The sequence below is a fragment of the Candoia aspera genome, chromosome 3 (assembly GCF_035149785.1).
Source record: "Candoia aspera isolate rCanAsp1 chromosome 3, rCanAsp1.hap2, whole genome shotgun sequence".
NCBI classification, from domain to species: domain Eukaryota; kingdom Metazoa; phylum Chordata; class Lepidosauria; order Squamata; family Boidae; genus Candoia; species Candoia aspera.
Genome location: NC_086155.1, coordinates 114,588,203 through 114,864,858, shown reverse-complemented (window position 1 = coordinate 114,864,858; position 276,656 = coordinate 114,588,203). Strand labels below are relative to the sequence as shown.

The following is a 276,656-nucleotide window of genomic DNA, read 5'->3' as shown; positions in this document are numbered from 1 at the left end:
AGGCTACAAACCAGGAGACTGAGAGTTCTAGTCCCGCCTGTTATGAGTACGGATGGTGAGCAGGAGGGAGCCCCTATCCAGGGGGGAAAACGCATGTGTAGTTTAGAGGCTTTGAACTGTCCTTCAAAGAAACTCAGAGCAGACCCACCTTGAGTTTTGGGGTTTATCTGTCTGGGTTTCCCAAGCTCCTTCAGTTTGGTAGGATTTTCTATCTACTATAGCAGTTAATAAACACTAGAGACAATCTCCTCATCTCAGTGTGGTCTTTTGCTTAAGTCAGGACACCGCCTTAGGCATGAAAGCTGGCTGGATGACCTTGGGCCAGTCACTCTCTCTTGGCCCAGCCCACCTCACAAGGGTTGCTGTTGTGGGGAAAAGAGGAGGAAGGAGTATTAGGTATGTTCACCGCCTTGAGTTATTTATAAAAATAATAAAGGGATAAAAAAAAATCTAAAAAATTGTAAGTAAGTAATATTTGGGTTGAGAACCTGGTGTATGCCATTTTAAAAATTGTTTTATAGCACTATTTCCTCTGTTGTTATTAATATTATGCTATAGCCTTTAGGTTTATTAATCAATTTAGTGACTATCTTATTTAGAAAGCAACAGTCAGTTCAGGTGCTGGTCTAGCAATGGGGAAATCTGATTAATAATTCTATGTTAGGTATGGAAGCCAGCTGGGTGACTTTAGGCCAGGGACTTACTTTCAGTTTTAAGAAGAAGGCAAACAACTTCTGAAAATGTTACCCATGTAGTCACCAGGAGTCAAGATCAAGACATAAACACATATGCCAAAATCCTAAGTGGTTTGTGATCTCATTATCGTCAGGATTATTAGATATATAAGTAGGAGAAGAATATTTTACAAATTCATTTTGTATGTCTTTTTGCTTTGTCAAAGGAATCAGATATTTATCAATTATACTAGTAATAAAATACTTTTGTTTGTATTGCAGAATCTAATAATTTTGAAAAATACTTTCCAAAGTTGTACTATCAGGATTCTGTCATCTTGGATAACTTACTATTCAACTTCAAAGCAGTCTTTGGGGCTGTTAAGTTTATTGAGAAAATGGGGTAAGGATGCAGTTTCTTCTATGCCATTTCCTTGGTCCTAAATTACTCTCTGAGCTGATGGTGCTATTTCCTAGGTCAAATTAACAGCTCCACATGGCTGCTTTGTTAAAATAAATAAATAAAATAAACCACAGAGATTTCCAATCATAGATCTGAATCACTTTTTAATTGACTAACTTTCCTCCATTAATTGCTAATTCCTAATCAGCTTTCAGGTTCTTGAAATATTTAGTTTTGATTACTTATGACCACTTAAGTATGTTAACTTGCTTTATCTTCTCCCATCTTACAAATATAGTATAAATATTCTGAAAACACCTAACTCTCTTTGGCTTTAATCAGAGCTTTCCAGGAAAGCCTAAAAATGTGTCAAAGTTAGAGGTGCTTCTAAAAAAGCCTTATTTATGCAATCCAACCTTCCTCATTCAGAGAATTTCACATTGTGTTCAGACTTAAATTTAAATTCTCATATTTTCCCATTGCTTCTTCCACTTTCCTAACAGATTTCTAAAAACCTATCACCTTCTTGGGCTATAACGCACGGTAATCTCCCTAACAAAGGAAGGCCAGCTAACCATAACGTTACTTCCCAACAGTGTGGGCTGAGGATTTCTTGCATAGTATTTTAAGTATGGAATTCTATATTCCTGTTGGCTAATATTAAGTAGTCATATGACCTTTTTAGTATTTTTCCTGCTTAAATTACTGCTCTGACTTCATAATTTCTTGTTTCTACTCAGGGCCGCTGTGTCTAGGGTCTGTGTCACCTGGGGCAAACATGGATTCCACTCCCATTTTGGTGCCCCCCCCAGCGCTCATTTTGGTGCCCCCCCCAGCACGACGCCCGGGGCACATGCCCCGGTTGCCCCCCCTAGTTGCGGCCCTGTTTCTACTAAATAAATATTTCCCAGACTTAACTAAAGGCCTTTCTCCATATGCATCTAATGTGGGACAAACAGGTCCTGGCAACCTCTCTTTTCTGTCACACCCTCATGAGACTGACTTTATCTTGTCTCTGATTCACAACTGAGACAGTCTCAAGTCCTCCTTCAGGGTTAAAGTAGTATTTTTCCACTTATTTCAGTACTGTCCAAGGACAACCATAGGGTATATCAAATCTGTTATCTTGGAGGGAAGCCAGATGACTGGCAGGGATTGGGAACAGAGGCAATAGGGATTGGCAATGGGGAAAGCTGCTTTTAATGTTGGCATAGTTTTCTGCCAGCTGATGGATGCATAGATGGATGGTTCATAAACTCAGCAGTGAGGAAAGGCCCTTAGCCTGTTTACTTAACATACTGGAAGGAAAAAATAATTCAGTCAGTAAAAACCTTTTGTCCTATATATACCACATGACAACATAGAATAGGGATGGAGAATTTCTGGATCCGGTACACATTTAGAATTTCCTATGCATGTAAGGGTTGTACTCGCAACCATTGTTGTTGTTTATTTAATCAATTTATCACCTGTCAAATTCTGAAGTAGCTGTATGCAAAATCACCATGGTGGGTGTGGCTATTTGGAAAAAAAAAAGTCTGGGGGATCAGGGAGCCTGGTAGGCACCAAGGGAGGTATCCACAGTGGTATCAAGAAGAACCATAAGGTCTATCCCTGGCATAGAAGATTTTTCTCTGTCTGCCTGTCTGCCTGTCTGTCTGTCTCTCAATACATAAACTGTTTTTTAAATTTAGGGAACTCATAGCCTGATAGTAATAACTGCATTCCAAAATCTTCCCATTGTTGATACTTCCTGGGTTTAAAATCAGACCGCTCTTCAATCTATTAAAAACTAAAATTGACTTATATTTAGTTTACGTGTACTCCTAAATCTTAAAGCCAAAATATATTGCTAAACATCATTTTGTGGGAACTGTACTAATGAAGATAATTTGCTATACCATATACTTTAACGATTATGAAAAACAGTGCAAGCGCCAATTAATATAGAATATAAAAATAAATAAACATCTTCTTTGTGTTACATCTGCTCCACAAAGAAACTAAAGACAGCTTCAGACATGATGCTGTCCGCATCTAAAAATATATGTGGAAGTTTATTGAATATAGTGATCACTTGAATAATGATTTCACTGCATGAGATATTGTGACAACCCCTAGTTTTTGATCTCCTAATCATCTGCTAAATTGACCCCATGCTGAGAAGCCTGAATACTTGGGATTACTTTTGATTATTTTTAATGGGTTTTTATGTTTTCTGGTACATTTATTTTTGGTCTTATGCCATAGAATTAAATAAACTAAACTAGGTGGAATATTAAAAAAACTTCTCTTACATAATCCTTTTTATACAATAACACAATTGGTATATATAATCAGCACCTTTATCATCAAATTAAGAGTCATTAGGAAGGTGGGTTCAGCTGCTAGACCCCCCCCTCCCATTTGCTAGCTTGACCCATGATATCAGCCATGGGCAAAGCAATAGTTCCTTTCTCCAAAGAGTGAGTTTCAATTATCTTCCACATTCTGTGAAACTTAGAATAGTATACAGGAGAAGACAGTGGAGGAGGAGGAGGAGGAGGAGGAGGAGGAGGAGGAGGCATGGGGCGGAATATCCTGCAAGTAGTTGATCTTTTATGAACTCTGAATGCCAAAACATGAGTTTTTATTCAGGCAGATAACCAGTTTAGTTGGGCTGCATTAATTTTATTTGGAATTCTTTCTGTGTGTGACTATTGCCATCCTTTTTCTTATACTCCCATTTTCCCAATCAACTACTTGTTACTGTTAGGGTTTGGCTACGGTGGCTTAATAAGGGAATTTCTCATTAAAGTATTTTCTGTGTGAAACTGCGCTGTTACACAGCTGCCCCCAGTGTTTCCAATTGGCAGAAGATTTGCTACATTCTTTACTGGGATTGGTCAGGAAGCTCCAAAGCATCTTCTTTTCTGTTTCTCCTTGAGCTGAGCTGAAGAGAGAAGTCCTTGGAGAAGGGCTAAAAATTCTACAGCCAGCAAGATTAGGGTGTGCTGGGAAGTTCAGTCTGATGGGTGGCAGGTTATCATAATGATTTTTTTACTTGAATCTTTGGATAAACCTCTGGAAGAAAGGGCCTGCCTGCTGGATTTCAATTGTCCACCCCTCCAAGTTCATAACGGTTCCGCCAAAGGATGTGTCCTTTTAAGCTGCTTCCGTAGCCCTCCCACTATATCAGTCTCAGTTCTGCAGTGACAATAGCATTAGAGCTGAACGCTAATGGTAGTTGTTCAGTGCTTTAAACTTACAGAAATAACTGGTGGATGACAGGTGCTCCAAGGTGTGTGGGGCTACATTTTCTTTAAAGAGAGAAGGTAGAAAATAACATTTTAAAAATGAGAATATCAAAGATCGCCTGGAATATCTCAAATAGGTGCCTATGGCAATCACACACATAATGGCAATCATTGCACATAAATATAGCAAAATTGGTTCTAATGATGTGAAGGTTATATGTCAACAGGGACTCCTTGATAACAAAAGCAGTGTAAGGAAAATATCTTTCCACAGCTTAAAATGCACAAAGTAAGATGTTTTATTTGAAGGACAACAGAAGAGGAATGCAACAGCAATATTATTTTTGGCTTTTATTTTGCATCAGCTGTGCCAAGTGTAAGCACACTGTATTTTTCTATCACAGAGCATCTTATTTTAAGTTTTGATCTCTCAAAGTGCCTTCAGGATTTAAAACAAAAATCCTATCTTTTTGGTTGTATCTTACTTGTGGTGAGCTGCTCTATTAGGAAACCCTCCTGCCCTCCCTGGAAATTCAGACCAAAGGCTGAAAAGTACCTCACAGGACACTGCTTTCTCCTACTAGCCTTGCCCTCCCTAACTTGGAATGGCCCAAATGGAGTGGAGTGGGTCTCTTGCCACTCCCAAACAGGTAACTCTCAGCTACATTGTCTGGGGATGAGGACTAATTTGTAGCCAACAGATCTGAGGAACACCAGGTTGGGGAAGGCTGAACTAGTCAGGGCTATAAAGGAATTTTGCCACAGATTCTGTCAGAAATGTGTTTGGGCAATCTAATCCTACTGCACCTTGTACTGGCATAGTATAATTTTATTGGTTTTAATCAACATGGGATACAGTGTGCAGTAAAGTTACTCTATTATGCAAGGACGATACCTGCCAAATTGCATAGAAATCAGATCTCTGTTTATATCCAGAAGACCATGACTGTGGTGACTGATCACAAGGATGTTTCTGTTTTAAGATCTGTTGATCACAAAACTCTCCCTCACAATCAAGATCTTTTGTGTACAAACAGTAAGAAGAACTTAAAACAAAAGCAAACAACACTTTTTTTGGCTTGTGGCAAAATGCCCTGCCTGTTCCAGTCCTCTGAGTTCCTGAACTACATATCAGAGGAAGAGGGGCTCGTTGGAGGTTTTTGAATCGAAGACAGAGTGAGTTAAAGAAAGTTAACATTCCAATTTGCCTAAAATAATTTTAAAAACACCCCAAACTGTCCCATTCAGGGATTGCACTGATTTGGAACTTTCACATCTCTAAGGTAATAAACAGTTACATTCCTGACATTAAAAAAGCCAAAAATATGCTTGACTGAAGTACTGCCCTATTAACTCAAATATTAAAGCATATTGCATTTTTACTAATTGCATTTTTACTACACTGATTAATATTAGTCAGTGATGGTCTGGTGGATTTTGGTACCAGTCTTCAAAAGCCTGAAGCATGGATAGTGACTGAAATGTGACAAAATGCTCTTCCTAGACTTTAGCCATGATTGCTACTGTGGCTGATCTTATGGCAATAATAAATCTTATCTTCAGTTCTTGCTAAAGCAAGAAAAGAGAGACAGAATATCAAGTAGTCATGATTTACAGTGGGAGAACGAGAAATTGATAGCAATAATGCCAGGATTGATAACCTGAAGAATGAAAAATGCCCTAAAAAAGAAATTAGGACTAGGAATTAGTGAAGAAAATAAGAGGATAATAGAGAAGCAAGCATCACTGATGATTTAAGAATACTAAGAACGAAATATAAGATGAGAGAGAAGTAAGAAGAGCGTTGGAATAAATGAGAGTTAAAAGGATTAGAGAAGGAAACAGGATCAGGTCAGAAATGTACAATTGTGTCTTCACTGTGCATCTGTCTCATTCACTTGTAATACGTGGATAAGAGGATCTATCAAGGAGATTTGTAGGAAATTATTGTGGCTAGATTATAGACCTGTTTAGTTTTGGCATGCAGAAGCTACAATGCTGGTCATTATTTCAATATATGCCCCTAAATCATGAGATGCGTCTGTTGAAAATTATTGTGAATGGATTGTGGGCTTCTTAAATTTCTGCTTGCAGAAATACTGTAGTAGGAGTTGTTTAGAATAATGGGAGTTAGTCAATATAGGTCACACAAGGACTGTGATTTTCTAAATCCATAATAGGATACTTGGCTCAGCAAGTCTTTACAGGTTATGTTGCAAAAATATTAAGTGCTTAATTTCCAGCATGCTGGGTTTTTAAAGAACAAGCAGAATTTGCAATGGGTTTAATACTCTTACCTGAAACAATTTTTTATTACCAAATGTGCATGCTTTTTTAAAAATGATAATGTGTTATCGGTATAAATTCATGCCAGTAGAGCTGTAAATCAATGTCACAGTATTCCTTCTACCAAATCACAGAAATTACATGTAATTAGTTGGGAGTGATACTTCCCCAATGCAAATAAAATTTGGTGCAATAATTTTCAAGGCAAAACCGATATTAGACATTCCTTCAGCAACAGTCCTGAGCTCATTTTGGATGGGCATTTGGATAGATTCAGGGTTAACATTAATTTTTTCTCATGTGGGTCTGGCCCCACTGGTTTTCAGACACCATTTTAAACCAACGTGGTGAACAAGAGTTCATAACAAATTCCAGTCTTTAGGTCTCTCTTTGGGGAGCCACTGCCTATTATGGTTTGAAAATGCTGAGAGTCATCTTAAGCAGTGTATCTCGGGATATTGATTTCCAAGTCACTCTAAGCCTAGTATCCAACCTCACAGTCCATGGATTCTTCTCAAATGGGCATGTGGCACCATCCTCTCTCTCCTCCATTTTAACTCTGAAATTTTGTTTGGGGCCAGGCCTTCACTTTAGCCAGGTTGGATGCGCCACCTTCTGCATTATAAAAACATCTCTCTATAGCAGCACATATGTCCATGTGGAATGGCTCCATGGAGTCCCTGAGCCACGTGCTCCTCTACAGGTAGTCCTTATTTATTGTTGAGATCTAGTTTAGTGTAGTGGTTAAGGCACTGGACTAGAAACCAGGAGACTGTGAATTTTAGTCCCGCCTTAGGCACAAAGGCAGTCGCTCTCTCTCAGCCCTAGGAAGGAGGCAGTGGCAAACTACTTGTGAAAAACCTTGCCAAGAAAACAGCAGGGACTTGTCCAGGCAGTTTCCAAGAATCAGACACGATTAAATGGATTAAAAATATATATTATTGTATATGTTATTGTATTTTATGCCTACTTTTTAATCATATCTATATATTTTAAGTGTATGTGTTTCAGTAGAGAGCCATGTGGTATAGTGGTTAAGGTAGCAGGCTAGAAACCAGGAGACTGTGAGTTCTAGTCCTGCTTTAGGCAACTGTGCTTTTCAGCTGGAAAGAGGTAAAACTACTCAGTTTCACACCTTTGGTTTTTGTTTGCCTCCTAACCACTCCCCTGTCCTTTGGAATGCTCGAGTGCCTGCTTACTGTCTTGTACACATCAAAAGCAATGCGATTGCACTGGCAGCCCAGGACTGGGAGCTGCAGGCGCACTATGCAAACAGCTTATTCTCTTGAAATCTCTTTCCAATCTCTCTGCTCTGCTGGGAGGAGAAAAAAGCAAGTGATTTCTGTAGGCAATCTCTCCTTTGCCTGCACCTTCTTTGCTGCTGATGTGCTTGCATTCCTTCCAATGTGTAGAAGAGCAAACAGCTTATAGAAATCCCTTCTTCTCCAATCTCTCTGCTTTGCAGGGTGTGTGTGTGTGTCAGGCAAAGGAGAGATTGCCTACAGAAACTGCTTGCTTTTTCTTTCTTCTCCCCCTCGCAGAGTGGACAGATTGGAGAGGAAGGGATTTCAGGAGACTAAGCACAATTGCATTGCTTTTGATGTGTGGAAGAGCAAACAGCTTACTCTCTTGCAATCATTTCCTTTCCAATCTCTCTGGTCTGCAAGAGGGGGAGAAAAAAAACCACAGGTCAGGCATAGGACAATGCATTCTGACTGTAAGGATGATCATGTGACTGAGGGACACTGTGAAGGTCGTAAATGGTCATAAATTGGCCATAAAGTTATTTTTTCAGCAGTGTCGTAACTTCGAATGTTTGGTGAACAAGTGGTTGGTAAGTGAGGACTACCCATAATATATTACATATATATCCCGGGTTATATAGTTAACCTGGGACTAATAATCATAATGGAATACAATGTAATGTGTTTCTGAGTAGACACACATTCATTTAATTCACATCAGAGGTGCATCACATTAACTATTGTGGAACAAAAAATCACAGAAGAAATGGAGTAACCATCATTTTAACAAAAGAGTGTAAAACGTACACAATCCAACAAATGATAGAGTGATCTTAATTTGAGTTCAAGGCATGCCAGTCAGTATTATAGTGGTGCAGATCTACACTCCAACCACAGATACAAAAAAAGGGTAAGTTAAATAGTACTGCAACACCTTCTCAATGTAACATCAAAAAATGACATTTTACTAATTACAGGAAACTGGAATGCTAAAGCTGGAAGATACATAGTGCCTGGAATAATGGGAAAGTTTGGCTTCAGCATACAAACTGAAGCAGAAGATAGAATAACAAAATTCTGCCAAGAAAAGTCAATGTTTATAGGAAATGCCTTCTTCCAACAACCACAAAGACATCACTAGGTGGACAGAACCAAAATTAAATTGACTATATTCTCTGCAGGTGGAGATGGAGAAGCTCTTCAGGCAGCAAAAAACAAAACAAAACAAAACACAACAACAATCCAACAGTGGGGACTGACTATGGCTCAGAGCATGAACCGTGCAGAGTCATTGCTATCAGAAGAGTTGTTATATATAATTTTTAAATAAGTAAGTAAGTAAATAGGCAAACAAACTCCTTCTTGTAAAATTACAAGTTAAATTAAATGAATAAAGTAATCAGGGCAACGAGATACTATCTCAGCAATGTTCCATGTGTTTATGCAGTGAAAATAAATAATAGATTTAATGGATTAGATTTGATAGAATGCCTGAAGAACTCTGAAATGCATGACATCATTAAAGGTGAAGCAAACAAATATATCCTGAAATAGAAAAATCAAAAGAAGGCAAGATGAGTGTCTGCTGATATGTTAAAAATAACTGAAGAAAGATGGAAAGCAAAAGTCACAGAGACAGAAGAAAATTTGTCTGACTAAATGCCAAATACTAAAGAAGTGCAAGAAGAGACAAGGGGTTATATTTCAATAAGCAATGCAAAAAAAAAAAATTAAGGATAACAATCTGATATGAAGGAGAAGAGATTTATTGAAGAAAATTATGGAAATCAAGAGAAATTTTTATGCATAAATGAGCACAATAACATACAAAGAAGGCACAGGTCTATTATGAAAAGAAGCTGTAAGGAAGAGAAGGTATGAGTATATGGAAAAATTGTACAAAAAAGATTTCAAAACAAATTATGAATATAGTTAGTCCTCATTTAGTGACTGCCTTTTTAGAGACTGTTTGCAGTTCTGATGGAAATGAAAAAGTAACTTTGTGACCAATCCTTGCATTTATGACCTTCACAGGTCTGTAAAGCAAAGGAAAGCTGAAGTAAGATCGTAAGCACAGTCACAGTTTCACTTAGCAACTGCTTTGCTTAATGACCAAGTTGCCAGTCCCAATTGTGGTTGCTAAATGAGGACTATCTGTAATCTCAAAAATATGGGTGTACCAGGCCACAGCATCTGCCAATTGAAGAATTTGTATAAAGACCGCAAAGCAATAGTTAGGAAGGAATATGGAGCAACTAAATAGTTAAAAACTGGAAAGGAATACACCAAAGTTGTGCATTGTTACCCTGTTTATTTAGCTTATATAGAGAAATACTGGACTGGAAGAAGAGACATTGGAATTAAAGTCACTGGGAGAAGCATTAGCAACCTCAGTTATGCTGATGGTGCCAGTATGATGGCTGGAAGCAAGAAAAACTTAAAGAATCTCTTGTTGAAGTTGAAAGTAGGGAAGCTAGTCTGCTGCTTAATAATGAAAAAACACTCCTAAGATTATGTCAACAAGTGATGCAAACCCAATGCAAAGAGATGGAGAAGTTGAAGTAATAATACATTTTATTTTCCTGGGATCAAAAACTCAAAAAGGTGGTGACTGTAGCCATAAAATAAAGAGATGTCTGCTATTTGGGAAAAATCTAGAGAAAAATCTTTCTCATCTAGAGAAAAATATTGAAGTGTGGAGTCATCACAAGGTACACATTTTGAAAAGTCAAAACAAAAGAAAAAGAGGCTGAAAGAAAACATGTCACCTAGATGATGACATGAGCTTACGAAAGGAAACTACAGATTCAACCTTGTCCTATCACAGTGATGGCGAACCTTTTGGGTTCGGTGTGTCAAAAATTTGGAAAACGCTTCACTTGACTCTGCTGGCGTGTGTCCCCCCCCCCCCCCCAACAAAAGAGAAACAATTCTTTACATATTCATTTATTTAAAAAAAATAAAATCCAATCATGTGTAGTGCTATTATATAAAAAAATGTTTTTTTGGTAACTCAGGGAGAATACTTTTTGTCGGGTGTTGGTGAATGCTGGCGTGTCACCCAAAACGTTGTGGCATGTCACCTTTGGCACGCATGTCATAGGTTCGTCATCACTGTCCTATCATGACATTCTTTTTTTTCTGTAGTAATTACCTCTAATGTAGTGATATCTGGCAATGAGAGTATTTTTCATGATGAGATTTAACCTGATACTTCTTGCTGTCTGACATCTCTTGACTCAAGTTAACTTACCTAAAGATAACATCCCAGAACGTAGCTAGCTGGGAAAGTCTAAAGAAGGGCAAGATTTTCTCCAGTATCTATATTACTTTGATATAACTCTACTATAGGAAATCTAGGCACTAGTAGCATCTTCAAGAAAAAGCCTGCTAGATTTGAATTTCAAATGAATTTCAAGTGCAAGCAAGTCACAGGAAAATTGTGCTTGAAATTCGTTTGAAATTCAAATCTAGTAGGTTTGTTGTTATTGTTCATGTCTATTTGCCTCTATTTGAAGCTTAAACCTCACTTAAAGGAGAACTGGATTAACAGAACATTATATCCAAGGTTCAAATCCTAGAAACTGGTGTGTACTTATCCCAGTTCCTCTAAGTTAATGCAACAATGAATGCTTCCCAGAGGATAATGGTGAAATATTGCCACCTTTTGAAAAATATTCAGGAACTATAAAGGGCGCAACTTTACGCAACTTTCAAGGTTATGAAGGCATCCTCATAAATTATAAAAATTGCCTATTGAGCGGAGTGCTTCATCTCATTATGGCTCTTACAGCAACAGCCTCCTTGAACTCAGCAATTCAGGACTGACTAAAGATAGCCCGTCAGGGAAAGGGTGGGTAGACAAGGATGTGTCTTAGCCATTACTTTGATCATATATGTTATTTATATATTTGAATGAACTGAAAAGTATCTTAGGTGAGCCTGAGCAACAGATGCCAAACTATGGCAAGAAGAAAATATGTCTTTTGATGTATGTAAATGATGTAGCAATCCTCTGTCTTTCTAGACTTGGGGTTAAATAGTTGCTATCCAAATTTTCCTATTATTGCAGAAGAAATTCCTTGCAGATCCGTTACACTAAATCTAAAGTTATAGTGTTTGAGAAGTTTACTCCAGCTGGATATTAGATGATCAAATCAAGGAACAACTTAGTCATTTTATTACTGCTTTCCTAATACACTATAAGTTAGGCTTCCCAGAAAGCTTCAGTTACTCAAACTACTTTGTTGTTTCATTTTTGTTTATGCTAAAGAGCCCAGTGTGTTACTGCTGTTATTAAAGTCTTTCTTTAATGGTACAATATTAAGAAACTTCTAAGTATAAGAAGGGAAAATCTCTAGATTTTCTTTGTCTAACGAAAAGATATGATCATGGGGGATTAACCTCCTGACTTTCAGCTCTATCATTAGACATATATTTTGACATCAGTTTCTTAATAGAATGCAAGGCATCAAATTAAAAAAGAAAACACCACTATCAGCACAGTTGGAAGGAATTATGTGACAGCTCTGATATGTCAGGGGCTGGGTTTCAATTTTACCAATATTTTAATTGATTTCCTGTATTAAATTCTGCAAGGCATATTTATATAATGTTTAGGCAGCAGTAGAATTTTGACCATTATTCACATGCAGACTTAAACTCTGGGACAATCCCAGACTGAAAACAGCACCTGCACACAGACATAGACACATAAAAGATCAAGTAGGGGCATTATTACTTTGGTTCAGCTTATTGCTAATCATTTTTAAATAATTTGAGTTCACTGCAAGAGGAATTCGGATTTCCCAGAATGACAAAATGGCAGTATATTAAATTAAAACACTTGTTGTTTCACAATTTGATCCAGACATATTAGTAGCTTCTAAAATATCTGATCTATCATCAATATTGAAATCTATTTGGGATGAGTTTATGTCTACAGTATTGTTCTATAAACAACTAGGGAGTTTTGTTAATATAAATATTAGTTATCTATATTAACAATACTTTGGAACTTTGGAATGAAGAATGGATTACCTCATATTAACAAATCAATGTTAAGTGTTTTAAAGAATATAAAGTATATTGGTTATTATCTTAACATGAGATTAATTCAATAAAAGCTACAATTCTTGGACACCATAGGGAATGTTTAAAAAGTATTGTCTGTCAGTCTTATTATGCCATAAATGAAAAATGGTGATGGATGCTCATTGTATCTTATGGGCTTCTGCCTCTGTTGCCCTCTTTGGCAATAATATCCATAAACTTGTTATTATGTTACAAAAATCAATATGATTTAAAATGTGAATGTACTTTGCAATTACATACCAAGGACTTGGATTTTGTAATTATACAAAGGACTATCGAGTATGAGTATGGGGCGTGGCAAAAAAAAATTGGAAAAACAGTTCTATGCCAGGATTAAAATTTTGGATCAATGATATGTGTTCATTTTCCATCTGTAAACTGGTTCTTCATTGATGTAACAGCAAGATTGATCAAAATTATTTGGTATGCTCAGGATTTAAAAATGTGTTTAAAAACTTGGGCTGAATGATGTAACAAAATTGTTTTTATGGTATTTTTTGTTTAGCTTACTTTCCTTCTTTTCTCTTGTTTCTTTTAAGTTTTGTCAGTAACAAAATGAGGAAGCAACTCTTCCAGTCCTGCCATTCTTATAATTCTTGTATGTTAAATATGCATTCTTATCTCATTCATTTCTCTGTTCTAAACTACTTACTCTATTTCTCCAAATTACAGTAGCTTATTCATTGTAAAGTTTCCTGGGTTAGGCATTCACACCCACACATTAGTCGTAATACATTCCAATTTTGGCATCACCTACATAATCAAAGGTATTGCTGTAGTCAATATAACGAAGACATGCCTACTTCTTTTTCTTGCTCTCTCCTTTATCTATCTTATGTTAGCCATCCCATCTGGTATCTTGTTTTTTCTGAAACTTGCTTGTTTGTTTGCATTTTTCCCTCCACATAGGGCTCTATTCTTTTTAGTGTCTTAAACAAAACTTTGCTCGTTTGAAAATGGAATGGTTTGGTCACTTCGGCATGCAATATACAGACAAACTTTCCCAGTCTTTATGGATTTTGTTTCATATTGGCTGAAAAAGAGCTGATTGCATTTCAACTGCTTCTTTTTCAGCAGCATTAAACAGTCCAACAGATATTTTATTGCTTCTTGTACCTCACTTTCACTTTCAAGATGGTTCCTGAACAGATTCCTTCCCTGCATCTGCTTTGTTATTCTACAATTCCATTTTTAAGGCTTTCAGTATAGTCATTCCATCCCCATTTAAATTAATTTGCTTCTATTAGATCTCTACTATAATTATTCTTGAGTAATTTCTACCTTAACTGTAAATTTTCCTGGGATTTCTCTGATTTTCTCAGAAACTTCTGTCATTTTCCTTTTCTTGTTATTTTCTTTAATTTGTTGACATTCTTAAGATACCTTTCCTTGTCTTTCATCTTTGATGTTGAAAACCTGCATTTAGCCCCTGTATGTACTTCTTGCCCAAGGCTTTCATTCTCTGTCTTTCCCTGATTATCACCTACTCTCTTTGATTTCCAAAGTTTAACCCTTATACAGTGTTTAACACCAATAATTTATGGTTTAGAAACCACCAGAAAATACTAGGGTTGTAAGTTGGACTGGAGGAAAAAATTCCTGGAAGAAGGTAATAATAAACCACATCTGTATTGTTGCAACAACAAAAAAAAAAAATGGAGGTATTCATGAAGTTACCATGAACAGAATTTTAATTACCTTGTTGTAATTTATTAACATTTAAGTCATTTAACAAAAGGAAACAAATTGGAAATTAAATACAAACTAGTATATCCAGTGTGAATTTCTAAATATTCCTCCAGTTGTGACTTTGGTGATAAAATACATGTCCAAATGCAGAAAGGGGAAAGAGTTTTCAGGCCATCATACAATTGATAGAGAAGTGGTATCCTATAATAAAAAAATTTTTTGTACTTGTAAAAGCTGAGTTTACTGGATATTCCAATACCCAATTCAGAAGTAGTTATTATAGGCATATAAATACTCTAGTGCTAACACTACCAACCTATAAGTAGATGTAAAAATACCTTCAGTTTAAAAGATATTGCCACTCTACATTTTTCACAATTACTGTATATTTGTATTGCAGTTCTCTAACTAAAAAAAAAAAAACCTAATCTCATTAACTGCTCTTAGGTCTATGTACAGGTCCCCCAATAACAATTGGCTTGCTTTTTTGAAGCTTGAATTCCCCCATATTGTTAATTTAGTATGACAAAGAGGATCAAACCAGAGTTAGTGTGCTTTAGCTAACTAATAATATACTAGGAGTGGAAATTTCATACTTCCTAAAGTAGTTACCCTAACATGATCCAACTGGCAATTGCAAGATGGTCCATGAGGCAAACTTCCAGTAGGCAAAAGTTGCCATTCATTAATTTTTGGAAAGAAGTTCAGCTACAAACTTAAACCTGGAGAATGAAAACTTCCTTTTCTGGCAATTGAACCTTCCTGAGTGAAAAACAAGGAGACCATTTCTTCACATAAAAACCCACAACCATGCATTACATTTTTGATAATATAGCTTATGTATATATGAAGGAATAAAGAACATGATATCAATTACCAATGACAGCTTATTCATATATAAAATATTAATTTTATCCCAAATCCTTGTTTTTAGTGAAGCCCATAGCACTAGATATTTCCAATTAATTTTATCAAAATCCTTCTCTGCATCCAGTGAAGCAATTACAGTAGGATTTATCTTAGCATTATTTGAGGCTTGTTGTTGTTTATTCATTTAGTCGCTTCCGACTCTTCGTGACTTCATGGACCAGCCCACGCCAGAGCTTCCTGTCAGTTGTCAACACCCCCAGCTCCCCCAGGGACGAGTCTGTCACCTCTAGAATATCATCCATCCACCTTGCCCTTGGTCGACCCCACTTCCTTTTGCCCTCCCCTCTCCCTAGCATTAGAATCTTATCCAGGGTGTCCTGTCTTCTCATTATGTGGCCAAAGTATTTCAGTTTTGCTTTAATATCATTCCCTCAAGTGAGCAGTCTGGCTTTATTTCCTGGAGGATGGACCGGTTTGATCTTCTTGCAGTCCAAGGCACGCTCAGAATTTTCCTCCAACACCACAGTTCAAAAGCATTTATGTTCCTTCTCTCAGCCTTCCTTATGGTCCAGCTCTCGCAGCCATATGTTACTACGGGGAACACCATTGCTTTAACTATGCAGACCTTTGTTGTCAGTGTGATGTCTCTGCTCTTAACTATTTTATCGAGATTTGCTCTTCTCCCAAGGATTAAGCGTCATCTGATTTCCTGACTGCAGTCAGCATCTGCAGTAATCTTCGCACCTAGAAATACAAAGTCTTTCACTGTTTCTACATCTTCTCCCTCTATTTGCCAGTTATCAATCAAGCTGGTTGCCATAATCTTGGTATTTTTCAGGTATAGCTGCAAGCCAGCTTTTGCACTTTCTTCTTTCACGTTCATCATAAGGCTCCTCAGTTCCTCTTTGCTTTCAGCCATCAAAGTGGTATCATCTGCATATCTGAGATTGTTAATGTTTCTTCCAGCGATTTTAACTTCAGCCTTGGATTCCTCAAGCCCAGCATGTCTCATGATGTGTTCTGCGTACAAGTTGAATAGGTAGGGTGAGAGTATACAGCCCTGCCATACTCCTTTCCCAATCTTAAACCAGTCCGTTGTTCCGTGGTCTGTTCTTACCGTTGCTACTTGGTCGTTATACAGACTCTTCAGGAAGCATACAAGATGACTTGGTATCCCCATACCACTAAGAGCTTGCCACAATTTGTTATGGTCCACACAGTCAAAGGCTTTAGAATAGTCAATAAAACAGAAATAGATGTTTTTCTGAAACTCCCTGGCTTTTTCCATTATCCAGTGGATATTGGCAATTTGGTCCCTAGTTCCTCTGCCTTTTCTAAACCCAGCTTGTACATCTGGCAATTCTCGCTCCATGAATTGCTGAAGTCTACCTTGCAGGATCTTGAGCATTACCTTACTGGCATGTGAAATGAGTGCCACTGTTCGATAATTTGAACATTCTTTCGTGTTTCCCTTTTTTGGTATGGGGATATAAGTTGATTTTTTCCAATCTGATGGCCATTCTTGTGTTTTCCAAATTTGCTGGCATATAGCATGCATTACCTTGACAGCATCATCTTGCAAGATTTTGAGCAGTTCAGTTGGGATGCCACCGTCTCCTACTGCCTTGTTATTAGCAACGCTTCTTAAGGCCCATTCAACCTCACTCTTCAGGATGTCTGGCTCTAGCTCACTGACCACACCGTCAAAGCTATCCCCGATATTGTTATCCTTCCTATACAGGTCTTCCGTATATTCTTCCCACCTTTTCTTGATCTCTTCTTCTTCTGATAGGTCCTTGCCATCTTAGTTTTTGATCATACCCATTTTTGCCTGGAATTTACCTCCGATGTTTCTAATTTTCTGGAAGAGGTCTCTTGTCCTTCCTGTTCTATTGTCTTCTTCCACTTCCGCGCATTGCTTGTTTAAAAATAATTCCTTATGTCTTCTGGGTAACCTCTGGAATGTTGCATTTAATTGAGCATATCTCTCATGACCACTGTTGCCTTTTGCTTTCCTTCTTTCTTGGGCTACTTCTAGTGTCTCAGCAGACAGCCATTTTGCCTTCTTGGTTTTCTCTTTCTTTGGGATGTATTTTGTTGCCGCCTCCTGAACAATGTTGCCAACTTCTGTCCATAGTTCTTCCGGGACCCTATCTACTAAGTCCAGTCCCTTAAATCCATTCTTCACCTCCACTGCATATTCCTTAGGAATATTAGTGAGCTCATATCTAGCTGATCTGTGGGTCTTCCCTAATCTCTTTAGTCTGCTCCTAAATTGTGCAATAAGAAGTTCATGATCTGAACTACAGTCAGCTCCAGGTCTTGTTTTTACTGACTGTATAGATGTCTGCCACCTTCGGCTGGCAAAATTCTATCAGCCTATGTCCTGCTTCGTTTTGTTCACCCAGGCCATGCTTACCTGTAATTCCAGGTGTCATTTGACTGCCCACCTTAGCATTCCAGTCTCCCGTGATGAAAACAACGTTTCTTTTTAGGCGTATTGTCCAGTAGGTGCTGCAGATCCTCATAGAACTGCTCTACTTCAGCTTCTTCAGCATCTGTGGTTGGGGCGTATATTTCGATCACTGTGATGTTAGATGGCTTGCCCTGGATTCGAATTGAGATCATTCTATCGTTTTTTGGATTGTATCCAAGCACTGCTTTAGCCAGTTTACTATTAATTATGAAGGCTACTCCATTTCTTCTGTGGTCCTCTTGTCCACAGTAGTAGATCTGGTGGTCATTTGATGTGAAGTGGCCCATTCCAGTCCATTTCAGTTCAGTGACACCCAAAATGTCTATCTTTAATCTTGACATCTCACCAATAACCACATCCAATTTGCCCTGGCTCATAGAACTTACATTCCAGGTTCCAATGGTGTGTTGATCCTTAGAACATCGGATTCGCCGTTCAACACCAGCACTGTCGGCCACTAGCCGTCCTTTCGGCTTTGAGCTAGCTGCGTCATCACGTCTGGGGCTAGTTGAACTCATCCTCTGTTCCTCCCCAACCTGGGGAGTCTCATCTTCTGATGGTATACTGACATATCTCTGGTTGTACTGATCCATTTAGTTTTCATGGCAAGAATACTGGGGTGGGTTGCCATTACCTTCCCCAGGGATCACATTTAGTCTGACCTCTCTGTCATGACCTTCCCGTCTTGGGTGGCCCTTCACGGTTTAGCTCATGGCATCATAGAGGTGCTCAAGCTGCAGCACCACGACAAGGTAACGATCCTTTGCTGAAGTATTTGAGGCTACAAGGTATATTAATCTTATATTAGACCCTTGTGCATGACAAACACATTCTGCTTGATCAAGAAATACCAAGTTTGCTAGTACAATCTGAAATTGGTAAGCAAGAATCCCAGGCAATATTTTAACACCTATATTCATGTATTAAATTGGTTTATGGTTAACACAATCTGCATAATCTTTATTTTTTTTAAGAATTAAATATAGGCTTCAGTAAAGACTGCTGGGATTTCTTTTTCCAACTCTTCAGCAATGCCAATAATGCTACGTACCTCCTGTGCAATTATGCTTCCCGATTCATAAGCTTGGATTGTAGCATTTCATCAGCTTTCTGTCATGTTTTTACAGCAGTTTCAGAAGCTGTTTGTCTTTCAACAAATTGGGAGATACCGCTTTCTGTTTTATCAATTCCAGCTGTAACTGTAACAACAGATGCCTAAAGTACATCCATCAAATCTTTCATTCCTTTAAACTTACAGCTATGTTTTTTATTCATTCATTTAAAGTCCACCTCCCTGGTGGTTGAAGGCTAAGAACATGGTGCTGCCATTGCTTTGTAACATGGGTTAGAACTTCTTCTCACTTTTTGGATTTTCCTCCCTTTGAAGACAGATCTAGGTAGTGTATAAACTATTTCACAATTATATCTACAAATGAAGAGCTGTTATTAATTATACCACCACCTTGTATGGAATTCTATTCTTGTTTCAAGCACCTTAATTCCTTTGCCTATTACTTGGGTTCATAAACAATAAAGAAATCTTTCTTCATGTATACTGTATCTAACTATGTCTCTATGTGTGTGTGCGTATAACCAGAGAAACAAAACATTGGACTCCCATTCTATTAGGGCAATGCATTTCACCCTAATATTATATGCACATATATACATACCTACCATGCTATTCCTTTTTGTCATGAGCAACATTATGCAAAGACAGAAAAAGAAAAGAGTTAGTAAGCAAAAGAAATTAAAAGCAGGAGATAAGAGAGAGGAGAGATAAAAGGAAATCTAAATCTCCCTATATTTATTTCCCTCTTCTTCCTTCCTTGATCACCTTTAGTTTTAAATACATGATGAATATGATCAGTTCTAGGCATGGGAGAATAGAGAACTTTATAGGATTAGAGATGACTATGGATGGAAAACCTATTTCTGCTGAATAAAAATTGGGATCTGAACTTAATGAGTCATCTTAGAATTCCTTATGGTGTTCATTCCACTAAATTCTGTATGAGTTGCTGTTGTTCTTCTTAGCATTTATTCTGAATGGTTTCAAGATCTTGTTTAGTTCCTACAGTGAAACTGTCAGTGTATGATGCATTGAGGGGTTTTGTTTATCAACTGTCTTGCTGCAGAACCTGATGCTAATGAGGGCTGAGAAGGAAAGACTTGCCGGAGGTCACCCAGGTGGCTTCTATGCCTAAGAGAGGTCTAGAACTTGGGCCTCCCTGCTCCTAGTTCATTACCTCAACTACTGTATCACTCTGGCTCTCTCCACAATCCTGCATTGGTAAATTGTATTTTAAAAAATCCATAAAAATAATTAATAGATGGTATTACATTTGGAATTGCATTATATTCATGAAAATATTTCCAGATTGTGTTAGAGGGATTGTAATCAAATTGGTACATATTACCATCTCTTGGGACAATCTTCACTGAAATACTTACTCTGGTGGAAAGCTTATGAAGAAAATTGAAAAAACCTACAATATTGGTAACTGTTGTTGTTTATTCATTCAGTCGCTTCCGACTCTTCGTGAATTCATGGACCAGCCCACGCCAGAGCTTCCTGTCAGTCGTCAGCACCTCCAGCTCCCCCACGGAAGAGTCCGTCACCTCTAGAATATCATCTATCCATCTTGCCCTTGGTTGGCCCCTCTTCCTTTTGCCTTCCACTTTCCCTAGCATCATCACCTTCTCCAGGGTGTCCTGCCTTCTAATTATGTGGCCAAAGTATTTCAGTTTTGCCTTGAATATCATTCCCTCAAGTGAGCAGCCTGGCTTTATTTCCTGGAGTATGGACCAGTTTGATCTTCTTGCAGTCCAAGGCATGCTCAGAATTTTCCTCCAGCACCACAGTTCCAAAGCATCTATCTTTCTTCTCTCAGCCTTCCTTATGGTCCAGCTCTCGCAGCCATATGTTACTACGGGGAACACCATTGCTTTAACTATGCAGACCTTTGTTGTCAGTGTGATGTCTCTGCTCTTAACTATTTTATCGAGATTTGTCATTGCTCTTCTCCCAAGGATTAAGCGTCATCTGATTTCCTGACCGCAGTCAGCATCTGCAGTAATCTTTGCACCTAGAAATACAAAGTCTTTCACTGCTTCTACATTTTCTCCCTTTATTTGCCAGTTATCAATCAAGCTGGTTGCCATAATCTTGGTATTTTTCAGGTATAGCTGCAAGCCAGCTTTTGCACTTTCTTCTTTCATGTTCATCATAAGGCTCCTCAGTTCCTCTTCGCTTTCAGCCATCAAAGTGGTATCATCTGCATATTTGAGATTGTTAATGTTTCTTCCAGCGATTTTAACTCCAGCCTTGGATTCCTCAAGCCCAGCATGTCGCATGATGTGTTCTGCGTACAAGTTGAATAGGTAGGGTGAGAGTATACAGCCCTGCCATACTCCTTTCCCAATCTTAAACCAGTCCGTTGTTCCGTGGTCTGTTCTTACCGTTGCTACTTGGTCGTTATACAGACACTTCAGGAGGCATACAAGATGACTTGGTATCCCCATACCACTAAGAGCTTGCCACAATTTGTTATGGTCCACACAGTCAAAGGCTTTAGAATAGTCAATAAAACAGAAATAGATGTTTTTCTGAAACTCCCTGGCTTTTTCCATTATCCAGTGGATATTGGCAATTTGGTCCCTAGTTCCTCTGCCTTTTCTAAACCCAGCTTGTACATCTGGCAATTCTCGCTCCATGAATTGCTGAAGTCTACCTTGCAGGATCTTGAGCATTACCTTATTGGCATGTGAAATGAGTGCCACTGTTCGATAATTTGAACATTCTTTCGTGTTTCCCTTTTTTGGTATGGGGATATAAGTTGATTTTTTCCAGTCTGATGGCCATTCTTGTGTTTTCCAAATTTGCTGGCATATAGCATGCATTACCTTGACAGCATCATCTTGCAAGATTTTGAACAGTTCAGCTGGGATGCCACCGTCTCCTACTGCCTTGTTATTAGCAATGCTTCTTAAGGCCCATTCAACCTCACTCTTCAGGATGTCTGGCTCTAGCTCACTGACCACACCGTCAAAGCTATCCCCGATATTGTTATCCTTCCTATACAGGTTTTCTGTATATTCTTGCCACCTTTTCTTGATCTCTTCTTCTTCTGATAGGTCCTTGCCATCTTAGTTTTTGATCATACCCATTTTTGCCTGGAATTTACCTCCGATGTTTCTAATTTTCTGGAAGAGGTCTCTTGTCCTTCCTGTTCTATTGTCTTCTTCCATTTCCGCGCATTGCTTGTTTAAAAATAATTCCTTATGTCTTCTGGGTAACCTCTGGAATGTTGCATTTAATTGGGCATATCTCCCACGATCACTGTTGCCTTTTGCTTTCCTTCTTTCTTGGGCTACTTCTAGTGTCTCAGCAGACAGCCATTTTGCCTTCTTGGTTTTCTCTTTCTTTGGGATGTATTTTGTTGCCGCCTCCTGAACAATGTTGTGGACTTCTGTCCATAGTTCTTCCGGGACCCTATCTACTAAGTCCAGTCCCGTAAATCTATTCTTCACCTCCACTGCATATTCTTTAGGAATATTAGTGAGCTCATATCTAGCTGATCTGTGGGTCTTCCCTAATCTTTTTAGTCTGATCCTAAATTGTGCAGTAAGAATGCGTGATCTGAACTACAGTCAGCTCCAGGTCTTGTTTTTACTGACTGTATAGATATCCGCCACCTTTGGCTGCAAAGGACGTAGTCCATCTGATTTCGGTGTTGTCCATCTAGTGAAGTCCATGTATAAAGCTGTCTCTTAGGTTGTTGGAAGAGAGTTTGTTATGCAGAGTGAGTTGTCTTGGCAAAATTCTATCAGCCTATGTCCCGCTTCAATTAGTTCTCCCAGGCCATGCTTACCTGTAATTCCAGATGTCATTTGACTGCCCACCTTAGCATTCCAGTCTCCTGTGATGAGAATAATGTCTCTTTTAGGCGTGTTGTACAGTAGGTGCTGCAGATCCTCATAGAACTGCTCTACTTCAGCTTCTTCAGCATCTGTGGTTGGGGCGTATATTTGGATCACTGTGATGTTAGATGGCTTGCCCTGAATTCGAATTGAGATCATTCTGTCGTTTTTTGGATTGTATCCGAGCACTGCTTTAGCCACTTTACTATTAATTAGGAAGGCTACTCCATTTCTTCTGTGGTCCTCTTGTCCACAGTAGTAGATCTGGTGGTCATTTGATGTGAAGTGGCCCATTGCAGTCCATTTCAGTTCAGTGACACCCAAAATGTCTATCTTTAATCTTGACATCTCACCAATAACCACATCCAATTTGCCCTGGCTCATAGAACTTACATTCCAGGTTCCAATGGTGTGTTGATCCTTAGAACATCGGATTTGCCGTTCACCACCAGCACCGTCGGCCGCTAGCCGTCCTTTCGGCTTTGAGCTAGCTGTGTCATCACATCTGGGGCTAGTAACTAATTGTATTGAAGTGTTATTGTCCAGACTTACAAAATGATGCCACATAACAAGTCAAATCAATTTTTATTGTTGGCTGCAAGATTTAGCCTAAGGAAACATTGGGAAGCTAAAGTACATCTTTCTTTGGATTAATGTTATTTAAAACTGTAGGAAATAGCATTGTGTGAAAAATATACATAAGAACAAAGAGTCTCAAAGCATAATTTAGGTAAGAATTATTTTTACTCATAATTGGCATTTATTACAGAGTTATATTAGCAAAGCAATTTCTAATAGATTATCCTCATCCATGCAAATGTCCACTTGGATAGTAATATGGAATATAGATATTTTTATATCTTCCAAAGATTACAAATGTACTTTTTTATATTTCCATATTATATGGATTTTTCCAATGTTTTGTTGACACATTATTCATTTATCTAGAAGTTTAAAAACTGATTAATTTACCCATAATAACTGGAGCAGAGGGAGAAGACAGAAGGGAATGAGATGCAGCATTAATAAGGGAGAGGCGCAAGGAGGGGACCAATGTGACACACCAATGATGTAACAGGGAAACCAGGGAAGAATAAGTGGGAGGGAGAGATATAAGCAAAAGTAAGGCCCAATATCTGAATTCATGTTGCAGCTGTTGGTATTGTAGGTCAGGTTTTCTGAGAGAGCCAAAATATGTAGGAGGGTGATATAAGAGATGGAAAAACCTATAGAGAGGCAGAGCAAGAAACAGGAATTTATTATAGGTTAAAAGCAAGATACTGTTCAGAGCATAGACTGCAAAAGATATTACTATTTGCTAAGAAGGGAGGAAGAAAAAGAATTCAGAAGTAAGGAGGGAGCAGGAACAGAATGGCAGTGAAGCTGAATAACAAAAATAGGCAAGATGCCTGTTTTACTGATGAACATAATCAAGGTGGAAAGATGGCAATAATCAAGCAGACGTCCACTGGGTAAGATTCGTGCTGGCTGACTAACATAATATGGATGCATAATATCCAACAGTAGCTGTGTTGGTCATGAGAAAATTCAAAAACTGAAAATCCACAGGGGCATCACCCTTATTATGCCAACAGATTTTTATAAAATAGTTGCACACTGTCAAGTTCATTATCAAGTAAATACTTTAAAGAAGCGGGGGGGGGGGGCGGACAGAGGAATTTTGGCTAAGGTCACAAGTCTTTGCTATACCAGTTATATTCTTTAGTGGAGTGAGAGAAAGCTCCAAGGAATGCAGTTTGGATGTTCTCTGGTACAACATAGTGAGTAGTACAGTGTAAAGTGGCATTAAATTACAGCAAGGATCTCTGCAAGGAAGCTGAGAGATTGACTCAGAAACATTTGTTTCATTAAGGCCCCTACTTTTGTTAATACAAATTATAAGAGCTGAAATTCACTCTGTTTCCATCCTATCCAAGATATGCAGATTCCTTGGTAGAGGAGAACAGGACAGAGATCCATTAGGCAGTCTCTGTATTTGCAAAACGATAGATTCAGAAGAAAAAAAACCTGATGCCTAAACTCTTTGGAGGCCTAGTCCCCTCACTGTCATCTAGCTTGGTTGAGCTCCTGTCCCCTCCACCTGTTGCCTGGGGGAAAAGAGGACAGCCAAGTATTGAGCAATTGTGGTTGCCAGTCTCATTTTCTATGAGTCATTTTAACTCAGATAAATGCGCTACAACTAGCAGCTGATCTGGGTGGGCTCAGAATACTGAAGGGATACACTGAAAGGTTTCAGAACACTCAAGACTTTCATTAAAAATTCTTTAGTCTTGTCTTCTGTAAGAACAAGCAACTGTATGAAATATGAGAGGGATATAGACTGAACAAATAATAACTAGCATAGTTACAACTACTACTTGAAGCATTATGAATAATGAAACATTATTCTTAATTTAAATTTCCCCAAAAGGCATCAACACTCTGTACAGGAACAGGAAACTTGTTTTTATCTCATTGTTGTATGCCACCCAGAGTCCCCTTGTGCGAGATGGGAGGCCATATAAATGTGAGAAATCAATCAATCAATCAATCAATCAATCAATCAATCAATCAATCTGAGTCATCCACACTTTATCTTACAGGGTCTAGGCAGAATTTTCCTACCCCACATGTATAAAATAATTCTTACTGAATCTAACCAGTAAGGACAGATTCCTGCCAGATTTTTTTTTTACAATGAACAAGGGTTGAGCAGTCCACATAAACTGTTCGTTTGTAAGGACACCTGATTATTTGCTGTGAAGTCAGTTTGAGACCTTGCAAATGGGATGAAAGTGCATGGCTATGCGTGGCTATGCACGTCCCAAAGAATTTTTTCAGTAGCATAAATAAAAGGCATTTTATTGATATTTCTCAATGATTTATTCAAAAGATAGAGTACATGTTGTAATTAAGCAGGAGTTCTTAACCTGGGATGCATGGACCTCTTGTGGGCCCGTGAATAGATTTCAGAAAGTGCATGAACTTGGATGGGAAAACAATTACAAGTTTATTTTCACTACTAACTGAAATTTAGCTTTTCGATCGTAATGAATGTTTGCAACAAAGTAATTTATCACCTCTAGACTCCTAAAATATTTGTTAGCTTCAATAAATCTCACTGTTTAAAATTACTACACCCTAAAAAAGCAAAACTCTTTCAAAGTTATTTCTACTTTGATGGTATTAAGGATCAACCATGGACATGCAATCCTTTTCTTTCTGATATAAAGTGCATCAATAATGCTGACCTAGGAAAATATGAACTCATCGATCTTAGGATAGGAAGCTTAATACAATTTGTGTTTAACTCAAAAAATGTCTTAGAGAATTCTGGTGTTCCATGAGAAAGGCCAATCCTTGCCCTCTAAGACAAGCTATGGAAGCTTTAATTCCATTTGCAACAACATATCTTCGTGAACCAGGATTTTCAATATTTATAACCATCAAAACAAAAAATCAAAATTGATTGGATGTCCAACATGCCATGCATGTTCCCTTGTCAAAGACCACTCCACAATTTGTCTTTTAAATTTTTTTTAACTTGCCTGTCTTGTAAATGTATTTATTGTCTTGTTATTGATTTAACGGATTAATAAAGAAGCATGTACATTACTGTATTTTTTGGATGTGTGCCTTCAAGTCAGTGTTGACTCCTGGGGACTGCCTGGACTAGTCCCTGCAGTTTTCTTTGCAAGATGTTTGGAAGTGGTTTGCCACTGCCTTCTTGAGAGAGAATGACTGGACCAAGGTCACCAAGCAGGCTTCACACCTAAGGCAGAACTAGAACTCACAATATTCTGATTTCTAGCCTGGTGCCTTAATAACCACTACACCAAACCGGCTCTTGTATACTGTATTACACATTTGTTATTTGAAAATACTTTTATAACTGCATTTGAGTATAATTGGTCCTCTTGATAATACAGTTTACATCTATGTATTTTTGTGTCCATGGCACAAAAAGGTTAAGAACCTCTGCTCTAAACTCATTTCTCTTTCTCTTGCATGCTTCCAAACAAAATCTCTTGACATGAGGTTTTACCTTCTGCAAACATCTACAGGTGAAATTAAGTTTCACTCAGTATTTAATATACCACTACAGCTTCTAGCAATGCCTTTTTGCATAACCAGGTTCTTTCCTAAGATTTGCTCGGAAATAGACCCATTTAGTAAAGATTCCTTCCAACTTTAATTAAAACTTTCCTGCTTATGTATTATTCCTCTTTTATTGCTTCTGGTTGAGCAAGGGAGCAAGATTGCTAATAAATTGCTTGTTAATTTTTCCTTGAATAGACTCTCTTAATTGACTCTTATTGTGAGTTTCTGTTCCTGCTGGAGTAGGGGGCTTTCATTACTTATTTCATTTTTCTTCACATTCCTAGGCAGCAAAAATATTCCAGTATTCAGTTAGAATGGTGGTTGTTGAGTTGTTCAGCTACTTTTGGTTCTTCATGACCCGCAGGATATAATTTTGCCAGGATTATCTGTCAATAACTGCTTCTTTGAGGTCTTGTAAGCTCACGCTTTTATCATCTTGCCACCTTGTCTTCTGTTGGCCTCTTTTTCAATTGCCTTCTATTTTTCCATATAATCCAGTGACTCCTACCTTAGCATTATGTGTCCAAAATATTAAGATTTTAGTTTCATTATTATTAGTCCTTCCAGAGGGGAGTCTGATTTTATTTAATCTAGTAGCAGTTAGTTCTTCTTGAGGTCCAAGGTATTCTCAACAATTTTCCTCAGTGCCACAGTTCAAAGGCATCCGTTTTTCTTCAGCAGAATGAGTATTAGGAATATTACTTCCTTACTCATGAGGAAAAAGAGCAATAATTACAAGTAGGACACTTTTAATTTAAGATACAGGAGCCCAAAAAATCTAGAGGTTTTGTTTCATTTTACCATACCAGGCATGCTGTTATTAAAACTATTTCTCAAATCACCACAAATCATATCTGGTGATTAGCACTCTATTCTGCAAATCTAAATAACATAAGAAACAAAAATGAATCCTGTGGGACACAGTCGCAACACTCTGTACTTCGGGCTATCTCAAAAGAATATCCAGAAGCTTAGTTGGTACAAAATGTGACACTATCATCATTACATCAAAGCTATGCTGAAAGATATGCACTGATAAAAAATTGGTTTCCAAGCTCCAGATATTTGCTTTAAATTTTAATGTCCTAAGTGCTTTGGTGCCTAGCTATCTGTAATGTGGAACCATCTGTCTTGTTATGAACCTGTCCAGACATTAAGTTTTCCAAGGTAAGTTTTCTATGTTTACTTATACCCCTTTCCTATTTTCCAGTCCTTTATAAAGCAGTTTGAGAGAGGCCTACTATTGCCTGCTTGCCAGTCTGGAAGCACAGAACAGGCATGGAGCACCATGCTCCAGTAAACGCTAGTCCTCCAGCCAACCGGAGAGTGCTATATCTATACATCAGTGCCCATCTCAGGCTACTGTAGGTGCTACAAGCAAATAATACCATTTTACCCATCACGTATGAGAAGCAAATAAAATAAACTGTAACCTCCCCGTGCCACTTCTCTAGTTTTCTCTACGAAGGAGAAAACATTGATTGATTTACTAAATTTCTGTAGGACCACAAACATAGGCTTTTGTTATACAGATGCAATAAAATTAAAGCCTTGTGTTAGCAGTGGTGGTGAAAGGTGGTGGTGGCCCCAGATCTCGGCTGCAAAAGTCTGGATAACCACTAAATGGTAGTAGTGGTTTTCTGTATCTCTCCCATATAGTGATCATCTGGGATTTTGCAGCTCAGATCTGGTAGCCCTAATTTTTATAGCCAAATACTTTTCCCAATAACTCTAACAATGGCTGTATACTACTGTGTTGGCTGGAGAGAGGAAGATGGTGACAGGGCAGGAAGAGAGAGAGAGAGAGAGAAAGACTGAGTCATGAAGTGAAAAAATAATCTTCCCAAATGGGGATGGAAAGAAACTGCTCATCGCTCCTCCCACCACAGTTGTTAAAAAAAAAAAAGGGCAAAGCATGCCAGCTGGTCCCCTGCTGAAAAGAAGAGGCAAACAGATGACAATTTTATTTCTTCTACATTTACTTAAGCTAGTGCAACTTTCAAAACAATTTACAGGTAGTCCTCACTTAACAACTATTTGTTTAGTGATGGTTTGGACTTATGATGGTGCTGGAAAAACCGACTTGTGACCGGTCCTCATACTTATGACCATCACTGCATCCCCATGGTCATGTGATCACAATTTGGGCGCTTGGCAACCAGTTCGCATTTATGACGGTCACAGTGTCATGTGGTCACATGATTGCCATTTTCTACCTTTCTGGATGTCTTCCGGAAAGCAAAATCAATGGGGAACCATGTGATTCACTTGACAACTACATGGTTTGCTTAACACCCATGGTGATTCACTTAAGGACTGCTCCAAAAAGATAAAATTGGGTTGGATTCACTTAATGACCACTTCGCTTAGCAACCAAAATTCTGGTCCCAATTGTGGTTGTTAAGCGAGGACTATCTGTAAAGATCTGCAAATACAGCCCAGATTAATCCTAACTGCATTTTAAAGTAGAATCTGCAGGGTGGTGGGCATTTGTGTGCCAAAAAACTGTAATGTAGCTTTTTCTCCTTTAAGGACCTGAGAACAGAATGCCAAATCAGATGAAGCCCAGCAATGCAGAGGCAAGTGTGTAGCTAATGGGAAAAGAGACCACACAGTAGCCTCTGCAGAGCTTTCCAACTGTAAACGGAGAACAGTGTATTTTGTTTTGATTTTTCTGTTTGGTTTGCACCGCAGCTCACAACCAATGTTATAAGAATGCAGAGGGCTACAGCTGTTTTTGAGTGGTGTAGAAGCCTCATGCAGAAGTGCCCCAAAAGGATCACCCTTTAACAGAAGCTCTCCAACTTACATGCAAAGTAGGTAGAGTCTTTAAATAATAAGTTGGGTTGCACCATTCCCTTTCCTCTGATCTTGGAGCAGAAAAGTTTCCAGAACTATAAATTACTTATCCGCCCAAGAGGGTAGAGCAATCCAATCTGCTTCTCCTCATCTCTCTTGCACACTTTTATATAATTAACTACTTCCAAACATATTAGATTCACAAGGAGAGCAGTTCCCAGCATGCATTCAGCTTCTGTTCCAAATTATAACAAAATTCTTATTTAAAAATTATGTAGGACAAGAGAACAAGAAGGCCCATATAACAAAATGAATGGTAAAATATATTCCAGCTTATACTCTCAACAAGGATTTACTCACATGTAGGTTTAGTTTGTGTCTTACAGCAATGTAGGATGATCAGGTGTACTGAAAAGTCTTAGCTTATGATATGAATACAAGATAAATACAAATGTATACAAATATATACATTTTTATAAATGTAGGTAAAGGTAAAGGTTTCCCTTGACGTAAAGTCCAGTCGAATCCGACTCTAGGGGGCGGTGCTCATCTCCGTTTCTAAGCCATGGACCCGGCGTTGTCATAGACACTTCCGGGTCATGTGGCCAGCATGACTCACGGAACGCCGTTACCTTCCCGCCGAAGCGGTACCTATTGATCTACTCACATTTGCATGTTTTCGAACTGCTAGGTAAGCAGGAGCTGGGACAAGCAACGGGAGCTCACCCCGCCACGCGGTTTCGAACCGCCGACCTTCCGATCGGCAGCTCAGCGGTTTAACCCGCAGCGCCACCGCGTCCCTTTTATAAATGTAAATCATATAAATTTTGATTATAAGATGGTTGAATCTTGTCTCTTATGTATTCTAACATTTCTGAAAGAGCTCTATGGATAAAGGACAGGAAAGGTAGACAGTATGGTGAGAATATAAGGCAAACAATACAGCCAGTCCAGACTTTTTAACCTACCGTGCCGTCAGCTCTCTTGCAGACTACTCTATATTTCACCAGATTATATGTGGATTCATTTGGTATTGCAAGTAACCCCCAAACCAGAAAAAATAGCTACAAAGGATATTTTAAGAAAAGTCGAAGAATAATGGAATGTGACAAATTTGGTTTCTGGATTCTGTAGGATACATGACTGAATGTCAGTTCTGGATACAATATTTAGTATAAACTCTTGTGCTCTGCATTTCTTGTTCAACTGGTAATCAAGCTGTCCGTGCAGGGGAATGATCACTTTCCGCTTCCCCTTCTCAGCCATGCATAAAAGGAGCAAGGCCAAAAAAAAGCTGGAAATAAGTCAACGTTGGAAGACAGTAACCACCTCCTAGAAAACTCTGTGCTACCTTTCTCCTCCCTAGCATCCCTAATTGCAAGCTACTCAACTGAACGTAAGTCTCCTCGGGAAGGTGATTAGTATATGATGTGTATGATAGTGCAAAGCATTTGTACAATGTGAAGATGTTGCCTAGTCTGGCAGTGAAATGTCTGCAAGAAAACAACAAGGCTCAGAGCGCACCAAGGACTCCACATTTGTACAGTGTCAGAGTGAGAGTGAGGCACAGAAGCATTATAGCAGCTGTAGCTTTGGAAGAATTACAGGGCTGCTTTGAAAGCTGTCCCTGGTTGTCTGCATGTAAACGTCAGAGTACTGCTCTTCCTGATTCAGAGTCCGTAGTGAGTGGTGGGGGAGACCCCGAGGCACTGGCAGAACATGCTGTAGGACTAAGTTAGCATGGCATGGGACATATCCAGCTGAATTCGAAAAACAATACTACGTGACCTATAGCCCCTGCAAAGCACGGGTCAGCAGAGGGAAAGACCCTAAGCTGCTTTTAATCTCAGGAATGCTAGTTTACCTAATCAGGCATAATTCAAGTATCATTTCCACCAATGTTTTCAGGAGGCAACCGGTATGACACCTGTGTTCAATCAGAGGTGCTCCAAATGGCAGGGTGCTCCAAAGGATCAGACTTGACCCAAGCTATTGCATGGATGATGGCTCTGGATGGCTAGCCCTTTAGCATGGTGGTTGCCCCTCCACAGGGGCACAGAGAAAGTATCAGAGCAGCTGGCCTTGACATTTACAGTCTTGGACACAGGGACCAGTCAAGGTAGAATATGAGCATCTTTCTGACTGCACTTGTGGGTGCGACCAGATCAAGGGGAAATCTGCTCCTGTAAGCCCCAGCACATTCAGTGACATGAGATCTAGGCACATGAAGGTGCTGATTGATGGAGTTTTTAAAGGTTAATAAAAGAACTCCAAGCAGCTAACAACGATCTTGCAAAGTAGAAGCGTGAACCAAAAAGAAACTTGCACATTAAGCTTAATTACGTTCAGAAAAGAATTCAGTCTTCACACAGTAGTTAGATGAAGGGAAAAAAAGTAGCATACATTTATTCAGTAGATCTGGATACAATCAGCTTCATAGTAGAAAGCACTTATTCATCATTGGTTCTTTGTAGACGCTTTCTATGTGGAATAGAAAGTCTGCATGCAAGCGAGATGAAAAGGGACAAGAGCTGCATTCTGCAGCACCTCCTGCTTGCAGGTGTGCCCAAGAGGTAAAAATGGAGATTGTTAATCCCCAAACCCAAGAAGGAGGAGGAATTGGAAATCAGGTGACCCACGTGACATCCCACAAGCACAATAGGGATGCGTTTGCTAGAGAGACCCCCTTATGTTTATGAGACAATGCTGAGTTGACCCCTGATATTTCCAACACTGATTTATGCTGAGTTTGGCTAAAATGAGCAACATAATGAATTGCATGTTTGAAGAATGACTGTCTGAGCAGCTAAGCCTCGATTGTATCTTTATGATTGTAGACAGTGGTACCAACATATGAGATTCAACCCCATCAGGAATAGTTTGCTGGCATCAGCCACATCATCCATAAACTGCATCTGGTCATTTAGGAGGGCCTTAGTTTGGAGGGGGCCAGAAACAAGGTCCTTCCAGTTGCCTCTGTGGTTGCGATTATTTCTGTCAGAGTGCAAAGGAAAGACAGGTGCAGGACTACAGCCAAGTGAAGCTCCTCCTACACAAACCTGACCCCTCAGGATGCCTCTACAAAGTGGAACTCCACCTACCTGCTATTTAAGTGGCTGTTTGAACAGCAAACAGGCATGCATGATATGACAAGGTACTCAGCCATGTTTTACACCCCTGAGCAAAAAGACATTGCATTTACAGTAGTTTCTGAATTTAAGCCAGTTCTCTGCACAAACTTCTTAAATGAGAAACAGCCAGATTGAGCCACATTTCACCCTTATTTTTCTTTTAGGAAAGATTGTTAGGTGAACTCCAGGATAAGGTGAGCCATGAAGGTCAGAGCCCTAGTATCCTGATTTTATATTGTAGTCATACACTACCTGAAGCCCTTGAATAATGAACAAGCATTTGTGCTTGTAGTTCATGTGGCCAAGAGTGAAAACAGCCATCTATTTGGTGACAATTTCTCCTGGTGGAAAGAGCTCCTAATCCCAGAAATGCTCAGAGAAGAGCCTAGGACATATCCAGAGGATGGGACTACACTGTCCAGACACTCTACTTTTAGTAGCAGGAGCAGCCGCTGCTGCTGCCCAGGAATGGTTTTGGAATGGGATTCTTCTTGGTGTACCTACATGTGCCACCATGAGGCAGCCTGCTTGATGCACTGCCAGGAAGAAGAGAGATGTCGTCTGTTGTCTGTTGTCTTGGCTAGATGAAGATGGCAAGATGGGCTGTCTTTGGGCAGCTAATGGCAAGCTGTGCCTAGACATGGTAGAGCTGATATATGTCTCTTGACCATCACAAAGCATCTGTCTCTGACTCAATCCTACCAAGACCAAGTGGCTGTGCGTGTTTAGACCACCCAGATCTGGGGATATTCCAACTTTAACCTTGGATGAGGTTGCACTTCCCCATTCAAGGATGGTGCACAATTTGGGGGTCTTCCTGGAATCACAGCTCCTGTTCAATGAGCAGGTGGCAGCTGTGGCCAGGAAAGCTTTTGCCCGTCTTCATCTGGTGTGCCAATTGTGCCCTTTCCTAGATTAGGGGGGCCCTTCAAACAGTTACACATGCCCTAGTCACCTCACGGCTTAACTACTGCAACACTGCCTTGAAGACCATCTGGAAGCTTGCTGATCCAGAATTTAGTGGTGCGGGCAGTGATGGGCGTGCCTCAATATGCCCATGTAACACCTGCTTTACGAGTTCCACTAGTTGTCAGTTTGCTTCCAGATGCAATTCAAGGTGCTGGTCACTACTTATAAAGCCCTACAAGTAACCAGGGCCTGGTTACTTGAGGGTCCACCTGTCTCTCATAGTATCTGCCTGACCAGTTCCATCTGGCAGGGTTGGTGCACTCCGGGTTCCATCGATTGAACAGTGGCACCTCTTGGGACCTGAGAAGTGCACCTTCTCTGTAGCAGCATGTGCCCTCTGGAAAGATATTCTCCCTGAAATTCAAATGGCTCTCATCCTACTGGGATTTTGAAGGGCCTTAAAGACCTGGCTCTTCGCCCAGGCCTTTGGAAAGGATGATTGATGCCCCTTTCTTCCTTTCCTTCCTTCTTCCTTTTTTTCCTTCCTGTCTTCCTTCCCCTCTGCCACTGATGTCCCTTTGTCTCGTGCTGTTTTTGTTTCCTGTATTTTGTTTTTTAAATGTTTTAAAAATTGTAAACTGCCCAAAGTCTCTAAAAGCCTAAATTTATTATGACTATGACTATGACTATGACTATTATTATTATTATCTGGAGTGAAAGGATATTCTCTAGAGCAGATATTTGTGGAGACACACCATTATTCATGCTGAGATGTTGATTTGTTAGAACTTGTCTTAAATATAAAATTCTCCTTCCTGGACCTTCCCAACCTGCCACTGGGATGAGGACTACTCCCTTTCCTCATCGATTTGATTTCTGGGGGACGTTTGCCCTCTATCCAGGTTTGTGCAATGGGGTTGAATGCTGTCTCCAAGATACAGCTCATCTAGGTCATACTCACCTGAAAAGTCTTACTGGATGAGTCTTTGGTTCACATTAACTGAGAGATGCAGCTGGATAGAGATCCCATGTGGCTCACTTGGAAGTCTCTTCCAGTCCCCAAACAGTACTTGAGTGATGTTCATATATTATAAGACTTCATGTGAATCTATTGTCTGCACTACTATCCCTCGCATGCCAGGGCACCATCCAGAATAAGATATTGATTACAATAGTTTTCAGTTGGCTAGATTTTTGCTTATCGAATTTGTTGTACTTCTTATTGTTTGCCATCCTGAGTCTGTCAGGATTGGGGTGGGTTATGCATTTTGTTAACAAGCTAGCTAAAAAATGGCTAGAAGAGAAAATGTTGGTAATGAGGGAGGAAGGAAGGATGGATGGATGCACACACACACACACAAACACAAACAAACCGTATACACATGTTGTTTATTCATTCAGTCGCTTCTGACTCTTCGTGACTTCATGGATCAGCCCATGCCAGAGTTTCCTATTGGTTGTCACCACCCCCAGCTCTCCCAAAGTCGAATCCGTCACCCCTAGAATATCCATCTTGTCCTTGGTCGGCCCCTCTTCCTTTTGCCTTCCACTCTCCCTAGCACCAGCATCTTCTCCAGGGTGTCCTGCCTTCTCATTATGTGGCCAAAGTATTTCAGTTTTGCCTTTAATATCATTCCCTCAAGTGAGCAGTCTGGCTTTATTTCCTGGAGGATGGACTGGTTGGATCTTCTTGCAGTCCAAGGCACTCTCAGAATTTTCCTCCAACACCACAGTTCAAAAGCATCGATTTTCCTTCGCTCAGCCTTCCTTATGGTCCAGCTCTCGCAGCCATATGTTACTACAGGGAACACCATTGCTTTAACTATGCGGACCTTTGTTGTCAGTGTGATGTCTCTGCTCTTAACTATTTTACTGAGATTTGTCATTGCTCTCCTCCCAAGGATTAAGCGTCTTCTGATTTCCTGGCTGCAGTCAGCATCTGCAGTAATCTTTGCACCTACGAATACAAAGTCTGTCACTGCCTCTACATTTTCTCCCTCTATTTGCCAGTTATCAATCAAGCTGGTTACCATAATCTTGGTTTTATTGAGGTTTAACTGCAATCCAGCTTTTGCACTTTCTTCTTTCACCTTCGTCATGAGGTTCCTCAGTTCCTCCTCACTTTCAGCCATCAAAGTGGTATCATCTGCATATCTGAGATTGTTAATGTTTCTTCCAGCAATCTTAACCCCAGCCTTGAATTCATCCAGCCCAGCATGTTGCATGATGTGTTCTGCGTACAAGTTGAATAGGCAGGGTGAGAGTATACAACCCTGCCACACTCCTTTCCCAATCTGAAACCAGTCTGTTGTTCTGTGGTCTGTTCTTACCATTGCCACTTGGTTGTTATACAGATTCCTCAGGAGGCAGACAAGATGACTTGGTATCCCCATACCACTAAGAACTTGCCACAATTTGTTATGGTCCACACAGTCAAAGGCTTTAGAATAGTCAGTAAAACAGAAATAGATGTTTTTCTAAAACTCCCTGGCTTTTTCCGTTATCCAGCGGATATTGCCAATCTGGTCCCTAGTTCCTCTGCCTTTTCTAAACCCAGCTTGTACATTGGCAATTCTCGCTCCATGAATTGCTGGAGTCTACCTTGCAAGATCTTGAGCATTACCTTACTGGCATGTGAAATAAGTGCCTCTGTTCGATAGTTTGAACATTCTTCAGTGTTTCCATTTTTTGGTATGGGGATATAAGTTGATTTTTTCCAATCTGATGGCCATTCTTTTGTTTTTCAAATTTGCTGGCATATGGCATGCATCACCTTGACAGCATCCAGATTTTAAACAGTTCAGCTGGGATACCATCGTCTCTTGCTGCCTTGTTATTAGCAATGCTTCTCAAGGCCCATTCAACCTCACTCTTCAGGATGTCTGACTCTAACTCACTGACCACATCATCAAAGCTATCCCCAATATTATTATCCTTCCTATACAGGTCTTCTGTATATTCTTCCCACCTTTTCTTGATCTCTTCTTCTTCTGTTAGGTCCTTGCCATCTTTGTTTTTGATCATACCCATTTTTGCCTGGAATTTACCTCCAATGTTTCTAATTTTCTGGAAGAGGTCTCTTGTCCTTCCTATTCTATTGTCTTCTTCCACTTCCACGCATTGCTTGTTTAAAAATAATTCCTTATCTCTTCTGGCTAACCTCTGGAATTTTGCATTTAATTGGGCATATCTCCCCCTATCACTGTTGCCTTTTGCTTTCCTTCTTTCTTGGGCTACTTCTAGTGTCCCAGCAGACAGCCATTTTGCCTTCTTGGTTTTCTCTTTCTTTGGGATGTATTTTGTTGCCGCCTCTTGAGCAATGTTGCGAACTTCTGTCCATAGTTCTTCCAGGACCCTATCTACTAAATCTAGTCCCTTAAATCTATTCTTCACCTCCACTGCATATTCCTTAGGAATATTAGTGAGCTCATATCTAGCTGATCTGTGGGTCTTCCCTAATCTCTTTAGTCTGATCTTAAATTGTGCAATAAGAAGTTCATGATCTGAACTACAGTCAGGTCCAGGTCTTGTTTTTACCGACTGTATAGATGTCCGCCACCTTTGGCTGCAAAGGATGTAGTCCATCTGATTTCGGTGTTGTCCATCTGGTGAAGTCCATGTATAAAGCCGTCTCTTAGGTTGTTGGAAGAGATTGTTTGTTATGCATAGTGAGTTCTCCTGGCAAAATTCTCTCAGCCTATGTCCTGCTTCATTTTGTTCTCCTAGGCCATGCTTACCTGTAATTCCAGGTGTCATTTGTCTGCCCACCTTAGCATTCCAGTCTCCTGTGATGAAAATAATATCTCTTTTAGGCGTATTGTCCAGTAGGTGCTGCAGATCTTCTTGTCCACAGTAGATCTGGTGGTCATCTGATGTGAAGTGGCCCATTGCAGTCCATTTCAGTTCACTGATGCCCAAAATGTCTATCTTTAATCTTGACATCTCACCAATAACCTCATCCAATTTGCCCTGGCTCATAGATCTTTCATTCTAGGTTCCAGTGGTGTGTTGACCCTTAGAACATAGGATTCCCTGTTCACCACCAGCACTGTCGGCCGCTAGCCATCCTTTCGGCTTTGAGCTAGCTGCGTCATCACATCTGGGGCTCGTTGAACGTATCCTCTGTTCCTCCCCAGTAGCATTTTCCTCCTGAGTAGTATTGTAAGTATCCTTGCTTACCAACCATTTGTTTAACAATGGCTCAGAGATATGATGGGGCTAAAAAAGTTAATTATAACCCATCCTCGAAGTTATGACTGTTGCACTACCCCCCCAGTCACATGATCATGATTTGGGTTCTTGGCAACCAGCTTGCATTTATGACCAGTTGCAGTGTCTTGTGGCCACGTGATCATGTTTTGTGGGCTTCCCAGGCAGCTTCTGACAAGCCAAATCAATAGAGAACCATTGATTTGCTTAACGACCATGTGATTTCCTTAACGATTGTGTGATTCGTTTAACCACAGTAAAAACAGTCTAAAATTGGGCCTGGTCACATGATGCCTTGCTTAATGTCTGCGTCGCTTAGCAACCAAAATTCCGGTCCCAATTGCAGTTGTTCAGTAAGGACTACCCTAGTTGGTTAGGGTTGTTTTGTTGAGCTTTTGGGGACATATATACAATAGTACATTTTTGTGCACTGTTGAGGCAGCCGATAGTGAAGCCTTTTGCAAAGACATGTTTTAACTTGTTGATTGGCCTGTCTGCTGAAGTGTATTTCAAGTGCACAAAGGGTGGGTTTGTTTCTTTGTTTTTTTCTGAGCAGTGGATTGTTCATGGTTTATGCTTTCTCTTTTTTGTTGGGCTTGCTCAACTCATTTTAGGATATAAATGCAAGCATTAGGACAGGGAGTTTTGTATTTCCCATGTGGAGCCTCTTTCCTGGATTATAGCACATATTTGTTTATTTTTTATTTTATTTTTTGCTGATGGTTTCATTCTATCAAGCAGAAGCTATAGGTTCCCCCCCCCTCTTTTTTCCAGCATCAGTCATGAGAAAGATGCAAAAATTCCCAAACTTTCTCTCCTAAACCCCCTTTATCTGCTGGTTCAACCTACAAACTAAGTACTGAAGCAGCAGAAGATAGCCTAAATTGATGACTTCTTACAAAGCATCCTATAGTAAAATAGGGAAAAGAAGGTGATTTTGAAAACATCTCAGAAATTACCCCTTTTGGCATGGCAGTTCGAAAACATGCAAATGTGAGTAGATGAATAGGTACCACTTTGGCGGGCAGGTAACGGCGTTCCGTGTAGTCATGCCGGCCACATGACCACGGAAGGGTCTACGGACAAACGCCGGCTCTTTGGCTTGAAACGGAGATGAGCACCGCCCCCTAGAGTCGGACACGACTGGACTTAATGCCAAGGGAAACCTTTACCTTTACTAATTTCCCTTTACATTCAAATTGGCCTGAATGTCCACATCAGAACAAAAAATTGCAAACTGTCTGGTTGTTAGAGGTCAGCATGAATTGCCACCCTATCAGACTTATTACCCTGGGGTAAAAAGGAACAAGAGGCATTTTCTATGTTCTCATTACCTATAACTAGAAAATTCAAAACAGTTTGAGTTTTGTTCTGAAGGAATAGTTTCCGGTTTTTTTGTGGTAAAATTTTATGTGTTCTAAGTGGTTTTGTTCCAGGTTCAGAACAAGATGTTTGCCATTTTGTGAACATCCTTAGAAATTTCCACGGAAGTCAGTACTATCCCAAACCAAGCTATATGGCCTCTTTCAAGTTCCTATTCTCTTCTTTCATGACTATTTTTTAATATTTTATTTTCCACACAGGTCTCTTAAATTTAATCCAACATGGATACTTCAGATATGATAATTTACAGAGGTATCAGATGTAAACTCTTGCGTTTGCTTAGAAGAATTTCAAACTCTAGACCATTCTAACAGGATAGATGGTTTGGGTGGTTATGAATGCTGCCATATATCATTCATACCAATGTCTAGCATAACAACTTTAGTTATGTTGTTCTGTCTCTTCTTTCCTTTTCTCAGTTAATTACATCCACCATCTTCTCTCCATGTCATAGGTATTCAAATAAATCCCATAAATAAAATCTAGTTCAGACATAGCTATTGGTTCCATATGATCTGGAACAAATTAATTTAGCTTTAGTGACTTCCATATTTTCCTTCAGTACATTCTTATTTTTGATGGTATATATTTTTAATTCTTCAGATCCCTTCCTGGCTTACGTTTTGCTAGTTTGTCCTCCCGTCCTGCCTTTTTCCTTTTCTCATTTGGACAAGTTTTCTGTCCCAGCAATATTTCAGATGTACGTTTTAAAAGCACTGTGGACTACCAGTGAATTATAATATTACTTTCCTGTTTGCCATTTGTTATATGTATATTGGTGGAACTATGGCTCTTATTATGTTATTGCACCATAATTCTTGATGTTCCTCACCACTGACAGCTACTGGGAATTGTATTTTTGCAATATCTAATTTCTAAGCCTCTCACCACTGTTCTACATAGTCCTGTGGAACAGCATATGTGTGATTCTGTCTTTGTCTAGCACCGAAGACATTCTGTTTCTCCCAATGTAATATGGAAAGGCTCACATAACCTGAAGAGAATTTGGTACATTTTCTTTTTCAGCCAAATCAATAACTTCTGGCACCAGCCCTTATTGACTGACTCCAGGTTTGCTTAGACGATTCCCTATGACCTTCTGACCCTACAAAGAGAGGTGGGAATTTAAAATGTAGTGCTGCAAATAATATTAACTTATTGTAAGTACAAGGGAAAAGCAGTAAAATTCAGGGTCATTAATTGGATTTGACATAACTCATGTGAATGTCATTGTCATAAGACAGGGACATGACTACTGCATTAGATCTTCAAAAGAATGAAATAAATCTATGCAAGCAAACAACATTCAGTGTTAGTCACAACAGCTAAATGGAGCTTCAGTTCAGCAGCAGTATGGTTCCAACTATCAAATGCTGAGGCAAATCACAGGAAATAACTTGCCCAAATAGCAAGTTAAAAATATAATTTAAAATTTGGCATTAGAAAAACAGTTTAACAAACAAAGTATTTAATAAATATTACATAATACACTTAAAACTCTACTTGAGTGTGATATCAAGAGGGATGTGGAAAACCAAAAAAGGGTTGAGGGCGCTCACCATGTGAACAGCAGCCTTGTTATATAGCCTGCATGATACATCATGGCAACCAGATGCCCTGTGTCAGATGAGTTTATCTTTTCTGTAGCACTTAGGTCTGCTTGTTTTATTAATGCACTTAACACATGTTTTATTTCTCCATCCAATAGCAGAAACTGGAATCGTAAAGTGATTCTAGTGCTTAAACTGAACGACACTAGCTCACTGATACCACACCGAATTAAATTTACTTTCCGGTACTGCCATCAATGGGAATTGAAACTAAATTTGGGTGGACCGGCTCATAACTGCTGCACGCCGTTCCCTCTTAGCTGAGCTCAGCGGCACCTCCTAGGCATTTGTCATACAGCGACGCAGATTGCGGAGAATGAATTGCCCACTCCCGCCTCTCTCTCACCATCCCACACAGAGACGCGGGCGAGTCCCGCACGCAGAGCCACTGCCCAGGGCTGAGGCGCTGCGAAGGCTCTGCTCCCCCTCCCGTGCTCAAAGTTATGTGGGAAGGGGTGTCTGGTTCTTCCGAGCCCACCCATACTGTGCTCATCACGTCCCAGCCTTGAGGGAGGAGTCATGCTATTTGCAGCTTGCCCTGTAGCCTTACGTGAGAGGAAGGAGAGGGGGCAACTGTTGGTGGTGGAAGGAAGAGAAAATGGCTCAAGTCCGCGTCTTTCGGGGTCAGGCGGTTGTTGGAATCTAAAGGGATCGGGAGTCCGCCCGCGTAGCCGCTATGGAAGTATGACAGCTGAGGAGAGTCCAGCTAAAAGCTGACCCAGGCGGTTGGGTCCTGCCTGATTCTGGTACGTAGGGGAGCGCTTGGGCCCCGCCGCCTCTTGTTCTCCTGCCACTGGGAAAAATTAGTATTATTCTGAAATGTTGAGCTCACATTCAAATCCACTGTAAACAAAAGCCGATTTCTTCCTAAAGGACGAAGTGAATGGCCACAAAGCTCCACTTTGATCAGGCTTTGTTTACATCTGACGCTAATGTATTTGTTTACATTCGTTGCTAGTTTATTCCAAGCCTATCTCTTTTTCACCTCTCCTGTTAGAAGTGCCCCTGCTTGTGGCCGAAGCCAGCCTTCCGGTGAGGATCTGGAAACCTCATCCCTTTCTCCAAAAACTATATTCGTTTGGCGGACAGGAAAACCTCTAGCTGTACCGAGGAACGCTGAGTGTGGTGCATACAGTCTCAGCTACCTCCTGCAAATACCACTTCAAAGTTTTGCATCTCTACTTTGGATTGCGTGCGTGTGTGCGTGTGTGTGTTTAAAGGGGAAGAACTTGCCACAGTCTTGCTATCGGAATTCTCTCAGGATGGGGCAGCGGGGGTGGGGAGGAGACTGAACGGCAAAAAGAGCATTAGGAAGAAGGTGCAAGGATTCGGGTGGGGATAGCGGCGCTACAGCAGCGCCTGTTTGGGTTAATTGGTCGTAACCCAAAAAGGAACGAACCGCAGCCTCGGAAGGCCAATAAACCGACTTCTGCGGAATTAAGGCTCGACTTCTGGCTTTTGGGGAGGCTAGAGAGATACTCACGTTCGGAACGCTTAAGACAAGGGCAGAGAAAGCGCGAGCTGCAGGAGGAGGGGAGGAGAAAGCAGGCAGCCGAATGGGTGCCTGCTCTGAAAGTCCGGTCCGGGTTTTGCTAACAGCCCCGGGCATTAGCAATAGCGGCAGCAGCAAGAGGCAGCCCTTTGCAATGTGGTTCGCCTGTCTCGGCACTTGCAGAGCGAGGATGTAGAGGTGGGTTTCTCGAGGAGTTGCTGGCGTGGGATCGAGGGAGGGCGGGCAAGAACTGTTCTCGTTAGCTATCTTTAGCTTTATCAACTTGTTTGCAATTCTGACTTTGCCCGCTCCGACCTCTTTCTTAATATGCCCGCCGCCGCCTGCTCTGGGCTTCGCTGCCACTCCTGAATGTGCTCGGCGGGGAGTCGGCTGCCCCGAGGTCCTTTTTTGCGCGAGGATACCTTTGGGGCAGGTGTTAAGATCACCGGCATCACCGCCGTGCATGATCTGGATTTGCCTCTCTAATCCGGCTAGCGCCAGCGCGCGCGCAACACGCACACACGGACTGCCCGGGGTGGCGGGTGCAGCTTTCTTTCCTCCCTGTGCTTCACGACTGCCGGTGTCGTAGCTCCGGACCGCTTAGCTTCTGGTAGGTGCAACAATCTGAAGAGGCCTTTTCCCTTGGCTATATATGCAGATACAGGGCGGGAAGGAGGAAAGTCTTGCGGAAAAGTTTGCTGCGGTGAAATAATTTCCCTTCCTTTCGGGGGATGCCGAGTGGATGGCGTAAGTCCTCTGGCTCCCTTCCACCTTCCGTGCCGCCTCCCTCTGTCCCTCCCTGCTTCCCTTCTGGGGAGGTGTTGCTGCCGCAGCAGCACATCCACGCTGGTCTCAGATCGGTGGCTCCAGACAAAAAGCGAGGGGGGATTTGGGGTGTGTGCCGCGTGCGATTCCGAACAGCGCCAGCGGCAAAAGAGCAGCTTCGGGAGGTCCCCTGAAGAGGGCGGGCTCTTCCCTCAATCCCGAAAGCCAACCCGGGGCAGAGACCTCAGCGCCTTTTCTGCTTCGGCAGGAAGAGAAGCGGCCGGAGCTGCTCGCCGAGTCGAAGTGAAGCCGCCCGGAAGGTTCGGGTGATTATTGTTTTTTCCTGGTTTTGGGGGGGGGGTGCGTGGGGGGGGGGTGCATGAGCGCTTTGGTTGGTGGCTGCTAAGCAAAGTTTTGTTTGGAAGATTTAGTGCTCCCCCCTTCCCTCCCTTTAAGGCGACAGCTGCCAGCTTTCAGCGCACGGGATTTATTGCAGGGTCTCTTTCCGTTCTCCCCCCTCCCGGGTCGGCCACTGCATTGAAGATCGAGAGCTCCTCCCCCCCCATCCGCCCCCTGGGCCGCCTAATCGGTGGTTCGTTTCCCAGGTTACAGCCGTAGTGTCTGCAGCTAGCCAGCCAGGCGTTGAAGGCTGCTGGGTCTGGCTGACCCTCCAGGTCGTCCCTGCTCTGCTTGTGCGAGCAGGCGGAGGATTAGAGAGGCGCCCGACCCTCAAGAAGCGCCTCTGCAGGGGCTGTCAGCTGTTTCCCCTCCGCTTCTCCCCGCGAGGGCTTGCCGGACAGTGGGCGAGCCTGGCTGGCGCTTCCAAGCCTGCCTCCTGCAGCGCCTGACGCTGGGGGCGGGGGAAGAGGGAGGGAGGGAGGCTGGCTGGCTCTGGTACTGATGACCTTACCCAAAATACGCGGTCGGCAGGAAAGAAGAGTCGTCCTCGAAGCTTGCTTTCTGAGGCGAGAAAGGCTTCGTTTCACCTTCTTCTCTTACTTGAGGTGGTTCACTGAATAAGCAGCAAAAAAAGTTGCAGTCGTGGCATTCACTTGCACTTGAAGATTATTTTGTAAACAGCGTTTGCTTTTGATTCCTGGTTGGTTTATTTGGGGCTATCCATTTTCCCATGTAGTGGCCGCCACACTTCTATCCTTCCTTTGCAGTTTGCTGCTTAGCTTTAGGTCTGCAGACTGGGGGGGGGGGGTTGTATAGCTGCACCACCATGCAGCTGCCTGCTATGCCTGCAGCTAGAAACTATGTGGGACAAGACTTTCCTTCTCCGCCGGCCACCAACCCCTTTCCATTGCCTGAGGGGAGAACTGAAGTTGCTGCTCTCTTCCATGCCCAGTCAGCTTGCTCTGACACCCTTCCCCCACCCTTACTAAACTGCTCTTTGGCCCGCAGCAGCAGAAAAGAGTTTCCAAAAGGCACCTGGGTTTGTTCATAACCAAAGAGACACCCAGAGCAGTTGCAGACCCAAGGGCACGTTGGCATTTTGCCTTAGCTGGGGAAATCAATCAGATTAAAAAGTGGAGTGATACATTTAAAAATGAACTTAATCCAAATTTGTTTCTTAACTGAGCCCCTTTTCACCACTCCAGGCAGGGCCTACCACCCATCAGCTCACGTTCAGGATGGTTAGTCCTTCCTGTGTTGCTGTTGGTTACAGGCTACGTGCTCTGATCCTTGCTGGAGTTCACTGCATTTTATAATTGACCATTTGGAAATTTCCATCAGTAGGTGAAAGAACTTTGCTGAAGTGCCCTACTGTACTGCATTTCATGCCACCTCTTTTTGCCTTAAAGTTATGGAGAGTCTTAAGCAATGACATCTGATATTACATAGGTATTAATTGAAAGGGTCTGTGGAATGGGCCTTATAAGTGTGTCTGGGATGGGACCTGAATACTGTAATGTCTGTAGAGTGAGAAGAAGAAAGAGCAGAATGTCTTGGTTTGCTGTTCCCAGATACTCAGACCTCTGCAAGGATTTCCTGTCAGTGAGAACCAAGTCGTTTAGTGTCACAGACAGATGGCAGGTTTGACCTCACAAGTAGTTGTGACTCCAAGAACAGCATTACACTTTTTCATGTGGAAGTGACTAGCCTCCCACATGATGCCCCCACCCCTATACTCCCCTTTCCAAACTGATAATACCATGCTGATCTCCTTTCTGGGCACCAACTCCTGGAAACTTTATTGGGCACCAGTGGGCCCTTTTTACTCAGTTGGGCTGAGAATACTGAAAAGCAGAACATTAGCATTTATTCTGTGTTCTTTTTGTAAGAGTATCTTCTGGCCTCCTGTAGTGTCAGGAAGTATTCTGGAGAAAGAAAAATGGCCGGTGATTAAAAATGATTTTGAAGTCTGACTTAGAAAGATTTTTTTAAAAAAAATAGAGTGTCAGGGTTAGGATTTGTGGATGTGGACATATGTCTGCACTCAGGCACCCAGTGTGTGTTTTTTTTTAATCCATTCAGTCGTGTCTGATTCTTGGAGACTGCCTGGACAAGTCCCTGCAGTTTTCTTGGCAAGGTTCTGCAGAAGTGGTTTGCCATTGCCTCCTTCCTAGGGCTGAGAGAAGGTGACTGGCTTAAGGTCACCCAGGTGGGACTAGAACTTATGGTCTCCTGATTTCTAGACTGATGCCTTAATCATTCCACCAAACTGAATCTCACATTCAGTGTAGGTGATTATAATTTTTAAGTGTGCCAGAATTTTGGGAATGACCCAGACCAACCTTTCCTATTATCCTACGTTATAATTGTGAAAAAGATTAACCCCTCCATCCAGCACTTACGCTGGAAAAATTACAGAGCCGAGGCCTATGGACTGCATCTGGTGTCTTGGCCCATAGTGCTCCATCAATTAGGATTAAATCACTCAGAGTGGTTTATGGGAACAATCTGAAGACAGATAGGAGAACCAATAGACTTTAAAACTATATTTAAATAAATGTGTCTGATCAGTCATCCTGCAAACCTTCTGCTCTCTATGATCAGATTTCGTTAAGATTCTAAGAACTGTGATGTAGGAAACATGGTTGAAATAACATGCTACAGATTAGTCATTATGAGATGAGCTCTGCAGGATCCTCAATCATTATTAGGGTGATCCTGCTGCAACTTAGTTTTTTTTTAAAGAAAACATGCATACAAATATACATACAAACATGCATACATACCAATCACACTTCCCATTTAGGGTAAGCAATGTTTCGTTATATGCAAAAAAAGTTAAAAAGTAGTAAGTAAAATAAATTGGAGGCAGGAGATAAATGAAATGGAAAGGAAATCTAAATCTTATTTTTTTCCAACACCATTTATATATATCTCTTTACCTTTCTCTCCTTACAGTGCATCCCTGCTTCCATCACATCCATATACCATACATTGCCTTTTGTTCTTTAAAATCTGTTTTCATTTTTTATAGTAATTTTATTAAAAGTTACAATTAAAAAGATGAAAACTAATACAGACTGAAAAAAATAAAAGAATAAAAATTAAAAATAGAAAGTGCAGAAAGAAAATAATATAGTAAAGAAAAAGAAAAGAAATATATAAAGAAGTGACTTCCAGCCTTCATCACAACAAGTATAAACAATTTTAGTAACTTATCACCTTCTCTTAAAATACAACAAATGATCTCTTCTTCCCATATCCCATCTCTTATCTATAAACAAATCCTTAAAGCCTTACCATTTCAGTCCTGATCAGCAAAAGTTCATTAAGGATTACCAGAAATAACAACATACCATTTTAACCTTGATCAAAGAAACCAACTTTATATTCCTTCCTTTTACTTTTAACTATCTTGATCTTTAGTCCCTTCAAATAATGTCCTAGATTTCTTTTCAGTTTTTCTTTGACCCTTCTCACAAGGATTCTTGTAATTAATTCCAAAATCTTATTTCAAATCCATCTGGAACCTTAGTCTGTTTATAACTTTCCAAAATCAAAGCTCTAATCACCCTTTTGCCATTTATTCCAAAGGGGGAAAAAAACCCTCCTTAATTTGTATTTAAAACTTATTTCAGTAAGGATTGAAGGAAACTCACCCAGTGCTGTAAAACTTGTCAATCCAAAGGTTCCTAATAGTTGAAAAGCAGTCAACAAGCAATTTCTGAAAGTGTGCAAATTTAGTGTCCTTTCAGAGGTGCTGACTGCGGTTTAAGCAAAAAAGAGGACTATTCCCTCGTCTCCCAGAGCTCTAAACCCGCTGGAGACTGCTGTTTTGCAGTCTCCTCCTGAGGAGTAACTGTCTGGAGCACTTGTGGGCAATCTCAAGTCCTCTTCTTGTCTGGAGAGGAATTACGAAGAGCTATTCTACTCACCAGCTCTTCATTCTGCTGTGGTTGTTGGCTCCACATCTTCAGTTATTTTTTCCCTGGAAGTCCCTTTAAACTCTGTGTTCTTATCCAACCACAGTTTTGTTCAGTCTTCTCCTTCCTCTCAACCTGTTCAGTCTTCTTGCATGTAGTTGTTTTGCAATTTGATTTTCATTTATTCTTTCTATATAACCAGATCCCCTCAACATTTTTTTTGTACTGGTCAATTCACTTTTGTGTTTGATTCACATTCTATCCGTTCTTGACCCTATCACTTCTTGTTTGTCCAGACATGCTTCTGTTGTGATCTATTCCCACTGTATTCAACTTTTACGTTTTTCCTCACATGTCCAATTCACATTACTGCTTGTCAGCCTGATCTGGGATAATATCTAAGCCTGCCTACTAAACTTGTGCAAAAATAGGAGAAATTGTTCCAAAATAGGAAAAAATTGAATGCAGTGTCCTTGGTAATGCTTGCATGTAGCATTCTCAGTGGAAGCTTTTTTTATTGTTCCCAAATACTATCATGTTCTGGTAGGGATTTAAAAAAAATTGTATTTGCAATCGCAGAGATTGAGATAGATAGGATTTGTAATTCTGTAGTGTGTATACAGCAAACTGGTGTTTTGAAGACTACTTTTATGCTGTTGTGTGAGTCATGTGCGATCCCTCAACACTGCACTTTGAATTAATGCTCCTGTATTTAATTTGCATATCAGGTTGTGGCTCACTCACTGATCCTTGATTCCAGCAACCATTGGCTAGGTTGCTCTGTCCTCTTTCAGCTCCATTGGACATCTGTTGTAGCCGCATCTGCAAACTTGATTGCCTTTTCATGAGTTGTGCTCACTTTATTTTATACCAGTTCCAGAGTGCAAAATGCATATGCATAACAATTATGTTACAGACCTCCTGTTCATTTGATGACATTTATGGTAGGGTGTTGGTGTGTACACAGAGATGAGAGAGATCATTTCATATTGCAAAATTTTTTAGCTCTCCAAAATGTCATCAGTTTGCTTCCGCTTGAATATTTTGCATCCAGGCACTTCAAATTATGATTTTAATCTCAATCCCAGTAGACTCAGTTAAAACAATTTAATTCTGTTTTAGTAGATAGCTCCACTCTGTACATTATAGCACAATTAATTCTGATTTTTTCTTAGATTAACTGATTTGAATATTTTATTTACTGTCAAAGCTGTGGTGCACTTTGACCTTATTAGATAGTAGACCGACTGCAGTTCAAATAAGTATGGATATTTGGAATATATATTTGCTGTAATGTGCTTGAACAGGCTTTTACTGTATACATATGTGTGTGGTTATTCTGATCAATTTTCTTTAAAAATTAAAAAAATACTGCCATATTACAAATGGTTTTTATTGACAATGGTATCAGGTCTTTTTTACAAAACGTTTTAGGAAAAATTGAAATCTCCTTAAATCGAATATTTAAAATCTAATTTAAATAGAAGGGAATAATCATTTTTAAAAATCATTGATTTTTATCCTTGTATCTAGCTGATACAAGGGACGCGGTGGCGCTGCGGGTTAAACCGCTGAGCTGTCGATCGGAAGGTCGGCGGTTCGAAACCGCGCGGCGGGGTGAGCTCCCGTTGCTCGTCCCAGCTTCTGCACACCAAGCAGTTCGAAAACATGCAAATGTGAGTAGATTAATTGGTACCGCTTCGGCGGGAAGGTAACGGCGTTCCGTGAGTCATGCTGGCCACATGACCCGGAAGTGTCCTATGGACAACGCCGGCTCCAAGGCTTTGAAACGGAGATGAGCACCGCCCCCTAGAGTCGGACACGACTGGACTTTACGTCAAGGGAAACCTTTACCTTTACTATCTAGCTGAAATCCTAGCTTATATAGGTACTTAAGCCCAAAGTGGCCTGCTTTTTAAGTAACACTTAGCTATGATGCCATTTGTTTCAATGCAATGTGTGTAAACATCCAGGAAGCCAGGGTCAGTGACTGAAAATGATTGTGTAAGGTCTAACTTAAAGCTATACAAGCCAAGAAAATCAGAGCTAAAAGTGTAGTTCCTGCTGTTTTTTCCATTGGTGTTCTAAGGAGTCACCAAACACTAAATACATTGACGAATTTGTGCTTTGAAAAAAATCAAGATCTACTTTATACTGAAGAAAATCATAATGCCCCACAAGACGCAGAAAAGTTGTTTTTCATTTCTAAGTTGTTTGTAAGATCAAATGTCACTTTAATAAGTAAAGTATGGATGAGTCTCCCGCATCACTTCATTTCCCTTCCCAGAGCAGGGAAACATCAGAAAGCTGCAATTTATAGTTTCTTACTATATTCAGAAGTCATGTTGGACAACTTCCAACAAACCATTGTTTTGACTGTAACATGATTGGATTATCTATACATGGCCAGTGAGTGAACTTCTTTTAGAGCAGGATGGGCAACAGTATAGGAGCTGAAGTTAAATCAGTTTTCAAGGACTGGAAATACTCAGGATTAGGAAACAAATAGGAATGAACAGTCATTCTGGGAATTAGTCTCACCTGCAGCCTGTATAGGTTATTTTATTGACTCTCTAAGTCGGCATTCTATCACAGGACATTTGAAACAATGTTTTATCCCAAGTATGGAGCAAAATTCAGAATGTCTGTTCATAATACTAGAAACTGCTGTTTCATAGTTTGGTTCATCCTCCACCTTTTGCCTTCCACTTTTTCAAGGAATGTATTATACTAGAATAATTTTTGCAGGTGTGAACAAAATTTAATGTTATGAAACACCAGACTGCTCTAGAATAAATAAGATTGCAAGGCAAGGTAGATGGCTTATTTATAATACTGCTTGACCCCAAAACTCTTGGATATTTTTTTGGTAGTTTTGGTCACAGCAATTGTGATGGAAACAATGATTTCATCCCTTCCTTTTTTAGCAGAATGTGGTTTTATCAGTGGATATACAGGCACATACACCTGCAGGTACTAGGAGCAGCTAGGACCCCATATCTTTGTTAAATTCTTTGTTAAGGAATTTAGGTTGTTTAGGAAACACCTCCCAGGCACATTTTTCAGGATAATCTAGAGCAAAAGTCTACTTTCTGCAGTTTCTAGGCAATGATCTTTTGTAAATTAAGCTGGCACAGCACATTATGAGAAAATGACTGTTCAGAGTACTGTTGAATGAAATTAATGCAGCAAATGAAAAGAATTATTTAAATGTAGTAACTAGGGATGTGAATGGAAACAGCTCTTTGATTGAGTAACTGCCTGGGAAAATTCAAAGGTTTTAAATGTGAATTGTTCTGGTGGTAACATTCTGTTATATGTTGTGTTGTTGTTGCTAGTATGTCTTAGGTGGTGGCAAACAGTGCTGAAATGAGAATGTCTTCACTATACAGCATATTTAGTTTTATTATAAGTCAGTGAACTGATTTTTGATTTTAGATAACTTATGTATTAGAATGATCTGCAAGGAGCCTAGGGATAACACTCCTCTCTTCTGCTCTCTTTTAGTGGAGCTGTGAGGAGGAGTTGGGAAACTTTTGTTTCTGTCTTGATTAATTTCAAATTAATGTATGTCTGAATTCATCAATGTGATAAATCAAATTTTAAATATTATCAGTTAAACTAGACAGTTTGATAGTGGTTTGTTTCAAACATCTCTAGTTAGGGTGTGACAGTTTGTTGGATTCTGTGAAACTACTGTATATGCTTCGGTTAATAAAAGCAGAAAAGGTCTTGATTCATGATACAGTTGCTGCAGAAAAGGGAATATGTGAGTCTAAATCTTGCTGTTGATTGTCCCTCTCATGATAAGGGTTCTGTACTTCGAAAGCTGGTTTTTATTAGTCAAATGATGTTCATATGGTCCAGGAATGAACCCTTGACTGTCAGTGATTCTCCAGAGGTTGGGACAAAATTTTTTCTAGGCCTATTGCTGTTTTCCTCTTCCGTTCCTTTTCTGAATTACATGTGCTTTACTATTGAAAGCAATTGTACCTAGACAATATAGATCATTCAATAACCTGACAATTGTATTATGAGTTCCCCATTTTGACAGTTATTTTAAAAATATATTGAAGAACATACTGATTTTCAGTGCCTCAAATGTAATTCTTTGCTCAACACCTGCCCTCTCTATGGCTTTGCTCAGCTCTAGTTCTAGCACCAGCTGTGCTCACAACCTTACTCTTCCCTAGTTACATCTCACTTCCTGTTTCTTTTTACTTTGCCATATTCTGGCATTTTTTGGTGTGTGTAGGTGTGCACATCTGTCTGTAGAGCAGATGAAAACTGGGGGCAAATCCAGATAAAACAAAGCATAGAGAATGGTGACAGAGAAGATAGGATACACTATTACAGAATGTGGGTTTAGTTCTAAGGCCATAATGATAAAGTAATCACAATGCCAGCTTAGTATTCTGCAGGAAAAGCTTTGTTGATCCAGATGCAGTTGGGCCTAGAGATGGTCAGCCACACAGATTTGGACTAGTAAGAATAGTCTGATGATGATTGAAGTCTCAGAACCCACCCCGTAAGGAATTAAGAGTTTAAAGAAGCATTAGAAGTTACTTAAAAATGTATGCATTCTTGGCAAGCAGAGATCATAAATACGGTGGAGGTTGGAGCAAGAGCAGGAAACGCTTAAAGACATGGGATTTCTTAAATCCTAGGATCAAAATCAGAACTGATTTTGTTGGGTATGCTTTGCAAGGCTCAAGAAGCTTTTCTGTTTTTTTCTGAAGGATCAGTGCTGTTGCAGGTTCTACAGTTTGGCAACAAACTAGGTTGTGCATGCAGTCTTGACAAATGGAGTAGGAAATACGTTTCCGTAGAAATCTAAAGTGAAGTGACTTTCAACATAGTCCAGTGGAAGTTGGTCAGGCCTGCAGCTGTAAATGTTATGGCATCTCCTCCAAAATTCTGCAAATGAATATTGTCATATTCAACAGATTCAGAAGAAAACAAAACGAAACGGAATTTTACTTACATTCCAATTACTGGCCAAGGGGCCTTGCTTCTTCTCCACGTTCTTCTGAATAAGGAAATTACACAGTATTACATATTGCTTGCTTTTCAGTCAACTCTTCCAAATTCCAGTGTGGATGATACCTATTCTGCAGTTGCAGTGTAGTGGGTATGAGATAACTGATATATTGAGTTCAGTAATATCCTCTGGTGGTTGAAAGACTACTACTGGAAGATTCCTTTCTCCAGCATACTGTTAGCCTTCTGCTTTCTGCATGCTCCCCCTATCTGTTCTGAAGCGTCGTGGGACTGTCTAGAGTTGCGTAAGAGATGGTGTGGGAACAGAAAAAAAGAAACTCACTTTATGTCATTGGAGGCCCGCTTACCCAATCATGGATTTTTGCCACCTCAATGTCTTTTTGTATTTTTTTTCCCAGAGGCTTCCCATTTTGAAATGACGGCATGTAGGAGACAGCAGAAGGTGGGCAAAGGACCTAATATATTATAAAACATATAATAGTTTACTTCCGGCAAAAAAGGTTAGAATTGAAAAATTCTCTGGCAACTTTGCAGACCAGAAGTATGGGAAATACTATTTTATCTGTTTCTTAAAAAACTGTGGGAAAATTGTAGCAGGTGGCCATTGAATTAGGGATGTTAATAGTATAAGTCTATATGCCAGTCTTCCCCAACTTGCAGGAATCCAGATGGAAGCATTGCTGCTAGATGACTCTCCAGTCTCTGCTTGAACACATATGGTAAAGAGGCCACCATCTCTCAAATTGGTTCTACTGTTAGGTTGCTTTTATCCTTAGGAAGCTAATCTTAATATTCAAACTGCATTCTGCTGTTCTGTAACTTAAAGCTGCCATTCCATACCCTGCACTATAAGATGTAAGAAAAATGGTGTTGGCCATTTTCTGTTTGACAGCCTTTAAGGTATTTGAAGAATGCTCTCATATCCTTCCTTGCTTGTTTTTTCTCATGGCTAAACATGCCCTGTTTTCCCAATCTCCTTTCATAGCCCCTTTGCATCTTCATTGTTTTCCTCTAAATCTATTCAGGTTTCTCTGAATCCTTAATGTGTGGTGCCCAGAATTGTATGTAATACTAATGGTGGATTTAATCAATGAAAATATAGTGGAATAATTTCTTTCTGGCATTTGAAAATTATATTTCAATTCAACCTAAAATGTTTGTGACAAAGTCCAAATTTCATTTTAAAAGTATATTGCCAAGCCAGGTATCTCTCATTGTTAAAGTGTGTTTGATTTCTGTTTACAAGGTGAAGAACTTTGCATTTGTCTCTTTTAGCCTTTATTTCTATATCCTGCACTTTGGGATGAATGCAGTGGGAATGAGGTACTTAAGTGTGTGTGTGGTAAACCAAGAAGCAGTAGGGTCATGAATGAATGGGTGTTGAATGAAGGTGGACTGAACACAAAACTGAGTGACCGGTATGAAGGAAATGTGATAAGGTGTTAGGAAATATGTTCAGGTGTTTGGATCATGTAGAGAGAATAAATGAGGATCAAATTGCAGTAATAAAGAGTGAATGGTTAAAAGAAAGAAGATCAAGAAAGTAATGACTTGATGAGATTCTCAAAAAGAAAGAGATGAGAAATAAAGAACAAAAGACTGTGTATAGTATAAAGCGATGTACCCCAACCTGGGGGAAGTGAGGATGGTTTGCAAAGATAGAAAGATATGGAGAGGCAGAGTAGATGGTACTGGTGTCAGCAGTCTAACTATGTTTCTTTTCCTTATTTCATGCCTTTAATTTCTTGGCATATTATTTCTTGCTCCTTTTGTGTACTCTGCATAACTTTGAAAGGGAATAGTGTGGTGGGTTTGTATGTATGTATGCACCTGACCTTTTCCAGTTTTGAACCACTTGGTATCACGGCTTTCTGTTCTAACGACTGCTCTTGATCCGTGTATAGGTTCCACATGAGTATAATTAAGTGCTCTGGAATTCCCATTCTTCTTAATATTAACCATAATTTGTTATGGTCCATACAGTCAAACGCCTTTGTGTAATCCATGAAAAAGAGGTAAACATCTTTCTGGTATTCTTTACATTTAGCCAAGATCCATCTGACATCAGCAATGATATCTCTCATACTGCATCCTCTTCTAAATCCAGCTTGGACTTCTGGTAGTTCTCTGTTGATGTAAGGCTGCAAACGTTGTTGAATTATTTTCAGCAAAATTTTGCTAGCGTGCGAAATTAATGAAATTTTCAATAATTTCCACATTCTGTTTGATCTCCTTTCTTTGGAATGGGTATGAATATGGATCTCTTCCAGTCAGTTGGCCAAGTTGTTGTCTTCCAAACTTCTTGACATAGAAGAGTAAGTGCTGCATCTGATTGTTGAAATATCTCAATTGGTAATCCATCAATTCCTGGAGCCTTGTTTTTCGCCAATGCCTTCAGTGCAGCTTGAACTTCTTCCTTCAGTACCGATGGTTCTTGATCATATTCTACCTCCTTAAATAGATGAACGTCGACTAATCCTTTGTTATACAGTGATTCTGTATATTCCTTCCATTTTCTCTTAATACTACCTGCATCATTTAATGTATTAAACAAATAAATCAGTTTTAGAAGAAATACAACCAGAATGTTCCCTAGAGATGAAGATAACTAGGCTTAGACTCTCATACTTTGGGCACATCATCAAGAAAGACCGATCTCTTGAAAAGGACATCATGTTTTGTAAAGTCAAGGGCCAGTGGAAAATAGTAAGACCTTCAATGAGATGGATTGATACAATTATTGCAACAATGGATGCAAACATTGAAACAGTCAGGCATATGGCGCAAGACCGAACAGCATTTCGTTCTGTTATACATAGGGTTGCCATGAGTCATAGACGACTCAACAGCAACTAACAACAACAAATGCACCCGACCTTGTATCATCTGCAAACTGGGTAAGCATTACCTCCATCTCTTAGTCTGAGTCATTACTAAAAATATAGAAGGCCTAGGGCTGATACTGTTTTCTAATCTGATAAGGAACCACTGATGACAATTCACTGATTACAATTTTTGAGCCAGCCATTTATGTCTCATGCGATATAGCACTTAACCAGCTTGCTAATCAGTGTGTCATGAGGTACTTTGTCAAATACTCTGTTGGAATCAAGATATATTACATATGTACAATGTTCCCACAATCTACTAAGGAAGTTACTGACTGGAAAATTAGATGAAGTTAGTGTGGCAAGATTCCATGTTATTCTGCTATTCTTGACAAATCCATATGACTTCTGATAATGAGCCAGTATTATTTTCAAGATGCTTTGAAATCAAATCTCTTCAAGTTCTGCTTTAAAATATTACCCAGTATTAGTGTCAGACCTCCCTGATCTTCCTTCTCTCTCTTTTTGAAGATCAGGACATTTGTTCTTCCCTATTTGTTCATCTGGGACTTCATGACTTATCAGGGATTTCTCAGGGATTCTTAATTCATGTGCATTCATCAAGGCCATCAGCATGTTTCTTCAGTATCTTAGGATCCAATTCTGGTCTTGGAGATTTAAACTCATTCGGTATCCTGTTACCAGGTTTTGTTTTGCTTTGTTTTTTTTTTTAATCAATCTCAAGCTTTAGTCCCTGTACCTCAATTAGATATGCACCTTCATCAGATCTTCACTAAATTTTTTGTATCGCCACATTAGCTGCTTCTGCGGTCCTCCATCTTTTTTTCCCTCATTGGAATTGTTTGTAATTTGGCTTTTAGCATATTCGTTAGAATCTTTGAGCCATGTTAAGCTTCTTTTCCCATTGGTTTTTGCCAAGTAATTCTACTTAGTAATGCTCTGAATTTATTGAATATGCTTTTTAAAGTAGAATTTATGCATTTGACTATGCTCAGTTTTACTTGTCCTTAAAAATCAAGAAATCCAGCATTTCCTTTCACTTCCTCATTGTTTCTGCTACAACTCCTTCCTCAACTAAGTCTTCACTGCTGACAAAAATTAGGTCAAAGATTTCTCATCCTTTTGTATGTTTTTCCACCCTCTCAAAGAAAAACTGTTTGCAGCACAAGTCATGAGGTTCCTTGAAGGACAGTGCTTGGCAGAGTGTTTCGCAACAGATGTTGGGTAATTAAATCTCCCATCTCTTAATGCTTCTATTCAGTGGTCAGGTGGGTGATACTAAATACCAAAAACAAAGTTGCTTTTATTTATTGCTTGAGTTTTTTTTTTAATTCATGTGCTCTCTATAGTTTTACCAAATTTCTTTATTTGGAATTCTGAACTGGAATGGATATTTTTAACATGGAGTGCAACTCATCCTCCATTTCTTTTACTTACATTCCTTTTAAACAAATTACGTCCTTTAATTGCTATTTCCAATCATGGGAGACTTCCCACTGGGTCTCCATTGTATCTGTTAAATCATATTCTTATTATTTTTATTATTTTCTATCTCACCTTTATTATTTTTATAAATAAGGTGGCGAACATACCTAATACTCCTTTCTCCTCCTATTTTCCCCACAACAACAACCCTGTGAAGTGAGTTGGGCTGAGAGTGAGTGACTGGCCCAAGGTCACCCAGCTGGCTTTCATATTTGTCTTTCTGAAGTAAAAGCTCAAATTCATCTTGTTTATTTCTGATATTCTGGGCATTAGCAAATAGGCAATCATGGCTGTGAACTTTATGAGCCAATGTTCTTTCTGATTTTCATTTAGTAATTTGAGAGGTCCCATTTCTGCAGTACTTCCCACTTTCTGCAGTGTACAGGTCTATCAGGGTTTTCACTTTCACCTACCACAGAATTAAGTTTAAAGTTCTCCTAATCAAGCTCACTATGCTTTGGCAAAACAGATTTTACCAGTCCTTGTGGGTGTAGTCTCTCTCTGCTGGAAGCCCATCACTGTTATAATTCAGACCATAGTTCAAAAAATTAAATATCTCCAGTTGACATCATTTGTTTTATATAGCCACTGATTGATTTGCAGTATTCTTTTCCTTTTTGGTCTTTTTCCAGAAGTAAGGATGAAAAAGAACACCACATTAAACTTCTAAGTTTTTCAAAGACTATAGTGACACTGTTTTAGCTTTTCTTTGTAATATTGTTTATCCCCATATGTGTTAAGAAGGAATACTTGTCAGTGGGCTTGATATATCTTAGAAATAGTTTTGTCAACTCCACATTGCTCCTGGGAGAAAGCACTCTTCACAAACTGATGGGTCTGGTCAGCATATTTCATCTCAATTCCTGATAGTAGTGAGTCACCAACTGCCACAGCTCTTATTATAGGGTACAGTTGCATCCTCTTTAGAAATTTATAATTATCTCTCATTCTTGTGTCTTTTTTTCTCCTGAATGCTGAAGGTCTTTGTCATCTGCAAGGGTTTGAGAATTGCAAGGGCCTGAGTTCCAGGGATGCAGAATATCTTCTGCATTTCTTGTTTCTGCCTGTTACCTTCATCCACCTGGCTTGCTGTTCTGTTTAACTGTCTTCCATATGGATAGCTGCTATTGTAGAGCTGTCTTTGATAAATCTTCCTTTTGATAAATCCTGTGTTTTTTTTGTTATCAGCTAAAGTGTGGCCATTCACTGCTCTAACCCTTTGACTTTTTCTTCAAAGACTGCTACAATTTTGCACTTGCTGCAAATATATACTTGGTTGATTTTAGGCAGGAAAACAAACATGCCACAAGCATTGCAGGTCACAATTGCAGACTCCCATCATTCATCTTCACTTTGGCTTCTTTGGGCATGATCACTAGAATGGCTTTTATTTGTCCTCTTCACTTTTCAGGCACTTAGGTTAGCCAAATACAAATTCTTGATTTATAGGCAATTTCTTAGAGTATTTTTTTTTCTTCCAGATCTTCACTAAATTGGTCAAGTGATAGTAATTACTAATTAATTCAATTGATTTGAACAGAGGTGTGGTGAAGCATATGGTACAGTCACCAAATTGTATAGTTTATTTGAGGTAAGCACGAGAGCATGGAATTATATGCATATAAGAATGTAGATGTGTTCCTTATCTCTGACTAGTTGAAGAGACTAAGAAGAAAATCTGTCTCAGAACACCTTTTCCCCATTTTTTTCTGTTTTTAAAGGGATTGTTTCATTAATGCAATTTGTTTTCATCTATGTACTTACTGGCTACTGGTGCTGTTAAGTATAGAGGAGCATTATAGGACCTTTGAATGTTAATGCGTGTACCTCTTAGTAGAGCTCTAGAAACACCATTAGTTGGATGAACTGTGTTCAGTGGAGTAAAGCAGCCAACTCAAGTATAGATGCTTGGAGGCAGTAGTGATGTTTCCCTAACCATTTCTTCTGAGCTCCCTGGCTATCCCCTGTTTGGAAGGACTAAGCCATGTGTGTCATATCATCTGGTTCCTGCTTCCTAAATGAACCTACTGACCTCCAGTGTGATGGGGATTCCTGTATAATTGCTAGTGTTAAAATTTGACCACCATTCTAAAGTGTAGATGGCTTTTGTGCATGCGATAGAGCTGGGCACTGCTGCCTTTGAAAAGCACTGTCCTTTGAATGTCATTTTGGAACTGGTTATTCACTATGTGATATAGGCATTGCATTTTGCTTTTAAAGAACTGATTTTATATTTACAATACTGTAACATTTTCATTTAGCGTTTTACGTTCCTCAGACTATTTGATTTCCTTAGTCTGCAAGTCAGGAAATCAAATAGTTTGATTACAGGGCAGGGAAAAGCAGACTTCAAGCTTGTGTGATAGACTTTGATTTAGACAAGAAACTTAAGATCTACTCTCTCTCCAAAAGTGCATAGGATTAAAAAATAAAGAATTTCAAACCTTAGAGGTTGTTTTCTGGTTCAGAGTTGAGCAGAAGTCATAAAAACTTAAATACAAAAACCTGTTCTGTTTATGTCCTCTACCCCAAAACAGATTTCCTTCATTTTAGCTGTTTTAGAGTGAAGAAGAATCATTTTACTGTTGCTGCTGTTAAACAATTGATGTTGATCTGTTGCAAATCAGAGGCCTCCTAGTTGATTCCAATCTATCTCCTTTGACCCCTGCTTTAAGAGATAAGACTATTTGCCCTTAGCAAAAAGAACCTTGCTGTTAATCATTTTGAACCAATGTAGCAGAGTAGAGTATGAAAAGGTAAATCCTTTAAAAAAGTATCTTCATGAATTCAAAGAGTTTCAAGGAAGAATTAGAATTATTTGGTCCCATTTTTAATGCATTAATTTTAGCAGTGCAGTATGGGGAATTTGGCAGGCATTAGGAAGACTAAACGTTGCATATAAAGTCAAATAGTGATTAGAATATATAAATTATGGCTGTTTAGACTTGTCCCATTTTATGTGGGAAGAATCTTGCAAGGGGGAGCAAATTAATTAACAAGTCACCACTACTAGACCGCATGCTTATTGTTAGGGTGGTAATGCTCTGGTGTTTTAGAAGTTGCCAAACCAGAGAAAACACTTCAGAGTTAATTTTATCTGAAGAAAAGGGTCCAGCACCATCTGTGTGCTTATAGGCAGCTGTACTAAAAATTCTGTTTCCTGCACTACAGGATGTTCTTGGTTTGGGGTTCTGTTGGACTAGTAATTTATCCTGTGTTAAAATGAGTTCATTGCTGTTTATAGCATGGAGATGGATTGAAGGCAAAATAACTTCTTTTGGTTGAATGCTGTTTTATGTATGTGTGATTGATTTCCTGCATCCTGTATGTAGATTGAGCCCTACACTGAAACGAAGCATGGGAATAATGTTATTGCTGTACCTTGGAGGGCTTTGGTTCCATCTCCATATTTTCAGGATTGAAAAGATTGGCTGGTAGCTTTGTCTCTGAGTAAGAGCGGTCTCTCAAAAGCTTGGGAATGGAAGAGTAGTTCTACTTTTTTTTCTTTAAAAACATGTCATTTTGCACACTGTTTTCTGTGAGCGTATACAATGCCTTTTCTCTGAGGAAAATTGACATTGTATCTCCCTCTCCTCCAATGATACAGTATTCTGCAGTAGCTCCTGCCCTATGGAACATCCTTCCCCCAGAGGTGAGACGAGCCCCCTTGTTCCTGGACTTCCGCAAAAAGTTAAAAACTTGGTTTGGTCATCTTGCCTGAAGCAGGCTGGGGAACAGCCCTTCGTGAGGTGGCTAGCGCCCTAGGACGATTTTTACTCATGGACTGAAATACAACTTTTAGGCATTGGGATTTTACTATATTTTATTATATTTTACTCTTGTTGTATATTTATTGTGGTATTTATATTGATACTATATTTTAATTCTGTTTTTGTAAACCTCCCAGAGTCCCTCCTTTTGGGGGGAGATGGGTGGTAATAAAAAAATTGATAAATAAAATTTCAATCATTGCTTTAAGTTTCTGATGGGAAGGTACTTTAAGAGTAGTACAGTGTAATGGATGGCTTTGAGTATGGACAAAATACTCCACTCCAAAGCAACAAGTGAACTTTTCCCCCTAAGCTTTATTATCGTGTTTTGGGGTAATATACAGGGAAGAGAAGATTCACTCTTTTTTCTCTACTTGTGTCCCCTTTAAAATACTTCCTCTAAACATAACAATTAAGTTCAGGATCACCAAGTACCTTATTGGTATCAGCGGAAGCTTTTCTCCTAGTCTGAATTTTCTGGGGTTACAGAATATGGGGGAAGGGAAGGTTGCCATTTGGTTTCTCCCTCCCATGGTAATTAAGTTTTGAAAATAAGATATGATTCTCTTGCATTCCATAATTGGTCAGGGCTTTAGGTAGTGAGTTTGGCATCCTGGGGAGCAGATTTGAGATAAAGGCCCTATTGGCCAATACCATGTTTCTTGTAAGTGAAGTCTCCTTCAGATCAGACTCATGGGTACAGTGCTCCATGTAGCTTTCTTGGCATGCATACTGAAGTAGTTGCTGCTGCCTTTTGGGTTTTCTTTTCAGTCTAGCTTACATCCCTGGAATTCCTGTTGATCAGGTCTAACTCTGCTGATGAGTGGTATGCAAAATAATTTGAAATCAGAACAGATGTTGCAACCTTACCAAAAGTGTTCAGTATTGATAAAAGTAATATTCTGCTGCAAACTGTCCTTTTTGGATATGTGTGCAGCATCACAATGCACAAAAAAAGGGGCAGAGCTTGCATTACCAAGCTGGGACCTTTTGCCTCCCACTGTTGAAATTACGTATTGTTTCTGACATATTCAGTGTCTAACCTTAACTGAAAGTGCTACCTGATTTTTTGAGAGCCTGTGTGAGGCATTTTTCGTTTGGCCAGTTAAGTTGCACAAATTTGCTCAAACCTAGCATACTTTGCTTGTGATATATCTAATTCTGAAGTAGAAATATTGACTGCATGCAGAAATCTTCCATAGATCATAGGTGACTCTTAAGAACATCTTTAGTTGTTGAAGCCACCTTCTTTTTCTTGGACTTGCAAAACTGGGCAGGCAGAAATTGCAAGGTGATCCTGATTTCCTTTCTAACTCAACTTGGGAAAAATGTTGGAGATTGTTTGGACTGTATAATGCTGAGGTGCTCAGAAATCTTTAGTTTGGCTACCCAGCATCCAAACATAACTCTTGTTACCCTTTTCAGCTCCAAATTTAGTCCTGACTTTGTGTGACAGTACAGCAGAAGGTTGGTAGAAAGAGAAGGGCAGCATCCTAGTGACCCTAAATTATGGATTGACTTACCAAAACAATGGCAAACCACTTCTGTAATATTATCAAGGAAACTACATGGATATGTAGTCATAAAAGTTGGGACTAATTTGAGGGAGGCTTTACCTTTTTTTTAATCAAAAAGCAGTGGACTTCTGCTGAGCATCTCAGTTCAGAACTATATATTTGGCAGCAAATATGGTTTCCTTCCGTTGTGCCTTGTGTGAGCGACTGTATGTGAGAAGTTGCAGGCAGCAGGACAGCTGCTTAACTTTTTTCCCATTGGTTTTCCTTGCAACTCCTTTCTGCACCCAACTTCTCCTCCTGGTTCTGAGCTCAGATTTCCCAGCCAGCTGTAGAAAGGTCACATTGATAAGTAAGACTTCTTTCTCCTATAGCACTGGAAGTTTTGGAATCCTAAAGGAGTAATGACTAACTTAAAGGGACTGTGTCCCAACTGTTTTTAATATTTTGCATTAGGCAAGGTACTCAGACTTTTGAGTACAGGTAGTCCTTGCTTAGTGACTGCCTCATGCAGCAACCATTCACAGTTACAACGGTGATGAAAAAGTAACTTTGCAACCAATCCTTGCATTTACAACATTTGCAGGTCTGGAAAGCTGAAGTAATGTCATAAGCACAGTCATGGTTTCACTTGGTGACTGCTTTGCTTAACAACCAAGTTGCAGGTCCCAATTGTGGTCACCAAATGAAGACTACCAATACTACTATGCTTATGAACCTGTTTTCACCTGCTTCCTTTTCTTATGAACCAGCAAAAATGTTACCTTCTTTAAAATGTTTTATATTATATAATGTAATTTGGAAAACAATTTTTATACTTCCGTATTTATTTTACAAAATAAATTTTACAAAAACTGATTTACAGGTAGTCCTCGGTTAACAACAATAAGTGGGACTGGGAACTCTGTCATTAAGCAACACGGTTGTAAAGTGTGACATGTAACTGTGACGACTTACAGTGAAGGTCGCAAATGGCAATCACATGACCGCAGGATGCTGCAACTGTCTTAATTGCGAGCTGGTTGCCAAGTGCCTGAATCGTGATCATGTGACTGTGGGGAACTCTGCGATGGCTGCAACTTTGAGGGTGGGGTGTAGGTCCCTTTGCTCAGTGCTGTTGTAACTTTGAACGGTTGCTGAACAAATGGTTGTTAACCAAGGGCTACCTGTAATATGCCACTAGTCAACTGAGTAAGTGTTCAGTATTTTTATCCATTTTATTTTATAAATTTTAAGGTGGTGTTACTGTTACATTTGATACACAGATTAACAGTTAACGGTATATTTGTTTCTTGCCAACACGAGTCCAGTGAAATCATGAGTTTTATTCATGGTCACGCACACTCTTTTATTGCACTGCTCTGTACTGCAACATTTGAGAACTCCTACTGTAGAGGCTGCCTCCAATGCCCATCAGTGCATTATCAGTTTCTCCATAAAACAAGGCAGGATTGCTCAGAAAAAGTTGTGTCAAAAGATGGATTAAGTAAGCAAAATTTCCTTCCTGTTTTCTCTTTTGCAAACGCCCCCTTCAGTTTGTACAGTGTAGACAAATAGGATTAGGAATTCTGCTTCCATCAGTTTAACTTCAACTCTCATTTTTAATGAACTAATTTTTATCCCTTGTTACAGAGGTGTGTTTGAAAAATGCCAGTAGTTGTTGATTCTGCAAAAATTGCCTCCTGTCTTTGGCTATTGCTTGTACTGTTTTTAAATTTGGGAGAATTTAAAAAGGAATCCATTATTTTAAAAGGAGCCCTTGCATGGAAAAAGCTAAATCCAAGCTAGATTCTTGTGTGAACTCTTGCTCTTGTATTGTTGATTCCTTAGAAATGTCATCCTTATTTGAAATTTTTGGAGGTGTTCATCTCTTATCCAGCTCTAGTAGCGTGTGTACGGGGAAACAGATTTTCCCAATATAGCTCAGGACGCATGAAAAGCAAGATTCTCAAAAATTAGCAATTTGCATAACTTTGGAGAACATAATTCATTCAAGGTTGGTTGGCTGGCTGACTTTCTCTTTCTCTCTGTATGATTGGCCCTGGATACAACCTTACATCACTGCAAACCCTGGTGTTTAAAAAGTAAGATTCTTTTGCATCTTAAATGACCTTTGTTCAAGAAGACCTGGCTCCCCTTCTTGACAGCCATACTTGGTGGTTAAGGGTGTGCTGGCTTCGCCCCTGGCACGGATTTCCTCCAGCATTCTCCTGTGATTGCTATTCAGTTGCCTTCTGTGCTGAGAAGAATCTGAATTTCCTGTCAGCAGCAGGTTTTCTTGCTTTGTCTGGCTGCCATTTCATCACATGCTTTAATCACCACATCCAGCTTACAACAAGTAAGCTGGAAACAGCTGCCCCCCCTCACCTCTCAGGGTATACGCCAGCTACTTCTGAGGTTGCTATGGTCAGTTGATCTGCTTTGTTCCTTGGCAGTTGTTCTGACCTCAACTAGCTTTATTTGCCTGCGTCTCTCTGCCTTTGCTAATGGTCAGCTTGGGATTCAAAAGCAGCTCAGGAGTGCATGTGCATATACACGTGTATAACAATTACGTGCCCATTTCCTGATGATATGCTCTGTCAAGATGAAAGTGGTTTTGCATATCGATCATAAAACTTGGCTGAGCACCAGGATTCCATCATTGTCGTTAATTCTGCAACAGTTTTAGGTTTGGTTTTAAACAAGATGCAGGTTTCTTAAAAATTCTAAGTGCTTTAAAAATAGAACTAGCAAACAACGTTTGTAAAACACAGGGGAAGGACAATAATGAGATTGAGACAATGTGAGACCTGCTATTTTGAAGGTCTATATTCACTATAAGACAGCAAATGTGGGAATAAACTGACCTTACCCCATGAGAAGAAAAATTGTTGAATGCTCTTTTAATGTACATTTGCACACATCCCAAGTGCATTAACAGTTAAACTTTAAGCTCATAGCTTAAACTCACCAGACCACGAAAAGCCTCCATTAGTTACTCATGCTCCATTGCTCAAGTAGAATATCATGCTGAAATGTTTTATTTTTTTTCTCCTGCTTCAACTTCAGTGATATGTTTTAGGACTTGGATCCTGAGTTCTTAATTTTCCTTCCTGAAAAAAGCATTCTTATACCGGAACAGGAAATATGTTTTTTGGTTCAGGGAAACACTTCTTTTACAGCTTTTTCCTCTCCATGATGTTACGCTAGCACAATAGCATGGTAATAATTGCTGTATGCTTATAGCAATATTAAGAGATGTGCAAATGAGCAGCTTCACAAAAACAGTTATCCCTTTATCCTTCTTGATTTCCCTAGCCAAGAGTCTTCCAGATATGCTGGTTCTACAACTGTTGTTTCCCCATCCAGCTTAAATATTACGATTATGGTAATTACAGTTCAACATACCTGAAGGACAACAGGTTGGGAGTAGTCTGTATAGATTTATTGTGTCTATAGGCATAGGCCATTAACCAGGAAACCTACCATTGTCTTTTAATAGAGCTGTGATGTAGCCCCACGTCATGAATCATAATATTCTGTATATTCCTGCCATTGGCAACCAGTAATACATTGTTGGGAGTGATCTATGGAACAATGTGACATCACTGATCTTGCAGAGGGAAAACTATATGCACCTGCCATTTTGAGTAGCAGATGCTTGTTTATCATGATTGATTTACCTCTGGTGTAAGTTTCTTTGTCTTTGAAAGCATTCTCAGTATGTGTATGTATCAACTAGTAATTACTTGCAAAGTAAACATTTCAGTTTCAGTCCCTTTTCCTGAAGTGAAATTTGTGTATATTAGGGCAAAGATATGCTTTTTTTAAAAAGTTGTTTGATGTAACAAAAGTAAAAGTTATACACAGGACAAGTGGTGTGAAAGGGGAGTGGGTGAATATAGAATAAAAGTGGAAAGTATAAAGGTATACATTAGAAATAATTATCTTTTAAAATCTGTACCTGAATATGATACCAAGAAGGCTGGAGAACGATCAGTATGAATGGAGATATTCATCCATCACTTATATGGAAACATGATAATCACCTTTGTTATATTAGACTAGATAGTATAGGAATAAATTAAATTGTAAGTCCATTTGGTACGCCTAGTTTTTAACCTTTTTGTGTGTATGCACCTATTGACTCCTGGTGACTGCCTGGACAAGTCTGCAGTTTTCTAGGCAATGTTTTTGGAAGTGGCTTGCCATTGCCTTCTTTCTAGGGCTGAGAGTGCTGGCCCAGGGTTACCTTTATCTAGTTAAGATAAAGCCAATACTTTCTTGAACTGATATTTGTCAGTGGAAAAAATAGCAAATTAATTAAATTTATTTACACAAATATGTAAATATACTAATGTGTGTGCATTACACGCCAATACCCATATTTATTTATTTGTAAGATTTATAATCCACCAAAGGTTCTTAATATAGCTATCCTTTATTGATGGGCCATCCTGTAGTCTCACAATAAACATAGGAGGTCAAGTTGTGCTGAAATAGTGACTTTCTTCTCATGGGGTTTCTAACATATGTTTAGACTCTTATGAAAGTCATTTGACATGTAAAATACAAATGGAGAAATGTTGAAGTGCTGTCTCTCTCAATTTGTTCCTGAGTTTCAAAACTAACTGAATAGGAAATCTGGCCTCAGATTTCAGCAGTTCCCAATAATATATATCCCCTTGCCCTACCTCCCAATTTTTAAGGCCCCGTAACTGTTTCTTTCTTACACTGAACTCAGGTTTCCCAGGAGCATCATCAGGTTATGGGATTTTGCATTCTGGAATATTCCATGTTTATGCAGAAAATAATGGGAAAAAATAGGAAAGAAATCCAAAGCCTGATTGTTTTCCTGAAATATGGACTATAGATGACAATTGAAGAATATTGATAAAATGTTGGTTGTATTAGTTAACTTAAGCCCTTCATTGCTTACATCATTTGAAGAATTGTCAAGAGGCAGAACAGTTCCCCCCCACTTCAGTATGTTTGTAATGCCTGAGATTTCTCACCTGACCTTACTTATTACATGCTGGAGTTCCCCAGGATTTTCCTCCTGCACCCTTGTACTTGACTGATCAGAGTTTTGAGATCATAAATAGAAGATGTTCTTTGAGTTTCCCTGCAAGTTGAGATAGGTAGGCATGTGAGCAGTGGCTTTTTCAGAGTGCTGCTAGGCTGTTTTCATTTGATGCCTACCTTCATGTGATTTGGAGAGAAGTCAAAATCCATTTTATTTTCATAGGCTTTTAAAAATAATGTCAGTCCCTATATCTTTATTTGGATTGGTTTTAACCTACTTTCTATTTTATATTCATTTCAATTTACAGACTTGTATTTTTGCATTTCATGAATTTGCACTTGTTCTAATTATATTCTGTACATTACCCAAAGAACAACAGTTATTGAATGCCTGGTAAGCATTAAAAAACCCCATCAATTAACATTTCTCCTGTGATTTTCTTGTGGTCTTCAAATACGATAAATATCATATATGACAGTGCTTATCTGTATAAGGCCATCATTGTCTATAGAATTTTATAGGGGAAAAAATAGACCCTGCCTTGAAGGAACGTAGAGTGTAAATTAGAATGAAAGAAAAAAACAGCAACAGATGGGACAATGACAGAGTGAGGCAGGATGAGTTGGAATGCCATGCCATATCTTTTTATGATGATCTAAACCCCTCCCACTTCTTTCTCTTCCTATTTAATATTAGCAGGGAAAAGGCATCACATTTTTGGTAAATTGACTGTGATCAAGAAAGAATATTAAGCCAAAGGCTTTGCTGCAAAGGTAGATTTTGAGGATAGATTTAAGGGAGGATAGTTGGTCCAGAGAAACATCACTTTTTATTCTCAGTAATAAGTAGTGATGGGGAGATAAAAGTTTGTTTCGTTACAGGTGGGAAAGGAGATTGATTTATTGCATCAGTGGCCCCTCACCTTTTCAAACTGAGGCTTTCTCCTTGAGTAAAAAAGGGCTAAGAAAGCTTTTGAAAAGTTTCATACTCTGTTTCCGACCATGTCATTTACACATCAACAGTGAATTCATCTACCTGCCTTCTTCCCCTTGGTGTGGCAATCAACTTATAAATACTCTTCGGTTGGAAGCTGGAACTTCATTCAAAAGCAATTGTCTTTTTCAGTTGAGTGGAATTACCTTTTGAATACTATTCCCCACCCCATCCCTGAAATGATCTCTTTTTTCCTTCCAGAAATGGGTTCAGTTTGCAACCAGGCGCTTGTTATGCAAATGCAGGAATTTTGAAGTCAAAAGTCTGTGCTGTGGCAAAATGTTGCTATTTCATGAAGCTGTTTAGAATAGCTGGCGTATAATGGTGCTAAAATAGTATAAGAGAGGAAATGCAAGAAAGGATTTAATTTGGTCCCCAGCATGCAGTTGACATCTTTTAAACTCTTCTCTTGTTATACTAGCCATTTCCTAGTTTAAAATGTTGGCTTGGGATTAATTGCATGATTGGATAATCAAAGGCAAAGTATAGATGATATTGAGAATATCTGATTTGCACACAGACATGGCTAGACTTCTTGTGTTGCTTTTTCAAACAGGGCAATTTTTAAAAGAATATTTACAGTAAGAAGTTAAGAGCCACATTCTTAATATATCTCAGAGCTACTGGGCAAGTTCTAAATAGTTCTCTTTAAAAACTGTACAATTGAAAGCATCCCTAAATATGTCTGCAGATGAGATCTAGTTTCAATTATGGCTGTGGTTTCTTAGCCAAAACACACTTTTCCAGTAACTACTGTCATTGTTTTACTGACGGAAACACAACACACCACTATGATCAGCTGTGTGAGAGGCAAAATTTTGGCAGGTCTCTTTTCTATTATATCTGCTCTTTCATGGTACCCTTACTGAGTGGAATAAAAAGTCCTGATCAGTGAATAGAAGAAGGACCAATAGCTTGGGGCAAGGAAGACACCGAAGAACAGACGCAGGACTTAGCTGGAGAGGGAAAAGCAGATTAAGGACTGTAATCAGTTTATATATCTTAGTTATCGTAAATAGCATACTGTAAATAAGTTATTGAGCAGATAGAAGTCTCAAGCCATTTCATAAAGAATAAGGCTGGGAGAGACAAACTAGTTAAATGTCTGCCTTTTATATAGCTGATGTATGCACATGCAGGGAAGTGGGTGGATCTGATAGGCAGCAACTGATTGAAATGCTTACTTCTCTTATCATCTGTTCTGTTAACACATTTCAAACCACTTTTTTTACTTTGGGGAACTAGTTAGAGAACCCAAAGGAGCAATCCATGTGGTAATTCACTTACTGAAACAAACAAGAGTAACTTCTTATTCCTTCACCCTATCACCTCCATATTTCATATTCATAAGCTTTCATATTTTCCTTGTCCACACAGTGGTACTTTGTGCTCCAGTCTAGAAAAGAAGCAAAGGCAAAGGATGTATTTTAATTTAAGACAAAACAAAAGGTCAGAAAATGTCGGGCAAGAATCAGCAATAAGCTGTCTTGGGAAAGCTTTGTTTTGACAGGAGGCTTATATATATATTTAAATATAAAATAGACAAGTTCAATTACATCCCTATATTTCTTCCATGATAGAACTCCAACAGTAGATGGTAGTCTGGTATCCCACCGAAGAACTGATCTGATGTGTTTCTCCTTAGTTTTAGGAAGTAGCTTATCTTAATCATTTGGTCTAAAATGTTTTGGCGGTTTTTTTAAGGCTGTGCTCCCATATACTTATTTAAAGTAAGTCTTGTTGAATGAAATGGAAGTTAGTTTGGAATAGTTATGCGTAGGCTTGTGCTTTGTAAGCATTACTTTATTTCAACAGCATATTACTCAATATTTTACTACAGCAACAAAAACTACTTTATTGCAAATGTTAATTATATGGACAAATTAATTTGTGAAGGAATTAAGTTAAATATGGTAATGATTGATTATAACTTTAAACAGGGTAGGTAAGCTAAAAAGAATGAGGACAATTCACTAAAATTTCTCTTTGACTTTTATATGGTGGCTTATCAAGGTCAGCCTAGTTATAAAATTAAAAAAAGAAAAAGAAAATTTCAGCAACTGTTAATAAAACAGAGCCAGTTTTAAACTTTCGTGCTGGCAGATTCAGCCTCAGTTTTCATTTGGTTGGGTATGTGCTGTGGTTTGTGCTTTTAAGTATGATGGGCAGTCCAGAGCAGTGATTTCAGCATTAATGGATGCTTGTGTTGCTGCTAGCAGTAGCAACACCTAATTGACCTTGGCTAATCTGAAAAAGGAAACTGCCTGGATGTGTCTATGAAATCATTAACAGTCAAGCTGCAAAGTGACTTTGCCTTACATGTATTGTTTATTGGAGATCACTGCAGTCAAAGCAAGGAGATACAGGTGTTGCCTTGGCAAGAGGGATGGCAGTATAAATAGAAACAAACAAGTAAACAAGCAGATAAAACTTAAGCTGCTCGGTTTGGCGCAGAAGTCAAGAGTATGGGAGCAAATGCCTTTATTGGTGTTTTTGCAAACCAATGTAGCCATGATGAATTTAAAAGAATTTTTTAAAAGTTGCTCTCTGCGTAGTCATTCTTGGCTTAATGAAATATTTGGCAATACATAGTTGCAGTCAGAAATAGCTGCCGTTAGGTCACCAGTCAGTTGACTTGGCGTGCCAACTCCTGTGAAGAATATCTGAGCAAAACTAGAGCAAGGCTGGTTATCCACAGCACAAAACTCCTAATAGCAGCACTTCTTTACCACAGAGAATCCAGGGCTGAATTTTAGCTAACTCATTCTCAGTCCTTTTCCTGTCATTTAGACAGTGAGTATTAGGGCCAAAATAAATATGATGTGAGCCACATATAAAGTGATTATGCATCCCAGGCATGTCCTGCCACACTTGAATGTACTTGTGATATATGTGTGCTAATAGTACATGCAAATAGGTTAACACTTGTGGTATATGCATTTAAATTTATTAGCACTTTACATCTGGTATACATCATAGTCTTGAGTTTTCTGGGTTGTGAGTAGGACTAGCTAACTGCTTACATATCTGACCTTTGTCTTGGCTTTTTTTTACCCCACCCCACCCCTGCCCAATCTTATTTTTCTCTGATATTTTTTAATATTAAGAACTTACTGAAATCTTGTGTTTAATTTTCTTAATATTGACTATTAAGAAAAAATTCACAGATATATTCATTTTGTATTTCATTAATGTTATGTTCATTATCCATCTCCAGTCAGCCCTAGTCAGCATGACCATTGCTCAAAGATATTAAAATTTTAATCCAACATGTTAAAGTCCCACTGTGATTTTAAAAATATCAATATCCCCTTGTCCATCGTTTAAGCTTGCTGGGGGCAGAGCTGTGGGATGCTTTTGCAGTGCCTCACTGGCCACCTTTTACTTTTTAGCACTCTTTGCACAACTGCATGGTCCCATTTCTTTCCATTTATAAGATAAAAATACAGAAATCCCTACCTGACCAGTTGCTTCAACCTGCATCCCCCAAATGTGTTGGACTACAATTCTCACTATTCTTAAACCAGGACGGGCATTGTTTGCTTCAAGGGGATGCCCCAGGAGTTACAACTCAAGATGTCAGATGTTGTGCTGATCTGCTGCATAACCTGACCCAGATTTTAATAACAACCTGCTAAATGATTTACTAAACACTTTACAGGAATTGGATCAGGCAGAAGCTCTGTCTAGTGCAGGATCTCCTATGTTTGAAGGTTGTAGCATTCTTATTCTTCTCTTTCCCCATCATCTGGTAATCACCATCTTTCTCTTAACTCTTTGAGGTTACGTACAGCTATCTCTCTTAATAGATTCCAGTTAGTTTTGCCTCCATATGTTGGAATAATTTATTTTTTTACAACAGCACTTTGTGTCAGTAAATTCCACGATGTAGGTTTTCATTTGTGAAGTGTTACTTTCTTTTTTATTTTCTATCTTCAGCCAATTTATTGCTGGCAATTTGTAGTAAATCCATTAGTTTTTGACAAATTGCACACCATTTATTTTGCTGCAACTTTTTGTTGTAGGTTCTCCTTGTTTGATGCAGGTACTTGCAGCACTGGCAAGAATTTTCTACTCTAAATCCTACACTTTCTCTCTCTCTCCTTCCCCATCCCCCCATCTTTGGGACAAAAGAACTTCTTTCATCCTGTTTCATCTGCATAACAAACTTGGGAAATAGTTTATTTATTTGCTTTGTCCTTGTCCAGTTGCTTCTGACTCTTTGTGGCACAATGAGCATCATTTTGATTTGGCTGGGATTTTCTGTCAGTAACAGCTTCTCTGAGTTCATAGAAGTCCATGTTCGTGTCATCAGCAATAGTATCTAGCCACCTTATCTTCTGATGTCAACTTTCTATTTCCTTTGAGTTTTCCAAGTGTCAGGGTCTTCTCCAGCAACGTTTACTTTTTATTTTGTGTCCAAAATACCTTTTTATGTTCATTATCAATGCTTCCAGTGAGCAGTCTGCTTCTGTTTCATCTAGCACCAAATGATTTGTTCTCTCAGGTATTCTCAACAATATACTCCAGGACCACAATTTAAAAGTATCAAATTTGTTCAGCCTTTCTGATGACCCAGCTTTCACAGCCACAAGTGGGAAAAGTGTGACCTTGGCAGTATGTACCTTTGCTGTCTGTGTTGACTGTACATTCATATTTTGTCTAATTTGTCTTTCTCATTTGCTATATAGTCTTTAATCTGAGCTTAACGTATTAAACCTAGCTGTTTCTGTGATTTTCATGGATATGAGATTTGAATTTGGTGGCACCACCTGGCAGACTTTGTATTTGAAAGCAGCAGGGTGCCACAAAGTGGTGGTTTTTGGAAAAACTAGGAGGGAGTGTAGTATACAGCACCTCAAGATTCTCAAGGAAAGATGGATGTAAATCTAATAAAAAAGCAAAACATTGTGGACAAGAATATGACAGTGTCCATACAATTACCAGGAGCAGACTATTTACTTCAAGGAGAACTTATTTTTTTAGTTTGCTCTTGTAGTCACATGAGTCAAGGAATTATAACCTATATTCTGGTGTAGGATACTTGTGTCATGCAAACTGAAAAGGTTAGGTTAAATGAGTAAACTATGGATAAGTTAGCTGTCAGTCTCTGTGTGTAAGACACAGTTTAGGTGAAACATTCTTTGTGTAGATTCTAGCTTTCATTTACAATTTCATTTGATCAATAGTTATATTGATATTTTTATCATCTCATGGGCCAGCACTTTAGAAAGCCTAAAGAAAAAGGAAGTAAGACATATACCACCTGAAGCAGAGGTTGTGTGTGGAGCAGCTAAGGTGGCAAAAAAACTAAATAAAGTGACACGGATATATTTCAGCCAGAGATTAGGTCCTGAAATTGTTATTGTATAATCCCCCCCCATCTGTCTGTAAAACTCTGGATGATCACTAGAGTTAGGGAAAAAAAAACCTTTTAGCTGTTTGCTGCTGTCTAGTGGTGATCTGGATTTTTTGAACCATGCATTATGGGCCCTGTTTCCTCTGTATTATGAGCTCACTGATTGTGACTTAGCCTGATGTGTAAATCCAGATGTTATTTGTAAATAATGTGTGAGGTTTGCCTGCCGTGCAGATAAGTAATCATAACTTGTTTGCACAATTTTGATTTGTTTTTCCTCCTTTTTAAATCTGTTCTTGTCATGCATTGTTCCATTGGTTAGAGATTTCAGTGGGGCACAACACTTAACTAGAAAAAAAGTCAGGAAACCACAAACAATGAAGTACAGTGTTGCAGCATGTGATCTGACAAGAAGCCATGGTTTCAAATTGGCTTACTTCCCTGAAACCATTTTTTTCCCTATCCTCATGTCAAAACACAGCTTAGCATGGTGTACCCAACCAGTGAGGGTTGCCTGACCACCATTTTAAGTAAAACAGATCTAGAAACCTGGCATGATGCAAAGCAAAGACACAGCCTCCAGCATCACCTCTATATCCAAGGATTTGTTTGGACACAAGTGGGATCCCATTAGCTTGATGGGTAACCACAAGTCCATAAATTGTTTATTAATGTGTCTATCCACCTCCTGAAGGACAAAAGGGGGTTGATACCTATAGGTAGTCCTTGACGTACGGCCACAATTGGGACTGGAAAACTCATCGTTAAGTGGTGCAGGCATTAAGTGAGGCATCATGTGACTGTACCCCAATTTTATGACCTATTTTGCTGTGGTCGTTAAGCAAATCTGGCTTCCCCATTGAATTTGCTTGTTGGAAGCCAGCTGGGAAGGTCACAAATGGCAATCATGTGACCCTGGGACGCTGCAACCATCATAAACACCTGCCAGTTGCCAAGCACCCGAATTACGATCATGTGACCATGGGGACGCTGCAACAGTCATAAGTGCAAGGATGGTTGTAAGTCACTTTCCAGCGCCGCCGTAACTTCGAACAGTCACTAAACGAATGGTCATAAGTCGAGGACTACCTGTAGTAGGTACCATTCTGGTAATTTCTGCTTTGTAAATAGCTATGACTCCCCATGCCAGCCATTTTACATGAATAGGCATACCTCTTCCAGTACTCACAAACTGAATTCATTATGTAGAAGGACTGATGTTGATCAAATCAGTAGGACTGATGTTGATCAATAATTAACTTGGACGGTTTTGATAGCAAGCACTAATTTCAGTTCTGTTCTTTTTTTCACTATAGATGATTATAGTCTGAGACCAGATTTTTCTGTTAATTGTGAGGGGATTTTTGGCTAGATCTGTTGATGAAATTGAGAAACTATGTTCTCCATGTTTTTCTGGAATTTGGGCCATCAGCCAGTCTCATCATGCCAGCAGAGTTGAGATATTGAACACAGTGTTGGGCATGCTTAAGTCCATTAATTTTAATTCATTTTCAGCATGTCTAATTCTCTGTTGGAATGTGGCTACTTCATTACCTGTTGGAAACCTCAATCCTTTAGGTCAGCGGTTCCCAACCTTTTTGGCACCAGGGACCGGCTTCATGGAAGACAATTTTTCCACGGACGGGGCAGGATAGTTTCAGGAAGATTCAAGCGCTTCCTCTTTTTCCCGACCTTTTATTCTTTTTTCTTCATGCCGTTTGGAGATAGCAGCCAATGGGCTTGCTTTCTCCGACAGGAGGCAGAATTCAGGTGGATTGCGAGCGATGGGGAGCGGCTATAAATACTCAGGCCGTAAATTCGCTTGCTCACCTACCGCTCACCTCCTGCTGTGCGGCCTGGTTCCTAACAGGCCACGGACTGGTCCTGGTCTGTGGCCCGGGGGTTGTGGACCCCTGCTTTAAGTTTTCATAATTACTATTTTTTAGATTCTCAGTTGTTTTTGGTGCAATCTAGGGTATCCACAGGGTGTGGGTAAAAAAGCAGGGATGGAAACTGCAACTGCATGATCGAAGCCCCCCCTTTCATGTGGATTCTGACATGTAAAAAGGGGTGGGGCCACATGGTTCATTCACATGGTTGCAGCCACCATGTTGACTTGCGGATATCCCTGGGTGCAGCCCTACAGAGGACACAAATACTGTTGAGTCTTCGTTTTTGGCCAACATAATGTCAGGTCTAGCCACTTAGGTTAATTCAGCAAGTCATGGTTTAGAAATCTTGGCTTAGTATGATGTGTGGACTTAGCCATATTTGTTGATTCCAGACCTTTTTAATGTTAAACACATAGATCAAAATTGGATTTAACACACCCCATCCTAAAACATTTAGAAATAAATAAACTCCAGATTCTGCATAGAGGAAATGAATCACCTGTAAGTTATTAAGCACAATTTATTGCAGTTTGGTTTAGTCAAGAAAGAAAGAATCATGTAGTACAGTAAACTAACTGGGTATATAACTCCTAAACTCATGGAAAATGGAAATTTAAATACTCATCCACTGTTTGGTTCCCATTATCTGTCTATTCTGAAACCGGTCTTTGCAGGTATAAGGGCTAGAATTTTTTCCTCATGGGGTTGAGGTAGTTGGGTGATTTAGACATGTAATTACCATAATGTTTATTAATAATAATTATGGAAGCTATGAGCTCTAGGAAGCCCGTTTTTGCAGCAAAAACACATTCTAGTCTTATATAGAATTGCAATTTCATATAACTCTGCTCATGTATAGCATGTATTAGTGAATTAGTCCCAGAATGAATTTGATTTTTCTAACCCTGAAAATTTATCAGCATATAGAGAAGTCTCTAAATCTGAGTCAGTGAAGATACCCAGCCTTTTGCTTAGCATAAGGTGTTGTGCCTATGGCCAGCAGCTATTATTTTGCTGAACTAGGCAAATAATAATACCAAGAATGCAATACAGATCTGTTAGGGCAATGTCTGGATGAGCCAAGGAAGTCTTCCTTTTCCTTCTACAGATCTTCATAGTAGTGGTGGAATAACTTCTTTCAAATGGTTAAATGCTATTTTAATTTTTAACAGATACCTTAGAACCCAAAATGTGGGATATTAAACGATTGACAGGGTTGATTAAATAACTTAGTGAGTGAATGTGCATAGAATAAGTATCTATAAATATGTACCTGGCTGTCTGATTAGGTCCCTTTCTCCCATACAAATAAAAACCTGTTGGAAATACAAATGAAGTGCTAATTTACAGTGGCTAATTTGTGTAGCTTAATACAGAATAAGCAAATTACACCTCCAAATTCATTAAATCTAGATATATCAACAATAAGGCTTGGATCACCTTTTGGCAAACTTCTGATAGTAGAATGGCAGAATGTACCTTGTGGGGAGTAAAAAGAATATATACACCTTTAGTCAAATGTAATGTGAGTACCATTCAAAGTTCTTTATTTATTTGGGAGCTTCAGAAAAGCAAGATTTTTCTGGATAGTTGAACAGACAAGGAAAAATCCCAAAATATTCTCTTAGGTAATAAGGTGCTGTTCTCCTGTGCCATTATGGGCTTAAGTCTTTCTGTGAATGTATGTGCCAGTTAGTGGAAGTGCCAAATGGGTGGTAATATTTCTCATGGGTTTTTGAAATGCTTATGATCAGAATTCTTCACATGTCCATTAGTGGCTGTGTGACTGCCTCACCCTAGGCTCAGCTCTATTGTCCATAGCAATGCCAGCCTCACACCACACCCATCACCATGGGCATGAGTGGTCCAGGCAAATGGCAAAGAAAGTAGCTCTGTTTTGCAGCAGTTTTTAAAATTTAATAAATACATGTTTAATGGCATGGTGTGATACTCTCCATTTTCTTTCTTTGCAACTCACTAGACACTTTCGTATTAACGTATGAAAAGGCTCTAATCTTCATGTGGCACCCCTGGTCTGATCAGATAATTAGAAGTAAACTAAATATTCTAAGTAATGCTCTAATTATATTGGAGATATAATTCTAAATATATAGGTCCAAATCTTCTCTTTGACATTTAAAATTGAATTGTTGTGTGTTAGTCCTGTCTACACGCAGTGACACTAACTTGGAGTGCAGATGAAGCAAAGTACTTGTTTTGAAGTGTCTGTGTTTTGTCTATGCAACACACACATAATAGACACACTTCCACTTTTTTCCCCAGGGAAGTCTCTAGATCAAAATGGAAAATATGGTCATTTGCCTGGTCATGTACACCAAGTAGCAGTTTCTACCAGGTGTTTAAGCAGGGACCCTTTACCTTTTCATAGGGTACTAAAGGTCAAGGTTTCCCTTGACCTTAAGTCCAGTCGTGTCCGACTCTAGGGGGCGGTGCTCATCTCCGTTTCAAAGCTGAAGAGCTGGAGTTTGTCCATAGACACTTGCGTGGTCATGTGGCTGGCATGACTACACGGAACGCTGTTACCTGCCCGCCGAAGCGGTACCTATTAATCTACTCACATTTGCAGGTTTTCGAACTGCTAGGTAGGCAGGAGCTGGGACTAGCAACGGGAGCTCACCCCATCATGCAGATTCGAACCGCCGATCTTCCGATCCGCAAGCTCAGCAACTCAGCGGTTTAACCTGCAGCGCCACCGGTACAAAGTAATAAAGTGGAGATGTATGGGGAAGTGTTGATTCCGGTGGTGTGAGCTAGTAATGTTGTTTGGAAGGCTATCTGAGGCTCTTCAGTCTTTTGCAGGCAGCGAGGCAGAAGCAGAGCTGTCTTTGTCTCCAGAAGCTAGGCTAGTGACAGCATAGTCAGGGATGCACAATTTCCTTCAGGCCACAAACTTGCTTGCCTTTGGATAACGTGCCTGAGACTGCTCTCTGAAAAACAGATAGGCAGGAGAAAGAAATGGACAGAGCTAAGAGTAAAATTACCCTAAATTAATTAAATGTGTTTCATGTGATTAGTCCCCGTATGCTTGATAATTTCTTAACATACTTTATCTCAAGTTTTCATGTGGCAGAATAGGACATGGGGGTCTCAGTTTATGCACTCTGGTTAATGTGAACCAAGTAGATGTTCTGCAGTGAGATAATATGCACATACTTGGGCTTGTTAAAAATCCAATGTTTGTCAGCACTAAGAAAAGTGTAGCACTCTGACTGACTTTGGGAATGAAGAAAACTCATCAGGGATCCATTTACATCTACCATTATGGGAGAATTCTAGAGACCTTTCTTCATTTATCCCTCCTCATGTATAGTTATCTACACAGGCTGAATAATTTAAAAGTCTATAGTTTTCCAATTGCCTTCTGTACTAACTGCTCTGGTTTTAGTGTCCCACCGTGCACTGAATGTAGCTATTCACTGGCTGATGTTCCTCGTTCAGCTCAGAAATGATCATGCTACCTATGTTCCTGTCCCATTTATGCTTTGTGTTAGTTTTCTCACATGCTTCTGTGTGCGCGCTCTCTCTGTCTGTATGTCTGTCTGTCTCTCTCTCTCTCTCAAACACACACACACAATTGCAATCTCTGTTGAGCCTAGACTTCAAATGTTTCCATCCTAAATTAAAAAGATTCACAAGGAATTATTAGCTTTGACTCCTTAGAGTCATACGTAGAGCACAACTAGCTAGATCAGGATCCAGATTTTATTACGGCTGCATTCAAGCACTAGTTGTATTTACCTGGAAGTAAATTCTTTTGAGTGCAGGTAACTGAGCAGGTAAATTCTTAGATTGTTTATTTGAAATGTCTTTCATGCTTGTCAGTCCCATTGATGATGCTCTGTGGTAGTTTTACAAAGCTCCTTATGACTTTTAAAGATGTGTGTGCCGTTTTCTGAGTTAACTAGTGCAATAGGTGCTTCTGTGCAAGATTTTATGCAGATAACTGGAAGAGTATATTTAGGGATTGTTATGGAGAAGGGATTACACAAACAGAACCAGACTTGGGATTAAAGGGATATGGTATGGAGATTTCTGTTTTAATGGTTTTGCTATATAGAGGGCTATCATTTTGCTTGTTCTTCACAACTTTCACATTTTCTTATCCTATAGGCAGCACTCTTGAACAAATTAATTCTTACAGTCTTACTAATTTGGACTTTAACTCTAATTATTGTTTTGTTTTTCTTTGACATTTGTAGCCGCTTTTTTTTTTTTTTAATTGTGTAAAATTTATATCCTGCTTTTTCAATCTTTAGAAATAATGCTGAAAAGGAGCTATGTATTTTTTCTTTTCAAATTAAAATATGGATCCATGGCCCACCATAGTGAACAGTTGATTCATGATGTGGCCAATATCACCAAAATACCTCGTAATATCCTCTTTAAAATGGACTGATACAAATAACTGATTACTTCTAAACTTGAAATGTAACAATTTTTATAACTTTAATTAGGACCTTTTGAAGTTAGTCAATTTATTTTTTTAAATAGTAACAAAGATGGGGCAGGAATTCACTGGGGTATTTTCACTAGGAAATAGCATTTGTTTCTTCCCATTTTGTCAAATCGGTAGCAAAGATCTTGGTCCCCCTCAGTGAAAAAATGAAATTATCTGTCATTGTACAAAGTAAATTGAAGTTGATAACTTTGTGGCCAAAATCAATTATGAAAGTTTGTTCAGTCATCATTTTTAAACATTTGGTTATAGCCTACTCCTTCTTGAAGTTGGTTAGTTCCTACTGAAATGACCTCACATTATGCTTCTTTCTGCAGTTTTTCTCTGGCTACTTCTCTTATATTTTTAGTCATTTATTTACTTTGATTTTATCGCTTTTGCTTTGCTTTGCTTTGCTTTGCTTTGCTTTGCTTTGCTTTGCTTTGCTTTGCTTTGCTTTGCTTTGCTTTGCTTTGCTTTGCTTTGCTTTGCTTTGCTTTGCTTTGCTTTATCAGAGGGTACATTGTGTGTTGGGAAATACAATAAAATTTTATCTTGATTGGGTAAACTTAAGGGAATGTCAATAAATTATTGGCTTCCTGAATCAAGAGCTGTTGCTCTTGCCTAGAGACAAGAGCAGCCTTTCTCAACCTTTTGATCCTGGAGGAACCCTTGAAATATTTTTCAGGGCTCAGGGAACCTCTGCACATTCTGGCTCAAATATAGGCCAGAAGTTACAGAATTATTATATTCATTTCATGTGTAGGGCTGTATATATGTATTAACTGTGCTCTTAAATTTACTCTTAAACTAAAAATAAAGAATAGAACCTACCTCTTTAATGTGAAACCTGTGCTTGTTTTTTGCTGCACAAATACTCAATTCTGGGCTGAACATGAGATAAGCATACACGGATTTCATCCTCATCTGAAATAAGATGGTTTCTGTGTTTGTTTTTGATGCTTGTTAAAGAAGAAAAAGCTTGAGAACTGCAGCAAAATGTTCAGTACCTTCCTATGAATGGCAGGATACCCTTCTTTCATAGAAATCCAGAACTTGTTCATGGGCAGATCAGTGAATCTCATCTTGAGTGTATGACTGGACTGCAGCTCACAAACTTCATCCTCTTCCTTCAAAGGCTGAGTAGGCTCTGCAGTTCTCAGAAGAAGTTCTCAGGCTGAGCAGAGGATGCAGAGAAAGGATCCCTCACCTAGTCATACATTTGTGTTGAAATGGAGGGAAAGTACTGATCGGTTTTGTTCTGCAGTACTTCCAGGTGGTTTTCAATTAGATTTGAGACTTTCTGGTATCCTTCCTCACTCTCAAGCCCAAGCAGCAGGAGAAACGTTTCAGTATTTCCTTTTGCAACATGATTTTTCCAAACATTCAGGTTTTTTTTTAAAATCCAAGAATCTTGTCACTTGAAGTCAAAGCATTTTTTCCAGTGCCTTGCAGAGATTCGTTCAGCTGGTTTATCTGTTGGAAGATGTCTGCTAAGTATGCTAGTTTCTGCAACCATTCTCCATCTTCAAAGCACTCAGCAAAATGTGGAATACTATTTTCTTGAAAATGCTCTTGCAGTTCTGCCTTCAGCTCAAACACCCTGTTGAGAACTCTTCCTCTGCTGAGCCACCGTATTTCTGTGTGTAACAGGAGGCTTATGTGTTCTTTGTCCAGGTTTTCACACACACAGTTTTTTAAACATGCTGGAGTGAACTGATCTTTGATAAAGTAAACCATTTTTGTAGCATCATCCAGAACTTTTTTCATTTCATATCCAAGAGTTTTTGACACCAACACCTCTCCGAAGAAAGCAGTATGTTGTGACAATGTCAGGATTTTCTTTTCGTACAAGAGAAACAAAACCTCTCATGGAGCCAGCCATTGATGGAACACCATCAGTACAGATGCCAACACAGTTCCTTTCCAGATAGGAAGACAAAACATTAAATACATCTTGGCCTCTGCATGTTTCATGTAGTTCTTTGCAGCAGAAAAAGTTTTCTTGAATTTCACCATTGATTACAAATCTTACAAATGCCATAAGATAACATTTTATTTATTTTATTATTTATTTATCAAATTTTTATCACTGCCCATCTCCCCCAGATGGGGGACCCTGGGCAGTTCACAATAAAAAACATTTTCACATTTATTGGTGAAATCTGTTGACTCATCAATTTGGATAGAAAAGCTGTTGATCTTCAGTTTATCACATAAAACCTCTTTAGCATCATGTGACATGTCATTAATACGCTGACTTATTGTACTGTTTGACAGGGGAACCTTTTCAATTTCTTGTAATGCATCTGGTCCTAATATTTTTCCCAGTTATTTTACATGTCGGCATGATTACTTTCTCACCCAAAGCATGACTTCCCTTTGCAGTGTAATAAGTAATAATATGCCACCCAGAGTTGCTTTTTGTGAGATGGGCGGCCATACAAATGTGAAAATTAAATTAAATTAAATTAAATTAAATTAAATTAAATTAAATTAAATTCTGCTACTAAATAACTTGCTCCTTGGGCTTTTTAAATGACTGTCATTTTATTAACAAAAACTTTACTCTGTTTGTTCTGTGATCCCAATAGCCATTTAAAATAATCAGAACTTTACTTGTCATATGACTGTGATTGTAGTTAAGTGTCTTTTTAATTTTTCTGGAGACCTTGCTGCATTTGTAAGTTGTTTGCCACAGATGAGGCACAACAGAATGGGACAGCTTGGATCACCAGTCCATGTAAAGCCCACTGATAAATACAGTTGTGTGAAAAAGAAAGTACACCCTCTTTGAGTTCTATGGTTTTTTGTATCAGGACGTAATAAAAAGCGTCAGGTCCTTAGCAGGTCTTAAAATTAGGTAAATACAACCTCAGGTGAACAACAACACATGACATATTATACCATGTCATTATTTATTTTACAAAAATAAAGCCAAAATGGAGAAGCGATTAATTTCTTGAAAAATGCACTCCTCCCTCCCCTTCCTTCAATATAACGTACACCTGTTATCAACAGTCCTCATCTGATGGCCAAAATTAAGAATGGATTCAACCAAATAAAACAGTCCTACAGCGTACTACCAGAGAGCTCAGAAAGAGTTGTAACTAGGTTTTTGTTTGGTCTCTGCAGATCACTGCGAGAGTGTGTTGCCCGAATTTGAAATAGTTTTTTAAATAAATCGTGATCTCCCAGGGAACCGCTAGTGACCTTTTGCGGAACCCTAGGGATCTACGGAACCCTGGTTGAGAAACCCTGGACTAGAGGCATGGAAGAGGCTGTTGAGGCCATCAAAGCAAACCTCTTATATAAAGAAGTGGGGAATCACCAAGAGTTTTTTTTTTTCCTGAAATAAGCATATTGGGTAGATCAATCCTGCTGCCATATTAGCTCTCCCAGTTCAGTCACTTACTGAGCTTGCTTCTTGGAAACATTGTTTGTTTGTTTATTTATTTATTAAATTTATATCACCGCCCATCTCCCCCAGTGGGGGACTCTGGGCGGTTTACAATAAATAGCACTAAAAACATAACCACATTAAAATTACATAAAAATATACATAAAAACAAATGTAAAATCCAAGTCAAGATGGAACACAATCACTAAGAGGTGCTGTGGCACCAGCCATCCCCAGGTGGAGCTATCACTTTCCCCCTCCCAAGCAAGGTGGCAGAACCAGGTCTTAAGTTTCTTCCGGAAGTCTGAGAGCGAGGAAACCTGTCTCGACTCCGGGGGCAAGATGTTCCAAAGGGTAACTACTCAGTCATCCACAGTGACCAATCTTACCTTTTTGGAGCAAACTTCCTCCCAGCAGAATCCTCATTACCAAGTCTTTTATTCTGTGATTTAAGTTTTTGAGAAAGGAGGCCAGGGCAATGTAGCCTTATGCTGTACATTTCATTCTCTGGAATGTAGCTTTCCTGCACTGCCAGTCATACACATTGTCTAGTTTTGCTAAAAACTAATGCTGTATAAAAGGAGATGGGTTTTCATTTATAGTGTCTCTGTGCTATGTGTAATATTATGCTTTCTGTGGGAGCAGGATGGGAAATTTGCTTCTTTCTCAACATCACCAAATTCTGGTCACACCTGTGCTGAATGGGTTACATCATAATTACCATAGAATAACCATAATAATGCATTAGGAAAGATCTTTATTATCTTCCTCTCTTGCTGGTGTTTTGGGAATATGGGGTTGCAGTGTGAATGTTTTCAGTTGAGTAAATGAATGCACAATGATAGTCCGGTTAGTTTGCTCATTTATATTTATGTGTGCTTAGGTTCCCTGATACTTTTCTGTAAACTGCCAGGAATTCTGAAGAGGTACTACTGAATTTAGGGGCAGTTTTTTTCCCCCCAACCATTTTTTGCTGTTCACAATTAGAGGTATTGTCAGCCCCTCTAGGTAGACCAGACCAGGAAATCAATTCCGTAGGAAGGCTAAAAACACTTTTATTGATATTGGCTGTAACAACAGAAGCTTGCATGTTTGATTGTGCTGTACCTCCCCCCCTTTCCTATATTCTGTTGAATTAGGGAGGTGTCTACCTGAGTTGTTTCTGAATGTTATCTCATTGTTCTGGAATTAAAAAGTGTTCTTAATGGTTCTTGCATACTTTTGTTTTGGTCATCTTCCTTATTCTATACAGGTTTCCGAAACTCTCCCCACGACCTGAGTTCGATCCCAGCAGAAGCTGGATTCTCGGCTCAGATTGACTCAGCCTTCCATCCTTCCAAAGTCGGTAAAATGAGTACCTAGCTTGCTGGGGAAGGTGGCAGCTGGGGAAGGCAATGGCAAACCACCCCAATATAGTTTGCCAAGAAAACGTTGCGAAAGCAGCGTCCCCCCAAAGGGTCAGACATGACTTGGTGCTTGCACGGGACATTTCACCATCCATGGATGGCAGTTTGCTTTTGGGGGAGTGTTATGCAGTAATCTAACATTTAACATTCTCATCTCAAGTTTCATGATCAAAGGATAATAAACCAGTTGTTTGGTGATTTTTCATTTTTTTCAAAAACTTCACCGAAAGGAATTGAGCACACCCACCAAATGTAGTTTACTTATAAGTCCTTTAAAACAATCTACTTTATGTCAGATAGAAAGCTGTGCAATGTAATGTCCAATAAAAAAAATTGATCCTTTTTCCCATGCTAAATTGACTTTATGGAGAAACCCAACATTAAAAATTGGGGAAAAGTTGGCGATACGAAAAAATTGGATGGAAGCAGGGATATTGACTTTAGATCAACTGATAGATGATGATGAATTTTTAACATACTCTGTGTTAAGATACATCTGGTATCATTTATCAGATGTAACTCAGTAGTAATATTTACAGTTACAACATTTATTAACAGCATTGTTTGGACCAGCAGTATTTTCAGTTTCAGAGACACATGAGATACTAGAACAACTTGTTAAATCCTTTAAGACTAAAAAACCTACTATTAGTTTTTATAGATATTTGTTATCAATAAATAATGTGATATGCAGATGCTAAGACATGAATGGAATAAAGAATTAAAGTTTCCTATGCTGCCTAGACAATGGGAGAGCATTTTAACTTCTATAGCAAGCGTGTCAATGGATCTTAAACTACAACTTACACAACAAAAAATAATATTTAGAATTGATTGGACTCCATCATGTTTGTATGGAAAAGAATTGTCTAAGACAACATGCTGTTGGAGATGTAATAAGGACATTAGGTAAAGGTAAAGGTTTCCCTTGACATTAAGTCCAGTCGTGTCCGACTCTAGGGGGTGGTGCTCATCCCCGTTTCCAAGCCGAAGGGCCGGCGTTTGTCCGTAGACAGTTCCGTGGTCATGTGGCCGGCATGACTGCACGGAACGCCATTACCCGCCTGCCGAAGCGGTACCTATTAATCTACTCACATTTGCATGTTTTCGAACTGCTAGGTTGGCAGGAGCTGGGACTAGCAACGGGAGCTCACCCCGTCACGCAGATTCGAACCGCCGACCTCCCGATCTGCAAGCTCAGCAGCTCAGCGGTTTAACCCGCAGCGCCACCGCGTCCCTTAACAAGGACAGTACTTCATTAAAAATATTTTCTTACAGTGTGCTATACTTATTAAGTTTTGGGAGAAAGTAGTGGATCATACAAATGTGACTGTGCGAGAAAAGCTGAAATTTTCAGAGGGCAATATTCTTCTGAATTACATACCTAGTACATGGAATTTGAGAACAGAACATTGTAAATGGATTCTCCGTGCCCTTACTGTGGTCAAAAGATTGATACTACAACATTGGAAATGCATGGCCCTATTTACTGAATGGATTGAATGCCTGATTACACTTGCCACCTATGAGAGGATTGCCTATAGACGTAGACTTTGTATGGATTAGGATAATGAAATATGGGACTCATTTTTACAAAATATAGTAGTTTAGGGGAAAGCGTGTTGGTTATATAATTGTATCAGAAATATATGTACACGCGCGCACACACGCATCATGTTTGCATTAGATAAATATATATATAGACTTGTAATTGTTTATTGTAATGACATATTTTATATTTTTATTTTATTTCTTTTTGTTATATTTTTCTTATTTTCAAGCACTTGGTATGTAATTTTTAAATAAAATATACAGTATATCTATTTGGGGGGGTTCCTCCTTTTCCTGTCATTATTTTAAAAAGCAATAAAAAAAAATTAAAAAGTCCTTTTAAACTATGTAGAAATATTATAATTTATGTAATGTAACTGTCATGAGCACTGATGGTGAGCAGGAGGGGGCCCCTATCCAGAGGGGGAAACGCATGCGTAGTAGAGAGAATTTGAGTTGTCATTCAAAGAGACACAGAACAGACCTGCCTTGACTTTTGGGGTTTATCTGTCTGGGTTTTCCCACACTTCTTCGGTTTGTTAGGATTTTCTGTCTACTATAGCAATAATAAAACACTAGAGACCTATTCCTCGTCTCGGTGTGGTTCCTGCCTGTCAGGACATCAACTTTATATAAATGTATTATGCATTATCGAAGATACTCTCTTAATTTAACTGAAGTAGATACATAGCATTCTTTAAACATTGTTAATGATAATTATTGATAGAATATAATAAATTTATAATGGAATTATTGAACTTGTCTCACTTGAAACAAAGTTGGAATTAGTGATCAATCTATTTGAAAAATTATTACAATTGACATCCATAATAAAATCTCAAATACTCTAAAATCTTTCTTCCTATTCCTTCTGTTGAATTAATTTATTTTCTCAGTTTTACAAAAAGGGATGATTGAGGAATGAGAGAAGAGAATCAGAAATCAAAGGTTCTTTCCACTTTTTCCAAATTTCTAATTTATGGAATTGTGACAGATATTAACATGGAGTCCAAAACTAATTCAGTTTGTACCATTGAATATTACCTTTCAATCCCTAACTATATTAATTGTATTAATTGAAATTAGTTAATATTTCAAATTTGGTATACCTTAACCTCCAACACACTTTTAATTATGTTGTCTAAATTTTTAATGATTGTGTATAAGTGAAGAGAAAATTCTTTGCCACATACAAAACCAAATCATGGGCAATTGGAATGTTTAAATTTCAGGACAAATAATGTGTAGCTATTTTACGAGGCATCTATAATGAAAGATGCTATTGTGATTTAAATTTTAAATTTGTGAAAATATTTAAAATATTCTTTAATCTGTACCAAATAACTAAGTCCATCTGGAATGATATGAAGTTCAGTTGCTTCTTGAAATCATCTTTGTGATCTTCTGTGTTGGTTAACATAGCAGGCAGCCAAAAATAATTCAGAACTTGCTACTGCATTCAGGTTGCAGTTGAATTCTATATTACGATTTTGAAGAAAAATGAATATATCATTTGCAAACAGATCTATTACATGATACTGTTTTTATATCAAGATTGAACATTCTACTACTTCCTAATACTTGGTGCTAACATATCTATAATGAGCCTGAACAAAATAATAATTTATACTGACAAATCATGCATGATACAGAAACAAAACAGCAGTTGTGAAGAGCTCAAAAAAGTGTTTACCAGGTAAGTAGGAGAAAGTAACTAAAAGTGTGAAGTTAGTAACTTCACACATATATACTGAAGAGATTTACAGTGAGACTGATAGTGCGCTGAAGAAAACTATTGAAAATAGAAAAAAAGCTGCTGTAATAATATCCTATATTCTATGATAAAAGGTGGGGCTTGATTAAAAAGTTGCCTGTAATTAATTGGACACAATCTGACCTTTAGATTAATCCATCTCAGCTTTTCTTTCATGGCTTTCTCACTTTGGCTGGGTGCCGTTTTCAATGGAAGTGAGTATCCTTATAGATACCCCACAGCATTCTATGGGCATTTGGAGATTACTTTCAATTGGAAGTGAGGCTAAAGAAGGAAGCATCAGAGCTGAGCTCTCTTGTTCTGGATTGATCGTGAAGGCATATACTTAAGTTTGATCAAGACATCATGCCATTGGGAAACAAAGTACAGAGGGGGGAAGAGTAGCAGAGCTCAGCTCCATGTTTGCTGTTTTTATCCCCACTGCCAAATGTGGAATTGTGAGAAAAATGCACTTTCTCTGCAGCTGGGAAACCATCTAGAAATAGATCATCCAGAGGTCCATGCAATGTTGTAGGAGCCTTTGCTGAAATTTCCAATTTTCTGGTTTTATGAATGCATATGCATCATTAAAAAATCTCGTTTATTTAACTCTTTTCTTAAAGTTACAGATTTTTAAAACGATAACTTTTCAGATGATTTATTTGTTTAGTCGCTTCCGACTCTTTGTGAATTCATGAACCAGCCCACGCCAGAACTTCCTGTTGGTCGTCAACACCCCCAGCTGCCCCAGGGATGAGTCCGTCACCTCTAGAATATCATCCATCCATCTTGTCCTTGGTCGGCCCCTCTTCCTTTTGCCTTCCACTCTCCCTAGCATCAGCATCTTCTCCAGGGTGTCCTGTCTTCTCATTATGTGGCCAGAGTATTTCGGTTTTGCCTTTAATATCATTCCCTCAAGTGAGCAGTCTGGCTTATTTCCTGGAGTATGGACTGGTTGGATCTTCTTGCAGTCCAAGGCATGCTCAGAATTTTCCTCCAACACCACAGTTCCAAAGCATCTATCTTCCTTCTCTCAGCCTTCCTTATGGTCCAGCTCTCGCAGCCATATGTTACTACGGGGAACACCATTGCTTTAACTATGCGGACCTTTGTTGTCAGTGTGATGTCTCTGCTCTTAACTATTTTATCAAGATTGTTCATTACTCTTCTCCCAAGGATTAAGCGTTTTCTGATTTCCTGGCTGCAGTCAGCATCTGCAGTAATCTTCGCACCTAGAAATACAAAGTCTTTTACTGCCTCTACGTTTTCTACCTCTATTTGCCAGTTATCAATCAAGCTGGTTACCATAATCTTGGTTTTTTTCACCTTCATCATAAGGCTCCTCAGTTCCTCTTCGCTTTCAGCCATCAAAGTGGTATCTTCTACATATGTGAGATTGTTAATGTTTCTTCCAGCAATCTTAACTCCAGCCTTGGATTCCTCAAGCTTAGCATGTCGCATGATGTGTTCTGCGTACAAGTTGAATAGGTAGGGTGAGAGTATACAGCCCTGCCGTACTCCTTTCCCAATCTTAAACCAGTCCGTTGTTCCGTGGTCTGTTCTTACTGTTGCTACTTGGTTGTTATACAGACTCTTCAGGAGGCATACAAGATGACTTGGTATCCCCATACCACTAAGAACTTGCCACAATTTGTTATGGTCCACACAGTCAAAGGCTTTAGAATAGTCAATAAAACAGAAATAGATGTTTTTCTGAAACTCCCTGGCTTTTTCCATTATCCAGCGGATATTGGCAATTTGGTCCCTAGTTCCTCTGCCTTTTCTAAACCCAGCTTGTACATCTGGCAATTCTCGCTCCATGAATTGCTGAAGTCTACCTTGCAGGATCTTGAGCATTACCTTATTGGCATGTGAAATGAGTGCCACTGTTCGATAGTTTGAACATTCTTTCGTGTTTCCCTTTTTTGGTATGGGGATATAAGTTGATTTTTTCCAGTCTGATGGCCATTCTTGTGTTTTCCAAATTTGCTGGCATATAGAATGCATTACCTTGACAGCATCATCTTGCAAGATTTTGAACAATTCAGCTGGGATGCTGTCATCTCCTGCTGCCTTGTTATTAGCAATGCTTCTTAAGGCCCACTCAACCTCACTCTTCAGGATGTCTGGCTCTAGCTCACTGACCACACCGTCAAAGCTATCCCCAATATTGTTATCCTTCCTATACAGGTCTTCTGTATATTCTTGCCACCTTTTCTTGATCTCTTCTTCTTCTCTTAGTTCCTTGCCATCTTTGTTTTTGATCATACCCATTTTTGCCTGGAATTTACCTCCGATGTTTCTAATTTTCTGGAAGAGGTCTCTTGTCCTTCCTATTCTATTGTCTTCTTCCACTTCCACACATTGCTTGTTTAAAAATAATTCCTTATGTCTTCTGGCTAGCCTCTGGAATTTTGCATTTAATTGGGCATATCTTCCCCGATCACTGTTGCCTTTTGCTTTCCTTCTTTCTTGGGCTACTTCTAGTGTCTCAGCAGACAGCCATTTTGCCTTCTTGGTTTTTTCTTTCTTTGGGATGTATTTTGTTGCCGCCTCCTGAACAATGTTGCGAACTTCTGTCCAGAGTTCTTCCGGGACCCTATCTACTAAGTCCAGTCCCTTAAATCTATTCTTCACCTCCACTGCATATTCCTTAGGAATACTAGTGAGCTCATATCTAGCTGATCTGTGGGTCTTCCCTAATCTCTTTAGTCTGATCCTAAATTGTGCAATAAGAAGTTCGTGATCGGAACTACAGTCAGCTCCAGGTCTTGTTTTTACCGACTGTATAGATGTCCACCACCTTTGGCTGCAAAGGATGTAGTCCATCTGATTTCGGTGTTGTCCATCTGGTGAAGTCCATGTATAAAGCTGTCTCTTAGATTGTTGGAAGAGAGTGTTTGTTATGCAGAGTGAGTTGTCTTGGCAAAATTCTATCAGCCTATGTCCTGCTTCGTTTTGTTCTCCCAGGCCATGCTTACCTGTAATTCCAGGTGTCATTTGACTGCCCACCTTAGCATTCCAGTTTCCTGTGATGAAAATAACACCTCTTTTAGGCGTGTTGTCCAGTAGGTGCTGCAGATCCTCATAGAACTGCTCTACTTCAGCTTCTTCAGCATCTGTGGTTGGGGCGTATATTTGGATCACTGTGATGTTAGATGGCTTGCCCTGAATTCGAATTGAGATCATTCTATCGTTTTTTGGATTGTATCCAAGCACTGCATTAGCCACTTTACTATTAAGAACCTAATAGTGGATGAGTGATCATTTACCAAAGCAGAGAGAGGCAAAATTAAGTGCATGTTAGAGATTGAGAATAATTTTAGACATAAGAAAAACATTGACATTGAGGGAAGGAAAATTTTATTATTGCTTTAAATTTTTTTCTAAGAGAGGTTAGATGTAACATTGCAGATCAAATACATGTTCTTGCTCAGGCAGATCAAAATGCTGTATTGTTGAGGTGTGTTGTTGGTAGGATTACTAGGTGTTGAGCTTGAGGTTGTCAAATAACAGTAATATTGCATTGTACATTGAGGTTTTCAGGCAGATTGACGTGAAACATAGGAGCTGAATATATGAATTAGGAAGAGGTTTCAAGCATTTAGAAATCTATCTTTGCTATTGTTTAGTTATTCACAGGCTATATTGAAATGAATCCATTAGGGTCACTTCCTTGTTGGCTTCATTTCTTTAGCTGTTTTTGCAGACCCCTGACTGCAAAAGGACAAAGCACGACTTAACTATTGTTTCCATTTTTTGTGATTAGAATTTATCCCCTTGACCAATTAAGTATCCATTGTTCTGGATGGCAGAACACTCAAAATATTTATAGTTTTATTCTATCAGAACACCAGACTCTCAAAACTTTCTGACACTATTTGTCAAATGTTTGTTCCGAGCTCATCATTGGTTTTGCTATTGTATGTTTATGCATACTTGCTAGTTTTTTTTTTTAAAGAACCCTTAAAAAGTTAAAATCAGGTAAGACATCAAGCACCAATGTTGCCTAATCAAGTTTTTTTCCTGTTCTCTGCTTTTTTCAGATCTCAGTTCATAAGGCAATCAGTTTGCTATCCTATGCCTACTAAATTTAATCAACAGCCTTTGGAAAGGAACTTAATTAAAAAACTTTTGGGAAGTTCAAATGTATAAATACGTTGAAGCATGGTAGAAATTTGATGAATATCTTCAAGGTTGCTTCAGTCTTTATCACATTTACTTACATTTATATGCTATATTTCCAATGAAACAGAATCCTCATGGCATCTTAGAGTTTAACAGACTCAGAAAAAAGCTAAAAACAGACAAATACATTGTAAGATGCTAGTTAATGGCCCTGCATCTTTTGGCTACTCTGTGTCTCTCAAACCTTTGAGAGTTCCTTCAGTTTTCTCTGTGAGCCAGGTTCTAACTGTCCCTTGACTGGTGATCCCAGTCAAGGACCCTGTTTTCCTGCTGCTGTTTGCATTGAGAAGATTATTAACTTAATGAGGATTGTTGGGAGGGTACTTCCCTCTGTGTTTAGCTTCCACATGTTCATTGCAGTTTAGTCAACAGCCAAACAGTAAACTCTGCTGGAATGAAGATATACTGTCCTTTTCCACCCCAGGAAACAACCACATTCCTTCCACATCCAGGAGGAACCTGAGTGTATTTGCACACACACTGTGTGGGAGCATGCACGTGCAACCTTGGTACACACTCTGGAATTACAGGGCCAAAACGTTTATCTGGTTTTGTCTTGTATTTACTATGAGTGCTCTCAAATACTTCTAAAAGATTGATGAGTATATAGCTATATAGTTTTTACTAAATAACTTCCTTTCTTAGCGATTGATTTTCTTAGCCTTCACAGTGATTTACAGTAATACTACCTGAGATGCTTTAGATATATAATCTTGTAATTTTCTGATTCTTTTTAAATACTGGTATCGCATAGGCTAATTTGCAGGCCTCTGAAATGAAAGCCAGTATTAGGGAGATTAGTGAGCTACTTCTAAATTCTCAGGAGCATACTATAGACACTTCATGCCTTATTAACTTTTAATTTGTCATTTTTTTCTAGAATTCATTTATTACAACTTCTGTTAGGCTTTAATCTTTCAAAGTTACGCTGAAAATATCTCTATTATCTTCAGCAGCATGCTGGTCTATATTCGTCAGAAAACTATCCACTATGAAGACCATTGCCAAAAATCCATTCTGTTCCTTGTCAGTCTTCCTATTTTCCATCAGGAATTAAAAGAAAAAACTAAACTTTTAAACAAGAAAAAGTTCTGCATCCAGTTGTGGTTATCAAAACCAGCTCCACAAAGAAACTTAGTCCTGGGGATATGCCATATTCTTCCCTGAACAGAGTGTTCTGTATAATGGTGAGCTACAGGTCCCACTTGAAACAAGCAGAATCAGTTAAACTCTTGCTCATCCCCAGAGAACAATTTTAGTTTGCTTTCCATAAAACCATTAAATGTAAACATAGTTCTGTTATAACCAGCTTCCATATAATTGAACAGTTGTCATGAAAGGGGATTACTAAAAAGAAAGTTGAAAGTGTCAGCCACTTCCAGAGTACTTGAAGTATTAAAAATTGTAGTCATAAAAACATGGGTAGAATATGTCTCTCAGGTGAAGAACTGTGTTACAAAATCCAAGCAAATTCCAGGATAGCTACCAAGCAAAGATATATAAGATCTTCACTAATTGAGAGAAAAATAATAATTTGGCAAAAACAAAAACCAAGTCAAAGCAGAAAGCTTACTAAAGAGGCTATTGGACAACAGGGTATTAAGGATAAGAAGATTGCCAAGGAATTCATTTGAATATGTGTTCACTACTGAGAGAGCCAAGAGATGAACGGAGACAAGTAGACATCACAAATGATTAAGTGGTGAATTCCTGCAGGAGAGTCAATTGGGCAGCAGTTCAAAATATTGCTGATTATTCCACTTTAAATTCTTCTGATCCCAATCCAGTCCATTTTGGACTCACATCTTTTTTCTTTTTTTATAGTAATTTTATTAAAGATTATAATTACAATAGTAAAAACTAATGATGAAAGGTGAAAAGTCTCCTGTGCAAGCACCGAGTCAAGTCTGACCCTCTGGGGGGATGCCGCTTTCGTGACATTTTCTTGGCAGACTATAGCGGGGTGGTTTGCCATTGCCTTCCCCAGTCGTCTCCTTCCCCAGCAAGCTCGGTACTCATTTTACCAACCTTGGAAGGATGGAAGGCTAAGTCGACCTGAGCTGGCTACCCCAGAATCCAGCTTCTGCTGGGATTGAACTCAGGTCGTGGGGAGAATTTTGGTTGCAATACTGCCGCCTACCACTCTCCGCCACACGAGGCTGTCAGTGAAAACTAATACAAACTAAAAAAAATAGAAGAATAGAAATAAAAAGAAAAAATAGAGAAATTAAAAAAAATAAAAGTAAGAATATAGTAAAGAAAAAGAAAAGAAATATATAAAGAGGTTACTTCCAACCTTCATCACACAAGTATATACAATTTTAGTAACCTATCATCTCCTTTTAAAATATAACAAATGATCTCTTTTTCCCTTATCTCATCTCTTATCTATGAACAAATCCATAAAACATTGTCATTTCAGTCCTGATGTCAGCAAAGTCCATTAAGGACAACGTATCCTTTTAACCCTGATCAAATAAATCAATTTTACAGTATATTCCTTCATTTTACTTCTAACAACCTTAATCGTTAGTCCATTCAAATAATGTCATAGAACTTGATTTTTTTTCATTTTTTCTTTGTCCCTCTTTTTCACAAGATTCTTCAAAATTTTAACAACCTCTTTTGTAAATCCAATGTAGGAAAATTATCCAAGCCACTCTCTTGGTTTATTGTTTGTATATCCCTTTTAATTATTAAGACATCAGCCAGTTTCTTTTTTATGTCCAGTATAACATTCATGTCACTTCCATGTCATTCTTGTAGCCTGTTATTTGTAAATTCACTTTCAACTCAGTCTCAGTCTTGTCAGGTAAAACTTTTTTCTCTTCCATTTGCATTTTTAGACACAGTCTCTCCATAGAGGCAGATGTCTCTGTTGACACTATTAATATTAACTTCTGAGTCCATTTTTCAAAAATACCCTTCAATATGTCCAATGTTAGAATGTTTTGCTCCATTCTGTAATTGTAAGTCAAGTTTATGTGTTTTTCTCCTTTAATTGTAACCTTTAGTTTTCTCTAGTGTCCAATTTTAAAATCTTACTTTAAAAAAAAAAATGAAAACAAAAGCATTTTCCCACGGGAAGGATTCTTTATAATTAATTCCAAATCTTATTTCAAATTTATCTGGACCCTTAGTCCATTTGTAACTTTCTAAAATCAAAGTTTTAATAACTCTTTCGCTATTTATTAAAAAAACATATATTTTAAAGTTCTTAAGCTTGTAGTTAAAACTTTCTTTCGCTAAAGTTTAAACGAAAACTCACCCAGTGCTGTCAAACTTGTTGATTCAAGAATTTCTAATAGCTGAAAAGCAGTTAACAAGCAATTTCCAAAAGTGATTAAAAAGCAAGTGTGCCAATTTAGTGTCCTTTCAAAGAACTTAGTGTGTTTTCAAACTGCAGTTTGAGCAAGATGGCTATTCCATTGTCTCCCAGAGCTCTAAGCCCACTGGAGACCGCTATCGTGCGGTATCCTTGCGAGGAGCAGCTGTCTGGAGCACTTGTGGGCAATCTCAAGTCTTCTCCTTGTCCGGAGAGGTTCGAAGAGGCGATCTCCTCTCCCACTCTTCATTCTTCATCGTGATCATTGGCTCCGCTTTTCATGGAGCCATTTTCAGTCTGCCGTTTCTTCCTCTGGAAGTCACCCTGGGCATTCTTGAACTCACATCTTTCTTATGCTGGTTCCTCCCATTACTTCAAATCTGGTCCCATTCTGTTCTGTGTTTGGAGAGTTATCCTGTTGTGAGGCTGGTAGTTGGAGCTTCCAAGCCTGTTTATGTATCTTTTCCCCAATGTTCCAAGAATTGGAAAGAATGAAAAGGTAGGCATCATACTAGAAATCATTAGGAAAATAATTGAAAATAAAATGTTTGGTATTGTAATACCATTATATAAATGAATAATGTTGGGTGCACCAGTGTGCCCAAAGACGGACTGCCAGGCTTCCTGCTTCATCTGTATGCTTTTATTTAAAATTTAAATAGGAAGAAAGGAAGCTGGCATGCTGCAAAACAAATGCCACCAGATTCATCTTTATTTCAAAAGAACTGGAGTAATCTTTTTATGTGTTTATCCTATATTTTTAAAACACTATTATTGAATGATTCCTTATAGATTGTATTTTTCCTTTCATTTTCTGTAATAAGAAACTTGCATTTTTGTGAGGTGGTGGCAGTGAGTTAATGTGTTAGTGTGCGTGAATCTTCAGGCCTCTCTTAATCATACATTTAGTTTCATTTATCTATGTATATTCTAATGTCAGCAGTGTACTATTTGTGCATGTAGATACTATAAGTCTAGACAATTTTAGAAAAAGAATCAGTGTGACTATTCATTATTTACTTAATTTTAAAGAGTTGCATTTTCAGATTTTAAAATAAATCAAGTTTCTGAAATTTGCTAAATTTCATATCTTAGTGTTGTTTTGTTTGTTTCAGCTCTTTGCACAAACAAGGAAAAGATAGATTTCCTGAAGAAGAGGACCTTCACTTAAAGAAGAACATTCATCCAAAGGTGTGGTAGATAACATCTTAATTTTTTAAGTACAACTGATAAAAAAGTCAAATGGGTTACAAATAAGAGAAACAGAATTTCTGAGCTAGAAAAATGGTGTTGCTCCAGATGTTGCTTGAGTGACTTTTCCTGGCATCCCTCACCACTGATTATGCCAACTAAGGTTACTTGCTATTGACATTCAGTTCTCTATTGCTGCTACATGCTTAACTTTTACTCTTGTAAGCTTGTTACTGAGGTCCTAAATTTTCTTTGACCTAACTAGGAGACTGGCAGAAATCCATCTGCCATATGCCTGGTTATCAGTAATGTTTTTCTCCGTCTGATTATTTGATGTGAAAATCACGAAAGAACCTTCTGCCATGCAAAGTTGCCTTATTTGATAGATTACAAAATCAGGAACTTTGCCTGTGGCTACCAGAAAGACTTGGATTTGCAAGATTTGCATTCAGAACTCTAGTATGATAAGATTAATAGTCTTTCTTTTATTGAATATTCAGTGGGTTAAACCAGCTAAACATTAGAGTGTTAATAAGTTTTTAATCAGCATTGTATAAATACCATGGTATTGAAATAATACAATGCACAATTTAAGTTTTACAACTATAATTCTTAAAAAAAGAACATTATTCTTAAAGATAATAAAAAAAGAATGCAATTCTTAAAAAAAAAAAACATTAAGCACCAGAAAACTCTGGGGGGGGGGGAAAGAACTCTAGTATGGAGGTTCTACTGTACCTCATCCACTTGAGTGCAATCAAATTACCCGATTTACAAATTTCACAAGAAGACAGGGTGATGTTGGTTCCCTTTTTAACTGTTTTGACTTTTTTTGCTCCCTTTTTCTCATTTTTTTCCCCTTTTCATAGAGAATATTAATTAACAGTGCTGGGAAGGCTGGAAACAGTCTGAGCTCTAAACTAAGAAAGTGTGTGAAATTTGGGGGGTAGTTCCAGTTTTGGAACAAAACATTTCCACTGGCTTGTGTTAAATAGAACAACATTTAAAACATTTTGACTGTTCTCCCATCAGGAATAATAGGAATTTAAAACATGAACATGAGCAAACTTTATTACTAGTGTGATTAGTGAGGAAAAAAAGAGAAAATACAGCAAAATATCCATGTATGTGTAGATAAATAAATAAGTAGCTAAATTTAAGATAGCATAAAATATTATAGAATAAAACCTGTTGAACTGATCAAGTTAACTAATCCTATAAAACCTATTTATAAAACATGTCTAGTTTATTTACAACTTTACATCCTTGGCTGAGTGCACATAAGATTAAATAAGAAAAAGTAAAGTGAAGGAAGTAAATAAATTTATGGCATACATTCGAATGGGATGGAATGTAGAAATTTGCCTTGTTAAGACTGCTGATTTTTTTTTATCTGTAAGGCACTTACACCTTTGAGCACAAGTTGTAAGAGCAAAATCTTACAACTTGTGCTCAAATATTAGGGGAAAATTTTAAAAAGCATTTTACTTCCCCTATTTTTTGTCCTGGGACCACAAAATAGGTAATGTGATAGTCCATGCTAAATGCTACCTATTACCCACCTACAGAAAAATCAGTCAAGGAAATGTTTTTAAATTTTTTTAAAAAATCTGTATTTTAAAAATTTCTACAGCAAACAAATATAAGTTAAACACAGCGTTATTATTCCTCTTGAAATAGGAAATCTCAAGCCAGTCGTCACTAAAGTCTATTTTTTACAGTTGTTACATTGGTCATGGGCTTGTTGAAGGGAGTCTATTGCTGCTGTTGCTTTGCTGGGCTCCTGATTTAGTTGTTTGGGCAGGCAGGCTTCAAAAAGTTTGTTTAACTGTTGCTCTGTTGTTGTAATTAATGTTTTAATGACTTTGGTAATTTTTTCAGTAGGTAGTATTTGGTATGACTTACCATCCTATCTACTTGTGGCCCTACTGAAACACTGAGGGAGCAAGGGATTTGTTTCAAGTTTATTTTACTCAGAATTGGAAAGTACTGTAAGCATATATTGTCAGCCCTTTGAGGTAATACAGGTCAGGAAGCAACAGAGCAAAGATTTCAGGAATGCTACTGTACTGTTGTAAAGTAAACATCTTGAAAACCTGCCAGAGTATCCCCCTGCCCCCTTAAACCAAACAGAATGAAGACTTGGTTGCTACAAGTTCCTTTTCATGTCTTCTACTTACCCAGGACTGAGTTGTTGTTTACTTTCTCTTAATGTTTATGCATTCTTTGATCACAGTTCTCTCTGTACTCCTCTACACATGTATCGGGACTTTAGTTAGCTTAGTGAGAGCTTTTGCACAATATTAGGAGAGCTGGCAAGACATTGTGCATTAACAGGACAAGGGAAATGGGAGCCTTGGATGGAATCCCCTTTTTTAGAGATGACTTTTTGTTGTTGTTGTGTTGATGTTGTTGTCTGGACTGCCATTGCATTATTTTATTTTATTTTATTTTAATTGATACGTTGTTTATGCTGTTGTTTAAAAGAACTGTGAAGACCTGACTTTTCATCCAGGCCTTTGGTGGGGGAAAATGAGACCCCTCGTTCCATCACGCTTGCCATCTTTTATCTTTAACCTTTTATTGATTTTATTGTAATTTCTTCGCTTGGTTGTTGTGAGCCACCCAGAGTTGCTGAGAGTTGGGCGGCATACAAGTATAAATAGTAATAATAATAATAATAATTTGTATTCTGCTTTATATTGTGAGCTGCCCAGAGTCTCTCTGGAGTTGGACAGTGCCAAAATAAAATCAGTAAACAAACAGCATTATTTTTGTTCTCACCAAGCTTGTTCTTACCAGCTGTTTACATTTAAAATCTGCTTAGGGGGGAAAAACAAAAAATAATAATTAAGGAAGACTCCTGATTTTAGACCACTTCAAAGAAGAAAATTTTTCTAAACATTTTTCTAATTTTTTCTTCCTGTGCAGAAGAAACATCATGGGACATGACATATCTTTTGCTGTATGGCTATGTAGTAGGAAATCTAAATTGATAGTATTAATATGTAATGTGTGCATGTGCTGAAATGCACACATCACATACATGCTTGGTCAAGTACATTTCAACCCTACCAAATTTGACATAAAACTTGTTTTCTCATCTCTGTTGCCTCAGAGCAACTGCCTGTGGTTTCACAAAGTAGTCCAGCATAGTACCTTAATAACACAGTATGGCAACTTGAAGACTGAGAAGTACCTTACTCAGTCAGTTCATCATGATGGCCTGAAATGTCTCATTGTATCTTTCCATGCTACAGCTGATCATCGAAGGAGGGATTATCGCCTCTTCAGTAGGATATGTTTTCAGAGCCATTTATCTAGAAACATATTTGTCTGCTGGTCCTTTCAGCAGGATTGGATTCCAATGTCTGAAGAAGTGGGCTGTGAATTAGTATTCTTGGGGAAGGGATTATATTTGAGAATTACAGCCAGTAAATAGATTCTGGAGCAGCAGGAAGAATTTCTCCTTGCATCTCTATGAAGTATATTTACTGTCCTTCAGCACCTACACTCAGCTGGAAGAAATATAATGCTGTTGACAGCCAATCATCAGCATGCCAGCCCATTGGCTGCATTCAGTTTGTTTGACTCTGAGTGCCTGCCGGAATTCTGATGTCACTGGGCATTTAGCAGAGTAGAGTCACAATTAGGAAATTATTTCTCCAAAAATAGCCACCTTACTACGTCCCCCTTCAATGAGTCCAGTGTTTTCTTGATGGTTGAGAGAACTAGAAGATAATGCACAAGTTCTTTCTTCTACAGTGCTGTCTTCAAGAATTTGTGGCTGAGCTTCAAGAAGTATCAGTAATAGTAGCAGCTGGTGTCACAGCTGGGAGACGGGAAGATGCCAATGTGGCTACATCAAAAGACTACTGAATATCGAACAAAAATCATATAGGAGGTGGAAAGAGGGTTAGATTACTGATAAATATGCATACAGGGATTCTGGATTTGTAGAGTGTCAGGGAAGCTAAAACTAAGACTGAGAGTGAAGAATTCTGAGAACAATAAAATGGGTTCTCATATATCCAAAATAAAAGAAGAAGAAAAGAAGCAGTAAGAAAGGGAACCGAGTAACAGATAACAAAGAAGACATTGACATATCAAATATATGCTATATGATTTAAACTTAAGCCTTGAACTCTTCAGTATTTCTATTAATGATTTGAATAAAATAATAAAATTTGGAACGAAATAAAATTGGCAAGAGAAGTAAATGTTCAGCTAAGTCAGTTGTGAAACTAAAGATAGAAATATCACAAATATGTGCAAAGGCTTTTGCAGAAACATGATTGTACCCTTAAAAAAAAAATTCTTGCAGTCACAGAATCACCACTCCAAAAAGCATTCAAATGCTATGGTTGTAGTAATAGTCTCTTTTCACTGTTGTCTAAGATGGTCTGCAGTGGTTGCTAGTTCCTCTTCCCAAATGTTATGTTAGGGCTGAATCCTACCATAGTTTTGTGGGGGGAAAGTTATTTGCTGCTGTAGAGTTGCTCAGTATAGCACATCCACTTTTAGTTTAGGCCAGGGTTTCTCAACCAGGGTTCCGCAGGGAGGTCGCTAGGGGTTCCCTGGGAGATCACGATTTATTTAAAAAATTATTTCAAATTTGGGCTTCACATTAAAGAGGTAAGTCTCATTCTTTATTTTTAGTTTAAGAACACTGTTAATGCATATATACAGGCCTACCCATGAAACAAATATGAACATTTTGTAACTTCTGGCCTATATTTGAGCCTGAATGTGCAGGAATTCCCTGAGGCCTGAAAAATATTTCAAGGGTTCCTCCAGGGTCAAAAGGTTGAGAAAGGCTAGTTTAGGTGTTTGAAAGGAGAATAATTGTGTCTCTCCCAAATAGAGAGTTTTCCACCAAAATTTTCATGTACACATAATAATTTATATTAATCTATATACTTTTACTTCAGAGGAAGCTTTCACCAAATTTAAGACAATTCATAAATGTGCTGGTATTAAATGCATTCTTAACTGCTGCAGCTACAATATTATTACTAGTAGTATAATCAAAACAAAAGATAGAGTGCTTTTAAGATAAATCCTTCAGTTTTAATGGATGAAAGTGCTGCATGGAGTTGAAGACAGTTGCTACCATATTGGTGTAAAATCTTGACTAGTTTATCACATTGAAAATTCTTGTTAGCAAAGGTGTGCTTTGTAAGCCATAAGAACAGTAATCAAATCAAATCAAATATTTATTATGGTCATAGACCAGCATAGATAATAACAGTGAAGTTTGGGTTCCCAAACTGTGATAAAATAGATTAAAATATCATTATTGAAAGTGGTAGATCTATTCCTTGTGCAGCCCTAACTCAGTGAAACAATTAGTTTTATTCAAAGGATGAGTTACCCAACTGATTTCTTATTTTAGAGAGTTGCAGTACCATAAAGAATTGCTGCCCTGAGGTCTTCCATATAAAATCTATTTTAATTTCTGAATTATCAGACCAGTAGAATTAAATGGCTCTTAACAACATCTTCTGGCATGCTGCATCCAGAAGCAAACTAATGTAGCTTAGGTGTGACTCTTACTTCAAAGCTCAGGGTTTTTTCCTATTCTATGTAAGGTGGGTATACAGCAATTAATATAGAAAACTCAACTGCTGCTTTTTCCCTTTCTATAAACAAAGACAGGCCTTTTCTGCAGTGATTCAGTACTCTCAAATCTTTCATTTTTAAATAATGCAAGTAGATGTCAAGGTGTTGAACTAGTATAAGTAGCAAATTATGTCAGAACCTATTAAATCATATTAAATGGCTTGCCACTTATTTTCTACTTTTCCCACCCCCTTTGGTTGAGCTATTCAGGCAATGATAATTTGAACTGGTGAGGAAGAACTGTCTAATAACCTGATTAGTTTCAGAGAGCTGCCTACGTGGGTCCTTCCAATTCATCCCTTTGGCCTGATGTATCGCTTTGCTTTCTTCTAAAGCAGTAGCAGCCTCTGTGAGATTGTCACTCAGAATGGTCAACAATTAACTCTTTGAAAAAGTATTTTACCTTAGATTGGAATGAAAGGTTAGAGCCTGGAGATATAATGAAGGATAGACACCAGGCTGAAATCAGGAAGATTTAGAGTGTAGGCTGGCAGTTAATAGCCATGACTTAATCAGGACAGAACCTGGTATTAGGTGTAATGAATTATTTGGTGTTAACCAGCCAAACATCTTTTTTCAGTCTAGCTCTGAATTTACTGTGTTTCACATCCCATTTGTGGCTATATATGCAAATCTAGCCACAGCAACAAGATAATGGCTTTGAGCCTCTTTAGGTGGCCTCTTACATGAAGCTGATTATATTGAGTGGAGCCATTAGCATATATTTTTTTTAAAAATTATATATGTCTGACTTTTGAGCATCAAGGATCATATGAAATGGCTTGCAAACAGTATAAAATATAATGGAACTACAAATACCTAGGTTCTCTTAGTTTTGTAAGTTTGGTAAAAAGGAAGTTGAAGACAGAAGAAATTCTTAAGATAATAGAACAGAATTTCATATTCTGGTCTTAGACTCTACATTTAAATAGCTAAAGAAAGCTAGGAATAATAGATTAATTGCCTTCAGATGTTCAGTCTCATTTTCTGAGCTCTTGCTAGCTCTCACTTAACTGCTGCTTCTGAGATTGAGACTTCTGGAAACTGAAGGTTTGTTTGGGTTGAGACAAGCTTTTCTCATTTCAAATGTTAATCCTCGGTGTAGAGGATCAGTGCTCTGCTACAGTGAATAAATACTATTACAAGCAATCAAAAGCCTTTGTGAGGAATAAAGCAATGTATGAGGACTATGTCTTATTTTATTACTCTAAAATAAAGCATTTCATTTGAGGTTTTCAACTTTTTTCTCAATTTTTTTTCCTTATCTGTATTCCAGTATAGTGTGAACTTGTTTTTAATCTCTTATTTTGTTTGTCTTTAAGCTGATTGGATATGGAAACTTTCCTCAGAAAAACATGAAGAGTATTTACAAAGCATACAAAAAGCAAGAGCTCTTCAAGTTAAAGTCTACTTAAATTCATAGATACATTCATCTTGTCTTCTTAGCCACAGTATGGAAGTGGTATGCCATTACCTTCTACTAGCATGGTTTTCTAACTTACCAGTCTATTCTGCAGCTGTGATATTCCCTGGTAGTCTCCCATCCAAGTACTAACCAGGCTTGGTCTTGGTTAGCTTCTGAGCCCTGAGAAGGTTTTCAAATTGCTGCCACCTGCTGGTGGGCTCAGAATAGAAATGTATTTACTGTAAGCACATTTAATTACTCTTTGAAGTTTCTGGCTTAGATGCCTTGAGCTAGAACTTCTGTTATTTTTTTCAGGAGGAGTCCAGTACTGCCTTTTCTGAGTACCAAATTTTATAAAAGTGCATAAGCTTTTGTGAGCTGGAGCTCAGAAGCTAGAGACACCATGGGCAAATATTAATCTGAAGAAAATGAAGAAGAAAAAAACTTATAGGCAACAGACTGAAAAAACACCACCAACAATGGATGCTTGTTAAAGCCCACCAAAAAATTTAACAAAATCAAAAATATCTAAGACGTGGCAGGATTCTTTCCAATGTTTATTCTAATTAGCATTCTGGGGAGATACTGGAGTTTGATGTCAATGAGTAGCATGTGGCTCTTTACTATCTTAAAATTAGGATATATAAAAAGCTTTCATTGATAAACCAAAAAAAATCAGTAGGTTTATTGTTTAAAATTTCTTGTAGAGAAATATTGTGAACAAAGTCTGCAAGCAACTTTTTTTTTAATGGAGCTCCGTCCTTCAACCTTTAACTCCAGTATTAATTAACCTGTATATTACTTCTTGTTTGGGAGTAGAATATAGAGATTCAGTACTTGATTCCAGTGTTTAAGCAGTTATCATTTCTAGCTATCATGCCTAGCTATCATTTCCATTGGCAGTCAAACTTCAGTGGTTAGGATCTAGCTGTGAGCTTCTAATTGATTCAGTGTCCTGCTAGACTAACAGGGGAAATGTATTTTAAAATGGTGTGATGCAGCAGCACTTTTTAAAAGATAGTCTCTCTGCTGAGTCATTTAAAGATTCTCCTAAACCTCAAGGCTCCAGTACTGCCCCTGTGAATATCTAAAGACTGACATGGGAAGTTATATTCAGTAACTGAACACTGATTGTATTGGAGGAAAAAAATCTGAGAACATGACCTTGTCTGACTTACACAGTAATTTCTGAACTGACTTGTAGAATAATAAAAGTATTTGATCTGGCTGAAATTATTTCATTTCTTTGTTCTGCTCCAATCCACTAGTATGAATTGTAGTGCTACACTGAGTACCAAATATAAGTAATAGAAATATGACACCTCCTGACTTCCGATGGGGACAATGGCAGCTTGAGCTGTTTTCTTCCACTGTCTATGGACTGCCCTGTCAGAGAGGCTTTTTTTCTTGGGCTCAGGCAGGCTTCCTTGGAGCCAGAAGCATTCTCTGGATTAAGGAGAACCCCAGGAATCACTCCATTGTTCTCCAGATGGCTGGTTACAGCCAGAAGACCGCAAAACAGCATTTCACGATTGACTGGTAAGCAATCAGCTGGGAGGCAGGGCTGTCATCTTCTTTCCAAGCTGCTCTGGAGCTATAATGGACCTTAAAGCTTTCTACAGCACTAATTTTTTTTTTTTGGTTTGAATTTTACCAAAGAGAGGCTTTCTACAACAAAGAAATGTGGAATCTCTTGGTGACTCTCATTATTTTTGAAAATTATTAACTTGGTAATTTGACTTTTTATATATAATTTGTTAAATTGAGATTTAAAGAATTTTGTTTTTTTATTGCTTTTTTATTAGAGTGAATTTTGAGGAATATAAAACTTTCTCTTTTTCATTGAATCTGCGGGTTAGAGTTCTGATCTATTTGCCTTCACTTTCCTGTGGAAATGCTGCTGCTTATTACTTTTTATTTTCCTGATTGGCCACACCAGAGATAAAAAGGCTGGAGAGAGTGTTCAGTTACAATGTTAATGACTTTACCTTCCTGAGGCACTAGAGGGCGCCATACTCTACCTTACTGTTAAGAAATATGGAGGAAATTAATATTTAAAGATCTCTACAATGCTGGTATTCAAGTCTTGGAGCATTTCTCAGAATTTGTGGAGTCCAAATTGTCATCAGAATTGAGAGAAACCCATAAGGCTGAAAACTACCTTGAGAAAAAACTAGTTTCTCTAAAGAAAAAAATGAGAATTGGTGACTTATGTTTAAGTAATCAAAGGAAAATTGAGTTGTCGAAAGTTGGAGATAAGAAGACTGTTGCCACCACACCATGATCAAGAAAGAGAATTAAATTCTAGAGGCTGGAAGATTTTGGATAAATATTTGGGGTTTTTTAAAGCAGGTGGTAGACTTTGAAAATGACAAGAAGAAAGCTCTGTACATAATACTGAGACATGTAAATGCCTTGGTTTACTTTGAAGTGGGATAATTGTCTAAATGTGTTTATCAAGATGGTTTCTTAAAGGTTTGGATAAATGGGTATGCTGTTTTGAAAATTCTTACCTTTTTGGTAAATGCCTAGGTTATTGTTTAAATGTGGTTATCAGGATGGTTTTTTAAGGGTTTAGATAAATATTTATGCTTTTTGGATAATTCTTATATTTTTGGTTAATGTTAGTTTAATTGGCAGGTAGGATCAAATTATAGTGAAGAAGGGTAGTGTTTGTGTCATGAGTAAGGATGGCGAGCAGGGGGCTCCCTTCCAGACTGTTAAGCGCATGCGTAGCACTGAGGAATTGGTGAGCCATTCCAAGAGGCACAGATTGGGACCGCCTTAACCTGCGGGGTTTATATGGTTGGGTTTTCCCACGTTTGTTCAGTTTGTTAGGATTACTGTTATGTATTAGCAATAAAACATTAGAGACCAGTTCCCTGTCTCAGAGTGTTTCCTGGGAGTTTGGACATCAATCCTAACAAACTCCTACTCCCATCGAAAGAGGGAAGAACAAGGAATTAAGGAGAGATTTTTAGAAATGTCTGTAGAAAACCAAGAAATGCGCTCGCCATCCAGCAATTGGCAGCAGCCCTACAACAACACCAACAACAAGTAGATCTCCAGATCAACACATTACAAGCTGCCATGCTACAGCAGTTACAACAACCAGCTCCGATTAACCCACAACCGGCACCAGCAGCAGCAGCAGCTCCACCAGTAATGTTGAGATCCCAGGGCAGTCTACCAGAGAAATTTGGAGGAGAAGCAGGACAGCTGAGAATCTTTCTCACACAGTGTACTATGTTCTTCGATAGCAGACCCGCAGAGTTTCCCACAGACAGAACCAGAGTCACTTTCATCCTAGGCCTGCTAAAGGGACCAGCTGCCAAATGGGCTATTCCCATGGTGGAGAACAACGACCCGATTCTCAACGACTACCAGAACTTTTTGGCAGGGTTCCGAGCACACTTTGACGACCCGATCAGAGAAGCCACAGCCAGCCGGGAAATTCGGAAGCTCAAGCAAGGTAACGAGGGTGGGAATCTACATTGCGGATTTCAAGTTATTAGCAGGAGATCTGGACTGGAATGAGAGTGCATTAAAAGACCAATTCAAACGGGCTGGATGAAGAGATTAAGAATGAATTAGTGCGCCAGGTAACACCAGCTACCCTAGAAGCCTTATATCAGTTATCGGTGGTCATAGATGCCAGACTAGAGGAGCTTAGGCAGATGCAACCGGGGAGAAACAGAACCCTCAGAGCGTTTTCAGGATTTCCAACTCTCCCCGTAGCAGCCACTCACTCAACACAAGAGGAGCCAATGCAGATTGGGGCAAGCAGGAGACTGATTTCCGAAGCTGAGAGGCAGAGAAGGAGAGAGAGAGCCCTTTGTTTCTACTGCGGAGCCCAGGGGCACATGGTGAGAGCTTGCCCAGCGAGAGGCCAAGCAGCCTTAGTAAGACCTCCAGGGCAGGCAGCTGAAACAAGACCCATCCCCGCCTCTGTTTCCAATCAGGGAAACTCCATCGGTCTCCCTCCACAGAGCTCAGCAGGGAGACCATCAATCAATTAAGAAGGGCTCATTCCGAGGATTCCAGACAAGCCTTTTACTACTTACCAGTAATAATCCATGTCAACCCAGAGCACCAGGTCAAGCTAGAGGCCCTCGTGGATTCTGGAGCTTCAACTAATTTTATTGATGAGCAGACCATACAAGACTGCAACATCCCGACCAGAGAATTACCATGCCCCATAGAAGTGGAGACCATTGACGGCCAGCCCCTCAAGGCAGGGCCGATTAGAAGGCTCACAGAACCAGTGCAACTGACAACGGGAGACCACACTGAGTGGATCCAGCTTTATGTTACTGCATCGCTTAAAGTGCCGGTAATCCTAGGCACACCTTGGCTGAGGATCCACAACCCCTTGCTGAACTGGACTACAGGAGCAATCTCCTTCCCAGCTGAGGAATGCCAGCACCACAAGATTCAAGCCGCCCCACGCTCTCCAGCAACCAACACAGTCACTGAAGCAGGGGGGGTCCAGTTGCCAGCCAAGTATGCGGATTTTGCAGACGTTTTCAGCGAACAGGAGGCCACAGCACTACCCCCCCATAGGGACTGTGACTGTACCATTGAGTTACTACCAGGAGCCAAAGTTCCAGCAAAGAAACAATATTCCATGTCTCCCAGGGAACTCGCCACTTTAAAGGATTACTTAGACTCTAATCTCCAAAAGGGATTTATCCGACCATCTACTTCCCCAGCGTCTGCTCCGACCTTCTTCGTACCAACGAAGCCTGACCCGTTGGCACCTGCACCCCAGGAGACACCCATGAGAGTAGTACACGATTTCAGTCCCCTCAATAAGGTAATAAAAAGAGAATCCTATCCTCTGCCATTAATCTCGGATCTGCTGGATCGCTTACAGAGGGCACACATTTTTACCAAGTTGGATCTCAGGAGTGCGTACAATCTCATCCGGGCGAAAGAGGGGCATGAATACCTGACTGCCTTTGACACCAGGTTTGGCAAATTTGAGTACCTTGTTATGCCCTTTGGCTTGTCTAATGCAGGAGCCATATTTTCCAGATTTATGAATCACGTTTTTGCTGATTTATTAGATAAGTATCTGGTTGTTTATCTAGATGACATATTAATTTTCTCTGAGGATGCCACAACTCACGTAACCCATGTACGTAATGTTTTGCAAAGACTGAGAGAGAACAGGTTGTTCGCCAAGCTAGAGAAGTGTGCCTTTGATTTAACTGAAGTACATTTCCTGGGCTATATAGTATCAACAGAAGGCATATCCATGGATCCTGCTAAGGTCCAGGCAATTCTCTCTTGGCCACCTCCCCGAAATGTTAAAGAGGTACAAAGGTTGTTAGGATTTTGTAATTTTTATCACCGTTTTATAAAAAATTACAGTGACCGTACTAGACCCCTCACACAGCTTTTGAAGAAAGGCTCAAAATTCATCTGGGGGGAGAGACAGCAAGCAGCCTTCCAGGAATTTAAGCAGCTCTTTGCATCCCAGCCGCTCTTAAGGCACCCTGATCCCACGAAGCAATTCATAATGTATTCAGATGCTTCAGATATTGCCATTGGGGCAGTGTTATTGCAATATACAAACAAAGCCGAGAATACATTGCTGCCTTGTGCTTTTTTTTCACGCCTGCTCTTACCAGCAGAGAGAAACTATGATGTTTTCAACAAGGAGTTGCTGGCAATTAAAGCAGCATTCCAAGAGTGGAGGCACTGGCTCGAAGGGGCGACCTTTCCTGTGAAAGTTTGTACTGATCACAAAAATTTACAGCTTCTACAAAACACCAGATCCCTCACCCCACGCCAAATCAGATGGAGCCAGTTTTTCTCCCGTTTCAATTTTGTTATTTCTTATGTGCCCGGGTCGCAAAACTGCTTGGCAGACGCCCTGTCTCGATCCTTTCAGGCAAGCCCCACCGCTCACCAGGAGGTACAGGCTACTATATTACAACCTCACAACTTTGATCAGTCTATGAGGGGGAGCCAGACAGAGATTTTAGCAGCAGGCAGACAAGCAGAGGACCTGCTTTACAAGAGCCAGAGCTCAGCAGCAACAGGACCCATACGCCAGGGCCCGGATGGATGACCTCCAGAGGGCCCCGCAAGACAATGCCTCACCATTCAATGTGGAGGCAGGAATACTCTGGCATAGTGGGCGGTTGTATATCCCCCCTTCATTAAGGGAAGAAGTACTGAGACTTTGCCATGACCACCAAACGGCCGGCCATGGAGGCGTTTTCAAGACTCTCAGTAGAGCTCTGAGAGACTACTGGTGGCCCAAGATGGTTGCAGACATAAAGGGTTATGTTGCCTCTTGTCACACTTGCAGACGAGCCAAACCTCTCCCAGGGAGGCCCACAGGCCTGTTGCAACCCCTACCCACCCCCAGTCAGCCTTGGGATACTGTCTCCATGGATTTCATCACTGATTTACCACCGGTCCAAGGGCTGACTTCCATACTGGTGGTAGTGGACCTTTTCACAAAGATGGCACATTTTATTCCTTGCAAGGGCCTCCCGTCTGCACCAGCCACAGCGCAGTTGTTTATGGACCATGTCTTCAGGTATAGAGGCATGGTTAATCATGTGGTGAGTGATCGAGGCCCACAGTTCTCTTCCAGGTTCTGGAGGGCCCTTTTCCAGTCATTAGGGGTCCAGATCCACCTGTCATCAGCGCATCATCCTGCCAGTAATGGGCAAGCAGAGAAAATTAACCAATGATTACAGCAGTATCTCAGGTGTTAACACCACTTATCGGCAAGACAATTGGCCAGCCCTGCTACCCATGGCAGAATTTACTTATAACAACTCTGTACAGTCATCTACCCAGATGTCTCCGTTCCAAGCACTCTACTGGGTTAACCCTCAGGTGTTGCCCACCTCCTCCCAGCAGGGAACTGTCCCAGCCGCGGCTGATTTTCTTAAAGAGCAACAAGCCGCACAGGAGTTGTTCAAGGAGCAGCTGAACAGGGCAAAGAGTGCTTACAAGAGAGCTGCAGATGCTCACAGACAGGAAGGGCCAGCGATTGCGGTAGGAGACAAGGTGTGGCTCTCTACCAAATTTTTGAAAACTACCAGACCATCCAAGAAATTGGACTCTAAGTTTGTGGGGCCTTTCACTGTGGTACAGCAGATAAATCCAGTGGCTTATCGTTTACAGCTGCCAGCATCCATGAAAGTCCATCCAGTCTTTCACAGATCATTGCTAGCCAAGGACCCTCCCCCAAGTGCCTTACGATCGCTACTGCCCCCCCCCACTGCCAGTAATTGTGCAGGGGGAGGAAGAATACGAGGTTGAGGACATTCTGGACTCTAGGAGGAGGGGAAGGGGCATCCAATATTTCATACACTGGAAAGGGTACCCCGAGGAAGAGCGCACGTGGGAGAATGCCAGGGATGTACATGCTCCAGCACTGGTTCATCGTTTTCATCAGCTTTTCCCTCACAAACCCAAGCCTCGCATTTTACCCGAGATTCCTCTTTCGCCTGAGCAGGCCGAAGAAGCCCAAGCTGAGGAGTTTGTGAGTGTGTATTTCCCCCCCCCCCCCCCGCCTGAAGCCTTGACTCCAGTTACAGAGGAGGTGGGGGAACCACAGCCCTCCACCTCGGGCTTACAGTTCCCAGGGGGGAGGGGGGCTGACCTTTCTAACTCTCTAGATGTTTTCCAGCAGCAGCCACCTGGCCCAGAGGCGTTATCTGACTTGGACAGCAGTACTGCTTCGTCCTTGGAGGAGTTTTCCTTTGAAGACTTTCCATCGTTGCCCAGTTCCCATGGGACTTTAGAAGCAGACGGCGAATCTTATCAAGACTCTGGAGGGGAGGGGGCTGAAATGGAATGTGAATCTGGAGGGTAGTGTTTGTGTCATGAGTAAGGATGGCGAGCAGGGGGCTCCCTTCCAGACTGTTAAGCGCATGCGTAGCACTGAGGAATTGGTCAGCCATTCAAAGAGACACAGATCGGGACCGCCTTAACCTTTGGGGTTTATATGTCTGGGTTTTTCCCACGCTTCTTTAGTTTGTTAGGATTCCTGTTATGTATTAGCAATAAAACATTAGAGACCAGTTCCCTGTCTCAGAGTGTTTCCTGGGAGTTTGGACAGTTTGTTACTATATTAGGTTCCAAATTATGTTTGAACAGTTTAATATGTTTTTCTTTAATTGGGAGGGTAACTTTGTTTTAGAAGGGAATGTAATAATGAGAATTTAAATGCTTTATAGAAATAATGTTTACTATAATATGAATTGGAGTAAGAGATTGATACTGATTTATGTATAGCTTTGTTATAGAAAGTCTGAAGTCACTTTGTAGTAGTTGCAGCTCAGGTTGTATGCAAAAACTACTTTATAGCAGAACTCAACACTTACTTGGAGGATCCTCATTAGACAGAGTAAACATGCATTTGAAATCTAGGGTGTTTTCCAGAATTTGAACTGTTTATTATTTAAGTTGACCAGAGAAAAATGTGTCAAACATTTGTAGAAAACTTTATTGATTAAAACTCTGTGTGTGACATAACATGTTTCATATTTCCACATAGTGTATGCTTTAAAAATCTAAGACATTGGAACATAAAATAATGTTTTACAATCTGTATCAAATTAATTCTAAAGGCTTAGTTCCATCTTACATGCTATGATAGGTTTATAGATAATTTTTGGCTTTGGAGGGATGCTTCAGGTGAAGGTTTGCCAGTCACTGAACAGTGTTGCTGCTGAGGAACATTTCTACAAGCCATGGTGCTTCCCAGCATTCCACCTGCTATTGGTCAAGCAAAAATCCAGCAGTTCCATCATACATTACAGTCACAAGCTACAGATTCACCTGACATTTCTGTGAATTGAAACTTATTGTTCCTGCTTAAACTCCAGTTGTCTGCCTTGTACATGCAAGAGACATGGTAACCAATTTGTTTACTTGAATTCTCTTCTCCAAGTTATTATATAGATCTCCCCAGCTTTTATTCCATGTTTCCAGTCAGCATTACACATATATATCTGTAAAAAGACATTGCATTTCACTGAAACAAACAAGCAGATTTTCAGTTGGAAGGACTCCAGTTGAGTGTGTAGACAAAAGATGCAAAAGTTACTTCTAAGAAGAAACCATTTTTCATTCACAGATATCTCTAGGCTATAGTCCCTATTCTCAGCCACCATAATTGCAGTTGCATTGATTATATTTTATAAGAAAAGTAGTCTGTTGGGCACCAGATTTAGGAATATTTTATGCAAAAAATAATAATTTATCTTTAAGGCAAGCCAAAAGTGTACATAGCCATAGAAGTTGGGCCCAAAATTTACAATTTTAAAGAGGAGGATCCTTGTAAATGATAAACATTGGGAACTGAACTTACTATGTACTGTAGATAAGAAGCAGTTTTTTTCCATAAAATGATTGATGTATAATAATAATTTTCTTCTGTGTTTCATTATCCAGGGAAGAATCTCAAGATTTGTTGATGGATTTCATACGGAATATCATTTAATGTGCTGAGATAAATAGAAGAACAGGCCACGCACCTTTCTGCTGCTTTTTAAAATTCAGGTTCAAATATTAAGGTAGCTCATTGTTCTAATCAGTTACACAATTAAATTACTTTAACTAAATCAGAGAACTGATTTTTGTTATGTGCTTGGTTGCCTCTACTGAACTAATTATGTTTTTTTTACAGCTAGCTATTCTAAAATAAGACCATTTGATTTAGATGTATTCTGTATATCTAGTAGAAGAATTGGAGGTTGAAGAATACTGAAACTATCAACAGCCTGAAAAAACTTATTCCCTTATTTCATATTGAGAGAAACCACTGACATATAAGTAAATAGCAGAAAGAAATATGGCCTTCTGGTATACAGTAATAGTTACAGTGCTGAGCCCCAGAGGATAAAAACTTACCTGTGAATGTGTAAAGCAATTAGCACAGATATGTGGTTGCAATATTCTGGGATGCTTTGTGGAGATAAATACCAGCTCCTTTAAGCTTTTTAGTCCTGAATTCTGTTATTTTCCCAAAGAATTACAGTAATTGCTTTCTGTCCTCAATCTGGTCTTTTGGTTAGAGAAAATATGGTGACACTGGTTGTTACTGGATTAGAAAGGAGAAAGCTGGATGTAGAGCTGGTTCCATGAAATCCAAGATTTCACATTTATGTTCCAGTTTCATAATTCTAAGCATCTCATTTCTCAGCAGCAGTCATGTGGTAGAGCAGTAAAATACATAACATAGCACTGATGAGTAGCTGAAAAACAAAAGTACTGAAGCCATGATTATGACAGTTTGGTCATCTTTATTGGTTTAGGATCAAGTTTTAAGAAAACTTTGAAAGTTTTCGCCCCATAGGTTTTGTATACTACCACTGGAGCCGGTCAAAGTGAATGCAGGCATGTGGGCTTAAAAATGAATTGTTTCTTGTAACTCTCTAGGTGTGCGTTCTGATGAAGATTCATCAGATTACTTCAGATTACTTCATGCTGATGAATTATGCTTTAGCTTCCTTTAATCATCTTGCCTTACTGAGACTAGGCAAATGGGATGGGGGGCTTTACATAGATGGGATCTTATGGCCTAGAGAGCAAACCCACTGACCTCGATGGAGCTTACTTTTCAACTGCCATTCCATAAGCAAGATAACGGATTTGTTTTCTCTAATGGAACACCAGCTTTGTGTTTGAAGTAAGTTCTGTTGAATTCAAGAGCCTTATCTGGTGGCAGCACCTATCTGATCTTGGTTGATCTCAAAACCTAAACAGTATAGGCCTTAGATGACAGTTTCTTGGGGGAATTCCAGGGCTGTTGGCTAGACCGAGAAGTTGAAAAACTTCTGGAAGAAAGTAATAATAAAACTGATTTTTTTCCTCTAAGAAAACTACATGGATGCAATCACCAGGAGTCAAGGGCATCTTTACTTTTTACTTACTGGTTTCAGCAGTAATTACTCTTGGAATCAGAATTACAGAGGCTTTAAGGTGCAAACATATTAAGGAAAACATTTTAAAATCCAGAAAAAAAATACTCCCAGTTACTGTTTTCTCTGCAGTGGAACAGTTGGGCATTAGGGAACTCTCAGAAGAAAAATCTGTCACTGAATATTTTTCCTTTTTGAGTGAGTGAACCAGTTTTTAAAAACAAGGTTATACTCAAAATGCTGAATGAAAAATTTTATGTGAGACAGTCTGAGTATTCTCGTACAATATTGAAGTTCAGTGTTACAGCCACATTGTAATATTTAGTAATCTTAGTAATTCTTATACATTTAATGTATGAGTTGTGTTTTCTAGTCAAAACTTCTTCCCAGATGGCAAAAATTAAAGCACATGCTGAGATAGCATGCTTATAGGTCTCTTTCTATTTATTGCATAAATGCATGATTTATGTTTGCAGCTCTTTGCAAGACTTTCTAAATATTGCATAAGTGTATGATTTTGTATATGAATTAAGGCTTCTGTAGCTAGAGACTGAACTCCTTCTCACAGTTACCTGGAAGTAGCTCCAGTAAGCAGAATAAATCTTAATTCTGACTAAAGCCATCTTGGGAAGATACAAAGCATGCTAAGCATAAACGCTAAGAAAAATTCTTAATGAACTTGGTGTCTCATTTTGAGGAAAGGTAAATAACTTAAATAAATATGCCAGGTAGTATTACAGTGTTATATGCTGTGAATGAATGAATGAATGAGCGAACAAACGTCTTTATTGTGGCCAAAAACAAGTACATAATAAAACTCAATAATGTAGAATAGATTACATATGTATAGCAAGGTACAAATCATAAAATTAACTGGACATTATCAGTCAATTGACTAGACATTTTATATATAATGTAAAAGAATTTAGCTACACTTAGCATGATGGGGACATGTATTGTATTTCTGTGATTAAAAATTGTAAATAAAATTGGTCAGAATGACCAAGGCTATATACTATGTTATAAATGAGGCATATGAAGTCAGATATTGCACCTATGTAATTTTTTCTCTTAATTCTATTGTATTGTTTCAAAAAAGAAAGTCATTAATCATTGCACACAAAGTCCAGCTTCAACATACACATAATCATTACATCAGATGTAACATTGCCCAAATCCTAAACTGTTTGAAAAGCAAAATATATGCAACCTATAGAAGAAAAGTTTATCAATTGTGTATTGTTCTCCCTTTCATTGTTAAAACAAACCAAACATTTGGAGAGTGATTTGTATATGAAGGAAGTAGGGACTTCCTGCTGAATTAGCATAAGATTTTAGCAACTCCCCTGCCCCATCCCAGTATAGCAGGTGATTTTTATAATGCTTGCAGACTCAAATTCTAACACCAGGATTTGGAATTCAGAGCTGCAAGATTTTTTTAGTGTTGACATAAATTTTGTTAGAGGAGGCACAGTGGATTTTTTTGTTTTGTTTGGACTCCATCTCATTTAATGGACTAGTGTACAGTGCATTAAGATTTGCGATTAAGTCAAGGTTTTACTGCCCAAATGCTACCATTTAGGACAGTTATGTAATTATGCAAATTATATAAATTGGCACAAATAATACTTGGATTTAACAAACATTCTTCCCCCTCAAATGGCTGAAAGCTCAAGATTTTACTATTCTCAAATCTCGTCCACAAATAAATTATGCTTGATGCTCTGTAGGTCAGTCTCTGCATCATCTTAAATGAAATTGAAGCCTAAGCATTTAAGCAGCCAAATGGAGAATCAAAATCTCAGAAACTATTCTGAACAGTTTTCTGGATGAGGGCTTGTTTCTGCCACTGCAGGGCACAGTAACTGCTCAGTCAGTTAATATTGTCATTTATTTCTGTGACGCAGTCTGTGGAGTCCGTTGTTCCAGGCTAACTCTTCCTTCCCCAGTGTTGAATTTGCTGGTCCTTCCAATACTTGGAGACATTATGGAGCCATCCATACCTATTGATGAGGATGGCCAAAAAAGATTTGTTAGATTCTTGTATCCTCCAGCTGCTTTGAATGTATATTCTTTAAATGATCAGATGTACATGGTCAGATACCAGTTCCTTTTGTGGGGAGAATTGAGTCTGAAGTTAATAAGTTAGTGGTAAAGTTTTCCATGCTAAAGCTTACCATTTATCCAAATAGCAAATTAATGCCATTTGTGGTGAGGTACACCAAGTAGCTGAATCATTATGGACATGGTTGCTTTTCAAATGCATCTCTGCCTATGATCATTTGGTGCAAGAATGAGTTTGTAGCCACACTGAGGACCTACCTTTCAAGGGAACTGACTTATTTAGCAATAAGACAGGTGTCACTTTAAATACCATTAGAAGTGTGAATGGTATGGCATGATGCCTGGAAATCCTATCTCATCTGCCTCTTCATTTTCATTTATTTATTCTAGATTCCAGGGATATAACTTCTCATTTCAAATGGAATCCCCACTATAGCTGTTTTTTCATTTCCATTCTCCACAATCTGTCCCTTTTCATACTCTGACTTTTGATGAGATTTAGCCAAGTGGTCTCTAATACAACAGGAATTATTCACTGAGAATACTCACAAACAATCTGCTTTTTGTAGAGCTTTTCTGCTGAAGGAGGTTTTGGTCAAGGCAGAGTATCTTTGGAATTGATTGGCCTCAACAAATCCAATAAATAAAATAAAATAGACCTGAGAAGTTGGTCATGTCTTATCAACAAGAGGAAACAGATCCATGTTGCTACTCTACATATGTCACTGAGTGGAGAATTGGTGGAGAAAACTATCAGGATAGCTGCATATCTAATGGAGTAGGCCGTAACACCCACCATGGCAGCAGCAGATTTGACTTTATAGCAATGGGCTGTGTAGGTTTTGATCTTTGTCAGTACTTTTCCTGCTGGGTTGTTGGTGCTGTTCTGCTTTCTTATTAGTGAGCCCCTCATAACCTATCTGCAATCAAGGTCTACTCTACTAGAGCTTCTTCTATATCCACAGCCATTGCCTAAAATACGTCCATACATGACATCTGTAAAGGTGCTACCTAGTTATGGCCCTTGATCTTCATCCATAACCTGGATGTAAGAATTAAAGTTGGTGTTTTCTTTGGGAATCCCATTATCTGTTTTATCATAGACCACTTAGACCATATAGTCACTTGCAAGAGAAAGGTAAACTTGTTCTCTCATATGTTAATATATGAAGAATACCAATGGTTAGTCTACCTATAATTGTTCTTTGAGTGCTCCCTCTTACATCACAGAACTCTCCCTCCTACTCCCTCTAGAGTGGCTTTAAAAAAAAATCAGTCCTTGTGGGTGGTTGTGACAGTGTTGGAATGGAGGGTTTAAGTACCCTTTCACCAGTGGACACATATAAAGAAAATATGGTTTTGCAAAAGTATTCAACTTGAGAACTTTCCAGAATGTTGGGTTGAGTGTCTAGTTGACCACTTGAAGAAGCAATTTCCTGTTCTCATCCTTTTGGCTAAAGCCATATATAGGTATGCTTGAATCAAATTTAATGGTTCATTTTGCAGGTGTGACTTTAATAAGAAAATACCTGTTCTGTTTGGCTAGTGATACATGATTGTTAGTGCCAGGATATAGAAATTTTTCAGAAATAACTTGTGCTGATGGAAATTACAAGATTCTGGGTTTTGAGGGTTTTTTGCAGAGGTGGGGAATGGTGACTAACTTTTTGTTGAAGTCTCATCTTCTACCTCTGCTTTTGTTGAAGTCTCATCTTCTACCTCTACTTTTCCACTGTAGATTTTCTCTTCCTTGTGGTTTGTCCAACATGTTATTTAAGCCACACTCATGGGAAGCCCCCCTTTGTTTTTTTCCTGAAAAAAAGACGTTTTTTAATATGCACATTTTATAACTGTTAGTTCTTGATAGATAAGGAACTGTTTGTGCATCACCAAAGCAGTACAGGCAGTGCACTCTTTCTCTCTTTTGATGGGGTTTGTTTTGGGACAGGAAGTTTGATGGATTTTACCTTTTTTTTTTTTTGCAGTTTTAGTTTCTGACTTCTGGCTTATAGGGTATGGCTGGCCTACCTCCAATTTTTGAATGGTTCTATGAGCTCTGAAAGAAAAGGTCACAAAATTACTTGCATAGTAATTTGCAAAATATGCAAAGGGAATATGCATGCCTCCTAAGGAAATGTGGTAGTTGTTGGGAAGTAATAAGAGAAATCTTTTAGGCATGTACAAACTAAGGTAAATCACAGGATCTCATTGTGGTAGAATGTTTCATACATGTATAGTGAAACATAAACATAAAATACCACCCACCCAGAGTCACCGTGTGTGAATTGGGAAACTTATAAATCTGTTTAATAAATAAAAAAATAATAAATCACCATCCTTTTTGAGCCCATGCATTTTAGTTGTGTTGCTGAAGAGTATTGTTTGAGATTTTCTGCTGTCTGTTGGAGGTACTCAGAAGCAATGAATTTTAGAAATCTGGTAAAGGTCTAGTGGCAATTTTGCAAGATAATTTGTATCCCCTGATAATATCAACATCTACATGAAACCACTGGGTGAGATCATCACCACGGGGTGAGGTATCATCAATATGCTGATGATACTCAATTGTACATCTCCATCCCGGGTGAGGTAAGTGATGCTGTGACTGTCCTCTCGCGGTGTCTGGGGGCTGTAGGGGTCTGGATGGGGAACAACAGGCTTCAATTGAACCCTGGTAAGATGGAGTGGCTGTGAGTTAATGGTTCTTCCATATCTGGGACATTATCATCTCTGGTTCTGGATGGGGTCGCACTGCCCCAGACAGACCCGGTGCATAATCTGGGGTCCTCCTGGACTCACGGCTCCCGCTCAAAGAGCAGGTGGCAGCTTTGGCCAGGAAAGCCTTTCCACAGCTACATGCTGTACACCAGTTATGCCCTTTCCTGGATCGGGAGGTCCTTCGAACAGTCACTCACACCCTTGTTATTTCTCATATAGACTATTGCAATGCACTCTACATGGGGCTACCCTTGAAAAGTATCCGGAAGCTTCAGCTGGTCCAGAATGCAGCCACATGAGCTGTTTTTGGTGCCCCCAGAAGGGCACATGTAACACCGTTGCTGCTCGAGCTGCATTGGGTACCAGTTTGCTTCCGGGTGCAATTCAAGGTGTTGGTTATCACCTTTAAAGCCCTACATGGCATGGGACCAGGTTACCTGAGGGACCACCTCTTCCCCATTACATCAACCCGTCCCACCCGATCGTGCAGAGAGGGCATGCTACGGACCCCGTCTCTAAGACAACTTCCTTTGGTGGGGTCCAGGAAGTGAGCCTTCTCTGCAATGGTGCCTGCCCTATGGAACATGCTGCCCCTGGAGGTGAGATTGGCCTCATCACTCCTGGCCTTTCAGAGGAGTCTGAAGACCTGGTTCTGCTGCCTCGCTTGGGGCGGAGAGGGGAATAGATCTACATGGGGATGGCTGCTATAGACCACTCCTCCCACACTTGGACTGCTTTAGTTTCTTTTGCCACTTGGACTTTTTTTTTTTAACTCTTGTTTATATTATTTATTATTGTAATTTTATATTGTGGATTTTATGATGGTTGTTTTAATTGATTACTGTAAACCGCCCAGAGTCCCCTGAAGGGAGGAGATGGGCAGGGATAAATTGGATAAATAAATAAAAAGAACTCTGTTTAACTCTGACACCTTTCCCATCCTTTACAACATTAGTCCTCCTACATAAGAAGTTAAAAAAGCAGTGGGTCCCACTCCAGTAGTGAGTGAGTGAGTGAATGGAAAGAGATAGACAGACAGACAGAAAAAAATTCCCTTCTCACCCCTACGAGTGGTATGTGTCTTCCTCAACCTCGGATCCTCTACCAGAGGCCTGGGAGTTTGAGGGTTCTGTGCAGTATCTTAGCTGTTCCTAGCACTGCACCCTTCTGGACAGGGGGTTCTGATGTTGTTCCTGGGATCTGTTGGAGCCACTCTCCCAGCTTGGGGGTCACAGCCCCAGATGCCCCTACCACCACTGGGACCACTTTGGCCTTCACTTTCCACATCCTCTCTAGTTCCTCCTTCAGGCCCTGGTACTCCTCCAGCTTGTCATACTCCTCCTTCCTGATGTTGCTGTCACTTGGCACCACTACATCTATCACCACCGCTGTCTTCTGGTCTTTGTCTACTACTTTGATGTCTGGTTGATTGGCCAGTACCTGCCTGTCTGTCTGGATCTTGAAGTCCCACAGGATCTTAGCTCTGTCATTCTCCACAACCTTCTGTGGAATCTCCCATCTGGACTTGGGAGGGTCTAGCCCATACACTGTGCAGATGTTCCTGTGCACAATGCCAGCTACTTGGTTGTGCTGTTCAGTTTATGCTGCTCCTGCCTGCATCTTACACCCTGCCACTGTGTGTTGGACTGTCTCTGAGGCCTCTCTGCACAGTCTGCACCTTGAGTCCTGTTTAGTGTATATATTGCCTGCCTGCCTGCCTCCCTCTCTTTCTCTCTTTACATACATACAGTCCTCGCTTAATGACCATTCACAGTTAACAACAGCCTTGGAAAGGGAGCTTTATGGCTGGTAAAGCACTTTTGGCTGTTGTGAAAGGTCGGCGCCTCCCCCCCGCGGTCATGTGACTGCATTTCAGGAGCTTGGCAACTGTCTCACATTTACGACGGTTGCCAAATGCACCCAATCATGTGATCACCATTTGCAGTCTTCTCTGTCAGCTTCCCCAGAAAGTCAGTGGGGAAGGTAGCAAGCAGAGGGGAGGGAGGGGAGGGCAAACCCTTGGGCAGGCTGCAGGAACAGAGCTCAAATTCTGAAGGTTTCTCTTTTGTTTCTGCAGCCCCATGAAGGACCCTCTGTGCACTCAAAGCCCTGTTTGGAGCTCCTAGGAGGGGATGGTGCTGGCTTCGCACTGTGAAGAAGGGGGAAAAAGGCTGCTTTTGGCTTCTTTCCCCTTCTTCACAGCACTAAGCCCTCTTTGGAGCTCCTAGGAGGGGGTGGGACTTGAGTGGAGAGGCAGTGCAGTTAGGTAAGGAGCATGGGGCACCTCCAGGGGGTGGGTGAAATCCTTCGAGATTCCTGTTCCATGCAAGCAGGCACGAAGGATTTAGCTGAATCCTTTGTGCCTGCTTGCATGGAGCAGGAATCCTTCATTAGGGAGCTCTTTAAACAGCCCCCAGAGACGAGAGGGTGCTGAGATCCAAGCAGGATTCTCAGCCCCTGAGCAGAGAGACACACACGGCCTGTGCCAGGCCTCCCAGAATCTCCCCCTCCTCAAGGTACCCACACTCCTTACCTGGGACTGTACTTAGTGACCTGCAAGATCGCCTAACGACCTCAGCCGGGAGTGCTGATACTGCACTAGTTGAGCGAAGCAGTCACGTGCTGTCTGGCTTAACAACGGCTTTGCTCAACGACTGAGATTCCGGTCCTAATTGTGGTTGATAATTGAGGACTAGCGGTACATACATACATGCCTTTGTTTGTTAGGTGCTAACATCTGAAAAGTATTTGGCTGAATGTACTTAGAAGCTCTGTGTGCTTGCTACATGAAGACCAATAGAGAAATTGGATATGTGGCATTATTAAAAGTGGGACTTTTTCATGCAAACTCTCTGTCAACATGTTTTTAATCTCCTTATGCATAGGTTGAATGCATGTAGATGTTATGGTTCTAGTAAATTGGGGTCTGACTTCATATCAGTGGTAGGGAAGATACCATCTTGGAAATAATTGAGGGGAAGTCTACTATGGCAGAGAGAGTGTTGAACTTGAGCAAGGAAGACTAGAATAAAATTTGGGCTTTGTTCTTGTTTATTTGATGACTTTAGAGCTTTGTCTCTGTCCTGAAACTTAACTTAGAAGATTAGAATCTTCTAAGTTAAGTTTCAGGACTTAACTTAGATATTTGATAACTCAATATTAGATAACTTAGATACTTGATAACTTAATATTAGATAACTTAGATAACTTGATAACTCAATATTCAAAATATTGAGGATGCATCAAATCCATTTGATCCTGTAGTGTTAAATGGAAAGTAAAATAGGCACCCCTGCCAGAGGAAGTCATGTTTAGTCCTTTTTATAGCTCAAGGATGTAGGCATGTAGGGATGAATTGGTACGGTTGTAAGAATTACTTTAAACTTACTGGCCACTGTCATATATCTTAAGAGCTGCATCTTCTTTTTCCTAATGTATATTGCTATGTTTTGAAGGAATCTAACACTAATATTTGAGGAAACTATCATTTCTTTGACAATCCATACTAATTTTTTGTTCTTTACTGTGAGCACAGGGGTTTTGTGTCTATTTGACAACCTCTGGAGCTTACAAAATTCTTTGGTTAGAGCATTCTGCCATTCTAGAAGACAGAGTTCTTGCCAAATGCTTCAGTTCCTGAAATGATATAACAGGTCCAAAGAAACAGCAAGGTCACGAGAGACCAAGTGGGATAGGAACACTGTTTCTGTTCTTGATTTCAGCGTAGTATGTTAAATGTTACACCTTCCTATTAGCGGGCCCTGATGGATTCATTCTTGAGTCTGTAGTATGAAGAACAATCATGATATCTTTGTTAGTCACATTTGTACAATTTGGACCGTGAGATGGAAGCTGAAATGGCTTTGGGCTGTACATTGTGAGATTTATGAGTGCTGGTTCATGGATGCTCCATAATTTCCTCTAACTAATGAAGTGCCAATGAAGATTAAATGAAATCTCTGTGGAAAGGGAGATAGCGCTGCTGTTATCCTGGTCTTCCAGTTTTCATGCCTGACAAGCTGGACCAGCCAAGCCATAATTTTATGTTTGCCACTTACTATATCTGTCTTCCAAGATTTTTGCATGTGCTAGAAAATTAGTAGTGGGAACATTGTTTATATCACACTGCAATATTACTTGGCAGAAGGAGAAAGTATTTTGTGCTGCTTCTGTAAAGTTCAACAACATATCATAAGAAACAGTTCTGTTGGCTAGGAGAGCAAGTTGGTCATATTCTGAAATTTGTAGCTTGCAGAAGCAGCTTGCAGAAACACCACTCCTTTGAAGCAGTAGCAGGAAAACAGTAGATCCCCCTCCTGCCATGCACACAGTTTACAGATGTGGAGAAGAAAGAAGGGCATAAATACTTCAATTTAAATAAAATTTGAATGAAAGAGCTTTCTTTGTGAACAAACTGTTTAATTGTATACATTTTGTTGTATTTTGCTATTTTTTCAGGATCAAAATTTTCTATTTTAGGCAACCTCAGCAGTTTCAAAGCTATATGATGTTTTATTGTTTTAGTGTTTATTTCTCAATATAGTTTCCAGTGTTCCAAAAAAAATAATTTTTTCAACACATACCAAATCTTTTAGTTTGCTTAAATGTTTTGTTCAAAGGTTATAAAATAGGCTAGATTTAATTTTTTCCATTATTTTTCAAATAATGTAGCCCAACTGCCAGTGCATACAGTACTATGAATATGGAGATATACTAATTTGAATAAGAAAATTTACTGGAAAAGCCACATCACTATGTTTCACTTTTGGATCTATGGCTATTCCTTTTCAGAAGTAGCAGTAGCTCCCCGAACACCTAAGAGGAGTGTCACAGTGAAAGAAAGTGAAAGTTAAACGCTGTGCTACTGTGGTTGACTATGAGTATCTGATGTGTCTTGGCTATGAGATCCCTTGTTATAAAACACCTCTGCTTGACTTTCAATCCCATTCAAAAATTCAGCAAATCTTTTACTGTCTACAACTGCTTTAGGGCCTTCTGAAAAGAAATGGAAGAAAACTTAGGCCTGCTGTTTATCCATGAGTCAAATGACTATTTGAATTTTACATTTGAAATTGCCTTATCTCAGTTACCATTTCAGTTTGTAATACCAATTCGTCAAGTGGCTGGAAAGATAAATAAGTTTCAACAAAGTTTTTGCTTAGTTTATGTTTCTAACTTTATAGTATGGATTATTTGCATATAATAGAAATAAAGCTGACTATTTTAGAATGAGATCTTGTGTTGATGTGGCAGTCTTCACTGGGTTAGTTGGTATTTTTACTGCAACCTTTGCCATTTTTTCCCCCATAGTAGCCTCTGGAAGGATCTCTGTTGTCCTGCATCCTCCTTGCAAACTCATTGTTGCTTTTTATATGAATGAGTGTCTTAATTGCAAGTCTGGTCCCCCCACTCAAAGACATAAACTGGACATTATGAAAATCTGAAACGTTTTTGCATATTTTTTTCCTTAATAGATCCAGTGCTATAGCCTGAAAGCCTGCTGCCTGTTTGGGTTTTCACAGTATGTTGCTTTTGTTTGAGAGTGAAAACGCAGTTGTGACATTTGTATTTAGAACTAGAGAATGTCTATATTATTAAGCTCTTTTGCATACATAGAGCTTTCATTCATGCGGGTATATTCTTTCAATACCTTAAAATTACATTCTTGATGACTATAAATTTTCATTCCAGCTTTTTTTCCTTGAATAAATAAAATATCTCCTCTCTCTTCCCATAGAACAATGTGTTCAATGCAGTAACAGTACTTGTCCAACTAACTCAGTCTTGTCTACTCGTAGCAACTCTCAGGCAGGAGTTTTCCCCAGACCTATGTAGAAATGCTGGAATTGGACTTGCACACAGATTCTTTTCTTCTCAGGTATAAAAATTATTTGTCATTTTAAAAATACATGGGCAATAATAAATAGTAAATTAACAATGGCACTTTAATTCAGCACTTCTTCACCAATTTAGAATTCATGTTTTTAAAAATAGAGACTGAAAGCAAGATAGTTCCCTTCCAGAACTTGCTTCCTAGATTAATGTGAAATGGCCAATTCATAATGATACCCCATGCTAAGGAGAACACCTATAGGAGAAATGATCTTTTGAGAGCCCATAAAGGAAGTGAAGATAGACATCCAAGAAGTTTGCAAATAAAGAATTGAATTAATACCTTGTTTCTCATGTATTGTACTGTTGCAGTCTGCTACCTATATTTACAAGCAGTGTCAGATCACAGGGTAAGTCATCCAGTCAAGGTGTGTAAGATCTAGATTATACAAAACAAGTCAAATTGAAACACGTGTTCTGTATGTGGTATGGGCCTGAGTTTATTACAAAGGAAGTCTTAGTGAACACTAATACAGAAGCCATTTGTTTTAGCAGATACTAACTCTTTGCTAATTTCTCTCCTCTCTGTTCTGTTTTTTTTCTCCTTTACTTTCAGAGCTACGTGTGATATATGAAACCTACAGGAGATGTTGTAATGACTGTGAAATTGCACTGAGGACAGATCTTGCCCCTTCCATTTTTTTTGTGATTACTGCTCTTAGTATTGTGGTGATTGATTATTTTCTACAGTAAGTGGGCTTGTTGCTTTGTCTGGTCCCTTTGTTAAAAAAAAAAAAGATGTCTGATCCTGATGCCCATCAAGACACTGGTATCAAGCCAGGCTTGTTGGAAAAAAGCAACAATTCCGGAGATTCTCAGCCCTCAGTCAATTTGGAAAGGAGGAACAAAAGTGGGATAATAAGTGAACCTTTGAACAAAAGTCTTAAGAAGTCTCGACCACTTTCCCATTACTCTGCTTTTGGTAGCACCAGCTCATTAAGTGAACATTCAGAGAAATGTGCCCCTATGGCCAACAGCAATGAGGCAATCATGGAAAAAAGCAATTCTACCTCAAAGCACAAAACCATCTCTGACATGTTGAACAAATCAGATATTTCTTCGGAAGGACAGAACATCTTGCAACAGTTTGCTCAGTCCACAGAGCTGCTCAAAAGAGTAGTCCAGGAGCACATCCCCCTGCCTAATGACCATGGGACGGGCATCTCAGACATGGAAGCTGTCTCAGCTGCTGAAACAATGAACAACCCATCTGATTTTCCTTACCTGGGGGCTTTTCCCATCAACCCTGGCCTTTTCATTATGACCCCTGCTGGTGTGTTTTTGGCAGAAAGTGCACTCCATATGGCTGGCTTAGCAGAGTACCCAATGCAGAATGAATTGGCATCTGCCATCAATTCAGGGAAAAAGAAACGAAAACGATGTGGCATGTGCCCGCCTTGCAGAAGACGAATAAACTGTGAGCAGTGCAGCAGTTGTAGGAACCGTAAAACTGGACACCAGATTTGCAAATTCCGAAAATGTGAAGAACTTAAAAAGAAGCCTTCTGCTGCACTGGAGGTAATTGGCTTTGCTGACACAGCTTAATAGCTCCCCCTCAGCTGCCCCTTGTGGAACCAATTTATGAGGACTGGATATGGAAGTGTCAGAAGTTCGCATCCATTAGCAGTTTTTGCCTTTATGTTTTATATAGCCCAGTCTTTTCACAGATACACATCCAGACAGATATTAATAATAATTAGAAGAGAGGGTGTTTTGCATTAGTTTCCTTCATGATATACAATGAGTTAGAACCTTATAGCAACTTCTCTTAAGCAGCTGATGATGTAGTCGTGGACTCTTCCATCTCAGACTGCACATATGGGTTCATATTACTGAATATTTTTCCAAGAAAAGATAATAAGTGGAGGAAATTCCTGTATATCAAAGAAAAAGGGTCTATCCTGGCTGCCCAGGATATGATTTTTGTTTAATAATACAGTGCTTTGGAGTGTTCACAATATTTCACATGTTATTTTGATTTAAATGTTTCAGCAATGGTGTAAGGTAAGCCTATATTAGAAGAAGGGCCAAGAAGGAGAGGGCCCAGCTTACTAGTTTTACAGCAAGAGGGACATTTGCATTGAGAATTGTAGCTCAGACTGCTGTAACTGTATTCATGCTTCCTTGAGCTAGAATTAGATATGTGAGGATGCGGGGGGTGGGGGTGTCGTCTTCATGGAAAATACTAAGATTTGCCACCTTGTACTGTTTGTGAGAAAGGTGTTAATATGCATGCCTCTTCTTAACGAGTAACCATCCATTAATCCATATTACTTTCAACCAAATACACTAGCATAATACGTGATTTCTCCAAAACCCACACCTAGGCCACTTAAGAGGTTTCTTTCTTTTTTGGTTGTATTGAGCCATAGCACTCCTTACTTAGCTCAGACCTGCTTATTTTGAACAGTAAACATCTCTTCAACATCCCAAACAAAGTTCTTGCCTTGCCTAGCCGTACAAGATTCTTGTAACTGGAAACACAAGAAGGTAAGATTAGCACCATATGTCTATATTCTAGAACACTCCGTTATAGTTCTTAAGACTCAAGATACTTCATAAGCTCTTTGGAAAATACCCCTTCCTAGGAAATTAGCTTGTCAAAAATTAATGTCTCTGGACCTTCCTTCCTTTTTTTCTTGGATTTCATTTCATGAAAACCTTGGGATGGTGTGAATTTTCTCCCAGATGTTGGTCTGTCTGAACTTTGCTTCAGAGCTGAGAATCTTGAAAACCCAAGGCCAGAATCTTTATTAAACATTTCTTGTCAATAGAATTTGATTTAGTGAAGCTCATTGATGTTTGCCCAAGCATAGAGAAGCTCCAAAATCTTTGTGATTGGAAAGAATTGGTGCTAAATACAATAAACATGGGATCTCAAATGAAAGACCAAAGATTAGGCAATAAAGATTAGGTTTACAACTAAGGTGTAAGCACAGCAAGATAAGGGAATAAATAATTCCGGCATGTGAAAATCCTAGTAATGTTTAGATTTTACTTCGCTGATCTGCAAGCAAAGAAAGATGTGGATATACTAATTCATTTCTGAAGCTGCATTGATGATTTAAAAGATAAATTTATTTAGGCAGGGGAAGGTACCTTAATTAAACAATTTACTCCCTTCCAACCATTTTTCCTTGAAAATGTATATAAATATTCAAGTTTGGTAGGCGGTAACATTACGGCTTCTCCAAAATAGTTGCAGAAAGGTAAGACAATGGCAAACCCCTTCAATACTGTTGCCAAGAAAACTGCATGGATATGATCAGGAATTTGGCAGGAGTTGAGCTTGACTCTAAGGAGACTTTTTAAGATAGCAAATTAGAATGTATGCACCAAAGCCACGATGGTGCTGCTTCTGCAAGAAAAAAACGATCAGGTTCAGTTTGGAGTTCGGATAATGCTGATTCTGAATAGAGATCTATAGAGGAGAAATTAAAAGACCTCAGGTGATTATTTCTCTAAACTAAATTGTGCCATCAGACCTACTTTTCTATAACAGGAGTGGCATCAGTATTCTCATGTGACATGCAGTTTTGTTAGTCTGTTGCATATAAATGATGCAAGTTTCACTTACAGTTTGTATGCATTGCTGATTCCTGAATTACAGAGTTATCAGATTGCAATCCAAAGCCTGTACGTTAAAAGTCCAGCTTCAAATGGTGTATTTCTCCCCATCACTTTCAGGAGTGCCAGGTGAGGAGAAGGCAAGTCAGCTGCTTTGTTAACTACATTGAAAAGAAATGGTTTTTGGCTGCCATATCAGCTTGTCCTTGTATTGTGTAGTACTGTGGCAAATTGTCAGTTAAATCCAGATGGAATTAATTTAGGATTAAGTGTATGTAAGTAAAACTTGAGGGGGGAACAAATTTAAGTCTTACCAAGATGTGTCTGCTAGGACATTTGATCTTATATGAGCACATGATCAAATGTCAGGGCAGTGGGGATGGTTGTGGACTACATGAATCTCCTTCTTGACTTCCTGTCTGCCAGTGTGCCAATTTTGTGAATTTGTATGGTGTTTTGCATTCAGGACAGATAAGAGGTCTGGGCTGCAATTTTGGACTAGTTGAGAACTCCCAGGTTGATGGTCTTGTTAGATGCACATTGAAGCCATTTTAACTCTTGTAATTGATGATGTGGACAACTAGGGCTGTCTGTATGCTGTCATCCCCAAAAGTAGTAGATAGCATTCTAGATTTGATTTAGACTATAACACTTGAAAGCGGGTAATATAATATCACTATTCGTTGACATTTAAGTTCTCAGTGGCATTCTCCTCTGTAAAGGTAGGGTTCTAGTAGAGTTGTCTTCCTGAAGGCAGATAGATCTTTATGGTTCTGGAGGGGTTGCCGGGTGGGGTTGGGGAATATTTGGAATATTTGATATGCCTATTGAAACCCTGGTCAAACAGTGGAATGTGATTTGTTAAGGTATGTTAACATGAAGGCAGATGCTTATCAATCCTAAGCATTTCAGAATGAGTGATTTTGTAAATAGTTTTCATTCTGGCTTTAGGGCAGGGTTTAGTACCTCTTAGTAGCTCCAGGACTGAATTGGGAATTCAGGCTGCTGTTTTATAATGCTTCTGGTCCTACCTGATGAACCTATTCTAAAAATTGGTGTTGGGGATTATTGTTCTGTCATAAAGTTCTTGCTTAATATCCTGGAGATTATTCAGGGGTGTGAACAAATATTATGAAAATGCAATAACACCACACGGTATCTTCCTTTTTTGCCTAATCATGGTGAGGTAGTGGATGGGCCCCTAAGCATTGTGATAGATTGGATAAAGGCTGGCGTGAGAACAAGCAGACACCCTGAGATTGGATCAGACAGGTGGAGCCCAAAGGGAGTGGTTACTAGCCCATTATACTATGTAGATAGGTGCCAGAATTTAAACCCTGATTTTACTCTAAACAGGGCTTGTATTTGAAGACAGTGGTCTCTGAACTTCTTTTGTTTTAGCTTCATTGAGTTTGTTACAATAAATCTACTTATTGGTGTCTTTGGGTGTCTGTTCCTTCAGTTTCTTGCCTAGCTGACTGGGAGCAGTTTGACAGCCAGTATGTTACAATGCAGCCTAGATAAGATGGAGGTACCATGAGGTGGGTTGTGAATGATACTCAGTCTGTTTTGGAGAGTGATGCAGTCCCCTTGATATTTCAGTTATGCTGTTTGGGACTGTTCTTGTCATTGTTGTTGGAGGCTGTCTGAGTGGCTAAATAGTGTCTTACCAGCTAATCAGTCCTAATTGTACAAGTATTGCCTGAAATCAGTTATATATTATGCCGTAATCACTCAGTTAGATTACTGCTGTTGTTGTAATTAGAGTTATGTTTGAAAATTCAGTTAATCCAGAATAGCAGTGTTAGTTTGCTAATTAGGATTGGTCAACAGAATAATGAGATATCAACCATATTGGATTCTGGGCCATTTCTAGGCCAAACTCAGAATGCTGATGCCATCCTTTTAGACCTTGACCTATCTCAGGCCAGTGCCTGTAGGTATGCTGTAGGACCTACCTGGGCACTCCAATAATTTCTGGAAGCCTCCCTCCACAAGTTGGCTACCCCAGTCATCCAGGAAACACACCAATGCCCATCTTGCACTAGGCTAAGATATTTCTCTTCTAGGCATTTTAGAATTTGATAAAACCCAGAACATACCTGCCTTAGCATAGTGACATTTATTTACTTTCTGAGCAATTTATTTATTTTTACTATTTTAATGTTTTCATTTCTTCAAACAGTGTTATAGTTTATCTAGAGAAGTCTCATCATTAGTGGATTAAAACATAATAAATAATGTTTGAAAAGGCAGTCATGCAGATGAACTAGCAGACTTGTTCTCTGGATACAGAAGGAAAAGGCTAGAATGAGTGGATGAAATTGCAAGGAAGCACTGAGAACCTTCCAGCTGGTGAGGGTTGTTTGGCAGTAAAACAGATAGTCTTGGAGATCCTAGTTTGTTGGAGATACTTAAGCAGAGCCTGGGCAACCAGCTATCATGCATTTTATAGTAATGTGCTGCATTGCAGTTCCTGCTTTAGTTAATGAATGGAATGGCATTATTTCCAAAATATCTTCTGACATAATTGCATGATTCTGTGTTTCCAGTAGCAAAGAACAAAGCACACGTGTAAATCCAGGTGTAAGAAATAATGTAGACCTGCCTTCCCCAATCTGGTGTGCTCTGGATGCATTGGAACCAGCATTTCTGAATCACCAGTCAGCATAACTAATGAGAATTACGGGAATTGTAGGATAGCACTTCTGGAGTGCTCCAAAGTAAAGAAAGCTGCTGTTAAACTCCCAAGAGTAATAAGATTTCTCCACAGAATTAATCATGTATGATCTTTAAGTTGAATAGAACAATTAGATTTGAAAGAAACATAACATATAGTACTTTGGGATAACAGTATGTACATAGGATACTGACCTAAAGGGTAGATACTAGCTTTAACATGTCGCATTTTACTTCTGTAAACTAGGAGATGGAAGGGGATCTGCACAGCATTTGTGGCTGTTTGCGGAATTGGAATAGGCTATCATTATAATGTCAATGAAATATAGCATAATCTGTATAGCTAAAGATTTTTGGGGCTCCTGAACATCGGAGAGCCAGTTTGGTCTAGTGGTTAAGGCACCAGGCTAGAAACCAAGAGACATGGAGTTCTAGTCCTGCCTCGGCATGAAAGCCGGCTGGGTGACCTTGGGCTGGTCACTCTCTCTCAGCCCAACCCACCTCACAGGGTGGTTGTTGTGGGGAAAAGAGGAGGAAGGAGTATTAGGTATGTTCGCCGCTTTGAGTTATTTATAAAAATAATAAAGGCGGGATAGAAAATAAAAATACATACATACATACATACATAAATCTCCTAAAGGGAGGACAGTGCTGCTTCTCTCTCCTAGTCCAATCAGAATCTTTCATGCCTTCTCAAGAGAAAACGGGGGGTGTTGCTGAAGTGTCATTGAATTTGTATAGGCACTCCTTTCCTTGTAGTTACTATTTTTTACTTTTTGTAAGAATGAGGAAAGAATCACCAGGATAATGAAGAATGAAGACTACAATAGGCAATATATGAGCTGGTTAATAGCTTTGTGGGAAAGTAATAATACGGCGAACAGGTTCTACCACAAGAAGTTGCAAATATGGCTTGAAAAGGTCCCCTTTTTTGTGGGTTATGGTGTAAATGACTGGATAGAAAGAAGAGAGACAATAGGACAACCAGATGCCTGTTCCCATGGCTACCAAACCGGGCAAAAGAGAGAATCGTAACATAGTCTCTCAAGGACCTGGCCTATGATATGCCCTTTTATCATGAAGATGGTTCTTCCTGTGGAGTTATAACTCAATAGAAAAATTGCCCACAGTCTTGAGTTTGACTGGTCTTCCAGGGATAAAGACTGAAAAGAAGTACAGTATGTATTGAGAATACAGTATAGTGGACAACCAGAATGGTACGTGAATCAACAGCTTCATTCAGTTGTCAGATTTGTGGATGCCTTATTTTACCGTTTCTGTTCATTCTATATCATGGTGCAGGTATGTGTTCATACATAGAAACATACCCTGTTCATTAAGGGAATGGCCAGTTTCTGCCAATTATTTTCCCACAATGCCTTTGTATCCACCACACAAAGACAAAACTTGTACATTTTAAGCTCCTCAATTAAGTGCTTAAATCAGATTTTTGTGGTGACTTAAATCACAGTTTTAAAATTACTATTTTAAACTAGTCCATCCTGAGTAGAAAATCCAATAGGTCCTTCCTCTCTAATTAATACAGGCCACTGAGTCAGTGGATTGTGCCCCCTGATTGTTCAGAGCTGCCTGTCTTCCGATTTGCAAGAACTGTCATCATTTCACAGTAAGGATTTCTCTGCTTCCCTCCTGCCCCAGGACTCCTTATTCTGACTCACAACATGTTAGTGAGAAATGCTGAAAATGTAATTCTCTGCCTAAAGCAAGCCAAACACTGCATACAGGTTCTGCTGGAATCTAGGACCTCTGGCTCTTCCCTAACTAGACTTACTATAAACCAAGGACCTGTTTAGAACTGGAAATTGTTCTAAGTGTGTTCAGGCAGCATATTTCTGCAGTTTGAAGTTTCATTTCTGAGAGATTGTAAACATGGTCCAAGGACTTTTAAAAAGATTTTGAGAGAGGAGTGGGAACTGTGACACAATGGGATGCATCAAGTGAAGGAGAAAACTGTAAAGGATAATCTCAATATGGACCACTGGTATACAGAGCATTTCAAATTTGAACTGTTTCACAACTGCTTTACATTTGAAACATATGTTTTGATTTTTTTGGTCAGCATTTTGAACTTGAATCTGCTTTGCTTTGAGTTCAGAATCACTCTGTTTTAATATCAAAACACCAATTCAAGCGTGAAACACTTCCAAAGTAATCAACTATTTCAGACTTCAAATAGGGCATTTCAAATTTGAAAAATTTGAAAAAAATTGAATTTGAACTGGTTCAAATATGAAGAGTTTGACCATTAACCCCGTTAAGAAATAAATGAAGTGGCTGAATTGCACCAGATGTTGCATTCTGTTGAAACTCCATGTAAATTTGCAGAATTTAACATTTGGAGAATGTAGAGATGCAAGGATAACAGCAGGGTCCTGCATCTTTAGTGGTGTGTAAAAAAGGGAATTTCACCAAATGCATATGCAGCTATTTAAAATTAATTAACAATTTGCTCTTTATTTACTAAAGAGTTCTGCCTGTTACTTAATGAGGTATCTGATTCTGTCCTATAACTGGCAAAAGGAGCTCTCTCTTGAAACTGGAAGGTAATGACTTAGAAATATGTGCAGAAGTACAATATCTGGGTCTTCAGAAATTCTTTTAATCTATAGTATCTGACTTTTTTTTGAATCAAGAATGTGGAGGGATTGCCTCTTCGTAACTCTGAAATAATAGACTGTATAACAATGAGAAATCTATAGAAATGGTCCTTGCAGAAAGGAAGTGGAATAGTAAGTGGCTCTCAGTGGCTGTGCTGAAGTGGAAAGCACATGTACATGCAGGAAAACACCGGTGCATTACACATAAAACGTGTAAAAGTACTGAAGCCAAAAGAAAAGATGGGCATCTTAAATTTAGCTTAGCTTTGGTTCCATGTTGACAAGCACGAACTTTGACCATTGACTCAATCCTGAATCTGCTCAAGTCTTTGAATATGGTACAAGCATTTGCAGGCAAACTGAGGCTAATCCAGCCATTGAGCACCACCAGTTATAGCTGTGGTACTCTGCAAGCAAACAGATCAGTAAGTCTTTGATGAAAGGCCATAATGTGGAAAAATGGATGCCAGTGGTGTTCAGGAAAAACTTAACCATTGCAGGCAAATATTCGTAGAGTAGTTAAAAACTAGCAAAATTTTAATATTGCCATACATGAACTTTATAAAGACCAGATAGAGCCTCAACTAATGTCAGGACATTGGTATAGATCAGTGTGGTGTGAATAAATATTTCAGTTCAAATACTCCTGTTTCTCTGCTTGAAGCTCATGTCTATTCCAAAGCGAGCTAGCAAAATTATTTGTCTGTGTTGCTCGGACTGTATACTTCTGTCACTTTCAAATTTGTTCCCTGGCCACTTATCCCTTTCTGTGTCCAGTGCTAACAACATGCTCTTGGCTTTAAAATAAGTCAAGTTCTTTGCTGCGTGTTTTGTCATATTCCATCTTAGGAACTTTATCACTTTCAGATGCTGTAAGGTTTCTTGAGCTCCAGCTTAGTCTGCTATTCTGCAGGCCTAACATTTCACCTCTTAACATTTATCTGACACTATCCCTTGTTTGCCTCAAATTTCTCCCTAAATCGCTTCTTATTATTGGCCTACATTGTCTGTTTTACACTGTAGATACCTTTGGAGTTGATAGTTATTTTTTATTATTATTATTATTAATTGTTCAAGATATAATGAGATAGAGAACACAACAGATCACATACAGATAGTTGTATGTACATACTGTATAAAAATGGGTATTAACTATGGCAAACCTATTATGGTCCCATTAGATTAAGTATATATTGGCTACTTGAGAAAACACATTTCTAAAATGTCATTTGTTTTTTTGCTTTTGATCAAAATGTATAAGAAGTAACAAAAGTCTTGGGGTAAGAAGCCACTAAAGCCTTCCCAGCAACAGTATTACTTGTTTATTTTGTATCCTGACTTTCTATCCAGAGGGTACTCAAGGTAACACACTATTATATCTACGTTGCCTCTGTTCTAAGAACCCATAGATTAATAAAAACATGCAAAGAAAATGCTGAACTCTGCAGTTCTACAATAAATTATATATATGCAATGTATATCTATTCCCCTATGAAGCATTTATTCAGCCTCAGGTAGAAAGATAATATAAAATAAGATTCTGTAATGCTTTTCTAGAAACTCCAAATACTAGTTTTTGTGTTTTGTAGGATCAAAGAAGAGCCAAAGTCTGTTTATGTGCATATGCAAGTGTGTGCCCCTTTGAGATAAATCTTGGGAATATTTGTTTAAAGTATAGTTCACCCATATAACACAGGTGGTAATGGACAATAGCAGACAAATGTAATCCCTTGTTTAGCAACTAAATTGCTAAAGCAGCCTTTGGAAAATCATTCTAATGTTTGCATTCCTGATGGAGCATGTAAAATTATATTGCAGCTATTTCCTTGCTCTTTGTACCTTAGTAATTTGACTACAAATTTTATTAAATACGGTAACATCTAGTTATGGTTACCATATTTGTCTGAGAAAGAGGCTCAGAAGGCGGAAAATTAATTGAGGGTAACTTTTGTTTTATCTTGCAAGGCAGATTTATTTCTGTATCCAGTTCTTACTCAGTCTTCATTTTTCATGAATTGTTCCTTTGTTCAGTATAATGGCTCTATGTGGAAAGAACTTTCACCCTTCTGTACAACTGAGGTGAAATAAATTTGAAAGCAGATTAGAAATCATTAAATTTAAATACTGTGAAAATCAACACCCCAATTAAAGAGAGTTAAAATATAAAATGTGTGAATTCCTGGGAGTGCTTGGACCCTTTGGCTGGATCCACACATTGCATTTAAGGCTTAATATGGTTTGTATGCTTTTGGTTTAGTGTGCTGTATGAAGCTGGTAATTGAGGGTTTTAAACCGTAGCTTTTGGTTTGCTTTGATGTAAACCCCTACCATTATGACTTATTTAACTAGCCATGGTTAAAAAGAACCATATAATATGTGTGCGAATTTTCCCTGTGCATACTTACCTGCTTTTTGCTACATGACCACTGATAATAAGGCCTATTTTAATTGCCAATTTATGTTCAGCTGAAAAGTATGTAAAACTCGGCACTTCCATGTTTCATGCATCTATAAACAAATTACAATGCTGTATGATGTACTTGGGGTAATGAATATCCAGTGGAGGATATTAACCTATCCTGCTAATAGCATATTGCTTATCAGTGGTCTTTTGATAGCATTAATCATATCAGAGTAGGACAGAATAAGATGAAGTTTTGCACTGCCCATTTAGCTTGTGCAACAAATAACCTACTGCTTCCCTTCTTCCTCAGCTGAGGCATAGTTGTCCTATTCCTGAGCTGTTCCATGCTAAATATTTTGCTCTTGAAAAATGCAAATAATCTAAATGGAATGCATTTTGGACTCAAGGGTGGTGTTGACATTTACAGCTTAATGGATGCCTATTTAATAGATGAAAAGAAGCATAGAACAGAAAGTACTTTTCAACAGACCATGCTCTCCCTGTACCTCTCTGCCACAAAGTAAAACCATTTTAATCTCAACATTAGGGTTAGTAAATGCAAAGCTATATTGTTATAGTGAACAAGTAACTATTGGTTGCCTTTGTTATGTAATCTCTTTTTCCAAACCAAAAAAGGAACCCCTGTTTTGCAAGACCAAACCAAAGCACATCTAATCCAACTATTCTGTTTTTAACAGGGACCAGGCAGATGCCTTTGGAATTTCAAAAGCAGGGCATCAAGATACTCAGAGCATCTGCTCTTCAGGGGCCTACTATCTCTGTCATTTCAGTCTATATATGACTAGTAATGAGAAATAGCTATCTTCTGAGTAAACAGCCCCTTTTATCATTACATTTGAAGTATACTAGATTTGTCCAACTGGTAGTTACACTTAGAATCATTCTTCAGTGTTGACCATTCTGGGAACTCAGACATCTAGCAGTACCGAGAGGTGGGAAACACTAGAAGGGGTTAGCTAGCTAGTACATTAAACCATAATGCAAACAATTTAATACATTTAATTACCCTTATCTATGACTCTCAGATGACCCATTTCAGTATCTTTTATACCTGGCAATCTGACTTCTTTAATGTATTAAAGTGCAGGCTCATACATAGGAAGAAGGGAGGCCATCCTTAAAAAGAAGTCAGAATACTTCTGCCAGTGAGACTTGGAGCATTTCTATACTATGCATAAAAAAAGAGGGAGTTAGCACTGTGTTCTGAATGTGTAGAGAGGGAGAAAGTAGATGAAAATGGTGTAATACCTTCACTGCCTCATTTTAAACCTCATTTAAGGAAATTCTAGTCATAAGATCTTCACACTCGGAGTGATGTTTACATTGCTGACTACATCAAGAGCTTTTTACAGCAAAGAGCTGTTTTTCAGATTGTTCTCTCAGCTGGAAATTGAATTTCTTTTTTCTTCCCTAGGTTTATCCCAATTTGGGTAGCAATTATGATACATAAAATTCTTATTCAAAATCAGAGCTATAATTAATAGACAACATTTGTGTCATGAGTAAGGATGGTGAGCAGGGGGCTCCCATCCAGACTGTCAAGCGCATGCGTAGCACTGATGAATTGTTCAGCCATTCAAAGAGACACAGATCGGGACCGCCTTAACCCTTGGGGGTTATATGTCTGGGTTTTCCCATGCTTCTTCAGTTTGTTAGGATTCCTGTTAAGTACTAGCAATAAATATTAGAGACCAGTTCATTGTCTCAGTGTGTTTCCTGGTTGTTAGGACAATTTGACTCGTTTAAGGAGCTTCTTTAGAAATGAAACAAATCTGAATGTTGGGGCAATTGAGCTCTCAATAAATGTTTTAAACAGTAAATACTAGATTTAGACCGGCCTAACAGTCTTATTTATCAGTAAATCTCACTGAATTCAGTGGAATTTACTTTTAAGTTTACACATGCACACAATCTGACCACAGGCATACCAGACCAAAATTATTACAATGTTTGTGCATATATGTCTGAATATGTAATGGATGTTTCCTTGTTGCTTTGGCAGTGCCACAGGGCAAAGCCAGATACTTTACTTGTAAAGAACTGTTAAGCAATCCATGCATCATTTGCTACATGCATCAATCCATGCATGTGTTTTTCTAATGGTAAAAAGTTTGCCTTGAATCTATGAACACATTTAGAATTGTTTTCTGTCCCCTTATTTTAATTTTTGAAATAATGTGTGATTTGTCCAAATAATACATCATGCTGTTAACCATATTCTATAAATATTCCTAAAAGAGTTGATAAGTTGGAATTTACGCAAAGAAGGATGCACTGGAATCAGTGCAAACAAAATTCCTGAGACCAATCCTCACTTCACCCAGTGGAACAACAAACGCCTGGTTAATACTTGAGACAGGAATGCTGCAATCCAGGTAAGGCCTGGAGGATGATGAATAGTTACTGACTGAGAATGCAGTTCTTTTCAGCTGGCCTGACTCCTCTGTTTTTTTATGGATAACTTCCATAAGGCTGTGGAGCAGAATTTGGCACTATACAAGCTTTCCACACTCTTCCTAATTTCTCTAAGGTATGATCGAGCCAAACACCTGATCACCCAGTTTCAGGATGAAATTAATAAATTGCCCCAATTTGCAAAGTTGATAAATTTATTTCTTAAATTTTTGCCACCACCCATCTCCCCCCAAAGAGGGACTCTGAGCTGTTTACAATAAGTTAATCAATGAAGCATTAAAAACAATCATAAATAGAGCATAAAATATAAAAATAAATCCAGGTGGCTATAAAAGATCGTAAATATGAGGGGCGCACTCTAAGGTGCCAGCCATCCCCAGGAATGACTACCCCACTCCCCACCCCAAGCATGGAATCAGAGCCAGGTCTTCAGGGACTTCTGGAAGTTCGGGAGGGATGGAGCCTGCCTGACCTCCGATGGCAGGATGTTCCAGAAGGTGGGAGCCACTGCAAAGAAGACCTGTTTCCTGAACCCCACAAAAGGGAATTCTTTTACCGACAGGGTCGGTAACCTGCCCTCTGCCTGAACTGGTGGGACAGGTCGATGCATGGGGATGAGATGGTCCCTCAGGTAGCCTGGGCCCATGCCATGTAGGGCTTTAAAGGTGATACCCAGCACCTTGAATTGGACCTGGAAACAAACTGGTACCCAATGCAGCTCGCACAGCAAAGGTGTTGTATGTGCCAATTTTGGGGTGCCAAGAATTGCCTGCATGGCCGCATTCTGGACCAGCTGTAGCTTCCGAATACTCTTCAAGGGTAGCCCCATGTAGAACACATTGTGATAGTCTATGTGGGAATAAATACTTGGGAAACAGCAAAATATTTACAGAACCTTATTTCCCATGCTTAGGATAGCACTTTTTTTAAAAAAAAAAAATAGTCTTTATTAAATTATTTACACAAATAATACAAACAAAATGACAAATCAACAATAAACATAAAATGCAAAAACAAGAGAAAGAAAAAAGGAAGAAAGAAGAGGTTTAAAAGAAAGGAAATGGATTTCTAACTCCCTAAGTAATACAATTTTATACCTTAACTAAATAATTTTTCACAATTCACTAATTTGGTTACAATAATTCTACAGTTCTATTGAGATTATATAAGTCAAACACATAATATTTACATCTTGTATTATATTCATATGTTTTACACATTTGCGTTAATTTTTGGGTCGATTCTACATAGTTGAAGAAGGTCCAGTCATTTTGAAAATCTTCCACATTTTTATCATTTAGCTGGTCCGTAAGTTTTGCCATCTGCACCAGATCCAGGGATTTAAATGTCCATTCTTCCATTGAGGGGGTCAGTTCTTCCTTCCACTTTGATGCATACGCAATTCTAGCTGCAGTGATCAAATATCGTAAAAGTTTCCCATGTTCATGTTCCAAATCCTTGTCCATGATGCCCAATAAATAGAGTTCTGGTGTTCTATTAATTTCTTTAGTCAACATTTTACAAATTATATTGTGTATAGATGTCCAAAATTTTTTCGCCTTCTTACAAGTCCACCACATGTGATAAAATGTTCCTGTTTCTTTTTTACACTTCCAACAGACATTTGAAGTATTCTAAAACATTTTGGATATTTTGTCCGGAGTAATGTACCACATGTACATCGTTTTGTAAAAATTTTCTTTTAAATTATAATTAAAAGTAAATTTCAGCCCTTTGGTCCACATTCTTTCCCAAACATCATAGTCAATGTGATGTCCAAGATTTCTCTCCCATTTAATCATACATTGTTTAATTTGTACATTTGCCATTCTTATTTGTAATAACATTTTATATATTTTGGAAATCACGTGGTCATCGTTGGCATAAACTAAATTATCCCACCAGGTTAAATCTTTTGTGAATTTGTAACTTTGGGCATCAATTTTAAATTGTTCCTTTAATTGAAAATACAAAAGCCATTGGCATGGATGTCCTTCATTTTCCAATTCATCTCTTCTTTTCATTTTATATATAGCCCCTTCAAATTTTATTAGGTCCAAATATCTTAGCCATTTGCAAATTCCTGTTTTTTCTCTCCTACTATACGCTTCTTGCGGGGAAATCCATAATGGTAGAGTGGGTGTTAGAGTAGATTTATATTTTTCCTAAATTCTAAGAAGGGACTTTCTAATACAATGATTATTAAATACTTTATTTACTTTCAATCTGTTATACCATAGGAATTCATGCCAACCAAATTTCAGGTCGTGGCCTAATTTTGTAAAGTATTCCACTCTTTTACCGATAATAATCCACATGCTTCATAATATAATTTAAAATCTGGAAGACCCCAGCCTCCTCATTCTTTAGCATCCTGCATTAATTTAAGTCTAATCCTTGGTCTTTTCCTTTGCCAAATGAACTTTGATAGGTCTTTTTGCCATAATTTAAAAGTTTTGTCAGTTAATAATATTGGAATATTTTGAAATAAAAATAACATCCTTGGCAAGATATTCATTTTGATTACAGAGATTCGCCCCATAAGTGATAAATTTAGTTTTTCCCACTTCCCTAAGTCTTGTTGAATTTCTTTCCATATTTTTGCATGGTTGTTTTGGTATAGATCGTTAGTTTTAGCTGTAATCTCTATCCCTAAATATCTGACTTCTTTAACACTAGAGAATCCTGATTTATTTTCTAATATATTCTGAATATTTTGTGACGAAAGTTTATCATTTTCATTTTTTGTTTATTTATTTTGAAACCTGCTAATTCTCCATATTCTTGTAGCGTTTTTAATAAGTAGTCAAGAGATGTTAGTGGATTTTGTAGGGTGATAACTAAATCATCTGCAAACGCTCTTAATTTATATATTTCTTGTTTTACCTTTACTCCCTCAATCTGATTTTCCTTTCTAATATTCTCTGTTAAGACTTCCAAAACCAATATGAATAGTAAGGGGGAGAGTGGACAACCCTGCCTAGTACCTTTTTCTATTACGCATTCTTGTGTTGTATCTTCGTTTATCACAATTTTGGCTTTTTGGAATGTATAGATTGCTTTGACTGCCTTTATAAATGTGTCGCCAAAATCCATAAATTCCAAGGTTTTAAGCATAAAATTCCAGTTTAAATTGTCAAAGGCTTTTTCTGCGTCTAAAAAGAGTAGCATAATCTGTTTTTCATTATGAATTTGGGCATACGCTATTATATTTATGATAGTCCTTATGTTATCTTTTATGTGTCTTCGGGGTAGGAATCCACTTTGGTCATGATCAATTATTTCTTGTAATATAATTTTTAATCTTTCAGTTAGAATTAATGTAAATATTTTGTAGTCATTATTCAGTAGCGAAATAGGCCTATAATTTCTACATAGTGTCGGATCCTGTTTCTCTTTCGGAATTAATATAATATTCGCCTCAGACCAAGATTGAGGTATTGGATTTCCTGCTAAAATCATATTCAATAAATCCTTAAATGGTAGTATTTGATCTTGGAAATATTTATAGTATCCTGCAGAAAAACCATCTGGTCCTGGGGCTTTGCCTGTTTTCAGTTTTCTAATAGCATCTATAATTTCCTGTGTTGTAATGGGGTTGTTAATTGTTGCTTGTTGATCTTTAGTTTCTTTAAATTGTGTTTTAGCAAATAGTTTTCAATTTTGTCAATTGATATTTCTTGTTTCTTATATAAATTTGTAAAAAAGTTATAAAATGCCTTCTTAATTTTTTCATTGTCAACTAATTCTTCCCCATTTTCTCGAATTTTGGTAATGGTTTTTTTCCCCTTATCTTTTCTTAATTTGTATGCCAACCATTTACCCGCTTTATTAGCATGTTCGAAGTTTCTTCGTTTGATATATCTCAGTTTCCTTTCACTTTCATCTGTTGTAAGTATTTTTAATTGTTGTTGCAAAATTTTTATTTGGCTATTTATTTCCTCATCAGATGGCTTTAATTGGAGCTCTTTTTCTTTTAACTTAATTTGATCTAAAATTATTTGAGTTTTTTGTTGTGCTTTCCTTTTCAAACACCTATTTTGATACATAAAGAACCCTCTCATATAGGCCTTACTAGTATCCCACACAGTACCAATACTTCCTTCTTTATTTAGATTCCATTCGAAGAATTCCTTTAGTTTCTTTTTGCAATCTTCTACGAATTCTTTATTTCTCAGCAAAGTTTCATTTAATCTCCACCTATAATTTTTTGGGTGGAGTTTTATGCTCAATTGAATCAGGTTATGGTCTGAGAAGGATCTGGGGAGGGTTGTTACATCAGAGATTTTATTTGCCAGATTTTTAGATAGCCATATCATATCAATCCTGAAGAACGATTTGAATCTATCTGAGTAGAAGGTATAATCTCTGGCCAAGCCATTTTTATGTCTACAGGCATCTACAATAGCCAAATTTTTGGTCATATCAAAAAAAGACTGAGGTAATTTTCCTTGATTTTTTTTAATTTGTTGTCCAGACTTTCTATCAATGATAGATAAAGTAACCCCATTCCAATCTCCCATCATAATCCAATTATTATAGGGTAGTTCAGAAAGTACATTAAGTAAATTTTGATAATTTTTTTTCTGATTATCATTCAGGGCATATACTCCAACCACTAATACTTTAAGGCTTGGCAGTTCCACTTCTATGATTATATATCTTCCATTTTTGTCAGCACTTATCAATTTAGAGTTTAAATGAGACTTCGCATATATTACAATTCCATTTGTTTTTTTTTCACTTGCTGCTATAAATTCATTTCCTAATTTCTTGTTTATCAAATATTTATCATCTTTTTTAGCAATGTGCGTTTCCTGAAGACATATAATATCTTGTTTCAATTTATATAAATAATGAAAAACTTCTTTCCTTTTAACTGGGGAGTTGACTCCATTTATGTTCCAGGAGAGGCATTTTAGTTCATTCATTTGAGAGAAGTATTGTAAACTCTTTAGAGCTAGAAGCTAATTCTTCTACACTGGGGTCTTCAGAATCTAGACACTTTCCTTTATTTTCTTTACTTTTAAATCTGTCACTCCCCTCTGCATCTGTTTCCAGATCTTTCTTACATTTTTAAAGAAATTCCTGCGCTTTTGAGATAGTATTCAATTTGTATCTTCGTTGTTTAAACATAACATTAACTCCCTCCAGAATTTCCCATCTGAAGGGAATTTTATTTCTTTTTAAGACATCAGTAAGAAAAAAGTATTCTCTTCTCTTTTTAAGTATTTTCAGTGGTATGTCCTTCAGTATCATGATTTCCTCTCCTTCAATGTTAATTTTTTTACCATACAGAGGCCTGTATTATCAATTCTTTTGTCCTCTTTCTTGCAAATTCAATTATTATGTCTCTTGGTTTCCTATGAACCTTTGCATATTTCGAGTTAACTCTCTATATTTTTTCTATATTTTCTTCTGATTTTTCTTCATCCCAGTCAATTAAATTGGCAAGCATTTGAATCACTATTTCTCTGATTTCTGGCTCTTTTTTTTCTGGTACTCCTCTAAGCCTAATACAGTATTCTTTTTCTTTTAACTCTAACACAGTTAAACGGTCTAATTCAGTGTCCTTTTCCCATTCTAATTTCTCCACTCTTTCTCTTACTTCTTGGATATCTGCTTTTATTATTTTGTCCATTGTCTCTAACTTATGGTCTAATCTTTTCTCAAAGCCATCAATTTTCTCTTCCAATAAATGAGTTAAATTTTGAGTGATGTTTTGAATTGTTTGCTGTGTAAAGTCTTCAAACATGGCTTTCAACCATTCACCTTCCCCCGCTTCTGAGCCTCTCCTAATCTGTCTTCTTGTATTCATTTTGTTTTGTAAATATCCTTCTTAATTTTTTAGCTTATCTTAACTATTAATCCTAATGCACTATTTGTTTATATGTTACAATATACAATATCTATTTCTACTTATACAGTACAAAATATGCTTAAGTATTTATATAAAGCTATAGTATATTACAATATGGAGTGATGAATTAATTAAATAAATCAGTTTTCCCCTTATCGCAGCAAGGACTTATAATAAAGATTTCCCCCCCCAATCGTAAAGTTTTTTTTTCCCTACTTAGGAAGTTTCTTCTTTTTTCTTTATTTAGTCAGTAATTATTGTTCCTTTCATCGAAGTGAAGGGGGCAGCAGAATTGCCTAGAAAGCTAGGCTACTCACGCAGGCTCTACAGTTCTTGCTTCCTGGCTTCCCGGCTGCTCTTTTATGGCGAAAGTGAAAGTGACAAGAAGAAAGTTAAAGCTTTCGCCTGCTGCTCCAAAGCCGCTGAAGCTCTTCGTCGGCAGAGCTCTTCTTCCAGTGGTGCCTCCGTGGTTTGCCTGTCTCTCCGACTCCGCAAAGCCACCTTCCTCCTGCGTTGTAGATGAGAATATTCTCAAGCTCTCACATCGCTCGTCCTGCCGCCATACTCCTTCCAGGATAGCACTTTTCAAAGGTAGATGTAATATCTTAACATCTGTATTGTTGCAAGGCAGATACCCCAAAACCCATTAGTTGAGCACACCTGCCCATGTGTTAACAGAGAGATTGAATCCATTCCTCACACATTATTACACTGTAAATTTTACAGGGATGTTAGGTCTACTTGGAGTTGTGCTCTAAGGTGGATGGCCATACACATCTTTTAAACAAATAATATTCTGCCCTTAATATGTAGGCCAGTCAACATATATGTGAATCATCATCTAAAAAATTTGAAACCTTTCATTACTTGCTCAATAATCATATTTTGTGTTGCTGCAATGAAAACAAGGAAAATAACTGGTCCCAGGAATAGCCACTTTTGATTTGTTCTCCACTTTGGATTCAATATGCAGATTCTGCAATTGTGTTAGTTTTATATGATGTGCATTTTTACTTTACAGACTAGTATTTTAGACATACACAGTTTATTAATGGACATCATAGTAGCTTATGCTACACTTTTATTACAGAGACTTTACTATGTTGGTATTTTACCTCCATTTAATTTTACTCTCACGTTGTATATTTTGTAAATTTTGCTGTTCATTGACTGAATAAACATTGCAACCAATATTATTAAAAATAGGTTAGCAGTTAGGACTTGATTTTAGTTTTTTCCCTTAAAAATAGGCCCATTTATAGTGATTAAATTGCATTTTGAATTTCATATTTAGAATATTTTACATTTAGGATAAGCTCTTTTTGGTCTACATACTTCACACAAATGGGGTTCTATACCTTATTATCAGAATATTTTTAGCTGATCAAGGTATTGTAGGAAAAAGGCCCTTCCATCTTCCTGTATGAGTTTGAGGAGGTGCCGTCCACTATCTCATTTCCTTTTGATTTGCACGGTGATATTGTGAGCAGTCACTTTGAGAGGTGATTCCTTGGTTTGTATTTTTCCATCATTTATGTCTTATATTTTTTCCAGTTTATATAATCATTGTTACTTTATCACATCCATTCATATTTCTGGTGTCCTCTGCCTTCCTGTGGCTCTGAAGGTCTCATTTAGTAGAAGTCTTAAGTATAGAATCCAGTTACCCTCTTCTGACAGATGTTCTATTTGCCTTGTGTGTTTAGAGGACAAGTATATGATGGTGACTGCCAGATGTCCATAAACACTTGAAGTGTTGGAACCTTCTCCTTTACATACTGGCAAAGCATCCTTCAGGCTGAACTTCTGCTGGGTAGATAGTTTCTACAATATAGAAACCCTTTTCTAGACTGGATATAAGTTGTATTACTACCCAGCAGCTCCATTCCCATTGTCAATAACTTTGATGCAGTTGACATCAGTTTTTATTCTCACTGAGGGTGACAATACTTGTATGAATTTCTTCACTTGCTTGAAGTACAGAGGAGTCAGCTCTGATGAGGTTGAGACTCACAAGAACAACAACAAAAAAAGAAACTTAAATTTCACAGTGCAGCCAGTCCAATTTCAGTAGTGTTATGATAACTCTAATGTTGGTCCTAGCCATTATATTCCTTGCCACTTGCTTTTTCATTCCTTTACTATTCTGAAGGCCTTGCTTTATAAAGGACATGGTTTTCTTGGTTGTAATGTTGGAGGATAACGTCCAAGAGAAGTTTGTAGACTTGCTGTGCTGCTAGTCTGTCCCCTTTCCTTCATTCACATAAAGAAGTCTATAGATGTGATATCCGGCTACTCTGTAACCTTTCATTCATTTACATAGATAATGAAATAGATTGTTAAGCCCTGATGTTTTTTGTTCTTGCATCCATAGATCACAATATGAAATTAGTTGCTTCCATTATGCATGTTTATCCAGTTCTCCTTACTCTCACAAAGTGCTAATACTATTGTTATAATGAGAATGATTCAGGATATTTTCACCATTGTGCTTATCCTATGTATTGTTATCTTGTCTCACCTTTTGGTTGGGGGATTTGCTGGCCTTGTGGCAAATCTGTTCACTTCTTAATATGATTGTGGCCTTCAGATGCAGTTAATGGTGGCCCAAATTCAAACATCATACTAACTTCAATTCTTTGTGAGCCAAGGTTGTCTAGTTTTTCAGTAAACACTGCTGTTGCATCCATGGTTTTCTACTCTGTTATTCAAACAATTACCATTTATAGTATTTGTGCTGCTGTCCTTTACTATCAGGCCCACTGAGTGATGAAGCTGCATTCCACCACTGGATCAATAGTTTTATGATTATGAATGCACACTTAATTGTTTATAAGCATCATCTGTATTCTTTTCTCACTGGAACCTTGACAGATGGTAATACTACTGTTAAGCATCAATATATAGAGCAAATTATTTGGATGATTGCTGTGCTCAGTCTTAGGGCTCATTGACTGTTTCTATTTAAAGGATCTGGTCTTTGAGATGCTGCATACTATTTTTTCAGTTTTGATGGTGAACCCTATGTTTAGTACACTTTTGTAGATAGTGACGGACTTCTGGTAGAAAACCTCCATGCCATCTACTTTGAAAACTTTGAAGGATCTGGGTAGAGTCCATATTGGCTTCTTTGATCATAAACCAGAGTGAAATTGCATTGTGGGGAAAGCTGTACAACAGAGCTCTTCCTGCTGGATCCATTTAGTTCTGGTAGATCAGTAGAGACAAAAATTGAATATCACGGGGCAAGAACTTTTTTCTCTGAGCACATTCTTTTCAGATCACCAACTACCAGATGTACATCTGGGAAAAAGTTGTAACTTTCTACCTACTTGGAAGCTGGGCTAGAAATCAGGAGACTGTGAGTTCTAGTTCCATGTTAGGTACAAAGCCAGCTGGTTGACCTTGGGCCAGTCACTCTTTTTCAGCCCTAGGAAGGAGGCAGTGGCAAACCACTTCTGAAAAACCTTGCCAAGAGTCAAAAATTGACTTGAAGGCTCAAAATAAACAAATAAATTCTATCTGCTTACCCAAATCTCAATATGTGTCAGCATTCATTTTCCATGATATGTCATCCAGGCTGGCCTGTCAACAAATTGGAGTGGAGAGTGGAATAGAGTTACATGGGGATGGTTGTTATAGACCACTCCTCCCACACTTGGACTGTTTTAGATCCTTCATCACTTGGATTTTTATTCTTTATTTTTATTTCTATTTATAGTATTTTTATTGTATTTTATTATTCTGATGGTTTTAAACATTTGTTGTAAACCGCCCAGAGGCCTCTGACGGGAGGAGATGGGCGGGGATAAATTAGATAAATAAATAAATAAAATAAACTTACCATAACTAAATATCTAGCAGATTGATTTATGAAGTGGATTTGCTCCACGAAGGGGGTTTCATGAAACATAATTGTGTCAAGATGGTGTTTTTTTCCTGTGGTTTGTTGAAAGATTGCATGTATTAGGATATGTCAGGACCATCCTTTAAATGCATAGGGCCTTTTCAATGAGAACAAATGAAGAAATGGCCTGGATTCAGAAATGGAGAATTACTGCTTAGTGCGTTGGCATCCCACTTTCTTGTTCCTCTTCTGCTCAATGCCCCACCCTTGGCACTGAAACTTTTATCTGAACATCATACCACAGTCCTCAATTTCAAATCAGCCCATGGGTTCTAATGTTTATAGACCATGTTCAGCATTGATCCTATATTTAGCATCACCAGAGGGTTTTTGACTAAGGCAGGCAGTGTTTTAACTCACTGCCATCCACTGCCCTAAGATGGAAAATACTTTTTAGATTGTATCTTGTAATTTTTTGTGCTAGTTGGGATTCCATCATTAGTGATCTCATCTATGATGATTTTGGCACCTGTCTTTTGACTTGAAGACATTGGCAAACAAAGTTGACATCCAAAGATTGGTAAGCATAACAGGTGCCCACTGTACTTATCTTCACATTTCTGTTCTCATCTATCATTGCTAGGCTGAATTGTTCATAATAGGAAATCACTTTTCTGAGTTTGGGTGCATCCCTTGGGCTTTCTGCAGTGCCTGAACTTTCATGAAATGCAGAGTACCCATTGCTGCTCATCTAAGCTTTCAGTGAGTTTTTATTTCCCCCTGTATTAATGATTAGGCATCATCATCATTTCATAGACCTCTGTGAAAACTTGTTAATCTCTGAATGGTAGGCAGTTACAGTCTTACCACATTTCTCCTTTTCCAAATGTTGTGTGTCAACCAGCAGAACATCCCAACTTGAAATACTCAGTTTATTTGAACACATCTGAACTCTGTTTTGAAAAGGGTTTTCCTATTGCACAGTGAATGATACTGCTCTGGTATCTATAGATATTTGAAGTATCTGTAGCCATATGGTGGTGACAACAGCAACCAGGGACAATGCCTGTTTCCAAACCTGGACCTTTCAGCACTAGTATGTACCTTCAGATTTGGTGTACAATTTGGGATTTTTCCTAGACTTTCAGCTTCTGCTTGAGCAGATAGCAGCCATGGTTAGGAGGGCCTTTACAAGATTGATGTTATGTGCCACTTGCACCCATTCATTGATCCAGAAGCCCTATTTACTGTCACTTAAGCTTTGGTCACCTTCCATTTGTTTATTTGCAGTGCATTTTACATGGGGCTTCCCTTGAGGATTGCTTAAAAGCTACAGCTGGTCCAGAATGCAATGGCATGGGTAGTTGTGGGCTTTCTCAGTACACCAAGGTAACACTTCTGCTTTGTGAGCTGCAAGGGGGCTTCTGTGTGTAGTTCAAGGTGCCCATTATTATCTTTAAAGCCCTTCATGGCACAGGACAGGTTATTTGCAGGACCACTTTTCTCCAGTTATTTCTGCTTGTCCCACAAAGTCTGAGGAGCTTGGCAAGGCTCTCTCTATCAATGTTTTCTAATGGGAGCCAGGAAGCGTGGCTTCTCTTGTGGCACCTGCCCTACAGAGCAGCATACTCCCTGAGATTCAGGTGTCCCCTGCCCTGCCTGCCTTTCACAAGGTGCAAAAGACCTGATTCTTCCCTCAGACATTGGGCCAGACTGTTGGGGGAGCCTGTCTTGATGATGTGGTTCTATCTTTTGAGTCACCCTGAGCACAGTGTGTTTTTTTAAAAATTGTTCATTATTTCTGGTTGTTTTTAATTGATTATTAGTCCCTCTCTCCAAGTTACATTTTGAGTGGGCAGCAATATAAATCAAATAACACTCATCTGTTTCTGGCATGGCAGGCTCACTTTCTATGTCAAACTCTCCAGTGGTGGCACAAGACAGCAAATCCTTTTGTGATATTTGCATTTGCCCATGATAACCCTTTAGGACTCTAATCATAGATGCATCTTTTGTAAGATGCGTAGCAAATTGCTACCAGTTTTGGATCTGCTGAATTTGGTATAGAACAAAAAAGATTTAGCATGTCCATCCCTTCCTACCTTTAGATCTAAAATATAAAGAATCTTAAATCACAGAGTTTAGGGACTCATGGACAACGCTATATTGGCCAGTTAGCCTCCCCATGTCATTGTCAACTTGTGACAGATGTGTATCCTGTGGTGTATTAATCACATAGCCCTTAATCTCATCAGTACTCACAACTATATCACCAGTGATTTGAGCCAAACATTGCGGTTGCCACCTCTGATGACTGGGATTGCTGGTCAGTCTATTTACCATGAGTGTAATATGCAGTGCAACCAATATGGGAGCTAAAGAGGGAGGAAATGAGGCTTCCAGGAAAATACCTTCATAACTTGTTGGTTTGACCAATCTCTGTATTTGTTCCCTTTACTCGGCTAACAACAGTTATCTCCAAGCTATGTTAGGATCCCCCAAATATAATTCTCTTACCATGGAAGATAAACTTTATAAGGACCAATATTGGATTAGTAATAGGTGATTAAAGGAACCGAAGTGGGGCAAGGAGCCAAGTTGTAAGCCTTTGTAAGGCTTTGCTTTTTCTTGAGATGTTGATGAGTTCTGGGAAATAGTGCCAATTATATTTCAGTGTCAGTTATTATTTACTTTGATTACAGGAGATATCCCATTTTTCAGATAATGTTTACTGCTGTAATAATATGCATCAACCAGAAGATATTCTTTGTCTCACCTACTTACACATGCCTTTTTAAAAAGGGTGAATAGTGTATAACTTCCGTAAGTACCAGTATCCATTGTGTGGACAATCTGATCCTGTCCACTTTGATGGTGTGTTATGGGGGAAGAGAACCCTCTCTGAAGCTATGGCTGTAGCTTCGCTCATCTATAAAAGTTGCTGCTTTGGTTGCTTGTGTTGTCTCAGGCATATCTTATGTATGTTCCGTATGTATTAATGATGTGCTGTATTTTAAATTTTGTGACTTGGTCTTGGACCGTAAATAAATAAATTGTTTTGCAGGGACTACCTATTTTTTCCCCCTAAAATGTCTTTTATGCCTAACATGTTTTGAGTCTTGAGTTTTACGTGACTCAGGGTGCCTTGCTTTGTATATTTTCCCCATCCTCCTTCATGCCTTGGGAAGCATCTCTACATTGCCTTGATGTTCAGCAAGTCTTAGCCTGCTGAATTCAACATGTGTCACTTTTCTTAAAAATCTGTAGATTTAGGCTGCCCAAGGAAGGATTTCCCCTCTCTGCCCAAGGTAGAGCACTATGAGTTGTGAGCACCATGCTCTTCCTTGTCTATGAAGGTGAAATTGTTTCCCAAGGGGTTCACTTGCATTCCACTCTTGACAGAGTGTCACCTGCAGCATTTCTGATGGGCACTTTTCTTTCAGAGATCTGCATGTTAGTGACATCATAACTGTCCACTTTCCTATGGATGTATGAGAAGGAACAGGTGCCTCATTCGGCCAGGTGGTTTTCTGTTTTAACTTAACAGCCTGCCTCACCTCTTATAAGCTAGAGCTTGTTACTTTACTACCTGTATAAGGCACAGGAAACTCTAAGAACAGTATGCTGCTTACCTGTTACTGTGGTCATTTCAAGAGATCATCTTCAGGTGTTCAATCCACACTCCATCCACCTGAACTCAGCTGTTTTTTCTTATACTATAGACTAGGCCTTACCTCCATTGTGGTAAGGAACCCCCTTGTGTATGCTTAGTAGCATGAACAAGGGCTTTTTTCCATGCCTGAAAGCTCCACAAAGAACATTTTGCATAGGCAGAGAACCCTGTTTGCATGAATGTTCACCTAACTAAGCCAAACATGTTCATAGATAAACCATTTGTTCTTACAACTGAGTTTTCTCTTGTCTTAATTTTTGAACAGAAGTTTTGAGAAGGAAGAGGAAGGCATGTATATGATGAGGACTTTCATACAGGAAATTATTCTCTTGCAATATGTTCAAGGTTATGCTAGATTCGGAGCTATGCTGTCTAGCCATAAGGCTTCTTCAGTCAGTGAAGGAAACCATGTCTTTCCTAAACCGTGACATGGTGTAGTGGGCATGCAGGCCTGGAGAGTTTCTTTGATACAGCATGGAAGCTTAGATTGGATCACTTAAACAGTTTTTCTGTGTAAATAAGTACACTGCTTTAAAAGACAAGAATAAACCCCTTTAACATTCTGTGCCTTCCACAGGCATTCAACGTTTTTTCTTTTAGTATTGAACTACATGGTTGCCCAGATTAGTAGCAAGAATTAGGATATTATATAATAGCACAAAATTTTAGTTTTGTCTTAAGTGTTATTTTATGTGTATCATTAACTTCGGTCACATATAGTATAAGGATATATATTAATAAAATGTTCCAAATGGAATTCCATGTAATCTTGTCAGACCTTATGATCTGAATTCAATGCCTGTAATTCTGCCTAGAAATCTGGAGAAATTGGAGCATTGGCAAATATTTTTAAGACCTAACCCTTTTCGCATTACTTTCTCACTGCTGTCTTGTGAATTGAATTTCCTTCATTTTCCAAGTGCAGATTTCCAAATCTGATGCTGAATTTCAACAGTTCTGTTTTCACCAAAGCAAGTTTATTTGAACAGAAGTCCATTCCACTGTAAAAAAGGACTAACACATATGTAGGAAGATTTGAAGGAAATAAACCTCAGGAGACTTAAGTAGATATAGAAAGTTCTTTTCATGGCTGTGTGAGTGACAACTTCTTATTTTTGAGGTCACATAAGAAACACCAATTTTTCTGCTCTGTAGCAGTTCTTGAAAATGTTGAAATAGAGTTTGAGGGTCATTTGCATGTGGATAAGTGGTTCTTTTAAAGATATGGAAGCTCTGCAATAGATTATTTGTTTCAGTGAGGAGCAGAAACCTAATAGGGTAGGAAAGAATACTAAGAAAAGTTATCAAGAAAACTTGGATAGGAGCAGAAGGCAAAAACAATTAAATATGGGAGGGGAGGAGGCTACGTATGAACACTAGCTCAATCCAAGCAATAGTGAACGCTGCAGTTGGAATATGGCACATCCTGCTTTAGTGCACTGGATGTAGCAAAAAACTGAACTCTCTCCTGGGCTGGTTCTTCTCGTTCTTGCTCATCACATGTCCCTATTCTGTTCTCTTCTGTCTCTACAGAAAGTGATGCTTCCTACAGGTGCTGCATTCCGATGGTTTCAGTAGGAACAAGAATCCCAAAGCTCTATCCTCCAGTGCAATGTCACTGCTTGCTTGTGTTGTCTCAGGCAAGGAATTTTTTGACGGAAATAAATGGATGCGCCTATGTCTCTTTAGAACCAAAAATATTTTCTTGCAGATTTCATTCCTGTTTTTTTTAAAATATAATTTTGGCGTTTGTTTAACATCTTTAAGTACTAGTAAAACAAGCATTAATGTTTTCAAAATAATTTTTTAAAAGAACCCATAAAGTATCAAGATGTAATAGAGTATGGACAATCAATCAATTTGTTTTCCTGTGTTTGGTGTTGATGTTGTTTATGTGTGGAAGATGCAGTTCTTGTGTAGAGAATGTAAATTTACAGTAACCTTTTAAACCTAGTTACTAATAAGCACTACTGTAATTAGCACAGCAGTTTCTTCATTTATCTGATTGATTTCCATCATTAAAGAAAAATAGTGTGGCTAGTTTCTAGAATGCCTCAATTCATGTTTATAAATGAAAATATATTTAAAATAAGGTAGTTTCTTTTCCCTAATTCTACAGATAAGGTTTAATCAGCAAGATGTCTGGTCTTAAAAAAGTGGAAATATACTGAAAACTGGCAATCTTTAAAAGAAAAAAAAATTAGAACAAATAAAATTGCATACTAGAGTAAACCCAGAACTAATAGCAATTATTCACTTTTAGAAACTATTTGGAAATATTGCTGGAATTCCAATATAAGCTGTTGCAGAACCTGTGCTGAAAAAAAAATAGAAGTCCTTTATGTTGAAAACCCTCATCTCCTGCTTTCTTACCATCTCTAACTGAAAGGCTGTTTGTAATGTTCTAGCAATTCAAGCTAAGCTGTTTTGTGAATAAAAATGAAAGCATGTTTTGTGTCATGGTTTACATCTTCATTATTCTGTCCATCTTGGGTGCATGCAAGGTTGTTTGTTTGGTTGCTTGGGTGGGGGTACCAAATCTAAAATGACCTGTTATATGTTGTTTTTTCCTATAATGTTTTCCAATGTTTGCCTTTCTTGGCCTGAAAAATATTTAAACTGAGGGGTTTTGATAATACTTTAGCATTTTGGTTCTTATTTTTAATATAAGATATTATACATGTTTAATAGTACAAATGACATGATTTTATGTTTCCCTCTGCAATCTACATATGTAATTGATTATCTGATCATGTTCCACAAATATATGATGTACTGAATCTGGGGTTGGTATAGCCTTCTTATCAACTTGGTAAGACAAACAGTTAAACATTTAATAAATAAAATTTTGTTTTAATCAGGGTACTCGGTTTTAGAATTAGAAATTCACATAGCATTTATGTTGGCAAATTTATAGGGACAGAAGATGTCTTGGGCCTTAAATCCCATGAGCTGCATGTGGCTTCAAAGAGAACTGGGTATTTGCTTGAATTATGCTGCCAGCTACAGCAGTCAGAATCAGTCATAGGCAGGAAATAGGTAGCATGGTCCAACTTGCTCTAAAAGCCGCTGTCACTGAGCTCCCCCTGGCTGACTTGGGTGTTTGGGTGAAATCTTCCTCTTTTGTCTTTCCTTGCCACTCCTTTAATAAAGCAATCCCTGTTTTAATTTAGAAAGCACAGGTCACTAGTCACTCAGAGTTGCTAGCCACTCAAAGGATCAGCCCATAATGGTGCATTTAAAATTTTCTTTTTTAATTTTGTAGAAGCAATCGTTGTACCAAGTACTGATAAATTTTACGTTTCATGAGACAATGTCAATATGTAACAGATAATTGTATTTAAGTTTGTTTTGTCAATAAAAAATACTAGGTGGACGCTTAGAGATGAAACATACTGTTTTTTTAAAAAGTGCTAAGAGCAGATTACCAGTAAAGGAACACGCTGTCTCAAATTCAGAGTTTGGGGCAACATTTTGCTGGAATTAAAAACAAAAGCTAGAGGACAGCTAATACTGAATTCCAGGATAGCCAAGAGTTTTTTGCATGTTTGGTATCCTACAATATCCTTTCTAATTTTCTCTTCCTTCATAGTATAAGAGCAGCAAGTAATTCATTGCTGGCGGGGGGTGGGGGGGGATCCCCATTATTCTGCAAGTTTAACCAGGTTTTGCCCCAAAGTCCAGCTCCCCCCAAATCACTTTGGTGAATAAACAAGAATATGTTGCCACTTTCCTGTACAACTACCATGAATCACAAATGTGCATATCACTATGAAGATGTAGGCAATGCAGAGTAAAACTTTGTGGGGTATCTGGTAAGCTTTTATGGGCCTACAATTCATTGTTCCTCCACATTTTTAATCCTACCTGGATTGTAGGAGAACATGAATAAAAGCTACAGATCCCAGCTACTGGAATTAAAAACGGACAAACTAGAGTATGAAGTAGTCCAGCACTGTCAAACTAGACTATGAATTCTAACCTGAATAGTAATCCTCTGAAATATTTGAACATTAAAAAAAACTAACTGGTACAATCAGATTATAAATAAACTTATAATGAGGCACAGTGATACATTGTTTCTAGAATTAATGCCTCTCAACAAGCTCCTTGAACTGATAGGTAAGCTACTCTGACGAACGTTGAGTATCAGCTGTTGCAAAATCAGTTCTGCAAATCAGTTCTTAATACTATTCTGGTCTGCCTTTTAAGTGATTCTGGGCTTCTTGGCACCCCTTTTAGAAAGAACATTTAAATTTATACTGCTCTAATCACAGTGTATTAATTTTCTCTTTTTTAGAAGTACATAATAGCAGTAGCTTGGATACTGTAGCTTTCCTTTACGTTCTCCTACAGTCCAGGTTGCTCGTTTTATGGGGTGCCCTTCCTTTTTACTATCCACCCAATGTTCCAAACTCCCTATTTCTGATAAATACACATATAGATACAGATACAATGTTGTAGCAGCTGTCAGCAAAGACTCCCAATTTTGTCTTGAAAGGCTCATGGGATTCTTTGGAACATTGGTGAGACCTGTTCTGAGAGGAGGGAGTCTCTTGCCTCTCTAATGCAGGTCTTCCCTTTCTGTCCATCTATAGGTAGACCTCTGAAAGAAAAAGGTATGTAATTTTCCTAAAAGTATGTGTGTATGGTGGGTCACCCAGCTTTCATCTGTGGTACAGAAAACTGGATGGATTTTTGCCTACAGTGTCTAAGGTAAATAGATTCTGCAACTGAAAATAAATTTACATAGGGAATATCCCATTTGCTCTGGTTTTAGAATTGTAGAACTGCAATGTTTATTCCTCATCAGTCCATCTTATGAATAGTTTAAAAAGAAAGCCAAAGTCATGTATCCAGTCCCCACTTTAGTTAGTAATGCTTCTTTAAATTTGAGTTCATGTAAGTCCATTCCCAAGCACCCTTATTCCTTGTGATAAGCAGTGCCAAGATGGCATTTGAGGTAGGTTAGCTAGGCAAGATGTGCCTGATAAATGCAGAACAGAAAAAAGATCCATTCTCCAGACCCTAGCTGATATAAAGTTTTACTCCGGTGAGGATCAGTGTTGGAGAAGTGTCACTGGAACAGCTTTAAATACGATCACCGCCGCCCTGAAATCTTATTTAATGCAATCATACTTTTGCTTAAAATGCTCAGGTTTGCTCAGCAACTAAATGGAAATCTTTCCATGATAATACACTGAGTCCTTTGCATGATGCACATATGTTTGCTTGTTGGTCTCAGGCTGTTTAGGGAACTTTATCCAGAAATGGAAGACAAGACAAGGAGTATCATTTGAGCCTGCCTCCTATTTTCTGCATGGTCAGGGATGGCATTTCTAGAAATCTCAAAATGAAATGAAGGATGACATCAGATTTCTCCTCAAGGTAGTATACAAGTCAACTAGAAGTGCAAGTTATTTTCCCCATACAATAGGGACCTTCCACATAAAGCCATGATGTCAAAAAGCCATTCTTGATGTGCCCAGCATCTGATACTCAGAAGTACGCACCCTTTGTCATTTAATCTTATTTTCAGTTTTGAGTGTGCTGTCATGTGAGGTTATGTTGCTGTTATTTAAAACATCTATAAACTCTCCTAAGTGTGAACAAATTAATATGTCATTCCAGGTGAGCGCTCAAACCCTGGAAACATGTATTTTTAAATTAAACTATCAGATGTGCATCTGAGGTTCAGCATGCACTACTCAAAAATAGTGGTAAATATGCTAGTAGAATGGAGTGAGAGTAATACTCCAGTGACAAGGCGCCATAAGCAGCAACTGATGGTTTCATGCTTCATCCCTATGCCTGATGCCTGTTAGGGCCTGCCTCATAAGATTTTATTTTAAAATATATTATTTTAATTAACAAAAATAAAAGGGAAGCAAAGCAAAATACCAGCTTCTGATACAGGCTCTATTTCCAAGAATGCTCCCGTCTCAAACAATTCAGTGATATTTTGGAATTGCCTCTTTCTCAGGGGCGGCGGGGAAGCTGGGGTGGGAAAACATGTCCTATGGAGGTAGCAGGGCTAACCACACCAGCTTGTCTTCTGCTAAATGGGTGCTTTATGACCATCCAGGCCTTTGGTGGTAACCATTTGTGAGAGTTACAGTGACAGGTAAATATTCTAAATGTGATTGCTGGTTCAACCAAGTATGGGGACCCTTCATTTACTGAATGAAGAGGGGAGATGAAATCCCAACATATGTGAAGAGACCATGCTTGGGGTAAAGCTGGTCTACAATCTACTTTCAGACTGACGACGTTTCCAGGTCTCTCTGTTACTGAAAATGCATACTATGCTTTCCTTGAGTTTTCCTTACAAAAGGTCTACTCTAATTACGATGGGAGAAATTAATCTATTAGGAAACAGTAAGTTGCCCTTTATCAAACCAGATGATCAGATCACTTCATGCAGGATTAATTGCTCGGGTAGATGTTTTCCAGACTATCGTATGGTGTTTTCCATCACTGCCTAGCCAAATCTTTTAACTGGGACTACTGAAACGAAAAGTGGGGATGTTGCTGCTAAATGAAGCCCTTTTTTAGTTTTTAAAACTTTGAGGCATTTGAGAGCTAATAGTTCTAATAAACTAAAGGTCTGGCCTCAGTTTCCTTATATCGGGGCATAGCTAGGGGAATGGGTGGTTTTGTTTTGTTTTAATTTCTACTTACCTTTTTTTGTAATTCCTTTGGGATAACATTAGGTTTCTGAATTACAGGATGAACCAGACAGTGACCAGATAATAGGACATTTGTAACAAGATTTCTTAGATGTATTAGTTTAGTGCATTTTGTAGCTTTCCTTTTTGTCCAGCAGGGCCTTTAACTAAAACAATAAGCCTTCAGTGAATATCACAATGTGTTGGGTCTAATAAAGGTAGATAGCTTGCTTAGTGACAGAGTGATTGCTTGACATAAGAGAAGTTTGCTTTCTTCCTTCATCCTTTTCCCATTCAGCAGTAAGAATACCAGGCGATAAGTCTTTTGTATGAAAAATTGAGCACTGATGGTGTAGTAGGATCCAGATTTTGCATGGAACGTACATCACAAATCTCTTTCCAGATAAAAAGACTTTCTAATCTGCAGAGTATAAGGTTTGGGGCAAGCAGTGTTTTTTTTTTTTTTTCCCATCAGAGCATGGAATGTCCAGGGATGCAGGGATTTATACACGTAGATGAGAAGGAACTGAAATGCAAAAAGGGCAGTGACGGTTGCTTATATAATTAACAAAACAGTTGGGGGTGCAACTACAAGGTCCGTAAACAATTGCAGGATGCGAGATTCAGTGTCATAAGAGAAAATTTCTGAGTCATCCCTCCTAGATCTCTGCAAGACTCCCCTTACTCTCAAAAATGTTTCTTTAAATGTTGTAGAAGTTCTGTAGGAAAAGTGGTTCTTCATCTTGCACTGGTTGGGAAAATCCCTTATTATATTACTCACTGGACCCAAACCATACCTTCTTTGTTCAATGTCCACCAAACCTATGTCATCCTGTGTTACACGTAAGAGAGATCTTCACTGTTTGTTCAGTTTACTCATATGACTGTGAAGATGGCTGGGACTTCATCCCTTATCTGTCATGGACTGAGTTTCTACTTTACAGAGATTTTAGAAATGCAGCACCTGTGGTTTATTCAAAGAGTCTCCCCTCCCAAATGTAGCAAAGGGCCAATCCCACATAGAATTGCTTCAACATCTCCAATGCCATCCTTACAGTTGCAAAGGAGGAAAGACCTAAGCAGTTAAGCATCCAAGGATTGCCCATTTAAATCATCTGCATGCCCTGGCACAAAGTCTTGTTGGCTTAGTTTAGTGCTTCCCCAGAGGACTTCAAGGAACATACAGAATATGTGAGTATGACAGGCCCTTCACTTTAGATAGCTCATGCTATAGATGACCCAATTTTATAGGTGGTTCAGTCTACTGCCATTCAGCCAATAGCCACTCCTATGATACTTACAGTGCTTAAGAGTGCAAGAGGTTCATGGGCAAAATCATGATATGCAGACGTCTACACATGCAAACTTTCAAGTGCCATGTAAGTGACTCTAGCTTAAAAGTTACAGCCACTGTAAAGGCACTCCACTGTATGCTTAGCTCCAGTTTTGGGGGTTTTCTTATGAGTCCAGAGCATTCTCAGCCTCCCATTTGAAGAAAAGGGGCTGTTTTGATATGAAGATTGATGGCACCCTCAATAGGATCCACAGGCTTAAATCTGCAACGTGTACATTTGGGGTGAACATTTCCTGATGTCCTATGGGATGCTGGCAGTTCACCACAATTACCACCGGAACAATTTTCCAGATGGCAACACATGAAACCTTCAAAGTACTTTCCTCCCCACATCTTGTACCTGAAGTTAGTAGCAAAATAAATAATTACAGTACACCAAAGAGCATTCTTGAATGCTTGCTGGATGGGACTTCTTTGAATGAGGTAATCCTGTCCTTAGACCTAATCGGAAAAAATCCTTTTTATATTACGCATTTATCATACGGAAGTCCATACTAAAGTGCCCCACTCTGTTTTCAAAATAATTTTTGTTACAGCTAAACAGACTTATTCCATGCTGATCAAAAAAGCTATAAAGTTCAGAAGTTCTGAGCCCAAGCTCAGAAGAAATTTTATTCAAGGCATTTCATTATCCTCAAAGAGGGATGAAGCTTGTGACCTATCTTGGACCTTTAACAAGTAAACATATTCATCTAGACTGTACACCTTCAGGTGGCTATTTTAAGCTCTATCCTTCACTTCTTAAAAGCAGCTGATTTTCCACAAGGGATCCAGCCAACATGTACACTCACTTCTCAATTGTGCCAGAATACTGTACGTATGTGTGAGGATTCTTTGCTTTCCAAGGGCTGGACACACTGCAGCGTAGCAAATTTGTACACAGTGCTTTACTGCAGCGCACACCTTCCTCAACAACAGGGTATTGCTCTGGGTCAACTCCACCCTTCTAGGACTTGCAAGTTGCTGTTGCCACATAAATACATCTTTAATACTCGGTCTTTTAATACTCAGTTCAAGCAAAAGTCTCAAAGTCTATAAAGTAGCATGCAACCTTTGCCTTTTTCCTAAAGTTCTTGCACTAGTTGGGTTCAGGTGCTGCCTCAGTGTGGTGGTTCCTTTTCTACTTGTTCCTGACCTTCAGTCCAAGCTCTGCTCTTAAGCGGTGTTGCTTTTGAGCACTCCAGCTGAACTCCCAAGCCAAGCTCCAGGGAGGAATCCCACCAGGATATGCTGCTTATTGTAGCTTGTGGTCCTGGCAGTTGACTGATACTCCTCTTGCCTGTCAATCTCAGATGTTGTTTCCTGCTTCCTTGCCTGCTTGCTGCTTTCCTATCTCCTTTTCTCCCACACACACTGTCTTAGTATTTGCTTTTGTAAGCTAAGGGCCTGGGTTGGGTGAGGCTGCCTCTGGATGTTGGGTGACCTTGAAAATGCCAGGGTGTGGCTAAATTATTACAGGAAGCTGGAAGGCCAGCATGGATGCTTGTGAGTCAAGTGAGTGAGTGAGAGTGAGTGAATGAGGAACATAGGGTGAGAAGCATTTCTGCCTGGCTGCAGCTCCCTTTCCCAAGCACAGAGAGCAGTCCCAACCTCACTCCTGCACAGTATGTATCTCCACTTTTCCTTTGGGGACTCATATTAGCACTCCACTTTGTGCGAGCCCTGAAGACTCTTGGACATAAAGATAATGTCAGAGGCTAGTGCTTTGCTTTGTAACATGCCAGATTCTTATTTATTTTTTAATTAAAAGAATATATTGGAAAATGTAAGAAATTAAGCCACTTAACCATTAAAGCCCTGACACAACAGATACATCATCACTGCTTTCTAAAGGCAGAGAGAATGAGGTCAAATACAGTTCCCAGCGGAGGACATTCCACAGCCTTGGGAGCAGTACAGACAAGGCCTTCTTTGCCAAGCCATATAAATGAGCTTCTGAGATCAAGAATGCCTTCAGAAGGGCATCTCCTGCAGATAAGTTTCATAATGAAACAAGATGTCCCTCAGACCTTAAACTGTTTAGGTTTCACATGTTATGACTAATACCTTAAATAGAGCTCAGAAAGTATTTGGCAAACTGCAAATTTTTCAGTACTGTATTTTCCACTGTTTAGCACCCCAGTTCTTGCATTTTTACTACATTTTGCACCAGTGACAACTTGGATATTTTTCATGGCAGATTCTATGCAAATATCAAGGCATGGATAACTGTCACCAAGTCTGACTATTCAGGAATGGTTATGCTGGCACACTAGGCATAATTGTGTGAATGCACTTCTTGCTACAACTGCCACCTGTCAATCCAACTAAGCATCAAGAAACAGAGCCAGGTTTGGTTCTTTCTTTGGGAGTGCAATTCCAAATTTAGTTTCGTATTGGTCAACAGCCTTTTTCTTGGCTGGATTTATTTTCCATCTCTGTGTTCAGTAATACTAGTTACTTTCTTGGATTTGGATGGCAAGAAGTAATAGAACTGGGGAATCTCAGCATTCTGATGGCATCCCATTCCAAAGTTCCCAGTAGTTTTATATAGATGTTGAAGGTGCATAAAATATAAGATGGAACACCATGGGATATCACGAGTTAACACTCTAGGTGTTGAACATTAGTTCCCCATCACCTGTACTGAAGCATTGCAAAACAGCGTTTCCAAGGTTTAATCCTTCCAAATGGTCATAAGGAATACCATAATCAAGGGTATCAAAAGCCAGTGAAGTATCAAGGTATCAAGAGGCCCATGAGAACTTGCAGAGCTGTACTTTCCATCCAGTTTCCAGCATGTTTTCCATCCAGATGATTAAGCAGTCTCAGTACTATATTGCAACCAAAAGGCTGACTGAAGTAGGTCCAAATAATATCCTCCAGAAGTGTAATGGTGTTCCTTTGCCCTTTGGAGGGCTGCATGTACGTGAGGATGCTGTGCACTACATTGATCAGCAAATACGTGGGCTACTGTGTTCTGGGTTCCTGTCATATAAGCAAAAAATTCAAGTCACTAGCCTATGGAACTCACAAAGGGATTTATTACAGAAAGAGGCAATCAGCCCACTGGCCCCCATATGGTAGTGCCTTTTTCACATGACAATTATGCTGTGAGAAGAGCTTTTTCTCCAGCACTGCTAGTGTGCTGTCTAAAAGCCTGCAACTGTGTCACTGGATCTTTGCCACAGAAACAGCCCGCTGGGTTCTACAGCAAGGCCTTAATTCACAATGACTTCATCATAATGATCCTAGGGAGGAGTGCAGAGAAGATAGGAGGAAAATCTCTGCAATGCAGGCCGTTGCATACAAAAGGAATTTACACAGAGTCAAAGCGAAGGGAAACCTCCTTCCCTTGATGCTGACCATACTTTGGTTAGGATTTGCTGCTTTAGTGAAAGTGATGGTTTGGCTGAGCAATTCAAATCACTTTCTAAAGTTCATCACCCCTTATCTCTGCAACCTTGCTGCCCTGCCAAAAAAGGATTCAAGTATATTCTTTAGTTATACTGAATGTTTTCTATCGGGCACAGTTTTTATCCTTACTGACAAGATTCTCAAATATACTGAACAAAACTCTGCTTACAAGCTGGGCCTAGCAATCATTAGTCCTGGCTGCTTATTTCGTCTCTTTGCCCCTGTTTTCCAGTGTCAGCAGAATCAGCTGAGTATTACTTTGGATTCAGGATAGAATCAAGCTGCCATTATAGCCTACCTCCTCACAGATATATTGGTCCCTGTTAACAGGCTCGCTAGACTGGCCACACCAAAGTATATAGAATCCCTATATCCCAAACATGTATTATAGCATAAATCCAGCTATCTGAAGTCTTTGTGGTTTTTGCTGCATCAGACCAACATGGCTCTCCAACCCTCAAGAAAGTGGGTCAGTCTGCAGAGTTAGTAAGAGCCGAATTACAGGGCTAAATCTGGACTCCTGGAGAAGGGGTGAAATGAGTAAATTGGGGGACACAGTTTATCCTTTCATGTATTTGTCTACGAAATACCTGATAAGAAAAGTCCTCCCTTTTTAAATCCCCGGATTCGTTCTGAGTAGGTTCTATGATCATTACAGTCAAATCAAGGAAACATTTATTCAACATAGAAATCAATTTCTGTACAAATCTTCATAAAGGCTGGGTCCTTTATCAACATACAGATTTCTAGAAATGCCTTGCAATACTCAAGGAATGTGGAGCTGGTCATCCCATTTCCACTCTAGTCTTAGAGCTTTTCTACCCTAGCAATTTATAGCATGGCCAGCAATTGCTGTGGCAATAAATCAGTAATGAAGACAGGCTTTATATCACCCTAGCAATGGCAGGGTGACAGTATAAATAGCTAGTGGGGAAATGCTCTTAATTAAGGAAACAATTTTGCCAAAGTACCTGGTTTTGAAAACACTAGTAATTTCAAACAATGGAAGGGTCATCTAAATGCTAGTCTACGTAGTCCTTAGAAAAGCTGAGCTTGTTCATTCCACTCACCACTGATCCAAACAGCAGAATACATAATGTCATCCTGTATTTAATACTGTAAATGTTTATTGCATTTGTTTGTCAAATACAAAGAAACTATAGCCATAGTGTGTAGTACTCTTTTAGATGACAAATTTAGGCAGAATGGCATGTGTATATTCAAACTGAATTGACAAAATCCCAGATCATTAGGGAGGGTATATGTTACTGGATTGGTTTATGATCATGAATTAATTTTCTGATACTCTCTATAATATCATACACTTATGCTCCATACCAAAGCATAAAACAGGCTCCTAAAATTCTATATTCCTTGATCAAAAAAGAGGCTGTTACAAATTTCCACTACTGCAACCTCCTCTTTTTTAAAAAATATGTATGTGTTTTATCTGCTGTATTTGATGTATTTTTAATGATTGGTCTTAGACAGTAAATAAACTTCAAACTTCAAACTCTTCTTCATTAGTTGAGTATATTTACTTTAAGTCCAGTCCTGTCTTGCATTATTATCCTTATATTGCAAATGGGAAGAGGGCTGAGAAAATGAGGCTTACCTAAGGCCTTTGCTTGCTTTTTGTTTATTTATACACACACACACACATATACAGAGAGAGAGAGTTTATTTTATTTGAATATATGGATTCCGTCCTTCCTTACCCCAAGCAATATGTTAAGGGAGGTGGTGTGTGACACCTGAATACAGAGGTGAGCAGGTGGAGTGGGCAATCTTCTTAGTGGTCAAGGACCAGGCAGAGTATTTTTCTGAGGAGGAGCAAGGACCCCAGGCAATTGGGCACTGCACCACATATGGCATGAGTCAGTTTTGTTTTCCCTACTGTTTGTCTTCATGGTAAGCATCAGTTAAGGATTAGATTGCAATGTTTATATTTCCCACATCAACACTGTAGGAACATGCCTGCAATTTTCAGTGGTGGTGTTTGGAGGGGCCCTCAGGAAAATAAAAGGGATTAGGGCCATGTGCAGCCTAGAAATCAAAAGGTGAACCAGATGGCAGATGCCTCACACTGCTATATATTTTGACTTCTGCATATTCAATAGGTGGATACACATGCTTTCTGATCTCCCAACACCCTTTCTACCATGAGATCTACTGGAGTAGAGATAGGAACGTGTTTCTTAATCATGGTAACTTGAATTCTGAGGAAAACTATCAGATTTCACATCACAGAGGTATCCAAACTATACAGTGCTGTTATAGCTCAGTTGATTTGACCAATTCTTCTGCTTTGGATTCCTGAAGCTGTTACATCAGAAAGTGCGAGCTTTTGCTCAAATAAATATAGTGGAGGTACATGAATGCAAAACCTGTGAAATCTCAGTGAGATTTCCAAAACTTGCAATACATGAAGAGTCATGTATCTTTGGAATTTCATCAGCATCGTAAGTCAGAAGAACCCCTTAATTTCTGGCCTTAGACATTTCCCTTCCCCTCTCTTCTTTCCTTGTTCAGGGACCTTTGAGACAAGAGAATACTTTATAACTCTTGAAATGTAAAAACAATTTTGTTAACATGACAAAATGATTTGCTCCTATGTTTATGATTGTTATAATGGCAGAAAAAGAAAAGCATGGACTTTAACAGAGATAACAAAGAAAGGCACAGTTCCAGTTCTTTTATGGATTACCAGGATTATGATTAAATCAAATGCCTTTTGGAAGCACTTTAAGAAGCTGGTGCATTTGGAACAAACCAAGTGGTCACATTTTGTATGAGCTGAAGCTTCTGAACTACATCAAAGAGATACCTCTTTCGATACCTTTGGATACCTCTGTGATCAAAGAGGAATGGAAGTGAACATCCTGTAATCTTAGGAGCACATGGATGGCCTTGGACTAAATTCATGTGCCCTCTACCATATTTCAGAAGCAAGTGATCAGTTGTGACTTGTCTATTTTGCTGTTCAGAAAAAAATAGAGCAAGGAAGGGAGGAACAGAGAAAACAGGTAAGCCATGCTAGCTCAGCTCCCAACAGATGCAGCCTTGAGCTTACTAATGTGTGAATAAAAGTGAGCAGGTCTGTAAGAATTTCTTGCCACAACTGATCTTTCATGTGAAATGATAGACAAAAGTGCTCTCAGTCTGAAGAATCTGATCTCAGGAGACTGCGAAGCCAGCCCTTACAACCACATTCTTGTTAGACCCATTTCAACTGAAAGAAGGAGTAATCTTGTGTGCAGTTGCTGTGAGGTACATTTATGTGGAGTAAAGCCCACCATTACTTCATAGCATGCCATGAGTCTACACCCAAATCATTCAGGACAGGAAATGCCACAATAGATCTATGATTTTTCAAGGTGTCAGAAGTCTCCCCTCATATCACACTTACTTGAAAATGTCAGTCTAGTCTCTTCTAGTCAGAAATACCTTTGGACCTGCCTCCTGTTTTTTTAAGTCACTATGAGATGATTAATTCCTACAGCACAACAAAAAGGAAAACACTCCCCCCACAGATACAAATTGAATAGAAGAGCAAGTAAGTATCTTCATCAGTTATGGTGATGTAGATTCACTTTAGCCTTAGGTGTGACCAAGACAGGCATTCTAAATACTGAAGACCTGCTCCACATTCAGCTCTACTGAAAGAGGAGGTCAAAATATCTGTCACCGTCATTTTCCCTGGTCAGGAGACATGGAGCCATCAAACTTGGAGAATCTGAATAGCAACACATTCTCCCTCTCCCTCTCCCTCTCTCTCCCTCTCTCCAGAAAGTGAAATCTGGATAACAAAGTGCTGATGCTGCTATCAACTTGCCATTTTTTAACCACGCCTTTTTGAGGTATCTAGTCAAACTGTACATTTGTTACAAAATGGAGGAAAGCACGTGCACATGCACACATGCACCTCTCTTCTGAAGAGAACTACACCTGTCTAAACTGTTCCATTAGGGAAGAAACTGTGAAACAATTATTTAATTCACAACAGTATTAAATATTGGTAAGTGGGAAAAAAAGTTCACTGAGCAAAAGTTTCTCCATAGAAATCTTTGTCCTATCTGCTAAAAAAATAGAGAGGGAGCAACCAATAGTTTCAGTAAGCAATTAAAGGATTAACATCCAAATAATTGTGAGTGTGTGTGTCGAGATATATGTACTCATATCTATTTATATCAATAAACAGGATGGAAAATCAGATCAACGACAAACATATGCGCCTAACAAGGGGTTTCGACCAGCCTAGCCCAAAGCTTGGGAGAAGAGCAGGTCTTTTAAGGCCCTCTGCAACCACGATTAGGGTGGGAGCCACCCAGATCTCTGGGGGAACTTCACTGTACATCCAGACACGTCCTGATCTAATAAGTCGGGACAAGGCTTGTGGACTCAGGTCTTACGAGTCCTTACAACTTAGTGTCTGCTTTCTGTGCCACATTTTTCTTGTACGCTCTCTCCAGGAATGGCTAGAGTTACATGGCAACTACCTTCTCAGGTAAGTTATCCAAGTGAGAAGTATTTTCATTGGAACAACCATTCCTACAATAATCAAGATCAAAGGGACCTTCTTCAGGAACAATCTTAGCGTCTCTTTAAAAAGTGATCTGTCTTGTTAAAAAATGTTTCCTTCACACTGCATGTGACGAACCAAAAGGATTGTACAGACACATGGGCTGCGTTCCTCAATCTACCTTATTCACATTCATAGATTTTGAAATGGGGGGGGGAGAAAATTAATCTTACAAAATAAAACTATATGGCATTCTGGAGATCACTTGAGTTTATCCACAAAGTGCTTAATAAACCTGAGTCTGTGGGCCACATTGGAAGAAGCCCCAGACAAATCTGAACAGCTGTCATTGGCAGAATGGAGGTTCCATAATGAGGTCTGACCTATTTCATTTTACTTCTTATTGTGCATTTTAGCTATTTCTCTTCGTATCATTGTCTTTTGTTCCTCAGAAAACCATAGGACCAAATGATCTCTGCAATATGGAAAAATTGTGCCTACGAAGGAATTATTATATATAATCTTTGGGTTAATGAGTATAACATTTAATTCTTAGGATTCAGTTCCTAGTATACTGAGTTAAATATTTTCTTCCTAGAAGACTCTTACAGAGGACTGGAATACCAAGAATCTTTTATATATTATCCAATCTCAATTCAACTTCTGCAATGATGAGTTTAACTTTAAAATTGTAAGATTTGAAAACAACACATGGGGGAGGTGGGAAATGTCTTATTCTTATACTGATTTATTGCTTATTAGCGCTGTTTCTTAGTCTTAAGACCAACTGCTTTGCCTTAATCCTGAAGGTTTCAACCTTTACAAAGATGAAAGCAGAGATTTTAATATCAGTCTGCCCATGTGAAACCCCTGAACTCAAATCCAACAAGGATTGTATGGTTCACCTCAGCTTGGCAAGTAAAGGAGACCTGCCTCCAGCAGGGGACCAGAACTGGGGCTGGTTGCCTTGGCTGCTGCACCAGTTACCAAGGCAACCAGCCCAGGCAGCAACATGATAAGGGCACTGGCCAAGAGAAGTGTGACAGCCTAGTTGCCAAGGTGACAGGACACTGCCACTCAAAGAAAGAAGCCCAAACTATCTTGTGAGAGGTCGAAATATAGGCCTGCCCGCCAGAGTTTTATCTATCTAAAGGCTGAGCTAACTAGGCAAGGATGATGAACCCTCCCACCTAGCTACTGTTCCTCCCTCCCCTTTCATGAGGATCTCCACAGTGCTCACAGAACCTCCCAGCATCTCCTTAGAATACAGGGTAGAAGGGAGATGTGCCTCCATTTTCACTGCTCTACAGCAGTAAGCCACCTCAGTTCTGAGTGGCTGGCCCTCTCACTGTCATGAAATATGAATGAAATCGCCCTCTGGAAACTCAGATTCATATAGGGATGGGACATCCTTGTTTCATTACTTGCTTGGTACTCATCTATTCATTCTGTAGGATCTACAGAATGATTAGAGCCATGGCTTGGGAAGCCAGCAGCTGCAGCAGCTCTTGCAGGAAGCACTCCTAGAATCTGTGGGCTCCTGGAGTAGAGCCACTGGAAAGGGACTGCTGGGTCAGGAGGCGGTGGGAACCGTTGAATAAAGAATAAAGAAGGGGAGAAAGAGATAATTAAGCAAGGGTTACCTGATTTCAATCCTTTATTCAGATTTGGCAATGATGCTGGACCGGTGGTAGTTACCACAGCCTCTGATTGGTGGATTTCCCTGTTTCTTTACCCCTCCCATCAGTGTGGAGAAAGCAAGGATCTTTTGTTTTCCTTTCCATTAGGAGGTCTTTGAGGATCTGTGGATTCCTTCGAAATATCTCTTATATGAAACCCTCTCTGCTGATCCCCTCATGTTTGACATTTTTCCTTTCAGCAAGTTTGCCAATGGATTGGTGAAAAGGAATATTTGAACACACAGTTTTATCTTTCTTTCTGTTACTTTGGCTAGAAGGGGAAACTGGCTGAACCCTAGCCATAAAAACCTAGTATTTCACTGACCCACTAATAGTTACAGTTTCTCTAGTCCACTGTGGGAAGGACTCATCCCAGTAGTCCAGGGTAAGTAAAAAACAATACTTTAGATGTGGAGAAAGAAAAGAGGGATGGGGGTTATCTTTGCAGCAGGATAGGGGTGGGTTGAAGTTGTTGAAGTGCATTATTGTCCCCAAGAAATAGTTTGCGGGTTGTCTTCATGCTGGAGTGAGCAGAACTTGCAGATTTGTTTGTTCAATTTCTATGGCTGCCCCTTGGCATACAGCTTTAGGTGGGAAACAATAAGTTTAAAACAATAAAATACATCAGCAAAAACCCAAAACACATCATGCCTGGGGAAGCGCTCATATCCACATAATTTAACCTTCTGGGCCAGGGCTTGGAGAAATAAACCATCAGGATCAGGGCCATCCAAATGTCAGGGGGTATATTGTTCCACAGGACAGGCTCAGCAGTAGAGAAGGCAGAGAAGGAGATGAGCCCTCTGTGAAAGCTAACTTGATTGTTTTATGGTTTGCTGTGCATTTTGCTCTCAGGTAATGACCTATGTCTTAATACACCTTAATACACTTAAACCTGAAGCAACAAATAACAGGGGGGGGGGAGTTAAGCCTTGCTCCTCCATGTCATTTGTGCAGCTGTCAAGTATCTAATGCTAGACTCGACTTTGTACTAACATTACTCCTGATTTTGTTTCTGTTGGAGGTCCCAGCAAATCAGCATGCCTCGTTAGCATGTGGATGATTTCACTCTAGGATGCAAATTCTCTATGTGCTTCTGGAGGAAGCTGTTTGTTGCCCCTCCCACATTCCTCACTTCCTCCTTCACCATCCTGGAATGGAGCTTGCGGCTGCAGCTCTTTCCATCTTGGGCCATGTGGTAGGCCTAGAGTTCAGGAGGTTCCCCCTTTCTCCATATAGCCTTCAGCAGCAATGAGAGCTGAGGGTCAATTAAGTTTAGGGACAGAAGAAGAACAAGAATCATCTTTTCCTGAATGATGTAACTGGGCCAAATAAATGAGTAAGACATTCTTCTACATACTTTTGAACCTACTTCGTCTAAGTGTGTAATTCTTTATGCTTGGGTGGGCTAAGTGTGTAAGATCAATAACCTATATTTCTCTAACATGCTCATTAATACTATTTTAGATAATATTCTTTTTCTGTGCACATCTTTCACTCTGTTAAGCTCTGCTCCATTTAGTGGTCCTAGCTGTCCACTAATGGCTTCAGTTTCTTCGTTAAACATTAATTCATTTAGAGTGAATGTCATATTCTGAAGAACTGGAGATAGTTTATTTGATCAAGAAAGTAGTAAAGATCCAGCATGAGAGGAAGAACATGGTTTCTTTTTTTAAAAATACCTTTAAGGAATTGCATAGCCCTACTTTCTCTACTGCAGAGTTGCTCAGTTGTGCTGACTTCTTGAATATGAGCAGTTCGATTTGCTTAGCATTTCTATTTAGACTTCTCTTGGGGAAGCACCCCATTAGAAAAAAAATGCCCAGAACAAAAGGAGTTTTATTAGTAGGAAAGTCTAAGCAAACAGATAAATGATTAAAATATGTGATCCACAAAAAGGAAATAACACAGTACATATCTAATTTAAAGCCATAGTCCTTGGTCAGCCTTGGCAAGTTCTGACTAAGGGTTACATTCTATCTTATGTGCTGTAATCAGGTGAATGGGACCAGATATGGAAAGTGGGTTGAGCCAGATGAAAACAAAAAACAAAAATTACGAACTCAGGACACATTAATATATAATTAACATGATGTACCTGGAAATAAACTATTCAACCACTACAGTGATGAGATGGAAAGGAAAGGAAGGACGTAAGAATCTGTAGGGCTATTGGGACTGTGTGGCATCAAACAAGGTAAGTAAATAAATAACAGCAGAATCATGGCCATACTTCACTTTTTAAAAATTGTTTCTAACCTCTAGGAGTTTGTGCTAGCGTTCTACTCCAGAGTTCCTGTGCAATAGCTAGCAATACCTCCCCTGGATTCTACCACCAACTTTTCTTTATTCAACATTTTTGATGTACAGCTCCACAGCTTTATGGTCAAGTAAAGAACACCTCTTGATTGATTACATATTGCTATGTAATCTCTTGAACCAATTATACGTCTGTATTTCATCAAGGCTCTTGGCCTCACATTAAATTTGCCTCCAGATTCATTCATAAATAAAAGTGAGTGGGTGCCATTTATATACAATACACTGAAATGTACAAGCTTTCCTTTGCACTTATACTGTATCAGATATTCATCCCTCTCCCTCTTAGCAATTCTCATCAGCATTGCGGAGAAGGAAGAGACAACAATTTTTCTTACCATTCTGTTTGCAGGTTGCTGATTTTTCATTGCTAACCATTTCAATGGACAAGAGAGGGAGAAATGGGAATCCCACTACATCTCAACAATTTGCTAAAATTTTCTGGTTTTTCAGTACTAACAGCATCAAGAAACCAATGAGCCATTTCTGTCAGAAAGAACAAACCTGATAATCGGTTGGTAAGTAGAGAAGTAGGGCTTCTGTGGCTAAGAATTCCGTGTGGTCCTGGGTTGCCCATTCAAGAGGGCAGCTGGTAGACAAATCAAAGTACAAAGTCTTTTTGTCTCCAACAGAAGTAAATAGAACCTTTGTTTCCTCTATTTCTGTCTCTTCTTGCTAAATGGATACTGTTCATCTTTACACCAGCAGCCTAGCTTCTTTTGATTCATACAGTTCTCCAATGCTTCATTTTCCCCTAATGCCACTTTACTTCCAAATATAGCAGATGTTGTTTCCAAGTTCAGGATATGTAGACTTATTGCTAGGGGTGGGCAATCCTGAATTATCGCTTTCCTACTGCTAAGACCCATTAATGAATTCCCTGAGCTAATTCTGTTCCCTGTATTTTTGAGCACGCATTCCTATATTTATCTTTTTCCAAGTGCCATTTTAAATAGAAGCAGGTAAGTATGAAACTCTGAAAGAATTTGCTTAAGCATTTTACTGCCATTGTTAACAAGGTCTGCTTCCAGGCATACTTTGCCTTGGACCCTTACCCAGAAAAGTTGCATGGTAGCACAGCTTCTTCAAGAAACTTACTGTAACTAGCCCATTCTTGTTTGTAGAAAGATGCAGGGCCACAAAACAAAGTACATATAGTTATGCTTCTTTACTTTGTATTCTTTCAGACAACTAGTACATTCTGATCCACTGTTTGGGTGACCTATTGACTGAAATGTTTGGCTAGAAATGTTATGTTTAGACCCTTTAGAAATAATTCCAAACCATGAACATTATTGACACAGCCCTCTTTATGATGCTCTGAGGAGTGAATCTGTTCAAGAATGGGACTTCTTACAGTAAATACGTTTGCATAGTTTATTTGAAACATTTGGATAAATCATAATAGGAGAGACATCTGCTGTTAAAATGTGCAAACTGCATTTGCGCCTGTGGTTTCTGTATGTGAAAGGTAAGTGAGGCAAAGCACTTGTGCTTCAGGGAATATTGCCAGTATTCAGGGCAATCTTTTCAAGATGGGGGTGATGATTGTATAAAAACAGTAACTACTAATGTGTATTGTTCGCATGTGCCATCTCTTCCCTCCTCACTAAAAGGCCCCTGAGTGTTATTTTTCTGATCTTCAATCTTTTCATTTCCATCTGAAAGCTCTTGTTCAAATTCCCAAGAAAAACCCTGAACAAACCTGCTTCCTCATATTTTGTTCCTGGGCTGAGGCAGCTACTGTCAGCCTGTGCACACATCTCACGGAGGAGGGTGCCCCTCAGATGTGCCTCCTTCATTTGCTCTTTCTCAGAATTAATATCTCTCTAAGCCTGATGGCATTTGAAAGCTCCCAAAGATGAGATTAACTCCCTGGAGCTGGAGCTGGTAGTGTGTTTCATTGCCAAGGACTGGGTTGTGGCTCTCGGATCCTCACAGCACAAGATTAATTGCCAGGCATTCTGAGAAGTTTATCACTGCCACCCTCAGCTTCACTGATTTCACCTTTCCCGGGTCCTCTTGCTAACATTTCCTATGAGAGCTTCTCTGGTTGGTGCATAATCACTTACCAGCAGATTCTGCCTTCTGCAGAACGCAGTGCCTAGCGTGACATTTCTGCAGCCATCTGCGCTATGCATAGGGATCTGTGTGCATGTAGTTGGGCAGGGCATCTGTTTTGGGGATAAACAACAACAACTATGACAACTTACTAGGAAAGAAGGCAGGGAATGAAAGAAGCAAGACCAGCTAGTGATTTGTGGTAGCTATCCAGATGAGAGATTGAGGAAAGAAAGAAAATTGGCTTTGAAGGTGCCTGTGTTATTTTCAAGCAATCGCTCACCACACTCTCAAGTGCATCATTCCTTTGGAATAAGGGAATAACATTGCTGATTGGGAAAGCACTTTAGGGACCAACAGTGAGTTTTTTGTAGACTCTATTCATTTGCCCTCTTCCACTTCCTGGGCAAAAGCAGGAGTAGCTGAAAAGAGCAGGCACTGAGGAGCCAGCTGCAGGTTATATTAAATGCATCTCTGCTTGGTACATATAATTAAAAATAGAAAGTATGCAGGAGAGGCAATCTGGAGTCAGAGGGGGGAGATTCATCCTGCATTCTCCATAAAAGGAACCCACTCCCATATATTGTTCTATCCCTTGGGAAGGAAACTGCATTTTAGTAACTGGGTGTGGGATTTTTCTTGTTTGTTATAGTCCGTTCTGCCTTAGATCCACCTGGTACATGCACACATGAACACCAAGTTGTAGCTCTAGATTGGGTGTTTAACTCTTATTTTTGTCATGGGCTGGATTTCAGAGAAGTGTTACAAATGCATTCAAATATTTTGGCTCTTGGTTCATGTATATTTAGCACTTCATTCTGTTATTTTCACTATAGTTCTCTAATCAGTTTCTGCTCACTAGTCTATTAAGTTATCCACCCAGTTCTGTGTCACCTGCAACTTTAACAAGTATTCCCTTTACCTCTTCATCAAAGTCATTAACAAAACTAGTGAAGAATATGAGGCCCGGACATGAACACTGTGGCACTCCGCTTGGTGTCTGAATCAGTTGATTAGTACTCTAAGTATGATTTTCAAGTCAGCTAGCAATCCACCTAATAGATATGCCACACAACCCATACTTAACTAGCTTTACTAATCAGAATGTCTTGCAGTATTTCAAATACAAGTAAAGATACATTATGTCTACACATTCCCAGAATCTACTAAGAAAATTATCTGTTCCTCCCAGCTCAGAAAGAAGTAAGATTTATCTGATCAGACTTATTCTTGACAATTCTTAGTAGCCACTGTGGTGCTTACAGATTGATTTCTTCATTAGCTGCTCTAGAAACGTCCCAGGTATTAATGTTAGAATGACTATTTCTAGTTCCTTAGATCCTCCTTTCCCTCTTTTTTGAAGTTCAGGACATTAGCCCTCCTCCAGTAATCTAGTAGTTCACTCTCCTCCACAATATCTTAATGATAATGGAGACATATTCAGCCAGACAATCAACAAATTCCTTCATTTTCCTAGGATGTAATCCATCTGGCAATTGAGATTTTTACCATTCAAGATGAACAGGTATTCTCTTTGTATGTTTCTAGCAAGTTCAAGAATCCTGCTTCTCTCCACTAACTAATCAGTATACCATTTCTTTTCCTTTTATTCTGAAGACATCTGAAGATGATATTTTAATTTTTCTTAACCCTTCACTAGCCAGCTCATTCTGATTTTTAGCCTTTCTGACAACTTATTTTACAGTTCTGTTTTTCCTATGTACTCTGTCTCAGCAACCTGTCTTTTTTTCAATTTTCAGATTTTCACTAATCTTTTAGTGTAACTATATTGTCTTCTGATGTCTGCATTTTGGCCTTTATGGAATGATTTGCAATTCTCTTTCCAGTATCTCCTTTTTTAAAAATAACTCTCCTGTTGACTCTCTTCCCATTAGCTCTTCCTGCCATAGAATCCTCCTTACTGTTCTGAATTTATTAAAATATATTTTCTTGAGTCCAAGGTACGTGTTGGACATATTCAGAGTCAGTTTCTCTTAGTCAAAATTTCCAGCATTACATGATCACTTTCCTCCAATATTCTTCCTACTTCCATTTTCTTTATTAAGTCTTCTCTAATGGTTATATCAAGTCAAGAAGAGTTGATCCACTTGTACTTCCTCCTCCCTTCTTAGGAGGAAGCTGTCAACAAGACAGTTCAGCATTTCCTGGAAGGTCCTTGCTTGGCAGAGCTTTTCTCCAGATAGATGTTGTGGTAATTAAAGTCTCTCATCACCTCCACTTCATGCCTCTTTGAAAGAATGGCAATTTGGTTTTTAAAAATATAACAGCTACTTTTATTTTTCCCACTTTTCTTTTTATATGTCACTACATTTGCTTACCTATAGACAGTTTTAACAATGTAATTCTCCTTCTCTTTCTATTGCTTCTGCTCCCTTTCAAAAGTTCTATTTTCCACAGTAATTTTTCAATCATGCAATTCATCCACCAGAGCTCATTTTGGCCTATTAAATCATATCTGCCATCCTATAATAAGAAATCATCTTATTTCCTATATATTTGTATTTTTATGAGTCCATATCCTTTCTTATTTTAATTGGAGTAATTTAATTGTATTAATTAATTTAATTAATAACCCTAGTATAGTTATTCTCTCACTTTTTCCTAAAGTGCATTAGTCCTATACTATACTTCTATACTGAATTTCTATCTCCAATCCACAAAGAAATCTGTTTAAACGTCTCCTTATCAAGTTAAATTTTGACCAAATGCAATCTTCATAGTCACTGTGAGATGCAGTTTATCTCATGCCACTTTTCAGATGGACGATGGTCACAGAAACCAAATCTCTCTATCAACACAATTTCTGTAGCCAATCATTCATCTGCAGTATTTATCTTTGTCTTTGCAGTCCTCTTCCATAGACTATAAGGATGAATGGGAATGCTGTCTGAGTTCACTGAGTTCACAGCTTCTTTCCTAGACACCTAAATTCCAATAAGATGTGGTTGTAGCTGCCCTTGGTGGTATCATTTGTCTTAAATGGATGAGCAGGTAGGAATACTAGCCAATGAACTTGGTAGTTACTACATCACATCCCTGCTGCTTGTTTCTAGGAGGCAACAGATTTTTGATTGCTCTGGACAAGACTGTAGTGAGTTATGTCTGAAGCATTTGAGGCATTATCTCTTTAAAACCAAGATGCAAGAGGCCAAGTATCTCAATTTAATTATTTATGAACATCCTGGATACAGAATCCTTCATGTACCATCTTTTCTGGAACAAGTAATTGTGAAAGATCCTTGCTTCCTGGAAGGAAATTTCCCCTAGCCCACTAAGTTGTCAGATCTAGGTATTTCCTTTGCACCACTTTCCTTTTGGTAAATGTTGATTTAGTATTTCATAAATGTTATTTCAAAATTTCTCCATCTTCCTTTATTCCACATGTGCATGGGCATACTAACCAAGCCATTTTGTCTTCTCTACAAGGAATACTTGCTTTGCCATATTCTGTGTGTGTTGTAAAATAAATGTGTACATCTTCTAAACCCCTAATGCATCTAAACCCTTTACCAAAAGGAAAGTGGTGCAAAGGAAATATCTAGATCTGACAACTTAGTGGACTAGGGGAAACTTCCAGGAAGCAAGGATCTTTTCACAGTTACTTGTTCCAGAAAAGACGGAACATGAAGGATTTTGTATCCAGGATGTTCATAAATAATTAAATTTCCCATTTCTTATAAATGCAAGTATTTGTTGAGCTAATGCTTTCCTAATATTTATGAGTTTAAGTGTGAGTTTGAGCTAATAGTTCTCCAAACAATTATATATCAGACATAAGCTGCTGGGTATATACCATACCTCTACAGAAATATCCTTTGGAGTGACTCCTTACTACATGCCTGTACTTGTGAGTTTACATGCACATGGGAGCAACTGATGTCCCTTTTCTTCAATCTAAAATTTTTACTAAGAGGCTATAAACGCTGGCATGCTTTATGTCACTGTGGTAAGACTGCTGAAAGTGATGTTCATTACTGTTCTATAAAGTGCTAAAGAAACACCCTTTGACACAAGCTTTATCTGCAAGTGCTGTCATCTCCATAGATTAATTTCTGTAGCTGAGGAGGAAAGTGTGAGCGTTCAGTTAATCAAGAAGGGCAGCTTTAGTTGCATTAAGAATACCTTTATTTACTGTTTCATAAGCAACCTTTTAGCTGTTACAAATGTCTTACATAAAAAGAAATTACACAATGAAAAATTCAAGCCTAAAAATAAATTTGGTTGTCATCCTACACACAGTTGGTCTGCTTATTTCCCACAGATTACAGTGGAAGTTAAGCAGACTCCTTGTACGGTGGTTTTTAGTTCAGTTGCCCACATTAATCAGTTAAAGCAAAATCCCTAAAAAGTGTTCACTCTGTCATGATCAATATTTTCAAGCTTTATATGGCATAAATTACAAAAGTAATATGTACCAAAGAAGTTGAAGAACTGACAATGCAATTATTCCAAATTACATTATACATTAATAGAAATCGGACATATATGCATACTCATGATTCTCACTAGGGTTAGATTTGATCTCATGTAATATAATATGTAAAGAGATTCAGGCACAGAACTACTAGCAATATGTATAAGGATGCACATGTAACCATCTTAAATTAAACATAAATTCAGTTGTGGAAAATTGCCAGTTTGAAGAATTAATAGAGGAAATACTTTAAATTTTCTTGACACTACCATTTCCTCACTTGGAACTGCTTTCTCAACAATGCAAGGGAGGGGGAATTAGCTACAGTAAAGGACTGGCAGTCATTACGGTTTTTCAATTTACACTAGACAACTGCAGAAGACACTTGCTGTAGAACACTGTGAATGTTGTCCTAAATACACCTAAGTTGGGAAGAACATTTTGCTGATTTTCAAGGAGCAGAAGATAAATGAGGAGAAAAGTATGAAAAAACAAAGTTCTGATGGCCCAGTTTTGTGTGGTTGTCAATTGAAGGCAACCACTTTTTCTTGCAGAATGCCTCTTTTAATGAAACTGTACTGTGCACCTGAGGGCAATCTGGATGAAAACAAAATCCCTGCGAGAGGGACCACCATTGCTAAGAAATACGCAACGATGGTGTCACCACTGTGTTAAAACCGAGATCCTTAAGCAGGCTCTCTCTGGCTCCTTAGCAATTCACTTCAAACAAAGCTTAGGGCTGAATTTCCAACCAGTGGGGGGCACTAATTGCTCACCCTCCTCCCTCCAATAAAAAGCATCCATCTCTTGATCAGAAGCAGGATGTAATAGTTTTACTACCATCAATAAGAAACAGCATACAGACATACAAACGGTATCACACAGGTACACAAGAATAACTCTAAAAAACACTGGGCTATTGATCGTATTTTGCCCTGCCTGCAGAGATAGTTTGTGAGAGCTAGTGGTTCATCTCCTTCACTCAAACTTTTGCAGACTCTGAGTCATTCCTTCCTGAGAGTTGCTTTGGAGTTCTCCACGTAATGCAAATTAAGCAGTCTTAATTTGCACAGTTGTTACCAAGTGGGTTCGACATTCCCTTATCCTCTGCGGAATCAATAGTTGGGTCTGCAAAAGTTTCATGTACCACTTTTCTCACACACCTTTGTCTGGCTGCTCAATCCCTCCTTTGGATGGGATCTCTTCTGTCCTGACCTGTCTGATCCACTCTGCTTAACTCTTCAAACCACAGCCTTTCCCAGATGATCTCCCAGACACTTCCTCCACTGGTGAGCCTGTGAGCCAAAATCTTGCCAATTGAAGTTAATCAAAATTGCCTTTCTTCCCTGAATGCTGCAGAAAAGGGACTCCTATTGAACAGGTCATGTTTCTCCTTTTTTGATATTCACAAGTTGCTGTCAGAACCAAGCCTGCCTCTGACCCAGAAAGTGAAACTCTTTCTGAGTCAGAGAAGGAATTGGAAACTCACCGGGCTGAAACCGGGAAATCGAAACTCCAGGATGAGTCGGCAGTGCGGGAAGAACCCAAGGCGCTGATTGGCCAAGATTCAGAGGAGGAATTTGTTGAGGTTTTCCTACTAATGATTAAGACTGCTATTGTACCTAATCATTTAGGCCCGGTGAAGAGGTTGTATTTGATTGTCTCCTTTCACGTGCTTCATGCAAATCGCCTGGGGGGAGGATCCTGCCCGGACTTGTTTCTTACTTCCTCTTTTTCTCTCTGCCGATATGTAGCAAGCCAGGAGAGCTAAGTCCTTTAAATATGTTTTGCTTTTGTTTTGCTTTCTGTAAATAAATTATTTTTATAGATATGCCTGGTGTGTGTGACTTTTCTGATCTCTCCTGGGCTAAAGGCTTTCCCAGCATTCTGCCAACAGAATTGAATACTCCAATCAGCGTGCACCAACAACGAGCTGAAAAACGTGCGCAGGAGAAAGCAGCCCAATTGGCTACTGAAGGGTCCAAGCGTGCCAAAGATCAGAATAAAAGGCAGCCGCGTGAAGAGTGAGCTGCCGAAGACAACTGATCCTCCAAGCCTACAGCTTCGGAAGAAGAGTCCTTACCTGTGTTGGAGACAGTGTCTGTTGCCAAAGAGAAATCTGTCGTCACTCTACTCTGAGGAGGGATTGAAATCGCATCTGCTGCCACCAAGGAATCTGCATCAGCTGCACCCAGCAGCCTTCACCTTGCATCCAGCCTTGACACTCTGCGAGTTCCCCAGCAGCATAGCCACGCCTTGAAACTCCAGCACCGCCATTCATCTTCCATCATGTGCAACCTTGCCTCACACGCTCAACTGTGTTCAGGAATTTCACACCTATCTTGTTCAGGATCTGGTTTCCAGCCTAGTTCTGGGCTTCCAGCCAGGTCCAGCCTTGTTCCAGGTTCCTTGTTGCAAGTCTCCAGTCCAGAGAATCCTGCCTAGTCCAGGGCCTTCAGTGAGTCTAGCCTTGATCTGAGTTCTAGTCCTGCTTCAAGTCTTCAGCCCAGTCCACAGCTGTAGTCAAGATCAGCCTTGTTCGTTGTTCACAGTCCTGCTCCAAGGTTCCAGTCGCTACTTCCAGTCCAAAGCAAGCCTCCAAATATCCAGTGATTCAGCTCCAGAACAGGTCCAGTACCATTCCAATTTGAGATCTGCTGTCTCCAGCAAACAGTGTTCCAGTCATATCCAGCTCATAGCTTCAGTGAGAAGTCCTGTCCCGCTGCCTCATTGTGGCCCAGTTGGGCTTGTTGGACTCAGTTTTCGTTTAATAAGGACTCAATTATTGTAAATAGTTGTTTAATAAAGAATATTTTTGATAAGATCTTGCCTGTTTGCATAGTCTGAACAGGACAGTTGCTTTTGTTTCCCTCTTGATGCTGAGAAAAAAGAGTTTCCAGTTTAGTTCCTTATCTTTCTTTACTGGCTCTTTTCTTGCTTCTCTTCTTTTTTCTAGCTATTGCTGTTAGCCTGACTGAACTTCTACTTTACTTATTTCTCTGCCCCTTCAATTTGTGTGACTTATGTCATCTAGTTTTAAAGCCTCCTCCTCTGAATTTTGCTTCTTTCTCTTTACTTCTTGTGACACCTCCTTCCAATCTAGAAGCCCCTAATTCTAGCTCTAACAGCAGCTGCTTATCTCTTCCTCAATCTCTATTTGATTAGCCTAGCATCTCTGAGGATCTTGTTTCTTCCTGAACCTTAATAATAAACAGCAGCTTCCTGACAGGGTCTGGTTACAGACCTTTGCAACTAGATTTCAACTCCATTACTCATTCCTGGTAAACCATCTACATCTAACTTTTTGGCTCCATTAACTATTCCCCAACTCTAATGCAACTGGTTTTAGTCCTTTTTAGTTTTAGCTCTAAATATTTATTCCTTAATCCCCAATATTTTAAACTAGAATTTCATCATTTGAAAATTTTATTCATTTCCAAATTCTTTGTTATATGTAAATTAATCCTACAGGACCTCTCCTCTACCCCACCTCACTCTATCCCACTTTTTTTTTAAAATCTACCTGGAAAAGATAAACCATGGTTTTGGATTTGGAATGGTGTGGTATCACTATAGTGACAGTACCAGCTATAATTTTCTATTCATTCGACCTAGTAGAAGTCCTTTAATGACTCACTAAGGTCAGTAACGGACTGAATATGAATACATAAACTGAAGGTCAAGGAAGACAGAGATGTTTACAGTAAATAACCTACTGAATGAGGAGGTAGAATATATGAATATCTCAATAATCACTTCTCAGAGATAAATGCAATCCAGTTTCTTCCATCCCTCTTTATGGGGCTTAGTTTCCAGTCTCCTGATCATCCTTGTTGCCCTTGCAGCACTTGTTCCAGAATCTGTGCTATTTATTCTCCATTAATACATATCTTGTGGTAAAATAAGAGTGTGTAAATCTACCTTGCACATATCCACCCTTCAAGGAAATGATCTCACTTTCCAGCATTTCTTCTTGCTACATAACATCTAGAATACCTGATGAGGATCAAAGTTGTGCATACTAATTTATTTTGTAGCTTTGTAAGGCAACTTACAAAGAGATCTGCCTTCACTTTATCACAGCAGCAACCTTGTCAATTGGGTAGACTGAAACTAGTTCAAAGTAATGCATTTCCATGGCTGACGTTGGACTTGAATCTTGGTCTTTCCAGTACTAGTCCAAAATTTAACTGCTGATTCACACAGGGTCTCTGCTGCCCTTTTCAGCCTTTACTTCCCTCCCCCATTCATTATTTTGTTTCATATCTTTTTAGAATAAAATTTCTAGAGAGCACCATTGCTTGAATTTTCTGGATATGTTGGTTGGCTACCCTAATAAGTAGAATCTAGGACTTATTTTTTACCATGTAGGAACAGTTGTCTTTTGTAATATGCCTTGTACTGCAATGGTCCAGCTTGTTTTGCAGTCTCTGGGTCCCATCATTGCTTGCTTGGTTACTGCAGTTAGGAGGAGGAAGAGGACCACCACCACCACCACCACCACCACCACCACCACCACCACCACCTTGGGGCTTGGCTGCTCCAGAAAAACTACACATTAAATTATCCTTCTTTTTTTTATAAGAATTTTATTAGATTTCAGATAAAGATAAAAGCTACAGAAAAAACTAAAAACTACAAAGAAAAAAACTAAAAAAGAGTGAAAACACAAGAATTTTTTTTTAAGATTACAGAAAGAGTGATTTCTCACTTTTAACAGCAAAGATATACAACAATTTCCATAATCAATCCCTTACTCTATATTAAACCAAAATCACATTATTTCTATAAATCATTCCATTGGCACAATATGAAAACCACTAAATACAATTGCTCCCTCCCCTTATGTTAAAAAAAGAAAAAGAAAAAATATATAAACCTCCTAATCAACTCCCCCCTGCAAGGATAACATTTACTTAATTACTTCCTTCCTACCACTATTCTATACATTCCTGTCTACTATAAGAAAGATCAAACTAAACATATAAATTGTCTGCCATTGTAATTAATAGTACAACAATTACAATAATCTTAATCATATTAATCCTAAAACCAAACATTTATTTCTTTTTTTATATATACCTTAATCATCTTAATCCAAATCGTTAAAGATAAATGAAGTCAACCAAACCTTAAAAGCAATCCAGATAGATATTCTAAAACCCTTACCCCACTTCATAATAAACCAAAGCATTTATATATCTCCACAATACGCAGAGAGCTTTTTTCATAAAGATATCAAACAGCCCAACTACCCCCCCTTAAAAACTCCGACTTCTCTTCAGAAAACCTCCCATACCTGATAACCCCTTCATTTCCATGGAATTCCATCAAAAAGCCACTTACAGCTTGCAACTTGATCCTGCCATTTAATTTCTTCAGCTTGACTAACCGATCTTCATCTAGCATTTCAACAAAAGCCCTGATCTCACTATTAGAAGAGAAATTTCTATTACTGTTAAGCTCTTCAATTTCTTCCATGACATTCCCAGCCAGATGACACATTTTAAATATCATATTTTCCACAATGTCCTGAATACCTTGCATAAAAGCTTGGCAGGAATCAGAAAGCATCTGCTTAAAATCTCAGTGGAAATCGGAAAAAGTCTGATTGAAATCCTCCATGTCTCACGCAGTAAATTATGGTGCCCCCTAGGTACTTAACCAGTGAAAGTGGGAGATAATAGAATAATTTCCAGAATGTATTTATGCAAGTGAAAGGAAGCTAACAGACAGTTCCCCAGGGAAAGTAGCAACAGAAAGCTGAAAGTTCAAAAGAGCAGATTCGGTGTGTAGGAAAATGCTAAAATCTTCCAAGTTAGTACAAAAATAGTAACAGGGAGAAAATTACATAATCTCGATGTGGTGGATTCCAGCGATGGTGCTGGATCATGGGGGAAGAGAGCACTCCAGACTGATAAACAACTTCACAGCCCAGACTCAGTGGCTGGGAAGTTAAGAAGTTCAAGGCAGCCCTTCCTTAGAGCCCTTTTGGGTTATTTCCTTTAGCTTAGTGCACTAGCCTCAGTCTGGCAAGATTCTGTCTGTGGGATAGGAGCAATAAAGCACTAGAGTTGGAATACAGTCTCAGCGTGGCTTCTATCCCCAATGACCTGACACTAAACCCTCCTTAATACTTGGATGGAAAGCAATCAAAACTTTAAAAGATTTTTTAAAAAAACGAATCACAAAAATAACAAGAAGCAGCAAGATAACCTGCTTCTCCTTGCTGTAGAAAGCCTCTCTTAGGGTACACATACTTAAGAGAAATATAAATTGGGTAATTTAGAAATGGGGTGGCCAGTCTTAGTGTCCTTTTAAGGCTACAGCACGGCTTGGAAATGATGACGCCTCAGCCTCCCGGCTGCTCTTACCAGTCGAACACAAACTCTGTTTATGATCTTCTGGCCACAAGCAGCCATCCAGAGGACAGATGGGGTAATTCCAAGCGTTTTCCTTTCTCCAGAAAAACGCTCTTAGGCTTCAGGAAAAGCCTTCCTGAGCCCCAAAAAATTTGCTGCAATGTCAGTTCTGCCCACGGAGCCCGCGAGCACAGCTGTTCAGTCCACCATATCCCCACCAGAAGTCAAATTATCCTTGTTTCTTGTACCTACTTGTATATATATATAAAACATATATAAAATGTTGCTTGTATCGCTGTGTGAAATTTCCATCTAAAAAAATATCCACCAATGTACAAACAATCCTGGCAAGAAATAATTGTTTGAAGAAACTTCTACCAAGACAATCAAAAGGTTAGTACACAGAAAGAAGCATCCTTCTGCCTTCCCAGTGAAAATTAGCAATAGAGACAGGGTTCAGAGGCCATAAAAATCAATAATGCTCTCTGGAAATGCTTGATGCTCATCAAAGAGCCGTCATTCAGGAGCAGGGTCAGTGGCTCCACACAGTAGCATCTGCCCAATGCTGGAAGAAGTAACCATTCTCCAAGGCTGAATTATGCTGGACAACAGAACAAGGAGAGCTATATTTGGTCAAAGTTACAATGAAACCAGACATGCCCAACTCTCAAAAACAAATTTAAAAATCTACATCATAGAAATGGGAAATATGATCACTGAGGCCAAATAGCAGCCACTTACCCCTGTGAAATATTATCTGTTGTCAAAATTCTCTCCCATAAGCAATAGCAAACTGACTTTAGAAAGGAAGACTAGGTTTCCTCTATGGCCAGATGTCTCTATAATTCTTTGCAGGGACAGAGCAGCTTCTCTTTCATTGAATTGGTAGACACTGAAAAATGTGGCATGGCAGAAGAGACTTGGTGATCCTTCCCTTCATTGCCTGACCGTTGCTTCTCTGCCTAGGAATCAGCAGGCTGCCCTTTGTTTGCACAGAAAAACAGATATCTGGTGATGGAGAAGGAGACTTGGTATCCTTCATTGGCAGATTGCTCTTTTCTCTGGGGGCAGGTGTAATGGTTGCCTATCTTAAAACACTCTCAGACTCACAAGCAAGAGCTTAATAAAATCTGGTTTATTTAAGAATAGTATGCAAGTACAAAGAAAGCTGAGAATGGGAAAAGCGCGCCAAATGCAAACTAAAAAACCCTCGGTACAAACGAGATCCCTCCCCCCTGTAGAATCTTGCCAGGCTCACAATCCCAGGTGGTCCCAACGGCTTCTGATGATGTGGTGGAAAAGTCCTTGAGCCGAGCACATAACCCAAACACATTCCATTGAAACAAACATAGATACAGAGCTTGGCACAAGGTCCCCCAGCAGCTCCCTCCCAACAGCAATGCACGTCAGCACCATGGCATGTGAAACGTTACGATGTACAGTGCACATTGAAACAGTGAACATGACATACCGCCCCCCCCAAAAAAAATTTCTAAGCAGAAGGCTTCAAAGGGTAAGCTAAATGGAAACGGTTTACTAAATCAGGAGCATTAACATGGCGAGCAGGCACCCACTCGGGGTGAGGAAAGTGTTTCCAGCGGATAAGATAGTGGAGAGTGCCTCGAAGCTTGCGAGAATCAACAACCTCCTTGACTTCAAAGTGTTGTTGCCCGTCAATCATGATAGGAGCAGGAGCAGGAGGTTGGGGATGCCAGTGTGAAGACTGATGGACAGGCTTGAGCAAGCTGCAATGAAAAACAGGGTGCAAGCGTTTCAAATTGTGAGGCAGATCCAATTTAACAGTAACTGGGTTAACAAGACCAACAATGGGGAAAGGACCAATGAATTTGGGAGCAAGTTTTTTGGAGGGTTGTGGGGACTTTATGAACTTGGAAGAAAGGTAAACCTGATCCCCAATTTTGAAATCGTGCTGCACAGACCAGTGTTTATCGGCTTGGAACTTGTAAGCAACCTGGGCATCAGCCAAAGCCTGCTTAATCACCGGCCAGGAATCAGCCAGCTGAACAGCCCAGTCAGAGGCAGAACAATACTGAGGAGGGGCTTGTGGTAGCTCAGGGATGGGAACAAAGTCGTGCCCAGAAACTACATGAAAAGGGGTCTGTCCAGTGCTCTGATGGACAGCATTGTTGTAAGCCACCTCAGCAAAGGGCAACAAATCAACCCAATTGTCCTGATGGTAATTGGTGTATGCCCTAAGGAATTGTTCGAGTGTAGAGTTCAAAACCTCTGTAGATCCGTCAGTCTGGGGATGCGACGATGTGGACAACGCCTGTTTGGTGCCAATCAATTTTAAAAATGACGTCCAGAACTGGGAAGTGAACTGTGTCCTGTGGTTGGTCACCAAATGGGAGGGGCAACCATGGAGATAGTAGATGTGGATGAGAAACAGGCGGGCCAATTGTGGGGCTGATGGGATGGAAGCACACGGAATGAAATGGGCTTGTTTGGAGAAAAAAATCTTTTACAACCCAGATGACAGTTTTTTTTCTCACTGGGAGGTAGGTCCACGATAAAATCCATAGAAATTTCCTCCCAGGGGCGGGATGGGCTGGCTACAGGCTGCAGAAGCCCCTGTGGTTTACCCCCTTTTCGCTTTGAGATGGCACAAATGGGACAGGAGGCAACATAGTCTTCGACATCCCGCCTTAAGGTTGGCCATCAAAATTGACGCCTAACCAAATGCAAGGTCTTGACAAAACCAAAGTGTCCAGCAAGTTTGTCATCATGGGAACGCTGCAAAACATCAGCCCGCAAAGCTTCAGGCACATAAACGCGGTGTTCCACCCATGCCAGACCATTTTCAAAAGAAACATTGTCTCTATTAGCTAGCAACCAAGTGCCAGATTTCAGTGCCTGGAGAAAGTCCTTCTGTAACTGACAAGGAAGTTGCATTTTCCGCTTCCCAGACAGGGCTGGGGGCGGGGTTGCCTGCGCCCGGGTCTGGCTCTGGGTGACGGCAACCAAGCCTAGTTGTGGTTCAGTGAGAACAGTTCCCACTATATCTGACACGTGTTCAGAGTCCTGAGGCAGACGTGACAAAGCATTAAAGTTTTTCTTTCCCGGAATAAACTTTAATTGGAAGTTAAAGTGACTGAAAAATTGAGCCCAGCGAATCTGTTTAGGACTTAGATGCCGGGGGGTGCAGAGGGCTTCCAAATTCCTGTGATCTGTCCAAACTTCGAAAGGGCATTTAGCGCCTTCTAGGAGGTGACGCCAGGCTTCCAAAGCGGCTTTTACAGCAAAAGCCTCCTTCTCCCAAACATGCCACCGGCGTTCAGTTTCAGAAAATTTTCTGGACAGATATGCGCAGGGTTTTAGGTGATTGTCGGAATCTCTTTGTAATAATATAGCCCCAATTGAGAAGTCAGAAGCATCAACTTGGACTACAAAGGGGCGTTCAGGATCAGGGTGCTGCAAAATAGGCTCAGCAGTTAACCTCTCAAATGCTGTCTGGCATTCAGGTGTCCAATTCAGCACTGCCCTGGGATTTTTCACCTTGCATGTCTCTCCCAAACCCTTGGTGCATAGCAAGTCAGTAAGTGGCAGAGCAATCTCAGCAAACCCCTGGATAAAGTGGCGATAATAGTTACTGAACCCCAGAAAACTTTGTAGTTGCCGCCAGGTGCGAGGGTGTTCCCAACTTAAAATCGCCTGAATTTTTTCAGGGTCCTTCTCCATGCCCTTGTCAGATACCCTATAGCCTAGATAGTCAAGACGTGCTTTGTGAAATTCACATTTAGAAAGCTTTGCATAGAGTTTAGCATCTCTAAGCTTGCTTAACACCTGTTTGAGGAGGCATTTGTGCTCCTCCTCGGTTTCAGTGTAAATGAGAACATCGTCTAAGTAAACCAGGACCCCTTTAAACAAATGATCATGTAACACTTCATTAATCAATTGCATGAAGACTCTGGGTGCCCCAGCTAACCCAAAAGGGAGGACCTTGTACTGAAAAGACCCCAATGGCCAATTAAAAGCAGTTTTCCACTTGTCCCCAGCTCGTATGCGGATGCAAAAATAAGCTTCGCGAAGGTTGAGCTTGGAGAAAATTTTACCCATTGATGAATGGGCTAACATGTCTTTCATTAGAGGCAGGGGATATTTGTTGCAGATCGATATGGAATTTAACCCCCGATAGTCCGTACAAAGCCTAAGCGTGCCATCCTTCTTTTCCCGGAAAAGGACAGGGGCCCCAACTAGGGAATTTGCAGGTTCGATAAACCCCCTTGACAGATTTTTGTCAATAAAATCCCACAATGCCTCTAGCTCCTTCTGGGTCATCGGATAGATTTTCAGCTTGGGCAATTGAGCATTGGGAACCAACTCTATTGCACAGCCAGTCTTTCGATAGGGGGGGCAGCTGGTCCGCTTCCACTTCCCCAAAGACATCTGCAAAGTCTTGGTATAGGTCGGGCAAGCCTTCTAAGTGCGGTAAGCTGGGGTGTGGCGTGGCGATCGCAGCTCTTCCCACCCCTACACGTAAAGGTCTCTCCGCTGTAGGAGCTTGGTAAAACCCATCCTTAAAAGTAATAGTCTGGTGCTCCCAATTTATATATGGGCTGCGCAAAGTCAACCAGGGAATTCCCAGAATTACTATGGGATTGCCAACAGGCCCCACAATATATTTTAAAGCCTCCTTGTGGCTGCCCATTTGCATCGCTACATTTCCAGTGAAATGAGTTGCTGGACCCCCACCCGCCATTGACCCGTCTAGCTGGGTGAAGATCAAAGGCTGCTGGAGGGGAAAGCTAGGCAAGTCCAATGCAGCAACCATATCAGGGTGGATGAGACACCTTGAACACCCAGAGTCAACGAGAGCCCAGACTTCCATAGTCTTAGTGTGGGATCCCAACTTCACTTTCACTGCTAGAGTGGGGCAGTCAGCACTCACCATAGCGTCTTCGCGCCCATCCTCCTCCACCTGCCCATAGGCGCTTTTCAGGGCAGGTGGCTGGCGTTTCCCGCCGGCTCCTTAGAGGCAACATCAGCCTCTCCTGAGAAGTACATTTCTTCTTCCACATCAGTAGCCCCCTTGGCTGCTGTCATCCGTCGCGATGGGGGGGCGATTTGGTCGGCACTTTTGTTGCTCGATCTCCAGCCCTGGTTTTTGGGCAGTCTGCAGCTCGATGTCCGACCTTTCCACATCGGATACACTGGCCCCGCGTGTAGCGTCGCTGCCTCTCCTCATCCCACGTTCTGTAGCCTGATGGGGCAGCAGTTGCCCCAGTTCGGGGTCCTCGCATCGTGGTTGGTGGTCTCTTGTGCCTTCTGGCTTGCATGTAGGTGTGCTGGGCATGCTCTGCCTTCCCGGCCAGACAGATCCAGTCATGCAACGACTCTGGGTTGTCTCTGCATAGCGCCCGTTTTAGGATGTCCCAATTGAGCCCGTCTTTAAACCTTTCTACGAAGGTTGACTGAGACCATTCAGGGACCTTGCCTGCCAAAGCTTTAAATTCCAGGGCATAGTCAGCTACCGACCTGGGGCCCTGGATGAGATCCTTTAGCACCTCCTTAGCTCTTGCCTTGGCCAGAGGATCCTCAAAATGCAGCTTTAATGCTAACATAAAGTCCTCAAAGAACTCGAGCTCAGGGGCATCAGCCTCCGTTAATTGGACATACCAGTCTGCCACTCTGCCTTTTAGCTTAGTGGCCACTGCCGTTATCTTAGTCTGTTCGGAAGGGAAGCATGGCCTGAATTGCGCCATGTAGCTCTTCGCATTAGTTAGAAAAAAGAATAGCTTGGTGGGATCCCCATCAAATTTGACAGAAAAGTCCTTCACCGCCCCTCCTGCTGGAGCGGAACCAGCGGCAGGTCGAGTGGTGGGGCCCCAGGTCACGGTAGTGGTCCCTCTTTGGGGCGGAGATCCATCTCGGAGTCGTCCGCGGCCCCACTCCACCGGCGGTTCAGGGGGGAGGATGGGGGATGGTTGCATGAAGCTAGGACTTCCATCATATCTCACCTGGCTGCCTACCGCTAAAGACAGGTTTTTTAGCAGAAACTCCACCGATTCCATTTTCGCCTCCAGTACTCTCAGCCTCTCAGGGGTTTGAGATTCCTCCCCCTGTCGCACACCAGGCTGCCTCCCCGTTGCTACCGTGGTAGATTCCACCTCTGGGGTCAGCGGGAACCGGTGCTTCCAGGATGCCTGGGACGTCCCTGGCTGGGGCTCTCCCATCGTATCCCACGTGATCAGCTCCGCGGGTGATCCACTTGGTGCCGGTTCCTCTGTCTCTCCCCCACCGCTAGATCCCCCCAGCTCAGGGCTGAAACTCGAATCCTTTGGGTAATATGAAACTATGGGGGGGGGGGGCTCGGCTCTCTACTCCAGATTGTCGACTCGGGTAATGGGTTAGTCGGCTCCTCAAGCTCCCCGGATGCTAGTTTCGACTCTGCCATCGCTAACTGCTTCCCTCACAAGAATTGGTCTTGGTAGGAGCTAGTGGTGTATTTTGGAGATTCTCAGCTTTATGTAATGGTTGCCTATCCTAAAACACTCTCAGACTCACAAGCAAGAGCTTAATAAAATCTGGTTTATTTAAGAATAGTATGCAAGTACAAAGAAAGCTGAGAATGGGAAAAGCACGCCAAATGCAAACTAAAAAACCCTCGGTACAAACAAGATCCCTCCCGCCGTAGAATCTTCCCAGGCTTACAATCCCAGGTGGTCCCAACGGCTTCTGATGATGTGGTGTAAAAGTCCTTGAGCTGAGCACATAACCCAAACACATTCCATTGAAACAAACATAGATACAGAGCTTGACACAAGGTCCCCCAGCAGCTCCCTCCCAACAGCAATGCACGTCAGCACCATGGCATGTGAAACGTTACGATGTACAGTGCACATTGAAACAGTGAACATGACAGCAGGACTTTGAGGAAGGGAAAGGACTTTAGGAATCGTTCTACCCAGGCAATGATGTCATGCAGCTTCCCAAAGATTCCTAGGAGCCTTTCTGGCCAGAAATGGTTTCCCATCCCTCTCCTACAACATTACAAATTTCATGGGCAAGAATTAACTCATCAGAAATAGAAAATGGTATAGAATGGTGATCCATACTGTGAAGAAATGTGGGGTAAGATAATATTAATCAGTGGAGTCAGAAGTAAAAGAAAAAAAGGGAATTACAAGAGAAATCTGTTGTCTTGCCAAAGTTCTATGGAGAAGTTAAATGAATTTGAGATCCAATCAAAGAAAGTTTGCCACACGGTTATGATGACTATCTGGCAGGTATTACTAAATATAATCTGCACTGGGAGAAAGACAACTATTTTCTCTAATGAGAAAATTACTTTTCTCCCAATCCTTCTTATTCTGTGGCCCATTCCATGCATTATCACAGGATGTCTCAACCAGTACCAGATCCTAAGCAAACATGTTTGCAAATCTCCTCACTGTATCTTCCGTTAAAAAAATGCAGAGAAAAAACTAAAACACAAAAAACGATATTCCGTGCAATCATGTCTGATTCTTGAAGACTGCCTGGACAAGTCCCCACAGTTTTCTTGGCAAGGTTTTTCAGAACTGCTTTGCCATTACCTCCTTCCTAGGGCTGAGAGAGAGCAAGTGGCCCAAGGTCACCCAGCTGGCTTTGAGCCAGATGTTTATTATAATATTATATATAATATTAGACTTGCTAAATAAGCAAATACAGTACATGGGGCCTGGCATAGGCATGGCTACTAAGGGATCACTTGTCTCCAGCTATTTCTGCCTGTCCAGTGAGGTCAGGCAAAGTGGGTACACTCTGGGTCCTGTCAATTAAATAATGTCACCTTGTGGGACCCAGGAAGCATGCCTTCTCTGATGCAATGCCTGTCTTCTGGAATGACATCCCCTGCCCCCCCTGATTCATATAGCTCCCATCCTAATGATTCAGAAAATAATTAAAAATTTGGTTGTTCTCCCAGGGCTTGGGATAGGGTGGTTGCAGAGTCCCCTTGGTTTGAGTTTTTTTATTGGCAGTATGTAGTCTTCTGGATGGTTGTGTTCCTCTTCGGTATATGTAGTTTTTCTCTTTTAATTGTAAGCTGCCCAGAGTTGTTAAGAAGTCAAGCAGTCTTGAAATTGAATTAAATAATGACATGCAGACTAGGTGATGACAGACATATTTTCCAAAGTGATGCAGAAATGCTTTGAATACTCATTTTCTTTTGAACAAATCACAGATTGCTTTAAAAGTGTGTTCAGAAAATATCCATTATATTTAGAATGTCTGTCTGCAAATATGTTGCCCTTATTAAAGGCCCCTGGGAGGGGAAATATGGAAGAATTAATGATACAGATACTGCAGCTTGGCAAACTATCCCTAACTGGGAGAGGTGAACTGAGACTGTCCAAAGTCAAGTTTGCAGTGAGAATCACAGTGGTTTGCTTAGATGGAATCTGTTAATTTAACCATAGCTTCCTGTTGCCATGGTGAATGACAAAATACTCATAATCTAGTTTACTTCCCACTTAAGAATAATTCCAAAGCAGCTTCTCAGGTGAGCGGTGTAGAAAACCACTGTTCATTGATAGATATGCTTCGCATGAAGAAGGTTGCATGTCAGTTACTTCTACACCAGATAAAATTATCCTTGGAATCGGAGATGGAAAAGTCATTACTTGGAGGATATAGGAAGCTAAAACCAGTCAGAAATAAGTTCAGTGGAGAAATGACCTGACTAGCAGCTTAATAGGCTTTACACTGAAGCCTAATGAAGAGTATACATAACAATGAGCATTTTGATTGTTTCAGTGACTTCATATCATATCAGAAGAATTGCATAATACTGGCCAACTACAGATATTTTGGGTCTTTTTGACATCTCTATCAACAGCATTTATTTCTCACCAATATATTAGCCAATAATCAAAACCCTCTTTTTCTTTCTTAGGTATGGTGTCTGACTGATTCTTCAGGTCTGTGCTAGCCCTTCTGGCTGCTGTTACTGAGTTGCATCCATGTGTTGCTGGCACTGGAATTTTCCTAAATATATCCAGATCTGATAAACTAGTCTACCGTTTCACAGTGTGTTTCCGTTATATAACCAGCTCTTCTTAAATCCATTTTTTAATTTCCCATAATTTGATAGAAAAGTTGAATATGCTCATGAATAAATAGACTTGTAATATCTGTTTAACCTACATTTAGAAGCATATCCACACTAGAAATGGGAAATGAATATTTATTCATTCTTCTGTTCACATTTGTAGTCCATTCCAATCTGACAACTCTGCAGGGTATCCATGAGCAAACCAAAACCAGATTATCTCAAACAATTACAGAAATGCAATAATCAATCCAATACATCAACAACAATAATAATAACAACAGCAGCAGCAGCAGCAATAATAGATGGACATCCACAATTATCCTAGGGTTGTAAAACCTTCTAAAACAGGAATGGCTTTAAGGCCTTCCTGAATGAGAAGAAAGTAGGAGTCAATCACACCTGCAGGATAGCATTTCACACTGGGGGGAAGGGGAGGGCTACTACTGAGAATGCTTATCCTAGCTTCACTTCCTGTGGAGGAGGAATAGGTAGTAGGCTTTCCTCTGACAGGTAGATTCATGCTTCGCAGGATCCCTCATACCTCAGTCCTCTATGACGATTAGCCACATCAGTGATCCCTACTTACCCCCAAGAATTTTGGGAACGGTAGTTTTCTGAGGTGCTCAGAACTACCATCCAGAGTTCATTATTGTTAGCTCACATAATCACAGAATTATTCAAGAGAAAGAAATTATAGAGCAATCATATCTTGGCTGCAAAAATCAATCACTTGATGGCAGCAAAAATATATAGAACACTCTTTACTGCCATCGAGGAGCTGTCTGGATTTTTGCAGCCCGGATATGGTAGCCCTAATAAATTATTAAACTGGTATCTCTGTACTGATATTACACCTTAATTACACCTTAAAGGTCAATTCTGCCTTTATCTGATGTCCAGATGTCCAGCCACAGACATCTGCAGAGGGGTAAAAAATAATCAACATGGCCACAGAAACTAGATGATTGAAGCCCCACCCTCATTTTACATGTGGTGTTCATGTGGCTCACATAAAAAGGGGGTTTATATGGCCCAGTAGTGGTTTTCCTGGCTTCAGTTTCCTGCAGATGCTAATACTAGGCAGGGAATGTTCACATTGCAATGTATGATTGAGACGTACTAAAGCAAACTACAGCCAGTTTGGTTTGGTGGTTAAGGAACTGGGCTAGAAACTGGGAAACGGTGAGTTCTAGTCCCACCTTGGGCACAAAGCCAGTTGGGTGACCTTGGGCCAGTTGCTCTGTCAGCCCTAGGATGGAGGCAATGGCAAACTACTTCTGAAAAACCTTGCCAAGAAAACTGCAGGGACTTGTCCAGGCAGTCTCTGAGAATCGGACATGACTGAACAGATTAAAAAAACAAAGCAAACTAGCAATTATTAGGTCATGCTTCAATATTTTTACTAGCTAAAGAAAGCAGGATAGGCTGCTACTGATGATACAATGTGACAGCAGCCACCATTTCTCCCTCCACTGTCAATCAGAGTTTGGATTAAAGAGTTCTGAGAAGCATAGATGCACCATTGCCTCCTTGACTTCATTGGATCCATTGGTCAGTGCTTCAGAAAACCCTGTATCTTATCTACACAAGAACCTACACTATGCAGAGGTTGCTGCAGCATCAGGAAAGTCTTGATTACATAGAAGTGGGCTGATCATAGACCTTTGAGATGGTGATGTCTCTGGCACTCAAAGTTATGAAAGGAGTAATGTGGAAAGTAGAATGGGAAGTACAAAATTTGAGCTTTGGAGAACATTGCTTTAACCTCATAAGATGGATGAATGCACCATCAACTAGTCAAAGCAAGATGCATACTTGGGCAGTATGAAATGGCTTTAAAGAACTTCCTTTGGGAAATACTGATAAGCTTAAAACAGCTAACATGCTGCACAGGATGAGGCCTTCAGAGGCTCTGCACTCTCTTCATCTGAGTGCACCTGTGTCTTATGGATATCAACTGGAGAGCCTTTCAAAATGCCAGGCTACAGCTTTAGCAAAGGCACTAGGACTGCAAAATGGCTGAAAAGCAGTGGGGCCTCCCCTTCCCATATCCTTCAAGGATATGTTGAACCCTTGACTTATCCCCTGTTGTGGCTCCTGAGACCCAAAAAAGATCTGTCCCACTCATTAGCTAGGGAGCAAACAGATGATGACTCGTATGAATAGTTGAGATGGGGGTGGGTGGGTAGTATTTTAGTAATGTAAGTTCTTTGAAGGACTATAGCAGACTGATGTTGGTTCATTAAGGAAAGTATTTCAGCACAGAAATTTTAGTGAAACTGTGAAATGTAAGATACAAACAAAATATTAACGGTCAAAGACTAGCATAAGGAGGGCAGGGTACAATCAGTTAAAAGCATAGAAGATACATTAAACTCTGATATAAAAACTAAAACACAGAAATAAAAAATACATTAAAATCTAATTTAAAAAGCTAAACCGCAGAAGTCTAGAGGAAAAGGGAAAAGGGGAAAAGGAAACAAAAGGAAAGAAAAAATCTAGAGGGGGGGTAGGAGCATTAGATGGGTGTAGTGGAGCATAAAGCTTAGTATTATCTGTAAATACAAATGTAAGATACATTTTCTTCTAACAGGAGAGTACTAGCAAACTATGGTGTTTTAAAACATTAAAGGATTCCTATTTATTTTCAAAAAGTTAGAGTGAGGAGAATGTAAGTTTCCCAAAAAACTTCAGCACTGCTTTGGAACCCTACTTTTTTTTTAAAAAAAAATTATCTGTCAGCTGCATAATCATGTAAGGACATAAACATTTTGTTAATGCTGCTTTTATGAGTGCTTTTATGGGTACCATAAAACCAAAGTATCTTAAGAAGAATTATTCTAGATCAGGCCAAGAATCTAAGTTAGTCTTCTCAACATAAACATCTTGGTACTTTGGGAAGCCTGTGAGCAAGACAGGAATGCAATAGCAATTGTGGTATGATTCTGTTGGGGGAAAGAGTCCATGGTTGCTGACTCTCTTACTGTCTTAAACTTGTTTTCTAATGGCTTATGGGTTCCATTAATTCTCCATGATGGCTTTTCATCAAGGTGGAAAGAAAAACTTCTCAGCAGACCTGTGTTTCTACCCACTATCTATTGCCCCTAAGTTTAGACAGAACTAAAGCTAAAATCCATCAAAGAGTCTTTGACGTTGCACGACAGACAGATCTGGATGCTATAGATAACTTTCCGAGGTAGGTTTCAGACTGGAAACCTTTTCTACCAGCAAAGCTACTTATTCAACCTTGTTTGCTCAGAGTGCTGTGGAGCCTTTTCTTTGGCTTGCCTCAACCCCTTGCCCTTGGCAGTACTAGATGGGAGGTACAGCAGGATCCCATTCACCAAGAGATGCTGTCTGTGTGGTCAGAAGGAACCTGAGGGCCTTTCACATGCAGTTTTCCATTGCTCTTTCTACACCAGTTTGCATGCAGACATGCCTTTACCACTCAAAAAAACAGTCTTTTATGAAGGAGAGGTGGTCCATTTCCACCTCGCAGACCACAACCCTTGATCACCAAGGGAGTTACTGAGTAGACATATGATCTAACCTTGGAGGGGTAGCATTATGAAGTGTCTTTTATTTTATTGTATTTCTATTTTATCCAATTTTTATTTTATCTTATGTTTTATATTGTTTTCTTGTATTTTATTCAGTTTTCCCCTTACTCTGGCTTTAAGTTTAAATTGTTTAGGCTTTATATGTCTGTTATGCTGTCTTTGCTGTATTTGGTCATTGTTTCTGAGTTTTTCTATTTTACTTTGCTGGTCCATTGATCATAGTAAAATAAATTTGATTTGATTTGTGGTTCCCAGTAACTGAGGCAGTCAGCTTTTGATCTTGTGAGATTTTCTTTTCTTTCTTTATAGTGATTAGTAATTAACATTCGTTAAAGCAAAAGAATAGGCTCTTGTAGCAACATTATTATTTGACTTACGATGTTCATTTAACAGGAATCCCCAACTGCAAAAAGATCTCTCTCTCTCTCTCTCTCTCTCTCCATATGCCATTTCTCCATGCTTTATATTACATAACTCATACAGCACTGAATCTATGAAAGCAAGTCAAATTATGGCATGTATCAAGGATAATCAAATCCCCAACTACCTATATATCAGAATCTTCCCAGATGACTCCAGCAGTGAGCAAGCCATGAAACTGTAGCAGAAGGCTAAAAAACCAAATGTCAGAATTATCAGCCAACTTGATTTCAACACAGATCCTTTGGAAACTCTTAATATTGTCATGAATCAGGTTCTAAGTAGCCTGCCACTAGCTATGCCTTTTGAGTTCAGAGATAAAATGAAGAATTAACAGTGGCCCATTCAGGATCATTACCTTCAGAAACGGGATCTTTATAGAGGGCCTATTCATCTCTGTTGTTAATTCCTCACATCTAAGAAGTGGCCAAGTTACCCATGAAAGAAGTCATCATTTGTCCACCTGTCCAGCCTATTCATGTGCATGTGGAGTGGCTGGGCAAGAAGCAGCGATATTTGTTTTAAATCCTTTAACTAGGAGGCTGGGAATTATGAAAGCTGTAGACCAAGACCTCTGGAGGTCACTAAGCCAGAGGAAGCAGCTTTACAGGAAGGAGTAACCTTTTCTTGCTCAACATGATTTTTTCTCCCCAACTCAGTTTTTCCCTGTAGTATTTCTGGATGCCTCTTCCTGTTCACATGCTGTTTCTTAGTAGGAGCTGCTTCCTGAGTGCGCCTCTAATCTCCATCTTTATTCTGCCTTCTGGCCTTAGGTTAGCACTGCATTGCAGCGTGAAATGATTCCTCCCCGCCCACCCCTGCCACAATGCACACAAACATTTTGGAGCACTTTCTGTAGCTGGGATGCTCTAATGAACTGTGGTGGAGATCAATAGGCTGATTGGAAATGCTGTTGGCTCCCCAGCAGCACCTCCTGTATTATTGCTAATCAGTTTTTGAACCTTTGTCTGGAAATGTTGTCAGGCTTTGAGAAGGAAGCAAGGAGATCTACTGTAACTTGTGTGTGTGAGAGAGCTTGTTTTTGTTTAATCTGGGATCGTTTTCTGCATTTTCAGTCACAATTGCATGAAAAGAACAAGCCATCTTCCAAACTGCAACAGAAGGATGGTTTGCATCATGAGCTGCTGTAGTTTTGCTGAAGAGCTATATGCCCTCCAGAGTTTTCAACTTTTTTCCACTGAATGTTGCCCAACCCATCCGTTTATAATTTGCTGTTTGGCAATATAGGACGACACTCCTCACTCCCTGGTACTCATGGAGTAGGTTTCACAATTTATCTGAGTCTTTTGTATGAAAGCAATTTCTATCCTCTTAAAAGCCTGGTGTGTATCTAGCAGGATGGCTAGCTAAGCAACTCTTACCCTTTTTTAAAAAATCTGTTCTATCTGAAATGGAGAACCTGCCATGAAGCTACTTCTAAGATCTCAGGCTGACAATGCTTGTAATGTGAATTGGGATGCTTTTCCTGGCATTCATTTCATAATTCAGTGAAGAAATGGATTTGAAAAATGTTGTATATCAGAGTTGCTCTGCAGGCAGGTGGCCAAACATTGAATTAATAATAAATAAATAAATCTTTCAGATAAAATCAAGGGAATATCTTCACTATGATATAAAACATTTATATTAAGCCAGTAGCTTCTGCAGAGCAGGTCAGAGCCGTCAGTCTGACTAAAGCAATGCTGTTGCAAAGCAAGACCCATCCTTTCTGATGTTGCATCCATGTCCAAAAGAGGCAGAGCTTGGATTGTAATGGTACCACACTGCTATTGTCACTTTGATAAAAGCAAATGATGCTGTGGAAGCCTACTTATTTAGCAAAAAAAATGGGGAAAAAAGGGGATATGAACCTTTGTCACTGAAACTTTTTGTGGCATAGAATTGCTATGAAATCCATTGTAGGAAGTTATCAAGAATTGACAGTGAAGATAATCCAAAGATATTACTATACAACACTTTGTTAAAATTATATTACATAAACTGTAATATTTCTGTGCTGATAGAATGATAAGCAAATTATACATGTTATCATCTTTAATGGCAGTGCTCAATTAGTCATCACTTTGGATCAACATTTTTTGAAGAAATTGGGAAAAGCACCCTACAGCCTTTCATAACAAATCCTGTTATTGATTTGCTGTTCATAGGTATGCATTATACATCAATGCAAAAGGAATGGATTCAATTCCTAATGGGATTTCTACTTGGTTTGTTATTGTAAAGTGCTGAAAAACTAAAATACACATTTCATTGGATCAGTTATATTTAAAAGTATGGGAAATGGCTTTGGCTGAAAAATAAATGCAAGAGAAAAGCAATTGAAAAAGGATAAATGTATTCAAATCCCTCCTTCCCCCTCCCCTCCCCCTCCCCCTCCCCCTTCCCCTTCCTCTTCCTCTTGTTCTTCCTAAAAAAATACCTTAAATTGTTCAAATGTTGTTCTGGGAAGGTAGGCGCTGGGGACAAGGTGGTAACGGTATCAAGTGAATGCCACCAGAAAAAAAGAGGTTCCTAAGCGTATCCATGTCATGGTTAAGTACAAGTGGGAAAAGGCCACCGGGGTTCATTGTTCAGTTTATTTGAGTTCCAGATTCTTAGAAGGCATTTCCTAATCTCCTTGATGGGATAAGTATATTAGTAGAAAGAGTTTTCTATTTTTCTTCTTTTTTGTATGTGCTTCTGCCTGGCTGTAATTTTCACACCCAGTATTCTGATTATAGACTTGTAGGATTATTCTTTTTTTTTTTTCAATTTATGACCTCAGATGCTTTAGCATTCTGTAGCCATATCTTTCTCCCTCTGGCCCTTGCCAGGTGTGTTGGACTACAATACCCATGCAGCTGTGAAAATATGCAAGTTTCAATCCAACATCAGGAGGGCACCAAGACAGGAATGCCTGCTGCAGATCATGAACCTTCAGTGGTCTTTGAGGGCAGTGGTGGTAGTATCCTTTTGCATGTCTACTGTATGGGGCCATCCCATTTGCTAAGGCATTCAGCTACCTAGTATGATATTAAACGAAAAAGATGTTTGTATATGAATATGAAAGGTGCATATTTGAAGAAAATATATTTCCGGAGTGGAGAAATAGCATTATGCACATATCTGGGGAATGGGATTAGACGCTGCCTTGCATAATCCAGGAATAATTAGGGCTTGGAGCAATAGGCAAGGAACTGATCCAAAGAGTATGACAGTGGTACAGAATATAAACCATAGGTGATTAAACAGACTTTTCCTATTTCTGTTTTTATTTAGGTTTTGAGGGGTAGTATAAGATGAGGGGTTTGGGATGGAATCTGCTTTATTATGCTGTTAGACAACTGGCAATCCTTGGCAAAGGCAATATCGTGAGTGGAGGTCTATTTTTAAATAAATAAATGATTGCATTCCTTCCTGGCCAAAAGGTGACAGAGGATGATGCTAGGGTCCCATCTTTCTTTTCTTTATGCATTTGTCCCTTCCTGAGAGACACCAAAATCCCCAAACAAGGTTTTTGTTCAAGGAACAAATTCAAGGAACCAGAGTAACAGTAAACGCAACAGAAAAATTCTGATCACAATCCAGTGCAAACATGCTGAGATCTTTGTAAAATAATAGAAAGCTTTTGTCCTGTGTCTGGCATTCAATATTCAGTTCCAGCTCCTGGCTGCCAAGTAATTCCTCATGATTCACAGGCCCCTTGCAGCATAGATAGGTCACATCCAGTTCCATGAAACACAAACAAAATTTCCTAGGCTGTGTAACTCTACTCCAGACCCACTAAACAGGCACACAGTGGTATATGATTGACACCCTGAAACAATGATGCTGATTATGTCATTGAGCTCAATCTGGCTACATCTCTGTTGATGAAAGGCTGTTATTTTAAAAAGGAAAGGCTGCTGAGTGCGAGAGGGGAAATTGCCCGAGCAATGCAAGGAAGCTCCAGAGCAGCTCCTTCCTCTTGTTTTGTGCCTATGATTCCAGAGACGTTCCAGGGTCACCTGGTCAGGCAATTCTTCCAGCCCAAGCGTTCTGTGCCTGCCAAGGGAAGCTGGAGTCTGAGGCGGCAGCACTGGCTACAGGCAAACTCACAAGCTGATGGTTAACCCTTCTCTGGATATTTTCTGCCCTCACCTAGAAACCAAAGGGTTTCTCATCCACTTATCTGAGCAAATGCATAACTGGACTTCCCAGAAGATTTATTTTATCTGCTTTAGGGTAGGAAGGAACTGAAGGTAGGAAGGAACCGAAGCAGCTTTGATCTTAAAAGCCACCCTGCTTGTGAGATTTATTCCTGGGATTATTTGCATTTGTGTTTTTCCTGGGATCAACTATGTACATAATAGCCAAGAAGAGGGAAAGGTGTGATAGGTATAATAGTTTACAGTAACATTCCTAAGGGGAAAAAATGGATTTTTTGATTGAAGCAGATGGTTTATATCCTTTTCAGCATCATTTTATGTGACTCAAAGTTGGCTGTTCATTAATTTCAAAGCCACTAATTTGCAATAGTAGAAATAAACCTTTAAAAAAGACTAGGAACTTAAACACAGAGCTTCCAGCTTCTTGACTCTGCCAAGGACCTAGCAGCAGATTCTTTTTGAGTCTGCTTGTAAAAGTGAAATGGTCTACAATGATTCCAGTCAAGTTGAATCTCGACTTAGAGGGGACTATTTCTGGTGCTTGCCCAACAATATAAGAATTGACAACATAAGGAAAATGTACTTGGGATGTTTTGTCATGGCTACTCCCCGCCCCCCCCTCCCACTCACCCAGTTAGTTAGAAACATACTGGGGAAGCTGAAGAAAGTCTCATCATCATGTTTATTACAGCCCTAAGGCCAGACACAATAAAACTATACAATAGTAACAATCTTACATTAATACATATATATAAAACAAAAGCAGTTAGTATACTACAATCCAAAATTAATTAAGAATGAAAATACTAAAATAAATTGAAATAAAATACTATGTTAAGAATTCTAAATCTAAGTGATGGTGCAGCGTATTGTGCAAATGGTAGCACAAAACTGGGCAACCTGGGAGGATATTTTCGGTCGTTGTCCGAAAGCAGTAGCATTAGATAGATTTCTTCAATAATGGATATATAAGGATCTGTCTGGAGTCCTTATATAGCACAGAAAAAGCACAGAACACAACAGGTGCAACTGATGCTGGAATACGCTTGAGGGGGGAGAGGCATATTTTGTACTTCCTGCAGGGGAGAGTACTCCTTTGGCAAAGATGCCACTTCCTCAGTTTTCAGGAAAAACTCAAGTCCTTCTGCCCCTGTCCTATGGTTATTTCATACTTTGCATTTTTATGTGCAAAACCTGATTTTTATTTTCTAGCTAAGCAAAATGCAGCAGCTGAATTAGTAAACAAAAGTTGCATATTCCGTTTTCTGTTTTCAGACTGATGAGCCTAAACATATAGGAGTTAAAGGGTTTGAAATGATGGAATAAAAATTCCTGAAATTCCTGACTGCTAGGGAGAGGGTTTGCAATACAGTCTAAATCTGAGACCCAAGGCAAACAAGTTGGAAACTTAACGGCTTGCGTACAATGTTATTGTCATGCAGTCCAATGCCGTCCTGTCCTTTGAACAATGCATTGGTTTTTGAACTGAAAAAAAAGATCATTTGCTCCTTTCATTAAAAAGACATGTTTGTCCATGCCCCCTCCCCAAATTAATCCATAGCTGGATGTCACGTTAAGACTAACCAAAATAACATGTGGGATACCCAGAGGTGACTTGCCTGGCAGAGAGCTGAAATAATGAAACATAAGTCCTTATATCAACAAGGCTGGTAGGTGTACTAGGGGGAAAAAAAACCTAGTAGAGGGAATTGTGTGTTGTTCATGGCAGGATAGAAATTAGGGAGTAATTATCTTTGTGTTTTTATTGCTGGGGGGAACAAACATTTCCTTTGGCCTTGAAGACTGGGTATCTGCTGATATCAACCACAGCCACATTGATTCATCAGACTCCACAGCCTCCATCTTGGGACTGACCTGACCTTGATCTTGTGTCTTAAATATCTGGCCTGATTTTTAGACTATTTTCCTTCTTCTCTGCCCCCTGTTTTTTTGATAATAGTTTGCCTGATCAACGGTTCTTAAAAACTCAAGATCTTGCATAGTCTTTTGTTCTGTTTTAGTTAGTCCTAATAAATGTATCATCTGGTTATAGATTTTGGATTATACTTCCAGTCCTGCAAGCGTGGAAAACACAGTTCTCCCTATGGCACTTGTTCTAGCTGGTATGTCCTTTCTTTCTTTACATATGAATGAACCATCCCCTGATTCAGAAAGCTCTCCAGAACTTTGTAGGCTCTCTCCATAGATGTCTGGCAATAGCTATCCTGATGACAAGTGCTTTTTGTGATATCACTATGCAAATAAGGAATGTGATGTCACTTGTCTTCCTCCTCCCACCCCCCACTTTCTCATTTCTGATAAAAGTAAGCAGCAGCTGAGGGGCTCTTTTATCCCCTTAGAACCAGGGTCATTCTTGGCCATTCCAAGATGGGGAGTTTTGTTAGGGACTTGGAGATTCATACGTATACTATCCAGTAAGTTTAGCAATTGTGGATACTCCCAATGACCTCTCTCATAATCAGTGACAGTATCTCCTTGGCAGTTATGCAGAAAGCAGTGTTACAGGCTTCATGTGTATCATTCAGGACCACCTTTCCCCAGTTACATCCACCCGGCCCACCAGAACAGGGAGGCATGATATGCTGCGGTCCCTTTAGTTAGGAAGGTACATCTAGTGGGGCCAAGGAAAAGGGCCTTCTCTGTAGTGGCTACCTCCCTTTGGAACATCATTCCCCCACATATAAGATTGGCCCTGTCTTTGCTCCTTTTCCAGAAGGCCCTGAAGACTGTCAACAGGCCTGGGTTCTGTCAACAGGCCTGGGATCCCAGGCTGCTTCGGAGCCAATCAAGTGGCTGATATGATTGTGTTTGCTGCCTCCGGGTGGTGTCTATTGTGTTTTTATGGTTTTTAATTCTGTAAGCCCCCTGGAGTCACCGTGTGGGTTGGGCGGCCTTATAAATCTGTTTGATAAATGAATAATAAATCCAGTTTTTCTGTTCACAATCCTGTAGTGGGGCTGCCCCTGACATTTACAGAATGCGGGAGACAGGGATGAGAGATGATGAAGCTCAACTGTTGCTCTGCTGCCTTGCCATCTTGCTGCCTCAAGCAACTGGCTGCTGCAATATCTTCTGCCAAAGACTCCTCAGGAAAAACCTTGAGGTGGTGGATGTGAGCATTCTGGGTCAGCTGCTCTTTTTGATGCCTCATCCTGGAAGCACAACAAAGTGCGGCATCAAGACTGTGGCTGCTCTGTGGCTGCCCTGAGAATTTTCTGGGTTCCACTGGGCCTTGTGCTGAGAAGTCCTCCTTGGGATGGTAAACCAATCTGGAGAACTGCCACCCCTGCAAAACTGCATTTCCACTCCTTGTCTGGCAAAGTCCTTAGAAGCTCAAGTTATTTCTTTGCTTCCTGAAACTCCTCAGTGCCTCCTCTCTGATTTTGTGACTTCCCCAAGAAGTGTTTGGGTACAAAAACAAAAATCCATCCAGCTCTTCCATTTGTCTTTTCTCTCCCTATTTACCAAATCTTTCCAAATCTTGTTCTTCTCCAGCTTTTTGAAACTAGCAATATGTGAGCTGGCAAGTTTTTTCATACTGAACATGGTTCTGCACCTTTATTGCAAATCAGCTTGGATTTTTCTTGTACTTGTTGCAGCCTAGCTTGTTGCAGCAGCCATCACCTTCTGCCTAGCCTCTGTTGCTTCCTTTTCTTGCCACAAATGAGCAATGATCTCACATAACAATGAGGCTTTTGCTTAAAAAACCTCTGAGTTGCAGTACCTGATTCTTTCCTTGGATTATAGTTTCTTTTGAGTGCCGTTTGATTTCTTCTGTCAAGAGCTGGCATTTTAAAAATCCTTTCCCAGCAATCTCTTTAACCTACTTCATCTTTATGGAAAAAATATTTACTCCATTGGAAGCAAATATAACCCCATGGCATTGAGTGGATTTCTTCATACTTTTAGTAGTAGGAAGTTCTATACAGCATGTATGTACTGTATATTTTTGCTGTGAACCATTTACCAAAAGAGAATGCCGAAAACTTACCATAAAAGATAAACAGGACCATCTAAAAACCAAGAATGTTTTCTGAGATCAGGCTACTTAATTCTAATCCTTGAAAAAAGACTAATTCCTCCTGCTTCCATGCAGCATTCAGATGCAGATCTCTTCTCTAAAGGCAAGTAAGAGAGCTATAGGACACAAAGACATGGGAAAAGTCTGACTGCAACCAAGCCTTTCACGGCCAGTGACACCCCAGGCAGCTGAAGCAGCATACAACTGAGAGCTTTCTAGACATAACACATAAAAAGAAGTCCTTCCTTGGTTGCTCCTTGGCAGCAGCAACAACTCCACCTTTGCACCATGCGGTAGCTTTTGATGAACTATCAGCTCTGGAGGGAAGGCTCAACAGTAATTTTAACATTTTTCCTCATTTAACTGGAGTTCAGGAGGAGTTACACATAAGGTGGACTAAATCTGCAAAACAGAAAAGGAACAAACCCATCATCTGAGTTCAGATCCCACTATTGCTGCTTTTCCAGCACCAGAAAGAAGTCTAGAACTTGTTGATTTTACTCCTGTTGCTCCTTGAGTCAGCTGTTTGCATAGTGACAGTTATTTTTACATATACACATGCCCATCCATATGCCATACCCACATAATGTTGGCATTTTAAAAGGGATGAGAAGATGAGCTCCAGCATCTTTGTGCTCATGTACAACTTGACCTTATCCATTCCCCCATTTGCCATGGAGACTCTGTCCTAAAGTCACCAGAATCATAAAGACTTACAGGACTTATAAATGGCACTAACTTGAGGGAGGCTACAGTAGAACAATGCTTGCCTGAAGGAACTCTTGGCTTCTCTGCTTTTGCCTTTTTTCAACAACTTTGTGGACTTCTTTCCCCTATTCTTTCACTTGAAATGTTTTTCTTTTGCTATGAAGCTTATTTTATCTTTGGATGGGTGTTCTGTATGTTTTGAGAGATAGTCAAGCTTTGCAAAGCAAAGCGTAACAATACTAAGTTTATCTTCAATCAATTGTACTTAAGCAAAATGCAATGGGAACTCTACACATTTTTTCATGGATGAAGACATTCCTGAATAATGTACTGGTGTAGGCTTTCATTCCTGAATAGTTTCAAAGACAGACTCTTATGCAACCTATTGCAGTCATCAAGATTAACAAAGGTAAAGGTAAAGGTTTCCCTTGACGTAAAGTCCAGTCGTGTCCGACTCTAGGGGGCGGTGCTCATCTCCGTTTCAAAGCCTTGGAGCCGGCGTTGTCCATAGGACACTTCCGGGTCATGTGGCCAGCATGACTCACGGAACGCCGTTACCTTCCCGCCGAAGCGGTACCAATTAATCTACTCACATTTGCATGTTTTCGAACTGCTTGGTGTGCAGAAGCTGGGACGAGCAACGGGAGCTCACCCCGCCGCGCGGTTTCGAACCGCCGACCTTCCGATCGACAGCTCAGCGGTTTAACCCGCAGCGCCACCGCGTCCCTTAAGATTAACAAAAGATGGCAAATAATTGTTAAACTATCACAAGCCAAGAAATCCCAGCTGATAGTATAGTCATGTGTTACTTGGTCATTCAGAGATGAAACCAGAATTAATGGCTCCCCAAACTATAAAGATGATAATGTAGAGAGTGTGCAAACTCCACCTAAAATACAACTTCCCAGTTCAGAAAAACCACCTACTGACAGTATCCTGGACTATCCAGTTCTTTTGGAATGAATGCAGAAAACAGCAAGTGCAACCTTTTCGTCGTTCTTCAAAGTTTTCCTTACTTCACTCAAGAGATAAGTACTGTATCTTCATTTCGGTTGCCCTTGATTTTCCTATTTCCCAAGAAAAGAGATGTCATGGATGATGAACTGTGATTTATAAAGAAAGCTCAATAAGAAGTGCATGCATGACAACTGTAAGTGAATGGTGGAAGAACATACAGTATTTGGAGCATCAACTGACTTCCAGCTTTCCTTGGTTCAAGGTGTTATATTAAAGTTGACTTAGAAGTCTTATACAAGGAAATAGTAATAATGAACTATAGATGGGGTTGGTGAAGGTACAGTATTGTTGTTACATTGTGAATTAGCTCATGACTTATAACTTAACCCTTTTGCATCATTTTGTGGTGTTTTCTCTTTACCACACACTTACAGCCTGAGCTTGTTCTACAAACTCTACCTGTCCCATTAGGTCAGGCAGGAGGGGCATGCTCCAGGTCCCCCATTCCTATCATCTGAAAGACCCAGGAAGTGTGCATTATCTGTAGCTGTGCCTGCCCTCTGGAACACAATATTGCCTGAGGTTAGGCTGGCCTCAACCCTCCTCACCTCTGAACAAGTCTTGAAGACCTGGCTGTTTTCCCAGGCATGGGGGTCAGAAGAATAATTGAGCCCACACTGCTGGCGTATGGTGTTTCCTGGAGCCACTTTGTGTTTTTAGTTTATCATGATATGTATTTTTATATTGTATTTTTAAATAAACAAATAAAATCAAAGTGTATACATCAAATATTAATAACTTGTCTCACATTTCTAATGCAAGAGATACAATTTTCTCTATGCATAAAGTTGTGTAAAGCCATTACCATCTGTCAGGGGAAAAAATAAAAGTTCAGGGTCAAGTTGAGATATACTGAACTACTCTGAAATATTTCAGCAAAGCACTTGAAGAAAGCTAAGGGACATTGGTGGCTTGCAGATGATAATTTAAGTCTTTCTGACATAGGAGAAAGGCAGGTAGCTACTAACAAACATAGTGATGAAAACTCTGCTGAAAAGTGTATAGCAGACACTTTTGAATAGCAGACATAACACTAAACTTAGACTTCCCCAGATTACAGTGCTTTACTCTCTGCCACCTGAGAAAAGAATTTTCTTAATTTTAAGATCTCAAAGGAGATTTACGGACAAAAATTAAAGATTCATGGTTATGGGGAAGTGTTTGAAAGGAACTGAACATCCCCTTTCTTCCATGGCTGGCTGCCACCGTGAAACTATCATTCCCCAAGCAGGGCAAGACGGACGCCTAGCTACCATGACCTCCGCAGCAGGTTTCCATGGATACCATGCACTATAAATAAAAAAAGGGAATTTCAAACCACTTTTCAGTCCTGCTTAGTGACAAGAAAACCTCTTTGAATTTTGTTCCCCATTTCACCTTTCAGGGGTGGGTTTGAAGACAAATAATTACGTCTTCAGCCTGGAAATGACCACCAGTTATACCTATTTACTCCTGTGTTGCACACTAATTAGCATGTGGAGGGTGGCTGCCTGTCTGAGATGCAAGGTTAAGCTCTTCTCTGCTGTGGAAGACAGAATGGCAGGCGGGGTGCCAGCGGGTAGGGCTACAGACCACAGACCTCCTCAAAACGCTGAAGGTGTAACGTAGATCTGAGTGCCATGAATCAGATTCACGCCGCAGATTTGTCTGCCATTCTAGCTCTCTGGAGGATTGAAATAATTTGGCTGCAGCAGTGGGAGGTGTGCGTGTGTGGTGAGAGAAGACTCGTTTTCCAACAGCCTGCTGGGGCGAGAACATGCCTGACACTTCATTCCTTTCCAGTTAATGCAGCAAGACCAGGAAGAAACTTAACCCTCTAATTGCTAAATTCAGAAGCTCTGGTTCATCCAGAAATCCTTAAAAAAGAGTTTTCCCTTCCACATATTAGGACTGAAATGACACCAATGAAGATGATACTTGTACATTTGGAACAAGACAAGTGAAAGAAGGCAATTTAAGAAGGATTTCACTCATACTGGTGGCTGATGTGTATGTTTGTGTGTGTTTGACACACACACAGAGATTGTTTAGAACAGTTTGTGCCCCCAGATGTGTTGGATGTCAACTTTCACAGTCTTCCATAAGCATGGCCTGTTAGTAAGAACTGTAGAACTTTAAGTCATATGCATCTCGGAAAGCATCAGTTTGGAGAAAGTTGGTCAAGATCACCCAGAATCAGGTATTTGTTTCTTATGTATATGCTCTAGCAGACCACCCTTGATGATGCTGGCTAGGAAGTCTTTAGAGTCGTAGACCAGCCTATTTAGAGCACATCCAGTTGGGGAAGGCTAATATAATGCTCCATAGTGAACACATTACAATATTTGGCTCAAAAGGGAAACTGAAAAATAAGGAGGAGGAGCAATCATTTTCCCCTTCCTTTGTATTTTTTCTCCTAAAAATGGGAAAAATGATTTATTAAAATGTTTAAGTATTTTACTCCTCCAAAATGGTCTTGAAACCAATGGAGCTCTCTTTGATTGAGGGCTCCTCATCTTAGCCAAGCATCTGTTATAATCTTCCTGTCCACCTAAATTTCAAAAACCTGTGTGCAAAACTTTTTGAGCTTGAAACAAGAATGTGCTGAGTTTCTTTTGAGGTTGGAACAAATCTTGACTGTTTTGAGTGACATCATTTTGAGTGTTCCAGCTGTTCAAAAGCTGTGATTGGGCCATTGTTTTGTAGCTTGTGATTCCCCCCCCCCAGACTTTTTCAACGTAGCCAGTACAGCCTTTAGGACATGACTGGCCCCTGCTGCTGTTGGTTTAGACTGGATGGAGAGATGGGGAGTTGAGAGGAAAGCAGCAAGTAAGCATGTGGCCAGAGAGAAGACTGTTCGCAGTTGTATGTCTGTCAGCCAGCCTGCAGCAAAAATTTTGCTTTTTTTGAAAGAAAGGTCTTTGCTTTGAGGAGTCCATGTGGGTGGATTAGTTGCAGTTAGTCTTGAGTTTGTAGGTAGACAGCCTCTTCTGCAGAATAAAGCAGACAAATGAAAGTTGGTAAATACAATAGTACTGGTGGGGCAGGGGGAAGCGTGGTTAATGCTATTGAGTGGGTAAATAAGAAAGTTACTGTGCTTTCAGGGTGCAGTTGAAAAAACAAAGGATTCTCTGCTGGCTTCTTGACAGCTTCACTGAAATTTGAGGTGGTTCATGCTCTGCATGCTCTTCTGTCTTGTTGATACTGACTTTTCAGGATGCATTTAAAACTGCAAAGACTTCTGTGTTGGCCTAAGCTGGCTTGTTGCTGAGCTTTTGATTTGTCTTTTATCATCTTGATGAGAGAGTGGGTTTGTTTTCAGGTTACAGGCTTTACAATGTAGAATCTGGAGTAGTAGCTAACAGTATTGTTTTGGTTTTTGTTGCTGAGCTACAATATTCTGTTTCTTCATGTAAATGTTGAGAGGAGCAGCATTTCGCTACCATAAAACAACATGCCAGATTTGAAGTGTGTGTTCCTGGTAATTCTAACTGATTTTTCCATTGCTATTTCAATGTTTGCTATAGGAATTTTTTTTTTTTTTTAAATGTTTAAAATTATTCCTTTGGCCACTTTTTTTGCAAGCATGGTGACTGGTAGCAATAAGTAGGATTGCTACCACATCTAGTCTAGTGGTCGTGGGGGACCAAAATACCACCAGAAAGGGGTCTTTTGCTGCCAGATTTCTGTGGTTAAATCTTGGGATGTTAGAATGCTGCAGAGGGAGTGCCTGGGAGCTAGGATTGTCAGGAACAACAAGTGTCTCCAGTGATTGTCAGTAGAGATGTCAGACTAAAGTCATCTGCAACCATATCTGGAGTGGACAGAAATTAACCTGGGATCCTCCACTTTCAAAACAGAGGCATTGCTACTGAATACAGTCATTGAGCCAATGAACCAAAGCAGCTCTATATCTTTGTTATAGTGATAGTAGTGGAATTTTTAGAGAACAGTGTTTGCAGTGGAGGTGGGGAGAAATAGATATATTTGATCAGGATTTGGTGTTTATTTTACTTTCATGCTGTTGATCAATCACTCTGTCAAGTAATACAGCTTTTGCATTGCTTAAATTTTAGATTCATGAACACTATTGGAAATACATGCTTGTTCTTCAGATGTAGGCTCATTTTTCAAAGGCCTGTTAGTTGGGATTGTAGAACTTTAGTTCATATACAGCCAGGAAGGCATCAGTTTGGATGCGTTTTAATGAAAAAAGACCTGATAGTTTCAGAGAACAAGTCTTTTGATAACTTCGGTGACTGTGCAGCATTAACAGGACAAATAGTCCTGACCTTGAGAATTGGATAGCCTAGATTTTCTATTTCTGTGGATAAGCCTGAGATCCAGACAGCATCTTTTTAGCAATTTAAATCTCAAAATCTTCAACAACAACAAAAGCTATTCAAAACTTAAAACTTCATTTGATATCAATTATGGATAAAGCTAATTCATCCTCTATTAACCAATTTCCTAAGTCACATAGAGAAATTTGCTGACAGGAAACAGAAAGTACTTTAGTTGTGAAACTTTGATTTTTGGCAACAAGAACCTGGCATACTGATGTATCTTCCATGGGACCTGATAGCCGATTACATCATCTAAGACAGTGTTTCTTAAACTTTTTTCTCTCATGTCCCCTTCCCACTTTTAAAAATTATGGAGGACCCCAAAAGAACTTTTGTTTGTATGGGTTATATTTATCAATATTTGAAAAAGGTGAAAGGTCCCCTGTGCAAGCACTGAATCATGTCTGACCCTTTGGGGGGATGCAGCTTTCACAACATTTTCTTGGCAGACTATAGTGGGGTGGTTTGCCATTGCCTTCCCCAGTCGTCACCTTCCCCAGCAAGGTGGGTACTCATTTTACCAACCTCAGAAGGATGGAAGGCTGAGTCGACCTGAGCCGGCTACCGGAGACTCCAGCTTCTGCTGGGATTCCGTGAGGACAGTCTCAGTTGCAATACCTACCTCTCTGTGCCACACGAGGCTCTATCAATATTTACTGTATCAATGCATCATTTTTAGTTTTTAATACAGTAATTGTCAATATTTACTGTATTAAAAACTAAAAATGATGCATTTGTTGCTGCTACTGCTTCTCCTGATTGTTTGATGGGATTTTAATATTGTATTATTTTTCAGCATAGTCTGGCAAATAATTTCAATTTTGAGGACCCCTGAGAGGGTCTTCTGGGACCCCCAGGGATCCTAGGATCACACTTGAAGAAACACTAATCTAGATATGGGAAGTGCCATTTACTAACTTTAGTAATGCTGTTATATTTGTATTGTTTGTATCACTATTTCTGTTCTGGTCTAAGCCCATAATAAAGTTGTTTGTATCAGTCAAGGATAGAACAATATCAGAATAATCCAGATTAGGCCAAAGTGTTAAATTAAATTAAAGAATGGCAAATTGTCTTGAGCTCCATTTTGGAAGGGAAGGTAGGATATAAAACAAACAAACAAACAAAGCAATTATTTACTGATTGTCCTACAACTATGCAATGCCACTTGATCTAGTTTCCAACCCATCCCTTGGCTCTGCTTTCTAGATAACAGAAAAGAGACTCATTATCTTCAAAGAAGTGTTCTTTACAATTATGAGGAAAGATTAAATCCTGACAGCCTCAGCATCACAACCTATTCTAAAAGAGAGGGAGGGGCCTCAACTGGAGATCAGAAAAAGGAAAAATTGTATCTTTGCTTAGTGCTATACATATAGTTAGTCCTCATTTAGTGACTGCCTTGTTTAGTGACCATTCATAGTTACAATGGTGATAAAAAGTAACTTTAAGACCAATCCTTGCATTTATGACCTTCGCAGGTCTGTAAAGCAAAGGAAAGCTGAAGTAAGGTCATAAACACAGTCATGGTTTCACTTAGCGATTGCTTTGCTTAATGATCAAGTTGCCAGTCCCAGTTGTGGTTGATAAACGAGGTCTTCCTGTACATCAGAAATCTATCCAGTTCTTCAAAAATGTGCTGATACTGCAATCAAGATCAAACCCAAACCCATTTTCTTTCAAAAATTACCAGGAGACCAGATAATACTTCGATGGCTTTTCAGCAGTTTCTGGAGTGGTTTTAGTTGATATCCAGTGTTGTACGTATGTAGTTGATATCCACTTCCATATCTGAAGAATACTGAGGGAAGGGTGACTAGTATGATCATCTGACACAGGCATGAGTAGCCAGCCAATGAATTTTATTAGGGATATCCAAAATTCTAGGATTTTGAAACGTAACATTCTAGAGAACCATGTAATAGTCGAGAAGGAGTTTTAGTGTGGTCCAGAGGAAGAATGGAATGTTCCTGGACTCGGTTTTGCACATTCCTAAATTTGATCATCTTAGTAAATCTCCTACCTGTTGAAGCAGTTTTGGGGTGGCAAAGCCAACATTGCCTTGGGCTTGGTTCACATTCTCAACTCAGCTTCTTTAACATGCCCTAGTTTTGTTCTTGTGGGAAAAAAATGGAACACAACACTTCTTTGCTGATCCTGTCCAATTAACTAGGAGTTCAACTCATCTTTCAGCACTCTTGAGTACGTGCTCAAGGCTGACCAATTAGGTACACACACTTAGATCAACCTTTACTTTTAAATTCTGCTTGCTTGGAACAAGTTTAAATCTCTCTAGAATGGATAAATGCATGTCAAACTAACACAGGCATTGGCCCAAATGTTTACTGCTTTGAGGAATGGAGGGATGGCAAGGCTACAAATGCCATTTTCTCTGCAGCCTGTCCTGTCTCTGTGGTATTCTATCTCACTGCCACCTGCTTCTGCAGCCTCTGGTAACTAAATACAATTATTGCAAGCAAGCCAGGACTCTGACACAGCCAAATTCTACCCAGAAAAGGCCAAGCCCTGCCAATGTACGCTGTCCAGAACTGGTACCCAACTGAAGCCACGGATGAGGAGTGCTTCCCAGGAGAGGCCAGGTTTGCTAACCAGCAATGCCATTTCTCCTAGCACCCCACAGCACTAATGATAAGAAGCAGCAAAAGTACCCTGCCTCAAAGGCGTAAGTGGCATATCTGGCATCTGAGAAAAGCCAGTGGAAAGAAAGAATATCCTTTTGTAATTTTTTTAAAAGATGGAATAAGAAACTTCCTGCATTCCTTCGTCTGGGTTCTTCAAAAGAGACACATAACTCACTTCCATATAACAAAGTGGGCGGAAATGTACACTTATAGATAACCACTTTCCCTTCCTTTCACAAAAGGTCATTCCTTGCAGCAGACCACGTACCACTGACTACTTTTCTACCTGCACCTACATACCTTTGCATTTCTGTGTTGAAGAGTGGTGAGGGAGCAAGGCTCCACCCTCCAAGCCAATAATAACGGCCAAATAAACCCATGTGATCAGTGATGTGACAGATGCTGCACCCAGATTGCCCTCTCATTTCTCCATCCATCCTCCCATCTTTAATATACTCACTATCAGCATTTGTCTACTTGTTTAAGTTTTCACCATTTATATATAACATTCATTCCAGTTGTCAGAGACAACTACCTTCATTGATATATTAATCTTCAGATCCATGCTCCTTGTTGCATCATATAATTTAGCTAAAATTTGGTGCAAATCATCTGGCTTTTCAGCTAACAACATGGTAGCATCTGCATACAGAAGTACATGAAAAAAAAAATGGTGAAAGGTCCCCTGTGCAAGCACCGAGTCATGTCTGACCCTTTGGGGGATGCCACTTTCACGACGTTTTCTTGGCAGACTAAAGCGGGGTGGTTTGCCATTGCCTTCCCCAGTCGTCGCCTTCCCCACCAAGCTGGGGACTCATTTTACTGGAAGGATGGAAGGCTGAGTCAACCTGAGCCGGCTACCCAAGAGAGAATCCAGCTTTTGCTGGGATTGAAGTACATACAGCACATATTCACATTCCCAATTCTAATGTTATGACAATATTTATTATATATGTACCTATAAATATATTAAATCATCAAGGGGACATTCCATGTCTTATATATTGTTCAATGTTGAACCATTTGCTAGCATGCATGTTTTACTAGCATCATATCCTGTTCTTATAGCATTCAGCAACCTACTTTCAACTTTATATTGATGTAAAACATTCCATTATTCAGACCTGTTCACTTTATCATATACTTTTTCTAAATCAGTGAAGGAATAAATGAACACTGAACTCTCATTCTATATTATTTTTTCTTTTATTATTTATTCAGAATAAACAAACCAATAAATTCTTGTATCCAAACATTTCTGAATGACCTGCTGAACAGCAAACTGCATGCCCTCCCCACCATTCTTTAGCTCCTTGTTACCTTTCATATCCTTTTGATCAGAATTCTGCCAAATACTGTATTGTCCCAGGCACAATTAACGAAGTAATCACCCTATTGTTTCTGCATTTGTTCTTGTGATCTTTCCCTTTGTATATGGGAACAATAACAGCTTGTTCCACTCCTCCAGCACAATTACAGTCTTTATATACACATTAAACATAAACGTAAAATACGTTGGTCAGATTAATAGTCAAGTGTGTTATGGATAGAAGATTGCAAGTTGAACTGGAATAAAGAGAGACAGAACTGTCTTGCAGTGCTCAAGGCTATACTTAGGCTGACCATATTTGCTTGAGACAAAAACGGAACATTGGGATGGCAAAACAGGGCAGGGCTGGGCGACGGCTGGATCGGCAGATAGGAACTTCTCCTGTTTTCTCGGGCTGGGAATCTTCAGATTCCTTCGTTTGCAAGAGGCAAGGCTGGGCTGGAGAGTCTAGTGAACGGTTGTCCCCAACAAGCTGTTCCTCCCCTGGCTGTGCTCTTACGTTCTTTTCTTCCCACCGTTTCAAGGCAGGAGCCAATTGGCTCACCCTTTGATCACCACCTATCATCTGATCCTGTTTTTTTCTTTTTAGGTTTCCTGCCAGGTTGAGCTCTGTGGCTTTTTTCCCGTTTCTGCTGAGCTCCCCCTCCTTCCACTCAAAGTCAGACTACATTCTGACAGGTTCGCGGGAACTTACAAATTTTTAAGCAAGGTTTTTAAGAAAATGGGACAAAATGGACATTTATATTAAAACGACAGGACGGTCTGGAAATGTTAAAAAAACGGGACTGTCCTGTTCAAAACGGGACATATGGTCAGCCTAGCTATACTTCTTAGGAAAACCTTTCTTCACACTGGATATTTGATGATGTTTGACCTTGTTAGAGACAAAATGTTGAGGCAGGAAGATAGTTCTTTTTTCAAATGTTATCCTTTATTTTTAGAAGATTACAAAATAGAAATAGAGTACCAAAATATGCAGCAATAACAAAATTAAACTAAACTGTTCAAGAAATAAGAATTAAAAGAAAATAAAAAGAAAAGAAGAAAAATAAAAAGACCCCTCCCCAAACCCTTGAAGACCTTAACAAAATTTAACAAATTACAGTACTGAAGGGTTAGGGTTGAAAATAAAGATCTAATGTATATGTTAAACTTACTGGTTTACAAAAAATACTATACAATACTATATTATAATCAGAATATAAAACGATAAAAAATGATCTAATAATATATTGTAAAATACCATAAAATCTATGCCAAAAAGAACATATTGCTTCATCTTTTGATTAGTAGAAAATATTGCCTTTTATGCATTTCCAAAAGCCAATCCTTAGTGTCTGGAATAATATTACTTGTCCAATTTCTCAATATAATTATTTTGGCCACTTCCCATGCCCAGTACTACCATAATTCTTCAAATACAGATTCCAAGAGTTTGGGTATATAATTCAACATCATGTTAACATCCTTAACACTGAGGGATTTCCCTCTAAATCTATTTAATATACCTAAATTACTATTCCAGAAAAATACCACAAGTTCTACATAGGGGAACACCCAGTTATTTGAAGAACTTAATTACAATTCATGTTCCTGTGCCCTTGGCTCAGTCATGCAATTGCTTTTTCCTTGTATTAAAATGGCCCCCTCATGTTTTAGGGCGTTTTCCCATCTAGCTTCTACCCTCTGGAATTGATTCACCCTTCCATTATATCCAGAATCCAATCTCCTGAAGTTTAAGAAGCCCTTAAAATGTTTATTTTTGTAGGACCTTTATGAAGTCAGAAGAATTGTCCTTGTCATTATTTAATAAATATTTACATTAATGTTACCTTGGTATTAGGAAATTTCTTATACTGATTATTATAACATTATTTATTAATATTGTTTTATATTGCATTCTGTTTTACTGCTTTACCTATACTGGGTTTAGCAGTACGTTCACACTACATAAACATTACTGTTACTACTACCACTACTGTGAAGGCTCCTGCTTCAGAGAATTAGGATTGTCATATGAAGGAATAGCTGTTTCGCCCTCTCTTTCCCTCCAAGCAATTCTGCCTAAATTTTATCAAAAAGAGTGTAAACTAACAACAGAGCACTCTTATAGGCAGCTACCCATATCTATACCAAAAAGACCATACACACCTTCCAGCTTTGTCCATATATGGAAAGAAAGCTTCACAATGTTCCAGACTCTGCAAAGCCACAGAGTTAATTGAATCTCCAAAGTGTCTTTGAATCTCTCTGAAGTGATTTAAAGGCACCTCATTCAATTTAACAGCTCAGATTGATTCAAAGATTTGTTTTGGAAATTCAGTTCAGAAGGAGAAGTTCAATCTTCCTTGAACTGAATCACCTATTTTAAATTTCAAGCAGTCCTAATATATTTTGGGTTTTCTTTGTAGTTTAAAAGTTGTTTTAAACCTAATCTAAGGCTTAAACAGTTGTTTTCATTTTATTTCACAGCTAAAAATAATAGAAAAATAATGACACTGTTGGTAAGTAACTGCTGAATTGTGACAATGTGGAAAGGGGAGGGGCTTTGGGGCCACAGAAGAGAATTTGGAGACTGTATGCATGCTCAGATTACCTACCACTACTCTAGAGAGTCTAGACCAGGGTTTCTCAACCAGGGTTCCATGGAACCCTAGGGTTCCACAAGAGGTCACTAGGGGTTCCCTGGGAGATCACAATTTATTTAAAAAAATATTTCAAATTTGGGCAGCTTCACATTAAAGAGGTAAGTTTCATTCTATATTTTTAGTTTAAGAACACTGTTAATGCATATATACAGGCCTACACGTGAATATAACAATTTTGTAATTTCTGGCCTATATTTGAGCCTGAATGTGCAGGGGCTTCTGAAGACCTGAAAAATATTTCAAGGATTCCTCCAGTGTCAAAAAGTTGAGAAAGGCTGGGCTAGATGAAACAGATTTTAAAAGGATTAGAGAAAGGACTGAAGAGAATAGGAACGGATAGCTTTATAACCAGTTGAGATTCCTAAATAGAGACCAACCACTTCATATCCACTAGCCTTTCTGTCTGAAATAGCGACCCATCCACTGTTTAGTTTTAATGCAGTCAATTAAACTTAATGCAGTCAATCTTGGGGCAAAGTATTACAAAGTCCCTGAATATTTCTGTTTCTATCCTACGGTAATTTATCAATTCTCAAGAGCCTTGAATGCCTCAATTTACTTATCTCCAATCCTGCATATTTCTAAATAGATCACTGATCCACCCACTACTGGTCTGTACATTAGTGCATTAATTGGTGGTTGATGTTGTCAGTGTTACGTTAAATTCAAAATTGTGAATGATAAGAATATTTTTTCTTTATTTCTGCTCTCTGCCAGGTCAGGTAGCTATGTGCTATATTCATGGCAGGAGACTGGCTTTTCTGTTTTCGAAACTGGAGTGGAGGGAGTCATTATTCTTTGTCCCTAGATATAACTTGATGCCAACAACACCTTCAATGCACGAATTTTCCCTTCTATAATGTTCCCTTCTCTTTCATCTCACCCTATGACAGTTGTGTGTTGTACACACTCCTCAAAGGACCATCACAGGTGCACTGCAAGATATATATAATCAGACTCCCCTCAGTATGCCTGCCCCTTGATCTCCTGTAGTGAGTGCCATCTTCTGCAAGAAAAGAAAAAGGGAAAAAATACTGCGTATAGTTGCGTGAATACATGTTCATGCTACAAATCAGCAAATAACCTCTGATTGTGCACTGAAATATATCCTAGTTAAAATTCTATGTTATGCGGCATGAAATCAGGATATGTGTGAAATTGCTCCATGAGGTAGTCAGCTACTGACCCCATCATCTTTTCTAGCTGGTGGTTCTGCTAGCACATGATCAAGCTAATTTGGTTAACAACTGGCATTTTGGGCAATGCATAATCATTACCCACTTCCTCCAAGATGTGTCTAGGCTTTCACAAGCCTTTGTGCCAGGATGGTACTGGTAAGATGCTGTGCCATCCCAGCCACTTCCCCATTGGAAGCAGGTATAGAGGGGAATTGGGTGGAGGGGAGGAAATGGAGGGCAAAAAACCTAAGAACTGGCAAAACTCCAAGTACCAGGCACCTATAACCTCCAATCCCCCCTATTCCTTCAGCCACTATTTCTTTTAGCAACCACCCATTAGTTTTCAATCACTCCTACTTCTACCTTGACCAAGTGCTGCTAAGAAATGATCCCCTTTGCTTAACTCTGATTATTTGGGCAATTATTTTGTATCGAAAATTAAGGTGATTTAAACATCAATCCCAGTGCTGGGTTCTAGCATTCCTTAATTTAATAATTCTAATTACCTAACACTGGAATTTTGCTTTTGTACACTTTTAGAAGGTTTGGCACCAAAGGAATCACTGGGGCTCCTTACACTACAAGTTATTCTGATCCTTTACCTGCTTTCTTTTATCCTCCCTTCTTTCCTACTTTTGTTACAAGCTTGATAAACTGTTAACTTCCCATGGTCTTTTTCCTGAGTCTTGAAAACATGTTTAGGTACACTTCTTTTTAAAAAGTATTTTCTTGATCCTTCTGTTTGTTTCACCTTCTGCTCATTGTTTCTCCTTCCCATTTTATCTAAGATTCTTGGGGAAGAAAACCCATTCTTTCTCAGTTCTTGCTTTACCTTTCTACCAATGATCTTACCAATAATCTAAACTCCTAGTTTTTTGTGAGAAGTCCACACTGGTTCATGTCATTAATGACTTGTTGGTGGCCAAAGTGAACCATCTATCATCAGCATTAGTGTTAGACCTATATGTTGCTTTTGACTCCTTGGAGCACCAAATATTACTGTCCCATGGCATTGCAGATACAGCATATCAAAGATTTTAAACTTATCTATCTCACAGAACGTTACTGAATTTGTGGAATGGTTCCATTTCTCAGTCTTTCCCATTGTCAATAAATGTTTCTCAGGGATCAGTGTTAGATCCCTTACTGTATTGTATAATCATCCGCTAAGGTTCTCTGATTTCATATTCCATGTTCATGTACCACATATGTAATGATGACTTTCAGATTTATTCATCTATCACTACCCATACTCTGGATGACATAATGTGGGTATCTCTTCCCAAATACCAGAGGGGTTTTGAATTGGATGTGCTCCCATTATGATTAACTAAACATGGATAAGACAGAGATTGTTCCACCTTCTTCGTCTTACCATTCCTTGTTCTTGTTTCTCATTGAGTTTCAAGACTGCTAGTTACAGGTCTCCCAAGCTGTGAGGTACCTAGGAGTTCAATGACAAGCTGTAAAATCTTTCATTGAAACAAGTGTTAAAATCTGCTATTTCCATTTAAGGAATTTGTTGCAGAATCCTTTGATTTTTCACTACATAAGTTCTTGGTTGTTTGTGTCATGCTTGGATTATTATGGCAGCTTGTTAGGAGACTACTTGAGACCTCACTCTGCCCTTTGATTTATGTCCAGAATGCTGCTGTTCATACTATTCTGGACCTTCCTGGTTTTGCTCCTATCTCTTTTTATCACCAATTGTTATTGCCAAGAAAACTAAAGGGACTAATTCACTTTGTCACTAGGAGTTGAGTTTTGATTCAAGGGAATGTTTATCTTTAACCAGCATTCTAGCATTAATGATCTGACATTTTTCCTTGTCCTGGATTTTGGTCAGAATTTGGACTACAGTCTGTGCTCAGTTTACTATTTCTTGGTAATATCCACATGTTCATATGCATATTTATTTAAAAATGAATAGGTATGTGCCAAAAAGCAGGTAGAGTGCAGCTACCATGCAGACTAATAGCATTCTATACATAAGACAATTTCTTCTCTGGCAACTTCCCCTTCTCCTTCCCCTCACCCTTCTTTTTACTAATGACCTTCACCCTTGTTTGCCCAAAGGGACAATCTCAAAAAAATCAGTTCTTTTATGCTCCTGCATTTGGCAGTTGATGGAAGCTGGTGAGATCTGACTGGACTGGACAGGTTGCTCCGGGGAATGTTGACTCAGATGTCTAACCCTGCAAGGATGTTGTGCTCTTTGGCATTCCTCAGATTCTCTCTGAAGCGCTGAAACTTCAGTCAAGCAAACAGCAAAAGAATATAGGATAATTATCCATACTGATCCGAGCAATGTGGTCTACATCACTGATATTGAAGATATTGATGCTAGTACTAGTTAACCCAGTCTGGATTAGAAAGGGAAACTTCTTTTTCTATTGAGCACATCAATATCTAGGTAATGTTTTAGTGCCATTGCTGTGAAAACAAACAAAACCACTTTGTACAAATATTTTAAAAAATTGAGATTTTATCCCATTAACTCTTTATTCTATACAATGGGAGATTAGATATTCGGAAGCACTCAATGCTTACGATAGCTTCTTGTGCTTTGGAAAGTTTTCTCAAAAGAATGGTCAAGTGCTTTGGTACACCAATTAATATGAGCATCTTCCTTGTACTGGCATGATCTGCATGAAGTCCTTACTGTAGTCCATAAAGTAAAGGCAGACCTTTTTCCTATATTCTCCTGCTGCCTCCATTATCTATCTTATGCTAGCTCTCTGATCCCATGTGTCTCTGCCTTTTCTGAAACCTGCCTGCTTATTTGGCATTTCTCTCTCCATCTTTGGCTTGATTCTTTTTAAATAAGACTTGGCTTTCAGAAAGAATTAGCACAATAGTTCAGTGGTTTGCACATTCTCTTGCATTTCCCCTTTTCAGTATGGCTGTGTACATTGATCTAGTCTTATCAAATGAGAGAATAGATAAAAAGAGGATAAAACATTTTTTTGTTATTATAGAGTCCAAGTAATGAATCAAGCATCTATATGTAAGGAAGGAGAGAGATTAAGAACATAATTAAGCTTGAGAATTTCTTTCCCTCTTTAGGACAGCGAACTCATTTACCTTTCTGTACCTTTTCGGGAAAGCTACTTTGCTGGGTCAGCTTTTGAATATGTACCTTAAGGACACCACACCACAGAGGGAAACTTTTCTTTATTTTTATTTAAAACAAAAGTGTATTTTCAAAAAAGGTATTATATATGAATAGACAGATAATTACTGAAGTTATAAAATTAATGCTTAATATAACATTATAAAAAATGTACATTTTTTGTTCTCATGATATAAAGAAGTATACTTTTTTGAACTTAATGCCGAAATCTCTACTTTATTATTATTGATAAATGTTAAAGAAGAAGAAAAAGAAGAAAAAAGAAAAACATCCCTAAAAATAATATAGATAAATATTTTATTTCTGACCTCCCCCTTCTTTGTACTCCAACAATAAAAAGTACAACAGTACAGATTTGCAGAACCTATTGACATAAACTTTAGAAACCACACTCTAAGTGTTTTTGTTTACCTTGCTGCATAATATATAATATATATGGAAGCCATTGAAACATTTTATTTCAGTCAATTCAAAAATGAGACCAACTAGTTTGTCTGCAAAGTATTGCAAATTTGGAAGGAAGTCCATATCACATCTTTTCCTAAATAACATTGTTATGACTCTCTAGCTGCATTGTTGGCTCATTTAGCTTGACCTCATTAACATTTCTGATGGGATATTTGTCACTTTATTCTCGGCTTTTAAAGATATTCTTTAAAAAATTATAAAGGCTAAGTATGAATTCTTAGTTCCAACAAAATATTCTGAACAAGCCAGGCTTATGTCCATATAACTCCACACCAGGAAGCTGTGCCTCATACAAAGCTGGGATCTTGGTTCATGTGGCAGATTTTTCCATGATCTTCTGCCTGCCAGACATGGACACAATCACTGAACCATTTGATAAACAAGTTAAAATGTGATCAAATATTAAAAATGAGTGATAGATTTAACATAAGGCATCTTCTCAATCTTTTAAAAAAGAGAATATGAAATAACCTTAATCCTAAGCCTTCTATAGGTGTAACACACTTATTTTACTTTAACTACAACAAATTCAAAGAAGTTGTTTAAAAAAAGGGGGAAGGGAAGAGGCTGAAATTGCCATCTGTCCAGAAACATTAAACATTCTGTGGCAAGCAAGCAAGCAAGCAGTCCCTGGCTGCAAAAAAGATTGCTTGGCCCCTGACACTGAGAAGCTGATGCAGGGAAATCTATAGCAACCAGTGAAAAACTCACTGTTCTTTGTAGGTCACATGCAGTTGCTTGCACTATTGGTCTGCAACTATTCCATGTCAGTGCAACCAGTGTGACTTAATTTTTGCTTCCTGTTCTTTTCGCAGACAGAACCAAATGGTTCTAATGATGGAGATCTTCTAAAAAAGGTGAACAGACAACTAAATAATATCTGAATGTCTATATAATTAAGACTACGATGATTTGGGGATTTGGGGACAAAATATTATTAGAATACTTTCCAAAAAAGATAACCTAAGCTGTTGATAACTACCCTAAAAAGATATCATAGGTCATAGAGGGTATTTTATCACTTGAAAACCTGGCTACTGTATTGTTCTTCTTAGACAACAGATCATGAGAACAGATGGGCACTGGGGCACCTGCTACAGGTAGTCCTTGCTTAATGATGGTAATTGGGACCAGAATTTCCATTGCTAAGTGATGCAGTCATAAAGTGGGATCTCATGTGACCGCATTGCTTAACAACAGCAATCCCGGCAATTCCCCTTGCTGCCTTGAATGAATGTTACTGGTGCTTAGCTGAGAAGCCAAGCCAAGCCAAGCCAAGCCATTCACGGCTTGGTCCCTCCCAGCCCTGAGCCTCAGTAAGGTAAGGGACTGCCTCCAACTCCCGCCCCCCACCTACCTCCCCCCGCATCTCTGCCTTTTTGGCCCCCTGCCAACCTGCACTCCACCACCCCAGCTGACCTTGCCATCTTCTTGCTCCCACTGCTGACCAGGCTGGGCTTGGCTGCCTTCAGGTGCAGAAAAATAAAAAAAATGGTAAAGGCAGTCACTTTGCAAAGAGCTGCTGGGTCTGAGCTAGCTTTGTGTTCCAAAAAGGAAAAAAAAATTAACATGGAAAAAAATTAACATTTAAAAATGTTTTAAAGGGTTTATTACAATTGACTTTTTGCTTGAGGAGCTGATTCTAATAGCCAGGACATGTCCTATTATTGTCACAATTTGGGAAGAATTCCACAAGGTTGTTAACAATACTTCAGCTTGGTTACTGCACTGAAGAACTAATATATTCTGCTGGCAGTATTTGGAAGCTATGAAAATATCAAGAATTGTGGACTTTTCACGTATGGGGGATGGCCAAATAATTATTTTACAGTATTGGAAGGAAAATGTACATCTGATTTGCAACAATGGATTATTAGTATGGATTTTAATTAGTCTTTTTTTGACAAAAGAGCAAGAAAGAAGACTTTTGAATACATGTGATCAAGTGTGTGGTATTGTTTTGTTACAAAATAAGTTTCAGATCTTTTTTCCTTTTTCCTTTAATTTTGATGTTATATCACACTGGGAACAGAGTTTATGCATAATTAGTTAATATGCTCTAATCAATAATTATTTTAAAAGTGCATCCTATGATTACCAGGCCAGTAACAACAAAATGCCTATCTAGTTCACACAGAAAACGCCATTGCTAAGAATATTAGAGACTGGCTGAAAGTTCTCCAACATAGTGGGATAAGAGGTATTTTGTTAGTAACCTCTTTTAGACTTGCAGGAGGTATCCTTTTTGCAATGAAGCATTGATCATAGTCATCACTAACTTGGTTAATCCATATCTGGCCACTCTTACCTGCCAGTGTACAAGGGCCAAGAATACACATAGCTGGCCTCCAAGAATCCTGCTGAAATATGTCTAATTGAACTGGACAAGTAGGTGTCAATGATACATCTACTTTTCCTGCTCTAACCACAATATCCAAGTTGGAAAGGATATGAGCAGTTTTTATCCACCAAATGCTTCACAATTTGATCACTTCCCCAACCCAGTGAACCAGGGTGCAAGAATGTCTTTCTCAGGCCTGATTATTGAGTCCACAATTTGTTTTATCAACCCCGCAGAAACATTATCAGTCACCACTGCTTTTAGAAAAATCTTACATCTTAATCATGCCCTCATTTTGCTTAATGTTACATTATCTGGGTCTGTCAAGAGAGGCAGAAAGACTTTAAATAAGCTAATAAGACCTTGTATTAGAGGTTATCTATGGATTGCCTTAGGAGAAGTCAGACGAGAGGCGACATGCTTAATTTTCCAATATTCTGTTCTATTTCTTGTTACTTAATAGAGGTTTCAGTGAAAAATGCCCTTGAAAGCAAATATGAATTTGGGGATTTCTTCTTAGGTAGCTAACCTGAAGAATTTTGAAGAAACAAGTCATTTTGATAAGCTTGGCAAGGTTTCTAATTGTATATTTCTAGCTGAAGCTTCTGAAGCCCTAGGTTTTAGAATCTATCAGACCCAGCCTTGGTATAAAAATCGGAAGACCTGTAAGCATGACTGTGTGCTGTCCTGTGGATTTTGCTCCCAGCAGGTGTTTTGCCGTACAGGAAAGCGCATGATCAAACCTTGGTCTGGAGAGAAAAGAAGACCAACAGCTAGGGGACAAGGAGTAAAATTCAGGTTCCAGCTCATTCCAGTGATACTGCTGAAAAAAAGATTCTTGGTTTTCTCAACTTTTCTCAGGCCTCAATAGTTCCAAACTGGCCTACGCTTTTTTTCCTTTGGCCATTTAAGGAAAGGAAAGCTGTAACAGGTTAAAGCAGTGCTGGCTGGCACTGATACAGGCTGTACTTTGCATTGTACATGGCGGCCTTTGTGTAGAGAGTAACGACGATGATCTTGACAGAGATATGAAGGAACGGTTGCCTAGGCAAAAAGGGGTGAAGTATTTTAAGTCCAGAAATGTGAGATAACATTTGGAAGTGGCTCAGGCAGATGAAGGATAAGAAGAAGGAGGAGGAGGCACAGCACAAACAGACTTGCAAGATTATGTTATTATAGCCATTCTCAATACAAGTAGTTTTCACTCTTGCTGTGGAGTTGATTTCCTGGTCTGGTTTATCCAGTGGGGCTGACACTCTGTGCCTATCAGATGTCTGCAACATTTTCATGGCTCTTAAATACCATCTTGACCTAGAAATTGGAATAGTAAGAAAGAGTCCTAACTCTGCAGGTTTTTGTAGCTCTTTGCTTTTATTATCCAGGCAAATGGATCTGTGCCTGCACCCAAGAGGTTGACCTTTTAGAACTTGTGTAGCTTTTAGTTGATTTTCATCAAGCAAACCTGAGAGATTTTGCTCCTAGGATCTGCCTCCTTTCCATTCCATGTTAGATTTATGGACTGGCTAAATACTAGTAACCAATAATGCAATGTATTAATGCGCAATAGAAACTGCTGTTCCTACAGCCATGTTTGAGTAGAAAGTGCTCCTAGCTTTGCATTCCAGTCATCTTTCTCCTGACATTATCTTCCCACAACCTGCTGTGCTTCCCTTCCATCTTTCAGATCTGCTTTTACCTCATGGACCCAAGTCTAGACTTTTAGAGAGGGAGGTTGTGGTTTAGAGTAGCTTCAAGAGAAAGGTGTTTGGGAGGGGAAAAATGTAAGGCTGCATGCTCATTTCTCTATTACAGATTGACCCTTCTAAAGGTACACTGCACCATTCCCCAACTTAGTGTGTTTGATTACAATTTTTAGCATGCCTAATGATGGCTTTTGATGGAAGCTGCAGTCCAACACATCTGAAGAACATGAAGGTGGGGAAAGATTGGTATATGTTAATGGAGAATTAGCATAAGCCAAAGTTGCATTCATCCAGAATATTACATTCTATTTGTCCCATTGTTTAAGATAGGAGGGACAAATATTTGGCCCTCTGGATGTTGTTGAATTATAATTCCAGCCAGCATAGTCAATGGCAAGGGGAGCTGAATTTGTAGTTCAACCATATCTGAAGGGCCACAATCTCCTGGTTCAGGAAATGATCGCATAAACCAATATATCCCAACCTTGGCAAAGTCTAGCTATGTAGATTTCCTATCCCAGCAATCTCAGCAATGGCCATGTTGGCTGGAAATTCTGGGAGTTGCAATCCACATATCTGGTAATTGCCAAAGCTGGGAAACACTGACATAAACACATTTAGACTTAGTAATTTTATGCTGTTGATACTGCAGTTCCATGAACCTGCCTTAGAGTAATACTGCCCAATTATTTGCTCTTCCGTGAAAGAGAATAAATATGATTTAGTCTGCAGCCATAAACCTTGGTGGTAGATAGAAGAACACAACATCTTTCCTCGGAACTCTGATACTGAGAAAACAAGGAAGTCTGCAAGATATGCAATGGCAACTAATATTAAGCCAGACAGGTTGTCTAAAAAGGGAACATTATTCAGTCTCTTTGTTCCAAGAGTGGCAGAAAGAGAAAGGATGTCCACTTTGAGGAAGAGAAGAACAAAGGTGCTGTCATGACAATAGCTTTTGTCTATTTGAGGGCTTTTGGTTTCTTTATCCAAGGAACAACCAGTCAGAATTCAAAAATCTCCCCCACCCCGCTCTGCATCCCTTTCTTTGTTTCTGTCTCCTGCTCAGCTGTACATCCAGCCTGCCAAGAGTTAAAACTTTCCAGCCTCTGCTGCAGATTCCTTGCCTGCAGCCTGCTGCCCTGAGTCAAATTAATCATGTACTGGGAAACACAGCAGGCATGTACTAGCTCTGGGCATGGTGTATCACGTACTTTCTGGAATCTGTCACATGGGGAGCTTTCTCCTCTAGGCTCAATTGATCCTTTCTCAGTTTGATGCTGTGCTTAATTGTGAGAGGAGCCTGCATTTTTGTTCTTCTTCATCTGAACTTAATGGACTACTCTTGCCAGCCTCATCTGAAGAAGTCTGCCACAAGAGAATTGCCAAGCAAGAAAAGCTTTCTGTCCATGCACAAAATATCCCGTATGTGATGCCAGGAGGACAGCATGGAGATAAACTATATAGAATCTTTCCTGTGCAAGAGGGTGTGATTTTTTCCTTCCACAACAAAGCACAATTCCCTTCTCTGGTAAAACACTTCAACTACCAGCTAGCATTGTTCACTGGGAGAGAAGAAAAGCAGGACAACCCTTCATTCAAAGGGCATCAACAACTATTAATTCCAAAATATGCTGCTCATCTTCAGGTGATCCATGCCCATACTCTGACAGGCCAAATACATTTGGTGTGCATCACAGTGAAAACTGATAGCACACAGTTTGTGGTAACTACTTAATAGGATTTTTTAACATTCCTATGCTTTAGTAAATTTCTAGCATTCATAATTGCAGGTTAAAAAAAATCTCATTATGGTTTCAAAACTATCAGCTTGATCCACCATGATCAATAGTGTAGAATGATTTGCTTAAGTTTCAATGATTTCAATGGATCTATTCTGAGAATGATTAAGGCTGGATCCAACCTTATGTTTTTGAATGTCTGGGGCTACATTGCTAGTTTATCACACAATTTTGCTTCCCATTAATTAGGTCTGCTGTGTATAGGCTCTTCTGCATTCTATGATCCTGTTAAGATGGACTCCAGATTACCACTTAATCTTCTGCCTTGTATCCCTATTGTGATTTAAAATTAGGTTTACTGTCCCTTTGTGGCAATTTACATGATGGAACAGACAGCTGCTAGTAACTCTCACTGACCAGTACCTTATGGGAGGCTTTTCATATCTCTGCTGATGTGCATCACTAGTAGGAGGGATATTAGAACGTAGATGGTACAAAAAGCAACATCATGGAGGAATATGACTGGCTAATAGTCTGCAGCCTGGATTAAAGTGAAATGGTAGACATGAATATATTGGCTGTCACAATTCCCCAAATGTAAACTAAGGAGACATGGTTTATTTTTAATAGCACAACCTCAAGGGATGATGTCTATACTTACACAATAAATGCACTTAAACCAACTCTCTCTATATGTGTTTTAAATTCCACAAAGTTTTTTTTTAATTATAAGGGGAGGGCATATTTTGGCACAATGAATAAGTATGACAGTACACATTGGTAGTGAAGTATCCTCTTCCCTTAGACATAAATGTGCAAGATAAAAAGAACATCTGACTCTAAGAGATCATGAGGAAGATTTATGTTCCAGTAGTTGTGAATCATTCTCTCTTTTTATACATAGCTTGTGGGAAAGGATGCTAGTTCCTAGATTTCAGGCTTGGACTCAGTATAGCCTTGATTTATCCTGCCGTGGGCAGATTGTAGTCCCCTAAAAAGCAGAAATGGTAGCTTTGCATTGGGGTAGTTGACATACTGAGAACTGATTGCAAAGCTCTTTGGTGTTTTCAGCATTGACTGCCTTCTTGTGGTTATTCTTTGCACTGTATCTCCCAATGACCTTTTGCTTTACCATCGTAGCAAATGTCTTCAGGGAAAAGGTGACAATTGTTCCTCCACAGAGTTTGTCATAAATGGAAATACTTGCTTTTTAAAATAAGCAAACACATTCTTTTATGAGCATCTTCTTTCTCTTGGCTTTTTCTCTTACTTTTTGATAAAAATATCAAGGACCAGTCTACATTTAGAAAAATGTGTGTTATTGACTTATTGGGACAATGCTATTTCAGAAAGCAAATGAAGGATTGCACGGTGACATGCCTTCCCACTTCCCTGCACATCAAATGTAATAGGAACGATTCTCTGCTAGAAAGTTTCTATAGGGTTCCCATGCCAAGGAGAGATCTCCCAGAGACAAAAAGCAGCTTTCTTATGTACATGAATGTCTCCAATTTATTTATTTTATACTGCTTGTAAGGCAATGTCTTCTTTATAGATTTTTCCCACACTTGATCTACATTATGTGGTGTGGTGGATCCATGCTTCCCTTCCCACTTGCTAGACCATTCCAATAAATCAAGGACCAGACGAGACCAAAACTGGCATGAATCCATACCCCAAGCTGATCTTCTATCACTTGGCCTTATGCTATAGAAATCACTTAGGAAGCATTGTTCCAGGTGTTCAAGATATTAATTGGTCAACTAGAATTCTCTCCTTGGAAATTATTCGTATCTCTTGAAACACCTCTGTTGGGTGAAATTCTTTAGCAGCTGCTAAAGAATAAGGGCAAGATCCTTTTGTGCTCTGAAGGTCCAGGATATCACCCTGGAAATATCATCAAAGATTAGAATATAAAACTTCTGGATAGGAACAGTGTAAGCCTAGTAAGTAAGTAAGTGAATAAATTTCAGGTGGCAAATTGATAAATGTTGGCTGGCAATATCTATATGTTGTTTTATTTTTAATTACAACTGGCCATTTTTTATTCCTTTAATAAATTTATCAAATTGGAAATTGGAGTTGGTTTGGTCCTTTTCCTTAGCATGGTGGGTGGTTTTATCTAGGTGCCAATTTGTAGGGCATGAACATACCTCATAGAATTATAGGGCTTGAAGTGACCATAGAGGTCTTCTGTACACACATACATACACACACACCAAATGGTTGTCCAACATTTATTTAAAAACCTGCAAGGATGGAGTGCCCATAAATCCAGAAGACAGGTTGTTCTGTTGCTTAATAGCTCTCACAGTCAGGAAATTCCTCTTTAGTTTGAGTTTGGATCTCTTTGTAAAGTTTCTAGCCATTGGTTCTTGTCCTATCCTCAGGCACGATGACTTCCAAATATGGAAAAAGTATGATCTTGCCTACCCTTAGCCTTCTCTACTTTAGGCTAAACATACTCCAGTTTTTTTTAAAACTGTTCTTCATAGGATATAGCCTCCAAGCCCCCCACCATCTGTGTTCTCTGCACACTTTCCAGTTCCTCAGTGTCCTTTTTGTATTGTGGCAACCAAATCTGAACACAGTATTCCAGGTGTGGTATGACCAGTGCAGTACAGAGAACTATCACTTCCCCAATCTCAACATTATATATCGCTGTTGATGCAGCCCAAGATGGCACTGGTTCTTTTGGCAGCTGCAGCACACTGCTGGTTCACTCTTGATCTGTCATCTGTCTACCAGAATACTCAGATCCTTCACACAAATACTATTGCTGAACTAGGTACTACCTGTCTTGTATCTATACATTTGATTCTTCCTACTTAACTGCAGCTTCAGCAAAGGATTGTTACCTTGTTGTGGTGCTGGAGCCTGAGCACCTCAATGATGCCATGAGCTAAACCGTGAAGGGCCACCCAAGACGGGAAGGTCATGACAGAGAGGTCAGACTAAATGTGATCCCTGGGGAAGGTAATGGCAACCCACCCCAGTATTCTTGCCGTGAAAACTAAATGGATCAGTACAACCAGAGATATGTCGGTATACCATTGGAAGATGAGACCCCCAGGTCGGGAGATGGTCCAAATGCTACTGGGGAGTGTAATGATTGCCCAACCCAAATACTCAGACTCACAAGAGGTTGCTAAATGAAATCTGATTTATTAGGGAACTTAGGACAAATACAGAGAAAGCTGAGAATGAGCAAAAGCGCGCCAAATACAAACTTAAAACCCTTGGTGCAAACGTACCCCGCCTCCCTGCCAGCAGCCCCGCCCGTCCCAGGTGCTGGTAACCGTCAGAACTGCTAGCCTGGGAAAGTAACCTTGAACACAACAGATAACCCAAACACATTCCAAAAGCAGAGCCAAGAGATAAATCCTCCCATCCTCCTGTGAAAGATGAAACACGCATCCAGCTAATGACATGCGAAACGTTACGATGTATCAAAGACATTGAAACGGCGAACATGACAGAGGAACAGAGGATGAGTTCAACTAGCCCCAGACGTGATGCCCCAGCTAGCTCAAAGCCGAAAGGACGGCTAGCGGCCAACGGTGATGGTGGTGAACGGCGAATCCGATGTTCTAAGGATCAACAGACCATTGGAACCTGGAATGTAAGATCTATGAGCCAGGGCAAATTGGATGTGGTTATTGGTGAGATGTCAAGATTAAAGATAGACATTTTGGGCGTCAGTGAACTGAAATGGACTGGAATGGGCCACTTCACATCAAATGACCACCAAATCTACTACTGTGGACAAGAGGACCACAGAAGAAATGGAGTAGCCTTCATAATTAATAGTAAAGTGGCTAAAGCAGTGCTTGGATACAATCCAAAAAACGACAGAATGATCTCAATTCAAATTCAGGGCAAGCCATCTAACATCACAGTGATCCAAATATACGCCCCAACCACAAATTCTGAAGAAGCTGAAGTAGAGCAGTTCTATGAGGATCTGCAGCACCTAATGGACAACATGCCTAAAAGAGATGTTTTTTTCATCACGGGAGACTGGAATGCTAAGGTGGACAGTCAAATGACACCTGGAATTACAGGTAAGCATGGCCTGGGAGAACAAAACGAAGCAGGACATAGGCTGATAGAATTTTGCCAAGACAACTCACTCTGCATAACAAACATTCTCTTCCAACAACCTAAGAGACGGCTTTATACATGGACTTCACCAGATGGACAACACCGAAATCAGATTGACTACATCCTTTGCAGCCAAAGGTGGCAGACTTCTATACATTCGGTAAAAACAAGACTTGGAGCTGACTGTAGTTCAGATCACGAACTTATTGCACAATTTAGGATCAGACTAAAGAGATTAGGGAAGACCCACAGATCAGCTAGATATGAGCTCACTAATATTCCTAAGGAATATGCAGTGGAAGTGAAGAATCAATTTAAGGGACTGGACTTAGTAGATAGGGTCCCGGAAGAACTCTGGACAGAAGTTCGCAACATTGTTCAGGAGGCGGCAACAAAATACATCCCAAAGAAAGAAAAAACCAAGAAGGCAAAATGGCTGTCTGCTGGGACACTAGAAGTAGCCCAAGAAAGAAGGAAAGCAAAAGGCAACAGTGATCGGGGGAGATATGCCCAATTAAATGCAAAATTCCAGAGGTTAGCCAGAAGAGATAAGGAATTGTTTTTAAACAAGCAATGCGCGGAAGTGGAAGAAGACAATAGAATAGGAAGGACAAGAGACCTCTTCCAGAAAATTAGAAACATCGGAGGTAAATTCCAGGCAAAAATGGGTATGATCAAAAACTAAGATGGCAAGGAACTAACAGAAGAAGAAGAGATCAAGAAAAGGTGGCAAGAATATACAGAAGACCTGTATAGGAAGGATAACAATATTGGGGATAGCTTTGACGGTGTGGTCAGTGAGCTAGAGCCAGACATCCCGAAGAGTGAGGTTGAATGGGCCTTAAGAAGCATTGCTAATAACAAGGCAGCAGGAGATGACGGCATCCCAGCTGAACTGTTCAAAATCTTGCAAGATGATGCTGTCAAGGTAATGCATGCTATATGCCAGCAAATTTGGAAAACACAAGAATGGCCATCAGATTGGAAAAAATCAACTTATATCCCCATACCAAAAAAAGGAAACACTAAAGAATGTTCAAACTATCAAACAGTGGCACTCATTTCACATGCCAGTAAGGTAATGCTCAAGATCCTGCAAGGTAGACTTCAGCAATTCATGGAGCGAGAATTGCCAGATGTACAAGCTGGGTTTAGAAAAGGCAGAGGAACTAGGGACCAAATTGCCAATATCCACTGGATAATGGAAAAAGCCAGGGAGTTTCAGAAAAACATCTATTTCTGTTTTATTGACTATTCTAAAGCCTTTGACTGTGTGGACCATAACAAATTGTGGCAAGCTCTTAGTGGTATGGGGATACCAAGTCATCTTGTATGCCTCCTGAAGAGTCTGAATAACGACCAAGTAGCAACGGTAAGAACAGACCACGGAACAATGGACTGGTTTAAGATTGGGAAAGGAGTATGGCAGGGCTGTATACTCTCACCCTACCTATTCAACTTGTACGCAGAACACATCATGTGACATGCTGGGCTTGAGGAATCCAAGGCTGGAGTTAAAATCGCTGGAAGAAACATTAACAATCTCAGAGATGCAGATGATACCACTTTGATGGCTGAAAGCGAAGAGGAACTGAGGAGCCTTATGATGAAGGTGAAAGAAGAAAGTGCAAAAGCTGGCTTGCAGCTAAACCTCAAAAAAACCAAGATTATGGCAACCAGCTTGATTGATAACTGGCAAATAGAGGGAGAAAATGTAGAAGCAGTGAAAGACTTTGTATTTCTAGGTGCAAAGATTACTGCAGATGCTGACTGCAGTCAGGAAATCAGAAGACGCTTAATCCTTGGGAGAAGAGCAATGACCAATCTCGATAAAATAGTTAAGAGCAGAGACATCACACTGACAACAAAGGCCCGCATAGTTAAAGCAATGGTGTTCCCCGTAATAACATATGGCTGCGAGAGCTGGACCATAAGGAAGGCTGAGAGAAGGAAGATAGATGCTTTGGAACTGTGGTGTTGGAGGAAAATTCTGAGAGTGCCTTGGATTGCAAGAAGATCAAACCAGTCCATACTCCAGGAAATAAGCCAGACTGCTCACTTGAGGGAATGATATTAAAGGCAAAACTGAAATACTTTGGCCACATAATGAGAAGACAGGACACCCTGGATAAGATGCTAATGCTAGGGAGAGTGGAAGGCAAAAGGAAGAGGGGCCGACCAAGGGCAAGGTGGATGGATGATATTCTAGAGGTGACGGACTCATCCCTGGGGGAGTTGGGGGTGTTGACGACCGACAGGAAGCTCTGGCGTGGGCTGGTCCATGAAGTCACGAAGAGTCGGAAGCGACTAAACGAATAAACAAACTTAACTGAAGAGCCCTACATTTCTTGGCATTGAAGTGCATTTTGCTCAAAAAAGCCCAATGTTCAAGTCTATCAAGAGCCTTATGAGTGCTAGCAATCCCCCTCCTCCCAGCTTTTATTTATTTTTATTATTTTTATTTATTTTATTTATTTTCTATCCCACCTTTATTATTTTTATAAATAACTCAAGGAGGCGAACATACCTGATACTCCTTCCTCCTCCTGTTTTCCCCACAACAACCACCCTGTGCAGTGAGTTGGGCTGAGAGAGAGTGACTGGCCGAAGGTCACCCAGCCGGCTTTCATGCCCAAGGCAGGACTAGAACTCACAGCCTCCTTCTGCAAATTTGCTGAGCCTCCCCTCTGTCCTTTCATCTAAATCATTTATTAAAATGTTGAAGAAAACTGAGCCCAGGACAAACAAATAAAATTACCTGAGAGGAATACTATGTTTCTCCCAAATAATTTAGACAATATGGTAATGGAAGCACATGATTTTCTTCCCCTTGTATAATCTTCCTTTTGGGGAATCACATTAAATGCAGACATTGTCTTCCTTTTATGTAATACAACATGTTGCCAGATCAAGGTGCTTTCTATCACATTAAAATGGCTGCCACACCACTTCAGTAATATTGGAATCAGCAGTGTGTGGAAAGCTCGATTAGATTAGGCTCCTGGTCCAATTGTGAAACATCAGTCATTATTACATATGATAGTTATTAATGTCCTGTGCTGGAAACGTTCTATTAGCATCTCATGTTCTTTTCTTTCCCTTCTTGCCTCCTATGGACTTCCATCTTTCTAACTTAAAGGCAAGGATAAGTCACAATCCAACTAAACCTGGACCCACCCAGCAGTCTCTAAGCCCAACAGAAATCAGGTAAGCGACTCCATTAAAAAATGAAATGGATTTGCAGGCGCAAAGAAGCTAAACAGTTGTTGTCTATTTCTTGCAGAAACGGCTACTATGACTGCCAAGTTTTCTTTGTACGAAGCTGCATGCATAAAGAAGCTGACAAGAGAAATCGAGAAAGAATAAGAGCACTGCAAGGAAGTATCTCAGCATTTCTGTGCTCTGAGGGCAATACAGGGTTGCCAAGAAACCAGATTCATCTCGTTGGCCAGGGGACTGTCTTTCCTATTCCACACCAAAGATTCAGCAGCTGCTTCAGTGCCAGGATGAGTGAACTGAGTGACAAGCCTTATGGGAAAGATGCCTGTATGAATTTTCAGTGTGTGCTTCTGATTACTAATACAATAATACAACAATTTCCAATTTGGGTAGGACCTTATATGCTGCTTGTAAAAAAAAAAAAAACTATTTAAAAATCAGTGGACCTAAAGCAGCTGCCAGTTAGGTAATGCCGATTATTAGAACACTCCAAAAGAGATAAGTATGCAGGGATTGTGAAGAGGGAATTTGCCCCCAAGGTCTAGCTGTTATGTGAACAAAAAATACAGAAGTTGTGAACGTTGGACAAGCCCTATTTGTTACCTCTTTTCCCTCTTGTTGTTTTTTCGTCCCAAAATGTTTCTCCCTTTCAATCACAGCATGTCCCTTTTCTCCATTCCAAAAGTTCGGCTGGAAAGTTCAGAAATGCACCTCTCTGTTGTACACAGAAGATCTTTTTTTCCCCTTACAGATCCTACTGTGAGTGAAATTACTAGGACCACCTGGTCTTAGCCAATTTCATTCACAGGAGGTGTCCAGGATAAACTGCTTCAGTAGTAGGTCAAAACCACTATCCTTGGCTCTCTGCAATACTGATATTAAATTGGGTGGATGTTGCCCATTAAGGAATGACTTGGAGGGAAAATGGTGACCATTTTGTTTATGTCCTCCAGTGGTGCATCCTTTGCGTGTACAATTTCTTCAGGCACATTTTGAACATTCCTCACCCATCTGAGACTAAAACATGAACCCACCATTTAAGAACAACTTGCTTAGAAGAACTGAGAATGATTCTGAATAATTTGGTTTCAAGAAATCTAGAAGGAGGTGGCACACATACTACCTTACAGATTAGAAGCCAGAAAGAAACTAGTTGATAGTGGAGTTCAAAAATAAGAACTCTGGCATCTTGCATTGCTTGTGTTTTGGTCTACCTTTGTACACTTTTGGAGCTCAGTACAGATATTTTGTATTCTAATAGCCAAGTAGAACCAATCCTCTTTGTGCAATGTATAGAATCTATACTGATAACTAAAAATTTCCAATCTGGTAAAGCAGACACATTCCTCGCTCCTAGCTCACCAAATCGCAAGCATGCCCTGGTGACACTTTTTTTCCTTGTGTCTTCCTATGATGACATTGCCTTCGTCTTGTCCCCAATCCATGAGTGAGCAAAACTGTCCTTAGCTATATTGTACCGGTATTGTACAAGTGTTTTCCCCTTAAGCCAATGGAAGCCTGAACATGGATCAAAACTGCTGGGCTTTGTCAGAATGGGGAGCTGCTATGGAGATGGCAAATTTCATGCCAATTTTCTCTCAGCTCAAGGATGTCAGCTCAGCAGGGGAGAAAGGCCCATAGAGAGAACATCTGATTAGTTACACCAAACCTTGTCTGGGAATTACAGAACTCTAAAGCAGTGTTTCTCAACCTTGGCAACTTTAGGATGTGTGCACTTCAACTCCCAGAATTCCCCAGCTGGCATGCAGGGTGGGAAATTCTGGAAGTTGAAGTCCACACATCTTAAAGTTGCCAAAGTTGAAAAACACCATTCTAGACAACAGCAAACTGCTGCCATATGTTTGATAGAGTTGTTTGATCCAGAATTTGATCAATGACAATATATATTCATAATTAAACTATCACAAGACATTAGGTATTGCAAAGGCAGTGTGGATGACCAACTTTCCGAAAGAGGTTTAGATAAAGCGATCAATGGCTATAAATCATGAGAGTCAGATATTACTTCATTATCAGAGATAGGAGTATGGCTTTCAGGGGAACTCAAGTAAGGGGAAAACATTGTGCTTCTGCTTGTGAGCTTTCTCCATAGTATCTTGCTAGCCACTTTGGAAGCATGGAGTCTCCTTTTCAATTGGCTGAAATGGGCACCATGGATGCCAGATCAAGCAGTGCACCTCATTTATTCCTTCCTCTTTTGTCTCATTCTTTATACCGAGATTCATTGGTTACCACGCTTAACTCTTCATTAACTGCAGTAAAATCCTCACTTAGGTCATGCAGAATCCAGAAGGAAAACAACACTTTTGAGATGTTCTGCCAGAAGGTTTGCTGCAACTTGCAACTACGAGATTTTGACCTCTATGTCACTGAATATGGTAAGGACCAGTGTGATGCCTATGGCACTGTCAGAATATTTTAATTTTAAGAACGCATTGTGGGTGCACTCACAAAATGCCTACTTGGCCAATCATGGAATGTCCCATTTTTAAAAAGCAAACTGGTAAGACTGCCTTTAAGAACTTCTCTAGTCTTCCAGGACATTCTTGACAACCTCAGCTTCCCTTCATCTTTTCTCTGGGTAGACTGGCAGACTTCCAAACAAAGCTCTAGGCTGTAGCCTCCTGACATTTTATTTTCTAAGAAGACCTGTGGGCAGCAAGGGAGGTGTCCACAAGTGCTCTGGTGCCTTTAGCTAGCATGTCATTACACTCTTTTCAAAGGGTCCCCTTTTAATTTTGGCACATCAATTTCCATATATTACATAATTACAGTAATTAATTATAATTACTGTCCAGTTTGCCCCATCCCCAATTAAATAGGGATATTAAATCTGGTGAAATCACCAGATTTGGAGACGTTTTCTCCAAAAAATTGTGGTCATGTGGCATGCATTATTTGTGCATATATACATGTGTTCATATGTGTATATGTGTGTATGTGTATGTATATGCATGCATTGGTTAGCAGCCACACTTAAAATTAGTGCTGTGACTAAAATTGCCTGCAAAATAAGGAGTCTCATTTGTAAAATTGACTGATCTCAGTTTGTGTATGTGTGTGTATGTATATGTGTATGTACATACACACACACACATACACACACATACACACACATACACATACATATACACACATACATACAGTATATACACACACATACACATATACATATATACATACACACACACACACACACACTCTTCTGTCACACATAAATTATTCTCTTACACACAGACACATACATACAATTGCACACATTCATCCATTCCAAAAAGACCATGAAAGTCTGGTCTCAACAAGCATAATGTTATCCATGTTGAATTCCACAGTTCTTAAACCCACAAATAAGTGTGGGTTGCTGTTGTGCTGGGAAAGTCTCTTGCCTAGATTATTGTTTAGAGATCTTTGGGAAATTGAGCTGTTTGTGCTTGGGCTACCAGATCTGGGTGGCATAAATCCAGCCATTCACCTAGTGGTTCTCATTTTTTTGTAACCCAGATCTGTAGCCTTTCTTTGTTCCTTCCTTATTTCATTTATTTAATTAATTTGTATGGCCACCCATCATGCAATAGTGACTCTTGGAAGCTAACATAGAATTAAAACTCAGATACTACTAAGCAATAATATACATAATGGCAGTGGAGGACAACAACTCCCATGCCTGGGAAAACATCCATATTTTTAAGGCTTTACAAAACGCCAACAGGGTCGGGGCCAATTGGGTCTTGGGTCTGGCGGTCTGGTGTTCAAGAGAGCAGGTGCTGCAACAGAAAAAGGCTGCTTCCTAGGTCCTGCCAGAGAGCAACAAGCAAACAAATGGGAAGTTGTCTTTGTGCCTGGGGACAAATACAAGAAAATCTATGCATGCTAATTCTGTAGATCCCAATGAGTTCAGTAGGTATTGCCCAATATCATTTTATGCAGTGGAGAGCATCCTTGCCCTTGATGGCTCTCTCTTTGTTGGAGAACCTCTGTAATATAGCTTGTCCCCCATCCTTCTCCTTTGAGTCTCTGAGACTCTTCATTGCAAATACTCACCCTCTGCATCTATAGGATGACAAGAGAGTGGGGTAGGGCTAGCATGCTCATCTGAACCCTCTTGAAGGTTCCAGAGCTGCTTCTCTGTCCTGCAGGGGTGTCCACAGGCTATGGTCAAGAGGCATCTGTGACTGTGCAATTGAAGCTCCCCCCAGTAACAACACCAACTCTCAGACTGTCCAGTTTTCCCAGAGATCTGGGGATATATCAAAGGAATGGGGCTGGGGCTTTAGAATAGGTGGCTCCAAAATCTCAGCCAACCTACCCAATGCCATTCCCCCTTTATGTTGTTATCAAAGCAGCATCACTAGAGTAGTGATTGAGACCATTTTTCCTCTGTTCTCAAGAGAGTATTTCCATAACTTATTCTCCCTCTGTGTCTCTCCATTCCCAGTGGTATGCAGCACCCTATCGTTCTTAGATGTACAAGTGCACTGCAAGTTATGGTTGTTGGGACCCTAATATGTTTTGCAATTAGCATTTCTACAACATGTGTGTATAACATGCTATATATAGTGAATTGGTGAAATTCTAATAATGCACCTGCATTGTTGGTTATGTATTCCTTTTCTTATTGCAGTTTGAGAAAGAGACAGGAATCCAATGGCCTCTTAATGCTACAAAGTGAGTGTTTGGCCAAGGCAATTTTCAGTCTTAGGAAGTTTGGACTCATTGCTCAGCCTCTTTGCCAGTATTCGATTTCAGCTTTCCAGTATAATCCCCTTAAAAGAATTACAAAACTATTATTAGGCTTCTTGGTGGCAAGAAAAAGAACCTGATCTGTTTGAGGGAGAACATATTAAAATCAGGTTCAATTTTGTAACATATTATAGAAGAAAATAATTGGTAAATACCTAGGAATCAAACTATCCACTACTGTAATTTGATAAAATTTCCAGTAGTAGGTTTTCCTTGTTTTTCCAGAGGATTCAGAAAAAAAAATTAAGAACAAAAATAAAGTGATTTAATGTGATATGCATTCAATATTAGTTTGAATAACAAAGCTGCTAAATTGGGGATTATATTATTCCTTCCTCAAAATGCTTTTGATATGATATTAACATGATTTCAAGATCCTATAATGTTCCATAAAAACTTCAAAGATCTCATACAAAATGAATTACATAGAAAAATTGACTGATCACTATGCATAGTATACATGTATAGGACATATAAACCATGTCTCAGATTTCTACATGTATATGATTGTGTGTGTTTATGTAAGAGAGAGGTGATGTTTTTTTTTTTTGAGAACAGCATATTAGGAACAAAAGGGAGGTTTGCAGATTTATTTGAACACAGGTCTTCTTGAATATAAAACAATAAAATGGGTCAGATGAGACTACAATTGTGATTTTTCTCATTTAGAGGTCATAATAATTTAAGCTAGAGTACATTAGAAGATTCAAAGTAATCAGTTTAGAATGGTCACTTTGAGGATAATGTCAACAAAGATGGTCCTTCTATCTTGTTTTGGCAATGTAATTTTGAAGATAGAAGGGTCTTAAACAATTTCTAGCTAAATTGGCAAATGAATATGGGATATGTGATCCCAAACCTTCTGGATTCCTTCTTCAAGGCCTCTTTTCATTCATTCATTCATTCATTCAGAAGGGACAAAGAAAAAAATGAAAAAAAATCAAGTTCTACAACATTATTTAAAGGGACTAAAGATCATGATTGTTTGAAGTAAAAGGAAGGGATATAAAGTTGGGTTATTTGATTAAGGCTACAATACAGTAGATATGTTGCTATCTCTGGTAACCCTTAATGGACTTTTGCTGACATCAGGACTGAAATGACAAGGTTTTAGAGATGGCAATTAGCATTCACTCTCTTTTTAAGAGGACAAGACATGTACTTTGCATCAGTTTTAAGGAGCTTGGAAATGCCTTCCCACCAAGTTGTCTTTCAGCTGTTCCCTGATTATATTTAATTCGTTAAATAATTAACGAAATTAATGAAATGTTCTTTACACTTTGGGAAGCTTCTTAAAGCATACAAAGAAAAATTTTCTGGTATGTTTGTTTTCACTGGAATGTATGACGTTTGCCTGGTTTCATAACCTGAGAGTCCATTATTAAAAGGTGTTTTCCAAGTCCTTGAGGTTGGTTGGACCTCAATACATTTAAACAGTGGTCTGCTCAAACAACATGCTTAATTGGATCAGGTGGGGGGAGTATAAACATGTAATGTGAACTATGCAACTGAGACAAATGGACGGCTTAATTAACCTAGAGGAGGCTAGTTTTAGTCAGAAACATGGTCTTGTTTGGAGCTGAATTAAATTCTTAGTCAACAAACATCTACAAGCATCCACTGACCATACAGACTCCCACAATATTGTAAATGTATCCAACCACACGGACGCAGTGGCGCTGCGGGTTAAACCGCTGAGCTGCTGAGCTTGCTGATTGGAAGGTCGGCGGTTTGAATCTGCATGACGGGGTGAGCTCCCGTTGCTAGTCCCAGCTCCTGCCAACCTAGCAGTTCGAAAACATGCAAATGTCAGTAGATTAATAGGTACTGCTTCGGCAGGCAGGTAACGGCGTTCCGTGTAGTCATGCCGGCCACATGACCGTGGAACTGTCTACGGACAAACGCTGGCTCTTCGGCTTTGAAACAGAGATGAGCACCATCCCCTAGAGTCAGACACGACTGGACTTAATGTCAAGGGAAACCTTTACCTTTACCTTATCCAACCACACACTCAGCCAAGCTGAAGAATTCATTCTTCCCTGAGCCTAAACCTTTTGCCTCACTAAACCTCCACAAAATATACAACTCTATAGGGATCTTGAAACATTTTTTCACTGCTTGAGACTTAAGGAATACTTTGAAGACAAAAAACAAGACAGATATTCAGCCATCATCAACCTCTTCCTGCAACAATACACAACTACAAATCACACCAACTCCCAAATGCATTTTTTAAAAAGGTATGGGTGCCCCAGGTAGACATAACAGTGAACTGGATTCCTACACTGAACGCTTTTACCAGTAAGTTCAAACCACAATCATCAGTTAAAAGAACTCCCCTTATGCAACAAGCTCAGCAGGGCAGAATGAGATGCTATCTAAGTCCTCAAGAAGAACAGCATCATGCTGATAAGGTAGGGGCAGTTGTCATTATAAATAAGGTGTATTATGTCAAAGAAGCTGGGAAGCAATCTTCCAATACTACATTCTACCAACTTCTATCCTCAGATCTCACAGCAACATATCGTAAAGAATTATACAACCTGATGAAGGAATTTTCCAAGGACATACAAGTCCCTGCTGACATGAAAACACCCTGGGAGTCCTGATCAGGCATCTTTTACCTACTTCCTCAAATAACACAAACCAGGAAGTCTAGGCTGTCCCATTGTCTCAAGTACTGGAACTGTCACAGCTGGAATATCAGATTTCATGGACTTTATACTTAGACCTTATGCTACTAGCATTCCCAGCTTGATAAGAGACACCACAGAGTTCCTAAGAAGACTGAAATCCATTGGCAATCTCCCTAACAACACCATTTTAGTTTCCATGGATGTTGAGACACTATACACTAATATCCCCCACAAACATAGACTTCATCAGGAACATCATCACTGATGTTAACAAAGCATGCCTTGCTACCAGACTGTATAGCTTTGTACTCACCCATAACTACTTCATCACTGGCAATAACTTAACTGTAAATTAGTGGCATACCAGTGAGCACAGCCATGGCTCCACAATATGCCAACATCTTCAACATATTCTATGCCTTGACCTAGAATAGCAAAAAAAGAGAGGGAGGGGAAAGAGTAAGATGGCAACTACTTGATAGAAAGAAGGGCGGAAGTAATAATTGTATATTTTCTTTCCTTTTTATTATCTTTCCTTTAATACTTTATGCTTTCACTGTATTTGAAAATTCTAATAAAAATAAATTTTAAAAAAGTAGAAGAGGCTGACCTAAAATAACACTTTCTCAACTCTGAGAAAACCCCTGAAATCCTTCTTTTAACTGAGATTTTTTTTGATAACTTTTTCATCATCTGGACCCATGAAAAGGAATAATGAAATTCCATTGTGACCTTAACAACTTCCACTGCACCATTAACCTTAGCCTCAACCTTTCTACAAAACAAGTCTACTTCCTTGAGGTCATGGTAAAACTACACAATGGCTAAATAAATATCACATCATGCAGGAAACCTACAGATTGCCATGTATACCTACATGCTTCCAGCTTCCACCCAGAACACATTACCAAACCTATTATCTATGGGCAGGCTATATGCTATGACTGAATTTGTCCAGACCCACTTGACAGAGATGCTCAACTGTTGGAATTCAGCCAGGCATTCAGGAGACCGAACTACCACCCAATGAGATCAATAGACAAATCAGTGGAGCCAGATCAATTCCCAGGGAGACCTATTAAAAGACAGACTACAAAATCAGAACAGAACACACGGGTTGTCACTTCCAGATCACAATTCAAGCCATTCAAATACATTATTAATAAGCTATAATCCATACGAAACAATGACACTACAGTTTCTCAGGCATTGGATGGTAGACCCGTACCTGTGTACAGGCAACTGCCCAACCTGAAGCAGATCCTCAGAAGCAACAAAAACAACAGAATCATGATGCTGACCTGGGAATCAGACAACACACCCAGATGTCTACGTTGTCCCCCCACTTATACCAACTGCACTATCATAGGCCCCCAAAACTTCACCCACAAGACTAGAGACACCTCCACATGCTCTTCTTCCAAAGTGATACAGTATATGCCATCATATGTCGGCAATCCTCCTCTGGATTCTATCTTGGGCAAACAGGTCAGACTTGTTGCAAAATAATGGGCAAGTTTGACATCAAGACCAAAAACAAAGACAAAGTAATACCAGAGCTTTTTAGCTTTCCAGGACATTTGATTACAGATTTCAACGTTACCATTTTAGAACAATGAAACTACACCAGCATTATAGAGTAAGAGACTGGGGGACTCATATACATCAAAAAGTTTCAGTTTCTCTCATAAGGTTTTCAACACAATGAGATTTTAACACATTGTGATTGCTAATTGACAAGGGGCTTTTAATTTGTCTGACATGTAACCTGCATCTTCATTACCGTCCTTCCTCCCCTTGCCCCATCTCCTTTTCAGATCCTGCATTAATGTAACCATTTCATGCATCTGATGAAGTGAGCTACAGCCACAAAAGCTTATGACATTTAATCAAGTATGTTAGTAAAAAAAGCTACCAGTTCTTCCTGATTTCTGGCTACTGTAGACTAATTCAGTTTTCCTTCTCTAATAACTCCCCCTGTGTAATGCAAAATACTTACCAGGGATTGAATTGATTTTTTTTCTCACTGCTGAAAGGAATAAAGATGGTGAGGCGGTAACCAGTGATTCCCATGCTAGAGAGAATAGCTATCTACACATAGATCAGGTACTTTTCAAGGCCATCAAGAGAATGGCAAGGTTTCTGTCGATCTGGAAAAGTGGGAGGAAAAAGTCTAGGAATTAAACTCAGGAACATAGATTTATAATATTTTGAGTTTTGATTTCTGTGTGTTGCAGAATAAATCATCTATGTACATTGTCTCATTCCTGTCAGCAATAAACAGACTGATGTTGCTGAGTCACGTCTGTCAGCTTGCCCATAGGTTATCTCTAGGAACATCCATCTTGGTTTCTTCAGTAATTTTCACCACTCCCACAATTTAGAGAAATGAAAAAGTCATGTGACAGTTTGGTTGGTAACCAGATCCCGAATATATCCATGGTGGTGCTGGCCCAGACTGAACCCTTTGTGACAACTGGGAGGACTAAAACACTGGCCACTGCAGAGCAAACCTAGCCATCTTGTAACATATTCTTCTGGTTTGCAAAAGTGGAGAAAGGGATGTCTGAATTGTTCATGTTCTCTGAACATGGCCAATATGTACTTAATGTAACAGTTTAACCTTTAGATAGGGAGTAATGTGGACAAGATGATTTTCATCTAGGCTGGGAAATTCAATCCCCTTAACCTAATTTTGAAAAGGAATTGAGAATGCAATTAAAGAAATTCTGGGCTATGAACTACCATTAGAACCTTTTCATTATTCTTTGGATTATGTAAGGGATATTGGCACCAAATAAGAACACAAACTGATTAATAATTTGCCTGACAAAGTCAGGGTAAACTTAACATTCAAGTTGAAATCAAGTAATATGGCAGTTGAAGACTAGATTTAACAGAATCTGATACTCTTTGACTGAAGCTGAAACATAATAGAGAGAAAGAAGGAAAAAAGGACTAGATTTAGGTGATTTTAAACATTTATGAGAAAGTATTGAGTGAAATGGTTTGTAGCTAACATAAATAGTGTCTAGTTTTTTTCTGATGTCATCAGTACCTGTTTTAGCTTGTTTATCTATTTACATATTCATATCTTCTATTTATAACTGATATTTCTGTCAGATTGAATTTATTCATATATTGGTTTAAAAGAGATATATGCTGTTTCCCGTACCTTACTTCAGTGCCATTTTTTAAAAATCTGTTCAATCATGTCTGATTCTCAGTGACTATCTGGACTAGTCCCTGCAGTTTTCTTGGCAAGATTTTTTCAGAAATGGTTTGCCACTGTGTCCTTCCTAGGGCTGAGAGAGAGTGACTGGCCCAAGGTCACCCAGCTGGCTTTTACATTTACAAGCCATTTACAAATACAAGTCTTTTACAAATAAATTTTAAAAAAACAATAATGTAACAATATTAAAGTAATTAATATAAAACATATGCATTAAAGCAGAAGGGAAAGGAAAAATAAATAACAATAAAAAGATCTCTCTCTACCATTTCCACAGGATGAATTTCACTGATTTCTAGAGGTGAGCTATTTAGAGTTGTCAACGTGGGCACCTACCTGTAAGAAGGACTTCTAAAGCATTGCTGCAAACTATTAACCTTCTTAGGGTCTCAGTCACATGAACATGTAAAGCAAGATGAGCAACCTGATTCCCTCAAAATGTTTTGATGGTAATTCCCAAAGGTTTAAGACAAGATGGAGAATAGTTAGGTATAATGCCAGTTATAGACCATGGCCAGTGCAGAATATCTGACTCCTCTTAGTGTAAAGAGTTATATAGTAAAATAGATTGCTTTGTAATAAAACAGTGGAATATATGCAACAAATTATTTGCTATATTGGGCAGGATACAGACTTCAGAAATGAAGAATAGACACATTGAAATAAATGGGTTTTAAGTTATTCATTATTTACTTTGCTGTCAGTGCATGACAAGCAGCCCAGAAGCCAGCTGAGCCAAGTGCTCAAGGACCAGCTGAGCCAATACTAAGCTGGCTGAAACTGCACCACATCCTAATCTTAGTCATTTCAGGCTGGGTGCAGCTCAAGGATGGGTTGTTGTTGTTGTTGTTTTTGGCACTCCAGTGGATTCATTATGCTTCGAAATATGCCTTTCGCCTTGCCTATTTCTGTGTTGACATTACACACAACCCTCTGTCTGGGGGAGTAGATTAGATGTGAAGAAACTTGGCTCTTCCCTTGCCCACTCATCCCAAACTCTAGTCTTGCTCTGACTTCCAGGCTGACAGCTCATACAGTCAGGAAGTTTCTCCTGATGCCGGGCCAGAACCTGCTTCCGTGTACTTCTCACCCACTGCTTCTAGTCTAGCCCTCTGGGGCAAAAGAGAATTAAGTCCATTCTCTCTCCTATGTGACAACCTTTCGGATCTTTGAAGAGTGCTAGCATATCTCCCCTGAGTCATCTCTTCTGCAAACTAAACATCTCAGGTTCCTTTAACTGTTCCTTATAGGGCTTGTGTTCCAGTCCCTGATCATTCTGGTCGCACTTCTCAGAAGTCCCTCTAGTTTGCTTACATTGTTTTTTCAACTGCAGTGCCTAGAACTGGACATAGTATTCCGAGTGGGGCCCGACCAAATCAGGGAAGTATGGGACAGTTATGTCCCATGATCTGCTGCATTTGCTCCTATTAATACACTCCCAGATAGCATATTCCTTCCTTGTAGCTGCATCACACTTCTCACTCATGTTTAACTTGTGATCAACAAGGACAACCAGGTCTTTTCTACAAGTACTACTACCAAGTGCGGTCACATGCCTACATTTTTCCTTCCCAGGTGCAGAACTTTACATTTCTCCCTGTTAAATTCTATCCTATTTATTTCAGCCTAGTGTTTAAGTCTGTCTGTGTGCCTTCAAATCAGTGTTGGTTCCTGGCGATTGCTGAGACTGGCCCCTGCAGTTTTCTTGGCAAGATTTTCAGAAGTGGTTTATGGTTACCTCCTTCCTAGGGCTGACAGACTGGCCCAAAGGCACCCAGCTGGCTTTGTACTTAAGGCAGAATAGAACTCACAGTATTCTGGTTTCTAGCCTGTTGCCTTAACAGCTACAGAAAACTGGATCTCCAAGTCTGTCTCCATCTTTGTTCATCTTTTTCATCTAAGGTTGATAAAAAAGATTCAGGAAAAATCTGAACTTAAGTGTGGATTTGCTGAAGTGGCCTGAATATGAACTTTCTGGAAGCTTTGTTATCTGTGTAGAAAATCCAGGGAACAGAGTTGGCTCTTCCTCATTTCTCCCTGATTTCTTCTGCCACATCCTGTTGACATTGCCCTCCTTTTACCTCCAGCCAGCTGAGGCAGCTTAAATTTGTCCTCTGCTTTTCCCATGTTAAAGCCATTTTCCCCCTCTTCTTCCAACACAGTTTTGCTGTGATTGTCATGTGGCATGTTTCACAGCTGATTCGATGAGGGATTGAGATCTGCTCAGCTGCCTTGGCCCCCCTCCCTTCTGACTGCTGGAAACAGGCCTCTTTGGCTTAGGCTGCAGCAGAGCCTACCGCATGGCTTCCCAGAGGGATCTTCCCACAGAGTAGCTCACCAGAGCTTTCCAGAGCACTTGACTCCTTATAACAAAAGTTGAGAGCTGTTTGGAAAGAGAACCATGCACTTGTATTTTAAACAAGTGTTTAGCGCTCTTTTGAAATGTCACCAGACCTGTTTTTCCAGCATAGGGTTTAAAAAGCAAGACTGGTGCTCTCTTGAGAGTCATGTGGTGCCCAGTCTATTTAAATCAGGAAAGAGAGATGTGTTCTGCCAACTGTTGGTTGCTACTTCTGTTTCCTTTGGGTGTCTTATAATTTTTCTGCTGCTTCTGCTGACAAGGAGTTATGAAGGACCTTACCTTTTACTGTTTTTATTACTCTTTCTCTCTGTCTGTGTGGCTTTCCCTACTCCATTCTGTCTTTTGTCACTAGGTGCCATAGTGAGGAGTGTGGCTTTTATACCTGGGGCAAATCGCAGTGGCATGTACCCTATGGCCATCTGTTGTGATGCAGCCTGCACAAGCTGCCAGCTCAGACACACATTCCCCTGAGTGAGGCATGATTCTGGGTCATGGGCAGAGTCAATTTCCCCCAGCCTCTCCTCTGTTCTAGAGAGAAAAAACTATGGTCACTTCAAAACTAGGGGCAGAATAGGAAGTATCTCAAATTCATGACTGAATTGGGGTAATATCTAATCCAATGTGATATACAGTGTTTTATTGGGTTTTAAAGCTTTGTCTCTCCTGCTCATTTCGGACAGACACATCCCTACATTAAAGTTCAGCTAAGATTTAATAATGTGGCGGCCTTGGTGCTCTCTGAGTTTGGTTGTTTGCTTGCAGACATTTCATACATCATCAGTGCAAGTGAGTGTGGGGTTTGCTCTCTATTTATATACAGTAGCTTCCCCTGCCAGCTTTGGTGGGGGTGTGGTTTTCTCCTAGGAAGTTCCTGATTAGGGCATTGTTCTCTGCTTGATTGTTTGTCTGGTGTTGATTCCTGCTTATCTGGGTGTTGGCTGCCAGAAAGGACGTGTTCTGGCCTTTGGATTTGGCTTGGTCTAGGATGCTGACAGTTTCCCAGTTGAAAGTATGGTTGACTCTGTCCATGTGTTGTGAGATAAAGGAGTTTTCATTGTGTCTCCTGACTGCTAGTTGGTGTTCGTGGATGGGCTCTGCCAGTCTTATGCCAGTCTGTCCTACATAGTGGCTGTTATAGTCCTTGCACTGTATGTTGTAGATGACTCCTCTTTTTCCTTCTTGGGTTACTGGGCCTTTTGGTTTACTTAAGATGTTTTGGGGGTTTTTAGTTGGCTTGTGTGCTACAGTGATGCTGTATGGTCGTAATGGTTGGCTGGTTGTTTCTGAGATATTTTTGATATATGGTGGAATTGTCCTTTTCACAACTTGTGTTGGTTGTGCTGTAGTGGGTTGAGCGGTCAGGCACTTTTTGATAAAGTTGTGCGGGTATCCATTTTGTTGGAAGGTGTTGTATAGGCGGTCTGCTTCCTTTTTCTGGTGTTGCTGCAGTGTGTTTGTACTCATTTGAATAATGTTCTTCCACAGGTCCTCTTGAAAAAGGAAACAGACCACTTACACAGCTCCTTAGAAAGGGAGAAGGGATTGATTGTTACTTCTGTGACAGTTTCTTCCAGAAAGATCCATGACTGAACATTCTGAGTCCAAGGCAATGACCAAAGATATGTTAGGATTTGGCATTAGTGTAGAAAATGTTACCCTGAAATAAAATACAAGCTTTCCTCTAACCTTAATCATTGGGGCAGAATTAATGTTAGGAGTTCATTCATTTCTTGGAAAGAAATTGGATCTACACATGTTAAAATTCATTAAAATTAAAATTCAGCATGCCTTACTTTTCTGATGCTTCTGCTCTTGTTGTTCTCATCACTTTAATGCTTCCATCCCACCAGATTCTAACCTCTGGGGTGATCTGCAGAGCTGATGTGGCAGAGCCTAACATTGCAGAAAGCTGTTTCCTCCTCATGAAAGTGTATGTCAGTCTGTAGTTAATGCTGCTTTTGCTGATCCCCGGTATAGAGAGATTGCAGTTGCTTTTCCTGTAATCCTGAGAGGAAAATACTCCAGGGAAGCACTCCAGCTGTTGCTGCTGCTGCTTTTGATGATGGTGACAACTTTGTACATTCACAATGTCTCAGTATCTAGCCACCACCCATTTTAATATGGGAAGAAAGGCTTTCTTGTCCTCACTGTAGGATACCCAGCCTCATGTTCACCAATCCCACAATGAGGGTCCAAGAAATACTGTGCCAGGTGTTCTTACAAACACATGAGTAGCTCTAGGAGGAGGCACAAAATCAAAAGCTCAGATGAAATCCAAACTATTTCAACACTGAAAAAAGGAACACTTGCTTTTATAAGCATTACTTTAAAAGAAAGATAACTTAAGAATGCATTCCAACTTGCATTCAACATTATTTATGGATTTGTTCATTTAGTCACCCATGAGTACATTTCAAGTCTATGGAACATACATTAGCCTTGTGACCCCCCCACCCCATAACCCCCAGCCCAGGGGATACAAGGAGCATGACTGATAACAACATGTGGGGCTGACATTTTTGCCCTCACCTTTTTTGCATTTCTAGGGGTTTAAGGTATTAAAAGATAAAATGGGTACCTTAAAGATAGCAGAGTCTTCAGGAATTCAATTTGGTCTTGTAAAACTTCTGCAATGGAGAAAACACCCAATTTAGGAGAGAAATATGAATTTCTTAAGGGGTTCCATAGGTAACTCAATCCTCTACAAGATTTAAGGCACTAATTTCTATTTTACTACCATCTTGTAAAATGCAGAAGAAAATCCACATATTTCAGCCCCATCCACCCCAAGAGGGAGCTGGAAGTTACAAATAAGGTGCTTGAGGGTGGCCTGTGGGTGCCCACAACTATTCTAGGAACTAAAAATCTTCCTTTATTTTCTCCTTACAACAACTTAAGTGGAAGGCTGAATTGACAAGTAGTACTTGGCCCAGAGTCATCCAATAATCACAATGGTAAATTGTGAGCCTAACCCTCCATAATGGTAACCTAACACCTTAACAATTAGGCAACTTTCTTCTGCATTCAACATTTCAATATGCAAAGCACAATACTATGTCCTTCAGGCATAATACTGTCTTCCCACTTTTTTGCCAACCTCCCCTCTAATTAATTTCCTCACTGCTGTGAAGAGACACATTTGATGCAATTAATGCATGAAGTAACTAGTGGGTCCATTCAGTTCAGCTCTCTATGCAGGGGGACACAGGGAGCCCTTGCTGGAGGAAAGTAGCTGCTCTGGCACAGAGTTCACCCTATTAGGGAAGTCAGATCAGCCTTCTCCCAGTCAGGAGGGGTTGATTGGTTGTCAAATGAACGAATACTTTCCTGAGCCTCTCCTCACCCTCTCAAAGGTGAAGGATGAGGTATGGCTGATCCTGCTGGCATTTTGTCGGAAGACCAACCAGATTGGAAGATGCTTGTCTTTCCAGTGTGAAGAGGAAGGAGATGGTTCAGGTGGAGCAAAGAGAAATGTTCAGCACTGGTGCAGAGGGAGTAGACAGATCCTTGCTTATGACCCACAAGGTCAGATGGATAGCCTGGTAGACTAGATTAGGCCCACAGGCAAGAGATTCTACATCCCTGCCTTTCACCTTTCAAATAGTGTTCCTTACTAGTCAACTTAATTGTAATGTATAGTGAGCTAGTAACCCTGTAACCTTTCACTCACCTACATTTTAGGCTAGTTGCTCACTTTCTTTAAAAAAACGATCTGGCCATTCGTGCCCTCATAGTCTACCCAAGTGATTAGTCTGGCGATGTACTTTGTGAGGTGCTGCCTTTAATGAGATTGGAATTTCCATGTGGGGCGGATTCTTTCTGAACACCTCTTTACAAATACAAGGAGGCACATGTGTGGCTCCAGTGAGTTTATGGGCACATTTACCTAAAACTGAAATGAACATTGTCTTCCAGATTCTCCACAGTACACTGAGTTTGTTTCAGGTATTTTCTGAATTCTCTCCAAGGCAGCTAAGTAGCTTGCTAATTCACTCTGCTAAATCCTTTCCAGAAATTTGGTGAATGAGCAGGACCTTGGAGAGCTCTGAGAGAAGCCAGCAAAATGCTCGCCTGACTGAAAGCCCTCAACGGAGCAAGCAAAGATTGAACTGAGGGTGGTTGTCCAGTCCAGGAGTCCAGTCTCACCCTTCCTTCCCAAGTTCAAATAAGCTCTTTAGAAAGTTTCAGACACTGACTCTAGTAGTGATGCAAAGGAACAAAAGATAAAAATCCTTAGATGTTTTCTGTCAGCTTATACTGCTGTGATGTACCAATAAAAGTAAGGAAGTTAGTGATTGCATAACTGTTTGTAAAAAAAATCCTTTTTATCATTTTATAAAAAGTGTCAATCTAGTAAGTCAATTTCCAGTCTAAATCATAAAGCTCTTCACCATAATTTGAAAAGAATAAGTCAATAAAAGAGAGGGACGCGGTGGCGCTGTGGGTTAAACCGCTGAGCTGTCGATCAGAAGGTCGGTGGTTCAAAACTGCGCGACGGGGTGAGCTCCCATTGCTAGTCCCAGCTCCTGCTCACCTAGTAGTTCGAAAACATGCAAATGTGAGTAGATCAATAGGTATCGCTTTGGCGGGAAGGTAACGGCGTTCCGTGTCGACATGTTGGCCACATGACCCGGAAGTGTCTACGGACAACGCCGGCTCTAACGGCTTAGAAACGGAGATGAGCACCGCCCCCTAGAGTCGGACACGACTGGACTTTACGTCAAGGGAAACCTTTACCTTTACCTTTACCTAAGTCAATAAAAGAGGACCTTAGCTATGTTGAGCATTCCAAAATTGAGTCCCTGAAATTCCTGGAACAGGTCAGACTAATTCCCTCAGGTTGTGATGGTACTATAGTCTCTTTAGCTTTTCCTAGCACAGACATTTTTGTCTGAGGAGGTGTTTTGGGATTCATGCTGAGGGGAGCTCTTCCTCTATCCAATATGCTTCCTTCTCAGTGCCTTCCAGATTGTGACTGATTCAAGCTGGAAATCATGACAATAAATAAGCTTTTGCCATCAAAAGGGTACAGTTCTCTAGGAGATATTTTATTTGCTGGGACAGCTGCTTTACTCTGACATAACACCTTCTCACTGTAACCAAGAACACATAGGATATTTTCTAATTTACTAACAGGTGGATGGCACTGACATTTATTGGGTAAAATCCGATAAAAACAGCCCTTTCCTCCATAATCACTATGATTATGATGATGCACTGTGAAATAAGCAGGGTAGCTAGATTACATATCCACAAACTATATAATAATGTTACCTGACAAGCCATTTCTCCAGCCAAAAGGCTCCTCACCCTTTCTCCCCTCTTAAATGAATGTCCTACCTATAGAATTATTTAAAATGCAAATGGACATTACCTTAAGATAATTATTAGCAACTCTGCAGTGAAGACATTGTCAAGGTTGATTCTTGCTTGGTAACCTTGTTTTCTTGATCTACTCTATGCAGACCATGGTCCTGTAACACAGAAGCCACAGGCTTCTAAGGGCAGCGTTGGTAGAGTTGGATTTTCTCAAGCAGTAATACTACTGCATTTGTGTATGTAGGGAGGCACACCCACCTGTCTTCAGAAGAACGCTGCAGGGGAGAGATGCTGGAAGCTGTTCCACTTGAGCAGATGGCTGAACAACTCTGGCTGCAGAATAAATTGGCTATGACGGTCCACGGGCCAATCACAGATGGCTGGAATTCTAGCGATGTCCCAGATCTCCAGAAGAGATGAGATTTGCTGCTTTCTATCATTGGTGTTAAAACATGCTCAGATTTTACTTACTGAAATAATTTCCTCCAGACAATTTACTATGTTTATGCATTTATTTTATATTTGCATTGCGCTATTCTTTTCAGGAGTGCAGAGTGACATAAAAATATTTTATTTCAGTTTTTCATCACAACAGTTCTCTTAGATAAAAAAACTTGCTGGGGAATTCTGGGAGTTGAAGTCCACACAGCTTGAAGTTGCCAAGATTGAGAAACATTGGTATAGATAATACCATGCAGAATGATTCATGACAGAGCAGGATCGGGATTCAGGATTTAAAACCATCAAGGCACTCCATGCTGACAAAAGTTAAATCCAAAGGCTGGAACCATGCCTCCACTATCAAGCTTCCATGTAGCCCACAATCAATCAGCTTTCACTAAGGAATATCCTGATCTGCAAAGTAGCACCCTCTTTTAAAGTCAAAGAATGGATAAGAAACAGCTCCCTTTTGTGATTTTAGGCCTGATTAGTAGATCCACTGCAATATTTACTCCAGGCATAATTCTCAGATGTTGCTGTTTTTACAGCTCACCACTCTACTTAGATTTATGTCAGGGAGAAAAAAAGTGATGGAGAATAACAGAGAGGACTGCAAAAGAGATAAGGCAATAAGGTAATAGCCTGGCACTGGAGACAATCAATAATAACATCTCAGAAATAACGCATTTCTTTCAGCGCCCAAGCTTACACACTGTATACCGTATACTGTAGTATGTTGACTATGATACAGTTAGAAAAATGTGCTAAATATGTCCAGAATACCTTACTGCTCAGTATTTACTATTAGCCTTCACTTACTTCTCTCAGAGAATGGTCTATTGAACATGGATGGTACACTTGGTGCTCTCCAAATGTCAGATTTCTATTAAGTTCTATCATCCATATTGGCCATATGACTGGAGCTCAGGGTCACTGGAACCCAAGAACATGTAATAGATCAAAGGCCCCCCATTCCTCTTTTGGAGCAGAAGCATGATTTCCAAGGACTTTAGCCCCACCCCCCTCATTATAGAACCTTGGAAATAGCACTCTAGAAGAGCTACCTGTACCAGAGAGAAATAGGCAGTGTGTTTGCTGACAGCTTTCTTCTTCAAAGAGTAGAGAAAGGCACAGAAAGATCAGCTATTCTTGACTTGTGACTCTTGAGGGCTGGTCAAGTGTACATGATACATCACTCCATTTTGAAGAAGAACCTTTCATGAGTACTCTTTGGGTCTGATTTTTGAGTCAGCTTTGGATACTTCTAACAGGCATATCAACTAGCCCATACTTAACTAGCTTCCTGATTAAAATCTGTTTTGGTACTTTGTCAAATCCTTTGTTGAAATCAGGATGTACAGTATTTAGACTATAGCACCCACTCAACCTACAAAAGAAGTTATCCAATTTAAAAAACAGTGAGATTCATATACTTTGACAACACTTGTTATTGACAAACTCCTGACAATGTGCTGACAATTCTAGTAACCAACTTGTTTTCAAGGTTCCTACAGATCCGTTACAGATTACAGTGTTTTTTTCCTAGAATCTTTCCAAGTATTACTGTCAGACTGACTAGTCTATAGTGACCTGGGTCTATTCCCCCTTTTTGAGGAAAAGGAATATTTGCTCTCTTCTAGTCAACTGGTACTTCACTCATTCTTCAGGATTTCTCAAAGATAATAGCTAGAGATTTGGCTAAATAATCAGCAAGTTCCCCCAGTACTCTAGGGCGATGCATCTGGCTCTTGCACTCTGACAAGGTCAGAGGGTATTCTCTGACAATTTTTCTGTCAGATTAGAGCTGGAATCCTGTTTCTTTAATCAGTCCTTCATAATTGCCTGATTGGATGCATGTCCTGTCCTCTGAGAAGACTAGCCAAAATAAAAGCTGAGTAGTTCTGCCTTTTCTTTGTTTTTTAATATTTTTTGCCATCTTCACTGAACACCTGGTATACTTTCTTCTCCCCTTTTTTTCTTCCTTTTATTTTGAACATGAGATATGTTCAAAAGAAATTCTTTTTGTAGTTCTTACAAGCATCCTTTGCCAACTAGCTTATTCTGAGCCTTTTTGATGTGAAGTCTACAAAGCATACACTTTCTTGGTGACCATTTTCCACCTCCTCGTGTCCTTTTTTATTTTGAGGTATAGTTTCTTTAATTTAGTTTAGTTTGGTCATAGACTACAACAACCTAAAAATAAAATAATAAAATAGATAACATCAAAATCTAAATGTAATATAATTAAAATAATACAGCAGTACACTTATAAAATTATAGTAACATAAAACAACACTCAGGCTTAATCTCACTGGAAACAATCATTTATGTTCTATCATTGCAAGTATAGAGGACCTGGCTATACTACCTCTGAATTCTTCTCTAAGCTTTTTTGTATAGCCACATTGCCTTCTTCTGCTATCTTCCATTCTTATCTTGTTGGAATTATTTGCAACCGTGTTTTTATTATCTCCTTTTTAAGGAAGCTGTTCATCTTCTGTGGCAGAAGCTTTTCCCAGTAGCTTCTGCCACAGATTCCAACTTATAGTTGCTCTGAGTTTATTAAAGTCTACTTTCTTGAGGTCCACGTTATGCATTTGTTTACACTTAGCTTTAGATTCCTTTACTTCAAAATTCTAGAATTACGTGATTACTTCCTACTGAAGTCCCGCTACTTCAACTTTGTCTGATTAGACAAAGACAAAGAGCAGAAGTGGACTCTTCAACTGAAGGGCTATTGGTTACTAAATTATGTAGACTTTCCTATGGGGGGAGGGGTTGTTCTCTGAACTATGGTCATATCCTAAGGACAATAGATTAGCTGTTGTACTATTTGTCTTGTGCCTACAGAACATTTCCAGAGTCATTGTTTTGAGATGGGTAGCCATATAAATAGTTTAAACCACTGATTCTCAAACATTTTGGTCTCAGGACCCCTTTACATCCTTAAAAATAATTGAGGAGCCCAAAGAGCTTTGGTTTATGTGGGTTATATCTATCGATATTTACTGTATTAGAAATTAAAACTGAGAATTTAAAAATATTTATTTGACTTTGCAGACCCCTGAAAAGGTCTTGTGAACCCCCAGGGGTCCCCAGACCACACTTTGAGAACCATTGATGTAAACCAAGGTTCTCCAAAATGGTCAATATTGAAAATAGAAGATCAAATAGAATTGATGAATAAAACAGCTTTTAAGATTGAGAAGAAGGTAAAATATCTGGGTATCACTATGACAAATATGAACTGTATATTATTTCAAAATAACTATGTTAAGACATGGAATGAAGTTTTAAAAGACATGTCAAGATGGGAGAAACTACAACTGTCATTGCTGGGTAGAATTTCTGTGATAAAAATGGATGTTTTGCCTAGAATGATGCTTTTGTTCAGACAATATCTGTTTTGACAACTGATGCACCACTTAAACAGTGGCAGAAGGATATATCTAAATTTGTGTGGCAGGGGGAAAAAAACAAATTAAATATAAGGTGTTACAAGATGCAAAGGAAAGAGGAGGATTGGGTCTACCTGATTTGAAATTGTATTTTGCAGCTTCCTGTTTGGTTTGGATGAAAGAGTGGATGCTGCTGAGAAATAGAAGGTTCTTGGAGTTAGATGGACATGACCTGAGATTTGGGTGGCATGGATATTTGTGGCACGACAAAGTCAAGTCTAATGTGTATCTTAAAAATCATTATGTTAGACGTGCTGTATTGAGAATATGGAATAGATATAAACCCAGGTTGTGCCCCGAAACACCTTTGTGGCTCTCAGCACAAGAAGCGTTTTATAGATGAGAAATAATAGGCAAACATAAATGGCTAACTTATTGCAAGATACTAGAATTTTGTCAGGGGGGAAGTAAAATAAAATCAAGAAAAGAACTGGTGACAGAGGGATATAGTAGTCAATGGTTTTCTTATTTGCAGTTATTTAAAAGATTTTAATAGATTTAAAATAGACAAAAGATTTTAAAGATTTAACACGGACAAAAAGATTTAAAATAGACAAAAGAGTTTAAGACTGAGTTTGAAATAGATTTGTGTACAAATGATGAACATGTAATTCCTAAAATATATAAACTCTTACTGAAATTTGAAACTGAAGAAGAACAAGTAAAAGAATGTATGATAAAGTGGGCTAAAAAGTTTGGTTATATTATACAGATGGAAAAATGGGAAAATATGTGGTTGAAATTTACACTGTGTTATAATCTTAAAGAGAATTTTTATAAAATGATGTACTGTGGGTATATGTCACCAGAAAAATTGTTTAGAATGTATAAAGACACTTAAGATTTATGTTGGAACAACAAAAAGGGACATTTTATCATGTTTGGTGGGCATGTATGGTTAAGTATAATGAAATTTGGGACTCATGATGGTTATATAATTGTTTTAGAAATAAATATATATTTGCATAATATTTGCATTAGATAACTATATATAGAATTGTAACTGTTTACTGTTGTAATGATTTATTATATTTCATATTTTTATTTTACTTTTTCTGTTATATTTTTTTTACTTTTTATGTATTTTTTGATAATGTATGTATCTTTCTGTATTGTTTTTTTTTGTTTTTCTGTTATTATTTTAAAAAGCAATAAAAATTAGTAAAACTGTTTGTTGGACATATAAAAAAGCTAGAAAATTTTGGATTCAAATTCAGATGCTGATTCAGAGGATTTTAAAGATTTATACAATTGAGACCAGAGGTCTTTCTTTTGGGATTGATGGACAGACAGTTGGAAAAAAGTCATGGAACTTTTTTTTTTGTACATGATAACTGCAGCAATATTATTGTATTCACAAAGATGGAAAGGTTTGGCATTACCCACAGTGGAGGAACGGTTGGTGAAGATGATGGAACTTGCTGAGACGGCTAGATCGACTTCTCTGGTCAGAGGAAAGACAATATCTATGTTTATTGCTGACTGGAAACCCCTTATGGACTTTTTGCAGAAAACAGAAAAAAATGAACTTATGATTTATGGTTTTGATGATTAGACAGGATAGATTATAGAAAGAAGAAAGTTATGTTGTAACCATAGACTAAGGTAAATTTATAATTGTACCTATAACTGCTGTAAAGAAGATTGGAAACTACCTCTTTGTATCTTTTTTTTTCCTTTTCTATTTTCTTTTTCCTTTTTTACCCCCCTTTCTTGCACTTCTAGCTTTCTCTTGGATTTCTTTCTTTCTTTTTCTTTTCTTTTTCTTTCTTCGTATTAGTTTGTATTTTTCTTTTTAAAAAAACTTTAATAAAATTATATAGTATCAACCCCCAAGGGGTGAATGGACTATCTATTGTTGTTGTTGTTATTTATAGTACTATTTCTTAAAGTAGTATTAATTAAATTATTTTCATATAATAAATGTTTGGGGGTCAATGAACAATCTGAAACTTCATGCAGGGGTCGATCAGCTGAAGTGTTCTGGGACCCCTGGTGTAAACAGACAAATAGCATTTGAGAGAACTGCTACTGTTACAACACTTAATACATGAAAAGGACTTCAGTGTAGATCCTACCTTAGATGTTGTTGTATTGTTACTAATATGCAAAAAAAGTCTCTGTACACTGTTAGGGGATTAATTTTAAGCTGTACAATGAGAAAAGAATAAAACAGGGGGCACTGCAGAACCTGTATTGGGTGGTTCTCTCACCAAAAACCTTTTGCTGAATGGTATAAGGGCTGAAACTGTATCCTGGGCTCTTTTCTGAAAATCCGCACAAGATGAATTTCCTTGCTGTCTCTGCACTTGGACCACTGAGGGCAATATACCCCAAGCACCCAGTTCTGTTCTCAGAATGAGCTTGGGGGCTTTTGGGGTCTTATTGTAGTTGAGACCCAGTGGAAGAAAAACAAGACGAATCATTGGATTTCATGGGCAGATCAATCTTCGTGGGTGAACAGAGTACTCTGAAATCTTCAAAGACGTGCCAGTAGCAGACTGGCAGGGTGTAAGGAAGGAAGATTTGTGCCCCTCTGTTTGTTCTGTACACTTTGGGAATTGTAGGACAATGTCTTTTAAGTTACAGTCTGACAATAGGTCAAACAATGGTTATTTATTTATTTGTCTATTTTAAAAGAGGGAAAAAAAGAACAACAATCCCTTTATTATATAGTATTATGTATAGATTCCAAGCAAGGTTGTTAACTTTTAAGGAAGAGAGGGGGAGGGAGTCTAATCTGGACTGTGCCATTAATTCACTGTGCCTGATTACAAACCAAAGACTCTGACCTGGCCTACAAATGAAGTAGAGTGGTTTAAATTATTTCAGCCTGAAGGTGGGAATGCATGTTTTAATGATATCCTTTACAACAGCCTAACCAACTTGCACAACAGGGAGCAAACTAGGGCTGAAAATAAATCCCAATTTTAGTAATTGTTGGATTCTGTGGTCAGTTTTAGCATTGAGAACAAAACTGGTGTCATCTGCCTGCAACCCAAGGTAGTATTGCCTACTCTGTTATCTCATCATGCTAGCCTGGTGTCTGCTCTCATGGACCAGCCTGTCAATGGGGAAGGTTTCAAGAGACAGAGCAGTACAGAGATACTTATTTTTCAGCAGGCTGAAACCAGACAACCATTCTAGCAATGTATAATAGAAGTCAATTCATTTTTAAACTCATTTAAAGCTTTATCCCATTCTATCACTTGACTTAAAGGCAGCCAACAGTTGGCTTCAAGTTACAGTTAAAACAAACAAAACAAACAAACAAACAAACAGGAAGCAAGTGGGAGAAGGTCCTGGACCTTGAGGCCTTCCAGACCTTCAAAGCATTCCTGTTTGCACACTTTTGCACTGCACATTTAAATGAATGTGGAATGCTTCTTGGGTATTTTTACTTTTCTCAGATCCATGCTGATCTTCCTTGTGCTTTCATCATGGACATACCTTAATCACTATGCTGTTGCCTTAGTGCTGGTAAAGAGAAGTATAAAAACGTTAGAGCAGATGGTGGAAAGAAGGATTTTGTTTTTTTAAAGCTGCTTTGGAGCTGCATGTATCTGTATGTTGATGCTTTAATGTTGTAAACTTAACTGCACACGTGCCTGCCCAGTACTGGCCACTGATTTCCTGGAAGAGAGAGGTGGGACAGCACAGTGGCAGAAGAATTGTCCAATGGGAGGATGTGCCAGTCTGCAGTCTGGACTGCCTACCTTATGAAGTGTCTCAGTCTGGACAGGATTTTCAATCTTTCTTTTCTTGGCTTCTTTAACAATTCCAAATTTGATCCAATTCTGGTTCTGGTTTTGGAGTGTTATTCTTCTGTCCTGGCTCATTTCACACAATTTCTTTCCAACATTTCATTAAGTTGGAAAGAATAAACGTGCAAGAAAAGATTCTAAACAAAAAGTAACAGATTATGTTTATATTTGTTTGTTTGTTTGTTCAATTTATATGGCCACCCACTTGACTCTGGGCTACTAACAAGGATTAAAAACATAAAATACAAAGTGAAATGATACAATAATAAAACATAATAATATAAAATGTACTGCATTGGGGACCAGACCAACAACTCCTACAGTTATAACTGGCCCTGACCTAGGAAAAGAACCAGGTTGTCAAGGCCTTCTTCAAGGCTGGTCCCTGAATTTTGGGGGATAGGCTGTTCCATAGGGCAGGTGCTGCAACAGAGAATTGCTGGGACCTGGAGCATGCCAACCATGTTGGATTTTATAGGACAGGCAGAGAAAACTTGAGATAGATGATTCCACAAATACCCAGGCCCTGTGCCAGGATGGGTTTTATAGAGGCCACCAGCCCCTTGAATTGCATCTCGAAGCCTACTTGTAAGCAGTGCAGCTCACATAGTAGTGGTGTTACATAGGTGAAACAAGATGTACCCATAACTACTCACATTGCTGCATTCTGGACCAGTTGTTCAAGGTAGCCCCACGTAGGGCACATTGCAGTAGTCCAGATGATGGTAACTAAGGCATGAGTGACTGTGAATAGGGCTTCCCAATCCAGAAATGGGCAAAACTGGTACACAAGATGAATTTGTGCAAAGACCCTCCTAACTATAGATGCCACCTGCTTTTCTAGTAACTATTGGGAATTTATAAGCCCCCACCCCAATTGAGCAACAGCTGTATTTGGAGTAACGCAAATCCATCCAGAACTAATAATGAAAAATCACCAGAGCTGGGTGGCCCCAAAAGCCATAGCCCCTTGGTCTTTCTAAGGTTGAGCCTAAGCCTGTGGATCCCTATCCAGACCCCCATATCCTCTAGATACCAAGAGAGAACCTCAATAAATTGCTTGGTCAGTTGGAGATCAAGATATAGAATTGGGTATCATTGCATATTGATGATACCTAGCCTTCTGTCAGCAAATGACCTTGCCTGTTGGCTTCACGTACATGTTAAATAGAAGTGGGGACAGCACCCTGCACAATGGGATCCTAGGGCTAGACTCTTCCCCACTACCAACACTGACTAGAACATTCCTGGAGAAAGGAGAACCATCACAACATCATGCCATCCATTCCTAACCCCTTGAGCCAGTATAGGACAGCATGACCAAAGATATCAAAAGCCACTGAAAGATCAAGATGCACTACCCTCATTCCAGGCTTGCCAGAGGTCATCCACAAGTGCAATCAATTCCATCAGTTCAGGCTCAGACCTGAAAGCTTATTGAAATGGGTTTATATACTGTAATCCCTTTATTTCTTCCAGGGTCCTCTGAAGCTCCAGCCTGACCACTTTCTCTACAACTTTCCCTAAAAAGGGAAGATTGGAGACTGATTGGAAATTATTTAACACAATTGGAACCAGCTATGGCTGGACCACTATCTCCTTAAGGACCAGCAGAACCACCCCCTCACTCAAGGGGAATCAGTAGCTATTAGTCTTGATGGCAGTGTGACTTCCTCTGAAGACCATCTGCTGGGAGGCTAGTGGGCTTACTTACTTGGTTGGCCACTGTGAGAACAGACTACTGGTCTAGATGGGCTGGGGGTCCATTTTACTGCTTATGTTCTTATGATAAATTCATTGCCACTGGATCCAACCACTCATTGTCTTCCAGGAGGCCTTGACCGACCAGGATGGACATGGATCAAATAAACAGGTGGCTGCACTCACAGTCCTGAGGACCCTGTCCACTTCCTCAAGACTTATAGGCTCAAATTCCTCCCAGATAACTAACCCAGAGTGTCCTAATCATCTCAGCAGGACATCCATTGCTGGAGCCGAGCTCAGAATAGATTCAAGCAACTTTATCTGTCAGATGCCTAGAATAATTTTCCTAACAGACTTGCAGATGTTCCTCTGACTCTTCCTTCCCTACAGGGATTGGGTCACCTTGAACAAGGGCACCAGCTAGCACTCCATAGATGCAATAACTGTAGAACTAAATTGTCACTCATATAGCCGTGATATACTCTTTAATATGGCTCTTACACATGATCAGTCCAAATCTCTCCTTATCTTTCTCTATTGGTGCTCCAGGTTCTCTTCTGTCATTTCATCTGCTGGAGCTCTTCTGAAAACCAAGCAGCGCTTCAGGATCCACGAACTTGGAGAGGCCACCCAGGAACAATACAGGATTGTTGTCACCTTCTTATTCTAAGTGGCAACTAAAGCCTCACTTGATCTGTGCAGCACAGACTCAGAGAATTGGATGCTGAGGTAAGAATGAGCAAGTCTTCAGGTTTCAGAGCATTGTTCACTGGGCTGAAATAGCTTCTTTATGAAACAGTATTATGTTATTTCAGAGCAAAGAAGTGGTCACTAGAGAATTGATTTGGCAGGATCCCTGTGGTACTTCTGCCTACTGGAGACATGCTGTGTTCCAGCTGTTAGTCTCAGTTCTGATGGAGTTTCCTAGCTTTTCAAACTGTCACTATGATTAGAAGTGCAACCCAGCTTCTAAAACAGGAAGCTCTCAGGAAGCCAATTTCAAATATTCAGAACTCCTGAGGAAAAAAATAGGAGTGGGAGTCAGCTAAAGTTATGCACTTTGAAGGCCCACTGATGTCAGCTGGTGAGATTTAAACACATACTTAATTTCTTATTGAATTGAATAAGAAATAAAATGTTTAATTTGTGTGGATCATGTCCTATTTATTTCATGATTCCAATTTGATTGTCTTTTTTCTCAGGAGACATTGAAATAATGTTTTACTTTTTATAGCTTTTTACCTTAAACTTCTTTGGGAACAGAGGGGAAATAGGAATGTGAAATCTTTGAGAGACTGAAATGATTTGCACTGGGCAGACAGTAAAATATAACCAGCAGCATTAAAACCACAGCAGCTGCCCAAAATCTAACCCTTATGGAACTTTAAATAACCCACACAAAGAGTTGGTCTTTGCTTTCTTTATTTTTGAAAATATCCACTGCTGGCTATTTGTTCCCCCACTCTCAGGATCATTTCAGTGGTACATAGAATGAAGGAGGATAACCCTTTCCTCCACATCACAATTCTGACAAAATTTCACCCCTTATTAGTAATAATGGGGCTTATCTCCTGGGGCTGATAGCCACTGGGGAAGGAGTTAATCAGATTGAAATCAAATCAGTATCAGCTCTTAGTGACCATATAGATAGGTTTTCTTCAGGATGATCTGTCCCTAACCTGGTCTTTCAGGTCTTCCAATGGTGCACCCACTGCTGCTGGAATTGAGTCCATTCACCTTGCCATTGGTAGTCCTCTACCTCTCTTTCCTTCCACCTTTCCAGCATTACAGACCTCTCCAGAGAGCTAGGTCTTTGCATAATGTGTCCAAAGTAGGATAATTTGAACCTGGTCATTTGTGCCTCAAGTGAGAACTCTGGGTTGATTTGTTCGATGATGCTTCTGTTGGTTTCTTGGCTATCCATGGTATTCTCACGAACAACATCAAAGTTCAAAGGCATCAATATGCTTCCTATCCTGCTTCTTCAAAGTCCAACTTTTGCTTCCATAGAGTGTCACAGGGAAAACCATCGCCTGCACAGTTCTGATCCTTGTAGGTATAGGGAGCAGGAGTGTGGTTTTGCTCCCCATTGTATCTGTGAATGCCCTGTGGGTGGGCAGTGCCTGAGAAGTTTCTGAATGGAAAAAATGTATATGAGAAAGAGGGCAGGAGATATGCACAGCTCCCAGGCTAGTGAGAAATTTGATATATATGTGCCTAAGACACAGTGTGAGACAGTTGGATACTGTCAAAATGAGGGTCATAAACTTCGTTTCGCAGATGTATTGCTACTTATTTGCTTAAATCTCTCCTGAGGTAGTCAAAGACTGTTTTGAAATAACAGAATGAGGGATCAGAAAATTTATAGCATTAAAAAGGAATGTTTAAAAATTGCCAATTGAATCACAGAATGTGGGGAGTTAATTGAAAAATAAAAATGACAGTGCTCTTTCTCTCTGTCTCTCTCTCTCCCTTCAGGCACGCATGTGCGCATACATGTTTGCCACACTGAACAGAAGTACTTGTCTCAGGCAAGGACAAAGAACACTGCAATTATTCTGTTGCGAGACTCATGTTTTGTTATTCTTGTAATTAGTAACCAGGGAATGAGGAGGGATAAAATACACTCACAAACATAGCATCCCAAGAGCACCCAAAGGTTTGGATGCTCGACCACCTAATTTGAGTTGCAACGACTCCTGTTCCTACAGACAATCCTTTAACCAGCAGGCGGCCTCGTGGCTGGTTTGCTCATATAAAATCCCAGCATGACAGAAAGATAGTGGCCCCAGCTGAGTTTGTGAAGGTGTCAAGTATTATCCTCTCCTACCCAAAAATGAACCTCATCAGCACCCTCTCCAACCACCTGAGATGCCAAGGTGAGAGAAGGAGTGAGCCTAAGGAAATAAAGAGCAGCCATTTGCTGACCATGTTGGACTTGTACTGCTGCTGAAGATGGGGGAAGGACGACTGGAGTCCAAGAACCAGCGGCTCTGAGGAGGTGGGAGGCATCCTTCCTGGCAGTAGCACAACAATGTCTGAGGGAAGATTTCCAAAAGCCTCTGAGGATCCCATTGCTAAGAAGAGAAAGGCCTGCAGACTGGTTGTTTTTACCAACAGACAGGAAAAATATCCCCGGGTGGAGGAGGGGACTGAGGATAAGAGAGACGCAGCCCTCGCAGGAAGGCTGCGAGCAGGCTGTTGGCAGATTGCTGATGGTGGGACTTCTGGAGTGTTAGAGCATCAATTAACCTTTGTGGCGCATGTGCGAGTGCCAATCAGCCAGAGCAGCTCTTCCAGGAAGGGCTGTGATAGGCTGCCAAGTGCCGCATGGCCTGCTGCAGAGTCGAGAGAGACCGTGGGAGGAAGCAGCCACCTGAACCGGAGCTGCGGATGTCCCACTTTATCTCCTTCCCTTATTAAATTTATGAAGACGATGCTTCTCCTCCGTGTCACGCTGCTGCCGTTAGAATACTAATGGGGAGATCTATTAGTTCCAGCCATCACCCACAACTGTTGTCAGGCAATTTCATCCGTACCAACTGCCTGACCTTGCTATTTTTAACACTCTCAGGTCAGGCCAAGCAGAAGAGCTGACTATGTCACAGGCTCCAGTGTTAGTGAAGATCACTGGCGAGCCAAAATCTGGGGAACTATTTTCCCCACTGACAGTTCTGCAATCCGATGTGCTGAAACATCCGATGCCAGTAAAAAGGATCTCCTTGGCTCCTGACTCCCAAGGGAAATTCAAGACAACATGATCCTGTAGGGATTGAGTTTGGGCTCCGTCTGTATTTAGACAAGGATAATGCAACTGATCTCTATTTTTTTTAAAAGCCTGGAATTCCTCCCTGAAAACAGAAACTCTTCACCAATAAATGAGATGAAAACATGTTCAGTAAAAAAGCTGGCAAATGTGGGTGATTCTAGGTATGTGTGGCAAAAATGACTGTGATCATAGTATGGTTAATGCACAAGCAGAGGTCTTGTTACTTTAAATATGATTTTTCACCCTTTCCCATTACCAGACATTTTAAAAATTGCCCTTGGTTAATGTTGGAATATAGTGCATATAACATATAGCATTCTTTTTAAGGGGTGGAGTCAACATAGAAATGCCCACAGATCCTCACTCAGGTAACTCTTGTGGGCCCCTATTTTTACTTACTTATTACTTACTTATTTTTATTTCTAACCTGTATTGTAAGCACACATGTAATGTAATTAGTAATGTGTAATTAGTAACATTCCTAATTTTTTTTAGAGGATAATTGATTTTTGAAAAAGCAACAATAATACAAAGCTATATAAAAATGGAGTAAAACACAATTCACTAGTGACTTGAACTATTTAAATGTTAATATAAGCTCTTACAAGTTCACTATGCCTTGGACCCATTATCAATTTTGCCTATATGATTCTTGCTTCTGAACCTTGGTCCAGCTATAGACAGGCTGCAGTTTTTCTGTGCTGGTAGCTCAGTCGCTTTGGAAGAGCAGCTAGTTTGGAGGTTGTCACTTTGTGTCCAGCTCTTTCTGAATTCTGTAGACAGGGGACCTCCTTAATAAAGTGCTGAAACCTGTTGTTATTGGGTTGTTATTAGGTTAAGCCAGTGTTTCTGAACCTTGGCAACTTTAAAATATGTGGACTTCAACTCCCAGAATTCCCCAACCAGCTCTGGGAGTTGAAGTCCACATATCTTAAAGTTGCCAAGGTTCAGAAACACTGGGTTAAGCAAAGATGGATGTCATTTGGGGGCAGCAAAGAGATGTTCCATGATGACTGGGGGCTTCTGTATAGGTCAGGAGTTTTCACTGACACATGCTCAATGGAACATGCTGATTTTGGGGAAAACATAATCTCTAAGAGAGAGACATGTAAAGTACACTTCCCTAAATTATATAGGATTGTTTTGTGATTTAGGTGGGATTTGATCCAGAAGTCATCATATCTGGGCTACAAGAATGCAGAAGGCCACTAGAGGGCAGCAAATACTTCATGTTTTCTGTATCTCCTTGCTGCCATCTATTGGTTATACACATTTCTGAAGCCCAGATAAATCTGTGGAGCCCTGTACACTCTAGCATGGCTAAACTGGACAAATGGCTATATGTGTATGTGCAGACATCTATCTCTGGTATTTTTGGTGACTGTATGCAATTGGAGAATGTGAATATAGTTTGTGCAGAGTATAAGAACTCAGATATGGTTTAACATGTAAAGCCAACATTTATACATGGATATATTAAAGTATTTATGTGAAACCAGGTATGTTTCAGTAGATCATCCTGACCAATCAGTTTTAAATCTTAAAAACCATTTTCAGAATGAAGTCTGATTATTCCTTCCAATAGTTATGGGTTAGGATCTACCAAATTTTACCTGATATTTACAAAACAGTGACTAGACCCTCTTATCCTATTCTCTGGCCACCACAAATGTCCCTCTGATGCCATTTACAACAATTACTGATACCCAATTTCCTCTTACTTCTCAGAAAGTTTAGAAATCAACTTTCTGTACCTGTTTAAGGATTCATGGATTCATAGCAACAGTGGGAACCTTTATGAGATTACCCTGGTATTGAGGATATATTTGGAAATGTTTGGCACATACTTCAGAATGATTAACACTAAAAATGAAGGAAAAATGAAAGTTGTTAGCAAGCATTTAAACCCTGTTGAAGTGGTGTTGTCTTTACAAAGTTGATGGTTCACATTCAAGGGACATTTTAATTAATTTATTTGATTTCTATAGCCGCCCATCTCAGCAAGTGACTATGTATGAATTACTTATTCATAAGTAATTCATACATAGAACCAATCTGGTGCAATGGTTAAGTCACCAGGCTAGAAACTGGGAGACTGTGATTTCTAGTCCTGCCTTAGGCACAAAGCCAACTGAGTGACGTTGGGCCAATCACACACTCTCAGTCCTAGGAAGGAGGCTATGGCAAACCACTTCTGAAATCTTGCCAAGAAAACTGCAGGGAGTTGTCAAGGCACTAGGAGTCAATACTAACTTGAAGGCACCAAAATAAAAAAAATCTTACGAAATGTTTATTTCAGTTTTCAAATTAGAAAGCTTTAGTACTTATCTGCAGTAGATAATAACATAGACAATGTTTTTATGAGATCTAGAAGATATTTCTTTGAAAAATCCTTTCAAATACAAATCTATGCAATAAAAGCATCAGAAAATACTTCTAAAGAATTATATCCAACTTCTGGAGGAAGGAATGGCAGACTGAAGATGGCTCTGCGAAAACTGGAGCCAATGACTGCAGCAAAGAATGAAGAGCCGGTGAGTCGACTGGCTCTTTGAACCTCTCTGGACAAAGAGAGGACAGGCGATTGCCCACAGGTGCTCCAGACAGTTGCTCCTTGTGAAGAGACCACAAGACAGTGGTCTGCAGCAGGTTTTGAGCACTTGGAGATGAGGGAATAGCCATCTTGCTCAAACATATTAAGTTCACATATTTCCTTTTCTAGTCATATCCAGAAATTGCTTATTAACTACTTTACAGCTATTAGAAACCTTTGGATCAAGTCTGAAAACACCAGGTAAATCTGCCTTCAATCCTTAATGAAAGAAAATTTTAACTACAAGCTAAGTACTTAAATTTTTTTAAAAAAAATAAACAGCAAAAAGTTGATTAAAACTTTGATTTTAGAGAGTTGCAAATGGACTAAGGGTATTTCCATTTGAAATAAGATTTTGGAGTTAATTATAAAAAAATCCTTCCTGTGGGAAAATACTTTTGCTTTGAATTAAAAAACATATAATAAGATTCTAAAAATTGGATACTAGAGGAAACTAAAGATTTCAGTTAAAGGAAAAGTGCACATAAACTTGACAAACAGTTACAGAATGATGCAAAATATTCTAACACTAGAAATATTAAAGGCTATTTTTGAAAAATGGAGTCAGAAATTAATATTAACAATGTCAATATCTGCCTTTATAAATAGACTGTGTCTAAGAGATTTTATGGAAGAGGAACAAGTTTTACCTGACAAGACTAAGACTAAGTTGAAAGTTGACTTACAAATGACAGGCTACAAGAATGACATGGAAAAAGATGTTGCACTGGACATACAAAAGAAACTGGCTGATGTTTTAATAATTAAAAGGGACATACAAACAATAAACCGAGAGAGTGACCTGGATAATTTTTTATATTGGACTTACAAAAGAGACTTGTTAAAGCTTTGAAGAATCTCATGAGAAGGGAAAAAGAAGAAATGAAATGAAATCAAGTTCTACCACATTATTTGAAGGGACTAAAGGTTAAGATTCTTAGAAGTAAAAGGAAGGGATATAAAGTTAATTTATTTGATCAAGGTTAAAATAAATATGTTGTTATTTCTGGTGACTCTCAATGGACTTTTGCTTACACCAGGACTGAAATGATGATGCTTTATGGATTTGTTTATAGTTACTGTAAGAGATGGGATATGGGAAGGAGACATCATTTGCTGTAATTTAAGAGGAAGTGAAAAGTTACTAAAATGGTTTATACTTGTGATGAAGGTTGGGAGTCACTTCTTTATTCTTATTTCTTTCCTTGTTTTCTTTCTATTCTTTATGTCTTTCCTATTCTTTTCCCTTTGCACCTTTTACACTTTCTTTCTATTTTTCTATCTTTTTTAGTTTGTATTAGTTTTTACTATTGTAACTATAACCTTTAATAAAATTACTTGAAAAAAAAAGAATTATATCCAACTCATTAGGTGGATTGTCTCTAAGAGGCAATCCTGAAGTAGAATGTATTTAGCCCAGAAAGTTATGTAAAATGAGATCACAACAAAGACCCACAAGTTAGACCTGTGCCATGGAGGCACATTATTATCACCAGCTGAACTACATGATGAAGACATGACAAGAGAGGAGTGGACTCACCAGCATTCTTATGCTTTGCCATACTCCAAATTGTGCCTTGTACAGAGGGAGTTAAGTTAAAGTTCAGCCACTCAACTCAGAGAATAAAAGCCACCTGGTGCTCTTGAAAAATATCAAAACCTAATGCATTTTAGTAAGTAAAACAATGCAAAAGAAGCTTATGATTTCTGAAAATATTGTACTTCTCATGCTGGAGAAAGTTATTTCTCCTGCAAGAGAAATGGTGTATTAGCTCGGTGTATGTATCTGTGTGTATGTATAAGGATATTCTAATTTCTATTTCTGTGTGTGACATCGAGTTTCTTTCTATGTGTGCTACTGTAGTTCAGCCAGTGGATGGTGCTGTGATATCTTTGAGGTTTTCCAAATAAAGTTGTATAATCCACCTGTTGATCACTGTAATCAGAGACTTGCAGTTGCAAATAATTTTGATCTGTCCCTTTGACAATGGTGTTGCTGGCTGGGGAATTCTGGGAGTTGAAGTCCATACCTCTTCAAGTTGTCAAGGTTAAGAAACACTAGTCTATGGTCTCAGTGGGGAGAATTGTCCTCCTACCACTTCGTAGGGGCCTGCTGTAGAAACATCCTGGTATGATTAGATAAAAGAGCTCAAATGCAGAATTGCCAGCATGCCAACATAAGATGTTCAGAAAACTAAGGGGATTTGTCACCTCGGAAAGCAGAGGAAGATGGGGAAATGCCAGCAATGTTTCCCTTTCATTTTTATGAAGAGGGGGAAAGCACATGTGTAGGTACAAGTCTGAGGGGGGACTGTGTTACAAGAGCACAAATGAGCACTGATTGGTTAATGGTCCTCTGTGCACAACTATTGGTGAGAACGAACAAAGGCAGCTAACTAGTGGTTCATTGTCAGCACCAGACTTGCCAACAGTACCGTGCAGACTTTATTGCAGTTAGTGACTGAAGTTCCACTGAAAGCAAAATTAAGGTTTAAAACAAAGTAAAATAAAGAACAAAATAGAAGTGGCTGTACTGTATGGCTGATGTGACTGATCACAGTGAATTTTGCAGACAGTAAAACAGAATCTGGCCACAACATGGTATACAGATAAGATCGGAATGGCCTGAAACTTAGTTAAAAAGGGAGCAATGAAACATAGCCATGCATCTTTATGAAGTGGAGAGTGTACCCAAACTTGGACAACCACCTCTTCACCACATGGGTAGAGGTTCAATACATAGGCGGTTTTCCCCTGAATTTCTCCTCAAGAATAGCCATTGGGAGTACATGAAATATGCTAGCGGTAATGTTGTTCATTTGATTTAAATACCGTGCTGATCTTTAAAAAGGGGACTGCCTTACATGCAAACATACAAACATTGTGTCCCAATGCTCAAGTAGATTGAAAAGAATCAGAATTACCTGGATCTATCTTGAATGTTTTTAAAACTAGATTCAGAAGGATGAGAAGGTAGAAAATATAGTCTAACAAATCTCATTCCAGCTGGTGAGTTGGAGAACCTCTTGGTCACATGTGTGCCACCCTGGCATAGCAGTCCTGGATTGGTGGAAATCAATTATATATGACTGGCAGGGCGGGTTCCATTCTATACTTTGGGTTGTGATGACTTTTCTCCTTAACTTTTGCTCTAGGATTGTATACGTTCAGGTGTTCCCTTTCCTTCTTTTTTCCTCCTGGAATATTCTCAAAATCCTTATATTCTCAGTATTCTCTTACCACCCAATGCCTTTGTTAAAAACATTGATTTTTTTGGCATTAATTAGAATCCATAGATAGTATCAAATTATCTTGTTTTTCCTCTACCAGGATAATATTACATGAAACCTGTTTCTACAGTTTCATTCCTGCTTTGTTACATTGTGTGGATTATAGTCTTGGGCAATAAAAGTTCTTTAGCACAGATGAGGCAGAAGGCATGCGTGGAGTCGGTGGTGAGGGACTAATTGGGTGGCTTTGAGAGCTGAAACAGATTCATAGTAAGTCTGATTTCCTTTCATCCAGGCCCAGAGTATTTCAGCCTTAGCAAAAATTAAAGAAACAAAAAGACACATTCAGTATTAGAAATTACTAGAATGTTTCTGAAAATAAAACAGGCAATCTAACCACACTTTTATACAAATTTGGAATACCTTGTATACTGGGAAAAAGTACTTACTAATAAGAGCAGGTAAAAGATGTACATTTCTCTCCTCCGTGTTCTTTAACTGCTATCACCCTGGTATACTTTCATCACAACTTCTACAAGAAGCCCTTCTTTATGCAACACTATAGTTTATTTTGCTCCCCATTACAATTGCAAAATTACTGTATCTTTCTAACTGAGGTTTGAAAGTCTGTCCAGAAACATTACCTTTTTATAGATATCGAAAAGAAAGTGCTCTGTCAAGTTCAAAAACAGTCTAGATAATTAATCTGGGAGAAAAAAATTAACTGAAAACAAAGTATTCAATTTTATTTTTCCAAATAAAAGCAATAAACGAAGGGAAATGAATAATGTTCTTATAATGAAATGTGTTGATACAACTATTACATTACCACAAATGGCCACGTGGTGGCAGCCTAAGACTCCATTATAATCAGATGTAAGCAATACAGTAAAACCATGACGCTGAGACTTTTTCTGTGCTTAAATTTTGTCATCGTTCAGTTTTGAAGTCCGAAGTGAATATTGGGTATTAGGCTCTTCTGTTAAAATGATGTTGTATGTTCAGGGATTTCCCTAAACGACCTTGTCAAATTCAGACCAATCGATGAAACCATGTAGTGAGCTAATGTCCTCAATTCAGAGATTCTCTCTCACCAGAATGATGGCTGCGATCCCTCTAGGCAAGGTGTAAATAGACAATTAAAACTCGTCTCTCTGAACTGCAGCCATCATCTAGTGGGAATCTCTGAACTGAGGACATTTGCATGCAAAAAATCTTGTGTTCACCAGATACTTGTTTTCTAAGGACTTTTTCCCCAGTAGCATTAAAGACTTTCACATGAGGATTGGACAGGACTAGGGCATTCTCCCTGGGGAGAAACTATCCGGGATGTACAGAGGATACCTCATCAGTAGGAAGGTGGCACCAGGCCTCCCACTCATCCCATCTTCTGATAGGTGCCAAAGACGGCTTAGTTTAGGCAAAAGTGGAGGGAAACCGAAATGTTTGGACAGGATGGAAATAAAGTTAGTGGTTAAGAGGGTGCTGCATGTCCCTCACAGGATCAAGTGCGTGGCCTGGGGATGCTGCTGTGGCCAGCATTGCTTCTGAAATGTCCAAGTGATGTTGGTTGCCAGGATTGCTTTTAGCAGCTTGGTCTGGAAGCCTTTCCAAGACGAAGTAGCCTTAGCCTTAGCTTTTCAAGTTACTGTTACACCTGGGCCAGTACATTGTGATGTTCTCCATGTGCAGTTGCCTTTAAAGATAATGCAGAAATTGTCATTCATACCAAATGCAAATGTCAGCATTTGATCCCAGCATGTTGTGCGAATTCGCTAGTTACACACTTGTTCTCAAGCTCTATTTTGAGCACTTGTCTTAACCTTCAAAGCCTTGTGATTTATCACCAGGTTTCCTTAAACGTCATTTTTCATCAAGGTTTGAACTTACCTCAGCCTTAATATTGTTTTACGGTGGGGTGGGGGAATCGTCTATAGTTTTATAATAATAATATTTAATGTTTATTTTAATATTTTGCATGCCACTTTGAACATAAAACATGGATGGATGGTTGGATAGATAGATAGATGATAGATAACAGCAATGGGAATATATGGATCATTACTGAAGTGACAATTCATCAATTCATCCTCTGTGCTCAAGAGGAAAGAATTAAATATTCAAGTAGTCATGGCCATATGGAGATCTTTCTGATCAAGGGAGCTAAGCAGCAGCATGGAACTGCCAGACAATGGAGATACTGGCCTCATTTTGTGACTGATGTGATTATGAACAAGATTTCTTGCAGTTGCCTCATGGTGCAGTGAAACCAGCATGCTGCAAACCACATTCTGACTGCACTGGCTCTTCTTTTCAGCCTGAGGTAAGGGGATCTGGGTCTTACATCCCAATGTTCATATCTTCTCGATTA

At 39.4% G+C, this 276,656-nt stretch overlaps 1 protein-coding gene across 3 annotated transcripts; it reads left to right on the top strand.

Moving 5' to 3' along the window:
• The first annotated feature begins 42,567 nt into the window (after positions 1–42,567).
• On the top strand, positions 42,568–155,813 carry CXXC5 (CXXC finger protein 5). 3 transcript variants are annotated; one of them, XM_063298664.1, is made up of 6 exons: positions 42,568–42,727; positions 96,679–96,754; positions 113,211–113,332; positions 125,260–125,339; positions 125,910–126,871; positions 153,971–155,813. In XM_063298664.1, the coding sequence occupies exons 5-6, from the start codon at positions 126,092–126,094 to the stop codon at positions 154,013–154,015; spliced, it is 825 nt and encodes a 274-aa protein (XP_063154734.1). In that variant the 5' UTR covers positions 42,568–42,727; positions 96,679–96,754; positions 113,211–113,332; positions 125,260–125,339; positions 125,910–126,091; the 3' UTR covers positions 154,016–155,813. The 3 variants fall into 3 exon arrangements, with proteins under 3 accessions (XP_063154734.1, XP_063154735.1, XP_063154736.1); XM_063298665.1 differs by lacking the exon at positions 125,260–125,339; XM_063298666.1 differs by lacking the exons at positions 42,568–42,727; positions 96,679–96,754; positions 113,211–113,332 and having other exon boundaries at positions 124,718–125,339.
• The last annotated feature ends 120,843 nt before the right edge of the window (positions 155,814–276,656 follow it).

Bases quoted from the DNA above. Each gene is read 5' to 3' on its own strand.
- CXXC5 (XM_063298665.1), top strand. From the start codon at position 126,092: ATGTCTGATCCTGATGCCCATCAAGACACTGGTATCAAGCCAGGCTTG. The intron at 126,872-153,970 runs GTAATTGGCTTT...CTGTCTCTACAG, and splicing joins AGCCTTCTGCTGCACTGGAG to AAAGTGATGCTTCCTACAGG.